This window comes from Lineus longissimus, chromosome 2, assembly GCF_910592395.1.
Source record: "Lineus longissimus chromosome 2, tnLinLong1.2, whole genome shotgun sequence".
Lineage (NCBI taxonomy): Eukaryota > Metazoa > Nemertea > Pilidiophora > Heteronemertea > Lineidae > Lineus > Lineus longissimus.
The window spans coordinates 4,388,472-4,633,049 of NC_088309.1; the positions used below are offsets into that span (position 1 = coordinate 4,388,472).

General features: G+C 41.5%; 21 protein-coding genes and 4 non-coding genes across 45 annotated transcripts; 13 read left to right on the forward strand and 12 right to left on the reverse strand.

Moving 5' to 3' along the window:
• Positions 1 to 14,594: 14,594 nt before the first annotated feature.
• On the reverse strand, positions 14,595 to 58,111 carry LOC135502683 (early endosome antigen 1-like). Of its 4 annotated transcripts, none has more exons than XM_064795640.1 (32): positions 57,981 to 58,111; positions 54,157 to 54,669; positions 48,016 to 48,158; positions 47,259 to 47,484; positions 46,848 to 46,931; positions 46,383 to 46,534; positions 45,644 to 45,788; positions 45,005 to 45,130; positions 44,455 to 44,580; positions 43,977 to 44,144; positions 42,606 to 42,731; positions 41,942 to 42,181; positions 40,308 to 40,373; positions 38,371 to 38,532; positions 38,005 to 38,181; positions 36,498 to 36,586; positions 36,011 to 36,074; positions 34,767 to 34,904; positions 34,279 to 34,346; positions 33,806 to 33,933; positions 32,444 to 32,600; positions 31,935 to 32,058; positions 30,999 to 31,049; positions 28,588 to 28,730; positions 27,466 to 27,558; positions 26,917 to 26,978; positions 25,631 to 25,660; positions 23,467 to 23,549; positions 19,807 to 19,948; positions 18,140 to 18,695; positions 17,765 to 17,820; positions 14,595 to 15,815 (listed from the first exon to the last, which is right to left on the reverse strand). In XM_064795640.1, the coding sequence occupies exons 2-31, from the start codon at positions 54,298 to 54,300 to the stop codon at positions 17,769 to 17,771; spliced, it is 4,065 nt and encodes a 1,354-aa protein (XP_064651710.1). In that variant the 5' UTR covers positions 54,301 to 54,669; positions 57,981 to 58,111; the 3' UTR covers positions 14,595 to 15,815; positions 17,765 to 17,768. The 4 variants fall into 4 exon arrangements, with proteins under 4 accessions (XP_064651710.1, XP_064651714.1, XP_064651732.1 ...); XM_064795644.1 differs by lacking the exon at positions 57,981 to 58,111 and adding an exon at positions 54,900 to 54,972; XM_064795662.1 differs by lacking the exon at positions 30,999 to 31,049.
• Positions 39,860 to 39,941, forward strand: Trnas-uga (transfer RNA serine (anticodon UGA)). The gene has a single exon. It is a non-coding gene; the product is annotated as a tRNA-Ser (tRNA).
• On the forward strand, positions 41,445 to 41,517 carry Trnar-ccu (transfer RNA arginine (anticodon CCU)). The gene has a single exon. It is a non-coding gene; the product is annotated as a tRNA-Arg (tRNA).
• On the forward strand, positions 46,050 to 46,131 carry Trnal-aag (transfer RNA leucine (anticodon AAG)). The gene has a single exon. It is a non-coding gene; the product is annotated as a tRNA-Leu (tRNA).
• On the reverse strand, positions 47,810 to 47,882 carry Trnav-uac (transfer RNA valine (anticodon UAC)). Its single transcript has one exon. It is a non-coding gene; the product is annotated as a tRNA-Val (tRNA).
• Positions 58,112 to 65,130: 7,019 nt separating the features above from the next.
• LOC135483553 (SKI family transcriptional corepressor 1 homolog-B-like) lies at positions 65,131 to 71,221 on the forward strand. Its single transcript, XM_064764525.1, has 6 exons — positions 65,131 to 65,221; positions 66,711 to 68,544; positions 69,763 to 69,844; positions 70,109 to 70,183; positions 70,434 to 70,493; positions 70,832 to 71,221. The coding sequence occupies exons 2-6, from the start codon at positions 66,724 to 66,726 to the stop codon at positions 70,909 to 70,911; spliced, it is 2,118 nt and encodes a 705-aa protein (XP_064620595.1). The 5' UTR covers positions 65,131 to 65,221; positions 66,711 to 66,723; the 3' UTR covers positions 70,912 to 71,221.
• Positions 71,222 to 72,276: 1,055 nt separating this feature from the next.
• LOC135483554 (5-formyltetrahydrofolate cyclo-ligase-like) lies at positions 72,277 to 74,310 on the reverse strand. Its single transcript, XM_064764526.1, has 3 exons — positions 74,192 to 74,310; positions 73,500 to 73,755; positions 72,277 to 73,069 (listed from the first exon to the last, which is right to left on the reverse strand). The coding sequence occupies exons 1-3, from the start codon at positions 74,306 to 74,308 to the stop codon at positions 72,822 to 72,824; spliced, it is 621 nt and encodes a 206-aa protein (XP_064620596.1). The 5' UTR covers positions 74,309 to 74,310; the 3' UTR covers positions 72,277 to 72,821.
• Positions 74,311 to 78,040: 3,730 nt separating this feature from the next.
• LOC135502715 (uncharacterized) lies at positions 78,041 to 83,191 on the forward strand. 2 transcript variants are annotated; one of them, XM_064795687.1, is made up of 2 exons: positions 78,041 to 79,174; positions 81,980 to 83,191. In XM_064795687.1, exons 1-2 carry the CDS (start codon positions 79,079 to 79,081, stop codon positions 82,823 to 82,825), a joined length of 942 nt encoding a protein of 313 aa, XP_064651757.1. In that variant the 5' UTR covers positions 78,041 to 79,078; the 3' UTR covers positions 82,826 to 83,191. The 2 variants fall into 2 exon arrangements, with proteins under 2 accessions (XP_064651757.1, XP_064651765.1); XM_064795695.1 differs by lacking the exon at positions 78,041 to 79,174 and adding an exon at positions 80,574 to 80,771.
• LOC135502727 (mitochondrial substrate carrier family protein ucpB-like) lies at positions 83,186 to 87,471 on the reverse strand. Its single transcript, XM_064795706.1, has 7 exons — positions 87,388 to 87,471; positions 86,589 to 86,673; positions 85,972 to 86,134; positions 85,667 to 85,806; positions 85,258 to 85,475; positions 84,902 to 85,067; positions 83,186 to 84,082 (listed from the first exon to the last, which is right to left on the reverse strand). Exons 2-7 carry the CDS (start codon positions 86,656 to 86,658, stop codon positions 83,913 to 83,915), a joined length of 927 nt encoding a protein of 308 aa, XP_064651776.1. The 5' UTR covers positions 86,659 to 86,673; positions 87,388 to 87,471; the 3' UTR covers positions 83,186 to 83,912.
• Positions 87,472 to 88,012: 541 nt separating this feature from the next.
• LOC135502708 (mucin-5AC-like) lies at positions 88,013 to 93,607 on the reverse strand. Its single transcript, XM_064795673.1, has 9 exons — positions 93,351 to 93,607; positions 92,812 to 92,942; positions 92,312 to 92,488; positions 91,514 to 91,806; positions 90,868 to 91,084; positions 90,312 to 90,558; positions 89,984 to 90,114; positions 89,447 to 89,553; positions 88,013 to 88,727 (listed from the first exon to the last, which is right to left on the reverse strand). The coding sequence occupies exons 1-9, from the start codon at positions 93,473 to 93,475 to the stop codon at positions 88,302 to 88,304; spliced, it is 1,854 nt and encodes a 617-aa protein (XP_064651743.1). The 5' UTR covers positions 93,476 to 93,607; the 3' UTR covers positions 88,013 to 88,301.
• Positions 93,608 to 97,022: 3,415 nt separating this feature from the next.
• LOC135483961 (phosphatidylinositol 4-kinase alpha-like) lies at positions 97,023 to 98,783 on the forward strand. Its single transcript, XM_064765035.1, has 5 exons — positions 97,023 to 97,112; positions 97,473 to 97,592; positions 97,871 to 97,964; positions 98,268 to 98,353; positions 98,676 to 98,783. Exons 1-5 carry the CDS (start codon positions 97,023 to 97,025, stop codon positions 98,781 to 98,783), a joined length of 498 nt encoding a protein of 165 aa, XP_064621105.1.
• On the forward strand, positions 98,296 to 124,083 carry LOC135502732 (phosphatidylinositol 4-kinase alpha-like). Of its 8 annotated transcripts, none has more exons than XM_064795752.1 (41): positions 98,296 to 98,353; positions 98,676 to 98,748; positions 99,070 to 99,357; positions 99,666 to 99,850; positions 100,135 to 100,200; positions 100,359 to 100,455; positions 100,852 to 101,153; positions 101,388 to 101,644; positions 101,834 to 101,929; positions 102,282 to 102,407; positions 103,754 to 103,937; positions 104,213 to 104,310; positions 104,560 to 104,719; positions 105,049 to 105,099; positions 105,354 to 105,462; positions 106,110 to 106,136; positions 108,340 to 108,473; positions 109,506 to 109,639; positions 109,758 to 109,911; positions 110,214 to 110,338; positions 110,708 to 110,789; positions 111,108 to 111,191; positions 111,424 to 111,633; positions 111,849 to 112,032; positions 112,451 to 112,638; positions 112,874 to 113,032; positions 113,236 to 113,387; positions 115,093 to 115,334; positions 115,545 to 115,700; positions 116,545 to 116,598; positions 118,493 to 118,572; positions 118,888 to 119,069; positions 119,229 to 119,361; positions 119,605 to 119,730; positions 119,917 to 119,970; positions 120,224 to 120,618; positions 120,737 to 121,016; positions 121,262 to 121,387; positions 121,701 to 121,821; positions 122,488 to 122,644; positions 122,959 to 124,083. In XM_064795752.1, the coding sequence occupies exons 3-41, from the start codon at positions 99,108 to 99,110 to the stop codon at positions 123,185 to 123,187; spliced, it is 5,949 nt and encodes a 1,982-aa protein (XP_064651822.1). In that variant the 5' UTR covers positions 98,296 to 98,353; positions 98,676 to 98,748; positions 99,070 to 99,107; the 3' UTR covers positions 123,188 to 124,083. The 8 variants fall into 8 exon arrangements, with proteins under 8 accessions (XP_064651822.1, XP_064651791.1, XP_064651802.1 ...); XM_064795721.1 differs by lacking the exon at positions 116,545 to 116,598 and adding an exon at positions 117,630 to 117,785; XM_064795732.1 differs by lacking the exon at positions 116,545 to 116,598 and adding an exon at positions 117,630 to 117,785 and having other exon boundaries at positions 115,093 to 115,328.
• Positions 124,084 to 127,513: 3,430 nt separating this feature from the next.
• Positions 127,514 to 135,670, reverse strand: LOC135502753 (FACT complex subunit SSRP1-like). Of its 2 annotated transcripts, none has more exons than XM_064795800.1 (17): positions 135,594 to 135,670; positions 134,803 to 134,865; positions 134,176 to 134,358; positions 133,857 to 133,962; positions 133,403 to 133,596; positions 133,023 to 133,117; positions 132,701 to 132,836; positions 132,173 to 132,276; positions 131,601 to 131,729; positions 131,176 to 131,397; positions 130,817 to 130,895; positions 130,381 to 130,550; positions 129,980 to 130,136; positions 129,557 to 129,772; positions 129,042 to 129,169; positions 128,529 to 128,742; positions 127,514 to 128,211 (listed from the first exon to the last, which is right to left on the reverse strand). In XM_064795800.1, the coding sequence occupies exons 2-17, from the start codon at positions 134,854 to 134,856 to the stop codon at positions 128,104 to 128,106; spliced, it is 2,295 nt and encodes a 764-aa protein (XP_064651870.1). In that variant the 5' UTR covers positions 134,857 to 134,865; positions 135,594 to 135,670; the 3' UTR covers positions 127,514 to 128,103. The 2 variants fall into 2 exon arrangements, with proteins under 2 accessions (XP_064651870.1, XP_064651880.1); XM_064795810.1 differs by lacking the exon at positions 135,594 to 135,670 and adding an exon at positions 135,367 to 135,384.
• A 303-nt stretch (positions 135,671 to 135,973) lies between these two features.
• On the forward strand, positions 135,974 to 140,500 carry LOC135502761 (uncharacterized). Its single transcript, XM_064795824.1, has 6 exons — positions 135,974 to 136,311; positions 136,488 to 136,634; positions 136,847 to 136,966; positions 137,060 to 137,266; positions 137,611 to 137,760; positions 138,198 to 140,500. Exons 1-6 carry the CDS (start codon positions 136,132 to 136,134, stop codon positions 138,375 to 138,377), a joined length of 984 nt encoding a protein of 327 aa, XP_064651894.1. The 5' UTR covers positions 135,974 to 136,131; the 3' UTR covers positions 138,378 to 140,500.
• A 969-nt stretch (positions 140,501 to 141,469) lies between these two features.
• On the reverse strand, positions 141,470 to 143,880 carry LOC135483555 (transmembrane protein 17-like). Its single transcript, XM_064764527.1, has 4 exons — positions 143,775 to 143,880; positions 143,193 to 143,296; positions 142,749 to 142,862; positions 141,470 to 142,286 (listed from the first exon to the last, which is right to left on the reverse strand). Exons 1-4 carry the CDS (start codon positions 143,875 to 143,877, stop codon positions 141,975 to 141,977), a joined length of 633 nt encoding a protein of 210 aa, XP_064620597.1. The 5' UTR covers positions 143,878 to 143,880; the 3' UTR covers positions 141,470 to 141,974.
• Positions 143,881 to 146,733: 2,853 nt separating this feature from the next.
• On the reverse strand, positions 146,734 to 149,770 carry LOC135483685 (uncharacterized). Its single transcript, XM_064764682.1, has 6 exons — positions 149,605 to 149,770; positions 148,816 to 148,959; positions 148,190 to 148,288; positions 147,670 to 147,867; positions 147,335 to 147,481; positions 146,734 to 147,060 (listed from the first exon to the last, which is right to left on the reverse strand). The coding sequence occupies exons 1-6, from the start codon at positions 149,767 to 149,769 to the stop codon at positions 146,872 to 146,874; spliced, it is 942 nt and encodes a 313-aa protein (XP_064620752.1). The 5' UTR covers position 149,770; the 3' UTR covers positions 146,734 to 146,871.
• Positions 149,771 to 150,229: 459 nt separating this feature from the next.
• Positions 150,230 to 160,994, reverse strand: LOC135502763 (neuroligin-4, Y-linked-like). 3 transcript variants are annotated; one of them, XM_064795839.1, is made up of 11 exons: positions 160,123 to 160,994; positions 157,359 to 157,489; positions 156,298 to 156,407; positions 155,790 to 155,924; positions 155,403 to 155,550; positions 155,045 to 155,230; positions 153,704 to 153,897; positions 153,164 to 153,350; positions 152,725 to 152,909; positions 151,940 to 152,229; positions 150,230 to 151,609 (listed from the first exon to the last, which is right to left on the reverse strand). In XM_064795839.1, exons 1-11 carry the CDS (start codon positions 160,152 to 160,154, stop codon positions 151,204 to 151,206), a joined length of 2,004 nt encoding a protein of 667 aa, XP_064651909.1. In that variant the 5' UTR covers positions 160,155 to 160,994; the 3' UTR covers positions 150,230 to 151,203. The 3 variants fall into 3 exon arrangements, with proteins under 3 accessions (XP_064651909.1, XP_064651919.1, XP_064651928.1); XM_064795849.1 differs by lacking the exon at positions 160,123 to 160,994 and adding an exon at positions 158,953 to 159,188; XM_064795858.1 differs by lacking the exon at positions 160,123 to 160,994 and adding an exon at positions 157,646 to 157,822.
• Positions 160,995 to 161,637: 643 nt separating this feature from the next.
• On the forward strand, positions 161,638 to 165,225 carry LOC135502807 (uncharacterized). Its single transcript, XM_064795914.1, has 6 exons — positions 161,638 to 161,856; positions 162,432 to 162,575; positions 162,976 to 163,080; positions 163,361 to 163,567; positions 163,785 to 163,931; positions 164,219 to 165,225. Exons 1-6 carry the CDS (start codon positions 161,698 to 161,700, stop codon positions 164,396 to 164,398), a joined length of 942 nt encoding a protein of 313 aa, XP_064651984.1. The 5' UTR covers positions 161,638 to 161,697; the 3' UTR covers positions 164,399 to 165,225.
• Positions 165,226 to 165,300: 75 nt separating this feature from the next.
• LOC135502772 (angiogenic factor with G patch and FHA domains 1-like) lies at positions 165,301 to 171,101 on the forward strand. Of its 3 annotated transcripts, none has more exons than XM_064795888.1 (11): positions 165,301 to 165,434; positions 165,744 to 166,148; positions 166,334 to 166,462; positions 166,602 to 166,844; positions 167,243 to 167,312; positions 168,522 to 168,682; positions 168,956 to 169,057; positions 169,413 to 169,661; positions 170,111 to 170,241; positions 170,404 to 170,506; positions 170,700 to 171,101. In XM_064795888.1, the coding sequence occupies exons 2-11, from the start codon at positions 165,783 to 165,785 to the stop codon at positions 171,039 to 171,041; spliced, it is 1,896 nt and encodes a 631-aa protein (XP_064651958.1). In that variant the 5' UTR covers positions 165,301 to 165,434; positions 165,744 to 165,782; the 3' UTR covers positions 171,042 to 171,101. The 3 variants fall into 3 exon arrangements, with proteins under 3 accessions (XP_064651958.1, XP_064651941.1, XP_064651949.1); XM_064795871.1 differs by lacking the exon at positions 167,243 to 167,312 and adding an exon at positions 167,370 to 168,096; XM_064795879.1 differs by lacking the exon at positions 167,243 to 167,312 and adding an exon at positions 167,370 to 167,718.
• A 670-nt stretch (positions 171,102 to 171,771) lies between these two features.
• Positions 171,772 to 188,699, reverse strand: LOC135502791 (follistatin-like). 2 transcript variants are annotated; one of them, XM_064795899.1, is made up of 6 exons: positions 183,680 to 183,991; positions 179,869 to 180,069; positions 179,309 to 179,530; positions 178,719 to 178,940; positions 176,189 to 176,425; positions 171,772 to 174,880 (listed from the first exon to the last, which is right to left on the reverse strand). In XM_064795899.1, exons 1-6 carry the CDS (start codon positions 183,771 to 183,773, stop codon positions 174,792 to 174,794), a joined length of 1,065 nt encoding a protein of 354 aa, XP_064651969.1. In that variant the 5' UTR covers positions 183,774 to 183,991; the 3' UTR covers positions 171,772 to 174,791. The 2 variants fall into 2 exon arrangements, with proteins under 2 accessions (XP_064651969.1, XP_064651975.1); XM_064795905.1 differs by lacking the exons at positions 179,869 to 180,069; positions 183,680 to 183,991 and adding an exon at positions 188,573 to 188,699.
• Positions 188,700 to 189,796: 1,097 nt separating this feature from the next.
• On the forward strand, positions 189,797 to 207,183 carry LOC135502828 (monocarboxylate transporter 9-like). 2 transcript variants are annotated; one of them, XM_064795944.1, is made up of 5 exons: positions 189,797 to 189,915; positions 204,218 to 204,461; positions 204,885 to 205,028; positions 205,417 to 206,391; positions 206,824 to 207,183. In XM_064795944.1, the coding sequence occupies exons 2-5, from the start codon at positions 204,218 to 204,220 to the stop codon at positions 206,976 to 206,978; spliced, it is 1,518 nt and encodes a 505-aa protein (XP_064652014.1). In that variant the 5' UTR covers positions 189,797 to 189,915; the 3' UTR covers positions 206,979 to 207,183. The 2 variants fall into 2 exon arrangements, with proteins under 2 accessions (XP_064652014.1, XP_064652006.1); XM_064795936.1 differs by lacking the exon at positions 189,797 to 189,915 and adding an exon at positions 203,393 to 203,839.
• On the reverse strand, positions 193,119 to 196,411 carry LOC135502855 (calcium and integrin-binding family member 2-like). Its single transcript, XM_064795978.1, has 6 exons — positions 196,228 to 196,411; positions 195,861 to 195,895; positions 195,408 to 195,525; positions 194,987 to 195,134; positions 194,623 to 194,729; positions 193,119 to 194,365 (listed from the first exon to the last, which is right to left on the reverse strand). The coding sequence occupies exons 1-6, from the start codon at positions 196,276 to 196,278 to the stop codon at positions 194,255 to 194,257; spliced, it is 570 nt and encodes a 189-aa protein (XP_064652048.1). The 5' UTR covers positions 196,279 to 196,411; the 3' UTR covers positions 193,119 to 194,254.
• Positions 196,431 to 202,640, forward strand: LOC135502842 (leucine-rich repeat-containing protein 61-like). 2 transcript variants are annotated; one of them, XM_064795966.1, is made up of 9 exons: positions 196,431 to 196,550; positions 197,152 to 197,271; positions 197,653 to 197,739; positions 198,130 to 198,276; positions 198,416 to 198,476; positions 198,723 to 198,874; positions 199,220 to 199,288; positions 201,256 to 201,390; positions 201,887 to 202,640. In XM_064795966.1, the coding sequence occupies exons 2-9, from the start codon at positions 197,235 to 197,237 to the stop codon at positions 201,979 to 201,981; spliced, it is 783 nt and encodes a 260-aa protein (XP_064652036.1). In that variant the 5' UTR covers positions 196,431 to 196,550; positions 197,152 to 197,234; the 3' UTR covers positions 201,982 to 202,640. The 2 variants fall into 2 exon arrangements, with proteins under 2 accessions (XP_064652036.1, XP_064652027.1); XM_064795957.1 differs by lacking the exon at positions 196,431 to 196,550 and adding an exon at positions 196,654 to 196,841.
• Positions 207,177 to 213,380, reverse strand: LOC135502818 (uncharacterized). Its single transcript, XM_064795925.1, has 11 exons — positions 213,220 to 213,380; positions 212,550 to 212,825; positions 212,209 to 212,334; positions 211,721 to 211,825; positions 211,090 to 211,341; positions 210,339 to 210,701; positions 209,747 to 209,913; positions 209,233 to 209,344; positions 208,655 to 208,986; positions 208,312 to 208,416; positions 207,177 to 207,871 (listed from the first exon to the last, which is right to left on the reverse strand). Exons 2-11 carry the CDS (start codon positions 212,818 to 212,820, stop codon positions 207,656 to 207,658), a joined length of 2,049 nt encoding a protein of 682 aa, XP_064651995.1. The 5' UTR covers positions 212,821 to 212,825; positions 213,220 to 213,380; the 3' UTR covers positions 207,177 to 207,655.
• Positions 213,381 to 213,778: 398 nt separating this feature from the next.
• On the forward strand, positions 213,779 to 220,003 carry LOC135502856 (uncharacterized). 2 transcript variants are annotated; one of them, XM_064795994.1, is made up of 12 exons: positions 213,779 to 213,937; positions 214,203 to 214,493; positions 214,944 to 215,093; positions 215,460 to 215,540; positions 215,781 to 215,913; positions 216,329 to 216,447; positions 216,641 to 216,982; positions 217,401 to 217,564; positions 217,944 to 218,055; positions 218,310 to 218,485; positions 218,730 to 218,885; positions 219,210 to 220,003. In XM_064795994.1, exons 2-12 carry the CDS (start codon positions 214,220 to 214,222, stop codon positions 219,594 to 219,596), a joined length of 2,094 nt encoding a protein of 697 aa, XP_064652064.1. In that variant the 5' UTR covers positions 213,779 to 213,937; positions 214,203 to 214,219; the 3' UTR covers positions 219,597 to 220,003. The 2 variants fall into 2 exon arrangements, with proteins under 2 accessions (XP_064652064.1, XP_064652074.1); XM_064796004.1 differs by having other exon boundaries at positions 213,798 to 213,937; positions 214,206 to 214,493.
• The last annotated feature ends 24,575 nt before the right edge of the window (positions 220,004 to 244,578 follow it).

Consider the following 244,578-nt stretch of genomic DNA (forward strand, 5'->3'; position numbering starts at 1 on the left):
GTTTTTCGCTGAAAAACCTCTGGGGTGCATACATGTAGTTGTATTCGCTGAAAAGCTGTTAAAGGTTTTTTCAAAATCTAAAAAAACTTGATTTTTTACAGTTTGGACATGCAAATTTGATATTGCAACCAGGTCTCGGTTGTTCCAAACACGTTTATACTCAATCCTGACTTGCTCTATATTGGTTTCAGGTGCACGTCACAAATTGGACGAACCCGATGGCGATACGAGAAGGAGACCTAATAGCTTTTGCTCACATGGAAGAAACAAAGCTCAGTGTTACAGCAAACATAGACTACCAGTTGGCATTGTATCTTTCGAATTTTAACACCTTCCCTGCGGTCAATGACATCACTACCATAGCCACCGTCACAGTGTCGTATCTCTATTCGTTCTCTGCTGATATTGCAACCCATCCAGCGTTATGTAAGTAGACAAAAAACCTTACTGTATATACACGTACTTTAAACCGCCAAAGTTTTGCGCCCATTAAAAAAGTTTTTGTTTTGGTGGATTATAAAATTACATTCGTATTTTTCCAAACAAAAGTCTTGTCGCGAATTATTTTACGCAAATCGAGGTTATTAGCGGAATCCACGAAAAATAGTAATATCTAAAATAATGTTGGATTGAATATTCAGAAACGGTCTGAGATCGGTGAGAGTAGAGTCCTTACGATCGTATCCGATCTTACAATGTATCACTTTCCTCCTTTCTCCTATGTTTCAGGTTCTGGTTACACGGATACATGCTTAACAAGTAAGTAGAATAACTGTAAATTACAAACAAATGACAAATATCGAAAATGGCAGAACGTGACAAATGTACCCGTTACGCGAGAAGGACAATCTCAACTAAGGGATTCGATTTTTATAACTGGATGGTCGTTTTATGTGATACACCTGTCGATGCCTAATTGGGTTCACGCCTTCTCTTCGTCACAGGCGATACCACCTCAACACCAGTAACCACTTCGACGGAACCATTAAGCAAGGTTCCACCACAAAAACGCCGTAAACGAAGGGTAAGCTTATGAAATTTCCTCGGCCTGCCATTCACAGCGTTAATCAGGAAGATGCATTCACTTGGAGAAAAAAAGAAAGAAAAAAGATCATCGTCAATGCCAAGACCATGATCCTAACCATAGCTTCTGGACGTTTGCCTCATAACCCCAGGATCCTTTTTCTACGAGAAGCAAATGAGCTTTTTAAATTCTCATGAAGGTTTAATTCACGCGTTCTGGAACAATTTGAAGTTTTGTGACTTCACATGACATGAGTCGTGTCCCTAGCCTATCTGATATGTCTGAAGACGATGTTACAGATAAAATGATACTAATCACGAGTACTTTATTTTCAGGCTATTTCTAAGATTCAAGGTACTACTGGTGAGAAAGAAGTGACTGGCCTCAGTGAGGATATGCGGGGTTTTACAGGCCCTAGCAGGGCCCGGAATCCTCCTAGTGTTGCCGGCGTACGGGGCGTGACCGGCACAGATGGTGACAGTGGTGCTAAAGGTGAGTTAGTTTGGCATTAGACCACTTCACGTACAAGTAGCACCGAATGTCGCCTGTTACTCTGTACATGACGAAGGTTTATGGCATAGTCTATTTTACTTTTTTTAAGATATCGATGAGTGCTCCACCAACAACGGGATGTGTCAACAACAGTGTTCCCACGCCAATGGGCAACAGACGTGTTCGTGTGAATCAGGGTTCACATTGTCCGCAAATGGACGACACTGCAATGGTGAGTGTTGTTTGTTCATTCCAAGGTTACGATGATGATTCGATACAGAACTTTCCATGCACTTTTCTTCAAGGCCCGACGACAGCGCTCGCAGTGCCGAAAGCTCGCCTTTTCAGGGCCATAAAACTTCTGGCACCTGACAAATCGGATGTTGCGTGATCGACTATTCTAATAAGGGACTTTTTAATGATTTTCAGATAATAACGAATGCTTTGATTCACCCTGTACAGAGGATGAAGTTTGTCTCAACACCAAGGGCTCCTACCTTTGCTTTACGGGCACCGGAACAACTAAAGTGTACGATGACACAGGCCATTTAAGTAAGTCTGGGCTCCCTAAAATACACTTAGTTTAATGTCGTATAAGAAAGAGGAACCCCTTGTTGTTTGCAAGTAAATTTGAATTATCTCTTACGACTGCACGGACTAGTCATAGGGATGCGTCGCCGTTGCGATCTTTTTGCTATCTGGTCTAACGGGCTATGATGGTTGCCAGTAGCTTGGCTATTCAAGCGCTGGTGAAGGCCCCAGAATACTTGTGGTGACAAGAAATAAGACCGGCCACACCCTATCCCAAGCCAAGCGTATGAAAATTGCAATGCGGATTCTTCGCCCACGAATTATTTTTGGAGGCGTGTTCCCATTTACATGTATTTATATACTTATCCTGTATAATTGTTTCAGCATCGCTAACTGTCGACGACCACACGGATGATGCGAATCTACTTTTGGGTGTGCTGATATGGCTGGTGCTTCTAACACTTCTGACTCTGGTTGCCGGGGCTCTCATGGTCCACTCGCGGAAAAGACAACGAAAATGGAGATTAGTAACAGGAACACTCAAGAAATGAGATATTGGAGTATCAAGAATTACAGAACTTTCCCAATAGTGTTCAGCTTGAAATACGATACCTTATCAACGTGACCCCATCTTACCGCCATTTTATTTCGAAATGAAATGAATCTAACTGTGAGCCTGGTCAGAACGTAATTGTTCAGTTGGTTTTATCGGCAGGCCTTTGTAGATAACTGTGATATTAGCATGTAGATAAATAGTTAGTGATATGTATGAAAATGTATTCAAAAAGAATGTTATTGCAAGTTTCTTTATGATAACCGTCCAGTCCCATATGACTTTTACCACAATGATATAACTTTTGTATGAAGTGATTATTGTACAGTAGAGGGGGAACATTCATGTTCTCGTGAATGTTCTAGTACATCATGACATGTATGTATGAACACGATGAATAGAAAAAAACTCACCTGAAATGAAATTTGTTATTACTACTGTTCATTGCCACAGCCTTACTTGGGGCAGATCCTGACTCTGAGCAACGCTTGTCCTGGAGCATGGCAAACTTGAGATAGCGATACATTCTCACAGCAAATTTCATCTGTATCAAAATCTTGAATATAACCGTCAAACGTCTAATATATTATATCAGGAAGATATAATAGCGGGCAAGCTGAATTCTGACAAAACTTTACAGAGACGAGCAAAGAGAGTAACATCTTCAACACTTCACAGAGACAAGAAAAGAAGTTTAGTAACATCATCATCAACACTTCACAGATAACAAAGAGTCATGTTAAGTAACACTTCACAGAGCAAAGAAGTTGACATCAACACTTTTACTGACAAGGGAAGTTTATTCACATCAACGTAGATAGCACCACCGCGTACATTTCTTGTCCATAAACGTTGATTTGGATCATTCTGATACAGTATCATGCTGCATCATACCATTTTTATCGGCGTTGTGAACCATAATAAAAAGCAGTTCTTGGCTTCATCACCAGACGGTAAGTGCATGAACTGCTCACTCATTTCTCGGTTCGCCACGTGGTGACATCTTGCAGGGTTAAGGGCAACCACTGTTCCCCTACTTTTAGATCTCATTTGGTTGTTTGAAGCCGCAGAGGCAAATTGAGTTAAGAGCATCTGGATTATACTGTGACCACTTCAAGCATTTTTAAAGTGGATATATTGGATACATCACCCTCAGGGAATTGTAAGTGGACATCTTTGAAGAGAGACTTGGTAAGCAATTAAACTATTTCGACAGATTTAACTTTTAAGGTTGAACCTGGGCATGCTGCAGTTCTGATAGAGGGAGCTGAGTTTTAGTTGTAAGTAAGTTGTAGAATAACAGGAGTATCAAGTCACCTGCATGACAACGATGAAATCAACAAGCCGTTGTCTAGGGCCAGTTTGAGTTTGCTTGAGCGAATTTGCCTGGTGCGAGCGATGGCGTTGAAACTTGTGAGAGAAAAACACGCGCACGATGACATTTTGCTTCTGGGGCTCCGATCAATTTCAATAATAGAACCCGCGGGGAGGGTAACACTGACACTGCAGTAATAACGAATCATCAATACAATATGAAAACGAGTCGGCGGCACATTTTGTGAAAGCCCACTGAAGTGGCGAATCGAACGACACCTCATTAATGATAGCTCATTACATAGTGCGATCAAGTGGAAAACGCGATAAATTCGGTTTTAAACCAAAATGTCAGGCATAACGGTTGTGTACTCGTAGCTTCACAGGAGAAACATTCTAACCATAATAGCTTTTTCAAAAGCTTCTTCGATGCACCTTTTTAATCTTGTTTGTCACTGTTACTTGCAAATGAAAAGAACTTCGAACTTGTTATGCTCTTGTGCGGTATTAATATCCAAAGGAGAGGAGCTGATGGTTTTCTTTGATAGAGTGTGCCTAATTACATCTTGCGGTAGAAAGGGGCGATTGACATGAGATTATTCCCTACGAAGTTGGCCCGGTTAGGCCTATTCAAAACAAGTTTGCCATCCTTCATTTTACTTGGCGTATGTTCGTAACTTGCTTACAGTGAGCAACTCATTTTCTTGAACTACATGAAAGTAAAGCACCAACATGGAAAACTATCTTGCACTGGGTTGGGAATGAACTAAATAGTATTAAAGTCATGCACACAACTACATGTACATGTACATGTCTTACATGAGATTTATAATAAATGAAAAAAATATCGCTTGAATCAAAATATAAACACAAACGGCGTAGCGGTATGGCTCAGTATGCATTCGTCCCGTATTTTCTTAATCTCACGTAAACACCCCACACGTTTGCTTTCAAGTAATTTCACGTTCTCACATGCTTGATAAACCCAAGGGGAAGTGATCAAAGGGCCTATGGGCTAATCTCGAGAGGTGTGCGTTTAGCTTAGCTGCACCTGGACAAACTAGCTGCGTGTACGATGACAAGATGAGGTGTTAAGAGACCACTAAAACCATGTACATGCGATACAGCAAATAAGTGGCTCGAGGATTTCAGAGAGTGATATTCCGAAGTCGATATCACAGTCAATCATTAAGTCAACCATTTATCACACGTTATTTTAGATATTACTCTGTACAAAATAGGCCAGCCTCCTTTTGTCAAAGTGGGTCACAAGTTCAAATTCATGTATTGCAGTGTTGAGCGTTAACGAGGCCAATACAAGCATGATTACAAACTAACGGTGATCAATATTAGTAACATACTGAAATGTGTTCAACTCGATCAAAATTCAACGATGTCTGTCTCGTTCGTTTATTAATGAAGGGTTTTTTACAGCTCCTAAGTCGACTGAGTTTGTCGGCATGTAAGTCAAAAACAGCTCTCTTGAAATATATTATTCATGAAAGTTGTGCCAATGCCGCTGATTCTGTAAACCATTACTTTTTTGCAATGAGCTGCTATCAAAGTTTATGTTCTACACTATCAAAAGTTTTAGCGGACGTGAAGAAAATAATGGATACACCCGGTGCTTTTAGAAATATAAAAATACTAAAAAAGATGATGGAAAGTATAGTTTGGATTGATGCAGCGGCCAATTTGAACCCTGTGTTCACCACTAATGTAATGTAATTCTATGTGAACACGTTTTTTACGATAATAGCTGTCGACTTTCTGTCGATCAAAAAAATATTCAGTATCGAATACCGGACGACGTCTTCATCGATTGTGATAGAAAGCTACCTACTACCCGTGAAATACTTGTGGAAAATGGCTTGAACTCGACTGACGACTTCATTTCTAGTCATAGTTCCTGTAGATTGTGATGACTCGAGGCATTCCTGCTAAAATTCGCACCGACTGGGAAACCCAGGTAGTAACAAATGCTTTCATTGCGCATGGTTAGAAGCAGATCAGAGATATTTGGAAATCATTTCAGGCGCCTAAAGATGCAAAACGAAATGTCAGCATGATTCTCTGTCAGAAAGTCGTTGAGGGTGTCGATATTTCGGAAAGAATATCCCAACTTGAGAGAGGTATCATTCATTGTTTCGTGGCCAGCCTGAGAACCCATTAACGACGCTATCTGATCACTCCGCCAGGCCCAAATCTTACTTCACCATCAATGAATAAATCAGCCCATTGATGGACTACCGTGTAGTAGATTATATTGATTCCTACGGAAATCTATGACTTCTCATTTCCTTGCCTCCCAACACTCAACCATTACAAACAATTCCCTTAAGAGTCCAATATTCTCATCCCAGTCGCGGAATTGCCGCCATGTCTTGCAAATATCTCCATCGATTTTCTGAAGATTCTGGTCCTAAATGCAAATATTCCAGTTAGTCGATATTTCTCATAACCATTGTTTACTTTGTCCTTTTGATTTTGAATTCGGCCTTTTTGTCATTGAGCGGTCCTACATTTACCTTTTTCGTTCAGGCCCCGCTTGTTCAGACCCGTTAAATCACTAACTTAAACGTTAGCTTTAACTTAGCGTTATCTTCACTATTAAAGGCAAGTAGATTTGATTAAGCTAATTTGAAGTTAATTGATTAAGATGCTTCACTCAAAGCCCTCATGCACTCCTCACGTTCGTCAACGTACTTGTGCTGCAGTCAGAGAGGAATAACGAGAAAGCATGGATTATTTCTAGACTGAGAGAGTCGTGTAGAATATATGTAGAGTACATGAAGCCTACATGCCCACGCTGTGAAGGGCCCCATACGCTGGTTACTCTACATACTCGCCTTGAAAGTTCAGAGTTAGAAGGTCGTTTTATCGATCACTTATCCTATTTCCTTTCCCTCTCTGAACACTTTCTCTGTAACTTGTTCATTGCAGGAAGAAGCCATAAGTTCCTTTAAACCAGCAATTTGTAGATTTTGGTCGAGTCAAATGTATGATGACAAGATTTTAACAAATGAAGCAACACTTGCTCGTTAACAGTGACAGCTCTTTTCCCAGATATTCCCGAAAAAAGACATTGTCGCGTGAACCTCAGCTGGTAGATGGCGATTCTGATAACAAGTAACATAAAAGAAGAATGTCTTTCTATGAAATCTTCTTGCCTGCTCAATAGACCTAGCCGACTAATCCATATCGAAGTTAGTGTCTTGGTAAAAACCGATTTCTTGAGGCGCTGCTTTGTTGTTCATTCCGCTGCTGATCCTGATAACCTAAAGGTTAGTAATAAGATGCTGTCGCAAGATCTGGCGGTACCGTAATATAAACAGTAGTCTCAACGTTGCCTAAGATAAAAAAAACTGTTTCTTGAGGCACTGCTTTGTTTATTTCTGATACTGATTCTTATTATCTGAAGACTGTCATTCCAGATGGGATGAGACATCGTTAATGATGTTGGGTCATTCCCGAAAGAATAATTATGACCTCGAGAAGTTAGTGTCTCAGATAAATCCTATTTCGCAAGGTACTGCTTTAATCACTTGGTTATTGATCAAGGTCATCTCAAGATGGTCGATCCATGCAGTCGGTATGAGTCAATATCATTTAGAATATTGTATCATCCCCAAAGGCGTGCTCTGGCAAAGTAATAGAGATCTTGAAGTTATGTGAGTGAGATGAAAAAAATAAAAAAGTTCTTGGTCATTCGGTTGTTATTACTGATCATCTGAAGATAGTCGGCCAAGAAGTGTAAACCGCTACAAAAAGGCGAAGTTCCCTCAGGCATAGTGTTTCCAGATAAGCACTGCTTGATCTGAAGAATATAGCGAACAAATTATCCTCTTTAGAGGAAAAAAGTAGCACTGTATTAGTAAGGCTTGGCTTGGTAAGCCCATGGCTTTGTCCTCATCTTTGTCTTGAAGTCTTCGAAGTCACACAATTATGATGTGATCATCAGTTCTGTATGTGTTACCATCAGCAAATGATCGAGTATGCCCATCATCTGAGGATGGTCGACACAGACCGTTGCCAGATGACGACCAATAATCATGTAAAGATAATCGAATGTAGGAGAAAAGAAGCATTGATGGTTATCAGGCTTGGTTGGTAAGTGGGCAATATGATAGAGTTCTTACTTTACAAATCATGTATACCAGACGGAAAGGGAAAGCAGTTGTCAGTTTTTTTGGTCGGTTGATTGGTTGGTTGGTTATTTCTTTGTTCCTCAGATATCACAACCAGCTATGGCATGTAATACGGAGTCCGAGGGTGTCTGGCGATAATGTCTCTTGGTTTTCGATTAAAGTCTTTAAAAAATATCATCAATTTTGGTAGGTAATCTTAATAGTACGTTTCCCCCATTTGCTAATAGCAGCAGCTAAAACATGGCCCAGCCTATTGCTGAGCCATAATCACCGGCAAGGTATGTTACCGTCACATCACGTCTCACTCAGTCCGAAACTGGACCTGCCGGTACCCCTTACTTGATATGTACAGTTATTGCAAAACGATTTTAAAAAACAATGTAAACCGTTATTTTGATTGTTTCATTTCATAGATGAAGAATATCTTGCACAAAAAATGAGCAATCATTCAAACCACCTGTGTGCACGAAAAAAGGTGCTTGGGAAATGTCAGCTGTTCCTATGACAAGTGTTTCGGTCATTATTTTTCAACGCACGATACTCCGTCTCGATCGAAACTCACCAACAAACACGCCAGCTCCTTAATATTCTCCCAGATGATACTTCAGATGGAGCAATTATTTTGGCTTGCGTGTTGTTCACAATGCGCAAATTCCTTATAGGTTATAAATTTTGACGAAGTCATACCTACCAGTGTCACCCGAAAGCTTGTCAGAACCAGAATAATGCCTATTTCTACATCAGCTTTTCACTCGGTGTATTTAGCCTAAGGCAATGATCAACGATGCACGCCAGAGAGAAATACGATTATGCCTGAATTTGAACAGGTGATATGATATATCCGACATTGTGCCTGTGCTATCTCAGTCTTTCCCCTGTCTCCGCTCAGAAAGGAAACAACTTCCCCGTTCTCGTCTCCTTCTTGTCTTATCGGACAGCTGCAACAACTCAGACGGAAGCTATTATATCATATCCGTGATAATCCGACGTCGCCGACGTGTAATGGATTGATTCAAATGTCACTCGAAGGTCTTTCATAACCGTTTCACGTCGCGTATACCACGCCCCAAGGTGTCTTTTTTATTTTGACCTGTGCGCGTCGTTGTAAAAACTCATATCATTTGCAGATATTCGACTTTTGCCTGTTTTGGAAAGGGGCCTCAGTAGGTACTGTGACGCTCAGGTAATACATTACTGAATACGCAGACTGTTTCTCTACTGCGAAAGTCCCCCGGCCACCTCGATTTCACTGTTTGTCTTTAACTCTGTGTCTGTGGAGAAGGACACCGTTCAGCCTCCTCAGAATTGCATAATCATACTTTCATGCTGGTACTGATCCTCTCGACAATATTTTCTTGACGCCATGAGGTCGCATTTATTTCCTCATTGGCAGCTACTCATCTCCACTCAAAGTTTCTAAGGATATTGCGTTCTTCATTTTGTGATTTGTTAAGTGAAGATGCCATCAGCGAAATTATTGCTTTTGTGTCATTCATAGAAGGCAGTGATGGAAGATAATAGTGGGGAAGCTTTTGAAACTCTAAAAAAATCTGCATTATTGTCAGTTTGCAATTAATTGTGGCGATAATTAGCCTCCACAATGACTTTTTTAATTTGGGCGCCCTCAGCCAAGTGCGATGTTTGCGGTTGCTTGCCGTTTAATCATTGTTCTCACTCCTTCGTATCGCAGAGCTACTTTGAAAATCACCTGAGCTGTTGTGGGAGAGCTTTGCAATACATTTACATTTCGATAATGCAGTGAGCCAACACAAGAGCATGACTTTGCAGCGTTTTTCGGCACGAAAGATACAATCAAAGATATTTTCCCAGTGGAAAAGAACGTGCAACTCAACGCTTGTTTAAAAAAAATTGACAAAAGAAGGGCGCTGAACGTCAAAGTCATTGCTGATGATGCTTGAAAAGCAAGATCCTAGGCAATTGTTCCCTGAAATACTTATAATCATGCCTATTGTGGAATAACGTTTCTTCCATCCAGGCCCCAAGGGAGAACAATAGACACATGTGTCCATTGAACAAACGTAATCAACCAGGCAAGTCGTTCTCCTACTTAAGTTATGATAGTTGGTGCACAAGTTTGGCGCAGTTGCCTGCTAAATGCCACGTGGGGATGCATGGTTTACAGTCGTCGTGTATTGGCCCATCAATCAGGGGATAATGAAACTGGGATGATGATGCTATCGGGTGATTTTGCCTTTAAGTAGCCATCATCTCCGGCTGTATCGAACAAATAAGTAGTCTCTCGATTGATGTTCATTATTCATGACAGCCATGGGAGAGCTTCTCCGGACATCAAGTCCACTGATGAGTACGCTAATGACTATTTGTTTGCGCGTTGGGGAAGATACCTTATCTCTGGAGAGTTTGTAATGGCACGTCTTGTAATGGAAACGAAATGCCTTTGGCTGTGGGAACCAGCCACATTTCCATTGTTGCTTTGATATCATTTGTACTGGCTTCAGAGCTCAGGAAAGCTTACTATTTGATAACGGAAGGACTACCAAAGAAATCCTGGATAATAAACATGATTATTGCCTCTAGCATATCGTGAAGAACCCTTGTTCTCCGCAGGATCAACCATACCTTTTAATGGATAAGTTAAACCATAGAAATGCCAGGTGATGTTATTTCTTTTTTCATCCCTTGAGGAACCCCACCGCAACCCAGTTACCATCCTTTGCAGTAACGGTCTTACTCTTTGATAATGGATAAAGAATACCACAGAAATGCCAGCTGATATGATATTTACTTTGACATGTTGCGAACAAGCCCTCAGTAACCTATGTATGACGACAAAATGTCAGGCCACAAATTTTGTATTCCTTCAAGAATGCCTCTGCGAACTCCGCATCTTTTCAACTGAAGGGACATTCTTCTCAGTTTTCTCAATTTATTGTTCCTTAAATGCAAACGGTTTCTCCTTCACAACTTTTGCTAGGGCGATTGTCTATATACATGTACATTTGTAAGGATATGAAAAGTGTTATCCAACATTTGATTCGAACGGCCATTGTACCAGAACCTGTAAATTTTGTATTGATTCTTGCTTATATGTGCTGTCGTCACTCTTAAGCCTTATTTCGATATAACTTTGTCCAGGTGACGAGTCCATCATCTTGCAAAGCAAGAGGTTCGCCGATGTTTTCCTTTTTTATTCCATTTACCCATGGATATCATCCAAACTAATTTCTCTTCACATTCTTATGCTTTCAGAACGACCCACCTTCATTATGACCTTGTCAGGTTCAACATCCTCACTACCATATTTGGAGATGTCGTCTGGCTCCTCGGCATCAACACCACGTGGCCCAGGACCGCCACTCTCAGTGACATTTGCAGCACAAACTGTGACGTTTGGCGCACATCAACAAGAAATCGTGCTAACCCCTGACACAAAACGTCGAAGGAAATCAAAACGAAAACAGCGTTCATTAGGGATTATACAAATTCTAACATCCATACCGTTATTAATCACCGCAGGTATCATGATTCCCACTAAAGCCGCCCTTTACTTTCTCGGTAGTGGTTTCTTTTGCGCCGCCATCTTCTCTACTGCCGGCTGTCTTTCACTTTACGCGGCCAAGTCTCGATCGTCCGGGTCCATCTCCGTAGCTTGCATAATATCTGTGATAGCCTGTTTTGCGGCGTTTACAGGCCTGGCCCTAGGAGGACTAGGCCTTGCAATGGACGTCAGCTACAATCATCCCAGTGACTGTCTCAATGACTGCACGTGGTTGGTATTCCAGATTCACCAACCTTCGAATAAAACGGAATGGTTTTGTAGGATTGCTATGCATGTCGCAAATATTCTGACCACTACATTTGGGGCTGTGATAAACCTTATTCAGGTAGTTGTAACTTGTACTGCGGTGTGTCACAATAAATCTCAAAAAGAACAAGGGGATCCCCTCATCGTCTTTCAACCGGGATCGGAACATTTGAAGTTTCGCCTACCCCAGTTTAAGGTGCTGCAACACATTGATGATGTAAGCGATAATAACTCCACACAGACTAATGACAGTCGGACTGATGTAAACGGGGGGATAAGTCCTGTCAAGGATGAGTCGAAATATAGACGTTTGACAGAAGTGTGACATATTCCTGCTTGGATTTTGAAAATGAAAATTCTGTGCTGGTTAGAAGAGAGTATCTCGCTGATGGTGAAGCGGATATGCCTTCACTCTTCACCCGTTCACCTTGATAAGATCCATCTAATCAAAAACTGACAAATGATGAAGGCGTAGGAAGTTGAATTCAACAGTGAGTTTTCACGAAGCCTCCGAAACGCCAACGCGAACGCCTTTCCCATTATTCGAGCTCCTGATTACTTATACGTTGTCGAACAATGGGACAGACGTTCGCGTGAAAATTCACTGCCACATTCTAGACATGTATACGTGCACACGTATCGAATGAGAAATGTGACTGGAGATGTAGCGCATTCAGCTTATCAATTTTGTAAGATTTGCATATATTTATAAATATTCATAACAACATCTAACGTATTGTTAGTTTTTTTTGCGAACGCGGCAATGCTGGCTGTCTCTGCCAACTGTCACTTTGGGCTGTAAAGATGTCGGAGCGTGCCGTTACCGGTGGTTGTCCTTCGATGAGGTGATTAACACCAAATGGAAAGTGTGTGGGAAACATCCAGCTTCGTCAGTTGCAAAATCGTGTAACAACGCAGACGAAGTCGTCAAGGAAGACCAGGATCGCGACAGTCATGATTAAGTGGTACGACAATTTAAGGTCAGGCTCTACCCACCGCCTGTTGGCAAGATTGTCAAAGGAGTCAAACACGTCTTTCCAATATATGATTGTGTTGAGGAGTATTGTTCACATTTTTGCTACCAGTTCCGGGAACAGATGAGAAGGTAGGGAGCCGGGTAACAGCATTCAATGTACACTGTACAACCCATAGTCAAAGCAGTGTTCCTTTGTCGAACCTTTTTTATCCATCGCTGCTGGTCTTGAAACCATGTCATCACGGTGGAGGGTTGTATTAGCAGAGTTACAACATTTCGGAGCAGTTCCTCTTGATTAAGTTGTACCCTTGAGATGGAATTGGGAATGGGATGGGGCGGCTGGAAGAATAGATCGAACGAACAATGCTATGGGGTTTTGAAGACCAGAAACAAATTCGTCAAAGTAGGTTCTTAAGAAGCTTACAAAGATATTATGTCTTGGCTTTGTATGCGAGATGTACGTTGGCGGTTAATAATGGGATTGATATGGTGGTTGGCGGAGTTGCACCTGTCAACAGCCCCCGGGATGCACATCAACGGCGTCTTCCCTCAGACGTGTGCTCCGAAGGATAGTAACAGTTTCAATGAAAAGAATTAAGCTTTGATGGATAACAACACTATTGAAATTACCTAATATCCACGTGAAAAGACAGTTTCGATACTGTGGGATGACATCAACTTCATTGTATGAAATGTCGTTGCTCCCCGGGGTAAGCAAGGGTGATTGGGTTAACCTTCTCGGAAGCTAATGTACGAGTTTACGAGATACAGGTTTGCTTCCATCGTGAAATTGTCGTCTATGATCTAATCATGGACGGATTGGGTTCATTTGCCAATTTATAAGCCAGGGCTTTGTCACTAAGGGAACGAAATGAAGGGCTGATGATATTTGCAAAATGATGAGATTGCGCATCGGGGTCATCTTGGAAGTAAAACCAAGAGTGCCACAAGTATGGCATGTAGCACAGCTCATCTAGTCCTTGTTCCTGGTAAGGAAAAGAAACGAACAAAACCCATGCAATTTCCTCGTGAGGTCGTAACATCATTTTTGACGATAGCCGATTGTTTGGCGGTGGGCCACAAATGATGCTAATATGAAAGTTTCCCCTTGTGTATGATACGGCCCTAATGAGCTACTCATGCACGGTGTATGGCTCCCTTGGCTCGGACGAATTATCGAACACCATTGAGATAAATCGTGTTAATTCTGATTCTGGTAAGATTGGTCTGTGAAAAGGTTAGACATGCGTGCATAACATATTCTTAACACCATTGTGGGGCAAATATGGACGATTTCATCAGAATAGTGCGCATTGTATCGGGTTATTGATGAACAATGTATACATGAGCTAGTTGCAGGCTATCAATTTTCATCATAAATTTGGAAAGGTCTTCATATAGCCAGATAATGGCATCTGTTTCTATCACAAATGCATTTAAATGGGAAAGTTGCTGATGTTAACTGCATAAAAAATTTAAAGATGTCAACGTTTATATCAGGTTATGGAATTGATACTCATTGTATGCATCACAATCAGTCGAGACCGATCCATTTGTAAATTTGAAACTTCTTGATCATTACTCTGAAACTTTGTTATCATGAATTTGCTCTCCTCGTGGTCGGCATCCATCAAGGAGATGAACTGAGTTGTCTTCTACGAGACGGCGAGCTGAAAATCACGACGAAGGGCAGTCAAACCAGAATGATTGACGAGAACAAATTTCGTATAGAACAAGATATTCTTTGTATAAATATACATTTTCGTCGATTCTACAGTCATTTTGCTTTACACTACAAAACATGATTTATACACTACAAAACAATACAAGCCATATAAAAATGACTAGATTATCATTACAAACGTTACGAGGCTAGAGTTATGTCTCTATGTATGTTTGGAAATTCGAAATTCATCGCTTAAGAATGATATACCATAACATTTGAAAGAATTTAATGTTATAACATGTTTACATTTATGTACATGGCAACACATCTTTTGAATATCAATTGAAGCAGGTAAATAAAAAAACATTCCGACCTTGGGAAAACTACTTCATATTTATCGATAATGGACACCTCCACGTAGAAGACGAGTCTCCTAGCTAACTAGGAGACAACGAAAGCTTTTACAAGGCCACGTGCCAGAGGACAAACGACCTACAAACACGAATAGATCTCATTCTCACCGAAATATCACGAAATAACATCGATGCCACTTTTTTAGCTTCTCCCGAGGGGAACAGATCAGAAGAGGAAATGGATGACAGAGCAAAATTGGCTGCTGGGAGGTGTCCGTGACATTGGCATTACTGGCTGAAAAAAATAGGAAAAATACCTCATCCAAATTGGTTGGGTGTCCGTAGAGGACGACCATCGATGATGATCGATAACAGGCTTGAGCCGGGGTAAATGTAAACTGTATATCGCCAAATACGAAGACGGAGTAAGCTGCAGGCTTGCAAGAAAAAACACTTCCTTATCCCTTTCTCGGCAGATTGAATCACAACAGTCAATGTTTTCATTGCCAATAAGAAAACCACCAGTTCGATGATGGTAGATAGTGCCTTGCCAGCGACAGCGATCTGAAGACATGATAGGAGTGTCAGTCAGTAGAATAATCAGCTGGAAATCACAAACAATTTCTGACGTAAAAACGACCGGATTTTTCCCTTACTAAAACCAAGCTACCACTGCACCTGGTCAATAGAGCAACATTGAGCGCTGGTTCACCAGCGATCTGTATCAGATGGTCGAGGGAACCTCATGATTGTACAGAAAGAAGTAGCCATGATCACCAACAGTGCCGTGAGAAGGTATGAAATTATCCGTATAACTTAAGTCCATTCCTGCCATCTAAGGTACCTCTTCCACTGTTATATCTGGCAGACACATATCATAATCGCCCCCTAGGTGAGGGCGGGGAACGTGGTGCGACGGGCCCTGGGGAACTCTTGATAGAAGAGGGTGTAACAACGCCCCAGATGGATATCTGTAAAGATACAAGGGAAAAGGATCAGTATGTTTCAATCAACAAAGATTTTCAAGCAATTTTTTACAATTACATGTATATATTAAGCTTTTGATTGCTGGCGCAATTATTCTGGAAGATTTCTTTTGGGGGTACCGGTGGCTTCTTTTATTTGAACATGATAAATACAGCCAGATCACTTCAACAGTTTGTCGAAAGTTCGTCAACAATGTGCAATGTACATAACAACATGCGTAACATGTACGTATACATCGCAACACGCGTTTGACCATGCAGTGCTCAGCCGTTTCTGTTGATTTGGCAACATCCCTACCACAGCAAAACTATCAAATATGGTCAACATTTCCAAGCCTGTTCAATAATTGCACCAATTTCCCAAACATCAGTCTTCCCTCCCCATGGTAAGCGCAGATGACATCCATTTCTAATCCATTATTAGATAGGACTCTGCACAGAGTAGATCCTGTCATCTCTGGAGTCCCAATGACAAGGACGAGCCATGTAATTACTTATGAAGAGTGGACGATGAAATTTCCCCGAACACTACGGGGGTGGAGATCTTGTTCGGGTTCCTACAGCGCGGTATTAAATAGCTGCAGAGGAACGTCATTACGAGTCAAGATTGCATTGTCAAGATAGTTTAAAGCTCGTATAGTCTTTGAGTTGGGGACGGGTGTTTTGTACAATTTGAATTAGGTCTTGATAAAGGATCACCATCGAAGTATGAATTCCGATTCAAAAAGGGTATAATAAACATTTGCAATCAAATTAAAAGCCAGCGGTCAAGGACCCAAACAACCTTCAACTCTTCACATATTTGCAAAAAAATGTTTCACAAGACGAGATGACTGCAACGTTTTCATGCGGCGGTCACTGCAAGCTTATGGCAAACAATTTCAAACCACTCGAGGAATTGCCAGATGGGAGTGTTCGTGCTGTGTGCAATCATCTAAGAAGTTACTTTTTCGCATCTAACAAGCAAAAGTAATCAAGAAAATTAGAAATGTGGAGAGAGTCCAACAGGGACAAGATAGTCGCCTTGTTATTGTCGCTTCAGTGGTACATGTATCTCTTGGGAGCCGGAAGTGCAGTGGCGGTAATGAGCAATAATCAGTGTACACGTTTACGCTCCACAAACCCACCGTCGCTCACATTTGTTTGTCGTTATCCCCATAATACGTGGACGAACGCAACACACCAGCTAAATCATGAAGTTTGAAATGTTTTATCTCTTTTTTGGCTTTGGGCCAGTGTAAGCTTTGCGCGATGCCAACCTTACCGGTACTTCTTTATTGCGCGCATTACCTGTTAAAACTCCGGAAAACCGAGGATATTTTTGATAATTCCCTTTCTCTTCGATTACCGATAACCGGGCAAGTAGATTTCCGACAGTCTGCCACCAATGGTATTGAAAGCGGAAACAATGTGCCACTGGGATGGTTAACCTTTCTGCTAGGAGTCCGATTCATATTGATTCTTACTTTCGAGCCAAGCGAGAGCATGCTGGTTGAGCGGCCGTAAATTTGCTCATGTAAGCCAATTATAGCGAATATTTCATTGGATGAGAAAGAAATTGACCATGGAAGCATCTTCTTTGGACAGTGAAGTGTAGTCCATAAACTTAAATGCAACAAAACAAGCGAACGGTTTCACAGGAATGGCAAAATAATGATGTATAATTCTTACTCTATGTACACAGGAATCATGATGACAGTACGCTTTTACTGTACAACTGTCCCAAAGCGCTTTACATGTGCGTGCATTCCCAAGCATATGAATTTCTGTAGAAACTTAGGAGCGAATACACACTGCACTACACTTGGTCATTTCATTTTAATAGCGTCACATTTCTTGGCGTTTGCACTATGATGTTGTTACTTGTGAAGTAGTTAGTGTGAAGCAGGTTGCAGGGTTGTCTTCAAAAGACTTGATATTATGTAAACACCAACCTTCTCAAAACACCATGATCTCATCCTGGCTTATTTTATCAAGAGTTACCCGCCCTCTGAAAAGAAATAGTGTTAAATGTTATTTGAGAAGGACACATCGTCAAAAGGCGTGCAGTAGAGGCAGGAATACAGTGTACCATTAGAAAACTTCAAACGTCTTTAAATCGCCCTGGTAGAGTTAAAATTGTTGTTAAACGTTTAGTATCTGCACAGATGATCATGACATTGTTGTTATTTTATCATTACTGCTATCACAGATTTCACAATAGCCTACACAGCTTGTTTAGCGTGCTCATTTAATTTTCAAGCAAATTAATTTTATTTCATAATAAAGAAGATCCCAAAATGTATTCAGTTTTTGACTGCTTTCAATACCTTCTTATTTTGCTGCTAGATGAAGCTCCATTACTCGTTGCCATGGCATCAACAACATCCGTTACTTCATCACATGCCGTGCACTCTACATCATCCGGGGATCGTGTCTCGTCACATCCGCTATCGTCCGGTACATCCGTCACAGGTGTTGTGGAACCCGACACCGACATCTTAGGACTATTTGGACTTTCAACATCCATGCTATTGTAAACCGAATCAACTCCCTCTGGATTCGTCTCGTCAGTATTTTTAATGGGCGGGGCAGATTTAGCGATGGCTCTGACGTCCTCCATGTTTGACTTTGGTATCTTTGACGACAACGATGACAGTGATAACGGACTTGGCGGTGCATGCCGCCCTTTCTTCCCCTTGGCGCCAATGTTGCTGAGATTCGAATCTGAGAGGGTTGGAGCACGAGAAAACCGTAGTGGGATTGGATGAGCGGGTCTTTCAGAGGCAGGCTTCCGTTCCGATGGGGTGCGACTGAGCCTTGGATCAGACAATTGTCGTAGGTTTGTCTTTGGGAAAAAGTGAAGGATTTCACATTTTCTGGCCTCTGCAATTAAAGGAAGGTCTCACCATAATTTTTTTGGCAAGTTACAGTCAAACCCCGCTGTTTACAATTGCATGAGTCGGGTTAGTCAAAACTGGCGGCAGTTAATTGTCTGTTACAGAAGAGGATGGCCGGTAGCTTACGCTGTTGTGGCCACTAAGTACAATGGGATAATGTGCTGTTGGTAATCCTATACCGGAGAGGATTCGCCAATCCTCTGTCTGGAAGCAGACTTTACGTTAATGACGAGACAACCAGCGGCAGAAGGGAAAAGTCAGGTACTCAAAGGTCAGTCAATCTACTGGACCAAATCCGAAAGCGTGGGTACTCCTCGTGTCCACTCTCTTCCTCATCAGGTATCGCCTCGTGCCCTCGTTAACTCTTTGCCATGTTTTCCCGTTATGACGTTTCACTTTATGTTTAGTGAAACTATCTACACATGGCCAAGTAGAGTAGATAGAACAACTTGTGATCATCTATATCACAAGCCCAAATAGAACCCGTCATTCGCCACACCATTTCGAAGCCATGGTGCCACGGACTAGCGCACGTAGAGTAGATATGAATAACCAAGGGACTCATTCCGTCGTCCGATCCTGGAATGAATTATGACCGTACTCTATCATCGAGCGTCCCCTGTCGCCAATTCCGACGAAAGATGGCTGGAGTAATGAAAAAAATACCTGACGCCGTGTAACCCCAAACCAAAAATCGCGTGCGTCGAATATTTACATGTCTATGATACATGTACTACACACTAAGCCATTGGTTTCGCTGTTTGATCAGTACCATACGTGTATACGTCAATACAGTTTTCTTGAAACTGGAGTTCTCACCAACAACTTTTGTAATATGAGTAACTTATTCCAATGCATTTCGATGGAAACTGACACTCAGTGCTACATTGTTACTGTTTGATGCAGAGGTGTCTCATGTTCCTGCATTAAACTCCCTCTAGTTTCAATTATATATTCATTCCTCACCTCCATCAAGCACACTAATCGACGTCAAATGATACTTTATTCTGACGAGTTCCATAACGAACACCGTTGAATTTGAAGCTTTTAAACGGGAAATCTGAAACTGACAAGAGTTTACCGATGAATCATCGAACCTGATTTATATTTGATGAGGTCTTCCATAGCTTTCCTCAGCTTCTCCTTGAGCTCAGTGATATGTCTGTCCTTTAGTTGTATTTGTTCCTCTAAGGAAGATCTCACTTGTCGCTTCTCCTCTTCAAATATCACCTTCAGGTCCTAAAAGCAATGATAAAAATAATCAAAACAGCACGGTTTATACTTGAAATGTTTTCGAGAAAGCAGAGAACAGAATCTTCTTGAGTATACATGTATATGGAAAGGGTTTACGTCGACTTGACAGTTCTTGAAATAATAAGGATAAGAACCCACAATTCATGTACATTAGCTTTAACCCAGGTTCAAATCCTGGTCACGGCACCATTTGAAATTCTCCAGCTTCAAGAAACACATCCGAACATATTGGTTCTTCATACCAGTCTGATTTATTTGCCAACACACAGCCCAATTGGGCACACATAATGACATTACATAAACCAACAAACACTTCACTACAATGCATAAATTGAACTGGTCCCACAATAGTCAATAGAATTTGACAGCGATACTTCTGAGGCTTTTTGTTCCACTCGCCGAGCTCAATCATTACTATCCCGTTATACTGCGCTAGAACTGGCTCAAGGAGAGCAGCTAAGCACCGGACAAGATATGGACACGCCACATGGACAAGACGTGTCTGATTCCATTAGGGATGCCAAAATTACATGACGCAGAATTAGACTGGACATCGCCTTGCTGTTGATTTTGACAATCTTCTCAGTACATAATCACAAGTGTCACGAATGTGTCTTGCTGAGGTGTCGACTCTGGTCAGTGGTAATTCGCACATCCCAAAGGCGATAATAAGCAAGTTCAGCGATCATGTTACATGTATCTTAACGATGTCACACTCTCAGATGTCGTGTATATGGCCATCATCGACAACTCAAAATACCCGCCTTCTGGTTACACGTGAAGCCCTTTTGGTAGAGGTTGGTCTTCAGTTATGTCAGTCTGCTGTAAATGTATATCGCACAGCTCAGCGACAAATAAGGAATGTGAAATCCGAAACTCTCTGAGGATGTGTATTTAATTAACTAATCGCGGACTGGAGGTATAAGTTTTATCACCAAACACTAAAAGGGTGAACTACATCTCCATCCGAGCCATTTGATATTGTTGAGACAAGCGATACCGACAGTGAGGTACATTTGTCAATTTCTGTTCGGCTTAAACACTTCAAATCTAACACTGAAACGTATTTTAAACTGTGTTTTTTCTGAGTTAATAATTCTTTAAATATTACATCAGCATTAGACTGATTCTCATGATGGCTCTTAATACAACTCAACGAAGTTTTCTTGACACTTTTATCATTCGTGTAGTTTCTTCAAGTATACATGTATTGAACTGAAATTTGGGCATCAAGAAGAACATTATCATCTAGACAATGAATGGTAAGTGGTAGTTAGTGTAACAAGGACTTTCATCTTGTATTGAGTAGGCTACGGTAGTTTACTTCAATCTTCATCTGATTAAAATGAGTAACTATGTAATCAATTTTTGTTTAAAGGGTTAAACGGATGTGACAAGGACCAACAAGGCCACTTAGATCGCAAATCCCAAAGTAATCACGCAGAACCGCAGGTCATCATTCGATAATAGGCAATTTGTCTGATCGCCCTCGTAAGACCTTTAAACGCCTCCTGGGTGTAATCAGGGGACGCTACATCAAAGTGATACACCGCTGGACATCATGGACCGAGATGGATACAGGATAGGGAGTGGGTGTGTTTATGAATATGTAGAAAACATCCTGGTTGTCGATAATCTTTAAAATAATTGATACTCAGAAAAATCACGAATATTCCGTCTTTTCACGGACAAATCGGCGAATTCTCGGGTTATGTGCACTTTTTTTAATCTTTCTTCGTTTACCAGTAACTGCCAGTGCAACCTTGGAAACTATGACGGGTGATGCATTATCAAGTTGAAATTAAGAATGATGAAGAATGCTGATTTTAGTTTTATCAAACACTTGATTGATTGACTATACGTGATTGATTGGATCATAGATACATCCTGATATTCACGGCACTCATGACATTTCACTGATTCGTCTCGGATTCTAACTGACAAGTAATCTTTGCCATCTAGCCTCATTCACCCAACCGTTAAAACAATCCACAAGCCAAGCCAAGAGGTTTATCGCATGGCTCGTCAGCATTCCTTAGAGAGGTTCATCTGTGTTCTACCATTTATCTCAAATATGAACAAAGTCAGTTCCACAGTAGAGTTTCAGGTTTAGTGAACATCACTCGTTGTAACCACGATGGCGTCAGATGTATCGTAAACTTACACTATATGCCCCAAATCTGAATAGTGCGTATACTACGTCCTTATAGACCCGGTGTAATGTTTTTGAGTGTTTCTGTTTTTGAGTGTTTCCCCTCATTGTTTGGGAACGCTCAAAAATAGATTGACAAGTTTTTCTGTGTATCCCCCCTATTGAAAAGTCGTGGTCTCTCTAGCTGCCTATTGTTTGGAAACACTGACACATGGGGAACAACCACAGATGTTACACCGGTTCCGAACTATTGAATAGTGTCTTTTCACATTTTGCTGTGAATAGAAACGATTCATACATGTAGATGTTAACACCAATCAACAAGGACGTAGTATACGAGCATTGTTCAGATTTGAGACATTATTTAGAGTGGAACTGAAGTAGTGACCAATCGGTCCCCTTAAACCAAGTTGCTTTTCCTTTCGTATTCTATAAACAGCAACATCGAGTTGCCAGTGGCTTCGACTAAACAGATACAGTAGACATATAACTGTATAAGATTCAGCTTCTTTGACAATGCTTCTGATCGTTTATCTCGTCACGTTCCACCGAATACTGTGATATTGAACAGACCTCACCGAAACCCAGGCAGTGCAACGGAAAGTCATCAATCTCATCCGAGAGCAGACATCAAACAATTCGATTTTGACTCTGTATTCAAATGGTAGCGCCTCATGAATAACTAATCAAAGCGTAACATCGTTTCTCTTTGTTCTCATAGGAAACCGGCCTGGTCTCCTTGGTTGAGATGGTCAGGTTGGTCCATGTGAGTGTCGGGGTGACTTCCGACCGGCTAGATTGATCTTCGAGAGAAGTCATGTTACAGTGTCATTTCTCATTATCGTTCAGTTATAAAAAAGATGACCTTTTCATGGGATCACAATCCCGCTTTGAATATGAAACCAGTGATATGAGGGGGTCAGGAAAAGAACTAAGTCAAAATAGACACCATGTCCCCAGGCGAATTTATGGAAAGCATCACCACTGCAGTGTTGATAGAGTCGTCCCGACAAGGTAAACACCCGGCCTGTATTTATCGGCAAGATATTGCCATTCGCGATCGTCCTAACATATATTTCATTCGTCCTACTCCTTGAAGTATAGGTTTTTGAGCTTTTGAAAAACCTTTGAAGGTTAAGCGGCCAACACAAATACGCATCCCTTATATGTCTCTCAGCGAAATGAGAAACCCTTTTTCTGAAAGCGTGCCACTCGATTAAGTAAGATCGTTTTCACCTAGTTTATATCGTCATTATTTTCCTCAAGTGTGTTCTAGCCAGTCAAAGTAACATTGCTTCGCTTTAACAAAGATGGATGGCAAGAAAGGCACAACTGAACCATGCTTACGTACCTGCATTCCTTCCCGTAAGTCCGCCGCATCCTTCAACGCAATATTCCGCTGGTTTTTGGCTTCAGTCAATCTCCGGTTGTAATCTGGGGAAAAAGGAGTTTCATGGTAGATTAATTTGTGACAGTGTGACGGGCTGGTAGCGGGGCATGACAGATTTATGGTATTCTTGAGGCTGCCGTTTGTGACGGGGTTGCAGAATGAGGCCAGGGATCGGCGTAGACGGTATCTTAACATGTTCTTTTAAGCTTTACATGTTCTTTTTAGCTTTTGGCTCGACAGTATTGAGCCCCAAGCTCAAAACATTTACAAGAAATTGTTAGTTTGAGATATGACGGGACTGCATCCATGCCTTGCTCAAACGGCTTCAATTAAAAGGCCCGTAAATTTTAAACATGATCATTGTTTATGGAAGAGTGTTCTGCTGGCAGCAGCTTCATTACATAGCCTGGCCATCTTATAAATCCAGGGAGACCAATGATATATCAAGAAGCTCCAGAATACGACTTATTTTGCGATACTGTAACATGGACAAAGTGCGCGCTCTCTTCATAGATTCCAAGTGCATGTACATGTATTAAGCTATTCACCTCATAGAAATATCCGTCTTAGAACTGAGTCAATATTTTTTCCATTTCATCTTATTACACTGTAGGTCAACAAAAAGTAACAACCACTTACTATAATAAATCTTGAAAAATACGCAATTAATGTCTTAGATTGCCTCTCATTATTCGCTTTCTGTGTCTGTACCTAAAGAGTCGCCTACTTGACTCGCATCTCCGATACGATATTGCATTCGGAATGTCTTTTGGGAGACATGTTCGGGTTTTAAAGCAGAGTTAGGGGTATTGGTCGCAGTGTTAGATGAGTTTAGAGGGCAAATTATGAGGACGGATTGGAGCTGTAAAATATGTTATTAGGAGGGGGACTCAAAAGAGATGTTATTTATCGACATGTCCCATTCAGTTGGAAAGCTTTAATCACCGACATCACACGATTTATCTAAGGTTAGTTTCCTTCTAGACCGTGCCCAGTGTAAATTGACACCCTCAATTTACTGTAAATTCACCCCATCTGATTACAACATGTTTCTATTAGAGCACTACCAAGATCTAATTTTTCAAATCCCCCTGTCCAATCTGGTTAAGGTAGTCGTCCATCTTCCTACTTACACCATCCAGTCAATCTTCACGCCGTAATCACATGCCACTCTCTATTTAATTCCCGCTTGTTTTCATAGTAAAATTGGAAACGTCTATCTTAGCGTGTTAAGGAGCGAGCAGTCTACATGCTATTTGAAGGGAATCTGACTTTATTAGGTATTGAATATTTTATGAAGCAAATCATCTTATTGTACGTCATGCGGGACTGACTTTCATGCTTTCAATGCTGATGAGGAAAGGTTGGCGGTGTTAGTTAAGCAGTGTGCCTTGGGGCAGATTCACTCTTGCTATAATGGTCTAATTATGATCCCATCATCCGCTCTAAAATAAATCCGGATTCACTCTTGCTATAGCCTAATGGTCTAATTATGACCCCATCCAAAAAAAATCGACCGACTTCATGAAAAGTTGATCATTGGCTTCAGAATATTGCTGCTGATCCTAAAGCGAGAAGTGCTGAGTTACGCTGGAAAGCGGAAATTGCGATTAATCACATTATATGGACTGTTCAATTGTGTTGGTAATCACAGTGTAGTACGCCAAAATTTACTTCCAACGCACGAGAAATACTTTGCCTGCCACGCCCTTGATACTTGCCGGCCAGTAGTAAATTAGAACAACTGCTCCCTCGCAAGGTTTTGAGGAGAATTGAAAAATTCAGAACAATAATGGTAAACCCACACCGTACACCTCACTGCCAGATCTTGTGAGATTCGGGTTGTCGATCAGCAGATGGAGCTATCCCATAATGAGAGATGCGGAAATACGATGACGAGAACGAGGCTGAGAGTCGATTGATAAAATTGAACCGGATCTAGTAGAACACAAAATACGCCCATCATCCTAAACGGACTAGGCGTTACACAGTGAGACTAATACCAAACCCATGACGTCCTACACTGTGATGTATGTACACTGTGACTAGTGCAAAGTAACAGGAGGGAAAACGTGTTGTTAGGGGTGGGAGTTTTAACAAACTTTTGAATGAAATCCACCATTACCTAATGGTTCATCAGGAGAAGCCGTGCTTTCTGAAAGGAAGTAACACAAAATAAGCCCGCCACCTATAGAACAACACGACCAAGGAACTTCACTATAAAACAAAATACGAACTACACTCTGTGCAAAATACATGTGGTTCGGATAATAAGAAGGAGACTGCAGGTAGAAGCCATGTGGACCAGATTAGGTTGCACAAAGCCACCGATTGGCGTCTCTACTCACTTCCGGCTCAGTCTCTGCTAACGTTTGGCACCATTGACCAGCAGATTCAGTTCCCTAACTGGCATATCAGTCAAATACCACCAACTGGACCCTCTGGATCCTGCCTAGTCCCTGTTACACTTTAGCGGCAGGGCAATTTTGATCCAAACTTGGAGCTTGGTTAGCTCAGTCGACAGGAATGCCAAGAAAGTATCGTTTTCATAAGCGAATGTTTTTTCTTTGAGAGAACTTTACGCTTGGTAGTCAAATAAAGCTAGACATGCCAGCGGGTGATTGCCGTTTATTGAAATTGAAAAGAAATCACAATCACTGGCAAATTTGAAACTGTGTTTAACGTTAATTGGATCGCGGGCACGAATAGCTTTGCCTGAAGTACGATCCGTGAAAGAGATAGTCATTCGAAATCCTGCTGACATTAAAGCATTAATTGAAAATACGCGAGTCTAGCGCGGAGTAATAGGTTGATAATTGACTATCGGTTTGGATACTCATCTAGAAGCCCCTGGAGACAGTTTCGTGTTGATCGGCTTCGATATCGAAGGCTTGGAATCGTGTATGGATGTTTTGTGCGAGTCAGTGTCACCGAGTTAACCCATTATCATAGTCGTACATGGAATGATGTTGAGAACCGCATGTATATATCTAAAGTGACTAAGCAGAATGACCGAGACTGCTGTATGACTGGCTGTCTTGCAAATGACCTTATTACCGCGTAACTTTTAAATCACGATTTGCGAATTTGAGTCAAACCCGTTCAGTTCAAAATGCTGCTTACTATCACTTCGCTTCAATTCACCAATGCGTCAAGAGCTTTCCATTTCGATCGACAGGTTAACTTTCCCCAAATTTAGGTCTTGCCAAAAACAGTTCGTATTATGAGGCATATAGCCCATCACTACAACTTCAATGACGATACTCATAACTACGAACCATTCGATGGACGTGTAGATTTAAAGACTGCGAATCAGGTCAGTCGTTAACAGCATTTATGATATCGGTAAGCCACAACCAAGATACGAAATGTGCAAAAGTGTACGTTTTTGGGGAAATGTCTTAAACTCACCGTTTTCCCTGAGTTTCAACGATTCAACATTTCGTGACAATTCATCACGTTCGCCTTGAACACTGGAACAAAACCGAGTCATTGTCAGTGAATTGATACGGACTGATATACATATACATTCATTATTTCCATTAATAACAAAATGTCTTTTCACCAAAGGAATTGTTACATGAGCCATCTTGCTTTTGTGCTCAGCGGGCTATATTTAACAAGGTTATAACTTCTTTATGCCGGTGGTTATTTCAATGGAAAGTGAATTATTGTATTCAACAAATTGCTGATTTCAGGGACGAATGGAATAATGGAAAAGATAAGTTTTATTGACAAGCAAAGCTGAAGACGCTGCAACTACTTTTCATGGACGGCGGAAAGCAAATTGTTCCAGGTCCGGTAGTGTATGCGAATAACGAAGATGATTGCAGCCGGAGGCTAATATAAAGGAAAGATTGGTTCAGAAGAAAGTGTTTATACCTTCGGTGACTGGTTAAACGGCTGATTATGGAAAGTATCTTGTACCTAATACAATATTCGAGCTTGGTATATACACACCTTTTTAATTTCTCCTCGAGAGCCTTCAAAGACTGCGAAGACTCACTCGTCATCTGGTAAACGCGACCCTTCAAATCTCGAATCTCATTTTCCCTGAAATGATTCAACGCATTCGACAATCAGACAAAAATAGATATACATGTATATGTAGTGGGTTATTGTAGTCAAATGTTTATGTTGAAAAAGTCGAGCCAATGGAATCTGACATCTCCCAGGGCATCAATAGAGAGTCACGTTCAAACGCAGCTGACACAATTTCCTAAATATTACAGGGCAAGTACCGGCTTTTCAAAAAATTAGATGGACACATTATACCATGTCGAAACACAATCACAAAAACAGTCGTCATGGAGTCTTTTTCAAGTTTAGCATAGCGCCGTAGATATTCACCCGACGGTAAAAAGCAACTTGAAACTACACGATATTCGCTTAATAACTCTGGTTATAATGGCTGTCAAAACATGATGGCAGCCAGACACCTCATATAGCCCCATCACAATGAGACTCATCATTGGCAGGGTCAACTCAATCCCGGGAATGAAGTCAATACTTGGATCCAGCAGCGTTGACAGTTTTGAATATATACATGGGAGCGTTACTGCTCATACATGTACATTTATACATTACTTGTCAACAGATGAGTCAACGACGCGCTACGATCATCTGGTTTTTTTAAAACTGTATCGTAGTTTTAAAAAACAACAGAAGTTTCTTCTCGAACATCAAAATCTATCAATGACAGAAAAGAAGTGCCGTGCTGTTGCTTCAAAACCAATCAGCAAGGGTTAATTAATTGCGTCATGTTAGGCGATGATTGGACGTGGGATGACTATCTTGACTCATCAATCGGATTGGGTTGGTTAGCGGGGGATATCTCATCCATTCCAGTAAGCTTAGGACAATTGATTTATGACTTGGAAATCAACACCCGTCCTGGCTTAGCGAGACGTACGCAGTTTATGAAGCAGATTTGGAGAGGGTTTCATATAAAAGCTAAACGTTTACGTCAATGCGTAAGTCTGTTTTGTGACATATCGGACACTTGTATGACTGAGAGTGTTTTTAAAGCTGAGATCGAAGTGACTTTCAAAAGCAGTGCCTTCAGGTCATGGAGTGGCTTACTTTGTGATCTGCTCATCCCTGGCGTTCCTGAGCCGGCCCTCAATATCCTGTATCGCCCGGTCTTTACTCTGGATGATCTCGAGCAGTCTGTGTAGTTCCTTTCTCATTTGGATCAACTCGGAACTTAGGTCCTCCAACGATTGCTGAAGTATAGAACGAAGAAGAGAATAGTTAAGAGCCTGAACGAAAATTTAATTGTTCCCCGCCTAAGAGGGTTTGCGTCAAAGTATCATTTTTTTACCACTTGCGAATCCCACACTACATGTATGCAATATGAGAAATACTTATCTAACTGATATGAGGTTACTTAAGCAAATGGCTGATGGCATAAACGATTGAATCAAATAAGAGTTACACTGTAATAACTTTATTCAAGCATTGCTCTAAAGCTCACACGGTTCGTCCTCTGGTGGCTTCTTTATTTCCCTGTGCGAAGCTGTCACCATTGGCGACAAAAAAGCTTCGCTCTCCGAACCAACATGTAACATTTTTTTAGGAGTGATTTATGATAATAGGAACTGGTTTCTATGGAAAACAAGAACATCAAAGCAGGTGAATTTGATCAGTCTTTAGAAGTCAGCCAAAGAGAGATATTTAATGCCAAACTTAATCATAGTAATGGCCAATTAGGTTTAAGTAATGTATGTAATAAAACTTGGTAAGATGATTCCATGTATAGACACTGCACATCTAGTCTACCATCTTGGATCTTTTGCAAACTGTCAAATCTTAGCGGGATTAAATTTTCAATTCGCAGATTTGGCGAATAACCTACGGACCATTATCCCACTACACTATACCTTGCTACATGCTTTAAAAAGTCCAACTCGCTGCAAGTTTCTTGTCAAAGTGATGTTCTGAGACTGTTGTACAATGCATCGTATTTTTGAGAAACACTGGTCTTGTTATCAATTGACAAATAGACTCACCATGGATACAGAAGAAACTACTTGGTAAAAGAGATTGACACGTCACCCAATAAGAACCACTGAAAACGCAAATGTACTCTCAGAGCAGATCATTTTCTTTCAAAAGGCGATCAGATTTACTGGCATAAGCAACCTACTTCTTAAAGGACAGTGGAAAAGCAAATCTGCTGAGCCGCCAGATCCCAATGATGTTTTCAACAGTTAACGGAGGTTATTGGTATCAACTGGCTATCCAGTTAATGCCTTCATCGGGACTCGTTCAGCAGTATGCCCATAAGAAACGATTAAATTTGTATTCTCAGCAATATTCTCCTGAGGAAGAAATGTCAATTTGCTTTTCGCAAACCTCCACTCAGGGATTTCGAAGATGAATCAAGCAGCTCATCATGTAAGATAGATGCCTACAAATTAAGCCATGATTTAGACATTTCTAATCTGGTAGGTGGTATCCATGGGTATGATCGCACACGTTATGCTAGTAAATAACCATGATTGCAAATTCTCGATAGATTTTAGTCATTTTGTTATTACATCAAATTGGCTAAACCATTAGAGACTGATATCATGCGAAGACAGACGATTATTTTTTCAGTGGTTATTATGGCGACGTTTTAGCGTCTCTTGGCAAATGTATCTGTTGCGTCTCATAAATCTATCGAAAGTGATCTAGTAAAAGCAGTATTCAGATGTTTCGCCGACTAAAACATTCTTCTACTTGTTAAGTCTCAACATTAAGAAGAATAGAACGTCATGCTTTTTCGCCTTTGTTATGATCATGATTTTCATGACAAGGCAACGTGACGAAACAGGACAGTGAAGGACTGTTTGTAGCTGAGGGTTGTATCCGACCAGGCCATAGCTGCAGGACAGAGTCACCATGATACTTTTGAATAAGAACTTTCATGCATCCCAAAGTTTGTCTCGTGAGGAGAATCGGGAGATGATCAGTTCCATTTACATGTACTTAGACCGCGTGAACTCAGTGCAGAAGGATGAGAAGCGGTGAACAGCACTTAGCGAGTAAATGATTAGTCTAAGATATGTGGTAGCTTTCTGTAAAGTTAGCGATCTAATTGATTTCTAGTAGCCAACTACATTAGTACCAGAGACCTTTAGAGAAATTTTGCACCATTAGTACATGGTAGAGTAAGGGTTTTTCAAAAGCCATTCACGTCCAATTCAGATGGTGTTCTATACACATGAAGTGCAATTAGGATGACATTCAGTCTCGTTCCCAGGCGCCAAATCAAGAAAATGGGAAACAAATTATCACGTCGATCGCAGCCGTCACCACCGTCCGATTGCATAACTCAGTGATACTGAGCATAACAGAATGATTGCCATTAGTATAAGGAAAGTGATATGTCTTTCCATGTCAAGTACATTGCATACACATGTAAGCCTACTCTAAAGAAGCATCTGAAGCGTTAATTTCTACTTGACTATGTTAGTGACAGATAATCCCATTGATGTTTCACTTACCGTTACTTTATTAGACGTGTTGAAAGAAGGGAGCCTCCTCCCACCCAGCTCCTAGAGAATATTACATGGGTGACTAATTGCTTATCAGTGTTCTAGTAATGCAGCATACCAGCAAGTGAAACGATCACATCATGTTACATAGCAAGTTACTCATAGTTCAGCTTTAAACATGAGAAACTATTTTGACCAGTTCAAGATTATTCGATTTATAAGACCATTAAGGCAGACCGGTATAAAGTTCATAACTAGTCCATATCAAAGCTAATGCTCATGTTCTTGTTCAGGGTGTCAGTGGGCTGGTACACCATTTCCCTGTTGGTGGTATTCCGCGTTGAAGGTATTGCTCATAAGTATAATTGACAGTTCAGCTTTACTAACGGAAATCTCATTTTGTCATTTCAAGGGTCTGACACTTGTCAAGAAAGGAGAGCGATTCTTTCTCCCAACACTCAGGCTCCCCGGCTGGGTGACTAAATCCCGACGTGCCATCGTAATTCTATCTACGTTTAGATGTCGATCCCCATCCGACACTTTTCTCATTAAGGGTCCGTCAAATGGTTTATTGGCAATATGCAATAGATTCACCGTGTCTGACATAGGGCAATAAATGTGACAGTCACCGATATTGATTACTGTGAATACACCGTTAACATGAAGGGTGGAGATTCATCTGTGCCTTTTATCATGTGATACACTGATTTCAGTGACGTTTCGAGTTCATGGCAGTTCCGAGTTCATGGTCTCAATCGGATGACACCAACAGCATACAGATTCGAAAGAGATATTTGATTTGAGCACCAAAGCTTTATTGTATAGCAACCAAAGCACACGGCAACAAAAAAACCACAGCCGCATTCCATTAGTGAAAATCCCGCTTTCAGGGTCAATAGCAAACCTTGTGGTTATCATAAAGTGCTTGATTTTAGAGCCACTCACCAGTTTTAGGCTTTGTAATATGCGTTGTTGTTTTTCTTGTGACTCTTTGCTCTCCATCAGTTGTCTCTTCAACGCTTCTAAGTCACCTTCCATTTTCACGTTGAACCGATCACCTTTTGCAGAGCTGCATAAAGAAAGCCAGAGAACTCTGATTTATGGAAGACTGAGAGACCAAAGCGATTGGATCCGAGGTCATACCCTTTTTATTTCCCCGTACAACCACAACTAACGTACTGAAGACTTAGATTCCACAAAGTACCGATCTGATCCAACAGCGTGATTCAACCCACAAACTTTGTTATATCTCAAAATATTGAAGACAGTTTTATAACCCTACCATGCCGGAAAATCGATGCTTATATTTTCCCACTGGCCATTACAATAACATGAGTAACTGACTACTCGGTATTCCTTTGTAAAGTAATCATATATTATATGTCATCTTCTGGTATTATGGCGACCCCCACGTAAATGGGAAAACCGAGTATAACTGATTCCTTCTCACGTACTTTCCCATGCAAGCCTTACACCTCTGTAGCTCCGCCTCGAGTAGGTCTACCCGCTGTTCAAGCCGTTTCTTATTATTCTCCATTAACACAGCTTCTCCCGTCAAAAGGGTCAATTTACTCTGTTGCTCATCTCTCTCCTTAAGTATTTCAGTCATATCTGCAATTGGATGAATTTACCTAATGGAGTTAGTACTCATCCTTCCTGAGTCAAGCCACTTGAAGGTCGAATCATTAAGTCTTGATGAGTTTGAATTATAAGTTCATATGATATCTTATTCAGAAAACCAATCACGAAGCAGGAAATCCAATTAATTGTGAAACAAAATTCATACCTTTGATCAACTGGGAATCAACTTATCAAGTTATCATCAAGAAAATACTTATCTGTTCTATAACGCTTAAGGCTTTTAAATTTGAACACTTCAAATGCATTTTCACTCGTCGACTGAATGCAAAAATATGTGTTTCGCCACTTGATAAACTGTTTGCAATGTCTGACACTTGAACTGTTTGAAGCTGGAATCAGACAGTCGGGAACAGCATCCCAAGTCAGAACGCCCAGCAGTACTAAATCTTAGACACATGGCTAGGAGGATCCTAACGACATTCACTTTGATCCTGTAAGCGAGCCAGTCTCTCGAGTTATTACCAGGAAGGCTCCATTGGATTATGGACAGGCGAGTCACGGGATAGAGTGGCTTTCTCCACCAGCGGATTGTTGCATTTAGCAAGCATGCCAACATCATTTACGATGGGTAAAGTCATTAAATAAGATTAGAGTTATTTGCACTTTCCACTTGGGTCGCAGGGTCAGCTACCCTTTATGGACCCACTCGATGTACATGTAATGAGTTATATATATTCTTCCGGGATATTTTGCCACGACATGAAGGAAGAGTCATCATGACTGAGAAGAAGCTAAGCGAAGAACCTCCCCCGCCGAATACAGCACCGATTTGTCACCGGCGAAGACAGGGAATGAAGGTTGATTCTTAATGGTAAGAAAGAGAATTCTCGAGGTGTAAATGGGTCATCTATCCACCATGAGGCGGGCTTTAACACCACAGCGAGTGTTGCGAAACCAGTCTTGCTGCAAGTTTTCTGACACTCCGGCCTTCGCATCTCCGGGATGATATTTTGGAATTGCATTACTAAAACTAGCATTCTTTAGGTATTTGGTCAGCTACTGAACCCACTGAAATGATAGGGTCGTAGACACTTTCGTTTGGGACGAAAAGCCAGAGCTGCCACCGTATAATACAGGCAACACAACCCATCCACAAAGTTACTTTGGAAGTTGATGGCTGGTGACGAATTTTGTCCCTACTAAGACCGGCGGGTTTTTTGTAATAATTTTCTTACCCGTAGCGGTGTTACTCTTCTGCTTGCCTTGATCTCTCAATAACGCATGGTACCTTCGTTCTAATACGGCAAGTTCATCGTGGACTTGGGACAGGTCTTTCTCTAACTGTTTGTTGTCCAATTCGCACCTAAACGACATGGGAAAATGACTCGTAATGAAACCTTCTTGAAAACTATAAGAAATACAGGGAGGCTGCTCCTCAACAGCCGCAATTAGTTTAACACTGAATAAGTGTTATGCTAAGTTTTCTCATTAACTGTACTGTCATCATGGATACTACGAATCTGTGTCCTTCCTTGAGGTCACAATATGCAATCTGATGACTGTTTGGGGTTCCGCCCAATCCTATCCTCCGATAATCTGCCATTTTAAGTTCTCATTAATTTCAGGGGGTGCAGAGGAGGTCTGATATGTAAAAGTGCTTTAATTCACGCGATTCCCTTCCTACGAAGTGTATGAATTATAATATCACCTGTCTAACAATGCCTTGGGCACGGTATCAGATCTCATCTTGGCTGTGTACTTCAATTCCATATTTTCCTGTCAGATATAAGCCAAACGATATTAAGATACATCTTCAGTTGAAATCATGCAAAGTTGTGGCCATGCAGGATGACGATCAAGGTCAGAATACATGCAGGAATGTGGTGCATAGTTCTCTTCAAGTTACATCTTATCCAGATGTAGCCCTAAATACCCGTACTTGTGTTTCCTTAACAAAAATGTCTTTGTATTGCTTCAGGCTTTGGATAAGGCAAACTCAAGCGAGGTTTCTAATATCAAATGGCAAGTTCTCCCATATATACAATGCAGTTTCAAGCAGAATTTCTACAGTTATAGATTTACAGTATGTCACATCTCCAGTTGATCAGACAATGCTATGCCTTGACCAGAATATATGCCAGTAAGGTCGTTTGTATGGAGAGGTATATCACCGTCCTCTTCCATTTCTTCACAAACCTTTTCCATTAATGTCAACCTCTCCATGGAAATCTGAACACTCATCTTCAACTGCAAGTTCTCTTTTTTAGTCTCCTGCAGCTTTTGCGTCAGTTGGTCCCGGCTCGATTGTTTGTCGTAGAGCATAAAACTGTCGGTCTAAAGAATATTAGAAAAGAAAGAGAAAGAGGGATTACTCTCAGAAATAAAGGTTTGTTTGAGCTTTTGAAAAACCTGTAATGAAAGCCAACACGAATATGAACCCCGTAGAAGTTTTTCAGAATCTCAAAAGCATAACGTGTAGGGGTTTTTCATCTTACCGGAGAACCTCTATTTGTGTTTGCTGAGAAATACTTAAAGCTTCAAAAGCTAAAAAGACCTTATGTCTAAGCGTGACGTACTCGGCTGTGACAATTATTTCGATTGAGCAACTTTAGCAGCACAGATGTTATGTTATTTGGTGACCATTTTTACCCCGCCATTGGTTGGACTCGCAAGTTATCGAAATCAGATACCATGTACCACAAGAAACCCACTAGCCAACCTAATATACAAGTTCCAGTAGTTGTTAAGGTTTAGATACTTAAGATGCCCAATGTACCCAGGAGTGGATTAACCAAGAATGTACAATGTATCTGAAGAGCCAATAATATCATGTGAAGAAGCAGTATTGGCTTTTCAGGTTCCAAGTATCTATTTCTCATAACTTGAATAGTGCTCCATGAATAAATGCATGGTTAGTTGGAATGGGGTTCGCTGGATTTCTAACAGTTTCTCGATATTTAGCGCATTTGAAGTGGTCAAAGGACTCAAAGTGTTCAACATCTTTTTTTGAGATTCTTAATTATCCTGTTATGCTTAATTACGTCGTAAAAGCAAAAGCCAATAATAAGACTGTCTACTTTATTGATTAGATGACATCACAAGCTACCTTATTCGTTTACTAGGTTTCAATTGCTCATATTGGAAATTGGTATGCTGTCAGTCGCCTTGAGAAGCCGCAGAAAAGATGAGCATTAAGGAATAAGATGCTTATGAGATAAGGAGAGTGATTCATTGGTTTCCAACTATACCCTAAACCGCTAAATGTTCTTTGGCGTTTGGTTGCCACGGATGTCGTGAATAACCTTTACTAGCGAAAACAAAAATCGCGAAAAAAAAATTATCAAAATTAATTTTCGCTAATCGCCAAAATAAACAAGCGCGAAAATTTGGCAGTTTCAAGTATTGCAATGCTGTTTTCAGTTATAACTTGTCCTACTTACCAACAGCGTTTCTTTCTGGCTGATCAAATTATCTTTGACCCTTGCAACATCTTTGAATTTACCCCTTGAATTGTAAAGCGATCAATGAAAGAAAAAGCACTCTATACCACACGAATAGTAAAACACACTGAGTACTCTGCTCTTGTAACTGAACATCTAAGGCACAGGAAAAATGCAAAAAGGTGGCTAAGGATGATTCAACAGACCTTGCATTTGATTGTTACAATATTCTTGTTTAGTTCAATTCATCTATCTCAACGATTCTTTCGGAATAATCTTGCAAAGTGTCGGAATTTAGGTTCTACAGAGGTCATGGTTAATACCTCAGAGAACAGCAATGACATAACCGGTCATAGTATCATTGCCTCCGGATACTCTATCCTACAGGACATTTCAAACCTGCACACTGGGCCATTATGAGTGATTTGTGATTAAATGCCTATTAGCAGCGATGACAATGAAGAACTGCCTGTTGTCTATAACTTACTGTAGTAACTGATTCTCTGCCGTCAGCCTATCTACCGAAATCCGCAGCTGGTCGATTTCTGCATCTTTGTCATCGCTGCTTCCCCTCGACTAGGAATAAAACATATTGTCAAAATAAAACAATTTCCAGTATGATGACTTACAATGTACATGTACGTAAACTGTTCCGAAAGAAGAAAATCCGTTTTTAACTAGTATAACATCGGAGCTTGATACGAGATACGAAGGAAGCGCAGAGGTGCAATAGAAGAGGGTCCGACTTCTGATCGGAAGGTCATGGGTTCGAAGCTTGTCAAGTTCCACTCGCTGATGTGAACACATGACATTTCTCCTTTGGCAACAAAAGTGCCGATTGAAGGCTTTACAGAAGAAGCACTCCTCAGTGGGCCTTCTGGTCATCAGCCAGATAACAATTTATTGCATTGGAGAAGTCATCTAGCGACGAACACAAAATTGATTCTTTGCCTAATTCCTCCCTGCCGTCATGCTGCCTTTACGACGCATACCCTGGGGACAGTGATCGTGTACTTCTTCTCTGGTCAATAGCAACAAAGTGCGACTACCAGAAGCCGAGACGAACAGCAAGGGAAGAGTGCCCAGCGAACCTTGTGCACCTTTTACATATACACTTTTACCTTCGTAATCACTATTTTTGTTAGGAATTTTTGAACTTTGTAAAAACTGCAAGCTTCATGTTAGCGAATAAGTACACGTAGTTACACCGCTGGTCAATAATGGGAACAAAGCGATAGCAAGCAGGTTCGAAGGAGTACCCTCATACTAGTCATATAGACTTCCTGACCATCAGCAGCGCGCCGAACATTCATTGGATTCCGTCTCTCAGCAGATTTCCTTCCGGACATTCTCAACAACATTCAACGATCATGCTTCTTTCACTAATAGCTTCTACATCTACCCTGTAGTTTTGCATCTCTTATAAAACATTTTATTGTTCGGTATGACTGGCAGGCAGGCGGGTAGCAACAAAAGAGAAGCACAGAATATGATTCTGGGTGTTTATCTAGTTTAAGGATTTAATTCCGAACCCTAGAAAGCTTGTGTTTGAATCTCAGAAACTTATCACCTGTTCGATTTCGAACAAACAGGGTACATAGACTTTATCTCATTTCCTATGGAATTCCCCACGCACGGGATTTGCAATACGAACTCAATGACTTTGACATCGAATTCTTTCAAACGGGTACCTCAGAAGATTAAGCAAGGTGCGATTCCGAGTGAAATGTCGAAGTTTTTGGCAAGTTGGACATTGTGTCGTCTGATCTCCAAATTCCCTACGCACAGATTTAGAAACACGATCTCCCTCATCAGCGACTTTGACAACAGTTTTTTTCGAAATAGAAGACTTGGGTGTTTCATTGAAGAAGCTAGGCGCGTTCGCAAGTAACTGATACTGCAGGTGTCTGGTCGATTAGTCTGACGATGTATCGGGTTTTGATTCCCTGCATTCCAGGAATTCCCCAGGCACAGGACTTGCAATACGAACTCACCGACTTTGAGAGAAGATTCTTCTGCATTTCTAGTAACTGTATCACTTGTTGATTCTCTTCGCACGTCTGCTCCAGCCGTCTGTTCTTGGTGTGGAGTTTCTCCAAGGAGTTTTGAGCCTCCACGAGCTGCTCGTACTGGCCTTGGTGGCTCTCATTGCCAACCTTGAACAGGATATTCTGAAACCAAGGTTGAGGGGCTACAGTTGCAGATCAAGTTGCATTGAGAGAATCATGCGGAGAAGCATGATACAAGATAAAAGGATGACGCATGTTGGATCGCATTACAAAAAGCAGAGTCACATTATCACTCAATGTCGTTTACATTTCTTTACAGTTTACCAGCAGCTAAATAAACTGCTGATATACCTGTTCTCTAAGTTCCTGCATTGCTGTCTTGACGTCATGCAACTCCGTCTCTTGCTCTGCGATGGTCTCCGTCAGTTTCTGACAAGTGTTCTTCCACCGATGAATCTCCTCGTCATGTATCCTTTGCCAGCTCTCCACCTCTTTGTCAGTCTTTCGCATTATCTGAAAACGGTGATCAGTTTATATTAGTACAAAGCAACTGTAAGTGTCAATTTGCCGTGTTTACAAAGCTTGGGTCGTTTTGTCGGAAGCATATTAATGGGCACCATCAATCACATTGTACATGTAAGTTTTTACTCTCAAAAAAATGGCAGGGGTTTGCCTGTCTTCAATATCGTTGTCAGTCTTTTTCTTCTGAAACAGGGATCACCTTTGTCATTTGATTTATAGGTTTACAAAGAACTGGCGCTGTTTGATCGTCGTCGCTACAGATATTGTGTAATGTAGTGGACTATCATGTACCAGGTCAGCTGTTATTGCAATTTACTGGAGGCACTTGAGCGGCTGGGTTACTACGGCAAGGGGTAGTTGCTGCGTAGGTCATCCAACTACGGCAGAGGCAAAAATACCGACACGTTATTCGATGTTGTGCCGCCCCGACGGAGCGATAATGGGTAACTGACTGGAAAAACCAAGATTTACCCAAAAGGTTGAAGGGAAAATAATTATGTTGGGTCTCCAATCACCCACCTCCCCCACTCCCCCACCCTTTTTCCGCTGGCTGGATTGTCGGAAACAATGTATATGCATGAATGTCGGGTAGAATTGAGTTGATGAATTGGTCAACGCCGAGTGAAATTATCGCCACCGTTAGTGGGAGCACTGGGCATTGGCCAATGGAGTTAAATCATCGGATTAGGACAGCACGACGGGATGAACGAGGTTTCGACACTTAATCCGCCCAATAATGTCTTCTCTAATGATTGACTAAATTGATGGAGCTGGTCAGGCAATTTGCACGTTGGCACTTCTCCCGGGAGAAATCTATTTAGGGCCAAATATACACTGAACACATCACTGGAAGTGGCTGACGCATCGACAAGGTACTGGACCAAATTTTAGGTTGTTTCTCCAACAAGAGCAAATCAGATTGCATATTTACGAATTGGACACTGGTTGCTTGAAGGCTAGACGTTTAGGAGCCATTGTACCGACAAGGACTTGTTTATACGTGCATGGAGAAGAAAGATTCAGATTCTACCAGCCGGATTGTATGAGAGGAAGATTCATTATCTATATCTGACAACTTGTTCTTTGAGATTGGGTTGTGTCAGATGAATGGGCCTTTTCTAAGGCCTCTCCGATATCGATCGAGTAATTTAGTTGAGATCAGGTGTCAAACATGTCAAATAATGGTTAATAGGTCCTAGTCAATAATTTATCAATACGGGCTATTATTTCAATCACGTCAGCAACAGTTGTCAGCTGCTGTCCCCAATCGGAAATGACTCACTTCAAATAACTAAAAGCAAACATTTACTTGCATGAAGCCGTGATGGCCGAGTGGTTAAGGCGTTGGACTTGAAATCCAATGGGGTCTCCCCGCGCAGGTTCGAACCCTGCTCGCGGCGAATAATTTTGCTAGGAACGCAACACAGCCTTTCTTAGCCAACTAAGATATTTTGACGTCGCCAAGATAAAGGTCAACTGGATGAAGTATCAGAGCGGTCATCTCATGAATGTATGCATCCAATTCGTGTTTTTTGCGTGGGATATATAATACGAAGTGTCATTGACGGAATGAAGACTGACATGCCACTGGTCCATCAATCGATCCGGTTTCAGAAGATCATAAAAATTATTACAGCTGTTGAGACCTTTCTTTAGCGCCGTATTGCCCAGAGGCAACAACTGACTCGCCAGATGAGCATTTCGTCCCTTCAATAGTGTTCAAAAGTGACTCAGTAAATAAATAAGTTGAGAAAATGTCTACTTACGGCTCCATGTTCTTCACATTTGTCATCCATGGTATTCTGGAGTAGTTTGAGCCGCCTGGCCTCGTCCTGAAGAGAGGGAAGCTCTTTATTATCAAAACTGTCATAATGGTTGGACACTCATGTAAATACCATAACGGCTTTGGGCTGCTGCTTTAATGTAAAGTCAATGAGGCTTATTTAACAAAGCTAAAGGGGATTGGACCTCTGTACTTGACATTTCACCCCAAGAGTTTTTCTAACCTACAAAGTACGGCGATCATGAGATGGAAGGCGTGACGTTAACACAAGTCATGAAAAAATGTCCCTCGTCCATGAAATTGGGTTTACAGATCTAGAGTGGTGTGAATTAGATTAGTGGAGTGAGGCCGGAGTCTGTCTGTGACCCCGACAAAGAACTCGTATGCGATCAGCCGCTGGCAAATTCGAAGGATGTGCAAGAGGAGTATTTTATACGTGTGTGAACGCATTCGCATACGGAATGAAATCATATATGGAATTATCCATAGTGCATATCTCAACTTCTCTATTGTAATGACTGATCTGGCTCACACAAATACGGCACTGCATAAGTCTTTCAGAAACCTTCCCTTGCTTCATTTGCGTCCACTAGGTTTTTAACTGTGTGCATCATCAGTAGCAAAATTGTCGTAATTCTTCAGGTCTGTATCGATGTTATTTCAGGTTGCGTTGAAAAATTTATTCACAAGGCTTCCTTCAGGCAGTCTTGGGACTCCTGCATGATTCGCAAATGAAATGTACAGCAAAAAAATTGCTGAGGAATTATTAAGATTGGTAAATATTCTAGAGGATGAATAACAGTGTGTGTTTGTTTGGCGGATATTGATATTCTGATGCCACGGGTGCTTATTTGCACAACCAACCCATGTCTTGTTCTGACGATATGGATTGAATAATAACTGTCTTCCTACATGATATTTTTTTGTCTGCTAAGCTTATTTTATAACAAAAAAGCATTATCGCACGCCTGCCATAGTATTAAGGGCGGGGGAAGAGGCTTACACTATTGAGTGACACAAAATAGTCGCGAGCACACAGGAGGTACATGTACTCTTTTTGTTTGCGGGCAAGGGCGCTGACACCCGTTTAAGATCTCACTTGGCTGTCACCAGCTTAACTGCCACCGTGGCCCAATGGATAAGGCACCGGCCTCCTAAGCCGGGGATTGCGGGTTCGAGTCCCGCCGGTGGTTGTCCTTATTTTTTATATTTCGTGACGCAAGTGGCTACGAAGTGAGCCATGTCTGGCATAAAAAAATGTTTTATATCACTTCGCTATTGGCAATCTGTGATCTCATGTTTCTATTTTTTGCCTGAGTGATTGACATGGGCAAGATTGTTTATCCCAGCGTAGACTGGCCTTGTATCCGTGGCCAATTCCGACCAGAGAATGCGGGCTCATACTTGGTCGCGCGCAGTGGAGTATCCGGCTTTTGCAAGCCTTTGTTGTTGAAGGTTTTTGATAAACGAATCTACTGTATGATCTTAATTTCAATGATATGGTAGGTCTTTACTCCGGTCGGAAACGAAACCGCCAGAGTCGGTTTGTCTTGTGGTTGCACTGCGTTGATTTTACATCATCGACGAAAAAGATTTCCGAAAATCTAATGAATATACCTTATATCTTTCCTCGGCTTCCTGAACTTTATCTCTCTCTTCTTCAAGTTGCTTTTTGAGCAGAAGAAGCTCCTTCCTTAGCATTTCTCCCTGAGACCCCAGGCCGTTGTAAAGCTTCTCCTGGGTGTCAAACCGCTGTTGGAGGAGACTTTTACACTTCTCTATACTGGCACAGCGATCCTGCTCTTGCTCGAGGAGTATCTTGGTCGTGGCGAGTTCTTTCGATAGGGCTTCGCATTCCTGGTCAAAGAAGGTATCGATGACAACATGATATGAACAGATATAATCGTTTATTTCAATGAAGGAAGGTCACTGGTTTTAATGAATGGAAAGAGTCGTTTTGGCTTCCAAATAATCTTCTTTCAGGGAATTATTGGTATGACTTCAGTCTAATTCTATGGTTATGGTGGAAAGAGATATATGAGTTCACAATCTTGTCAATCGAGTAAAGCGATGGCATTGGGGTATAATGGCATATAATATAATGGCATTGGGGTAAAATATAGGTTAAGGTACTTCTTCTTCTTCGGCATTCAACCTCTCGTTGATTTAGTGGTTCTAAGTGAGAATCTTTACAACCACTTTGCACCCATTTGCGGATTTCGCAATGTCGTTGTGTCATAATGCTTTGTATTAGACTCGTCATATCATCATTTTGTATTACCTTCTGTGTTTCGTCCAACTGTTCTTCCAAACTGGTTATTTCGTCATTCCTGTGCTCGAGCTCATTGCCAAGACTAGTCAGCTCATTATGTAACTCAATATTCTGATTCTCAATTGCCATTTTACCCTGAAATAAAAAGTTCAACGGTTAGAAGGCTGGGCTTTCGATCTGGTGGTCAGGGGTTCGACTCCGCGTGAATCCACTACATTTTTCTCTTCCTTTTCTTGTTACTTATTCATTCGTGTACATATAGTATTATTCTTATTAGCATTAGGATTATTAGGATTATTAGGATTATCATTATTATCTACAAGAAAACCCCTAAATCAGAACTTTATGAACTGAAGGACACACTTATTTCAGACTGCAATGAAGATCTCACTAAAACTGATGTAACCATTGGACATGCGTATACGGTTGTCATCGATTTAACTGGGTATATAATGCCGTGTGCTTGAAGTAGCAATAATCGTTACCCTCGGTCTATCCACTTTATTAAGCTGTCAAAATCATCTTAACGCCCGGGGCTGATCGGCGTGAAAAGGGAATAGCCAGCATACGAGCTATAAAATGCCGTGGATGAATTTGAAATCGTTCTGAAAGCGGTCCTGTCGCGAAGTAGACATGGTGCGCTATGAATGAAATGTAATGCCGTAAAAAATACTACGGAACTTCTACGCCACTGAGACAATATAAGAAGTCAGAAGGCTGTGCAACCTCTCTAATGCGTCTCTAAGACGCCTGTCACGGCCACGCAGGGGCAATAAGGAAATCAGGATCACATTGGTTGACAGGCGTCTCCTGAATCAGAAGACAATCAAACGCCGTTCGAGAACCTGTAGAAGCTGCCACCTTTGAAGTCTTGCCGTATCTCACTGGTTTACGATAATCCCCCGCCGCTTCGTGAAATGTTCGATTTTAATAATTGGCCATTAGGGATGTTAAGCCCTTTGAGCGTCGCCCTAATGTAATCTGGTGACATCAAACACTCATTACTGAAGCACCACCACTTTGCAACCATAAATATAACTTTAAGTTAACCCTGGATTTGCTCACAAGTATCTCGGGTGCAATCATGGTTGTTGGGCCAAAATGGTAGAATTTAGCGTCACGGAGGCACTGTTGGATATGGCATCAAAATATTGCCTAATGGAACAGAAGGGTAGGCCTACTATTAACTTTGAATGGATTGTGTCAGGCAGGCAGTGGGACAGGGGGTAAACAAGATATACATGTACACAAGTTTGGGCCATCGTGTAACCAATTACACGTACATCCAAAATATGTAAGGCTCGCCACTCCGGGGGAAAATCTTTTAAATTGACAGGAACAGACATTGAGTTGAAATATATTTTCTAATAACCATGTTACCTTCTCCAGCTTCTCCTGCTCAAATGCAATCGCTTTGATACGGTTGTTGAGAGCCACTATCTCGGCTAGGAGTCTCTCCTTGTCTTTCTGGAGGATTACCGCTGTAGCTGCCTCATCTCGCAGGGTGATTTGTAGACTAGATTGCTCGCCAAGAAGTCGCTGCTTCTCCTAAAATGAGATCACCAAACCTAAAGAGACTGTCATGTTTGCCGATAATGAGATCCCTAAACACTGTTACATGTAGAACGGTAATGAGAACCAGAAACTTAAAGGGGCTGTCAAAAATAGAGAGCCATTCGGCTGACACAAACACTGTGTATGCAACCCGAGAAGGGTCAGTGATGAAAAACCAATCGTGGAAGTTTTTAAATGATCAAAAACAGCCTTTTAGCCTTGACTGACTTCTGAGATATAAGCCTGTGGACTGTGGCCTTCATCTGATCATTTGAAAAATGGGTCGGAGGGCGCAAGATCATACCTCGTTTAGTGATCTGTAGCCGTCTATCAGGGTACTACACTCATCCTTCAGTTTACCCGTCATCTGATCAAATGCCTCGATTTTCTTCGCCCGTTCTTTGTTTTGACTAGAAAGACTCCGGTTTTCCTTCGAGAGATAAAAAGGTTCTTTTTAAACATGCCCATGTACTGCGGCATCGTTCTTTCACAGGACCAGTTATAAGCAGTCACGACGTATGCATCTTGGCAGGCTGAGAGAGGCCATTTACAGAGACCACACTCATAGAAATAAAGGTTGAAAGGAAGAATTTTCGACCAACACAGATACATGTACATGTACACTCATGCACCCCGTAAGATGATTTTCAGCGAAATGAAAAAAAGATTTTTGATAGTCCAAAAAACCTCGAACCTTTATTTTGAAAATTCAGTGTTTAAACACCGGGAGTTCAGAAGTAGTGCATAATGGTAATTGCATTACCAGGCTGACAGTCTCAACAGCACAATAAACGGCTTGAAACTAGAATCAATGGTATCTCCATCTACAAAATCACACTGAAACTGACACCTACCCGCCTGGCCTCATCTCGATCAGCTTGTGCTTCGCTCAAATCACTTTCTAACTTTTCAGTACCCCGCCGTGATATATCGACAGTATCCTTTAAGACGCCCATTTCTCGCTGTAAACTGTCCTTTGTCTGGGTGTTGAAAAGAACAAGCTCTTACATGTCAGCAAAAAGCATTTCATCTCTTAGAGAAAGTTATCGAACGGGTTTTATGAATTTTTACCGATATTTTACATGTACATGTACTTCACTACGCACGACGCTAGCTTTTTTTACATTCAGGATGTCCCGCTCATCTAAAAGTAAAGGAGGGCAGTTGATACGCAGGAGCTGGGAGGGATAGGATTTCGGGTGGCGAATATGTACAGTTGGTTCAGCATATATTCTTCGTACAGGCGTGAATAGTTTCGATGTACTGTGAGATGGGAGAGACATCTGTTGGTGACTTCGTGTGACCTAATCACGCCAACTTACATCTCTCCTACCGTAGTCTCCCTTTAGGACAAATGCACAACCTATAGTGTTGGTCAACATAAAAGCATGCGCGTGTCCCAGAGAGGACATTTTTATGATTCTGATCTGGAATTTGGATTAGACGCTTAGAAAAGGTAATGTTTACATGGGACTCGGGAACCTTTGACCCACCGCTTGTAGCTTGCTATTCTGATCCTGCAGCTGCATGACAGAGGCGGTTGTCTTCTCCAACATGTCTTGTTTCCTGAACAGTTCTCCTTCATAGAGCGCTTGCTGCATCTTCAGCTCATCAAGCTGCTTGTCGATGTTGGCAACCCTGAGTTATTCAAAGGGAGAGTGGTACCATTATACATGTATGTACAGCGAAGCATGTTTGTTATGTGATGTTTATGACATGGCCTATTATATACCTGCACATGGGTTCCCAACAGACCAAGAACAGAAACCGCGCCACGCTTATCAATTTGAATATCACCAGATGTTATGGTGATCTTATATGTTTTGCTCATGATAGATTAAAGCATTTTGAAAACGATTTGTCTGCTGATATTGGCAACCTCCTGAGCCTCTTTCATCTGGTAGCGTGGCCGAGCGGTCTAAGGCACTGGTTTAAGGCACCAGTCTCCTCGGAGGCGTGGGTTCGAATCCCACCGCTGCCATAACACTTTTATTGCGAGCAACGGATCATTGAGGAATCGTGCAGCTGCTGTCTGATGCGTTATTAACGGCGCTCCATTATCTTTCTTTGTTTCCATTCAGCAAAGCTTCTGAAAGTCGCGTCGGCTACTGAAAGTTTTGCAGTATTTGCCCAATTGATTGAGAGTCATCTCAAAAAGTATTATATTCTACGACTAGTGCCAGTGAAACCGGTAGAAATGATAAACATGCGCAGACGTTTACATGTACCCACATTTGCTTTGAGGATTCATGAAACTCCATGATCTTCAATGGTATGCTTTTACACTTTTCCTGCAGTTCCTCCTTCTGCCTGTAGCACTCCAACATCTTGGCCTGATACTCATTCCTCTCCTTCTCCATCCGGATGAGCTTGTTTCTTGCCTCCTGCAAAACAGATTGAACATTAGAGCATTAGATCCGGGATCGATTCCCGGCTAGCGCACGCTTTTGTATTTTGTAAACCAATTGCTTGGCATAACCACTGACACTAAAATACAGCCTAGTTTCAGAGGTCAGACTGATTAATTATCTCTTTTTATGGACGCAGAATGTGAAGCCATGTCTTCGTAATTATTTGTTTTTCTTTTATCGGAAAAAAGTGACGGGTAGTACATGCAAATAAAAAACTAGATAAAAAAATACATGTATACATGTATTTATTTGTGCCAAGTATTTGATACGGCATACATTGACGTACCTTTTCTCTGAACTTGAGGTCATCAACCTCAAAACTGTTATCCTTCATCGAATATTCGAGGTTCACCATCTTATCACTTTGAACCTGTTAGAAATTTTAAAAAACACACAGTATATACATGTATATCAAATACCACTCAGTTTGATCTCTCTCGACCATGTTCACGTATGGTGATTTTCTTCGCACTCATCCCTTCCGTCTGTTTAAAAAAGTTCAGCTCCTAAATCTTCTCATTTTGGAAGAACTAGTGAAATTTTCAAACGCAAAACAACAAGCCTAGGTCTACGTCATGTTAGGAATGAAGAATTTATACATATTTATACCAGGTACGGATTATTTCAGTGCAACCCTCGGCTTAACGTGTGCGAGCAGATGAGCTCACGAGTGACTCTGGTATTCGGAGAAGCTTACTTTGATGATATCATGTGCTTCTTTCAGCCTCTGGACCAACTGCTCCCTTCTAGTCTCACTCTCCTTCAGGGCATGCTGTATCCTCCAGGAAATGGTATCAACATTCTTCACGCCGTTTAACCCATTCATGCTGCCGCCCAGACAGGACCTGATGACGGGGCTGGTCTGGGTCTGCCTGACTTGGTGTTGATCATCTGATGACAGATGACTCTTCGTACTTCTTTGACTTTAAAAATAATGATGATGATATTAATGATGATTTTATTGAACCTCCATTAAACGATTGAGAATGATGGCAGTGTTCCTTTTGCAGCTTTAGACAATAGAGAAAATTTGACCACACTTATCCCCCAACCCCTCACGGCTAAGAATGATGAAATAATCTCCAACAATTATCAAATTGTCAAATATCTCAAAAGCTTCCCAAGTTCCTCAACATGCCATATGAATATATCATTGACAACCGCTTGAACAGAGGTTCGGATACCGTACATCGACTAAATTTAATGGAAAATGCAAAGATATGTTTGGAAAAAGTTATAAAAAGGAGCAGGTTATGACGAGGTTCGAACTCGTGACCTTCTGCGTGTAAAGCAGACGTGATGACCACTACACCACACAACCGCCCGTGCACCTCGCCAGCGATAATACCAGACTTCAATATCAGGCGGAGAAAATCAATACAATCGTGACGTAGTTGGTCAGATGTTTTAGTGTCGTCAAGGTAGTCAAGAGGCGCTGGTGGTAACATTCTCACCTAAACCCACTGTCCCCCGAGCTGTATAATGCCTTGCTGCGCCCGCTAGGGGGAAGATCTATACCAATGCCAGTCTTATCTTTCAGCGATTGCTGTAACTGGTCAAGTTCCTCTTCTTGTTCCCTTCGCGACTCGTCATCATTCTAGAATTAACAATTTATTCATCGAATGAATGTCTAACGTTATACATGTATAAGTTGCATATTGTCCAATCGATTCATCAGTTCAATTGACAATCATTATCATTGTTATGCAATACATGTAAGTCATCATTAGATCTGAGACTGTTGCAGACTGGACGCAATAATGACAATCATTATATAACTGTTACATAATCGTGCCTTGCGTGGTCCCTCATTTCCATGACGACGAGACGAAGAGTCACCCTATACTACCATCGGACTGTCCGATGGTTGAGGCGTGTGTGAAACTGTGTGTGCCCTCAAAAATTAGTTGGACAACCCGACTGGCCTATTGCGCAGACGGAAGCCCTGTCATTTTTTAATTGACCAATCACTACGCGTGTTGTAATACGTGACGTCAGGCTTGATTTGCTTTCAGCTCAGCAAATGAAAACTTGGCGTTCCGTCGAGGGGGGGGGGGCAGTTCGTCCCTAATGTGCGCATATTAATGAAGCAACTCATTGAAATACAGTGGAACAAAAATGATATTTTCGTCCACCAACACATCAACGTTTTCGTCCCAGGGTCTAAACCCGCCAAGATATACATTCATTTCCAAGTGATGTGCATGTATATGAAGTCATAAAGTGGGCACGTGACATATATATATTTTGTTTTAAAGAGCATCTGTCGGTCAGAGGACAAGTTTTACACATGTAGTGAAATAGTGATAAATCAAGTCATCATCATTGAGGGTACACGGTGGTCCTGCAACAATTTGCGCAATATTTCAACTCTGTCCCCCAAATCTATCCATCGGTGGACAGAGATGTTATACGGTGCGTACCAAAAGAACACCCTGAGACTATTGCATCCCACTGACTGGCTCAAGACTGTATGATTTCGTTACTGTCCATTCCAGTTCATCGACTAGTTTCACTCGTAGGACTTTATCTCCTAGTTTTACAGTTTCTTCCATAGTGCCATTCACCCAGCGCCTAAAAACAAACGGGTACATATCCTTCAAGTACTTGCAGGGTAGCAGGGTCGTGGCATATCCGCCGCGTTCGGTCGTATGTTTATAGGACCATGTTAGGCATTTATCAGATACATCGCCGTACGACATCTGAATCCATTTCAAACTAACTCTCGGGGCATTTACCATCAAATTTTCAAATGGCCGCGAATGTAATGGAAACACATCGACCTTTTTATACTTCTTGTTGGCAAAGAATGGATGGTTCTCCCAAATGTGACTATCATTTTGGGCGTAGAAGCAAACATCTACAAACGGCCATTTCCACTTGCACTCCTTTCCGAGGCATATGTAAGACGATTCCTTTGAGAATAGCTTAAGTATCGGATCGTTTCCTCTGTCATGGACGATATACTTTGGCTCCATTTTCTTAAACAAAGTCTTCAGCTCGAGGGTGTGTTTTTCGTCCACCAACACATCAACGTCATCGTCCCAGGGTATAAACCCGCCATGACGGACAGATCCTATCAACGATCCACCATGAAGGAAGTAAGTCCAGTTGTGCGCGGCAGCAGCTTCCACAAAGACCCGCAGCAAATCCATCAGGATAAGCCTGTCCTTTTGCGGAAGCTCCCGAGCTTTGACACGAGCGATATCTTCCGCACTGGCAGGAGGAGGTTCTCTGATCTTGGCGATACCTTTTGGGTTGGGAGGGTGATCTGCCACCAATACAGTTCGCCGTGTAGGCCTAATGCTCCTCAGCGCAGAGAGTGTTGAGACTGGTATTATCAGGCCCTTCTTTGATGGATTCTCTATGTGATCGATGAAATTTTCACTTAACCAGTTCCGATCGGTCTGTTGTTTGACCAAAGGCTGGAAGCAGGGGGCGTGGAAGATGATGATGTACATCGAGAGGCAGCAAACGACAGGAATTGCAGCGACGTATTTTATAAACCATTTCGCCCTCTCCATCTATACCTGAAGAAGAGTAAAAGGTTATTTTACTCAAACATCACAATTCTGACAGCACTACTTCCTCTATTTTCGCCAAATGTGCAATGTAGTCTGTTTTTAAACGCACTTGAAAATTGAAGAGATTAAAAAGATTTAAACTTACCCTATTCAGAATCTTAAGCTTCTTCCGCTATACTTCGGCTCAGGCTGCTGTTTGATATCTGTATCTATACTCTCCTCCTCTAAACAATCACACGTTGATAGACTGGTAATATCATTGTTACATCATCAGATCAATAGATGTCAATAGATACTAATGATCTATCTTTTTCTAGTCATCAGTAGCCATGGTGTAATGATGTTTTTAGAGTTATCTAAGACATCTCTCAAGTGACAGCTGGCATGTACATCAACATGGTCGGCCGGTGATACGGATTTGCATTTTGTTATTTCAATTAAAAGGACACTGCATGGAAAGAAGCCTACGATGGCTTGGAAAAGCTGTCAGTATTTCACTTCAAATACCATTGGCTTCTTCTTAGCCATGCTTTATCCGACTCTGATTTACTTGAAAGACTCTGGGCAAAGCGAGCATTTCTAGATGCTTTGGACTTCGAATGTGCATGTGTGGTCGTAATATTATCTAAAAAGTGTATTTTTCAATTTGGCAAAATTAATATGAGGCAAATGTGGCAAGGAATTGCTTCATCCATTTGATTGGCTGCCGTACAAATGTGACGTCATCCGTTTGGTCAGTCACGGTTATCTCCACTCAGCAAAAAGATCTCCTTCATGAAGCACTAACAACAAATAGGGAAGTCTCTTTATTGAGATAATTTATTTTGTTTTCAAAAGTAGAGACCTCCGTGACCAATTCCTCTAATTGGTAAAATGAATTCCGTGGACCTCGGAGTATTTGAGGAAAGGATTTAGCGACATAACTACTGGAAAGGCATCCCGTCAACAGTGACTGGCCTGGCTATATGAGAAAGAAGTGGATTAAAGAAGAATGCCTTTACTCTGGCCTCGAAGTTCAACAGAATATAATACCAAATCTATCATCAAAGTTTACAACCATCAAATAGACCGTATTTACATGTATTTACATTTTCACCAAAGTATTACTAAGAAGGTGCATGTCTATTATTCAGAAAAGCTGTGAAATCATCACTTGAATTTGATATACCCATTTTTCATTTAATAAAAGGTCGAAATGTCGAATGTCAAATGCGAACATTGATCACTTGACATACGACAAAACAGACCACGCAGTTCCGATGATATCGAAGGATTAATGTTCAGATGTTAACATGTGTAGCAAATAATCTAAGAACGATTCGGCATAATGAAACCTTTTGCAAAACTTCTGAAATTGTAACGCTTTGAAAATCTCCTATTTACTTTTAAATCTGCCGCTTTAATCTTTTAATTTTAAGACTGAGATATCCCTTTACATGATACATGTATGTGCGACTTAAACCATAAACCACATCACGATCCGGGTCTTGTCTTAGAACCGCATAAATGTATGATCCTATTCTCAATGAATTTTAAAAACCACCCAACTTTTACTAATACAGATTTTCATAAGTATTTCCACCCATGAATTTATTATCTTTTTAAATATTAAAAAGAAAATGAGAGAAAATACCGCTTTAGTAGTCGCGAAGGTGTTTTCTCATAATCCCCGGCCTGTCGAACACGAAGAAGGTTTAATCCACAACATTTCCAACGAAGCAGAAACAAATTATGATCTTCAAAAGAAAACTTTGTTTTGCAGTGCCAGTGATTCTTGTTAATCTGGCCATTCTTTTGGCCACAGTAGCTAAATCGTCAAATATTTTAAGCTAAAGAGGACATTTTGGCAGAGACATGGGGTCAAATTTGTGGTCCTGCACAGTAAGAGGGGACTGGGTTTGGTTTGGTTTTAGGGATAAACATGCGCCTGATGCAAGCGTGAACTGATATACTGTGAGGAGAGACCCCTATTGGTGATTTCGTGTACGGCTATCTTAGCCTACCTATACTTGGTTACTGCCAACAGACTCTCTTTAACTTGCATGGCTGTTTGTCGATATGTTTTGGTTTATATCAAAAGTGGAGTATTTGGCAACGATAAACCCATGTCATCTTATAGGCTTATCCTAGCACACGGCTCGAAGTGGTGCTTTTCTCCGAAATCGTACATGTACAGTGTTAATTCCGAGGGCAGTGTTTTCCTCTAACCTGATATCACTGATAGACTATTACATACGCCGAGAAGGAAAAAAAGAAAGTAGCCCCATCGATATCCTGACCTATGCCCTGAAAGTCCGGAGCTTGGTAGGAGAAATTATGTTGAACCAAGTCCCCGACAATAGTCCAATTTTCCGACTTACAAACAGACCGTGGACTTCTTATAGACGACCGTGCTTTAACGAAGTAAGTATCAAAATAAACAAAAAAAACACAAGTTTTAATTGCGGATGTGCTATTGGTGATTGATAATTATTTCATGAAGATTGAGAAATGTGTCCGAACTTGTTTATACAACTTCCCTAGAATGTGCCGGGTTTTTTGACGATCGAGGCTTTAAGTTTGTCAGAGCTTACCAAGGATTTAAATTTAAAGTAGATTATAAAAAGACATCTCAAGCAACTACAATCCTTGATTCCACCTATTGAAATCTGAATTATTGTCGCGCAGTGGGGAGGACATTTATGAGCTTACAATGAGTTTTAGCTTCAGTTTTAACTTATGGTTATTTGAAATATTGTATAGAACACAAAGTGTATTAAGTATTCTTTTAATAATCTCTTGTGTCCTGTTGATTAGGCCTAAAGGATTTGATGATAAATCAGTTAGGTGGATACTTAATATTTAAACCCCTGTCAGGTTTTCAGTACCTGTTTTGGCACACATTTTAAAACAAAGACAAACTTCTCAGAAAAATGTTTCAACCGATTCCTCTAGCCATCAAGGGCCAATGTCACTCGGTTCCTTTCGCGAACGAGCAGTGTCATAATTGGCGTAACGTATACAGATGCACACCGCTGCAGCAAGTCCTCGCAGTGAACCCTTGCCCTGAGCATGGTAAGTGTATTCAATCGAACCTGCCATAGCTGTTCCTTTGACCGGTTTAAATTGGCCGTAATGTTACCTTGGCGAAGCCATTAAAAGCAATGGGACAAGGATCAAAACATTCGTAACTTTGAAGGAAAACACATGTAATTGACATATTTTACACTTAACTCAAACGCTTCGGTCAAAATGTCTTGTCAGGCCTATACTTTTTTTAAACGGTAATTTAAAGACGTCCTCTGAGCCTCGTGTTTTACTCGTAATCTTACGTAGTCACTTAAAAAATAGACAGCCGTCGGTACCATCAGAGAAAAATCAGAAGTGTAAACCAGCAATCTAGTCCACAAGCTTTAGAGATATTTCTTCCCAGTCATTGCCTGTCCCTTTGCCGACCTGTCCCCGACTTCGCCAATTCAGTATCGAAACAGCCTTAAACGTTACCCAAGTGTTTTGCTTGGTAAATCACAGAGCTAATCCAAACAATATTGACATATACGATTCCACTATCATCATTGAATTTGGTCTATTTTGACTGCATGCGTGAGACTGAGAATTCAGACATAAAGGCCATTCAAAGTCGCTGACATTTCGCATAAAATGGCTTGAGATTTCTCACTCGGTTGTCGAAAAGGTCGAATTTGAAATCAATGCCCGGAGTCAATGGAAAGAAAGAAATTTGATAAATGGCCGAAAAGGTGTGATAAAGGTCTTCACCTTAATGTCCTGTCTTTACAGTTACACCCATTCAACAATCCGGCAGAACAGATCAACAATGATTTTACTGTTACTTGCCGGTCAACAGTTCGAAAGTCATATCACCGTTATAATTCAGACATGCATGACGTCCTCAGCGGCTTTGGGCTAGAAAAAGATGCATAATTATAGGTTGGCGCTTACGAAAAAGGTAACTTATTGCAGCTTGTTTGACATCATGTCAATACTTTTGTATTGAAATTATCAATGATCAACACTTAATATTTTCTGATGTCGATATAGATGAAAGCAATTTACGCTAAACGGAGTCCCTACCTGAATTTTCTCCCTCAAGATTTCCGTGATGCTATCACTATACCCATCGATATCGCGAACACGAGACAGATCGGACCAACTTCGATATTTCTCATTAAGATTCCGAATGAAAGTCGAGGCCCTGGAATCTGACTGCATATCCATGTTCCTTATTCCACCGGAAGGATTGTATACACACCAGCACACCACACACAGGCCTGGCTCTTTAAGGTATCCTCCGCCTTATTTTCTGCCCAGTGGCTTTAAGACGGCTCCACACCACGATGGTCTGAATCAAATCTACTCAGCGTTCCGTCAACTTGTCCGTCGACCCTTTTCTGGCTGTAGAATTATTCCACGCCACTGCTAGGCCTTAACGTTAAGGTCTCTCTCTCTTTTAATTTATCCTCAAATGGCTTCAAGACAGTGTCATTCCCCGCGGAGGTCTTAATCGAATACCATAGTGTTCCTTGAGGACATACCACTTCTGGGTGGGTAGCCTCAGTCAAAGATTCTCTAGGCCTTTTAGTTAATCTGCAATGAAAGGAAGGTTGGACAGTTTGGGATAAGCACATAAATGGTAAGGTGAATTAATGAGCAGAGATGATCGACGTATTATACAAAGTGTCCTCAGCATTGTCGGCTGGGTTTGGAAAATACGTCGATATGACCTTTACCCTAGGAACGATCTGACCAAGAAAGGAAGCTAATGATGAATTGCATTTGAGATATTAGAGGGCAAAGCAAATTTGAAAAAATCATACTAGTAAAATAAAGATGGTTATGATGGAAGGGTGTGTATAACAACTGCAACAACACACATGTTGTCGTATCAGGGTCAATTATTCCCAGCTGCTATGCAAGTTCAAAAGCCATCCATGTAGTTGCATGTATAGGGAACCGGGATCTGTGTTGCAGAAGGTCAGACATTTTAAGTGGCTGCGTATTGATATTCCATGACATATTTCCATTAAGGAGAAAGGTTTCTCTTGTAGGTTCTCAAACAAGGATAATACTGATGATTGATCATGAACTGATAGAAATAACCTGTGGTTAGTCAGCCTCTGTGAAAGGGCTGTACCTTTAGCCATAGCTCAGGTACAGCCACGGTCCAACTACATTCAACCACGGCCTTGAATAAACGGAAACAACGACAGCTATGACTGCAGCATATTATAGGCCTTCGAAAGCTGCATGTGGGACTACTTCCGGTCGCATATTGTCCAATCAGAAGAACTAAATTCTGCATCGGCGGTGCAGACAATCACAAAACCAATCACAAACGTACTTTAGGTGACTCCATTTACATTTTTTCTTTCGGAAAGGTGAATTCAATCTTTGTACACTTGCTAGTCGAAGGATACACTAAACTTGGATGTTTGCTCTAAAAACACGTTTTGTTATTACAGGAATTGTAAGGTTCATTGAGCATTACGGTGACAAAATAAAAACGTATTTTCGAAATATATTTCGACTGAGTTGTTCAATAAATTGTTTTGAGAATGATTCAAAGCAGTGTCAATAACGCTTGTTTAAGCTATCCGATGCAGCAGTGCCTCAGGTCCCTATCAAATCGGAGGTATCTAAATTATTACAGCCAACGCTTGTCTCGATTCTTAAAGGGAGACTTATTTGATCGTCTTGGCCCAATCTAAGGTTGAATGAACTGATTATCCGCCATTATCATCATTGCCAACAAACTCTTCTCGGAACATTTCACATCTAAGGCGATGTCAACGATTATTAGCAATATTTGTGCGCGGTTTACAAACATGTCGAAGTCCAGTTCTTTGTGAAGTGAGGACCCCTGTGACGATATGATATTTGGGTGTACTATTAACATAATGAAACCGACCTCTTCATTATTCGAACTCGATCTCTTCGATGTATAACTTTCCTAATTGAAAGTTCTAACAAAGACCACTTGCCGTAAGATAGTTGTGATTCTTGTATGTTTTGGCAGGTCGCCGTACATGTATGTATTTTATACATCCCTATCTGTAAAGTACATCATGATTGCTTCAATCGTTTCGATATAAATCAAGCAATTTTGATGTCATGACACAGACAAAAATCTCTTGCACGTTATGGAAAAAGTGTTCGAGGATAGCGAGAGTCACTTATGGAACGACAGTGCTGCAGTCAGTCCGGCGGCGGAGTAGGCCTACCTATGAGAAGGCCGGAGTCCATAGCTGGCCCTTCTTTAAATCTGCTCACTGACTGGGTAGAGATCGCAAGTTCAAGTACACAGTTTACTACACTTGCATGTCTATGAAGTTAAACCACGTGGCTGGTCAATGTTATAGAATAAACGTCAAGTAAATATTTAATTTTTAAAGAAGTTCAAGTCAAATACACTTCGGAGTTCCGCATTCAGTGCATTTCAACATGTACCAACCTACTCAAATACAAATCAATGTTTAGTAATCGAGTGGTATGTTTTACCACTGGTATTTCGCTGAGGACGCAGTCAGAATTCGTGGTGGTAAATTATTGAGACCAGCCGTTTGGATCTCGCCAACCTTTAGCAGTTCAACCCATCAAATGTGAAGCCAGTCAATTTCAGGTGCCGGGATTTAGCGTGGGAAAAGAAGGCCCAGGAGATAGATGACTGGATGAACATGGTAAAAAATGTCAAGGCCCTACAAGTATAGGCTTATAGATGCAGGCCTGCAAAGTTCTTTGAAGGCCTGCATGTACCTGTGGTCACGCATCTTGAAGCTTTGCTGGATATTAATATGACACAGATATATCGTACATGTCCCTGACTATCGAATGGTGAGAATCTACCGCTGGAGTTGCGTTCTCCCATCAGCGGGGTATCTAGCACGTATTGTCCCAACGCCCACAGTTTACCCATAGCACAATATCACAACGGATTTGCAGGAAGCCGCAACGATGATATTATGGTTATCAATTCATTTTTCTTTGTAAGTTTACAAGGCATTGAACATGGAAAAATAGAAAGGGTCGATATTTAACGTTTATTAACTGTCATTAAATTTCGAGTCTTTGGTGAAATCTTTCGACCATGCATGCTAGGAGTCAACTTTGATGAAACCGCCACTATACAATAACTGTGTCAAGCAATTGTCAATGGGATAATAATTCGATTCATGTTCAATTTCAAAAAAGGAAAGTTCCACTATGATCTGTTTCTCCATAGAAAAAATATGTATCATTGAGGTTTAACATGACTCGTTCAAGTTCCATTGAATAAAATGGCGCCATACACACATGTAACTTTCGAAAGGTATTTAGGGCAGACCCACAGCCATCTTCCCAAAATTGGAAATTATCACAAACGCTGTAGCAACGAAGTACATGTACCGGTACTCCGATCAGAAAGGTTTCCAATTCCAAGTTTCTGCATATTTTGTACATGTACGATATGTTTTAATTTCTGTTTTCGTATTGTTTTGGGTCTTTACCATGTCAACAGCAATGTTGCGGGTTGTCTGATTATCATAAGATCACAGCGGTTTCCTGAAAGGTTGACACAAGTATGTCAGAGTAGACAATACAATACATCGTCTGGTGCTCAACACATAGCAATCCGCACAACCCACCAGGCTTTGAAACTCCGCAATGAAACTTGCCTGTTGTGGCCAGTGCGACATTGAGGACCCTCAGAAATGAAGATGGTCATACTGGGCTATTCAAAAAAAGAATTCTCCAATGTGAAATTAAAGGACAGTCATACAAATCAAGATCGTCAAATCGCCACATATTTTTTCCGACGACGAAACATCTTAATGTTAAACATAAACCAGTATAAAAACAATATACATTGCTGTTTAACAACACGGCATCACCAACTCCTCATTAGAATAGATTTCACCTACCGATCTGTATCGCTAGGAGTGGTTTTCCATTTATGATGTTGACGAATGAGCGTATCCCTTGGATATTTCTATTACAATACGAAGAACTGCCAAATTACACTCAAGAATATTCACCCAGTTCCTAAACGGACATGTCAATAGTGAATATAAGCCTTCTCAATCCTCAGTAAAAACCCACCGATCCACATGGCATACGTCCAATGAACGATTGGTTAGCCGCGCGAAACGGGACGAGATTTTACTTGCTAAGCACGCTACAGTATACTAATATCGGACCTTCATGTAAACAAAACTTTTTAAAGTGTTTTTAAATCTGGTGTAGGCTTTGGAACGGTCTTTGGAAGAAGGCCTAATCCTCCTAGCCTCGTGACATGTCCTGGCGGAAAAAAATAATGAAAAATATATTTCATTTAAGAAATGGCAGAATCCTCGAAGAATGATTCTAACCTTTCTTACGATTAAAGGCGTGACGGCATTCAGACTCCTCTCCCCAGGTCAAACCTTGCAACTCATGATGTCACATTCATGACAGCCAATCAAATCACACCAATCGGGTCTTGCCAAATCTTGATTTATCTACAACATGCATACAAGGCTAATGCAGTAAGGGTAATCAACGATTTTTAAATAAGGTTAATCTATCTTTGTATTCTCGGTTTTGTTAGTTGGCCGATGGTAGACCTAGTCAGAGCGAAGCCTTAACGGCGCGCTGTCTCCTTTCCTTTGACCGGCACGGTGCTTCTTGAAATATGCGATATAATTCGCTGTTTTCAATCAGAGCCATCTACCAACAAATGGAAGAACTACAAATTGATTCGGATATCTGGTAATAATTCGTAATGTAGTGGAGGTAACGATTGTTCGAGGCTTCCTCTGCCATATTTTAGGTCCACCTCAGTGCACAGCTGTTGTGTTCGGGCACGGACGTCAACGGATTGCATGGATGATGTCTATGCCAAAGCGATTTTAGAACGCAATCTAAGACGGGAAAATTAATTTATTCAAATCATATTTCACACTCGCCAATTAAGGCATATCACCAATAAAATCGTAACAACTTTGAAATGGGAAACTGTAAATCAACATCAAATACAATTAGATGGAATAATAACTGAATCCTCTAACTTGATGGAAGTGAAATGAGACGAGCTCCAACCAAGCAGTAAAGCCGAGAAAAGATCAAAATAAACCAATTCAACTCCATTCCGCGTTCACCGAGTCGGCAAAAATTATCGGCTAAATTAATAAAGAGTGCGACGAGGAGAATATTGAGCCAAAAAAAGTTATGAAAATGAATATTAGGTAGTGATTCTGGGTGTTTAGTCTTCGCTCAATTATATCCCGTTCGGGGTTTTGTAGAAAGCCTGAATCTGACGGTGGGGTCGAGTTTCCTCTATACTATTCGATTTCCAAACCATTACACTTCAACGATGTGCCCTAGCAGTAAGTTTTAATATCGAGTATGGTGGTACAGAATCAAAATCTCCCGAAATTACACCTGCAAATTGCATTCAATAACTTAATTTCCATTATGCCGTCGGCCATTGTTTATTATTCTCAAGAGCAGCAGCGACATGACGTCATGCCGAAGGGCAAAATGTTTCCAGCTTTGATTCGATTAGGAAATTATTAAAACCATCTAATTTTCATAAATTCGCAATTGAATGAGAAAACATTTGTTTATTGTCGATTTTGTCAGATAGTGTTTTCATCCATTCAGCCAGAATCATTTTAAAGGATTTGTTTTTTACAATGGCCGAAAGGGGGCGTTCTTGGTCACAATCACTGATGTCCGGATTATGGAGACCACAGCCTACATCGTGACATACATTCGTGCATCATTCAAGGTGTTCTGTTAGAAATAATAGTTAAGGAATTGGAAAGTTACAGTAAGATATCGCAGTATTCAAAAGGTGATGTGCATGCTTTTATTTTCTCCTCTTCACTGACTACTGGACTAAATCTATCCTGCTACACTCGAATCTTGGATTCTACTTAGATTCGGTTATGACAATTACTTTAGATACCTGCCAGATATAAAAAGATCGAATCATATCGTCGAGATCTGGGCGAACACGTCTCTTCTCCACCTAATTACGGGCGGGGGTCGACAGAAATCTATTTACGCTGAGCCAGATGAACCATGCGACCTTCCAATATCGCGATGTCACATCCCATCCCGGGCTCCGCGATGTCATTAAGTGTTATTATTTAAATCTTATGGTTGGTTGCTCTGGTGATGATTTTTTCCCAAATAACATAATCTTTTATTAGGTTATGAGTAATTGGATCATTCTGGTGTTTGTGGTTTTGTAGGTTTTGCTTCATCTGGCGAGATTACAGTGGTAATTCAATATATTGGTGTAATAGAGCCCATCCCCCGCTAGTTAGTGGCGACAAGTCAGGTGCAAGAAGAAATCAAATCAATGTTATCATAGTCCATTTCCTTGGCTAATATATATGGAAATATTCCCCAGGCTTGATAGATGTGGACAGTTCGCCCCGAATAACCCGCTCGCCAATAATTGATTTTTATCACCCTTCGTTAACGGGAAGTTAGTAACGCGGTTGTGACAAATGTCTTGGGCGTGAGGGTATCACCTTCTCTGAGCGTCTAACACGCATCACGGATACATAAGATGATTTATGTTAAAGTCCTTGTGTGTCCTTACGCTCGTTCGTTGTCAGTGCAGTATGTAGTAAAATGCTAAATGTATACTGATGACTGTCTTACATGTAACACTGGTTATATAAGTTAAAGTCTCACTGATATAAACTTGTGCAGCTGTCAGTAAATGGAGCTCTTCACCAGAGTTGCTTCAAGTCACATCACGTCTCCTTTACAAATTAACCGATTCCGAAAGTCACCTGCGCACCAAACCCATCAATAATTTAAAAAATGTGACACCGCGTCTTCATCTTTATCAAAATACCAGATGGAGGCTTCTGCAAGAATGCCAGAGCACTTACTAGCGAGTTATGAAGAAAGAAGCCCAAAGAAAACTCGCAGTTTATCTTTAAAAGTTCGTTATTAATGCAAATTTAGTCAAAATCACACCGCTGTCAAATAATAAGGCATTTTGCCCACCTTTTTCAAACGCCTAATCACTACCAATTGGCCACAACCCGATCTCAACACAAAAGTCCCCCAATTACTGCGCGTTTCGCCTTTAGTCTAGGCTGGCATGCTGAGCGCGGGCTGACAAGTCGATATTAATGGTCCCCTCCACGAGGTAAGATTGAGAAAGGAAACTGAAGAAAATTGCTTCAATAATTCCAATGATACGGACGTTAAATGATAGAGTACGGTCGGTAGACCTCAATTACTCGCGCGGCAAATCACGACGATTTACTGATGACGTGCCCGGCCCTATTCCTGCCGTTACAAGCAGTTAATTAGACACCACCAGCCTAATTAGCCAATCTCTTCTTGAAATTAATAGGAACCAAGTTGTCAAAGATTAATTTATTTCGCCGGTGTTTTCCTGTAGCAATTGTTCAAAGCGCTAACGACCACAACATTGGCTGAGTTCCGCGGCAATTTGGCAGCAGTTTCCTCAGAAGCGTGATCGATAGGCCCCAGGTAGAACTTGAGCGCCGCAAACACCACTCAAGTCATCTCAGGCTACTGGAATGGACCAGCAAGTTTCTTATCAAGTGTACAAACCCATCTGATCCGGTTCAGCTTAAGTATGATCGGCACGAAACGTTATTCTTTCCTGGTGTAAAATGACATTTTGCCCTCAAAGAAAAGTAAGACAAAGAGGTAACTCTACTTTTTTCAAAGGCGCACTCACTCCTGCAGATTCGATATTCCATTTCAATCATTGATGATTAGGTCTTTCAATACATACATCTTCCGAGTTACGGGCGGGATGCAGAAACAGCAAGTGTCCCTTGCACTCTGCCAATGACATCCTACATCATTCTACTTCCGGTTTGGACTTTTGGTCCCTGAAATGCCACTTGTTCAGTTCTATCGTTTCATTCTTGTGTACGTACCCTATAATATTTTCATCGTGTAATATGCCGCAGACAGTTTGTCATTCATAAAAGAAATGGCAAATCTCATTCCTTAAGAAGTCGGGACAAGACTATATTATATTACACGTAATCTACAATATATACCTCTTGGACAGAAATTTGACTTATGATCTTTGTTGTAAGTGTTTCTGTGGATGCTCAATTTTCATTTCGTATGGCCTAATTCCAGGTTCCTTTAATCAATTCTCTTTAAGACATCCTCGTTAATCCCTCCCCGTCACACAGCAGCCTGACAACACTAACAAGCTCCCTTGGGACAGCCCGAGACTCCCCACTCAACGCGACACAATCGCTTACATTTGCACAACTAAGACGGCTCTGACAGCGTCAAGATGGTTATGACGACCTTACGAAAGATTGCGAGAAGTCGCCGTAAAACATTCAATGATTGCACTGACAGCGGAAGATGGATTGTTGGATACTCTCGGAAACGAGTCAAGTTGATGATAATCACCATCTGAAGGAGAGTGGCAATGATCGTGGAATATTCATATTCATAAAAATAAGCAAAGTGTTATTGGGTAGAAGCACAGCAGGAAATTTAAACGTTCGAATAGACGGAAGCTGCGGGCAGCATATTTTTTCGAGTCACATTTGTCCGCCGCAGTAGCCTCCGGACACAGTGGATCGGCCTTGTCTATCGACTGCCTCAGGAGTCTACATCAGCTGAGGCACTGCATATCAAGGAAATTTCTACTTTGTCCTCCACTATAGTTTTCAAGACCTAATCGGGAAAAAACGAGATCCAAAGAGGTCGTGGTTGGTGTGAGGTGATAGGGGAGATCTTGCACTGACATGCCATTCCAGTCGCAACAATAAACAACTCGTATTTTTAGTCCCAACCACACCCGAAATCCATCCCAGTTACCCTATTGGTTCGTTTTCAAATGACAATGGCGGGACACAACGGCATGCAAGGGGGGTCGTGGTTGGTGTGAGGTGATAGGGGACATCTTGCACTGACATGCCATTCCAGTCGCTACAATAAACAACTCGCATTTTTAGTCCCAGCCACACCCGAAATCGTATGTTTCAAAATGCATTCGTTTTATAACGAAACCCTTCAATATTCTGTGCATCATTTATAAGCTAACCTTATGTAGCCTCCCCGGAACATATCCTCGTGGTGTAGATAAACTAACTTACAACAAAGAAGAATGAAACACACCCAAAATATGAAGACCATCTCATCCATAATTAAACTTAAAACGGAGAAAAAGGTCTCGCAATATAAAAGGACTTAATTTTGTTACAACTGGTGGTATAAAGGTGATACATAAAAGACTTAACAGAACATTTGCTGCTACTTTTTCCGGTATTTTTACGACATCGGGCATGCGTCGTTCTGAACGAGGGTATTTCGACATATGGAGGCGGGAGATGAAATGATAAACTTGAATGAATCTAAACTCGTGACACGTGTACGCAACAATTACTTCTGGTTAAGACTTTTTATGTCTGTTCAACTTTTAACAATATTTACCAAATGTCACATAATTAGAAAATGTGCTCTTGTGTGAACTTCAAATTCAAACATATACTTGTAACAACGGAGGATCTAAACTTATACTGTCTGGTCGCACATTCAGCAAAAGTAACTCCAATCTTGTTTTGGGTAAATTAATGCTAAATGTTGAAGTAAAAGCTGACAATTCGAGGAGCTGCTGACAGACCAACCATATAACTTTAAAATTAGTGGAAGATGAGTGTTGATTTGGCACGACTCTGTCTTAATTAAGGGCATACGTGTATTCCACTACCACAGTTCATCTTTTGCAGAATCAAATTAAAGTCAAAATTTTGCCTCAATAATACCGTTTTCACAAATGTCGCCCCATTTTACTCGGCGCCGCAGTAAACCATGAAGGAACAGATTCGCCACCACATGCGTCTCTCCGCGCCACGCGCCGAGTAAATCATCGGGACAATGTCACCAGTAAATTATCTATCTGCTTCATCGCCCGAGGCCTGTCATCACAGCTACTCTTGCCATTCAATTCCTTTTCATTGAAGGACTTGGGCATGGTGGTTTTGTTTTGAGCCGGATTTAACACAAGTTTGCATGTTCTTGATTACACAAGTGCATGGGTGCCAATAAGCGGCGGAGTGGAGGACCAGCGGTTTGTCTGATGAAACTGACACGATGTACTCGGAAGATATCCAAAATTGGCGAAAATAACTACGCATCTTTTGGCGGTAGTGCGCCCCCAAAAAGCAAACATCCATAAACGAACGAGCAGAACATTTAGGATTGATGAAATATTTTGCAGTTGTAAATTTGATATTAGAACTTAATACTGTTCAGTTTTGATTTCAAAGACTAAGCAGGCCAAAGGTTTTAGGTTGTGGCCAAGTGGTCCGCTTCTGATACCTGACTTTTACAATGCACATTGTTGTCACACTGCTATATATCACAAGGCTATTTTGGCAGCTATTAAAAGCCTTCTCCAGGTCTGGTGTACGTGCAGGCTGACATTTGCCTACAGGCCAGGCTAAGTGTAACGCATCGAACTCGCCTTTATATTCCAGCTGGCTGCAGTGTCTATAGACTCCCCTAGTAATACAGCTCTAAAAGCTAAGGTTTCAGCTAGTCAGTAGGCTAAGCTAAGGCTGCATCAGCCAAGTTTACAGCTAGTTAATAGCTACTCAATAGCTAAGTTGACAGTTATTTATTAGTAATAGTTTACATTAAGTTTACAGCTATTTGATTGCTAAGTTTACAGTTAGTTAGCTAATAGCTGAGTATGGATAATACTTTGTTTTATACATAATGATGTTGCATGTCTTTCTCAGCAACTAGCAAAGGAATATGTTGCATAGACATTTGATATTATTATTATTCAACTTATTTTGGTGGTAAACAACGCAATTAGTAATAACAATACCACTTGATAGGCAAAATCTGAAGTGCCCGCGTCACAATATGGATAGGAGAATAATCAATACCAAACCACGCCCAACCACGAGATCAGAATAATTTCTCCACCGCTCAACCAGCCGCGCTGCCAGTCATCATGCAGAAGCTGGAATAATTATGATGACATCCCACCCATTTCGGTATAAATAGTCTCACGCCTTGTGTGGGATTATTTAATGATACAGAGGGGTTCCTCGAGTGATCGTCAAGAGAGGACCCGGACATCCTTCGGGCTCGGAGACACACTTCACGTTTAAGGAATCGGACCGCTGATTTTGGGGTAAGTGAATTCCATTAAATTTCGATTTTATCTGATTTTGACAATATTTTCCTACATATCTTTTTTGGCGGGTCCTTAACTACCTCGCACTGTATTCAGCTTTGTCGTATCTTAATTCACTACCCAAATATCATTTGAATGGTGGTGTGGTCTCATTTTTATTTTCAATGAAATCTCATGACTCATTGTCTTATTTACACGAAACACACGGACAGGGCTTCGTAGAAAAATTGACACCCCATGTTTTGCGTAAGGATTTCTTAGCTCCAACGTACCATACATTTAGACTTTGCTGAAGCTGAAAACCTTTTTTGCGCACTGCATGGCAAAATGCGAGGGGAACTAGATTTGATATTTTTTAACATAAACCTACTTTCATATGAAATTCATATATGAAATTATGCCATGCACTTGGGAACTAAACTTCTGGTCGAACCTTTGCCTAAATGCGCAGCTTACCTGCTCCATTTTTTACTTTCCACTCAATCGGGCAACTTCCGGCCTTGTTTTACGCCCGAAAGATCAACACAAATATGAACCCCGTATAGTTTTTTGGTTGATAAAAGAACCTCTATTGGTTTTTGCGATTCTGAAAAATTTCGCTGAAAACACCAAAAGCTCAAAAACCTTTATTTCAAAGAGTGGACGCATACTTAGGCCACTGTAACTTTTGCTAACATATTTTTCACCTCAAATCGTTTTTTTTGTAAAATATCATCCAAATCGGAACTGTTAAAACTGTTGCTATTTTCTTACCCTCGCGGAGGTTGCAACCTACCACCGCGAGGTTGGTAAGAGACTGAGATCACCGGCGATGGGGGGGGGGGGGTCATTTGATCAGCAAACACTGCCCCGGTCCAAATACTAATTAAGAATTCAATAGGATGTAAACTGAGCACACCGATAGACAACAAATCACCCGGACCGAAGTTTCAAACACCAAAAGGCAGATATTGCCAACGTTCCTTCGAGCAAAAGGAACAAAATGAACTCGTCCCTTGAGCCTTGATAACATTGATTACGACTGGTCACATTTACCTTGCAATCCGAGAAGATCTGTTGTCGCTTCAATTAATATCGTCATCCGCTACCAAAATAACAATCTAGACAATTAGATGGCATCATATTCATGTTAAAGGCAATTAATTAAATGTTGGTCCATCTCATGTGATAGTCGTTTGGGAGAGTTTTACGTAAATGGCTATCCTTTTGCGGCGGCGGCAGAGGTGGTTGCGAGTGCATCTGGACTGACCATTTCGACTCCACTTTGTTCGGTAATTATTTTGGCAATTATCGGGCTATGAAGAATGTAAACGATCGGGCCATTATTGTAATCTGAACTCAATTTCAGGATATGTCTCATCAACATCATCAATCTGATCAAATCCTCAGAAAACGATTTTCAAGATGTCATCCTTGGTTTCTACTAAACATCAACAAATCACCAATATCAGTATAGTTCAATATTCCCCCTTATTTGTACTTTCAGATTTCCTCGGGAAATGACCACAAAGTCTGTGCTTTTATCCGGATCACCACCAACCAGTCCAAAGGGCACAGCGGACTCCCCAAACCGAGAAAGCATCCAACTGCCATTCCTCACAGTGTTTCCCCAACATACCAAGATGGAGTCGCCTCAACTCTCACCCAACATCAAACAGAACCAGGTCGGGACGGTCCTCCTCCGAGCAGTACCAATTGTCAGTCTCTTCATAGATGGACAGGAACGATTGTGTTTGGCGCAGATCTCGAACACATTGCTCCGAGATTTCAGTTACAACGAGATTCACAATCGTCGCGTGGCCCTTGGAATAACCTGCATCCAGTGCACCCCTGTCCAGTTGGAGATCCTCCGCAGAGCTGGCGCGATGCCCGTCTCCTCACGGCGTTGTGGGATGATAACCAAGCGCGAGGCTGAGAGGCTTGTCAAGTCATTCCTTGAGGATACCGTACCGCCTCAACTCCCCGAGAACTTCTGCTTTGATGTCAATCACGAATGCGGCTGGGGCTGCCGAGGAAGCTTTATGCCATCAAGGTACAACAGTTCCAGGGCAAAATGCATTAAATGTTATTACTGCAGTAACTTCTTCTCACCAAATAAGTTTATCTTCCATTGTCATAAAATGCCAGCGGGTATTTATCGTCATCCTGACGCAGCTAATTTCAATTCGTGGAGACGCCATCTTAAATTGAGCGACAAGGAGGCTAGCGATGACCTTGAGCATGCTTGGGAAGATGTCAAAGCCATGTTTAATGGCGGCAGCCGAAAACGTCTCATGTCCAGCCCAGGTCAGTCACCAGTCGCTGATATCAATGACAACAGCATCGAGATCAAACGACCAAGAATGGATGTCCCGCAGTTTCCTCGACAGCAGCCGCAGCCATACCCATACCCAATGTTTGCTGCAGTTGGCACCAACCCATATAGACTGTTTGGGAACATTTTACCGCGCCCATCGCACCCTGCATTCCCATTCATGCAAATGGACCAGACGGCCTTGCCTCCGGAAAGGAAGGTCAACCAGGAAATGATGCATGCCAAGGCTGTGCAGAATCCGTATTCGTTCTTATGGGGGAAGGGATTAGACAACATGGCGGTTGACAGTGAAAAAATGTACGTCAGTAAGATCAACGATGAACTCATCAGAGAAAGGAACTTTGAAGCGATGCGAAACAACCTGTGGCATCCGCAATACTCGACCAAGGAAGAGAGCCCTAGTCCACCAGCTGTCAACAGCACAGCGAACCCGGGTCAAAGCGGGGTGTCCATCTACTCATCCGCGTTTACCCCTGTGAAAAGGGATATCGATTTGGAAAGAAAGAACAGGAAGAGCAAACCGCGGAAAGGAATGAAAATTGGCGCCATTGCAGACTCTATTCTCCAGCGGAACATGCTGGCTTCGGCAAATCAGCCAAACTCTGATGATGACAATGTCGATATCGATGTCTCCGATGACGAAATCGGAAGCGCTCGGGATTATTTTCATCAAGACCTTTTTACTAAAGCAAAGAAAGCCGAAATTGCGGAGGACTTCGAATTGAATAATGAGAAAGGAAAGATAGCCGACTTTGAGAATGATTTTGAGACTATCGATGATGTAAAACACAAGGATATGGGAACAGGACTGATAAACAGTGACTTTGTAATAATGGGTTCTTCAAAACATGATGAAATAGCCGAAAGAGTGGTTAAGGGTCCCGGCGCCCAACTTGGAGTAGATTGTCATTTGCAGCCTGGCGAATTGATAGGTGATGGAGGAAAAGATGGACTCGTCAGCACTGAAGATACCAGCAGGAGAAGCAGCGAGATACCGGTTAAAAAGGTAGGCGAACTCGTTTAACATGTTTGTCGCTTTCACAGGCTTTTTGCGGAACACTCTGTAGATTCCCAATAATTCAGACTGGGACATGTTGCGTTCTAATCATTTACCTCATCACGGCTATAGATGGATTAACAGCATGTCATCTCCAACATTAATAGGTCACGGTCTTTGCGCTTCATTCATAATCCCCCCGTGTCCAAGTGATGACTAGTGCGATAGTTAAGTGTACATCAATGGAAAAGGCAACCTTATCTATTTGTAATTGCAATTTAAACTTTCATGAGGTGTTACCACGCCCGACTAGGTATTTACTAGGGTCAATTGTAAACGATGTTAAAATATTCATACTACTATGAAGAATATTCTATTGTCATTTTGTTATTAATCACCACCACTCCTGGACATTTCTCATTTATTGGTGTTCCTACCAAGCCGATAGATTTTGATAAAAACTGTGTGTTTTCGCCGGTTTTCTCAGAACTTGGGCCACCAACACGTCATAGTTACGTAAATAGCCGAACATTGCCGATCGTGATTTCAAAATAAATAAAAATGCTGTAGTGTTTTATAGAGTTTCTCTCCATTTGAATATCAAGTTCATACATCTCCTCAGATTGACATCGCCAAACCTCAGCCATCATAGACAGGTTACGCTCCAGATAAGCGGAAACGATATTTTTGATTAATTGTCAAGTGTTAACATAGTAACATGCACGCTTCATTAATTTAGGGAAAAATACAACTAACCATTGTCATCCTTAGGGTAATTGCGCGGTAGACAGATTGCCGTATTAAAAATTCATCGACACTTCAGCGGCGGGAATTAATCTGGAGGGGATGGATGGGGGCCATCTAGGTTTATAAAGAATCGAGGTTTCCTGAATCCAGTGGGCGCTAGGTATAATAAAGTATGTGCTTGACTGTCACTTGTCAAATTGATTAAAAAAACAATTAGGGTAAAGACTAGGGCAATAAATTACAAAAGGTACGTAGTTAGGGTCTGTGACGTTATTTGAGATCATGTGATTGGCCAGGGTACTTGGCCAATATGTTACATGTAAGCTATGCTTACAACCTTAAGGCAATTCCACAAAATTTATCAAAAGTTCTGAAATTAGTACGACGCCATTGGCAAGGTCGTGTGAGGGTAGCAGCGAGACATTTCCTTTCACCTGTTCACAGCTATGCTTCATACTTTACTGTGCATGCTCATTTTAGGTACCGTCAACAGTTGAAATTGAAGCCAATGATAATAATCTGGTTGGCGAAGATGTCAGAGATGGTGAACACAGGCAGAAAGGTAATCTCCGGCCTAAAACGAAAGCCCGATGTAAAAGTTCAAAATATGTCCTAGGATAGTGCAAAGCGATCATGTACGCATGTGCCATAATCCATCAGACTATGGTTATATATACAATATGGCCGGACACCTTTTCCAGGGGGGACATTTTCGACTGCCACACCGGCCACAAAAGTATTTTTGGTTTGCCACAATCATGTAATTTGCCCTTTAAGAGTGAGTCTAAATTCCTGGTCCAGATGTTTTTTGTTTTCCCATTCACAGATGGCCTCGTGCACGAGATGTCGCAACTGCACCAATTACGACAACGGGCGGAACGGGAATACAAGGCGATTGAAGGTGAGTGACTTGAAAATTTGAATTTTGCTTCAGCGGCAAATTGCTTCAGCGGCAAATTTATCATAACTGCACTCACGGGATTGTGTATGATTGCATTCTTCTTTCCGGAGCCACCAGTATTAAATACGAACGGTGTACCCCTTTACAGTGAGAAGAATGATGAAATAATGCTTTTTTATAGTATAGAAATAATAGTAATAGTGCTGTAAATACAGCCGCGAGCAGTCAAGAGATATTGTCGTTTTTTCAGCCGTACTCGCCAGTGGAGAAACCGAACATTCTCAGCAGGATCTGCAAAGAAGACTGTCAGGTGAGAATTTGGGTAATATCAACCAGTAAATGTAATCTATACTTGGTTATATATACTTATTTCCAATTTCGGAGATAATTTTGCAACCGAGTATAGTTCTTAGATTCGAGAAAACGCATGAATCTCGTGAGCTCTCTTTGCTGTCATGATGGTTGCAGACATTTCCAGGCCGTCCGCGGACTCACAATAATATATTCTTTCTCTTTCCTGGACACTCAATTACTGAAAAGGCATCCTCTCACAGCGGGCGTATGTATTCCGCTCAAGACGTTCTTGAAAAAGTGATCATCTTGCCTAAGATTATTTCCTAATTGCTTTGAATGTTTCATGCCTTTCAGATGCTCATGATGCCCTGCTCCAGTTCTCAAGGAAAATCATGTCGCTGACATGCGGACTTGAGGAGGCAAAATCGAAATAGGAAAAGCTATGGATTGAACGCGACTTAGGAATATCGTGGGCTGATCGACTTACGGGGCTCGGAACCTGTGAACATTTGGCTGAGCATCAGTATAGTCTGCAGTCGCCTTTAATGTAAAATAGAACTGAATCATTTGATAATCAAGTTTTCAGAATTTGAACATGTTAAAAGGTTGAATGGCCGCATTGTTTGATCCCATGAATACTGGACACCGTCTCGTCTACCATAGGGGCTTCTGAAACAAAGTATTTCTTTTATATGGGCCATTATATCGGTACATAGTGATTGTAAATGTGACTGTAAATTTGTATCATAGGTTGATTATGTTAATGGGCATGTGAACACTATAAAAACGGAGAAAATCCTCGCAACTTCATCGTTTTCTTGTTTCATGGTGCTTGCCGTTCAAACTCGTCGAAGGAAGTGTCCGCGTCTTCACTCAGGCGCCAGCCGCCTCAGAATGTGACGAGTTTGTGATTCGCCGTGCTCATCGGTTAATGACGACGAAAAACAAATGTCATCATGACCACAGTCATTGTGACAATTGGTAACTTCATGTCAATCCTAAAGTCGCCTCCTTTGAAGGATGGATATACGTCAACGACGGTAGATCGGCATGGATCCCGCGTTGTCTAGTTAGAATTTCCATTATCAAAAATTGGTCTTCTGAGGACAAAGTCACAACTCGAATATTGGGAAAAGTCCACATTACGCACTCTATCATTTGCTTCCAGCGGTGAGCCAGGGTCAGGGACGAAGACACCCTGAATCCCAGCAACGAAACATGTCCAACAGCCTGGAGCAAGACAGCCAGTCCGAGATGATATAATTATGTAACTGCATGCATCATAAGAAAATCACGCACTGTGCGCATTCACCCACGTCTATTCAGCACCATCTGAGACCCACCCAAGGGGAGGTTGGGTGTGGTGCACCACCTGATCTTCAGTATTAATTGGCTGTGGAACATCTTACAAGTCTTCGAGACATTTGACTCAATGTCTTGACGTTTCAACTTCCATTGTTTTGATTTGAAGAGAGGGAGGGGATCTTTATTCAACCACTGCAGAGAGGCCCACCACGCCTTACTAAAGAGCTGAGGTAGCAAGCGAACGATGCAACACCAATGCCCGGATTCCGCACGTGAAGAAAATTCAGTACTCCACTGAGACATTGGTACAAAGAGGACACAATTGCCAGACCAGGTAATGTAGTGTCATGGTCAAGTTTACAGAGGACAATGTCACATCCTTGTTTCAGAGACGGAAACAGAACAGTAAATCATGAACACGGGTAAGACATAGTCACAACCTGAACAAACTAGTACTCTTCATAAAATGACAAAAGAACAGAATTATCATTTATAATTCTCATTTTGAAATATTAATATTTACAGGATTTACAATTACATTTACCGGTACATTAATTTCCAAGCTGCATAATAGATCTCAAGAAAAGCAATATTGTGAAGCAGACATACATGTAGGGACATTGCATCTGTAGCATCATGGCTCTATTTGCACTCTTGATGAGTGCTCTCCGTCTCATGGACAACTTAGTGTCACATACATGTAGCAGGAAAACTTTAAACACTGTAACATGAACTGGATTTCCACTCATCGATCACTTCTATAATGTGTATAACACTACTTTGCAAATATCTCAATATAATACAATTCAAATATCTCAAAAAATGGTCTCATTTTCTATCACTAACGGGACAATCAGGATAGATCACGCATGACAGTTTGAATGTTATGGTGTCTGACTTCATATTCGCAACAGGAGCACATCATACCACTAGCACCATCTACCAACTATGCAGAGACACTAAACTGCTTCTTCCTTTTTGGCATCAGGCACCTTTTGAGATGATCCCTAATGATTTAGAAAAGTCATATAAGAAGCAACTACATTGCTGTCATCTCAGTTTCCTCTTTGTCATCATAAAAAACTTTATCAAGAACATAATCATCATCTGTCACAGGTATTCTACTGCATAATTGTTCATAGAAGCACAGGCCAATCAGAACTGGTCGTTTTTTGGTCACTTCTACACATCGTGATAAATACTTGTCATAGTAGCCTCTCCCTCGACCTAGCCTGAGACCACGTCTGGTAAATGCAAGCCCTGGCACCAGAACCATATCTAGGCCACCTGAAAAAGAAGATAAATTTTGTAAAGATGTAGATCTGATGAAAACTTTGAAGAATGAATTCGCTTTAGTATCTGAAGGACCAAGGTGCAAGGAGTCTTCACAGGTGCGTCACTATCTAATGAACTGCATCACCAAGAATCATTACACCCGTTTTCATTGAGCTGGTGACTGTCTTCAATCAACCAGAGGTTACGAGTCCATCACAAACTACTCATGTTTCCAACTTGCTGGGGTCTTTGCTTGCACTGGCAAAGACACCAGGTATAAGGGGCCTCGGCTTTACGTCTCATTTGAAGGACAAAGCGATTTAGGCCCGAGTATCTTGCTCAAGGACAAAACACCCGGACAGAGACAGGAAGCACAAAGCAGTGTGATCAGCAGTATGATTCTCCCAAGAGTCCAACCCATAAAAACTGATGACAAATTTACCTGTTTCCAGGGCATCTTCTCTTTTCTCTTCATCAGGAGGCTGCTTGATCTTCCACGATGTTTCGGGTAGTTGTTGATAGTCTTCCATCGAGTGTAGCCTCACCATCTCCATCATATCACCAATGTAGTGAGGGATGAATGCTTTTTTGTTAGATTTGAATATGTGCTCTAGGATACCCTCAGTGTGGATCTCATCATGCATGCTCAGGAAAACTGAGATACGTTCACTGTTCTTGTACTCTGAGGAGTTGATGACCTGAAATAAAAGGATATTTAATTACATTGAATCTCTGAGGTCTGTCATAACATCTAAACGCGATGGTCAATAGCAGTTCTGGAAACAAATCGGCTAAACTTTAGAATCCCCGATCGGAAATGACGTAGTTTGATCGCATTCAACTATAAATCCATTGAACAGTGGTGCTTGGTTAGTCAACCGATGACCTTTTTTTGGGGTGTGATCGGGGATTGTAAACTCGTTCCAAAAAATCAAGTGTTTACCCGATAAGTAGCACTTTTTGCTTCAATCAAACCATGTATGTAGGCCTATGTACTAGCTACGGTGTGCATTCCGATTGTGTGTTGTGTACATTCACTGCTAAGTTAGCGAAGTGAAAGTCAAACTTCAAGGGTAGCTAATATACGAATTACAAATGCTACTAGGTATACTTTAATGTGTAATTGTTGCTCACTTTATGGACTACCATAGCAGACTGACTATGTTTCTCTTCAAACGTCAGTCTTGCTATTCTTTGCTTGATTTCTTTGCGAAGAACATTTTTCGCCGCAGTTATCGCGGAGGCAGCCATGATGAAAGTGCCCGGATTACAATGTAAACACAAACACGTGCTTTGATAAAGGGACTCTATAGCTGGATGTGTTGTGGCCCGGTATCTCATGGGAGGACATTTTTAAACGAACACAAAGGGCAAACCTTGGACAAACTGGGGTGTATTTTTTTATTTCGGTTGAGGTTGGGACTGAAATCCTAGTAGTTTATTGAAGCGACTGGTATGGCATGTTCCTATAGTTGTTATATAGGCCTTGTCCAGGATCACCACATGTAGGACGAAATCAGGGTGAGGCTGGGCCTAAAATCAGAGTTGTTTCTTGTAGCGACTGGTATTGCATGTTTAGTCTAGCATGGCGTTGGCCGATAACAGGAAATCATAACTAGAATTTTGTTACAATAGCCTTCTAAGCCATAGCATAGGTATGCATTGAAGAAAAAAAAGGGGAAAAAAGAGGGCAACCTGCCACATGCAGTGCCTTATCTGGAGGCGCCAATGGAATTTTTTCACCCAACTCCCAGTTTGTTGAATTTAGGAAGCCAGAATAGAAATCATTTTTATACCCGGTTTGAATTTAGAGCGCCATCGACCGTGCGACGAGGCAGCGGGACGGCTGATATGGAGTGCGTTAAAGGGACACTGCTCCGAACAGATCAGCCGTAAACAGCGATCAATGTACAGATGTGCATCAACCATGACACACGCCTCCGATTATGGTATACCCTTTATGCGCTTTATATGTACTCCAAAAATGCGCACAAGAGTCCCATGGGTTTGATTTTGTAACCTCATTGGGCTTAGTATTCATTTTTTAAATGTTTGTGTGAAAAATAACGTAATAATAAACACATTAGAAAATATATAATTATGTCATATTAACTATTCCGGATAAAACACAGTTCAACTTTACAGTTGATGACAGCAAGAAACACAAAAAGATTTCAAATGATAATGACTAGTTCAGTCGGTCGTGGAAGTGGTCGGCTTTTTCCGGCTGCGGCAACTTCGGGTATAATCGGGACGAATACCGTTACCTTGGAAACCACAAGTGTTTAGCTGAGTAATAATAGACAACTAGCATAACCCGCGCTCCGCGCGGAATGTTTGTAAACATATACATTGTCACCTGGGCATTGTCAAGACATTAAAAACAGTGATATGTGTTTTTACCTCGGAAATGATCACAGTATTTGTTGATAAACTATATTCTGTGTGACGGCGTCTTCGGCTAGGAATCCTTGTTTTGTGGTTGTATTGATTTGTACAGTAATGTCCTGAAAACGTCTAGCCCTCGAAAAAGCAACATATAGTTGTCCGTGACTGAAAACTGACTGCGGAAGGAAGATACCGAGCTTGTCAAAGGTTTGTCCTTGCGCTTTGTTTATTGTCATACAGTAACTGACCCTGAGTTGGAATTGAGTTCTTTCAAGAATGAAGGGCAAGTTCACATCCGAGGGAGCGATGTGCTCCAGCCGGCCTGGGTCAAATTCATCATCCCGTTTTATGGGGATGATTTATTTGTTTATGTAGCCGACTTCGTCATGTTTGTAAAAGGTAAAAGAGAGATAGATATGGGGTATTGTTGGAGCTTAGTTTTTAGCTTACCATTGCAAACTTTAGGTAAAAGAAGTCGAGATTTGAAGTCTAATTGGGAAAACAAAGAAACTTCGAGAGCACATGGGACTTGCCTCGAAAACTGACCCAAACCATGTCTTCTTTTTTCCAAGCACAAAATATAGTTATTTATCACCAGAAGTGAACTAAATATGCAAAATTTGTGGGCACATTGCTTCTCTCACGGTCTATTATGGAATGTTTCTGATAATCATGTGTTCAATTGTGCACAAATTGCTGTGTCTCAATTGGCACATCCATTGTCTTTGCGGTCGCTCCACGGTCATTGCGGAATTCGTCCCTTGCAAATTGAAGAAACAACAGACATGGTTTGGGTTGTTTTTGGACAGTATTCTTTTACTTTTGCAAGGAATGCTGAATGAAACGCTAATATGTAAAGTCAAGGACTTAGTGAGCCCCCCTTTAGGTCGGGGGAGCTCCCCCGAACCCCCCTACGAGCATATGTTAAGTGCAAGCTCTAACAACTACAGCTGTTACAATGGGGGGACACCCCCAAACCCCCCCTCCGTCGACATAGGTTTTTACCAGTGCGTTGGGGGGGAAGCTCCCCCCCCCCGGTGGACAGTCAACTAGCCCTTCTGTGTCATACTGCTGGAGGGGGGGGGGGGTGCGATGGGACCATCTATATAGTTCCTTCCGACACATTTTTGTTTTGGTAATGTAATACATTGTGATTGTCCTTATTCACGGGAATCGGGCGTTTCCAGTGATATACGACACAAATAGGTTGTCCTCATGCATTCACTTTGGAAACGCATTTTAAAATAGATGTTACGTCCTGTTAATGGGGCACGTCATCATCGCGTACATTTGGGAAAAACTCCCTAACGAGACCGGAGCAGACGGCTGAAAGTAGTTTAATTATTGGCCGCTAGGGTGCAGAATGTCGCTCACCCGAATTTTTCACGCAACTTTTGCTAAATAGAGCTAGTTCTAGTTTGTGATTCATTTTGATACTTCAGATTTGGGCAGAAGACCAATATAACTTAGTCGTCAGTGTGGTTTTAAGCTGGAAAAACGTATTTGTTTTTCTTAAAGTGCCTTTTTTGGACGGGTGTGTGCGATTGTTTTGTTTTTATGTCACGTGACCTCGATCATGTCGACACAAAATTGAAATAAACCACCCTTTTCTGTCATTATTTAGGACGGATATTTCTCTAATAAAAATATTAATATAATTGGCCAATTTCTTAGGCATATGATGTAGCGAATTCCCATGAAGATTTAAATTAATTTAAATTAATTTCAATCAATGGGATAGCAACCACCACCGGAAGATCGCGGAGAAATCGGTAAACTCAACGGAGTTAATTCAGAAAAATACCAAAAAAAATTGTTTGTAGGATATACAATATTTACTCTCTTTATTTCTCATCAAATCAGTATATACTCCCACACACACGTGTATCTTAAGAGCCCCTCCTAAAGGGGGGCTTATTAACTTACCTTGTTATTGTTTTAGTGCGCAGTACAGCTCTTAATTATAGGCAAGGTTCATCTATGGAGAGGTAAAATCGCTGTAGTGAAGTATTCGATGGAAGACGCCGGATTAACTGTGAGGAGTGATGCCCGGTGGCACCGGAGAGTGACAAAGTGGACATGGTTTGGGTTATAAATAACTTTATTTTCCAATCAAAAACGGACATGGTTTGGGTTAATTTACTTTCATTTTCTTTCCATCATTTTGATCCGAAAATGACTAAAAACATGCATAAAGTACCACTTATCTGAGTTTTAACGAAAAACAAAGTGCGCAATCCGGATATAAAACATGTAAGTTAGGTCTTGGTGAAATTTCATGTCAGTTGGTCGAGCAGGAAAGTCGTGATCCGTGAGACAAAGCTCCGAAAACTCCGTAATAATATATTAGATAACTGTCATGGGTGCATTGTGTGTTTTGAGAGACTTTGGAGAATTTAGGCTAATTATTTGATATTGAAGCAGTCCGCCATAATTGTCCTATAGTGGCGGTAAATTTGAAATTATTCAATTGTTCCAGTATGTGAGGCTATCGCACTAGGGCCCGAATGCTTATTCGGCGTTGGCAGTGATGTTGGCGTTAAGAGGTAACGTCTGACGGACAAAACAACTCTCTGACAGGGGATTCATTGTAGTGCATGTGGTAATGCTGTAGGATAGGTCCAAAAATAACACTGCGTCTCACCCTCTTTACCATGTTCGGTAGGGGTGGTAATATATAAAGGAAGGGCTTGTTTGGGTTTATCGTTAGGTAAGATTGGTCCATAACAAATGAGATGGGGTATAGATGCGGTTCATTTTCTACAACATAATCCTTATTTCCCCATAATTGATGTTTGTTTTTTGCACGTTTTTAGCTATGAAAATAGAAACGGGGACGATGAAAGTGCTACAAACATGTTCACACCTCCAATTGTATTCCTGCTACATGTTGCAATGAAAGTTGCGTAATATTTGTGTCGACTGTACACTAAATTTCCTTGACAACAAACACTTCTTTAGGTGTTTTGCAGCAACCAATAAATTAGGCCAATTAACACCGTAATGACGTCTCACACGGATTGTCATCGTGTTTTCCCAATTATTTGATATTGCACTACATGTATCTCAAAGGAACAGGCCATGTCATTGACTACATGTCAGTTCAAGCATAAAAATCGTGTCAATTCTCACGGATTGTATACAGTCATAACAGTGTCATCAGTGGAGCATACATTGGTGTATTGACCACTATTGAAGTCATGGAATATCGTCTTATTGAAATTCACTGACGAATGTGGAAACATTCCTAGTTGTTAGGTTGGACAACCACCGAAGATCGTATTTGTTTCCGTATACGTGACAGTGCGAAAGGACACTTTCTGGTGGAACAGATTGGGCTTATCAGTAAACTTACAAGTAACAAGTACATAAGACGTAACGATGTTTTAAGTGGCTCTTGGAAAGCGCACTGAGTAAAGGATGCGTCTATTTACACGCGCGACAAGATAGAATTCGGACGTACATGTATTTTCGAAACCAGGAGTGAGATCTTCAATCTTTTTATCACATGTATACAGTTCTACATGAATACATGAATTTCGGATTTCGTTGATCCTTCAAATCTTTCTCGTAGTCTAAATCTGACACTAGTCGCTTAGAAATATTCTATTGGTGGGATTTGGATCAGGCATCATGACGAACTCGAAAGAGGAAGCAGCCTCATCCAACCGGCGTCCTTTTAATAAGCCATGGAAAACGACACCAACGGCCACAGACACATCGACGCTCGTAAGTATCAGAAAGACATGATCATCAATGATATATACTTAGTATCAAGTACAGATTAAATCCATATGTATATGTTTCGAGGATCCTGGGGTTCGTTCTTAAAACATGACGATTTGATCAGCTTACAATTATATATATGGTGGACGGTCCTCCTAGCCTAAAATCAATATATAACTTTAAGGCTTGACCCGTCAACAGACTGACAGTCGTCAAGAAATCATTTCCGTACTCTCTATAGGCCTGACCGTAAGTAGGAAGGTTGTGCAAATTTGTTCAAATCTAATAAAATAAAGGAATGGGCAAACACAACTTAGTTGACACCTTATTCAACGTTGGCCCGGAACATGGTATCGGTAAAAGACTTGCAATAGCTTGGTATACCAGCTACTACGTACCGGGTACCAGGTACCGGGTACTGAGACTCTATGTCGTGGTGGTCACGATGGTCCCTTCAATCTTTGAAGTTCTCAATGAGGTATTGGATCAAGACGTACATGTATGCAACACGTCTTTTACGTCTTGGTCTATACATATGCATTATTATGTACGAGTAAGATGCTCAAGCTTAGAAGCATATCTCGAAAGTCCGACGCGTCGATCAGTATCGGACGTCTCCCATTTGATAACTTGACAAAGATCTGATTTTTATTGACAGCGCATTATTTCGCCCAAGACGACAAAAAACTCGTAACCTTACAAACGATTGGGATAAAAACTGGGGATACGTTACTCAAAACTAGAATAGAGAACGAAATGTACTTAGGGTTTGGTTATTTTCCCGAACATAAAAGCAAAACTTTTAGCCATTGAATAGGCAAACTTGTTTGATATTATACCTTTCTGTCCACATGGCACAGCCCCGGGCTGTGATAATATGCTCAATGGTTTATCTTGGCTTTATCTGACAGGCCTGGTTGAATTAATATGTCACTGAGGACACTTTGAAGGTAGTCTCCCGCTGGCTATCCAGAACGGAACAGAGTAGCCCATGACGGGATATACAACCATGTTGCCACTCATGCTCAGTTTGTCTGATCCAATAACGAATGCTTTTTCCATGTATACGACCCTCTCGATACATGTATATTAGTTATATCAACAATATACATATGAAGGTGACTACGATAATAACTTTGACGGCAAGTTAGGGACGCATTGGGAAAGTAAGAGACCCAATAACCAGTTCAAGCTGTAGAACTGCCCAGTAAATCATGAAAATTACAACGCGACGATCGTGTTTAAATGATTTGTATCTGTATGGGCATGATTTGGCATAATTATTCGGGAAAAAATGTTATCAATCCATTGACATGTTAAGCGTACATCTGCATGGATCAAGCGTACATGTATCTCATGATTTACGTTAGTGCTGACCTAAGTTTGGTGAGTATTCAATAACTTGTTGAACTCTGAGGGGCCGCCACAATCATAAACTGAACAACTCAAAACAGGGAGTGACACGGGTAGGCGTAGCCAGAAGTCTCAAATTCTCTTTGAGGATCTTATCGATTCGAATTTTGGCAAAATGATGACGGAGGTGAAGGAACTAAGGGACCTGGTGAAGATGAGGGGCGATGACTACTGCTTGAAACCAAAAGTAAGCCATCAATATTGTCTGTAGCGATAACCACCGATGACAACACCTTCTGACTGTTCAATTTGGTGTGGTTTTGAAACCATGGATTAACATAACCTCTACGGTATTGAAATGATTTGTTCATGTCTTCCTGGTTTTGAAATGCAGAAAATACACACAACGACGGTAGATCGGCTTGACGACGTGCCTCAATTTGAATTAGAATTAGAATTAGAATTTTATGCTGCAGACTGACAACGATTAAGCGGGTTTAATCAAATAGCCCAAGAGTCGTATTGTTAATTATATTTGACTGTCATCGTGATCTTCTTTAATCTTAATCTTTCAATGCAAATGGCATTATCATGGAGATAGTATTAGCTTGACCCGATTAGTATACATCTTTCACTGTCACACTGCTTACCAAAAGACCACTACATGTACTTGTACGAATGACTCCGAAAGGTTGGTTGGCAAGCAAGTTAACTTCTACAACAAGGCGCATGATTTCAGTCAGTCCATCTGACTTGGGGAGTCAACTTTTATAGGAGTATATATAATTGCTTTACGATGACTACAATCAACCCTTTGATTGTTTTAAGGAGTGCAAGAAAGACGCTGAACAAGGTTGGTGAAATTTACAGAAGTCAAGACCGGGATATTTTCGTTGCAATGCCGGCGGCACTCTCAGGACATTGGTTACAGCTTCAGCTCGAAATGATAACTTCACATATTTCAGATGTCTTAGATGCCGCTTCCGCGTCACCAGTTGACTAAGCACTCAACCTCTTCCAGCTCCGACTGCCCGGTGTGCAAGGGATAGTAGTCCTAGGGCTGATAGTCCGTGTAACAATAGCCCGCATTGCTGAATGTTTTGGTTAGGGTTAGCGGTACAATAGATCATGCTGCTTAATTGGTCAAATACAATGCTACCGGACGCAATGACTCTAGGGGGACTATATCCGCTGTCACACCGGTCTTCATCAGAGGCGGAAAGATCCAGACTGCGCCGATCCGTGGTGTTCTTTTAAACTGCAGGTGCCTGAAGTCATACACCCTCCATCCAGATAAGGCCAATCGATGGACTTGACCGACGTTATCGCTGCCGTTGAAATTCTTGAAATTTCAGAGGAAATACTGATGTTTATACTTGAATAATTGAAAGCATACTGGGTATCAATCATATTTTTTACTCATTGCTGATGCATTTCTTGTTTCTGTCGTTTCAGGAACCTCAACTTGATCCAGAAATTAACCCGATCTACCAGGGATTAAACCGAACAAATAAAGATGTTAAAAAGTCACTTTTCGCTAACTATCGAGAGGAATTGACTTTGAATCGGGTGTTGAAGATATACAATAATCAATGCAAGGGTAAGGTGGTTGGAATACGTTACGGTCAGCGCCACCTATGGAGGAATTATCAAAAGTTACAAAACCGAAAGGAGATGATCGTGCGAGCGCGGAGTGCACCGGAACAGCTTGAAGAGGACCAGGATGAGTCGGAGGAACTGGAACCGGAAAGGCCACTGACAACAACTGTTCATTTCTTTGGAACTGACATTAAAACTCGCCCCCTTAGTGGTAATGTTAGAGACATTGAAACAATCGCCAGAGAAAATAAACCCGTTTATTCAGGGAATACGTTCTCAGCAGACGACCGGGACAGAACTCATGAAGTGACGTCACCATCGAGCAAATCGTCAATAGTTTACCATGAGGCGAAACGGCCGAAAAGTACGAAGAGGGTCAAGGTGAACTCTCGACCCCAAAGTGCGGCCATAGCCACATCTCGACCTCAAAGCGGTGTTTTTATCACTCAACGACTGAGTACCCCAGAGCGTTTCAATTCTGCAATCTCCCGCCCAAGATCACACCAATACCGGACTGAACCCTCAGCGTATGACGTCATAGCACAACAAAAGGACATTGATCCGCACGTGCTCCCGGGCGATATTGACAGAAACCGTTTCATAAACAGCTCATATTATCGAAAATCAAAATCTCCACGGTTGAGAGACCATTTATCTAATGAAGTGGCTGTTCTGTTTAGACAAATGAAAATTAAAGTATGATACCAACAGGTTTCAAATGGTCGAAAATACACTTGCAGTAAAAAACCCTTCCAGCTGAAATCTGAATACCGCGTACCGGGTATATACAAAACAAATTACCTTTCCCTCTTGTGAAAAAGTACTAGAAACGGTAACACAGCATGCAGACCACGAGAAAAAAATCGCGATGGCAATTTCATCAGACAAGTTTTAAGCGGGTTTGAAGTACACATACTGGTACGTATTTATCAGGGCCCTTTTGTCCACAGTCTGAACTGTGAGCATGCTTTTAATATAGAATCATCGCCTTTATGTGTATTTGTGTATTTGTTTAATGAACACTATGTATATAAAAGCTTACTTTTATTAATAAAAATCCAATATACGTCATTACAGATGAATTATCGTGTATTAATTATCAAACGTAAACCACATAAAAACTACTTCCTGACTAACACAATCGCCGATCAGTGATTAAAACGAAGGTTATTAATACTTTCAGAGCCATCATAGGCCTACCTCCATACAGAGTTATGTGTGTACACCGTACATACAGGGTTATGTACACTGTCCGGCGATTCAAACCCGAATTTAGTTCATTAAAATACCGACATACATGTATATAGTATACATCAGTAGTGATAGTATATTTTAAAAGCAATAGCTATAGAAATTATGCCTATCCCTGTGATGCCGATTTATTGGCGTAATCATGTCAGTCATGATGAGTCGTTAAGGACAAACGGCGCCAATCTGCATAACACATGTGGAGCCCCTAAAATGCATACATTACTGATGCCATAGTGAGATTCATGCAAATATATGTAACATTATATCACAGGATCGAAAAGATGCTTAATATCCTGCATAAAAATCGAACTCCAAATATCTCAATACATGAACATTGCAATACATTTATGGATGGTCATGGTTAACTTCCGAAGTCCGTTATTTACGCATCCACTGTCGAGGGGTGAATGGTCCCTGCGCAAGATAGAGGAAGCGCGAGCTGGAGAAGCCAACATGAACCTCTGATTTCATCTTGATGATATTAACGATGATAGTGTCCCCCAAATATGGACGATAAAGTGAACTACTCCGGCTACTATCAGACAGGCGCCATACCAATGACCTTCCGCAGCTGCTCAAATATGAAGAATGTAACAATGGTATGGGGTCCGATTCTCATCCAGTTGGGTATGAATCCTTTGTAGAGGCCAAATAATCCTTCTGCTCTCAGTGTCTTTATTGCACAGTCAAATGAATTTGTGTAGGTGGCTGTAAAACGTTAGAGAATAAGAATAAAAATCATGAACGTTCGGACGAAAAGAGGATCAAAATGTACAGAGACGAATTGACTTTACCAGGGCCGTATTTAGAGGGGGGGCAGGGGGGGCAGCTGCCCCCCCTGTGCAATAAATGTTGAAAAAAAATTTTTCAGAGAGTAATAAAAAGACAAACTAATCTTAGCCATAGCTTTACCAGCATGATAGCAGCATATGGATAGCAGATGTTATCAACTCAGGTGCAACCCTTATAATCTGACCAGTCCAGTGCCCTGACCCTAGTCTTCATAAAAGTGCCAAGTGGTCCTTTTTTAGAGTAAAAATACTATTGATTCACACTTCCAAATGCCAGGAAAATGCCATTTCAGACCTTTTATTTTCAAATTTTTCTGGGGGAGGCCACCCAGACCCCCCCCCTTTCGGATGCGCCTGCGGCGCATGCAGATCGCCTTCGGCGATCCATCCCACTGCCCCCCCTGGACAAAAAAGTTAAATACGGCCCTGTTTACTCAGGTTTTCAATAGACGTTTCATCTGAAGAATGCTAAAAATACTGTCCTTATAGACGGTCAAAGTATACTGTTAGGATTTCTTGCTCCATTTTTTAAAGTCTGATTATATTTTTTGCTTTATACCGGAACATTTCAAGAGACAAAAAACCCAGCGCCGAGTGGAGGGAGATCCAAGGCCTGAAGGCCAGGAAACGACGTATCCAATGGCGTGGGGGTATTGAATCTCTAAAACTACAATCCGTTTCAGCCCCTTAGGTAGAACCTCCCTTAGCGGACACCTCTGCCAGGCAGTGTACGTACCTTTACTCTTCTGATTCATGATTCGCGTTTTGATGACGTCAACTGGTGACGTAGTCGAGGCAGTGACAAAACCGGCAATCATGGACGCTGTTAGATGGAGCGGCACTCCCTCTCCCATCCACCCGTGATTTAATATGGTGTGTTTCGTGTGATCATACGATGGTATCTTTTGGTAACAAAATACAAATTACAGACACATTATCTTTAAACAGAATGGTGCAAGTCATTTTCGTCTTCTTACTTATCAATTAATCTTACATCAATATAGCGTTATTCAATGTTTTTTACCGGCATGGTGGGATAACATTAACATTACCCCTTTTTGTCTCCGAGTATATAAATAGATGTGCGTTTACCTGAGTAGCTGTAAGTATTGCCGCTCTCTGTACTGTAGGTCCCATGCCTACGTAAAGACCGCGCAGTCCTTCATGGCCCCAGATCTCTTTGAAGGCAGCTAAGGTGTTTTTGTATCTTTTGCCAGCTCTGTCAGCATTTCCTTCTGTAATATGCCGACAAGCCTGCATCCGCACCTTCACGAGGTCTGTGGGCGTGGCTATAGCAGATCCTATTGCCCCTATAGATGGTTAAGACGCACTTTATTAGTACAAAGTTTATTAGTACAGAGTACACGTATCGGCACGACTATACCAAAGACGTCAAGAGGTTATATGATGACCGAGAGAGGCAGATCCATCAATTGAAAACAAAATGAATCGAACTGTGATAGAGCCTATGGGCTTATACATCTACCTTCATCATATTTACCTGAAATCGCCCCAGCACATATTTTTTTCCATAAAGGAGTATGTGAGGGGTCTGTGGCTCCAAACAATTGTTTCAATGGTTCATAAGCACCTAGTCGTATCGTACTATAACTACCTTCACGCATTAATGACGCTGGAAGTCTGGAACAAGAGATAGAAAGATAGATGAATTGTCTATTCTGCCATTGTCTATACGAGGCATGGAAAAACATGGCACCCATGTTCATTAAGAAAAGTACACTAAGCCTCATCCTGAAATATCGAGAGGCAGAGTATATTGAAAATCATTGGTTATGTCATTCTTACCCTTTATACAACCCTGCTAATCCTTCATCTCTGACGATTTTCACACCACCCCTAAGTATTCCCCGGTAGTATCGCCCCTTCAAAATTTCTGATATTTTATTCTCTGATGACAGCTCCTGGTCCAACTGCATGCGGATTTTTATTACATCAATGGGATTTGTAACTAAAATGAAAAATAGATATAGTGAGAATCTGGGTAACCATGGTAACAATTCGCTATCGATCGTGTGGGATTGGCTTTTTTGTAAAAGATTAACTCAGAGATGTTGAGTTTAGATCGATCAACCCTCGACCCTCGCTTAAAACGAACCCCTGGGTATAACGAACAGTTTGCTTGGATCCCAAATAGTCGTCACAGTGATATTAAGTGGCGTCATCTAAACAATGGCTTCATAGACTTAAAGCATATACATACACATGTAGTAGGCCTATGAAGAAGATACTAAACGAGATACTAAACATGGTTGTCCTTTCTAGACTATTTAGCCTACGACGTATCAAAATATTTCCTCAAACCTTGCACGTATGATATACACATGACTGTTTCTATGTATATTTTAGGCTTACAGACAAATCTCCAGAGGTTATAACCAATATACCCCTATAAACTGACATACCTGCAGCTGCTGACATGCAAGATGCACCAGCCAGTACGAATCTCCATACTGTTTCATTCCTCTCTGTCATTCTAAATCCTGTATCCTATAAAATATTATACCAAAAAATATGTCAAAAATTAACTAATTTAGAGTTTAATACACAAGGTATAGAGTGGTACATTATTTATAAACCCCACCCCTGCTGAACTGCATCTTGACCCGCTCTTGACCGCTCAGTCTATACATAAATACGATCGCACTGCCACGCCGAAGTTCTCCCTAGATTGCCAATACATTTAAAGGGAAGACCATGAGGTTCAGGATGGCTGCACTATTATATTGTTATGGCCGGTGTGAAATTAATAAGTAGACAACGTCCCCCTGGAAAAAGTATCCGGGCCCATTGTAGCATATAGTTCTATAGAGGCTATGACTGCCCATGCGTCTGACAGCAGCTGTTAAGCGCTCATAATCCTCGGACATTCTATCCTCGGACATTTGAACTAATTAGAATGGAATTTCTGCACCCGGAATGGTCGTGATGGCGTACCGAACGCCACCAAATATAATACAGTAAAGACATTGTGACCCGCGGGAAGCCTAGATTGTTATTTATAGCTATTCCATATAACGCCGTGTATTTATCTTTATGTACATACAATACGCGCTAGCAATGCTTTAATCGCGGTACTAAAAAAACTTTCATCAAAAGGATCGTTTTTCGAATAACACCATCAATTAGATAGATACTGGATACGCACATGTATGCACCAACATATTATTCGATACAATATATTATTTCTATGACCGTACCTACCCTACAGCAGTGTTACTTTATCGAGTGATTTCATGGGAATATTCGCCAAGCTGAAAAACACCATTCATGATAATGTCACTCATAGCATGCAGGTTCTGATGACGTGTACACATTTTTGAATGGCGGGTAATTTAAAAATTATACGAGACCCCTTGGTAAGTTGAAGTGTAATTGTGATTCTTTAGAACCTCAGCAAGTGTGCGTACACTATCTCATGTGATCACGAAGTGACGTGATGAGGAGGTGATACAGAATTACTTGCTTATTTGTGTCAATGAATATATACATGTAAATATTCGGTGTGGGCAATCAATTTTGACGCTCAATTTGATACCAACCAAATTGCCAAGACAATAGTTTTTCAATTAATATAAGGGTCTGGACCTATCGATTAGATCGACCTTTAACCAGTGGAACAGGCTTCCTTATATACCCTGTACGGTCTGCCACACCCGGCGGATGCCCTCTGGGACCGTGATATTGGGTGAGTTGACTCATATACGGGGTAAAGCACAGACACTATGAGAGTCCGGTAAGGCGAGCAAAATATGATGCTCCAATAAAGCCTATGTCAATACGTCCAATACATCCAAGTTGTGTGGCCGTATTTAAAAGAGAAAATAAATTTAACCCTTAGAGTAACAGTTTATTTGCTCAAATACATTTATATTGCAGCATCAAATGCTCACTCCATGCATGTCATCAATTATTAACTGATCTGATGACGCGCCTGCGAAGCTATACATTCACTCGAAATGTCCTAGTGAGTTTTAAAGACATGAAGCGACTCGTCACGAAACGAACCGAAGTGTTCTTGCTGAATTGTTAGATAGTATAGCTTCCTTTTTTTGGAGATACCTCGATCTGATATTTCACACCCGAGTATTACATCAACCGGATCTAAATCTGAACAACTAGTGCTGTCTCCTCGCGCTTACGGAATCATCTTCGTTGGAGTAGTCCCCATATTCCCCATAATCTCCATTCGGGCTTGTCGTGGTTTCCGTGCTATCAGGCCGACTGCCCAACGGCTTAATCGGAAGTTGAGATTGGTCAGAATCACCTCCAGTCGCCTCCTGAGAGTGGCTTCCACTACTGCCGCACGCCTGTCCGGGCGTCTCGACCGGCTGGTCTTTGCACCTCGGAATAGAGTCGTCTTCCTCGGGCTTGATCATCATCGAAACTTTCTTCATTGATAAACGCTTGTGTATTGGTATCCAGGCAATGCAACCGTTTACCCCGCAGAAGGCGTACCGTCCTCCCCTTTTCCTTGGTAGCATATACTGACCGTTCAGGTTGGCGGTGAAGCAGTTGTTAAACCACCATCCGGAGCGATAACGCTGAAAAGAGGAAACAGAAAGTGGATGATGAAATTTACATCGTGTATGATTATGGGTAATAGCAAGAATTAATAAAGACAAGTCTCCATTAGTCATTGGTATCAATAGTCTTAATTTTCGAGGAGTGTCGTCTTACAAGTGAGAATTGGGGAAGCGCGGTGGCGCAATGGCAGAGAGCCGGTCTCATAACCGGAAGGTCGTGGGTTCGATTCCCGGCTGAGTCGCCACTTAGAAACTTCCTACTGGTCGAGTTCAATCGAGCGCTCAGTAGCTGCTCATTGAAACCCCAGATTGATTTCTGTGGAGACCGGGATGATAATAATGTAGTCCCAAAAGCGCATTGAGCAGGGAACCTGGAAATGCGCTATATAAGAACTCAATTATTATTATTATTATTATTATAATTGACGTATACGCGGGGCATAGACCTCCAATCAGACTGTCCAAACAGATGAACTGGTTCGACTTTGAAAGCATGCATGCCTATGGTGGGCCTCTGACATGAATACCTGATTGAGCGGGTGTCCCCAGTACTTGCATGATGAACAAAAAGTGATAGTTTTGATGTACACTCTTCCTCTAGCCGAGGACAGAGTCACTATAGGCCAATAACCCATTTCGCGCCTAACCGTAATGCATATGCAAAGACGCCCATCCTGCCTGAGAGAGGAGGATACTCCCTAGCACCAGAGTCTTTCAAAGACTCTGATAGCACCTACCCTTGCGCATGAACCCCTAGAGTGGTCATTGTCTCTGTCCTTGGTGCTGAACGATATCCCGTTGTGGAGCCTTGTGTCCTGGTAGCCCCTGAATCTGAATCCGTCTCCTGAAATGGCGTTGAAGGGCAAGATGTTGATGTCAACGTCAAACGATATCAATATTAAAAGCCACGTGAATGATATTACTGCCGTTTCGCTCGAGGCCATTAAAATCTTCTCCCAACGTGTCAAGTGATTTAAGGTTAACCGTAGTCACTGACATGACTGAAAGATTATTGCTGCCAGCGCCAAGCTGAAACCATTAGCCGGATTTTAACTGATTTTCTTCGCATCCTTCACTTTTGGTAAATGATGAAATGTTTTGTTCCAGATTATCTCTTCAAAGGCCTTTTGTTTCCTTTGCTTGACCTGACGAAAACCAACTAAGGCCACTGACTTCAACCAAAAAACAGCTATGTTGGTTTCTTTTTTCGACACGTTGATCTCTCGAACGGTTTCATAAGAACGTTTTACCAATATTGTTGACAGAGATCATACCTGCGTTTCCTCTGCTCAGACCTTCAATGTGTAGACGATACCCTTGAGCCTCGCTTTCAATCCAGAAATGGTCATACTCGATCCAGTAGGCAAGGTTAGTGAATGTCTCAAAAACAACACGAAGACGATATCTGAAATGAAACAAAGTACATATACATTGTATAATCAAGTTTTATACATACATGTACTTGGTATAATTCTAATAAATAACACGTGGTGGTCGATTTAGTCTCTAAGAGTTGCTAACGCCCAAAATATGCTAAAACACGAAGACACTTATTCAAAGCGTTAACTTCCATAAGATGTTAAATCTGATGACGCTTCTCACCTCCTCGAGTTTGTAAGATGGAAGATGTTCTCCAAGCCAAGCCAATAGTTGCCGGTGCTTGGGTTACCGAAGCCATCCTTGTAATCTTGCCAGTCTCTATTAAAATTCTCCTCAGGCCCTGTCCGTGATTGGAAGACGGTCCAGCCGTTCTGGCAGTAGGCGTCAAAGGGATCCCGGATACTGGGGTGGATCTCGTAAACGCCGTTGCCAGCACCGCTCTCCGCTAACGTGGAACAGTCACTGTTCGCTGTAAAATGAAAATGAAATGGTCGGAATTTATCAAACCTGATACTTGGACTAGTCACACTGCCCGAGGCGATCGCAAACCCTTAGATTTTGCCGATAAGAACAAGTAATCAAAGGAAATTTCTTGCATGGCTAATTCTGTTCCATCTAGTGGTTATACATTTTGGGAAGATTGCGGTTCGTACCGCACCTCTACTGAAAACAGATATAAATTTTGTAGACATCAATATCGGGGAGATCATCGAACATTAGTCTGGACGGAGATTTACAACAATGTGTAGTCAATGATTTACAAAACAGTTCAACTTACGCCTGTCTATCCAAATGGGTCCTGTCGTTGTGGGAGGCGGAGTGTTAGAGGTGGTAGTAGTCGTAGGGGTAGTAGTGGTGGTGGTAGAGGTGGTAGTAGTCGTAGGGGTAGTAGTGGTGGAAGGGGTGGTAGAGCTGGTAGTTGTAGACGGTGTTGGAGTAGTGCCTACGCAGAAGCATTGGTTTCCGTATTTGTCGGAGAATCTGTGTGTAACAGGCTGTTTAGAAAAACAAAACAAAAATGAGATACATTCAGGTGCAGGACTATAAGTATAACAAAGTATATGGGGGAGGGTATAGAAAGATCGAACAATTCTGATGCCACAACTCATGGAAAGAGGTATGCCTTTTTTAACCAGTATTTTGATAAATCCCTGCAGGCGGCACTGTAAATCAATACGAACACCGTTTTTGCGTGGCCTGCATGGTCCTGTCGGGGTCGTTGCGACTGCCAATGACTATACATGATGTTCCAGTCCATGAAGATTGTGAAGACTCCTGGCTGAGATTGCAGTACATGTATGTTATTTTCTTAGTTTGTATGTTCGTGACTGTATAGTTTTGTACTCTGCAGTCCACACAGGGCATGTTTTCAAGTCAATAAAATAATTTGAATTTGTAGACATGACTATATACTCTACACTTACTGGTCTGGGCGTTGTCGGTGTTGTGCACAGAAAAACGGGGGCTCTGGTGTATGAAAATTGATCTCCAGCTCCAATGTCAGTGAATGGCGGAGTGTCTCCACTATCAACCTGGCTTCCGTAATCGGTATAGTCTCCAATGTCCCCGGTCGAATCCCCAGTGTTTTCACTCCCTTGAGTCGGGGCTCCGTAGCCTAATGGGGTGTCCCCTGCACCCACATCGATCAGGTCGGTATCAAGATATGGATACGTAGGCCTACTGTCACTCCTTCTTTGGCGGTTGAGGGGCTGATGACCTGGAATTCAAAACCGACTGATCAGTAACATCATGCAAACATCTCTTAATACTTGATGGAAGCGGGTCCGGTATCGTATAATGTAGAGCAACAGTTCGGAATTCGAATGTAGCTTTATTCCAATGAAGAGCACCTGACAAGGAATCTGTGCAGAGGTGGCATTTGATCTGCACCAGGAGAACGGGGAGTGCATCAATACTGTTGCGCGTGCCAAGCTGTCACTGTTAGCAAACGCTATCTTTATCTATCCGACTGGCATGCCAGGGCCGGAGAGCGAACATTAACCCCTGATTTCCTCAGGATGGCAAATAACTGGAACTGCATTTAGACACCCTTTAATTCAGGCCTGGTGAGGGTAATAATCTCTTCGCTGAAGTGCAACGATTCAATCGCTGCTGCCTCCTGCCATTTAGATCACATGCGACGATTCAGTCACTCGTTTGCGGTGGTCACCAGTCTCAGGTAATACTAATACATGTACTATACTTAGACAGAAATCACCTACATTTGTCCTCTCGGCCACACTGGGTGCATTGGTAAGGATCATCGCGGCATCTGCATCCGCTGTTGGAGCAACATGCACAAGTATTGGGCTTCCTGGACGTGGGTGCGTTTTCTTTGGGACAAGGACACTCCATCCTCCCAGTCCATCCATTGGTATCGGTAGGTCGACCAGCTGTTTCTAAAACAGAAATGTACACGAATTTCAACTGAAATGCAAGCGAATCTCTTTATATATTCTCAGACCTTTTGACAATGCAGGTCCAAGATATGTCAAACCTTTTGACCCCATCTTCCGATAAGTCCTTATTCGGTTAATCAATAGATCAGACTCAATGGTTAATTAAAGACCATCGACCGTATTAAACTGTCTCAGGTAGAATATGTTTTCATCTTACATCCCAACCAAATTTGTAGAAGGCATGCAGTTTTGTAGAGCTCTCAGGAACTGTACATGTATGATAGGCCTTAAGTAACATCCTCCTCATACCCTCGTGTACTTACGGCTGCTGCAGTCGTTGACGAAGCTGGTGCTGTCACACCTGGCACACTTGCCATACCTGGAGAGGACACCACATTGGCAAGCTCCCTCAACGCAGCATGGGCATGCCATGGTTCGGTCGTCGCCGCTGCATCTAAACGACGAAGAAGCCACAACTGTTGTTTGATTATATATTCTGTGCCGAAAGGCCAAATTTGAAAAGCTTCTGTTGTCTTAATCATTAATCTGCAGGTTTTGACTTACTTGTCTTAAACCCAGCCACTCTTTGAGATGAGGATTTTTGAGCGTTTTACCTTTTAGAGTTTTTCGGCCAACTCAAATGTGTTGAGGTTTTTCAGAAAAATAATGACACCTCTCATCGTTCGTTGTTTTTCTTTATTGTGCCTATACATCGGTCATGTTTTCATGCCTGATACAAGTAAGTTGACAACTAAGGTCAACGAACGAGCGAATGCCGAAAAAGAAGAAAGAAAAAAGGACACGAGTAAAAAGGGAAAAAAACTAGAATGTGATATTTTCACCACCCGGTATTCATACTCACTGGCATCCGGAATGTGTTCTTGTCCATGGGTCGATGAGCGTAGTCCCTGAGGAGCTCGCGGATTCAGCACTACAGGCGACGAATAGAGTCGAGGACAAAAACGCGACGGCGAAAGTCCACTTCATCGCGGCAATACAAGAGTCGGGGTGGCCCGTCGTTCAAATCCCTCAGTTTTCCTTCACGATCACTGTGTTTCGGGCGTTCGAGATGTTTCTTTCCGAAGGGGTGATCTGTTCTGCGTTGTCTGACAAGGTAGACCGAGTTTATGGTAGTCATACCGTCCTATCAGAATGCCCCATTTTCTCGACCTAATTCGGGTGAGTTGTTTACGGCGCTTTGTTCAACGAATTATCGGTTTTCCCTGCAGTTTCTAAGTACAAGGACGTTACTAAGAAGTAACCCATGCAGAAGAGAAAGAAAAAGGTTGTGTTTAGAAGTCTGTGAAAAACTCCCATGCGTCTAAAACGGTGTCAGAGCTGTGTATGGGTAAAGTGGTCTTATCCCGACATTCGGGCCCAGCATCCAGGTTGTGACTCTGTCCTCACTCACAAATGAGACCGATTTGGAATGAATGGAATGTTTATAATGAGTTTGGAAATTTAAGAAAAAAGGTTATGAAACATGACTTATGTATTGTGATCATACATGTGATTACACATACAAACATAATCGCTCTGGCTGTCAAGTTCCCAGCCTTATCCGAAGACTTTTGGATGAAGAATTTTGAAAAAGTGTTCGTGGAGCAACCGCTGGATACACAATGAACATGACTGCAACCGTGGTGATAAAATGCATTTTCCTGCTTATTTTCGGCACTGGTTGCCTTTGTTCAACAAAAGCGAAGCGACCTGGTCAACCTGCTTACTATCTGAAGTTCCTTGTCAGTATTTTCCATAGATTTGATGCCTTCAACGGTTGAGTCGAAATTTCCCTTCGAGTCAGACCCCACTGTTAGAGTTTTTGCCACATTTAGAACCAGTGATTAATGTCTTAGCCATCGCCGTGGTAGGACATCATTACTGTCCTTGTACTAGTTGTCTCTGAGACGTTGCCTATTTATGATAATATTGTTTTGTTGGGTGGGGGTGGGGGTTGTTACGAGTCTAAGACTAAAGGGCAGGGTCTTATCTTTATTTCACAGTTGCAAGTCAACGAATAAGACGAGCTTAATCAAACCCGGCGAAGAGTCGATTCAAGTTCGCAATGGTGGTTGTGACACGGGTCACTTGCATTACGCAATGCAACCGTTAGCAAACGGAAAACAGGTGAGCAAAAAGGCCGTATACAGTTCATTTCGCGCCGATCGATACGGTCACCCCATTTTAAACTGGTTCTGTACTGACCAGTAGATACGTTAGAGGAGGGAGGTTATGCAATTGTAACGAATACAACGTTTTGAACAACCGGGCCCTGAAGACATTGTACCGCGTACCCGTACGACAAAACGTAAGCCTGCGAAACGTCTCTATAACATAATCATCACTTGACTGTGTATTATTATACTTTTCTTCAGAATGTGACCATACTTTACAACTCATCGATCGAGACAGTGGATGAAATTGTGACTTGTAGTATTTTTTGGGACGGAAAGTATCTTGTGCCGACCAAGGCAGGAGCCGGGGAGGCCATGACGCAGACCTGCACATTCACCAAGCCACAAGGTTCTTACGGTTTTACCATTTACTGGTTTCATATATTGGACTGGATGTTCGGATATGAAAATGGTTTAGACTAATTTACCAAATAAACCTTTTCTTATTACAAAAACCACCAAAAAGTACCGTCGGCTATCCTATCACTTACTGTATTGAACAACCGAAATAAATGCCTGTGATTGATCTTTGGTCTCTGTACCCATTTGTCTTTCCCCAAAGTCACACACTGCAGATTTCAGACGGACTGAGGACAAAAGAGGTGTTTTGCCCTCCCAAACGGAGGCACGGAAGTGATGGGAATCATGTCCAGCATTGTTTTGAGGGCCAAGTTTCAACTCACTCTGATGCAAGAAGACGGACGTCTCTATTCTTAATACATTTTAAATTTTCTCTGGTGCTAATAGTCTCCTCCTTTACACTAAACACTTTTCCTGCTACCAGAGGAAGACAAAAGCCTCCCTTTGTCTTAATGCTTCAAAGTCTCATATCCTGAGCAGGCAGGGGTTTGTGTTCGCTTCTCGGACCCTGCACACATAGTCTCCAGGAGGCGAATACGCGTCACTCTTCACTCCCATTAAAACCCATTTGAGAAGTCTCTCATCACCGCCCTTCGAGGCACTACAGCATTTGAATTTCCCGCCCCAATTACAGCGCCTGGACATTTCAATATGCCAATCATCCTCAAATAATGTCACCGTGTTACTGTGCCGGAACTGGGTGTGTTTAATTGCTCATGTAGTTCCTTGCTCAAAGAATGCAGACTATAATTAGAGAGCAGTTTCCATGGCAATGATACTACCCTTAAAACGATATCCGAAAAATCCCGAGATGTTTTGAAATCTCACCGTTCGGGAACTGTTTGCGTTTTCATTTAACCCCCACTAAAATATATGTCGTTGCAATTTCCCAATTCATTAACATGGTGACCTGATTCAATTTGTAATGTGTTTATTATTACGTTATCTATCGCACAAACATTTAAAAAATGAATACTAAGCCCAATGAGGTTACAAAGTCAAACCCATGGGACTCTTGTGCGCTTTTGGTGAGTACATATAAAGCAGATAAAGGGTATACCTTAATCGGAGGCGTGTGTCATGGTTGATGCACATCTGTACATTGATCGCTGTTTACGGCTGATCTGTTCGGAGCAGTGTCCCTTTAACGCACTCCATATCAGCCGTCCCGCTGCCTCGTCGCACGGTCGATGGCGCTCTAAATTCAAACCGGGTATAAAAATGATTTCTATTCTGCTTCCTAAATTCAACAAACTGGGAGTTGGGTGAAAAAATTCCAATGGCGCCTCCAGATAAGGCACTGCAAGTGGCAGTTTGCCCTCTTTTTTGTCTTTTTATTATTAGATATATCAACGTTGGAAACACAGTCAGGGCAAAGATCACGGGAGGATGTTAAAAGGACGAGTGTGCCTTTTATTGCCAAGCTGACATCACAAATATGTGTTGAGGGCAATTCTTGGAGGAATCAGAAAATGAACCCCACAGTACATGTACAGATATTCCACCACTAATGATTCAGCAGCACTTTTATGTGGTCGATTACTTCAAAATAGTTTTTTGACACAATGATGTGAAAAGCCTTCTGCACAGGAATTCTCCTGATGCATCCGTCTATATAGAGAGAGAGCAAGGGGAGAAATACCGCGGAACTGACAACCTAACCCTATCTTTGCAGTAACTAGTTTATGTGCATGCTATGCTCTCGTGGTATTACTGGTAATTGGCCTAAGGAGCCATAAATAAAATAAAAGCTTTTTAACACAATAAAAATATCCATAATCCAAAAAACTATATAAGACTGATCATCCAGGGGATTAAAGCAATTCTCTACCTCAGTTATCCGATTACTAACCGGGTAACTAAGCCCGCTTCTCACGGGATGATCACGACGAATAAGTTTAGATAGGACGGTCGGGCTCCTGACTGCTTCACAGTAAGCAAGTTGAAACAGGTGCCTGATGACGTCACTGTTTTGCACCCCCTGCTTGACACAAACAAACATGGCGGCTGCAGAAAAAGATTTCTACAGCAACAGCCTTCTTCTTCTTGCTCGTTCTCTGGCCGCTCTAAACCCCACACCATGGGAAAAGGTATACATATTGAAAGAGTAGTGTACAGATAAGCATTGCGTGTTTTCAGTTTAAAAATCAAGGCATAAATGAAGGAGTTTGCAGCAGTTATGTAAAGTGACAGTTCTCTCTTTTTGCAGTCAATGTCAAGCACTAAGCAAGCTGAGCAGTGCCCTGCAGCAGTGTGGTGTCTGTCAGTGTGCATTGCCATTGATTTGGCATTGATGTGGGGCTAGTGCTGTAGTGTTCATGTGCCTGTGTGGCTAGTGCTACTCCTCACTGCTACTCTAAATTCGGTTGACTGTACAATGCCAATGATGATGCTTGAAACATGAATAAGTAATGAAGCTATGTTGTATGTATGTCTACCCTCCAATTCAGGTGGTCAGGTTGTTGAGCTTGTGTCCTCAAGTCACCCAAACACGTAGCATCAAACTGGATCAGAGAGGCCAGCAGGCTGTTACTGCACTGGGGCTGTATCTACTTGAATCAGGGTTACAGGTAAGCATCTTTACCCCCTGGTCTGGTGTTCTGAAGCATTTTGATGAAATTAGTCCAAATAATATGGATTCTTATTTGAATAGTATATTCTCATTTGATGGTGCCAACGCTCGGCAGCAATAACTGAACACTTGCATGCGACAATCTTGTTTTCAAATTATGCACCACACTTCGAAGTTTTATACCGGTAGAGACTCCAGAGTCATAGAGGTCGAAGCCTCAAAAACATAAAGATGCTGTGTTGGTGTTGCAATTCATTGTTCTGCTGTCATTTTCAGTACCATGAGAAGATTATTGAGTACCTACTGAGCGTCCTGAAGGCTCTCCCAAAGGCACAGTGGATTGAGGCAACCAAGTTGGAGAGCAAAGACAGTAAGTCAGTCAGTCAATCTGAATGGAATTATGCAATATTCTAAGTAGTTTGAAGCCATAAAAGTTACTCAGCTGAAGGAAAATTATGTTGGAAATTCTGCTTTGGGTTGAGGTCCATTCCTTCAAGTCTTCAGTTCAGTGGCTCAGTCCCACTGTTCTACATGGTGATGAGAGAACATCCTTACTGAACTCTCTGAGTAAGTTTTCCCCAGTGATACCCCAGGACCCCGATTTGACACATCCCCTGAGCCCGTTGAAACGAACAGTGAGCTCCACTGTAGCTGTTGACACCTTCCCTTTCAGAACTGCCTGTCAGTGAATGTTTCACATTTTGTCTCTGCACTGTCCTGTCAGATGTTGCAAGAGAAAACCAAGAACTTCAAGAGAAAGTAAGTTATTGCAGTTCTTTAGGCTTGTCTGGACCCACCTTCCTAATCAATAAATATCTTTGGATCTTCATCATGTACGTGTGGTTGGTGATACATCATTTTCACTAGACGCTATCCCTTGGTCATGGTACCTGCAGGCCTTATTATAACAATTACCATTGATTTCATAGAATTGCTGTATATCAGTAAGCATGTCTCTTCCCCAGCTTTCAGTGCGATTTATGCAATATAAGTCTTTTTAATAACTGCCTCCACAGAAGTCTCTCTGATCTTACCACATGTAAGTATAAATGTTATTCTGTTCTCTTATTTATCTTTACAGATTGTTTCAGCTCAGTTAGAGACATTCCAGGCATTAGCTAGAATACTACAGAGCCCGAATGATGTCTCAAAACGTAAGTATCTCATTTTCTTCCAGGTTACAACATAACCTGTAATGAGTGATATTTGTTTTGAAAAGGGTGCTTTCTGATACATAGTGCCAAGATGCCAAGCTCAGTTTTCAGGGAAATGGCAAGGCGATCGGTTTACATCCACCTTTTTTTCTGGAGGGTGGTTTTAGGACCCAGGTTCCCTGTGTGGCCTGTTTTTATCGTGGTTAAAACTTCACCACATACTACATATGGTACATGCATGTGATCAAATAGCTCTGAATAAGATAGAAACTCAAATGTTATCCTTTGAATGTTGTCATAATCTTCCTCTTGGTTTTTCAGAAAATCTTTGCTTGTCGATTGTGCCAGAGTTCATTGGTATGGCCCGGTCACTGGGAAGAACAAAAGATGACAAGACACCTCTTATCAGCCATATCTTCCCGCCACCCGTCAGTCCCGCGGCTGTCATAGTCGAAGAGAACAAAAAGGCTCACAGTTCCAAGAAGGCATTTACAACATTCCGATCGATTATTCCACGCTCCTTGTCTTATAATATTCTGACCGAGGCTACTCAGAGTAATGACAGTTTGGATGTAGTGAGAGGCTTCAGGCAAAAGTCTCCATCTCCAGGTAAATGTTTTTGAAGTCTTCTAGTTCTACCTTTGTTTGGCACCAATTATTGACCTACTTTGTCTACAGCCTCGATGGAGGTTAAGGGACTTCCCCAGGGACTAAGCGGTGTGTTCCTGTGAGGTATCAAATCCTACGAGATGTACACATTATCTGTGCTCAGGTTAAAAAATCTTTAAATCATTGAATTTTGAAATCATTTGCTTTTAATTCTAAATTTAGGCATGTACGGTTACCAGTATGATTATGATAATGTGAAATGTCTTAAGCAAACGTGGAAAGGACTAACTAATCTCATAACTTTTCAGGTGAAGTTAGTGACAATTCCAGCAATGGTGCCGATGATGACCCGGACATGGTGGACCCCCGACATCACTTCTTCAACCAAGTAGGATCGAGCTTTACGAGAATGAAGCCTTGGGGACTGGCTCCAGTACAGCACAAAACTCACCTGATATTCTCATTGTCTCAGTTACAAACGGTGCTTCATGTGGTGAGTTATGCACATCGTTGTTTTGAGTTGTTCCGGAAAATGTGAAAAAATGCCCGTATACCATGCCAGTGTGATATCCTCTGTAGAAAAGGGCCAGGTGATAGTATTATAAGGGGCTTCTCTCAGCCTTCTCCTGTTTGAACCAAACATTGTTGGATTCATCTGGTGATGTTTTCGAATGAAAATCTGATGTTTTGTACTACTGTAAACCACAAAATTTTTGTGGCAAACTTTCTGAAAAAATAGCTTTACTGGCTTTACATTGCAGTTCTTCATAATTTCAGGGAAAGAATGTCATCACCAAAGAAAGGCTTAGGCTCCTGGACCAGATTGCTGGGGATACTTTCTTAGTGAGTATATCGTGAGAAAATAGTGAACAAAGTTTGAATCATGGTTGAACCAAATAGTGAATATCAAGTTGGGGCTGTAATAATACTCATGCACTATTTTGGGGTTCGAAGTATCTCACTGCTCTAAGCCTCAAGACCATTTCTCCTTCTCTTTTCAGATTTCAAAGCCTCATCGCTTCCCCTACAGAAGTTTCAGTGAAACAATTGAGCTTGTTCTGGTCACATTATTGAGGGATCTACTCAATCATCAGAGTGGTGAGTTATTTATATGGGGTGTACCAAAAAGTCACCCTGTTTGACTCATAATACCTCAATCATTGGAGTGATTGGACTTTCTTCTCATCACCCACGTAGTTGTTGAGTGCACTGCCTGCACTACATCAGATGATGACACAAGTTTGTATCGATTCATTTGAAAGCCTCCTCAAACGTATCTTTTCAGGGGTGCTTTTTAACCAAGTTCTGTTGCACCAATTGAAACACATGACTTATTCTCAGTGTTCCTCTCCTAGTACCTACACAACGGATGAATATCTTCTTCAGAGGTTGAATTTGGCTCATAGTTCTGTATCTATCACACATTGCTCTTTGGATTCAGCCTGTCTGTCTCTTGTTTTGCTGACTAGTTTTCGGTTGCGATTTTTCTTGCAGATCTCTCGTTAACTTTCACGAAAGATGTCCAAGAATTTGTGAAAAACCTCTACATGACTGGACAGACTGAACTGGCCACAAAACATTATGAAGAGGGCGAGCGAATGGAGCGACGAGGAGAGGTCAATCCATTTGCTTTGAGCGTCTCGTCGAATGCGGCGTGCATCGAATTACTGTTCTGGGCGATCACGGATGAATCGGATGCGGAGAGTTTGTGTAGTCGATTGACCGAGAGAATCAATACAGGGCCTGAGCGGCGACTGCTAATGGCACATCATCCTCTGCTTATGGTCTCACTTGAGGTTAGTACGGACCTTTGATTCTGTTTCCTTGAGAACGGTTCTCCTACAACCCACAGAGTATCAATATTTGAGCACTTGTTCAGGCAGTGGGCTTATAATGAAGGACAAAGGATCAATGGTATTTCTGTGTCTTTGAGGAAGACACTTCAGCCTAATTCTGCCTCGTTCCATCGAGGAGTAGAATTTGCCTCCTGTCGCAACCGTTTTTCTTAACTCGACAAGTTGTCTTTTCAGGCATTGGGGAAACTTGCAGAAAAGTTCCCAATCCTTTCCGGGCCAATGGTGGAGGCACTGCGGGATTTCTTGGTTAACCCCTCACCAATCCTAAACAAACTCAACAAGTACGCCTCGGCCAACACAAGCAAAGGTGGATCGTTCACCATCTCCGTCACTGATGAATCACACAGAACAGGGAGTAAACAGGTTGTCAAGTCAAAGATGGCGATGGCATTTGAGAATTTTCGGGATACAGCTATTGAGAACATCTGCAGGTAAGTTGGAGGTCAATATCGCACGAGGATTGGGCAGTGGACCAAAGAGAAGTGTCAACAAGCGTCATTTACATTTAAAACTTGACCTTATTGGAAGATATTCCTTTCTATAGCTACCTACATACCACTTTACTTCCTACTTTTCGATGCAAGTTTTGGTAATAAAAACTATGTTGTGTTCTTTTTCAGAGCTCTGAAGTCTGGCCTGAAAGTTGATCCAGACTGTGTGCAGGCATTCCTTGCTTCACTCTCCAATAGGTGCTACACAGCCGAGATGAGTGACAGGTCAGTTGTCCATTTCACTTGAAAGCTACTAAATGTTGAATGTGGTTTTAGATTGATCATATGGGGACCTGGTCTTGCTGAAATATTCTGGCCTGTTTTTTCCCAGAAAGGTTGCCTCTGGTTTGCCGTGATTGCGGTATTGCACGCATAGGTCCTATTCTCTCTCATAATGACTCCGTGGCCAGATTTTTTCAGTCTGGTGTTTGCTGATTACATGCATCTGCAATGTAAACCCTCTCCCTTAATAATTATACGATGCTTTATTTTTCGTTTTTATTCGTTTTGTCTCGGTATTGTGCTCATATTGCATGCATCTATTTTCATTCCTGCTTCTGTTTTTTGTGCCCCCTAGTGACACATTAAATCATCTCCGCAACTCTACCATAATGATCATCAAGACGCGACTTTTCGGTGCCCTGCAGGCAGTCAGGGAAAAGAACGGGACCCTTGGCAGAGAAACGGTCCAGGAACTCAAAAGGCATTGTTTGCACCAACTATTACAAAACTGTAGCCGAATAATCAAGCTTTCAAGTTGAACTATGAAAAACTGGTCTGATTTGAAAGTGTAAACAGATTCATAAAGTGTCTTTCTTTTGACCCCAATCAGTAGTAAGGGTTTGGGAATGTCTGCCCAAAGTGAAATAAACCCCAGTGTTGATGCTGCAATGTCATCGATCTGCTTCAACTTCAGCTTTGCTTAGCACTCAACTACAAATGACAGTTGATTAGCAAACAGAGCTGTCTAATTCACCAAAAAATAATGTATGTCTCCTTCAGCAGCCCGTAAGGAGCGATTTGTTAACTGACCAACAATATGGTTCAAGAATATCATCCTTTCCAATCAGGCCAGACCGTAACCAAGATACTCTAGTCTATCATGATTCTAATTCTACTAACTGTTCAGTGATGGAACTTAGCAGACTCACTTATTCTAATACACCAAGCTTTCTTTACTTACAGTTACATCCCAATGTGTTTTTATGTGTACGTAAGACACTTATGCTGTTCGTTCTTTTCTGAGTACATTATGTGCTTTTATCGAAATTATTTTCTGTTTTGGTACGTTACACCCTTTGAAGGTTTTCAGGAGGAGGCAACGTTTTAACACATGTTTGCCCTGATAATTATCTACTATTGCACTTATAGATTTATCTTTAGTGTTACACAGTTTGATTCAATGTTGCATTTTCTGTACATTGCATTCATTCTATTCAAATTTGACAAGATTTATGGCACCAAATCTTATTTTGAAGATGTACACATTTTGAAGTTCTGATGGAAAAATTTATCAACTTTGACACAATCGCCCACTCCTATATATCTCAGATACGTCTTTTTCTTTACCAGTATTCAATTAACTTTGGTGGGATAACCTTGCTGGAGTATCAGTAATTACTAAACCTTACACTTCGTGTGGTATCTAGATGTAATCCAAGGTTTTCGACCCTTACACAAATAACCTAGGGTTTGCTGAGAGATATCAAATAATCCTCTGTATCTCTTAACCAGTAACTTCATTCGTTTTCTTCTAGATTTACAAGCAATGACATTTATTTCAGACAAGTAATAAAAAATGGCGACGTTACAGCCCAGGCCTTAGAGAGCTTTTGTCGTAATCTTTTAAAAAGAGATGTCGTTTAATGCCATGTGGTCGTTTCAAACTGTCACTCTGGAAACTCAGTCCATGAAAGCTGACTGTATCAAAGCTGTTACCAAGATAGAACATTGTGTGGGGCGCTCCTTTCCGAGGTTGTAAACTTTAGGGTTTCAGAATGAAAAGAAACTTCTACCAACAATGTTCTAATCTCGTTGTTGATCTTGTAGGGAGTCCACCTTGATCTCAACCAACACCATCCTGACCCTCGGACATGTGGCCGTTGCTCTAAAAGACGTGCCAAAGACGGTAGAGTCAGTTCTCCAGATTTTCCAGCAGAGATTCTGCTCTCCACCATCACCGTTGGATGTTCTGATTATAGACCAGCTAGGCTGCATGATCATAGCTCAGTGTGTAAGTGTCCCATCAGTTCTTCCCCTTCTTTTAGACTACATGTACTGTCAAAAGAAAGGCGCAAATTCACCAACTTTTGACATCACAAACATTTCTTGGTTTACAGTATTATGTAGTCTGGGGAATCAAAGGATTTTGAACTCTGCTTGAAGAAAAAAGTAACTTACCTTTCAACTTTAATGTTGTAAGCTTAATCAACTGTAAAAAAATCTTGGCCAAAAACTTGCTAGTTTACACAGTGACTATTTACTTATGCATCATTTTTTTGCCTCCAGCCTACGATACAACAGGAGATTATGTCCATGTTCAACCTGGTCAGTGTGACAAGCAGCTCGGCGTACAGTAAAGCTGGTGATACTGGTCATGGATACAGGTGAGCAAAACATGTCGGCATGTTCTGACCAATTCCAGCATATCTCAACTTCCATATCGTCGTCGAGTAGACACGGTTGCATCATAAAAAAGGCTGCTAAATGTGCATCAAAAATGTGACATCATTTGCTGGCTCTGTGAGGTTGACTTCTGACTGGTTCTTCTCTGCTTTGAGACACTGGGAAACAGTTCTCTGGTATTCAAAAGTCCTTAGATGATCGAGGTACAATATCTTATCTTATCGTTTCAGACACGTATCGTTAGCTGTGATCAACGCGTATGCTAACATTGCCGCTAACATTCAAGGAGAAGAGGCGATGACCGACCTACTGGTGCGCATGCTGGAACTGTTTGTTCAGTTAGGCCTGGAGGGGAAGAGAGCTAGTGAGAGAGCACCTGCTGCTCTCAAGGTAAACCATTGAACCAGCGTTACTCCACCCAATTCTCTTTCAGCCCAGTTGTTAGCTGAGATTTCATTGAGGCTGGAGTTTTCCTCAACTTAATGGTCTGGTGGTAAAAACATAGTTGGTCTCGTGTTCTAACATTCTTTGTGATGTAACACTAACAGATATCCATTGTTGGCTAATTCTGCTGTGATCAGTGTCTATGCTAGTATGGTGACTACCGTCCATGTTTTTCAGGGAATGTGGCACAGTGATGTTCATATCATTCTTGTCAGTCCTAGACTAATAGATCCAGAGGACAATTGACTTTATATGGCATATATCTTCTCTTTCAGGCAAGTAGCAGCGCTGGCAATCTTGGAGTCCTAGTACCGGTCATTGCAACAGTAAGTCTATATTTGCTTTTCTGTTCCGACATGAGCCCTATCCTCATGTGCACCACTGGTCTCTTTGTGTAGTTGTTGAATGATTGCTTCAAATAGAATGTTCCAAAATTTTGAGTGAGTAGTAAAAGAGAGTCATAACAAAGATGGTTTATCCAGTGGAACATGATCATCTGTGTAATTTGATATTTCAAGCAAAGCATTCCTTTGCCTGTATCAAGCCATCCATGCTATATTACTTTTGTATTTGATTTTAGTTAATTCGGAGACTGCCTCCCATCAAAGACTGCAAGCCGCGTTTATTGAAGTTGTTCCGTGATTTCTGGTCGTACTGCGTTGTGATGGGATTCACTGTCGAGGACTCGGGTAAGACATATATGATTTCACGATCAAGGTCTCGAAAGTACTTCTGATGTCTTTGGAGAAACTGATCCTTATGTCGATTCTGATTCCTGACTCCTGATACATGTACCTGATCGGAGTTGCCTTTTCGCATGTCACATGAAAATTAGAGTCGACATTTCACCTATAAAATGATATCTGCAGTTGATGGAACATGGTTGCCTGAAGCAACTGCTGTGGTGATGCTGTTGTTATCATGATGATAAACTAAGTTTCCACTAAATTATCTGTTGTTAGCCATAGCATTGCATGTTTGTTTCGGGAGTGGCATTAACTTGTTGTGTTTATTATCAAAATCAGTATAATTTCACCAACGTTATTGCTTTAGCATGTATAGCATGGCACATTTTGGATGAAAGGTACAATGAATACAAAATTTGTGAACAGCTAGCGTGAGGGATATGAAAGGCTAGTGTTGCAGCCAAGGGTTAATGTTATCAAAAAGAAAAAGATGGGGAAGGGGTAAGCAATATCCTAGAAAAGTCTAAAGTAATAATAGCATTCTTTAGAAAGGTCTAGGCTAGGTTAGCATTATACTTCGGTTGAAGTGTCGTAATTGATTTAACACTGACCCACTTTCACCCTTCACTAATGACGTGATGTGGTTGCAGGAGCGAAATCAAGGAAATCCCCTATGGGTAAGTGTACTATCGTCACTGTGTCCGTGATTTACCCCACTCTGGCATTACAGGTTGTTTATATAAGGTGGACATAAAAATTGGTCAGAAATCTGACCCGTTTTTTTGCCCTCCTCATACCTGCCCTTTTTGGTGTCATTTTTTTCTACTTAAAGGGGGCGTGGTATATTTTATTTAGTCTTCTTGTCATTTTAAAGCTTTGTGCATGCGGTAAAAGTGGTTGTGCACCATGTCACTTGTCAGCGCTCGTTCGCCTGATCTTAAATGATATTCTGGTAGATTGAGTAGCTTGAGGCAGTGGGCATCAGGATTATGGCAATCTATAGGTATACCAAGTACACTCAGACCATATAGACAGTACGTTGCTTGCAAAGTTTTTGAAAGCATTTTTTGGCTTCTGGCTTTTTGGACGTGTCTATTGATGCTCTGTTGCCCCTCGGGCTTTTGAAACTAACACCATATTTTGCTAGGCCTTCCAAGATCTGGGGCTCTGCTTTTATACTTACTGCTTCTTTGGTTTTCAAATTCCCTAAAGCTCCCGCCAAACGAGCAGTTTTTGTTGCTGCAACCTGTGATCATGATCCCGTGTGACAAAAGTCTCATTAGGTGCGGTGTTCACCGCAGGCACCTGCGACAGGAGTCAGTGATTGCAGCAAACTACGATCAATATCTAAGCCAGCAATTGCCAGTTTTACTTGCAGATGTAAGTTCTTCTTGTCAATCATAGCAGCGATTATAATCGCTGGCTCTGGCAACAAAATCACTCATTTGTGCGGCACTTTTAATACCCAGTTATGTTTTATAATGGACATGCATTGATTTTTCATTTTGTATTCATCAATGTCAATATTAAAGTTTCAAACAATTTATGAAATCTCAAAAAAGTACTGATAAAATATGAGCCCTCATGCTGAACACTTTGGAATTTTAAGTATCTCATAATGCTTGTGACTGTGATTTATAGAAGCTCAATGTTTCTAAAGTCTGTGCATGTTGTACAAAGGGATTATTCTGGTGGTGTTTCTGGGTGCTGGTGTCCTGTAGGTTTTGGCAAAAATAGCATATTTGAATCTGCAAAAACAGTCAAGTTCTTTATTGATAATGATAAACTCGTTCTTTGATATTTCTTGCCTGTTTAGCTCAGACAACAGGTAATTGTGACAGTATAAGGACTGATAGCATTTAGAAATTTATCTCGAATTTTCATCCTCAAAATGGCATAAAAACCTGTAGAGGATTATCTTCCTTTACCTGATATATATAAGCAGAGTTGTCTTGCTTACTTCAAACTTCTTGTTTGGCCATGAATCTTTATCCTTTGAATGTGGGAAATATTCTAGAAGGAATAGAAAGAGCATCTGATCATCTCCCTTTACTGACCAGTAGTACTATGAGATGAGCTAAATGGTATGACATTTCGTGAGGAGCTACAGTCCTTATAGAGTTTGAGTATCCGTTCAATAGGTTGTTTGTCTGAAAGACTGTCTTTAAGTGCATCTTTGGCTTGGTTTGTCATATGTCAGTGTCTTTGATCAAGTTTTCTACATGGTTTGTTCTGTGAATTTGAATTACATAAACATGGAATTAACCAGTGTAACATAAGGAATCCGAATCCAATAACAGCATGGTCCCTCCCGAAAGCACGTGTCATGCACAACCATTCTTCTCATGGCCTACTGCCCATATGGCATGTCATATTCACAGTCTCTGTGTCCATGTTGTATGGTGCCAATGGAGTATTTCAAGCTTTTAATGGAGTTTAGTTATGAAGCATGTTGTAGATTATGATGGATATTGTGTACAACAAATGAGATGAAATGACAACCACGAAACCAATAGCAAGATTCATGCCTTCATTGCTTGTGATAGGACATCATTTATGTCATTTGCTGGCTCGGTCGGCAGGCTCTCTTTTGTCTCACATGACGTATTGTGACATCATCAGCTGTTGGCGTTGTCGTTACTCACTGCGCCATCTACCTGTATGTATCAAAAGTACAAAGTTCACAACCTTATTACCAAATGTTTCACGTGTCATCACAGACCACTTGCGTGTACTTAAATGTAAAGATTGAAATGAATAACTTTATCTCTTCAGGGAATTTGCTGTCATACCTCTCTTTCCGGTAGTGCCCTTTGAAGCAGATACTGCCACATTGTTTCTCATTTTGTGAAACATCTAAGTGACTATTAATATTTTCAGGTTTGTGGCCTCGGGAATGGTACGAAGGTGTTTGTGAGATTGCAGCCAAGACACCGGTGTTGATATCTAAGGATGCCCATCTGCGATCGGAGCTCCAGTACAACTCAGCTTTAAAGAATGACAGCATCGCGCCAGTAAGTGGAGTCAAGGGGTTGGGCTGAGTCTGTGGTGCTGAGGAGGCTGGGCACCTGCTACCAGTAGGGGAGATCAGTGGCGTGATAGTGATTAGAGTCCCAGGCTCATGATCAGGACGCAGTGGATTTGACTATTGGAAGGGTCACTACTGTTTCATCTTTGTGCCCTTGAGCAAGGCGCTTGAACCTACTTCTTCTCTCCACCCAGGAGTAAGTAGGTGCCTACATGTAGTTGGCAGAGATGGCCAAATGTTAATGCCAGTCGTGAGTGCTGAATACAGGATGTACAGGCCTATGTCAGCTTGCAGTTGAGCACTTACTGTTTATTGAAGTGTGCCATGAAATAACATGTATATCTTTGCTCTTGTTCATGAGAGATCTACGTGTAAATGCTTCGGTCTCTCCATTTCATTCAGCCTTGGAGGCATGAAACAACTTGGAGTAAAAAAATGAAGGTATTTCTTGCTATCATCTTCTATCTGCATGAAGATGACATGCATGGTGTGAGAGTTTGCCCTCATCTTATTTGGGGTTCAGCTATTGAAATAGGAATGAAATTCAATTGTTTTATGGTGTGTCTGACATTCTGGCCCGAGTTTACTTTGAAATTACTCTGATGCATGTTTGTTTTTCAATCTTATGCAAAGTGATAGTTTCTTAATAGCCTATGAAATGTGTCTCATCAGTCTGTCTCTTTCAAGTGACCTGATGTCTGAGACATGACTAGGTTCTTCAGCATCATCTTCCTCCAAGGTCCCATGAAGGGCTGCTAGTGCCAGGGTGATTTAGAGGACGCGTTCTCTATGTTATCAAATGCTTTAATGGCCTGCTATCATACAGCCTGTGGCAGTCAAGCTCCAACTCTGGCTTCTAATGGTGGAATTGTTTCTTCTAATTGCAGTGGTGTGTGTGAAAGGGAATACATTGGCTCCTTAAAGCCTGTTCGTTCATAGCATTTGTAATGTCTTTTGAAATCTCATCCCTCGAAAGCGGAAGAGCTCACTTAAAACTGGTCTGTTTTGTTTATTTCAGGCTGAACTGAATGAGATCCGCCTGAACATCATCCAGCTGCTGGAACATTCCTCGGACGTCGTTGCCATGATCAACAAGATGACGTTTGCCCAATGTACCTATCTTCTGTCTGTACTCAGGCTAGAGATGCTATGGTAAGTTGAAAAAACCATCAAAATAACTGGGCAGCAGTAATTGTGATATTCTTAATCAAAAATCATTGATGGCTTCAGTGCTGAAGGTAATCAACTGGCTCCTTCTTTCAAATTTCAGTGTAACTCATTCGAGTGATGCATCAGCTTTCCACCGGTTGTTCTCATATCTTGAGGACAACACAATATTCAAAGACAAGGCCGGAATGTGGACTTGTATAGCAGCTGTGGGTGATCAGACGTTCAAGAAATTCCTTGACAGAATGGTGGAGAAGGTGTGTGATAGGCCTTCGATGGGTTCTATTTTCATGATAATTTTGATGATGATAATGGCAGATTTCATATAGTACTTTTCTCTGACCACAGTCTGTCTCTCAGAGTGGTGTACAATGTCACTGTTATTGGTCTTGCAAAGGTACTCTACAGTGTGAAGGAGCTGCTCATTTAAGCTCACCCTTACTTTTACATTTAACAAGAATCCATTGGCCACTGGGAGTCTCGCTACCTATTCGGTATAACCACAGCATTACTTTTTTCGATTATTTAGACAGTTGATTCAAGTCGAGATATTTTTCAGGCCAAGACGACTTCAATCGATGGCACCCTTGATACTCATGCTCAGTTTCTATTGGTCAAATTCAACCATGTCCATAAGAGAATCAGACGTGTTGCTGATAAGTTTTTGTCGTGTCTTGTCGACCGGTAGGTTAATCGGCTGTGTGATTTGATTTCAGAAGAAGTATAAGACATCCAATGAGCCAATAAACCAAGCAAATGTTCAGTTGTGTGTGGTGCATCACAAGGTCACAAGCAAACATGGAACTTGGAAAACGCCACAAGCAAATAGTCTATGGACATCTAGCCTCAGTGAATACATGAGAACTCCAAAGCCCCAAGCTCATGAACTAGTATTTAATCTGTCTGATGTATTTCGATTTTCAAACAAAATACACTGTGATAAAATCCTCAAGTTCAAGTGTGTGTTGTATAAATTATTGGCAGACCATAATGCTCTGTTGGGCTTCCTGATACCTTTTGCTTTATAAATACAACATCGTCTATTTTTTGTAGATTTCCACATTTGCTGTGGAGTGGGAAGGTACTCAAGACAATGCTGGATATTCTGCAGCACCTGTCACATGGCCTCGATGAGGTACGTTGGATCTTAAATCAGTATCTGTAGGCACCTGAAACTTTTATGAAAACGAATCGTAGAGCCGAGGATAGCAAGATGAAGTGACATGTGAAGCAAGTGATATCTGTTCGAAATTTGGCCACAATGTCTGATCACCAGTTCATTGTGAAAGTGTCCTTTCAATTTCCAACAAATATCTGCTAAAACTACATCGATTAGTCCAAAGACCAAAGCATGGTTATTGACGATTGGAAGGGCTAGATGAAAAGTTTTCATAGTAGTGCCTGTGAAAAAATGACTCGACAATATCTTGTAGTCTCACCACTTCTGTTTCAGGATCCTAACTGTAAAGCCCCGGTATTCGACATTCCAGGTGTGGTTGACAAGCTCACAATGATGGACTCAATGACAGACAGAGAGGTAAAGAATCTTATTCTATTTGAAGTAAACTGAAGTTCCCAGTCAAACGTTTGATAATGACAAGTGTTGATACTCCGAGCCACTCCAACTCCAACTCTTTTCTTTACCTTTAGCAGATTGACAGTCTTCAATAAAATGCAGTTTAGGTTGATATGTTACTGACAGTATCCTTGTCACAGTGAATACCCAGAAATGAGTGTCACTTTCTTTGTCATTTGAATGTCTCTTTCAGAGTACTGTACGAGACTTTGCAGCACGAAGCCAGGGCATTCTACAAGAGGCAATGAAATGGGCTCCAAATGCCACGCGATCTCATCTCATTGAGTATCTGCTGGAGATGCAGAACTCCTCTGAGGGTCTCCTGCAACACACTGGCTTGGCTCTTGCTACAGAGAGTGTACTCAATTATGCTGGTTATAATCAGCTAGCTAAGCCACTGGGGGTAAGTTAGCATTGATCGCTTAGAGTTTGGAGTAGTCTGTGTCAAATTTCATTATTCATGGAGGCATGAAGGCAGCCTTTCATTCAAAGCATGTGGCCAATGGGATAAATTACACACAGTATGAATATTATCCAAATTAGATCAGACCTTGATCAGAGTCTGAGTCTCATCTTCCTCTGAACCACTAATGAACCATCCTTTTTCTTTCCTTCCAGACTGGAACACTCGACCGGCGACCACGATGTGTGAAAAACGACTCGTCTAACTTCATGGCGCAGCTAAGTATGAGGAGTCAGTACATGGGCCAGGTGAATGGGATGAAAGCAGTGTATGAAGATGACCAGGAGAGCCTAGTGAACAGACTAATGTCTGATTTAGATAAGGCATGTAAAACATCAGGTAGGTGGTGGGATTCAGTTGTGTCTCCTTCCTATTGGTTGCTGTTGTGGGCATTTGTAGCATACCTCTGCCAATGGTTATTTGCCAAGGGAGGAGAGGTCCATCACAAGGTACTCATGTTTCAACCTTAAAGGAGGACTTTCATTTTTGCCCTGGCTGGTACAAGAGGCAATAGGTGTCAGCATTGTGCCTTATTCGATGGATGTGGCAATCAACTTGAAAGGTAGTGTGACTTGCGTGGGGTCACTACCTACATGTATGCATCCTGTTGGGCTGTGTTAGAGGAAGTGGGCAAGCCAATACAATGAATGGGGAATAAGGTCAACGTACATGATCAGGTGAGTGCTCAGGGACAGCCACATTCAAAACAGCACAGTGTTGCCAAGACTCAAACTTTACCTGTTTGTCACATTTTCAGATGCGGATAAATTCCGAGAGGCATTGTTCCGATCTTGTGCCCTTCTCATCCTCCTCGATGGCACTCACCGCCAGCTACTCCATGGGATGTGTTGGTCGCCAATTAAGTTCTTCAATGAGAAGTCCATGGAGTGTGCCATTGCATGTTGGGAGTGGCTGTTGGCAGCAAGACCGGACTTGAATCTTCCGGTGAGTTTGTCGGTAGGAGCATATAGGATGGGACTTGAATTCACTTGAATATTGACCCAAAGGCCCTGTAAAAGTCTTTCTGTGCTCCCCATAGATTCATTAGAGTATATTCCAGTACACTGGACCTGTGACTGCCATGTTCCGAGCCTTTGACTCTTAATCAGACACACTAACTGCTTTGTTCAACAATCTACATGTACATGTATGTGATTAATTCTTATTTGTGTACTCCCAGTTCATGCAAGAGATGGCCGCCGCCTGGCAGATGACAATTGACCTGAGACTTGGGGTCTTTGCTGAGGATAAACCTGACATAAGTCCACTAGCTGCCTCGGAATCAAACATCCCTAAACCAACGCCTCCATATGTTGCCCCTCACCAGATATGGACCAAGGTAGATTGTGCTTCCATGGGTGTTTAAATAATGTAAAATAAATAAAAGTAGGGAAGAATGAATGTTCCGAATCTCAGCAAACCAGTCTAAACTAGTAATAAGTATGGAAGTTTGGCATCGATATGACTCCATTAATACGTGACAGACCTTTCTTTCCACAGTTTTCGTTTGGCCCAGGGTGAAATGGACTTATGTCTTTTCAGTTCCTAGCAGAGAGGATAGAGATAGCCAAATACTGTAGCAAGGACCAGGTGGAGATCTTTGCCTCGTTACTACACAAGAGTTTGTCAATAAGTGTGGGAAAACCCTACTGCATCATGTCACGCCATATAGCAGCTCTAGGACCCCGTATCAGGTAAGATTTAGAATGGTTGGATAGTTGTTGAAAGAGGAGTAATGGCACTGGCCTTCCCTCACATTGCGAGTGAGACAAGACCACTAATGAATATTCATAGGTTGGAGGGTCCAGGCCTATCTATTAGACGAGTGCATGTTTTTTACTCTCAAGTACATATTTGGAGAGGTATTGAAAAAATATTTGTTGTGGCAAGTCTACAGATATAAAGAAATTATTTGATGAAAAAATTAATTTCGAATTTTGCTAATTGGGTAATAGGGGGCGTGTTTTGAGTTTTTTCTGCCAGTTGGCTGAAAAGAGTGGAAATATCAAAGTCTGTCTAATTTGTCGATTAAAAAAAAATTTCCGTGGTCAATCACCATTTTATTTTTCACCATTTACTTGCCCGACTGTCCGGAATAACATAATCTAAATTTCAGATTCACAACACCACGCGTTCTTTGATGCGTCGCGGTCAAACATTGACAATTTAACTGCTAAAAGGCTTAAAAAATCAATTGTGGTCTTGTCTCTATTTACACTACATTTTGGGTCAATATAGTGAAAAATTTGAATGTGCTCAAATCACTCTAATTCATTTAGAATATTGTATTGCTGATGATTTAAGGTCAAAACAAGCTAAAATAATGAGAAAAAAACTTAATTTGACCCAAATAAGAGTCAACCTAACCCCGGTCTAAGTTCGGTTTCATTTTTACAAGTCTTGTTGTGTTGCCATTCATTTTGTAATTTCTTTGAAACTACTTAGGCCTTGATTCTGAAAGTTGTGCCCTAAGCAGCAAAGATATTACTAAATCACATCCTAAAGTTTCAGCTCCATAGCTTGCTTATTCTGGCCAGGGCAGGTCTTTGAATTTGGTGCTGTTGGGTGCAAAATCATGACTTTTTGTCGATTTTGTCCTCTTTCGTCGCTTTGGCACAGTTGTACCACTCTTTGAAATGTCTCTCATTTCTCCAAAAATGTCCAGATATGACTTTCCTTTGTTGGAGAGTTGTGGGATGTCATGTACATTAGTTTGAAAAAAATCTCAAAATGTTAACCCCTGAAATGTACCTTCATTGAGACAAGACCACTAATGAATATTCATAGGTTGGAGGGTCCAGGCCTATCTATTAGACGAGTGCATGTTTTTTACTCTCAAGTACATATTTGGAGAGGTATTGAAAAAATATTTGTTGTGGCAAGTCTACAGATATAAAGAAATTATTTGATGAAAAAATTAATTTCGAATTTTGCTAATTGGGTAATAGGGGGCGTGTTTTGAGTTTTTTCTGCCAGTTGGCTGAAAAGAGTGGAAATATCAAAGTCTGTCTAATTTGTCGATTAAAAAAAAATTTCCGTGGTCAATCACCATTTTATTTTTCACCATTTACTTGCCCGACTGTCCGGAATAACATAATCTAAATTTCAGATTCACAACACCACGCGTTCTTTGATGCGTCGCGGTCAAACATTGACAATTTAACTGCTAAAAGGCTTAAAAAATCAATTGTGGTCTTGTCTCGAGTCCTGCTGCTGCACTTGCTGGCCCCAGTGGCACTGCTGGCTGAGACCAGACTTGACTTGAAATGGAAGCCTGGACCATGGAGATTTCCCAACTTTCCAATACATGTACATGTAGGTCCTGTGGGTTCTTTTTCAATGCATGTTCTAATGATTATAACTTGCATTAGTTTCATGATGTCAATACAATGTCTTCAGATTACTGACGATGGGCCTATCACTGTTACAAGGAGACATTCTACCAAACACCACCAGTAAAACAGTGCTACGAAGTCGAGTGTATGCAGCGAGTCTTGACTACTTCACCATGGCGCCAAACTATCCAACCCAGAAAGGGGCGGACCTGAGAGAAGACACCATCCTGTTGATCAAGTTCTGGCAGAATATGCACTCGGATAAGAAGTACCTGCGCTCAAATACAATATCCGTTGGAGGTACATGTATGTTTCGTATCTTTTATCATCTCAATCTCGGTGTCGTTAATTCAGGTGTTGTGTTGTCCCATGCCTTTGGTAAAAAGAGATGTGTAGGATGCCGTCGGAGAGCAGAGAAATTAATAAACATTTTGGTCAATGTCTTTCACAATGCTCAAGTTCTAATCTTTTCATTTCTGATCATCATTTGTAGATTTGTATTGATGTTAATTGCAGATTCAAGTGACTTTAGTGGCTCCAACACATTGAGCACTATGGCGCCAGATCTGCGATCCAGTGGAGAGTTCAAGCAGGCCGGTGCACAACCTCAGGGTTGGATGAATACCATGCCACTCAGTAGCAATATGTCGACGATATCTAAACGGTCATCAGGTAGGAAATCAAACCATTTGAAAATTTAATTGGTCAATTTTTCTAGCCTTTATCACTAGTAGAGTAATGACATTAATATTTGTAATTAGATGTGCCCATCATGCCATTTGCGACTCTTTACACACATTCCACTTGAGACTTGGACCAAAGAGCCACATTCAGATTTGCTCACTTACAAAACATACAGACATTGTAACAACAACAGCTTGTTGTTTTGATGTTGTCATGTGTGGGAAGCCACAATGCTTCAGCAAAGAGATGTCCTAAGATTACCCAGGGCTCACGTGCAATTTACAGCTTTTGGTTTATTTTTGAAACTTTTTTTATTGCAATCGCATGAAGAAGACCCTCGTAAGTTTTTTCAGCTGAGTTGTGGGTCTGCATCAAATGTGCTGCTCGTGTTTTCCGAAGTCCCTGTGGGTTATTATGTTGTTATGTTTGTGGCACAATGGCGTGTGTGATTTTCCCTGGATTAGGATGCCTAACATTCCTTGACTGTTGTAACTAAAGTGTACGGGAGGATTTTGAGAAATGATTTCAGAGTTCCACGGACTCTAGCAGTCTTCAAATATTCAAAATTAGATAACTAAATTTGCTGAAATTTTCAATTCTTATGTGTCCTGACAACCTTTTCCATGTGTGTACACCAAGTTATGTTTTCAATGGGAACAAAAAAAATCAAAAAAATTGCGTTATCTCCCAGAGAGTGTATTGTGATGACATCAGAAACAAATTAGTCACAATATATAATGAAATCCTGTCTGCATTTGGGAACCTTTGACAGAAAAAACATTTGACTGATGTTGTGTCGTACTGATGTCATCGTGATTGTTTCCTCCTGCAGGCAATCCCGCTATCTTCATTGAGGAGGTCGACGGACCGAGCCCCAGCACCCCAGGTTTTCATCTGTCTTATTCATCTTTTTATATTAGGACGTCAGTTTAGTGCAGGTTGCGTTTGCATTGTCCACTCTCATATCAATTTTTGTTCCACTTCCATTACAGTTGCCCTCCACCAAAAATTTTGTTTTTGTTGCATTTCTAAACCCATCAAACTTGCTAAAGCATTTCTACCCTTCCCCTTCAAGAAGGAAATGAAAAGCATGTATTTGGTACCTACTCCTAGTTTTGAACAGTTTGGATAGGATAGTTATTTTTCATTCAACCAGTTTTTACTCTTTGGTCCCCAGGTTTGCTTCACACTGTAAAACTCTCAGTGGTAGTTGGCCAAGCATTTGTTTTCCTTCCCAACTCAGCGGTTGGTAGTTTTACATCGATGATGTCTTCACCGCCTCATCAGATGCCAGATGCTTGGCCGTGGATGCCGAATGATGACATTATGTCAGTTAAACAGCTCTTCGCTCTATGACATCACATACCAATTGATGTAGCACAAATCTTCTTGCGGGCCAGTAGTGTTGCACTGACATGACTGACATAACGTCGTTGTTTTGCCATCCGAAGTCCGGTATATCCCATCAAATATGGGGTTACTGCACGTCATTTATAGTATGAACTTTGATGATTTCTTCTCTCTCCATGTTTAGGTGTACATGTAGATTGGCTGCTGTAGCAACTGATACTGTGTAACAGTATCATCAATGCTTTTTGTTTTGTTCATTTTCTACAGCTTGATAGAGATGGGTAGCCCTGGAATTGGACCATACTCCTCCATCAGGAGTGCAGCACTTGACGGGGTGAAAAGACATAATGTCTTTTCAGGATAATGATGGGTGACCCAGGAAATAATAAGATTTTTTTTGTTTTTTATTTCGGTTGTCCTGACTGAATTTGCAGGATACTATGTCTGGGATGTTGCTGGCCCCCATCAGGTGCTGCTGTATCTGCTATGATTGGACCATTAGACAGAATAGTTTGCATCATGCGTCTTGTGTTGTACTGTTTGTGTTTAACCGTTGTTGTCTTACAGGGTCCCTACCAAATTCACTCCGTGGCGACCATCACCACAGTGATCACAGTCACCATGGCCACCACCATAAGGGTTTACATTTCCATGGCAAACATCACCATGGTGATCATCAACAAACCCTCATTGTCCCCAGGCCAAGCAGTCATCTTGGCATTGGTAATGGCAATTTTTGAGAAATATTCTAGAATGCACCCTGCCGTCTGTGCTTATAATTCAGTAGAGTAGAGTCAAAGATTAATTCCACTGGAGTGATTTCCAGCTTCAATCACCTCCTCGGCATAACCACTATTGGCTCCAGTGGGTCTACGGTAGGAAAAGAAGTGAAAAACGCTCCAGTTAACTACTAGTGGAGACAGTTCTTCACAGTGCAGATTGGATGGGATGAAACAATGTACATTGTCGTCAAACATGGTACTTTTTGTGCAGTGTAGTTTTGAGATTAGTGGTGCATTCGTGTTGTAAATATTATATTGCCATTACTAGCTACTGAGGACCTATATCGCACTTCATTACTTAGACACAAATCAATACAATACCAAATAACCCCTTCATTGAGATACACTGACTAATACATGTAGTGTCATTACTAATTTACTCTATCACTCAATCATAAATTATCTTTGGATTTAGAAAGGTGTATTCTCAAATGTTGGCTGGGAATGTTGTTGCAATTGATATCATTGATGTCAAGTTGGAATCGGGCAATTTGTCTTAAACAAGCGTATTGGAGTAGGGCCATGCCAGCAAATATGGGCAACAGATTCTTCACTTTATACAATAACTTAAAAGAGTGCATTTATTATTTCTGTATTGGTCTTGTTCAAATGAATTACATCTCCTCAAACCAATGATTTCTGTTTCAGGGACACGTAAAAGTGCCGAGAGAAATCAGTCTTTTGTGAAAGACTACATGAAAAAGAGAAATATGATCCTTTTGTTGTTGGTAAGTATCAACATTATCTGGAAGAATTGGTATATAAACTGAAGTTACTACTCATTCCAATGGTTGGATGAAAGACCAAGGTGTATTTGACGAGGAACTGAATCATGAGAAGATGTTATGATGTACAGTATAGGCAATGGGGAGACCACCAAAACAAGACCATCACAGAAAACAACCTCATGCTAAAAGACATCACAGGCAGTACACATTTATCAATACCCCGAACCCTTAATTATTCAAAAAAGTCCAGAAATATTTGCTTAATAGAATTATCCAACTCAGTCGAAAGAGTAACTCTGTGCATTTCTGTTTCAGGCGAGTGAAGCTGAGCGGCTGGTGACGTGGCACAACCCCTTGGGTCTCCCAGATCAGAGCATACCTGGGGAGAATAACATATCAGCGTGGCGCAGTACGCCTATCACTGAGAAACAGTGGAAGGATAATGCACTGTTGGCGTGGGATATAGCACCAGCTTTGGCGGTTAATCTACCAGAGAGGTACAGTGACAAATCAGTTATTGTGGTCTATTTCAGACCGCACAGGTCCTGATGCAATCCCGTCTACTGAGATCCATACCATCGTAGAGTCGGATCTCTCGCACAGCCTCTTGAAAAATCGCTTAAAGCCAATTGAGTGTTTTCTGTTGTCGATTTCAGATTCCGTGGCTCTGAAGCTCTGAAGCGCGAGGTGACTCGGCTCGTGCGCCGTAACCCTGAGCTTGTATCTCATCTGCCCCATGCGTTACATTTTCTCGTTACACCCCATACAGTGGAGACAGATGCACCAGAGGTAAGTTCTACAAAAACGTACAGTTGAGCCGACAAATGGACATCCTCACTGAAATGTGTACTAGGAATGTCTTACATGTGTGGTATTTTTGTTCTGCCAATGTGTGGGCCAAATATAAGGGTGTTTTCCTGGCTTTTGTAGACTCTTAACTTCAAGGGTCACCTCTCCATTGTTGTGAGTCTATGTTGGTCTATTCTAGAGCTATGCTGGAGAAATAAATTTGGAAATCGTCAAATTTTTCAGTTGACGCACATGCTGACCTGGTCCAAAGCTCCCCCGGTTGTGGCACTGTCTTACTTCTCCAGGCAGTATCCACCCCATCCACTCACGGCACAGTATGCCGTCAAGGTGCTGAGGTCATATCCACCGGTATGTAGGAATCTTGTTATTTCATTCTGATTGACACAAATCTTCTGTCGTGTTTCTGAAAACGGTTTTCCAGTCAGACATGTGTTACGAACACAGTGTTACGAACAGTGTTACGAACTGCTATACATGAACTTTAGAAAAAATATCGTCTGTAGTTCTTGATGTTATGTGATCTTTTGATTTCAGGATGCTCTTCTCTTCTACATTCCTCAGTTGGTACAGTCCATCAGATATGACACGGTAAGTTAAAGTTGCACAGTATTCAATCAAACTACTTTGAATGATATATGCCTCTAAGCACTGTTCAGCACTGCTGTCCACTGCTCGACATCGGCTGACCAAGGCCAGAAAATTGCTTCTGCGATGTGTGGGATAACAGTGCCACTCACATACAAAATGGACTTGTTCTGCATCCTTTATTGTCACTGATCGATCAAACTTTCAAATTCTCACTGATTCTACATACACTACTCACATTTCTCGTCCCTTTCAGATGGGCTACATGACAGAGTTCATTCTCTACATCGCGAGGGAATCGCAGCTGCTAGCTCACCAGATCATATGGAACATGAAAACCAACAAGTTCCGTGACGAGGAAGGTGCGCACATGGATGAAGAAATCGGTGAACAGATTCAAAACCTGATGGTGCAGATCAAAGAATCTCTCGCAGGACCAGCAAAGAACTTCTACGAGCGGGAGTTTGACTTTTTCGAGAAGATCACAGCAATTTCTGGTGAAATTAAACCGTATCCAAAGGGACAGGAGAGGAAGAAGGCATGCTTGAAGGCCCTCACCCAGATCAAGTTACAGGCCGGGTGTTACCTGCCATCTAATCCCGAGTCGATTGTGATGGAGATTGACTACAAGTCTGGCACACCTATGCAGAGGTAAGAATCTTCGCTCTCATGACAAAGATATACGTGTATGTTCAAAAGAACATGACTTCACATTTTTTAAAGTTTTGTTTACAATACATGTACCTCTAACATGACTTTTTCCTTCCAGTGCTGCCAAAGCGCCATACTTAGCACGGTTCCGTGTGAAACACTGTGGAGTGAATGAAGTAGAGAAGTTAGGCCTGAAGGATCCAGAAGAAACGGCCAAAGCTCTTAAGCTGCACTCAGCATCCGACCTGGTGTGGCAGGCATGCATCTTCAAGGTCGGAGACGACGTCAGACAGGACATGCTGGCTCTACAGGTCATTGCCCTCTTCAAGAATATTTTCCAGTTGGTTGGATTAGATCTGTATTTGTTCCCTTATAGAGTTGTCGCGACGTCGCCAGGGGTAAGTTATTATTTGTTCACTATTTGATTCTATCAGAAATACATACATGTAAGCTCGCGTTATATACTGTCAATCACCTAACTTTTGCACTGTGAAATCAACTTTTTCTTTTCACTTGCATGTCATCTGAAGCACCCTTGATAGAACAACTGCTGTATCTGATTAACTCTAGGATTTTGAAATTTGGAATCGACCAACGTAGGCTCTGAGGAATTGTTTTTTAAATCTGTTTTTCCCCTTTTCAGTGTGGTGTAATAGAGTGTGTGCCTAATAGCAAGTCTCGTGATCAGATTGGGCGTCAAACCGATGTTGGCATGTATGAATACTTCAAGACCAAATATGGAGATGAGAGTACTCCAACGTTCCAAGCAGTAAGTCTTTTGATATTTTTCACCCATTTTAGAGTTAGGGTGCTGAGTGGCATAGTACAGTGGTTATTTCAAAGCGCCAGGCTCATTATTAGAAGTTCTTTGAGGATCACTGCTGTTTCCTTTATCAAGACACTACACCCTAAATTGCTTTGTTCTACGAATAAGACTTAAAACTGAGGTTCCTTGTACCTGGTGTCAGGGCAAGCAGAAGGCCCCACGAAATGAGAAACATGATGAGCTTGCATAGGACTTCTTCCTCCGGCAAAAGACAAATAAACCCAATTGTGATGTGTTTTTCCTTTGAAAATTTCAGGCCCGTCGTAACTTCATCATGAGCATGGCTGCTTACAGCGTGGTTAGTTTCCTTCTCCAGTTCAAAGACAGACACAATGGGAACATCATGTTGGATACGGAGGGGCATATCATTCATATTGGTAAGTTTGACATGCTACTTTTGCAATTCTGCTGTTCATTATATTCTTATCCATAAATGATATATTTCATTCAAGTTTCCGTCAGGGTTGGCGCACCCGTTCGAATTTTCGCCACTTGCCAATGCTGCACATGAGTGGCGAATGTAAAACAATGTCTGGCTAAAAAAAATTTCGAATTCAATTTGAATTGCCATGATTTGGCGAGAGAGTAATAGTGTTGTGCGAAAATTGGTCAAAGTATATCAAAAAGATCCACTTTCACACCAAATGCACCAAGGAACGATCGTTAGTCAGTCAAACTTTATCATATTTGCGGTCGGCCGCGCAATCACACGTGGTTGCTAGCTTGGTTGCTATCGTCGGCATTATATCGTCTGCATTGTAGTTCTACCCGTTGCCGCTACAGTGATTTTGGTGGCGCTGCTGGTCGCCTTACGCATACGTTATCGGCTAGTTTCCCGCTCGCTTCGTTGCCATGGAGTCTCCGGTCACGTGTTCCTCGAATCGTTCGTTGATTGGCTAGTCTCAGTACTGGCGGGCTGCCATTCTCACACATGTTTCTGTATGCTGGGTCCAAGATGGACAAACGATCGGCAATGACTAGAGCTGACTCAATAGGCTAAAAGTGATAGCCAAATCTAATATTCTTTCTTATTCTTTCTTCAGATTTTGGCTTCATGTTTGAGAGCTCCCCCGGTGGTAACTTGGGCTGGGAATCGGATATCAAGTTGACCGCAGAGATGGCTATGATTATGGGCGGTCCTGATGCTCCACCTTACCAGTGGTATCTAGAACTCTGTCTCCAGGCCTATCTTGCCGTCAGGTAAATCGACAAATGCATTCCACAAATTATGCTAGGTCTTCCAAAATTTACCCCTCGGCCCATAGGCAAGAGGTGTCTAGTCATGGCAGGCAATGTTTGTCTCTTCGTCTGATGAGTTTTTGAGGTCTGTCCATGCATTGGAATGACATTTTCACAAACTTTGCACATTCAGTGATAATGATAAAACAGAATCAAAGGGCAAGCATGTTGTATGGGTTGTCTCCTGTGATCAGAATGATATTTGTTACACATCTCTTCATGCTGTTTAGTTGCTACCCAACATTTAGTAATCAACGTAATTTTTTTTGCTCCAGAAAATTCCAAGAGCCAATTGTCTCACTTGTCTCACTGATGCTGGACACGGGCTTGCCATGTTTCCGTGGACACACAATCAAGCAACTGCGGGACAGATTCGCCCCAGGATACAGCGAAAAACAAGCTGCTAGCTACATGAATAAAGTGATTCAGAACAGCAGCATGAGCTGGCGTGGCAGGACTTATGATATGCTGCAGTATCTACAGAATGGTATTCCTTACACTTAAATCTTTAACGACTGCTGGTGTCACAGTGCATAGGCATTGGTTGAAATTGTTCAACTTTCCATTCTAAAATAACTAGTTTGCAATGTAGCAATGTAGTGCAATTAAATGTAAAAACTCATGTACATTTATTCAAACCCAGTGAAGTGTTGTAAACCTGTTGCATAGCTTTGTCAGATGACTTGCGTGTAGATGTGCCAAACATACATTCTTGTGAATACCTTGCATGTCTGTGATCGAATGATAATACGTGTATGCTCTAACTTTTCAACTGAGAGTCTTGTGCTGGCCAAAGAATGACTACCGGGTAATCACTTATTACACTACACAGACACACTTTTGCTTGTATCCTGACTGATTACTTTAGACTAGAGACATTGGGGCAAATTGAATCTTGTATATAGATGTATATACCAGATAGATGTATAATTTATTATGACGAAGCTTTAGAGAAGATTGGTCAGTAATCTTGATCAGTTGCTGGTTTAATCTTTTGCTTGATCCCAGGTGGTGTATTGTGATGTAGAGTGTGATGGCTGATAGAGCTCAAGACAGTGTATGCATTGGCTAGTCTGGGCCATTATGCAAAACTGTCCGGAACATAAATGCATGTTGTAATAGCTGGCATAAAGAGTGTGTGATCGTACGTCATCACAGGATGTCCTCAAATCATGAAAATCATAACAGGAACACATGTCATTTGTTATTTGGGGACAGAAGGGACAGAGATCACTGCTATTGTTTTCTCAATCATGTTGTCCATTTCTATTTTATGTTCATTCCCCTGTTTTGTGCTTTTGTGCTTGTTTCTTGGTAAAAATGGTACCAAACGACTGTGATTGTGAAATTCTAGCATATAAAAGGTGATGAATATTAAAATAGTTTTATACATAAAATTATATGTGTGTTTTTCTTCCCCTATTTCCTTGGAGCAGACCCCCTTCATCATTATTGTTGTCGTCATATACGGCTTGATTGTGACATTGTCCTGCTTGAAAGGTACTTACTGAAAAGCAGGGGAGGGAATAGAAGGGAACTAGGCCTCGCGGACAAAATGCAATGACGGTTTGGCTGTGATGATGAAAGGTTCATCCCTGAAGTCACGGGGAAAGTGACGATTCTGACTTGAATGTGTCTTTGTCCTGCCTTGAAAGGTACCTCTTGAAGGCAGGGGCAAAGTCCATTACAGCATAATTGTGACATTGCCTTGTCTTGCACACTGAAAGCACAGGGAAGAGACCGACCAAGTACTCGCTGACATCATCCCATATACTGCTTGACTGTGATATTGTCCTACCTTGAAAGGTACATCCTGAAGGTACAGGGAGGAGTTAAGCAAGTGCGCCCAACCCACAACTACAGCTCGATTGTGACGTTCACATGCATTGAAAGGTACATAAATGCACTGATAGGCACATCTTAAAGTCACAGAGGAGAGAAGAGAGCAAAGACTCCCTGTCATTCAGTTGAGATATGTCTCAAATGAGGCGTTATTCTGTCATGAAAGAGACATCCGGAAGACACTGGGGAGAGAATGAAGCAGGGACTCCCTGACATTCAGTCCATGAATGTGCACTGTCCTTCGTGGGATAGGCTCAATTTAATAGGGTGACGATAACAAGGACATGCACTGTATATGACTTGATTGTGACGTTGTCCTGCTTGCAAGGTACTTGCCAAAGGACAGGGGAGAGAAGGAGACAAGACTTAGCTGACATTAATGCAATTACGGCTCGACTGTGACGATAAAATGTTCGCCCTTGAAGTCACAGGGCAGAGAAGAGCATTTAGTTGGCTTGAATGTGTTGCTGTCCTGCCTTGTAAGGGGATCTTTAAGTCACCTGGGATCAAGAAGAGAGCAAGGACCCCTACTGACATTCACTAGAAATACGCATCGTTGTGACGATGTCCTGCCTTGAAAGATACATCCTTGAAGTCAAAGCGAAAAGAAGACAGCAAGGACGCTCTGCCATTCACTCCAGTACGGCTTGAATGTGACGTTGTCCTTGCCTGTTGGATTGAATGTCAGAGAGTCCTTGTCCTCTTCTCCGCCTGTGTCTTCAGGATGTTCCTCAGGGCAGGACAAAGTCACAGTCAAGCTGTCAATGAAAGATGGTCAGGGATTACTTGTCCTCTCTCCCCCTCCCCGTGACTTTAAGGACAACGTCAATCAAGCCAAATTGTGAGACTTGTATATGTCAGATTGTCCTGGCTTCATTTTCTCTCTTGTGCGTTCAGGGTGTACCTTTCAATGCAGGACAACGTTAAATTCAGGCCGTATTGAAGTGAGTGTCATGAAGCCATTGCCCTCTTCTCCGTCTGTGTCTTCAGGGTGTCCCTTCCAGGGCAGGACAGTGTCACATTCAAACTGTATTGAATGATTGCAGGGGATTCCTTGTCATCTGTTCCTCTCCCTGTGACCTAAAGGACTGTCAATCAAGCCAAATTGTGAGTTTATGTCAGGTAGTCTTTGCTACATTTTATCCTGTGTTCTTTCATGAGGCACGTTTCAAGTGAGGACAACGTGATATACAATCACAATCGAATATGAGAGAGTCCTTACTGACCCTTCAAATGTGAGTTCAAGTTGTACCTTTCAAGCTATGACATCGTCGCTATTATGCCGTATTGAACTCAATGTCAGATCTCTCTTCTCTACGCTGTTCATTCAAAAGCTATATTTCAAGCCAGGACAAGGTCACAATCAAGCTGTAATGGAGACGAAGGCGAAGTGTCTTCTGTCCCCTGTGCTTAAAGATCAACCTTTCAGACAGGTAATGTCACATCCAAGCTATATTGGGGTGAATGTCAAGGAAGCCTTTCGCCTTCTCATCCCTGTGACTTTGAGATGTACTCAGCTCAGGCAATACGCATGGATGTGCGTTGTCCTTCATTGGGTAGGCTCATCATTAAAGTCACAGGGGTGAAGCTGACTCGGAATCCTTAACATTCATTCCGTACGGCTTGAAAGTTACGTTGTCCTGCTTGAAAGGAACTCACTGAAGGACAGCTCGAATGTGCCATTGTCCTGGCGTATTGGAGTGAATGTCAGGAAGCCCGTGCACTCTTCTCCGCCTGTGTCTTCAGGATGTCCCTCAGGGCAGGACAACGTCACAGTCAAGCTGTCAATGAAAGATTGTCAGGGATTACTTGTCCTCTCCCCCCCCTCCCCGTGACTTTAAGGACAATGTCAATCAAGCCAAGTTGTGAGACTTGTATATGTCAGGTTGTCCTGGCTTCATTTTCTCTCTTGTGCTATCAGGGTGTACCTTTCAATGCAGAACGACATCACATTCAAGCCGTATTGGACTGAATGTCAGGGAGACATTGCTCTCTTCTGTAATTGAGCCTACAAGGCAGAGCAAGGGCATGATCAAGCCGCATCTAGTCAATATCACGGGAGTACTGTTGCTCCCTTTCTTCCCCATTGCCTTCTGTATGGCCCTTTCAAGCCAGAACTACGTCGTCCTAAGGCAAGCCGTAATGGAGAAAATGTAAGCGAGTGTATGCTCTCTTCTCCCCCTCTGCCATCAGGATGCGCCATTCAAGGCAGAACAGCGTCATATTCAAGCCGTTTCGGCCTGAATGTTAAATAGCCATTCTCTCGTCCCCTCTCTTCTCTCCCGGCCCATGCCCTCAAGGTGTATTCTTAAAGACCGGACACTATCACAATCAAGCTATGTTTGCGCCCGGGAGCCCTTGCTTCTGTCTCTTCCCTGTGATTTCTTGGTGTTCACTTCAAGACGGGGCATCTTTACAACACTGATATACTCGAATTAATGTCAGTGGGTCCTTGCTCTCTTCTCTCCTCTGTCACTTCAAATGCGCTTTTCAAGGCAGGACAACGTCACAATCAAGCCATATAAGGCTGTGTGATTTCAAGATGTAATTTTCAAGGCAAGACAACCTCACAATCAAGCCGTATAGGACTGAATATCCGACAGGGCGTCCATGCCTTAGCTTCAGGATGTACCTCAAGGCAGGGCAACGACATTTGGACCGTATGTGAGAGAGTCTTCCCGGCTTCTCGGCTCCTTTCTCTCCATCATGAATGCCTCCAAGTGACCATTCACGGCAGGCAAGCGAGCCATTCCTCTCTTTCCACACAACAGTAAAATGTGTAGTTTCTTGTTAGCCGTCTATTGAGTAGCGCTCTAGGTTTCAGAAACTCCAAAAAAACGTCTTTGCCAGAACAACTGCTGAATCAACACTGACATACTGTGAGGACCGAGAAATCAATGATTTTAGGAACTACTGTGAGGGGGGGGGGGCCGTGCATGAATAAAAAAAACAACTCCCTAATGAGACCTTAAATAATGGCAATATGGTATGTGCGTATTAATACAGAGCTCTCACACGGCACGCGGATTGACCTTCATGACCTTCCTTCAGACATTCCAGCGCCAGTAGGCCTACTGTATTTTCTTCTGTATCGTATCATCCTCATTCACTACACCAGTTGAGATATTCATCGTACCGGTACGTCACCTCGCTGACCTTCTTGTCATTCACTATCGCTAGCGGAATGTTTTAACAAGTCATTACTTGTGCGTATGGTGATAACAATTCTAGGACAAGTAAATACAGGCCATTACGTTTACTTTATTTTGAGTTTGACTGTACACTGAACACATGGTCAAAAGCACATGACGTTGAACACAAACTGGCAAACCAAACATGATAACTTCAAGTCATTTTCCTTACTAGACTACATGTACATATATGTTGAGCAGGCTAAATTACAAGCAGGAGCCATGAAGGCTGGGTCTCTCTTATCTCACAGTAACTATTCATGCTTGTTTTTTCCACTCCATTCCTTCAAATCCATGAATGAGCTTGTCTAGTCAAAGATGTTTACAACCAGACAATAATCAGATCAAAAACGTTATTTTGTCCGATGTTGTAGCCTTAATGTTTATTCAGTCCGATCCACCAGATGACTCCAAATCAGACTTGGCATCAGAACTAGCTTTTGATCCCTTGCCCGATGATGGTGGGTCACTCAGGATCTCTTCCTCTGACGGCAACTGAAAGGCAGCATGACGACATGAATTATGCATTGGCATACATCACTCGTTGTGACTTTGTCCTCATAAGGCCAATTCGGGACGAATGGAAGTTACGATATAACACCACAGAACCTCTTTTCATGCAACGAAGCAATGATAAAGATGATCAATTTTGCCCTTCCACTACAAAAAGGGGTTACATTTTCACAACCCAGAAAGGTTTTCTTTGGAGGAATATAATAAAGGTGTGAGAAGACTACTTTGAGGAGACAAAATCTTCCTTCTTACTTCAATCAATCTTAAGATGACAAAGCAAACTAGAAGAGTCCACAAACCTCCAACTCCTCTTCTTCGGATGCATCTTTCTTCCCTCTTTTACTCTTCCTCTCCTTTTTTGCCTTCTTCTTCAAAGGCTTATCACTATCTGACGAGTTTGACCCAGATGAACTCGAGATGAACTCCTTGCTCTTATAGTTCGACCCAGCACCGGCATGGCCCTCCTTCTTTGGACTCTTAGACGAAGTAGGAGATTTCTTCTTGCCTGGTTTACTGGATGGGATATTAAGATATTAGTTCTAGGGAGGGAGGTCTAGATGTAGGTCATGGGAGGCTCACTAGAAAAGCATCCACCATTCATATCACTAAATTTAGTTTCATTTACAGGAAATGGCAACTGTTCGAATAATTCCTAATGTCAGAAGCAATGGGACAGGTCAGGTACAATGTATCAGACTAGTCAAAGTCATCTCAACCACAAGACCATGGCACCCCATCACAAGGAAATTGCCGGACATCTCGCAAAACAGAAACCAGAGACAAGGGATTATGCCGTCCTTCAATTTTCTTACCGTTCTCTCTTAGCCTTGGGCGACCCTTCCTCTTCATCAAAGTCAGCAGCCTCCACTTTGTTGGCCTCATACTCTGCCAAAGCAACCTTGTACTCCTCCTTTGCTTTTACAGCAAGCTTCTCATATTTCTGAAATTTTAGTTACAAAAACCTATCTCATTCCAAATTTTTATTTCAATCGTCCCTTTTCAGACTTCACTGCATATGGATGTTCCTTCGAGTGCGTAATGCAGGTACATGTATCTGTGAATGACGTAATTCCAGTTAACTGTTCTTTACTACCCATGTCTTATCATGCATTAACTCAAAAAATTCACCAATTCAATTGGCATTCAGAAACCAGACACTACATGTAACTTATCAGACGAACAAGTTACTTTGGTAAAGTAGTTGCGGCCCTGAGGACATGTTGAAGGCATCCCGGGGAACTTGTCCTTTTGGCAACTGCATAGAAAGCCAATAACTCGACCACTGGGTTGTGGAAGTAGAACAACTGAGGGTAATCCAAAACCTTACCGCTTTTTCCTCGGCAGTTATCACTCTCCACATCTCACCACCTTTTCTCGACACTTCTGTGATTGGGATGCCCGGGTACTCCTCCTTAATCTGCTCGCGGTGGTCATTCAACCAAAGGAAGTACGCCGCCATTGGCCGCTTGGGAGCATTCGGATCCTTCTTCGTTCCTTTCTTCTTCCTCCGTTCTTTCTTTTCCTTCGGTTCTCGTTTCACAGGCTGAAATGGTGAGTTGATGATATCTACAAAGATCAGTACATGTAAGTTGGTGACAAAGTTCATAACTTGTTTACTCCCAACTCATAAAGGATGATTAAGAACAACATGCAAATATTGTACCTGTTGGTATCATTCAAGTGTTATGGCTTAAGTACCGTGGCTTAAATACTGCCTCTAATGAACTGCAGATCTTCCTCATTAACTTACAGGAGCCTTCGCTCTTTGTTCCCTCTTCTTCTCCCTCTCCTTGGCCTTTTCTTCATTTCTTGACCGTCGCCGGGCCTTTTCTTCTTCATCAACGCTCGACCCACCCGAACCTTCATCCTCGTCTTCATCAGTTGTCGTGGCAACGTTACTGTCATATCTAAGACAAGGACAGGGACATAGTTCATGAGTGTTCAAGTGTTTGGGAAAATGGACAAGTGGACAAGAGCTTCATATAGACACAGTCGGAAATCAATGAATTGACTGACTTTATAACGTAAGCACCAACATGCACAGTTTTCTTGAATATTCATCATAGCTCATAGGGGATTAATCATATAAAAAGCTGCAACTCTGTCACCTATCTTTTCTTCAATTCACACAAGATGATCAAAGTGACTTACTCTTCAGCAACATCACTTCCACTTCCTTCTGGTTTGAAAGAGACATCAGAGCTGTCGTCGTCGTCGTCATCCTCATCGCGCAGTTTTCCCTCACGCTTCATCCTCTCGAGGTAGGCATCGTGGTTGTCCTCATCATCACTTCCACCCATATCCTCTGCGTAGACACTTCCCTAGAACATAAGAAGATAGTTGACATTTTATGTGGAGGGAGAATTTTTGCTTCACTTCACGAATACTACATGGTTTAAAGTACAGAAAAATGAACATGTACATGTACAGGGACATCTGCCACCTAACTGAAGGCTGTTCCGTGTCTGTAGCTATTATGGAACATCTTGCTCAATTGCATCCCTTGACATTCAAGACCAAGAAAGATTCAGAGTTGAAATCACAAACAAACAGTTCTAAAAATGTGAACGTGGTGAACAGCACTTACCATCTTCTTACTGCCTCCAATGTTCTTTACTTGCAGCTTCTTTGCCGATACAAAATCATAAAGTTTCCCATATTCATCCCTGAAACATGAACAGAAACACCTGATGTCATTCTGTAAGTCAGTGATAGCAAATGATGGGTCTGAATTATAGCAGTCTTGATTCTATGTCTAAGTTCACAATCATGCCTTGGCTTTGAACCAATGTCTGCTTACTAATCTGTGGATTATGCTTGCAATAGCACAAGGCACAACTTCACTTTCATTTCACAAGCTTGGTGGCAAAACCTGATGTACAAGTACACTGTCCTTGCTATAGGACTTGCCTTGCACCACCTGAAGTATCATCATGTTTCACTTACTTCTCAATACTACTGAATGTATACATGGTCCCTGCTTGCGTCTCAATCTCAAAATCAAACGAGCGAGAACTGCCGGCACTTCTGGCAAAGTTGACACTTCCAATCTCGTCAAATCTGACATGAATGGGTGGTTTATGGACGAACATGAAGCCCTTCTCTAATGGGTACAAGTATCCAGAACTGGCCTTGAATGAGCAGACGACAGCTTGTGTACCTGAATGGCTGAAATGGAAAAGAAGCAGATTTTTAGAACAGCAATGTCGATAGAGACAACAGGATGAAAAAATTTTCCAAACATTTATCACATCGTATCATTTTTCTCAAACTTGTTTACAGACACAACAAATATTGAACCTTGTCTTTCATCTCAAGTCATACTGCACGTTCCATATCTGGACAACACAGAAAATAATTCAACAACTTACCCCATAAAACTTCCCGGTACTGTAATCTTCCTTGTCAGAAGCGCCTTCATTACACGACTGATTATTTCATAACTTGGGCCGCTCATTTCCTTGGTCAGTTTTCCTTCATATTTCTCTTCAAGTTCATCCCTGTAACAAACATGACAGGACTTCCATTGTAGTCGCTTTAGGCTAACACAATAGGCACTGGTATACATTCCGATCAAGCCCAGACCACTAAACACAGGTTGTGTGACAATTATGGTTCGGTGCCAATCGGGGTTGTTGACCTAGCGTGACTCCTGTTATTTAGGCAGAGCAGTTATTTTCAAGCTAGGCATGTTTTCACTTGTCTTTTGCTTGCCCTGACATTGGAACCAGGTACAAAGAATATTGGTTTTGTATCTCATTCAGAGTAGGGGCAACCAAGTAGAGCCCATGGTCACAAGAAGTGAGGAAGTGCCAGACACCACCCCATGTTGACAACGAGAATAACTTTGATCCCAAACAATGCTAGGAGAGGACACCGCTCTTGATAGGATGAACAGGACTTCTGCGCGATGACAAGTCTAGGATAACAAAAGGGAACTTACTCCGGTATGGCTAATTCTAACGTCATCTCTTCCTCCTTCTGGAACAACAGGATCAGGAATGGATATCTCGTCTGTCCCTGCTTGAGGGGTGGGTCTAAACTCACCTAATAGAAGAAAGGAGGAATGTCAATTCATTAAGAAAATTGCTAGCAACTTCATAGGGAGGGATGAGACTCCTCCTGTTTCAGATCAGTCCCATAGTGGTTAGAGTGCAGGGTCCATAATCAGAAGGTAGTGGATTTGACAATACAAAGGATTACTGCCGCTTCATCTTTATGTCCTAGAGAAGGACACCAGATCCTACATTTGTGATACTTCTTGCCACCCAAGCGTATAAATTGGCACCAAGCTCGCTTGGGAAGTTAACCAGGGATGGGAACAGCATCCTGACAGATAGAACCATGTACTCCGAGTTGTAGGATGCTGCAAAAATGGGATAAGCTTCAGCCTGTTTAGCAGTGTCGGCAGACTTTAAACAAACAGCTTCATGGCCCTGGGATGAAGACTAAAAGGCTTTGAGTAACTTACCACAAAAAACATTTGTCGTCCATCTTTGTGTGGTAACAGGAATAATCGCAGAATTGTTTTGTGTGGAATTTTATAATCGTATGTTTTTCCATGAAGTTGAATGAAGGTCCCAAATATTTTGATGTCGTACCGACCTCTGGAACAAAAACAAGATTGATGTTAAGTTCATGAAACTGGAAAGTGTCTGGTGATAATAGTTCACTAGCCAATATGAAACATTCTGATGAGGTCAAGTCATAGTCATACGCATGGATATGCAGTTCAGTACAGTTCTCATAAACATTACAATAACAATTTACTCAATACTTGAACTTTTTTATACCTTGGCGTGAGACACTGTATTTCTTCAAAGATTGCCAATGCATCGCCGGTTGCTTGAATAATGTCGGCTTTTCCCATGATTCTTTCGTGAAATTCCTGAAAGAACAAAGACACAAATCATAAAATTTCAAATTCAGTTACTGCCATGTTTTAATAAGATCACAATGCATTGCTCTCTTTGCTCAATTTTAAAATGTAGAAAACACATGGCTCTTTATGTTGACAATGCACTGGTATGATAAACTATTTTTTACAAAACTCCTCCCCCAGTCTTCAGTGTATTAGGTCCACCCAGTAGAACTACCAATAAAGAAGGGTTGATGGTGGTAACTTTCTATGTGAAGGGCAGCCTGGTTGAATTGAGGGCTGGATTTAACTTACGGCAACAGGGTCAGCATCCGGAGATGTTGTATCTGGTGGGACGTGGAACCTCATCTCCATCAATGAGACAGCTGCATCGTCGTTTGGATGAAACTCCATCGTCACCTCATTTTTACCGACCCTGCTCTGCGAGACGTTATACAGTGGTACATCAAAGGCCAAGTTGTTGCCAACTTCTAATTCCAGCGCATTTCCTAAACGTAAAAAAGGGGTCTGTGTAATAACAATATCTCTCACAGATTAAAGATTTTGAACAAGTGTACAAGCAGTGTAACAGATCTCCTCGGGCAAAATGCACCAGTTTGGTTTTTTTAACTCTGGGGCCATCCTGTTTACAGCCAGAATACGTGCACAGAAATTCGTAGTTTTTGCTCAGACCAAGTCAGTGTTGTTGTGACAAATAGAATTTTATGTCAATGTTGCTGAAATTCCCCACTTTGACATCATGACTTACCCACAAACTTTGCTGCTCCCCAATTCCATCCCTTGACCGATAGATCCTTCTTGACTATTTCTAAATCACATGTTTTGTTGAAGAACGTGGACAATTTGCTAAAGTCCTAAAAAGACGAAGAGAAAATTTAGATTATTCTCTGCAGCAGTAGCCTATAAACACAGCAAGTAATTGTGGACAATAACATTTAACAAGCCAATGATTTCGTCAGTCAGCAAGTGCACTGACAAAGATAAACACTGATCGTTTAAGAAAGGGAACAAATCCCGGTCTCTGTTGATGGTTTGTTGACATTGTCTAAATATTTCATAATACCTACACTCTCCTTTAAGCCATCGTATCTGTAGACACTGGAACCAGTCACGACCTTGAGGCAGTGACCCCTGGCTCTAATCAACCACTGGATCTTCTCAATATCTGCCGTTTGGTACTGGTCAACAATACCAGTCTTTATATTCTTGAATGTCACATTAGAGGACTGCAACTTCAGGCGACCAGGTGTCTACAACATAATGTTTGCTATTATCATTCTCTCTCTCATCAAATAGGAACTTTGTGACAGATTTTTGGGTTACGACAAATAAAGTTCTCATCAAAATACCAAATGATTTTACTACTGGCATCTTTCTCAGCCATTATGAGTTGGGTAGCTTATCACGTGTTTCAATCCCAACACAGGAAAATGTACTGACCCCCTCCCTCCCCATGCTTTGACACTGCCGGACAGCATGAACTATTTTAACTCACAACAAGAATAACATGTCATGCCTATTCTAATACCAGGAGTTTCTAAATGTTGGTGCCAGTGCTATGCCATATGTGTTCTTGCTAATTGCTATATTGAGTATGGATGGAAGATCATTCATAAAACCCGCCTGTTCTCTCTTCACACAGTAAAATTTTTCATCGCTATTGCCGACGATTTTGACATAGACCTTGATCTTACCATGCAACCACGGACTTCCTGCAGAACATCTGGATACTCCAGGGCATCTCCCATGATATCAAACTGGAAAACATAGAAACAGACTACAAATGACAATACTTCTCCTTGACCTTTGGTTTACGGTACATTGTACCCTAGGTGAGCAGAAGGAGTCACACTCACAGTCGTGACAGCGATGCTGACAGGAGGAGTGTGACGAGCATACAGCTCCAGTCCAGGCGCTGCCATACTATTTACCAGGTCAGGTAGCGTACATTCCTATTAAACAAAAATAGGCCTAGGTCAGGTAGCGTACATTCCTATTAAACAAAAATAGGCCTAAGGCCAAGCCCAAGGGTACCGAGGGCAAGACAGAGAGCGACCAGAGAGTTTTGAGTTCAACTGGGTCAAACAGACATCCTCATCTCATCTCATGAATCAGGCCAACTTAGGAGAAGTATTTCTATGTCTAGTAGACCCTACTACTACTAGTAGGCTACAGCATAATTGCAGAGCACAATCACTCAGTAGGCCTAATCATGTGATGCAGAACTGTCAGAATAGGGAGAATTAGGCCTAGCATACTAAGCCTAGCACCTAGCATGCTAGGCTATGGTGTGGAGGACTAGGTCTAGGACTAGGTCCTCTACGCCAGCCCATCTGATTGTGATTGACTGAGATTTGATGACATTTCAGATTTCTGATTTCATTTGTCAATGATTCGTTACAACTTTCATTCCACATGTTCCAAATATTCAGATAATTCCCGCATACGTCTTGAATTTAAATATAATTCATTTATTGTTACTTACTACACTGTCGACTGTGTGCAATATCGGCAGATTTTGCAATGCGTTGTTGGGATAAGCAGCACGAAAAGCATGGAGAAGCCAACTTAGAGGCTCGAAGGGATATGGACTCAAATTGTGATTATAATGGATAGTTATTTGCACAGTTTCTTGAAAATATTAAAGCGTTTCTTTCAATTGACAATCAATTTTGATTTGTATAACAGATAAAAATCTTTTTTGATACCATATAATGCACCAGTAGTACCAACTCACCTAAACTACCATCACCGCAGCTACCAAATCCCTTTCATTTGTCTCAAGCTATTTCGCGCGAAAGATTTTACAGACACCCACCCTGACAGGCACCTGCCAATGCGTTGACAACAATCAACGCTAGGTGTCGCCTCTATTAATTGAAAAGTGTCTTTGTTGCGACTGGACTTTGCTCACCCTTCTGTGACATAATCCAGCATAATCATTGACCTCAGCCAAAGTTCCCAAACGCGGGCTATTCAATTTGCGTCTTTGACCTCCCGATTTGCTCTGCAGAACGTTTGATATGGAGTTCAAGCTTCCAATATCGCAACTGGCCATGACTTTTGTGCCATGTTTGCTTGTTTTCCTCACTGTTTTCATGAGCAGGAAGAGTTACTTCTTGGTGTGCGGCCTCCTATGCTTTTTCTATAGTGTGGGCTACACCGTATTCCCTGAGCATCTTCTCAAGTTATCCCTTGGGCGGGTAAGACCAGGCCTAAACAATACAATAATAGTGTAATAGCAATTTAAATTTGGGTTCAGAACACTTCAATAACCAGGTATCAACTTATTTTAGTTGGGCTTTTTTGCAGCGACCTCTTCTTCCAGTCTTTTGATTCATCTTTTATTATCTATTCTTTGCCTTTGGTTATGTTTCAGTTGGCTGGTCTGACCATTGATCACTGGACACAATATGTCTTGCAGCAATTGGGAGTGGTTGCATTTGGGACATGTTGCGTCTTCTTTTTCTACCGGAATTCAAGTGATGAGCGTGTCAGCAAATTGGTTCTGTCAACATTTGCACAGGTATGATACCATTATACCAATTATTTTGTTTTAAATACATGTAGGGGCCTACCATGGTTAAGTAACTGTTTAGAGTTAGTGCACTGTGCCTTGGTTTGGTGGCAATGGTTAGGCATTCATAATGGCTTGGGCTGGTGCAAAATGAGCACTCAATTCAGTGTGTAGGTGAAATCATATCTTTCTTAAATTCTTTTTTTCATTTCATTTTCCAGGCATTGGTGGGGGAATTGGTGGCTTTTGGATGCTTACAGATGAGGGTTTCGAAAAATGTCCCAGTTCTTAGCAAAGATGGAAAACTGATGCCTGCAACTGGTCTGCAGCTTCCTTCTGAGGTGAGTTTTGTGTTACTTTATCTGACCTGGTGGCATATATATGGCCACTAAAAGATCACGTTTTAAGTTAAATATTTAATGATTGTTTTTCAGGATTTCTGTGTCATGTATTCAGGAGTCACCATTTTCCTCATCACTACTCTGGCACACTATCTGAGAAGTCCATCTCCAAAACCCCAGGCTCCTGCAAGATATGATACCCAGATGGGGGTTCACAGGACTATCCTCAGCTACAGCTTGTTGTTTTCTGCCTTGAATTGTCTGACGAACGTTGAATTGACATTGCAACTCTTTTCGGGGGTAAGTAGCTCACTACCACGTCCTTGGTACATCTGCATCCACTCTAATAACGTGAAACAGACAAGTGACATCAAAGATGGAGTTAAGTTCAATAGTACTGTGTAGTTATGTGGCATGGCAAAGATTCTCAGTGGAACTGAAGAGCCTTTGCTGTCCTACCAGGCCTGTGTTTTTTAAAAAAATCAAAAAGCTACTAGTCCAGTGACCAGGTGACATGGTTGGCCATCTGTAAAATAATCATTGTAAACAAAAATTGTTCATCCTCAACTTCAGACAATATCAGAACTTAACTTAAATGCAAAATTTCTAATCTTAATCTCTAAATTTGGATGTTTTACTTTTAGAGTGAGGCCAAGGTCCGAGTGGATGATTTCATTTGCTTCACTGCCCAGTTGATGGGAGTGATCCTTTTAGCCCAGGTATCAATGGTTCAAGGTTCCGCTGATTTCGTCAACAAAGATGACCAGGCAGCCATCTTCAAGAGCAATGCTGTTGTGAGTAGATTCATTTGCATTAGGGCACCTTTAAAGGGGACTAAGGGGAGAAGCTAGGCAGTCAAATTGGTGGTCTTCTGGTGACGAGTACATGTAGATGCATTTAGGACCAGGAGCTTAGGTTGTGTTAGATTCACCAATAATTACAATCCTATCAATACAAGTGGGCGTACATGTAGTTTAATTGTACTGTGACAGAGACAGAGACACCTATCTGTACCTTCGTGTAACTTCATCTGACCTATCTAATACACGATGCATGCTCCAGTATAAAGAGGTATGGCCTAAGTGCTTAGTTTACGTACCGGATTATTCATCAAAGGGGGTTAGAAAAAAATTAGAAGTTATCAATTGGGGTTGAAGACCTTTAGTTATTTATTGGAATATCAGTACATGTTTTACTTAATCTTTGATAAAGAGTGTTTGCCTTTTTTCAGTTGATGCTGGTATCCTTGGGTATCAGCGCATACCATGCTTTCCATGTTATGAAGCTCCCTACCAAATTGTTGGTGGCCTGCACGATTTTCGACGTCGGTATTCTGATCAACAGTGTTGCTGCGATCGTTCGTGCGAGTGGGATGGAGCTTGACTTGAAAGAATCCAAGAAACGAAAATAAACGCTCGCAGTACCTGATTGAGGATTGTAACGATTGTATAAGGCCTCAGCCATTCATTTAAAATGTGAAATTGAATTTGAGGTTTTTCACTTATTAAAAGAATATGCTTTATATAGCCTAAACATTGCTGTTGTGTACACCAATATAGATATACTCTATAGATCAGTTTTCATCCCATAGACTTGATATCACATGTAAGAGGTAATATATCCATAGAGTCCATAGTGTTATTTACCATTCACTTCATGAAATAAACGTGGAGAAAAATATTTGGCAATGAAATTAAACAAAAAATTAGAATCATAATTTATCAAGCAACTAGTGGTTTTTTTTGTCTGAATGATGAGAATTGATCCGACCTGACTATTATTTTACCATTGTTTTTGTTAATACCTTCATCTTATCTTTGTAATTGGTCAGTATGGAAATGCAGGGATATAAGTCTTTTTTGAATATTCGTTGTTAGGCTTGTCCTGTATCCTCAGTGATTTAAAAAAGTTCTCTCAAATGCTGGATTGTAATAAAGGACAAAACCCAGATGTATCTATCCCTTTGCATGTATGATGTTGACTATATATTTGATGTTGTTTTTAAAATGTAAGTGTATACAGGGTGTCAAACATTCATGTAACACGCAATTTTGACTTGTTCAAACACTTTCGTTTGTAACATTTGATGTGTATTTTACACGTACACTAACAGTTATAAAAATTCGGATACCTGCAAAAAAGGTAGCTCACCCAAAAGTTTTATATGTATTGGTACATGTAAGTTTCGTATTGTGTTTTTGTGACACCCTGTACACAAGGGAGGTGCTAGATAAGTGCACATGGCAGCTCTCGCAACTCACTTTGAGTTATTCATCATTAAATCATTATTCATGCTGTAATACATATAGGATAATACATGTACACATATTGTCGTTCATTTTCTGTATTTCTGCATATGACATTTAGCACAGGCTTATAGGGAATTTATTATCTGCTTTGCATTAGTTTGTTTATTTGATAGCCTTAGCTTCTGCAATGTTTCAAAGTGCACAAGTGTGCTGTAAGAGACTACCTCAAAATAAGATTGGAGTGAACTTGTGTATCATATCAAGCAGGGCTTTTTTGGTGGTACATCTCCTAATACGATCTTAGTTACAATACACCACTCATCATCAAGCACAACTTCAAGTATGTACCAGTGTAGATGAACCAAGTCCCAGAAAATCATGAGGTGTGCCAAATTTACTCTTTTGATCGAAGTACATGTGGTTATACCATGACATCTATCATAATGTATAAAAAAAACCACAGCTGTTTTAATATCTTCATTCACTTTACATCTGTGCAGTAAAATGGTTAACAGTAGCATTAGTACTAGCATTTAGAATACCCTGTAGTAATCTGACACTTATTAGATTCGTGATTCATACATGTAGACATTTTTGAGTACATGTATACTCATTCGTTATTCATTTTCATGACATGAAATTTGTCATTTACAATGTATTCACTTTTTAAAGCTTCACAGTATACTTTATGTCTTTGAATCATACATGTACGTAGATGTGTTGTAGTTGATTGAATAAAATCTGTGTCATTTTCTTGTAGGATTAGCTTTTACCCCTTTACAATACATACTTGACACTCCTCAAGCATTTTTTGATGACAACAGACCTCCATTTCAGCAAAATCTGAAAGAAATTTTTCTTTTTGATTTTTTAGGACCGTGGAAATAAAGTGGTTTATATAATACGTACCTATAATGAGGCCATCTGGCATTAGCAGCATGTACAGAAACAGCAGTAATTGCCCCACATATCAGTTTGAATTCATAGAATATTAGTTGTGCACGTAAATCATTGGTTGTTCTCCGTCATAAATCTTTACACAAGGATTCTTTTATTATGTGCCATAAGGGGTTTTGTACTGCATACAAATTATTAAAAACCGGTATAAATGAATTTCATGTTAAAAAAATAATTTCTCAAAAGTATTTATAGGAGGACAAGCATAATGCCACATCATTACTACATTTACATGTATCAGGTGTTTGTTACAGTGTCAGTATTGGTACAGATTGTACAAGTATTCAATGTAAATTGTTCGTCTCTATATTAAATGTTAACTGTAAAATGAAGTGTCGGTCATTATTACTTCACAAGGTGTCCCAAAAACAGTATAGTTTGCCAAAAATATTTAGATTATTCAAGACTACAGTTGTGATGCCCTCTGAAAGCTGGACGAACAAGAAACCCCAAGAGGCAACTCTGATTCTGCTTACAGAAATGCTTAAATTATACAACTTAGACAAGCAGGCACATGACAATTACATGTACATGTAGTTGAGTTGTGATAACACTGAAAGCATTTTCACGACTGGTAAATTGGTTATCATACCCGAGCATACAGAGGAGGCTACCAACCTTTGGAAGACAGTTGGCATTCAGGGAAGTGTAAGATGGAGCCCAACCTTGACATCTAACAGGTGGTGGATAGACGGACCTCTCAACTATTTTCAAGAGGTATACGCCGAGAGGCCATACATGTAGATATCAAGGAAACTTTTCATTTTGCGTCTCCTATAATCTTGATCGAACACACTATACGGACAGGTATCTGCCTTTGCAGCTGTGGCTGTTCGAAGACATTTTAGATAGTGGAGGGGGCTTCAGTGAGAGACTTGGCCTGCCATACAGCTACAGAGCTGCAAGGACAATAGTGATGGCACGACACAAACACGACCACGCAACACCTGCTCTAAAGCCCATGTACGGGCAGCCATAGGAAATCGATGAGGTTTTCTTCCCGTCCTCCAGACAGTCACTCCTGATTTGATATTATCAGCAGTCTTTCAAGACTGTTGTCAATACCTCCATAGTTGGTGGTGTAGGAAAATTCCCTCCCCGAAAGGAGATAGAAAAGTCATTGAAGCTGACCGGTAAACCAGTATCCTCAAGGACAGTGTTCACGTGGAGGTCAACCTGATAATTTGAAAATATATTACAGTACATCATCTTCACCATGTATGTTGTATTAAAATATATTTGGAGGAGAATTAATCAGCGAAGAAATTGAACATCTTATATACGGACATATTTTATTAAAAATATAACTTACTACGTACATGCTACTTTCTCATATCAAAATTTTATCTACAACTTTGAGACCAATCCCAACCATATTTTTTACTAACTTTGAATTTTTGATGTTCATACTCAAGTCTGTTGAACATATTAATAAAAACACTTCTCTAGCTGCAAGCTTCAACTTTCTCATATCAAAATCTTATCTACAAGTTTGAGACCAATCCCAACCATATTTTCTACTAAATTTTTGATGTTCATACTCAAGTCTGTTGTACATATTAATAAAAACACTTCTCTAGCTACAAGAGAGTCAGACACCAAAAATATCACTCCTTTTTCTAATCTGCATTCTAATAGCCCGAATGAGTGGTCTAGACATGTGTGATATACAATCATGTATATCATGTAGTTTCAATCCTGGAATCTATCTAGGCCTTGTATCTACAATAGAACAACTAATAAATAAGACTTGACAACCAGTAATCTTAGGTTCGGATGTGAACATTTGGCATCCATGCACTCTAGGCTCTAGTCGCAGCATTTTTCCTCTTTGACTTCGCACCATTATTCTCATAAAAGTCAAGTCCCTCATTTCGATCTAAATTTTCCAAGTCATAAAACTGCTTCAAGTGGAATTTGGCAACTTGTAAATTCACCATGGCACGTATAGCAAAGTAACCAGCGATCACTTCAAAAAGGAGAAAGCACAACTGGATGATGTTGCAAGCTCGTTCAGGTGGCAGAATGTAGGCGCCATCATTGAAAAGAAGGACCAATGTCAATGGGATGCTGATAAGGATAGTTAACAGCCAGGAGCCAGCCAACTCAGGCACCTGAAAAAGAGAGGTTGAAAAAGAGTTTCAGCGCCAACAGAAGCAACAACTATATCCTCCAGCTGCTAAGACTATTCCAAAACAGAAAATGAATTCAGAACATTTCAGCTCATCAGTCTATGCAAACAACAGAGAGTTGCACTGAGCTATAAGCTATTATCTGCAATGTAATGTCATTATGCAATGTACACAAATCCCATCCCTCCGATTTTGAGTGAAGTCATGCCGATGTAAACATTGTGTGATGATGAAAAGTTTCAAAGGAGGCCTTTTACGCTTCCCAAGTCGTAGTTAGTTATTACTATACTCGTTGTAGTTCACCTTGTTCACGCAAACTCACAGCTGGGTGTTTCGATGCCCATCACAGGCCAAGAAGAGATCTTCATTGAAACAACAACTACCATTACAAAGTTCCACACTCATTCATATTCTGCCTTTCTAGTTCAACAAATTTGTGCTTACCTTTTCAGATAGGTTTCCTAGGTAACCAACATAAAGACGGATAATCTCAACAATGACAATCAGTATCACAACAGCAAGTTGGATGATCTTGTATAATGTGTCAAGGTAATTATACTGAAATAGAATAAGTTGACACTAGTTTATGAAATAAACAGTTCAAGAATGTGGATTCGCACGATCATGATGATATTGTCCCCCTAGTCAGGTTCCTCTGAAAAAACCTTCTGATGAAAGTTCTATGAGTAATAGCCTGAACAGAAGTTACTTTCTTAACATTGACCTTTAACTTTCACTTCATACTCGTTTTTGAACACTTGTAGCTTTGTATGATTCTATTTCTACAGAATCATTTGATCAGACCCAGGCATCGGTCTCAGAGTTACAGTGACAATATCTCATGCCATATTGGGTGTTAGCTGTTTTGGAAATTATAGAGCCTCTTACCTTCACGTATAAGCCAAGGATAGTATAAGCACACCAGAACGGAAAGTAAAATCCATTGAAGTAAAACGCCATCTGCAGAGGTAAACTGGAGACATATTCATTCCCTAAAAGGAAACATAGAAATCAGTGGACGCACTCACAGCAATGGGATGCATTGCCTCTTATCACTGCTTGCCCGCATCAATCACTCGATCGACTTGATCCAGTACTGGCAGTAGTAGGCCCTACTAGTAGTTAGATCGATGCCAGTAAGGCAGTATTATGCCCGCACACACCGACACCGACAGTACTGAATCAGGGCCAGGCAAGGCCCAGGGCCATGTAGGGGCAGTAAGGGGTTAAAACACTGTAAAATGGTTAGGTAGAAGAGGCATTAAGAAATCCAATGAGGACAAACATTCTTGAGTTGATCCCTAAGAGTAAGACACACTAGACTTAGAAAATCGTCCGGTATTCAATACCCTAGAAAACTATGGGTAAATTGTCCGAAAATAGATAGCATGGCGCTTGTTGTTATCCGAATTAACCCATCATATAAGATAGATATGGTAGATTTTAGGCAAAATGTGTGGATTAACATACCAGCTCGCAAAGCATGATGCTGTGAATTTTCTCGGTTGGTTTTAGAGACTGGGAACACTACATCTGTGAACTTTGTCACAGTTTTTCGTAGTGTGTCCGCCATGTTGTTTACATCAGAATGCCTTGCCGATCGGGAGTGTTCGGGGTTTTCCGGCAACGGAAAGTGCGCGGGAAATCTCTGGCGCGAATTTTGAATTTTCACATCGCCAGAAAACCGTTTTGAAAAGCCCTGAAAAGCGGCCTGATTCGTCTCAATAGTAGGATGAGATGAGATGAGAAATAATTGAAGCCTAACCGCGATGAAAACTACTTGCACTCAACCTGCAGGATAACAAGTTCAGCAATTCGCCATATATATAAGGTATATGGCTGGAGATCGATAACGGACCAGTCAACTGCCAACGATACGAACTTGTTTTGCCTGACCAGCAAAGCCATGAAAAATATTGACCCAATGAACTCGTTGTTGTTCACAACGGCCGTTTCGCAACAACAAGACACCCGGCGGACTATGCGACAATGATGCCAATTAGCGATGCCCCGCACAGTGTAATTGCCAATTACATAATGTCATGGTACCTGATCGATACGTTCTAGTTTTCAACAAGTATACATACGTAAATGAATTTTTTATATACCCAAAAGGGTCAATATATAATCGTGTTGTCGTAGATCATTTCACCAGTAGTATACATGCACAAAATCAAGAGCTCGACGATATCAAGAGTAAAGGGTAAGTGATGAGTAACTGAAGAGAAATAGACGCGAACTGTCTTAGCTTGATTTCATTGATGCTCACACTTATTATAATGTACCTTCTTTTTAGAAATCAACTTGATTAGTAATTGACCAAAAATATGCTTGAATAGTATCATTTAGGGCAATGGAGTCTCAGGAATATCTCGATCCGTACGCGTTCTGCAGTGATTAGTGAGTTTTCGCAAATTCCCTGAAACAACGTGAACGCCTATCTCATTGTTTGACCTCATGATAACGAAGTCGAACAATGGGATACCGTTCACGAACACGTTTCGGAGGCACCCTATAGAGATGGCTCATGTCGAAACTATACACGCTACCGGACGGTGTAGATGTCCGGGGAACAAGAGAACCGCCATAATCAGGCAAACTACAATAGACAGGGGCACTTCACGTTTTCAAAGTGGATATCATCTCGCGTTAATCTCAACTTTTTTCAGAAATATGGAAAACGGTAACCATGCAGCACAACCCCCGAATGTTCAGCCCTCATTGAAGCAGACACAGGTTGGATATGGACATATACCACCACCACCACCACCAGCGTATGTGCCAACTTCCGTTAATGGCCAACAACCGATGTACGGACAACAACCAACATATGGGCAACCAGCTTATGGACAACAACAACAGCACGGGCAATTCTGTCCACAAGTTTCGTTTGCGCAAAACCAAGGACCAACGGTGGTTATTCTAAATTCAAGGCAACCGCCGTCACAACAGAGAACGGACTGGGCAATGCCGACAGCGAAGGGCCCAGGGATCACCATGATAATCATCGCCGTCGTGAACCTTGCTGCTTTTGTCGGGATAGGGATAACCTCGGAGTGGTATCCAGAGTTCATAATAGACACTTTTCTGTTCGTCATTCCGGGAATCTTGGCAGTTGTCGGAGCCAGGCACCAGTCTACGCATGGTGTCGCAATCGGATGTCTCGTCATGTCGTGCATCGCTCTTAGCGCGGCTTGCGCACAGGTAGGACAGAGTTCATGAGATTGAAATACCACACCAGTCTTTAAAAATCCAAAGACAGTGTCGCAGTTGAGATAGGTCACTAAGCAGATGTTGGACGATTTTACGAGTGGGGGACTTGCGTGTCAATCACAGTATGCCTTGTTTATATCATAAATAAGGATAAAGATGGTTGCTCGGTGACACTAATTCGCAAAGAAACCCGGTGCATTTTTTAAGAGTTTTTTGCTATAGCCTATGACTTCCAAATTATATATTTTTCTCACGTTTTATTTCAGATCATCAATCGAGGCCTAGGCGTTGCGTACGGACAAGCGCTCGTGTTCTGGGGACTCGAGGAGATTGGACAGGTAAATAATCATTCAGTGTTTCACACTGAGATTTATCCTCCCCACGTCAGCGAAGATCGATCAACGACTGACTGGCGAACCCCGGCCAGTCGAGTAAGAGTATCGGCTCTAATCCACTCTGCCCGTTGAGGGACGTCGCATCATTAAAAAATCGATGTATTCTACCCTTTCAGATAATGATCTGGGTGAGCGTTGTCCTCCTACTCGTTGCCCTCCTTGCTTTTGGAATAAGCATCGCCCTGATTGTCATCCCCAGTAAGATTCTCTGCTGTGGCGCACCCGTCCAGCCCGCGAGGGGCGTTGTAGTCTCACAACCGCCATGGCAGCAGACACATGTATCACATATATCCTAATCCGTCAGAGAGGAATTAACCGGGATGCATCACAACGAGTTTCTGCCAAGGAATAAGACAATCTGTGATGACACCGGTGTAACATTTTTGATTGTATCCGTGCCTCGCTGTTCCCAAACAATCAACGAATGATTGACAACACTATGGAATGAGAACACTGGAGGACAATGCATTGTTGTGTGCAATACTGTTAAATCGCCTGATCCGTCCCATAACATCCTTGTTTTAAATAATACAAAATGTCATTCATAATGGAACTTCTTCATCATTAAGCAGGTTTCGCAACCCTTACGAACACCGAAGAGCCGTTCGAAGGTCTGTGGTGGCATTAGTTTATGCGTGATTAGTACATGTACTTCTTACTTTCGTCGTTCGTGACCCTTGTAAGAGTTGCGAAACCTGCCTAGTACTGATCATATCAATGCATTTTTATCTGCGTTGTCGATGTGTTCGCAATTTGAAAAGCATGATGTCACAAAGTGTGTTACTTTTACGATATATTTTAATCTTGCAAAAAAACCCACATTTTACTGCATGTATGACTGCATGCATCTTTTTCCTTCATATTTCGGTAGGGACTTAATTGCTGACCGATGACATGAGGCGACAGCAGTGACTTCTGCAAAACGGTCAGATTCTGCCATATTCGTATACACGTATACATCACGGTTTCTTTTTTGTATCCGGCAATTTTTCATTCGATTTTATCTGTAAATTGTCCAAACGATGCAAGGCCAGAAAACTGTTCATCGCCAGAAAGACACTGGCTGCGAGAGTTGGGGAGCATTCGAGTACATGAATCTTGCCTGTCATGACGTGAGAAAATTGAGATAGACAGCCAAGAAAAATCAACTGAAACGAATAAAAGTAGAAATTATTCTTATGTCTTGTATCTTTGAGTAGGCCTTTTGAAAACTTAGGCTTAACTTCTTATCAATTCGTAGGAACAATATCATGTATGGCTGAAGTTTTGAGAGTGGAGAACGGACCGCCGGATTACAGCTGGGCATGGTGATGTGACAAAAACCCATGTTCGCATGATGATGATCAAAGCACGATATAGGGTGGATTCAATTGCCTAAATGTCACTCATAATGGCACTACTGAAAAAAAATCATCAACGTACCACAAGATGCGCCTTGAAGACACCGGCTTGATCTTTGAGATGTGTGAAGTTCTTCGAACTGTCCGCTGCCCAGGCTTGGGTCAGAAAGAAAGCCCCCGCTAACTGGTAGGCGAATTTCTCCACGTCGTCCATCAACAGTTCATGTTTCTGAAATATAAGCTTAAATCCGTAAAACTAGGTACCTTAATAATTAGAGTACATGTAGATCGGCAACGTTCGTCGCTGGTCCTCGTATGACGATCGCTGCTAGCAGTTTGGTTGTGACCACCGGTTTTCGTCGTCCTGCGCATAGACTGGTTATCGTCTTGAAAAATTACAATGGCAGATGTACTCACCGATGTTCTTATCATGTCCGGATTGGCGATCATGAATAGCGAAATAAGGAAGGTGGAATAAGTCACTATCGTCCGATGGATCGTCATGCGGTTGTCACTAAGACCGGAAGACTTGGACTGAAGCGCCGGCTTGCGCAGGAATTGGAGGACAGTGACGAGGAACCATAACCCCATCCCGATGTAGAGGACCCTGTTAACCTGAAAATAATCGAACTCGGAATGTGCTAGCGACTCTCAGTCGTAGGCACACCCAAGACGACACGGTGCCGTCCGGTGTGCACAGCGTTTGCAGCATAATGATGTTTTGCTCTGTCCCGTCTTCGCCAGCAGGAGAAAGGAACACCTCTACATCCAATATAACTATGCAAAAAACTATTTTCAAAATGTGCCTTTTTGTAGTCTCAGAGTATCTATCTTCCGGTGCGCGTATGTCACCTCGCAAGATTGTTTATTTCTTGGCCATGTCTTATTTTCAATTAGAGATACATTGTATTTGATTTAACATATATTTTGTACTTACTTCTGTGTTGAGAAGGACAATAGGCCTTTCACCGTGTTCGAGCTTATAACTCTGGCTGTAATGGAAACAAGCCAACGCCATCGCTTGAGCCAAAGATGTCTGAAGAAATAGAATTAATGATTTTTACACAAAAAAGGGTTAAGGCGTTTCGTCATTACTCGACCCACGCCACGAAGTTCAGTTTAAGCAGCAGAGCAAAGCAGGAACCTTGGATGGCAATGTTATCCCTGCTGAAGAAGATGTCCTTCCATGGTGCTTGGAATATAACATAGGCCCTTCACTTGACGCAAGCTTGTGGCGAAAGGAGTACATCTTATATGATTTTTTGCATATACATGTATGTAGACGGGATCCTGACCATCAAGGATTTCACAACGCTTTTTGCTCTTTGAAATATATCAGTAATACCAGCCAATAATGAGTTGAGATAGTCACAACACTCACACGCGTTGATACGCTGCGACCGGAAATTCTTTCAACAGGAAAAGGAAATTACGAATGACTATGGAAAAAACATGAGATTCAATACGTGTGCTGGTCGTTTTCCGCTGGCTGTTTTTACTCTTGGATCATCGAACCACAGCACACGCAGATTTGGGATCACCGTGATACCTAATACACCGTACCTGTGCTACTTGGCTGAGAAGCCACCCCGTCACACTGTCGTCGTCCGATTTTCTCAAGAAAAAGAACAGTGCGACTGTTCCAAGGAAGGCTTCTCCTTGATGGCTGTAGGCGACAAGATGTTCAGGTCCTGGACTACCGCTCACCTGCATGCAAAAGTGGAAATAATCATACTTGGTAAAGGGGAAAGAGGTGGGACAATGAAGCATTACTTTGGTTGTATTCAGACTCTCTTGTTGTCCTATAGTCAGGCACTCTGGTTGTCAACAAGGGAAGACCGTTTGGTCCATCCTCGAATTCCAGGGTCATCCAAACTCAGTCATCTCAACTTGCATGCTGTACCGAGGTACACGTACACGTAAACGCCCTGCCGCTCAGGACGCGTTTTCAATTCAAGATGTGAGATAGACGGCTCAGTTAAGTTATTCCGCTGCAGTGAGTCCGGAAAATCTGATTGATTCTTTTTCTCGGACGTACTGTAATGGGGTTCGGCGCTTTGGCCGGCTGTGACCCTGATTTTTCAGGCCTATATAAGCTTACATAATTATTCACCAAATACCAGCAAGTATACGACGACCTTCATACAGGTATATGCATTATTGTGACAACTTTGTGCACAGATTTTATCAAAACCTAGCATGAATGTTGGTACTGCTTTCTGGGATCATAGAATCGGCAAAAGTCGATAAAGACAGCATGCTTGATGGTTTCCAGACCAGTATATGACAGCTTCTCGACAACTGTATGTCAGAGAGACACATTTACTTGACACTTGTAGAAGGCCTACCTACCACAGACATTGTCAGCATCAGTCCAGGGACGGCATAGAATCCCACTCCATAGATGAACAATGGAATAGCACTCAGCATCAAGAAGTGACGCCTGGTGAAGTAGAAGGTTGCAGCAGCGAATGCAGTTATTGAAACGCTGATAAGAACCGCATAAAATACGACCATGGCCACTGGGACGACCATTTTGAAACCCTCTGTGGCCACGTAAGACTTGAAACGTGCGTTCAACACAATCACCGCTTATTATAATGTCGACAGAGGATGATTCCCATCAACGCAACAATGACGATGTTATGCTATATCCGTCACACAGAAGATTATAGATGTACTCAGGCTGAGATTCAACCAGTACAACAGTGATGAAGAAAATCAGTCCGTGTCAACCTGCCAAGTTCAGAGCGACATGCGCCAGGTTTTGCTTAATCGAACCATCAGAGTTAATCGTGTAACGGAGTCCGGGTCGGCGGAGTGGATCAAGGCTTGAGGGTCAAGATGGGTTTGCCGTGATGGGTCACAGAATACTTATTTCAAGTCCGTGTTTATTTTGAATGGGTAAGGGCGGTGACCACCGTGGGGGATCCCCTTGTGGAATCGGGGCTGAGTAAATGAAACAACCTCCTCGGGATATTTACAAAACATTTTATTAAATATGTCAGATAAAAATTTGAGTACAATGGCTCTACTCCAAAGTCATGAATATAAGATAAAAAATTCTGTCGTATAGATTTTTTTCTATGGGATCAATACATGTGGGGGGGGGGCAAATTCTTTATATGAAACCCATATCAACAGAATTATAAGGAACTGTCAATGATGGGATCGTATTTTGGTCCATAAACATTTATCATACATATACATAGGTACTTTTGGCAGGCTGTGAGAACACTTTATATTGGTGACTTTAGAGTAGCACAAAACACGGACACAAGAATACATTCTACTATTCTATTGTCAGTGTATTCTAGCGTCAGTGCTCAAATTAAGGACGGAACATTACATTTCTTGGGAAGATCACAGTCACCATGTCGAACCCGCATCAATATAGCTACATGCTGTATTTATATAAACAAATTCGTTAACCTGGCAAAGCCAGATTCGTTTTGGATTCGCCAGTCGGTGGACGAGGGCAGTCGTGGTTGGATAGCCTTTGCTGTCAGTGAAGCGCAGATGCCCAAATTTGAACTCAGTTTTATTATACTCATCGCAACATTACTGTCGGGCAAATCGAACAGACCCCACCGCCTTTCCTACACGATGTAGGCCTCCGGCAACTACTTAATTGATAAGTGTGGTACACCATAGTATTATTTGCTACCCCTAAAGCTAACTGCAAGATATGTGGAAGATTTCGGAGTGATGGAACTTCCAACTCGAATTCATCCTGACCCTAATGTTTTTGACTCCATTATATATACGCGACCCGCCGGCACCTTTGTTACACTTCGTATGAAGGGAGACTACGGACGGAGTAGCCTACTGATAGTTCAGAGTGGTCGAATTGGGTAAGAAGAGATGGCAAAACCGATCAGTCGTGACTTTATAGATGACAGCACGACAATTGCGAGTCCATCAGGACGACTCCTCACCTACTTTAGAGTATCAATAACGACTATACCCGCTGTTCGTTTCCTCTGGCATTCTAACCGACAGATTCACCGTGCTCTCATTGTTCATCTGTTTAAGTTTCCACTTGGTTCTTCGCCTATTTGTAAACACCACTATTGAAAGAACCACAACGACACTACCCAATAGACCGCAATTGACAGCTACTGCTATCAGTTTTATCTGTAACTCCTTCCGTTCATTTTCAAAATTCATCGAAATTGATTCCCCCACTTTTACTTTTAAGGTAGGGACGAAGTCATTCCAAAAAGCCACTCTATGCGCTTTGTAATATTTGTAGATGGTCCAGCCGTCAGGTCCGATGAAGAGATATTCTGACCCATTGCCTAGATATCTCGACCAATTGATCCAATCTTTTTCCCTCCCATTGGGAGTTGGATTCCTGGAACGGATAAAGGGAGAAGAGTTAGAAGAGATTTCCACCAAGTCGTGTCTGAAAATGCGAAAACCATCTTCTCCCGGCATTCTGGTTGTGATTTTGTCCTCAAAGGGCGGATATTATCATCAACACCACGGAATAGAATATTAATAGATCAGGGAGGAATATCAAACCACGGTGGGAGAACACTTTGAACTTCAGTTTCCGATTACAGATCGAGACTTTGAAAGTAGAATCCACCAATCAACTCAAACTCGTCTTTCAGACCATCCGAGACAGGAACCAAAAACACTTTTCGCAAATCTTTTTTTGTAGCAAAATTATTTTACTCACCCTGACTTGGCGAAGTTGGTCCACCATTGCATCATCACCACACTGAACGTAATATCATGCTTTTTGTAGGTTATCTTCGCGGGAAAATGAGGATCGGTCGGTCTGAAGTAAGGCCCTCCAAAGACAAAGGGGAGTTCTGACTGGTGGTAGCTCCTGCTGGCTATGTATGGAGGGATATCAGTTGCGTTGGCTGCGTGATCGAATACATACATGTAGACTGGCAGATTGAGGTTTCTGAGTGCTTGGGCCAAATAGATGGTGGGTGCGGTGATTTGGACATCCGTACACAACTGCAGATGAAAACCCCGAAAGATACATGAACATGCATGAGATCTCCGTGTATTTATAAGATTTTGATATAACAAGGCATTGGTTTCTTTAGCCATGATGATGAATATGATGGCGTTGATAAAGATGCTGAAGATTGTGACGATCGATCATGACGTCCATCATCATGGCGCTGTAATATCTGTGTTGCCGTCTTGAACTTCATAATGATGGGTTATACGCCGGTTTCAATAAACGAACGCTAAATTTGAGTGAACACCTCATGTGCAACTGTCACCTACACTCCGGAGGCAGTGGACCGGTCTTGTCCCTCACCCTAACATGAGACAGTATGAATATAGGATGACGAAATGGACTATCCCGGGAGTCTACAGTCACGGCCCGCCACGGACCGTTCACTTCTTCCGTCGGACTATACCTAGGAGCGGTCTCGAACGGCGTATCTATAGCGCCTTTGATTGGTCAAAATGGAGGGGAAATGAAGAGTTTACCCTTACTTGCACAAGTTGATATCGGTTAGATAACCGTATATCCACGGTAGAGCTTCTTTCATGGTCCGTGTACTCAAATCGCGCGTCGTCCAGGACATATGTATTGTTCGACAGGCTGTATCTTTCCGAGAGAAGATAGTTGACCGACTGCTTGAACTGAGTATCATTGAAACCTGTATTCAGGTCCACATCTGAAAACAACAAAAAAACGATGAAAAGTTGTCCGAACCCAAAGTAGATAATATTAACCAACACCACACGTTTAATACAAATTCACTAACGGGACATATTTCGAAGAAAGTGTTCAACTAAGTGTTTTCCCGAGAGCAAACTTAGAGGTGAACCATTTTTCGCCGGCAAGTCAAGGTCCGTGTTTTCCGAATTTTAACCATCATTCCAATTGAATTAACAAGTATATATGTAATATAATATATACGTTGCTTACCCTTCCTGAGCTTTGGCGCCACGATATATCCAAGCAGTGGTGCACATTCGTCCTTGGTCATCCCTATAAGTACCGGGACGTTATGGACCTTGTTTGCATCCTTTAAAAGGTCGTCAACTAGACCAGGTAGGACATTACCATCTACCACTGGGATCAGTCTCTCTGGCGTGCCGTACAGTCTTGGTACCTGAAGAAAGATGGTTGCAATTTCAAGGAAACGACGGATAACGAAATGATGCCGCGTCTGGACGAATGTAGACGAGCAGAGAAACTTGCCATGCCTGCTATAACTGTTTTATTACGCACCGCCATAAAACACCAATAGTGGTGAGGATCTTTGATTATATACTGTTGTAGGCGATGGCGTGTGTCCTGGGTGGCGAGAAACAAGCAGGGCCAAGTGCCTTGCACAAAGACACAAAGACGAAAGAGCAGTGAACCTTAGTCTGAGAGTCGAACTCAAGCACACGACCCGGCGCTCTAACCACGATGCCACTGATCTTCCTCGACTCCTTCCACGTTGAAAACTAAAAAGAATACCTCAACTGCAAGTAGTTCCTTCCACGTGATCTTCCTCATGCATTGAATGACATCACCAAATGACTTCTGCGTGCAGTTACTTCGCCGTGCAATCGTCATGGCGTGGTTTCGGAGAACTGCGGGCGTAGTACGGTGATGCGCCCATAAAGAGTTCGTGATTGGTCCACTCTGAATGATGGCACGATGGAATAACCCTGAAATAAAGGAAGTGCAAAGATAATTTAATATACACTGGTAGAATGTAACGGGCCAACTCTTATATGATATGACGGTGTTTAAATAACCATAACTTACTCAAGTGCTTGATCAAAGTACTGCATTAAAGTACGTTGGCCCGGTGTGACAGCGGATATAGTCCCCCTGGAGTCATAGTCCGGTAGCATTGTATTTGACCAATTAAGCAGCATGATCTATTGTACCGCTAACCCTAACCAAAACATTTAGCAATGCGGGCTATTGTTACACGGACTATCAGCCCTAGGACTACTATCCCCGCCACACCTGGGCATTTTGTTGCCAATGCTGACATCATTTCCGAATACTGTTCGGCCCAAATGGCCCGCTTGCCAATATTCTCCCTTTAAGATGCTGTCCATTCACTATAGATAAACAATGTGATTCCAATCACTATGTAAAGGAATTAAAGGAAGAATGTAAGTATCGAGCTATGGCGATGTTGTTGTACGCAAAGAAAATGCTGATTTCTTCTATGATGATTCAGGTACGTACATTATTATATTTTCCTCATCTCCAACTGGTGTATATAGGCAAGGTAATTACAATCTTGTGCGTGGGCGAAGAGTAACCGATTTTATTATATTGCCCTCCTGCTTTGAAGTATATTGGCAGTGAATCATAACTTGACTAGTACATGTATATGACGATCATGGCACATTAGTTAAAGATGGGAGAGGGCACCACCCTGGCCTGTACCTGCAGGGTATACTGACTGCGTCTTTCGTCTTCCTACGAGCTTTTAATTCAGATGACGATGGAAATGATATGGAGAGGTAAATCCGATGGTAAGCCAGCATCAGACATCTTAACCCCCAATGTATTGACATTGCTCAGCTTTCAGACAACGCGCATCAATATAGGCGGAGGAGGCAATACCGCCGGAAGTTCAGTATGGCATGAGACAGCGCTTGCAACAAAGTGACTGTTGATTGCAGTCTCCAAAGCAGGCAGTAGGACCGCCACATCACACTAAATATCAATGTGCCGGAGAATGTATATGTGATATCTATACACTGTTTAGGATTTTTGACTGACTTGGCCAACAGCAAGCATGGGAGAATGGCTATAGATGCGGTGATGTCGCAGCTGATGATTAACCCTTACCAGCTGATGGAGGAGAGAGAAGATGGATCCCAACACTGGAGCCACCGGCACTGTTACCAAATATGGTAACCTGTTGTGGGTTGCCTCTAAATGCCCGGATGTTGTCAGCAGTCCACTTTAGAGCCATTGTCTGGTCTTGGATCCCGTAATTACCCGGGAGATCATCGTCACCAGTGGTCAGAAAACCTAAAAATATATTGGTTAATTAAGGACATAGCAGTTAATCATCATTACGCTATAAGATTGTGTGGGATTGTCGTTGGACGAGGCCAAAGAAGAAAAGAAGCGCATTGGATTGAGGTAGAGACGTGACTTGTTACATCGTCCATGCATGTGAAGTTAGTCGAAATTTCCTTACCGAACACTCCCAGACGGTAGTTAATGATGACGACGACTACCCCGTGTCGTGCCAAGATGTGACCCGTGTAATCATTAGCCGTCCCTGCGATGTAGGAGCCACCGTGGATGTAAACCATGACAGGGTAGGAGGCTGAGGAATCATTTGCCTGAAACATGCAATATTGATCATGAGAAAAAACGCCTTAATAGACGAGTTGAGATCGCAGTGAATAGTTTTGGAAAATGTATATCGTAAATAAATGTATTTTATGACGGTCATCACTGATCTCTTTTGGTGTTCTAAATTCCGATGACGGCCACCAATACCATGGGATGACACTTTTTGGTTTCTATCCCTTCTCGGTGTAAGGAAATAGTAGAGGATTTTTCACGTAAGCATACGTACTTGGAATGGAGAGTATACGTTGAGGTAGAGGCAATCCTCATCGCCAGAAGCGGTGGTATTAACTGTCTGAGGACAAACTGGTGGTAGGACGGTCGCATTGCGGGTACCACCCCAAGCTGTCTTTGACTTTGGAGGCTGAAGAAGGAAAGATACGAATTGTAAACATATCACTACTGTGAAGTGGCGGGCAGTTGATGACTGATTTGAAAGTGCTTGTTCCTTAGCGTCATAGGCATAGCTGCCGCTATCTCCTCATGTGATCATAAAAAGATGGAAAGATGGTTACTAACTGAAATCCGGTGTACCATGTGATGGGGATGTTCTCAATATTTCAGTGTTTCCATACAGTACAATAGACAGTGGAGTTATAGAGACTGTCTCTTTTTCAAAAGGGAGAAATACAGAAAAATGTCAGGTTTCATATCTTCCAGCAGTGTTCCCAAACAATGAGGGCGTGGGGAGAGCACAGATTCGTTTGGTGCGCATTATACAATGTTATATTACTCACACTGAAGCGTCGGTCTCCAAGCGGAGGTTCTGCGAAGGGAATGCCAAGAAATATATCAACCGTATCAATGCCTATACCAATCTCCACCTTAGTGGCCCCTAAATCAATACCTGAAAATATGATTATAGATTGAAGTTGGATTAGCTGAGTATTGGCAGAAAAAGGCTTGTTGATGAAGTCATCTGCTGTTTTAATCAAACAAGAAAACACTTTACAACTTGGAAAACATCTGGGAGCCAGTAGCAAAACAACCTTTCTAAGCTAAACACCCTCTTGTTTTTTGGTTGAGTTTTACACCTGGTTATAGGCGAATGGAGGAAAAACTCCTTGACATCCGCAGACAGTAATGAAAGGTATAACTTTCCTTGCTGGGTATAAACACGAATTGATAAAGACTGCGGTTTAAACCATTTGCGAAATTTTTGAATCAATCTTGTTCGACAAGAATCAATCGAGATCGAAATGTCTATATCCGCAGAAATAACTCTTAAATGTGTCGACAGTATAATCCGTTCTGTCCAGTCATGGTGCAGTCTTTCATGACTTAAAGACAAAATATAAATGGAAAAACGTAAGGCTGTCATTTTTGTTCAACTTCTGGTTGATTATGAGATTCATGGCTTTTTCCGCTCTGCCATATGCGAGGGGCGAGTGTATTGAAAAGCTGGTATACGAGAAAGTCGATCGTCTCAATAAATCTACATGTATACCTATAAATAGTTAAGTTGGTGGTTTACCTTGGCACATCGTTGCATGTCTGGCAAACCATGAAACGTTGCATTTATTACCCAATCTTTCTCCAGGTACGATCCATATAGTATAAGAATCTCTGTATTCCTAATAATATTTTAACTCCATTCCTAATTAACCATCCATGCATTTCATATCAAAGGTTGGGGGCTATAGGTTGGGAGCTATAGGGGGTTAAATTGGTTGCCCTGATGAAGGTTAGGCATCGACTCGAGATTATAATGCTGCTGCACCAAAAATATGGTAATGTTGAAAGATCAGTCATTATTTTTCGTGGGTCGCATTATTTAGTATAATATACATGTACTTACTATCAATTTTATCTGTTCTTCTTCTCCCCCTTATTTTGCCAAGGGGTGTTTTCACGATGACGTCATCCGTTGGCATTGGTGACGTCACCAGGCAGTGGATGCAGGAAGCAGCAAGGGTAAAGTAAACGAACCTAAAAATACATTGGACAGTGCTACGATCAAGAAACGGAGAAAAACGACAAGTTTCAATATGAATAAGTAAAAAAAAAACACAACAATAATGACCCATTTTATTCTTCATTCCTGGATTGATTGTTGCTGAGGCTGACGTTCATAATCCGTATTACCAGATGCCATCTCGTGCAAAAGCCGTTTTCACTGCAGTGTAAAGGACGTCTACGTATAGGCCCACTAAGTGAAAACTCCTATACTCTCAATTGCATTCTGCCCAATTGACACCAGATTATTTGATAATGCGCATGTATAGCATGTGGGGTTGAGGAATGTGGTTATTCATGCTCCGAGTTCTCACTGAGATAATGATTGTTTTGGCAGATGTCAAAAGGAATAAATACGTAGGCCTGAATATATGTGTCAGTCGTGAGTCAGAACAAATGAATCGGTGTAGATTCTGATTATGTATTAATTATCAGCAAATATTTTTAGAGTGTAGTGACTTATGTATTACACACTAGGCATTCACATTATGGGTGGTATAGTAGAGTATAGTTATCCCTTATTATCTGCAAGTTGAGTAATGTCTCATTCCGCAGATGAAATAAATATCATGCCCTGAATGTGCATATTATAGTGCATACTACAAAGTCTGTTTATAAAAATCAAATGAAAATGAAGTCCAAGTAGCCTATGTGACACAATGACACATGTAACCAGTCCAAATGCAACTTGACCAGGATCTCTCGAACCAATTGTCATGTTGTCATCATTTTCCTGATTACATCATAGAATATGTCATTATATATACATGTGTATCTTTAGTAAACGTCCTTATACAACTGATGGTTGGTCGCAAGATACAACAGTGATAGTTTCATGCTGAACCAGTGCCGTAGTAATACATTTCAAAAGACAGAGCATGAGGGAAGAGGCTGGCCCTAAATTACTTTGGCCGAGCGAAGAATGTTATAATGGACATCCTGTCCAGAACCACTGACAAAGAACTGAACTGAATCTCAACCTAAGTCATGGGTCAACAGAAAAACTCGCTTGACGTCTGTCCCCAGTGTCTCCACGAAGTTTTGATAACCGTAAGAAATTTAAAGCCAATTTTTGGTTGAGTAGTTGATACAGTAATGTATTGATAAATTGCTACCCCGATTGAAAAGAACACGATGTAACCAAGGCCCTTTGGATACACTCCGGACGCATGCAGTGGGCCTGATGCGACGTCCTGTCGCTCTCTGAGAGTTTGGTATCCTCAACACGCAATGGCTTATCAATCAGCCACCAGCATTCAGGCTATATTGGAGCAGACCATGAAGGATGACGAAATTGACTGCATTGGAGTCTACCTTTGGACAACCAATTAGCTAAAACCAGAAATAGTTAGTTCATATTAAGGTAGATTGATTAGGTGTTGGTATCCAGACACTGGTCAATGAAAAAAGCATGAGGAAATCTCCAGACCACTTACCGCCAGATCATCATTAGCCAATTAAGTGGAGTCAGAAATTCGATAGAGATCCTCTTGAAATATGCAAAAATATGCACCCCATCAAATGAGTAGGCCTAAGTGAGACCCTACCTCCGTGAAGAATTTTCATTGAATCACATTGTCATGAAATATCACGACATGGGAAATTACTCAAGGCTTCAGTATTACAATACTATAGTGTGCGGTAGGCCTTTATCCACGCAAGACCAGTCCATCACAATAAAACTACTTAAAAATACCATTCGCCCGATCCATTCAAGCCAACTGTGATCTGGGACACAGATCAACCCTCATTCAATCGAAGAAATATCTTGCATTACTAATATTTAAAAATCTATATGAAATTGAGTGGTTTGGTGCGTCAGGTTTCCATAGCCTGCGAACGTTGGTGACGAATTTGAGGTCGCGTGCTTTTTAACGCTTTGATAAATTATTGGAGCGTGCGACGACCTGACGGCAGCCCAAGCAGGTCACTGTCCCAGGAATGTGCCAAGATGCATAAATATTGTGTGGCGAAGCTTGATGAAAGAAATGATATGTTGAATTAAAACCTGGAAAGATATCCCAATATACCGATGTTGACTTTACTTATTTCAAAGCGCGTTTTTCATTGTTTTCAAAGTGGGCCAAGTATAGAATATGCAAGCAAACCTTGATGAAAGTGAGTAAACAAAAAAGAAAAGTGCGGTTTGATGATTTTGGCTACTAAAATTAGGCCTACCCAACCCACTAAGCGCAATGGTACTCAAGTATAGCCTATACATTGTAGTTCCATTGCCTAGCTGAGACGCCTCATATATTTGCCGCTCGATGATTATACCCGATGATTATATGTGTTATACTAGCTCGAACTAACCTACATCGTAGGAATAAACATCAACCCTGTTCGTTTAGGAAACCAATAGATTTAATATAAGACCAAAGGATACGATATTACAATTATATATTTGATAGAGCAGATACCTACATCGTAACATCATAAAGGAATAAACATCAACCCTGTTCGTTTAGGAAATCAATAGATTTAATCTAAGACCAAAGGATACGATATTACAGTTATATATTTGATAGAGCAGATCTAAGAGAAATATATAAAATAAGAGTAGATCAAGTGGTATGTCAATGGATGACCAAAAAAGTAACACTTACCAAGAGACTGTGTACATTTCGGACATATCCATCCATACATCTTTTCCGGTCCCTTTCTGCAAGAAGTCCAGAAAGCAAAGACTGAACAAACAAAGAAACAGTTCAGGAATTCTCGTGCAAACAATGTTATTAGGCCTACTGCAACTGCTAAACCCCCACTCCTCTATATATCTCCGCAGGGGGTTAGGAAAGAAACTCTGGTCAGTTTTAGCCAGTGCCGTAATAACGCTAATTCCCTCATCTTGTAGGTAGGTATCGCCTCTCAGCAGTTAGAATGCATGGTAGGTGCATAAATTCTATTGCTGAACCAGTTCTCCAGATATAAATCAGCTCAGCATGAATCCTTCCCCGATAACTTCGGGCATTGTAGCTAGATTGCTTTATTTAGTTCATGACTGAGTTTGACCAACTATGTATCATTATTGGCCATCATTATTACCGGATTCCATCCCATGGTAGGTGGAAGAGGAGCAGACGACACAGCCAGGCCTTGAAGAAAAATATGTAAGGAATGCAACAGTTAGCATTCATGTGCAGCAGCCTATGACCGCGACGGTCACAGTTCCATGTTGTCGCGCCTTGGAAGTATAACTCTGTGGGCGTGTTGTTTTGATATCTAGGTTTTTCCATGCGATTCGTTAGTCTGGCCTGCATGCATGTTTCCTATATCCACTCCAGACGCATTGGACTGGCCTCGGTCCTCACCATAAGGAGACCCAAGTAGGATAACGCAATGGGCTGCGCAGGGAGTCCAGAAACACACGAAACATGATAAACTTCATGGCGATCGGCGTTGTGCGTTGGGAAATCTCACGCCGATCACCCCGATATATCGTAGACTCCCGGGGCATTCCATTTAATTTCGTCATCGTGATCCTCTCTTCTGCATGAGGGACGCGTCGGGATGTATATATATCGTCTGGCATAAGACGCATAACAATGGCCGAGAAAATTTACCGGCGGACAGCATTGTAATAAAACAGTCGATTTGAAAGGAAAGAGTCCAATCTATTATCATTTTCCTTCACTGATATATAATAGGCCTAGGATTCATTTTGACCCTCAATGTATTGACATTGCAAAGCTTTACAGACAACGCGTGTCCTGAATTATGTATAAGGGAATGAAGGCAATACCGCACCGCTGGAACAGGACATACTGTTCTTGTGTTGGAGAAGCTTGTCCTTTGGTTGGACATGGTCCTGTTTCATGGGAAAGAATGAACGTGTTGGCCGATCGCTCATGCTGTGTTATCAAGATGGTCTTGTTGAATGCTGTAAAATCGGACTGGAACCGAGCCGACCGCTTGCCAATGCCTGCAAATATTTTGAAGGCATCATGTATATCCCACAAACCGTGGCATAGTTAAATCAACCCCCAGGATATAGGCCCAAATTCCCAGCTCAAAGCCTGAGATACGCCTGAATCCCAGGATCATGTGAAGACACAATAACAATGCAGACGAGATGAATGGCGGTAAGAGTGGAATAAAAGTAACGACGAAAACAACAACGCTGTGCATTGAGCACTAACGTCCTACATTGTTGCAGGACAAATAACGACAAATCATACGAAATGGAGCCCCTAGAAATCGCCCAGTTCGCTGCCACAATTTTGGCACTCGTTGCCTCTGCATTTTTGGACAGAAAAATCTTCATCTTAATGAATTTTGCACTGTTGACTTTTTGGGGCATTATTTGCATGTTGTTTCCGAAGATGTTGCTAGAGATGCATGTAGGTATCAGGAGGACAAATTCAAGGTTACCTAATTTACACCAATGAATTACAGTAGTGTAGTGTTAATTTATTAGTTTATACCAAAATGCTGTAAAATCGGCTAGGAGCTGTCCAGTCAATAAAAAACTGTCCATGAAAGGGTTCGGCCTAATATTTGTATCCAACCAATATTTATGTTGTTGAAGGATAGGCTCCAGATTCTTGCCTATCATTTGTACATAACAGTGCTCTATAACAGGTCTGTGACTCTGTATTTCGTTCGATCATTGGCCATAAACTATTGTCACAGATGTTGTGGTTACTTTGTTGTATTGATTTTTGAAAAAAACTTCAAATTGAAATGGTTTCTTGAAAATTCATAAAGCTAATTGGGGTGCTTTGATGTGAGACTGAGAAGCCCCCCTCCCCCCTCAAATGACTGTAGTAGGCCTATTTCTCAAGATTTCTCTCAAAATTCTTGAACATCAACCAAAATATAGTATTCCTTTTTTTATTATTAAAAAAAAATTCAACGTTGAGCTTTTTTGGCTGTTTTCCTCTACAATTACAAATGTATGACACATCATTTTCAGTCTGTTGGAAAACCCACCAATTGGCATGTGATGACTATGCAGTTACTGGGCTTGGTTGTGTTCATAACTGGTCTGGTCTTCTGGTTGTACAGAAACTCATCTGATGAAAGAGTGAGCAAGGCTTTGCTCTCTCTTATGGCACAGGTAGGTTTGTCTTTTTCTCGGTCCACAGAACTGCAGCTCTCTTTTTTACTGTCTTATTTCTGCATTTTATTCCTTACTCTCAATACCCCTGGTTGTTTCAACTTCCTCTGGAGGTACTGATCTCCTACAACATGCTGAGACTACTAATCATTAATCCTCGTGACTGTTTGGTCCACATTCGAACAAGTGGAAGGTTTTATCTAACATATTCATTATAGTTATTTACAACGCTCAAAACAACAGTCCCTTACATCTAATGAGGAAATGTTGTTAGAAATGAATTGACCAGGTCATTTTTCTTCCATTTTAGAGACCAAATTTGAATGTTCACCAGATGCTGACTAAGATAACCAGTTTTTTGCTAGTTTTATATATGCATGATTCTCAAAATATTTTCCAGTCATTGGTGTCTGAGCTCATTGTCATAGTTTTGGCCAAAAAACAACTGGAGAGATCAAAGCCAGGCAAGGATGAAGTCTTCTCCAAAGCCCTTGTGGACAACCAGGTATATATTCTTTCAAAGGACCCAGGCATCTGCTTTGATTTTATGAGTTTACAGATGAAATTGATCTTCATGGAAGGATGTCAAGACAAAGGAAGGCTTTTATGATGTTGCCTCTTAACCACTGATGTCACTCTTCGTCATTAGAACATCAAGAGGTTGTCTTTTGGCAAGATAGTTTCCCGTAGAATTTGAAATACACTGCCTGCAATTGCTGTCCCTCTCCTCTGTTTGCTCCAGGGTGCATGCATTTATCCTATATAGTTTCTCACTCTTCTTCCAGCAAATGATGTTGATTTGTGCCGTGCTGGTCCTGTGGTTAATTGTGATAGTAATTCACTATCTTCGAAGTCCACAGGTGAAACCGACTGTTCCTTACCAGTATGACCGCCAGCTGAACGCCCACCAGTCGATCCAATATTCATTTTGTTTTGTGGCATCATTGATGTGCATTATTGCTCCCGAGGCTGCGCTTGGCCTCTATGTTAAGGTTGGTATCGCCCCCTCCAAATTGGCACGCCATTGGCATTAGATGTTTCCTCGGTGTAGAGATTAGTGCAAGGAGTTGAGTAGTCTTATGAATTGGAGGGAAATCTTTCATTGATAAATCTATCGCTAGTTGAGGGCTTCTCAAACAGTAAGTCATGTGAGCTCACAACACTGGCATATTTGATAACATCTGTGACATCTTCCTCTTTGTATTTCAGAGTGGCCAAATACCCTTTGATTCAGGTTTGAAGCTGCCTATTCAATTGGCCGGCACCTTCATTTTGGCACAATCTGTGTTCATCATCAACTCAATGGACTTCATGGAAAAGGAGGAACAAGGGAAAGTCTTTCAGGCCAATTTTCTGGTAAGACTACAGATTCTGATGTTATATCTTCTTATCTTGATGTAAACTTGTTCAGGAGCTGTTTGCCTTTCTAGATAACCCCCTCCCCTCCCCAACAACTGTAATACTCGTGATAGTGATATTTAATTATAATTTCCAATCATCCCAAACCATTATTGTAAGGATTAAAGTCACCACCAGGTAAGGCCGGTATGTGATCACTTTGAAGGGACATTATGTTACTTGTTGGTCCTTGTCAACTGATAATGAATTGGACTTCTTGCATCTTGTCTTCTTTGTTCTTTCAGTTCAAGTTGATCCAGTTAGTGATGTATGTCGCTCACATTTTCCTGCTCAAAACGCTCTCGCTCATGGATGCCCTGCCAGTAGTGGTTACTCTGTTAATCATAATGGTCAACAGCGCACTTGGATTACGACGTTGTGGCATTGTGAACTTGGACAGAAAAGACTCGAAAAAGAGGCGATAGATGGTCAAGCAATATAACTCTCAAACGTGCATCAGTTGCAAAATTTAAGTCAAAGGAGATCTTTGGCAGCACAGTGGGAGCAGAACTGACAGTTTTTCACAGGTTTCATCCCAAACTCCCTAAAACCTATCACTTTGTGAACATTACTTAAAGGGGGACATAGGCAGGAGCTACATGTAGTGATCAAATTGGTGGTCTTCAGGTGACTTATGTGCACAGTTTTGAGTTAGGGGATTGGGTTGTATTTGATTCAGCGATACAATATTCCTCAGTCAAGCCTGAATAATGTCAATGTACTTAAAGGTATAGAAGAGACCCCTGTCGGCAATTTCGTAAAATTCCACCTTACCTACCAAGCTCTTGCCTAAAGACTCCTTTTGATGTGTACTGGGGTTCCAACTTAATTCTTCCCACCAATCATTTAGGTTTAACGCTATTACATGTAGGTTCATGATTCTGACTTTGAAACACAATTTGTAGGCTGTCTCATTCTGGGGGTGTTTTGTATACTGTTGTCAGTATTGACTCTGGGCTTGCTTGTTGTATGATACGTATTTCAAAACAATGTGTCTAATAGCAAAAGTGTGTTTAAACAATTACTGCCAATAAAATTTGGAGGGCCTGCTGCATGCAGGATTATTTGGAACTGGGTTAAGGGAAAGTATGTCCTTAACCAAGTAGACTTTGTAAAGGCAGCATTTTTGACCAATCTTTTATGTTTTTTTGCATGACCGTATTTTAGCTTAGGTTTATTATGATAGTCTTGAGTAGTCATCCTTATGTTATAACCATGTCGTTATGAATAAAACCGATGAACTTCCAAGTAATCATCCTCTGTTTGTTCTTTCAATTATTGGTGAAGACAGCCTGGCTACCAAGGTTCTACATTGTACTCCTCTATTCATGTTCGCGGTTCAGGTGGAATCTTACAAATCGCGGGTACCGACAACCACAACATACCGAAAGAAAGGAGAATTTACGGAAAGAATATCCCCTCAAAGTCCTTTATTCCTTGGTAAAAATGTTATCAAACTAGGTTGGTTATTAATTTATCCTATGAAGATTGTATCGTCACTCACGAAATATATCAATTGGCTGCAGTTGTTGAGATAAATAGCCTTCTAATGTCCCTTTTTTATTGCTCAAGAAGTTTCATACAGGGTGTGCCATAAAAAAGCAAAATACAGTGTGCATCTCTTGATCAAAGCCTGGCACTGGCTATCAAATCACATTATAAGCTTGTCGATCTTTGACAGTGCCTGGAAGTGCCCATGCTTGGAATATGGTAGTCACGCCAACGGTGTCGGCGTCCTGTTCCAGAAATTTTACATCTTATCTTTTCCAGATGGCCAGGCCAGGGGAGGAGTGATAACATTTGACCAAAATGTCTGAAATTGAAAAGCTGCAAGAAGAAATCAACTTCTTGAAAAAGAAGCTGTTCAAGAGTGAGAGTGACCTGAAGGGCAGTTTGGAACGAGTTGCAAGCTTCCGGGAGAAATATGAGAAAGGATTGAGTTACAACAAAGAGCTGGAATCACAGTTGAAGAAGCTGAGCCAAGAGATTCAGCTATACCGTTCTAAAGAGAAAGATGGTGTCTCAATTGGGATTCAAGTGGCTGACTCCGACCCAGAACTTGTCTCCGCCAAGCTGGTTGTGAAAACTGATGCAGGGAGGATCCCCACTGATATTGACATGGCGCCTTCAGTTCCTGTAAAGGCAGAGGTGGAAGTCAATATTGCCGATAAACAGGTGAAAATACTGGATGAGTTCTAAGTAGACTTTGTGCGGTGTTGTTGAGGCCTCTTCCCTGTGGTCAATGTCACTCACTGTATACAATGCTACAATGTACCTTCTTTACCAAAGGTAGATTTAAAGAAGCCATGTTTCCTGTCTTGCTATCAAAGTGCTTTTGTTTATTGTTTATTTTTCTCTAGGTTGAACCAATGTCTCTTGCCGAGAGCCTGAAGGCAGCTGCTGAGGAAGTGGTCCAAAATAGTGGTTACGTGTTTGATGAAAAATCAGGGATGTATTATGACTACAATACAGGATATTATTATGACAACGTAAGTCTAAAAACAGTGCAAATTGTCTGCTTGAGCAATAGAGAGAAAGAACTCTGGTTCTTAGCTGGGGCATGGGAGTTACGCATACATGAAATGTTCAAATGCTGATACCAAGTCTTGATGACATTTTTCTTTGCAGGAAAAGGCCCTGTATTATGACCCAGCATCTGGAACGTACTTCTACTATGACCACGCTGCCTCTGAGTACAAGTTCCATTCTCAAGTAAGCGCGCATCAGTATACAACCGACAGTCATTACACTGACTTGGACGCTGCCAGTGGTGGGAAGGATGACAGTTCCAGGAAAGCTGATGGGAGAGAGAGGGATTTATTGAGCAGCAAGTCGCGACATCGAAGGAAAGCTGATGTTCCAGATGAGCAGGTAATTATTCTTTTTTATCTCAGATTGGATTATAGCAATCTCTCTAATGTTTGGAAATAGTCATTTTTTGTGAATTTGGATGTGATATCTTAGACAGCAAGTTACAAGAGATGAGTCCTGTTATTTACCATGCATCTGATTCTGGCTGGATATCTGACCTGTTTTACAGTCAGGGATATAATGACATATCCCCAAAATTTTGTTGATTTAAAATGTTTTGAGGCTGAGGAGTTGTTGAGTTTCATGTGACATTTCTCATTTTTGTGCTTGATACTAAGTAAAGAAGTGGGGCTGTAGTATTTTCAGCTATGGCATCTGTGACCTAATAATCCCTGGAATGATTATTGTGTCGAACGAGTTACATTCATTAAGTGATTCAGCTTTTTGTCCTTTGACAGGGGACCCTATGTGAGGTGACCAATGCTATGTCCAAGTTATATATAGAACAGGCACGCAAGACAGCTATAGGTAAACGACTTGTTTATTGTCATCCTCTTCGCTTAGTTCTTACTCGTTTGATTTTAGGAGTGGAATGGCAGGGAATTCAAACACAAGAAAAAGAAGTCCCACAAACGAGACGGAGAGAATGAAAAACATAAAAAGAAAAAGAAGAAGCGAGAGAGGAATGAGGATGATATACGGAGGCATAGAAAGAAGCGAAAACGAGAAAAGGAAGACAGAGATGAGAAGTCTTCGAAGAGGAAGAAGAAGAGCACCAAGCAGGAGAAAAAAGAGAAGAAAAGAGATAACACAGGAGAAAATGACAAGCAAGATAAAGTAGTGGGAATAGAACAGTCTGACAGTAGAAAAGACAATGATGATAATGATGCAGAGCCTAAATGCAAGGAAGCGTGTGATATTGACGATGCTAAAGGTAAAAGCAAAGATAGGGAATTTGGTCATCGTAAACTAGATAGAAGTAAAAAACGTGAGGAATTGATTAGTAAAAACTCTGGAAAAGCTGGTCATGATTATAAGGATTGTGATATTTTTGGAGACATTGTGCTCAAAAAGGAGAGTAAAACAGGACCGATGATTGTTGATGTTCATGACAGTCCTGAAAGAAATGAAAAGACTCCTCAAGTGGAACGGAAGGAAATGGAACTCATTGAGATCAGTTCCAGTGAGAGTGATCTAGAGGAAGGGGAGATTAGTGATATAACTACAATATCATCTTCTTCATCATCGGTGTCTTCTTCTTGTGAGGAAGAGTCTGATTTAGAAACGGATCCTCCAATGATTGTGGAAGAGGGTAAGCGCAGTACAGTCGGTCATCAGCAGGGTATCAGAAATCTTCAGGGAACTGTTGTGTGCAGTGTTAGGTGTTTGACACACAGTATATCAATGGTAGATTGTACTTATGTGACGTTATTTGATCTGATACCCCTCTGAACACGACTGGTATTATTGGTACATGTTGGCTGAGGATAAAATTGTTTTGAAATTCAGCATGCTTTTTGGTTGGTCTGAGGGCAGGTTCAAGACAAAGGAATGCAAAGTACCCAGGACTTCAGTTTCCACAAACTTTTTGTTGCAAAATTTCACATACATGTAATATTGAAATAACAATGGAGTTTTTTTACTACAATTGGTATAAATGATGACAGTATGATATAATGTATAATGATGTCGTCTTGCACTTCTGATTCTTATTCAAATTTTGTCTTGTTCTTTTAGAAAACAGCAAAGCCTGGCCGCCTTGTATCCGTGCCATGGTAAAGAGTTCAGATAAATTGGACCGAGGCAGCTTATTCCTGGTGACTTGTACTGGTGCTACTATTGGCAGAGAGAAAGATCTTGGCCATACTATACTCATAGAAGATGTCTTGATCTCCAAGGTGAGAATGTTAAGGTGGACTTCACTCGGGCATATTTTTTCACTTGTGAGAAGTGATAAGCTGCTGGAAGAATTGATTTTGGCCTTTCTAGATGTGTTGACGAAATATTATGCTCCAAACTTTTTCTTCTATGTCATTAAAATGTAGTAATTGGAATCACATACCAAGTTGACAAAGCTAAATTTTGATTTCCGTTTGCTATCTCTCTGTCCTGTCTATGCACCAGAATAATATTGGTTTTTATTAAAGGACTTATTGATTGTTTCATTTCAGATGCATGCTGAACTGAAGTACAATGAAGAGTTCAAACGCTATGTTGTGATTGACCATGCCAGTCAGAATGGCACGTTTGTGAATGGTGATCGTGTCTGTGAGGTAAGTAGCAGCCTTGCCAAACAAACAGATTCCTGCCACAAATTTCACTTTCTAAGTCTTGTTCATCTGGCAATCTAGCCATCTACATCTGCCAACATGCAAAACATGTGCAGCTTCTCTGTGTCGACTACATGTATAATGTAATGTTATGTAATGTATGACACATTGAATTTCATATTATCTATCCTACAATACATGTACATTGAACCAACTTTTGATTTACTACTGTGCATCATACTCTCAGATTGACAAGCCTTCAGCAAGCACACAGTGTCATCCCATGATTTGTAATCACTTCTTTACACGTGTAAAGTTTGAATGAGACTGTACATGTAAAACTCATTTTTGCTTTCAGCCAAAGGTGATGGGTGAAGCAAAGACATTGTTTCATGGTGATGAGTTGAGGGTCGGAAGCACCACTCTTGAGCTCCACATCCACCCTGGGACTGACACATGTGAGGGCTGTGAGCCTGGCCTGGTCCTAGCACAGATAAAACAGGAAGAAAAACATGCTGCTGCTGATGCAAAGGTTCTTGGTAAAGAAGAAAAAGAATTACTTCGGCGAAAACAGCTAAAAAATATTAAGAGAAAGTTTGGCCTTGAAGTAAGTACTTTTTAGTAATCAGTTTATTGATCAGTCAATAAAATTAGGTTGCAAATTGCAAGCAATATCTTAAAATTCATATTGACCCCAGGTAGTTGTACTTTCAAGAAAGAAATACATATACTTGAGAAACTGCTGTAGTGAATCTGGGCTCTCTGTGTGTTTGCTTATTGTTTATTGGTTGTTTGGCAGCTCTTTACATGTACAGCTGTACCTCTCTATTAAGGACACCCTAGAGAAAACTGCTGTCTCTACTTTGTAGAGGTGTCCTGATTACAGACGTGAAGTTGAATGGAAACGATCAGTGTCCCTGATAGAGGGAGTGTCCTGCTAAACAGAGGTATCCAGTAAGAGATGTTCTGCTGTATGTCTGTCTGTGGTAGTTTGGTGGTGTACTCTCTTGGTTTGCAGGGCCAAATCCGAATCAAATCCTTTACTTTGTGTTTCAGAACTTAAGCTATGTGGATGACATGTCTGCAATTAACAACCCGAAATACCAAGACAAGGCAACAGAGAGGAGAAGGACAAAAGGCAGTGATAATCCGTATCAGAAGGATGATGCACCAGCTTCAGTGGACAGGTAGGAATTCAGTTTCGTACGACTAGAAAGAAGTACATGTACATGTACATACATTTAGTTTTATACATGAAGATGCACACCAGGTTTTGGGGCCTATCGAGGGAATTTGAAGACCCTCGAATGTAAAAATTCATATTAACGTTGTTGTCCTTTTCATTGCAGAGCTATATCACATGAGAACAAAGGTCACAAACTGCTCCAGAAGATGGGTTGGTCAGAAGGAGAGAGTCTGGGAAAATCCAAACAAAAAGGACTCAAGGAACCCGTGAGTGCAGTACATGTAGTTTAGTGTGTTGTCAGTGGATGGAGACACTTGAGTTTTGGCACCTATGAAAATGGTTTTGGCTCACGTTGACAGATTTCGAATTTCAGACATGGTATCAAATAAGAAAATGACGTGAAGTATGGCCATGGCTTGTTCTAATTATCATCCTAACAATATTTGTTTTTGCCTTCAGATAAAAGTCAACATCCGAAGCACTCCCCAAGCTGGCCTTGGCTCGGGATTGAATATTGCAACATCCCTCGATAATGTGCATGATGTTAAAAAGAGGGAGCTTTGGTCGAAGATGCAACAGAGGTACACCAAAGTTGAAGGCCAGAAAGAACCAGCACCAGTATCTGATCATGGGGGTTGGGTCAGTGGTGGAGTTGTTATGGACGCTTCTCTAGATGATTCACAAACAGAGACAACTGCACAACCGGAGGACGTTAGTGGTGATGTTGATAAGGATTTAGGGGTTCAAGCAGGAACTTCTGGTGTTCTAGAAATCCAAGAAACAGACATCCTTTATTTGTGATTTGTGTAAGAACAGATGTATGTTACACATGAAGGAATACACTAGCGTCATTGTTTTTGAGGAAGGTTCTTTTTATTTTTGATAAACAGACTTGAAACAAGCTCAGAAGGATTAAAACAAGCTCAAGAGATCCTTAATGCCACTGAGTTTACTCTTGAAGGCTGTGTGCGGATCTGTGCATTTATTGTTGGGGAAAGTGGTCACCGATGGTTGTTGAGGGCAGAGATGGGGATCCAGAGGGTGATTGTGCCACATATTGGGTTGACCACAGTTGAGATTGAAGGGGCCAGGGCACTTACTGCCCAAGGAACTACTAAAGTCGAACGCTTGCATCTAAACTGTTGTTTATGTTGTAAGTTAAATGGAATTAAAACTAATTTTGATATTATGATAATTCATTGGTCTTGAAGTTAATTGCGATGTAGCTAGACTGCTATTAGGATTGGGGGGGGGGGGGGGCATCACCTTGTGGAAACAGACTTCTTGATTGTGGCTTTGTCCTCATGGGTGGTCTTTATGAACGGTGACAAAAACTCTTCCAAATTGAGTGATATTGCTGCCCCAGGACTAACATATAGTGTTGATTGATTACTTGAGTGTGACTTAGTCCTAGAGGTTGGTCATTTGGCAGACACTATGTCTGCAATCCAGTAATAGGCACATCCATAAATCAGGTAGAAGGATTAAATCAACACAATATCTACAACAACGATCGGAAATTTATTGTCCATCAACATTTATTTACACTAACAGGTCAAATTAATTTCCTCGGTTATTAATTAAGGTTGTGACCATATCAACATCCTATGACAATTGAAATAACCATCGATACACATTAGAATGGTCGTCGGTAAGACGAGGAGATGGCGCATGATGGCCATGATCCAGTTAATCACACCAACAACAATACAAACAAAATACAAAACATAATACAAAAATACAATGATCTCTGTACATCAATATATACAAACGTCATTATGACGTCACTAAATGCAGTGTTGCAATGTCTTTTTCTAATTTGTTTACGGTAAAATCGGTCAGAAGCAAATACAGCATTTGCATTGGCAGCACATTGCTTCGACTGTTTGCAGCCCGGTTTCACTCAGAAAACACAGCAATTGAACGAAATGTTTTCTGTTTAATCATTTCTTTGACACTTAAAACTTGATTAGTAAGCATCGAAAACACTGTCTCAAGCCAAGCACGAGTTAATGGGCGGACCTTGCACGAAATTACGGGTTATACGATTGAAAATCATAGAACGATTCTTTAGGTTTGACGACTGCTGACTGATTTTCCAGTAAACACATTATTTGAAGAACCGTTTGCATGCAAGTGTTCGTTATTCTTCAATCAACCAAGGAGGAAAACGCCTGAATCACGGGGAACCCCATCAGAAGAGTACAGGAGACTTCCAGAAGGCAAATCTAAAGACACGCGGTCAGAATGTACCGTCAGTACATCGTTTAGACTTGTTTGTTTGACCCGTGTTTTCCACAGTTATTGTTCATTTTCTGAGATCATTGGGTACTAGGCAGCACAATAGTCATGATATTAATGGGCCATCAACCCTGCCAATTCACACAATCCATATTTACTTTATTTACCACCGATATTTATCACATGTAGACGCAGCCCCAACTCACGATCATTGACAGTAATTAACCTGCGCCATGTATATTGAAAGCAGTTTATACCAAAAGACCCCGATTTCGTCTATTTACTGTTTATGGGTACCAGACAGTTTCCCGGACAGTTTATTAGGAAGTATGTATGCCAGATCTCCCCATACAAGGTCATCGAACTGTCCCAGACGGGGACGAAAAGTACCCAGACTACCAATTCGCCGCAATAACCGTTCAAGTAAATCTTATTTATCATTCAATTTAAACAATGTTTGCTTTCGCGAAGAGATTTATTGATGAGAGGAACCTTGACGGCTTGAGATGCAGACTCTCGTATATCATTTTCATTTGGTAAAAAGTGTCAGGGGGAATTTCGTGAACTGTTTACTTTGGCAAGTTTGATATTTAAGTGGCATTTACCCAGACCACCTCAGAATCTCACAGGAAATGTGTCCTTGACCCTATTCTTAAGTGATATTTATTAAGAAAGAAACGTAATCAAACTCTTTTGCTCCCAATTGAGATTCACGTGACGTACGAGAAGTTAACATGGCAGTGCAACGCTGTACAAAATAAATATTCATAGTCATTTGGTGAAAACAATAGGCAATGGCAAAAACAGTCTTTATGCATTTCACTGACCCACTGTCCGTCCTAAGTAGGTACATCGCCTGTGAGATCGAAATTGAGTGCATGCAATGTATATATACCTTTACTCATCTCATGAACACATGTTTTCTTTACGAACGCTATCCAAAATGAAATACATACATGTTTACATGAGGAAATCCACATGTATTTATGTCAATCTCAAACACTTATTTTGTTCTTGGCTTTTGCAGAAAAAAAAGAAGTTACATCGAACCGCAAACGTCGATGTGTTTATAGTGGATTTCACACTGTTTTTTCCATAAAGTTTATAACACATTTGGTACGTTGGCAGTTTGTCCCTTTGAGAACACTTAAGAAATCAAAATATAAGAGAATATAAGTACATGCGTCAGTGGCCTGCCGTCGTCGCTATCGGGTCGCCGATAAGAGCGCCCATCACCCTCAAATTGGGCCTTCATTGGTTTCGGTTGAAAGTATTTCTAGGATTTGGTTCTCGAAGCCTGCCATCTATGCTAATTTACAAAGTCATCTATACCAATCTATAATTTAATCACATAAATATTTTTCCTATTTTATAACTTACTACTTCTATTATGTACACATTTACCATAAAAAGCATACATCCAGATTGTCGACATTGAGGTTAGGATCCGCCAGCAAATATGATAAAACTGATCTTTTCTTTCACGTGGCAGAGCCGTTGTTGAAAGTACATGTACTTGCGAACAGCCTGGGACCAGATACACGCTGGGTTATCATGCACGTGAATGTCTGCAGCTTCCGTATTGCGTTTTTGTGCACAATTTTCTTCCCTTTCTCCCGAGAGATGACTAAGGTGAATGAATAGAAACAGTTTTGATCACTTTGTTAGCGGATAAACTACGTTCAAAGTGAAATGCATTTAGGTTGACGCATGATCAGAAGGACCAAGCAACACACGTTTCAGTACTGAAATAACAGTGTTCGAGGCGTTGTCATTTCACTGAGTCAGTTAAGTCGCTTCTTCACTTGTGCCTATAAAGTTGCTTGGTATTGTTAACGAACCCCAGTTCATTTGCCTACCCTGTCTTACACACAAAGTGAAATAAATGCAATGCATTGGCCAGTCTTTATTCACCCTGTACACCAAAAGGCCCGGCTTTTAGAAGAGACCTCAAATAATATCACTGTCCACCTGCGAGTGCTGACACTCACTAGAAGTCCAACATCATAAATAAAAGCCTGGCCATTTTCGTTTAGTCCAACAAGCACCACACTTACAGCAGCAGCAAGCAACTAACACTGCAAGTCATTGAAAAAGGTATGCGGAGTGCTCAGTCCGAATCAGGCGGCATCGTTACAAATCGACCGTAGACGCGCCAGGGAGGGATTTTGTTAGTCCTGCAGTGTGGCTTCACGGGGACTTCCCCAACGGACGGCCTGGGCCGCAGATCAATGTGCCCATCTGTACGACCCGGTCCTACCAAGGCTATAGCTCATCCATCCACTCCAGATTCGGAAGACCCTTGATCCTTTATCTCAAGGCGAAGTAATACGATTCGTCGTCCTCATCGGAGTGAATATCATCGTAGACGGGTTGGAACTCGGCGGCCGCTTCATTCGCTGTAAAGTGAGGGACAAAAGCTATAAAACACGCTGTACATGTTCGAGAGACTGGGGTTGTGTCCTCGGAAATATCCTAGTGAGATAAAACGTGGGACAATAAAACTATACGACGGTAATTTCCAATACACCGTTTTTAACATACAGCTTACGACGGATTTCCCTCAAGGACAGTATGTGTACATTACCCTCCCTTTCTTTGTAAGGGATCGTCGACATTTTGACTCAGACTTGGACTTATAATCCGGTCAGCATTGAACATTTGACAGTCACTGATGAACTTTCACGATGAACTTGCAAAAGAGGGAATTTCCCACAAATCTTTGTTTGATTTATACCCCGGTATTTAAACTGCAATTATTTGCATTTTGATACGATTGAACGCGAGTTCTATACGTGGGAGGCTTGCACCTCTTTATGGTCACTGATTAAACATTATTGTTTCGGAAATTATGCCACATGAGTGCAGTGTCATAACTTATCTCTTAATACAAGATGCAGCAGACGATAGGAAGTGGGAAGGTCACTATGACAACAAGGATGACCTAAGTGGCCGAACGTTTCCAAAACCGGAAATCAATCGGTTCCAGGCCACTTATCTGCCCTAATGTTTGCATTTGGCAAGTATGACCCCGAGGCTTTGACACTGTTTGGTTCTCAGTATACGCACCCCAACCCCCTCCCCCTCCCCCTCCCCGGGGGCGTTTAATGTGGGGGAAGTACCATGAGGTGCTCACCCACGATCAATTCGACTTCATCGGCCGGAGTCGAAATCGGTCGGAAAACATTCCTAACCGCTGTGGACTGCACATTCTAAACTCGTGTTCAACAGCTTACTTTTCATGAGGGCCAACTTGTTCAATCGCCGTTACAGACAACAGCCAACGTCAGCTTAAGCGTTATCTTTTTCAGTAACTTTTCATTGTACAATGGTAGCATTACGAGTTAACACCATCATTACTGCCAACGCCGATTGAGAAACCACGCCGCCCAATGCTGTAATCGGTTGCGACAAAGATCGAATCGGACAATATCAGTTTACGTACAATGACTCTCATTAATTCAGGTTGGATAACTTGGTCGCCGTCTGTATCTCCCTTTGGGCAAGTGACAACGACCTTACACAATATCTATATACATGTGTCTCTGTTAATTAACAATCTTATCTGCTAGGAAGAAGAGATCAGCCTGGGTCCAAAGGGACTATATCGCGAAAGCTAATGGGCCCCTCGACATTTGGTTTCAGGAGAAACACCATTACTGTAATGATAAGGGTCTGCCGCAAAATGGTATTGAATTAGAACTTACATCCACATGATCCTCCTTTTTTTGTTTCTATGACAATGCCCTGTGCACACGAGGCTATCTTCATCTCGCACCAGCTCTGATACGTAACGTCATCTGTACCACATATCGTCTTCGTCTCTAGGAATGGTGCGCAGTAATGCCGTGCGTTGCAGGAAGCACAATGCGGCTGTCCCGTCTGTGTGTCCGTCAAGCACACTCGATCAGGTGGGCATGTGATCGTTTCGCACGTCAAAGCAGCTACAAGTATAAAGATGAAGAAAATACTCTTTATTACAAGTTTGAGGACTCATGGTACTGCAATGTCAACATTTCAGCGAGTTTCTGTGACTATGACAAAGGGTATACATGTATATGACAAAGTAAAGCGATTATCAATACTCATATCTTCCGAAGACGTCATATTTATGGCAGCCAATCGAAAGCCAGCTATCAATTCTTGCCAAATATTACCCGGAAAAACTATTAACACCGCTCAGCGCGCCAGTCACCCATTACTGTACGTTTCGTATAACGGTAAATAACAACGCCGCATGCTTTATAAACCGCAACTGATATTTTTCGAAGTTATATAGGGGTCAAAATGGCAGTAGATTATTTACTTATGGAAGTGACTATTTGGCAAGCCCGGCTCACCAAACAGCGCCTTTTTTCTGCCCTAGATGGAGAGCCGAACTCATGCATATTATCATTCGTGGCAACACGGTCAGCAACACTGGAGTTACAGTGAAACGCCTTTAGAAATGCACACTAATGCATTTAACATGCTTATCAGTTAAATCACGTTTATGACTTTTTTTGTAAATTCATACAGTCATGTACATGTACATGCTTCTTCATGGATTATTGACCAAAACCCGAGTTTAGTAACAGAAATTGAATCGAGAGCGGGAAGTCGGCCATTGTTAAATATGCGCATATAAATTCGAATATGACGTCACCGCTCTCTGATTGGCCAACATGTTGTAACCTCTCCGGCTCGCCAAAGAGGGTGGTATTTTTGCCCTGTTTAGCAAGCCCGGCTTGCCGAACAGGGTGGCTTTTTAGTGCTGTTTGGCAAGCGGCTCTCCAAACAGGACAAAAAAAGATGCCTGTTCGGCGAGCGGCTTGCCAAATACACCCGGCCTTTACTTATACGATTGTTGGTACCACCCGCTGAGTTCGCACGCTAGGAATACTTGAGCATCTGTTAAGTGCGTGTTAACAGGTTACCGCCAAAGCCACAGTCGGAATACTTCAGAAGGAGAAATTTACTACCGATGGATCTTTTCCAATAGATCATCCAATAGATCATTACTATAATCAATTATACTAATGCCTTTGCTAGACGTTTTTACATCACCGGCGCAGACATGCCAGACTAAGATACCTTAAGATTTAATCACAGGGAAACTTCATAAGACTGAAACTGCTAGTGTATTGGCGGAAAGTCAAAATATTGTACGATTTCGTAAGGATTTGCTTGGCAGCTGAGTATAAGTCGAGCGGGTACCCAGCATCCAACTCCCTTGATAGCGTAACTCTATTTCATTGTGGTTTTTTTCGATCCGATGCATGACAGTTTAAATGTACTGTATTGCAATTAATCTGATTTCAAGTACATGTAGTCTCATCTGACATCTTGGCCGATCCACCATTCCCCAAACTAAAATGTTGATAGGATATTTCTTCACAATAAACTTAGTTAGTACAATAAGGTCAAAACTAAAATGTTGACAGGATATTTCTTCACAATAAACTTAGTTAGTACAATAAGGTCAACGATTTCCCAGACACTGGAGTAACATTGTCGGTGTTCACCACGGGGTGCTCCCACCTCGCCAGAGAACTCAATCTGATCACATACGGAAACGAGTTCGTGCTCGACTTATGGGGCCAATACATCAGACGCTCATCTCCTCAGACGCTTTCCAAGAAGTTTCAGTTGTAGGTGATCTAAGTTGATCCATGTAAGTATACCTCGATGGCATTCAGTTCAGGGTGCAATTCTTCAAAGCAGCCGCTGCATCGATCAGATGAAGCCAATTCTGCGAGTGATGCGGGGGAACTGGTAAGGTTAACTGCGCGATGGGGCTAAAGTCTAGACGACGCGGAGACTGGCCTAACACATTCAGTGGAATGGGGTTAGAAATTAAGGTGATCGACGATGCCCGCAAGACGCTGAAATCAACTTAAGAGATTGCGAGGCGGCAAGAGATCAGAGCTGATGAGAAATAGATCTTCTGCTGAAGGTTCAGCAGGTGCTGTTGTACTCTCGGCACTTGTGCTAGTGCTTCCTTTCGGTAGTCTTACTTACGAGACTAAATGACTCATAAAGAAAGTGCAAAAATACGTCTGCTAAATCAATACCCGATAAACCAAAAGGCGGAGGAAGAAGAAGGATTCTTTTGTGAAACTTTAAGTCAGAAAGCAACGTCTTGGGCCACACAGGTGGGATCACAACAGACTTCTTTCACAGCACCGACCACCAAATCATTTGTGGCAAAGACAAATTTGTCAAGATGATTTGCAATGCTTTAGTATGGATACTTACGTATACATGGTCCCTTGTACGCTATAGCTATACTCTTTCCTCGTAAACACATGGCAGCTCGAACCTTACACAGACTATCATAAGTATTTCCATCAGATCCACATATCTGCTGGTTGGGTTGCGCCGGTGGGCATTTTAACCGGCATGGGACACAATGTGGGGTGTGGTTCTGGTCCAATAAGCAGTGCCTCCCATTTAGACAGGTAACGCTTTCGCAGCTGGCTGTAAGATAATGTACGTTGATGATGAGTTGGAGTTCCACAGGGTGACGATCTTATCCCGAGTTTAAGCACAACTTAAATACTACATATTCTTCCTCATAAGTGGACATGCTACAGACGGATTACAGCAAAAAGTGTCGACTACTTGCATGTAAATCAAAGGTTAATAACTCAAACGGATATTTCTTGATTGGTCAGCAGATTCACATACAGGTGCTACATTGTCTAATTGCATCTTAATTTGACATTCTAGGGTATGGCACTCCTATTATATCGCGGGAAAAGAACTTCGACACGGGCATTTTCACTAGGACCAATGTATGGAGGGTCATTGCTGAGACAAAGGTAACTCTGAAATCAGATACTTACATCTGCATTTACCGTAATATTGCACTTCAACATGTCGAGCATGGCGGCAGTTGTATTTCCGTAACCGACAGAGATTCCTGTACGACTTGTTGTCAGATCCGCAAACTCGGCCCGTGTAGGACATTTCATCTAGACTACAATCGGGGTTGCAGATACACCTGGGGGCCGATTGCCGCATTCGACACACCTTTCCTCTTGAACACCGCACATTCTCACAAGAACCTAATGAAATAAATGAGCAGCCGGTTATTTAAAAAGATATACATGTTAAAAAAGGTGCGAAAATACAACAGAAATGTATATACATTGTAACATTGAACAAGAAAAAGTACAACCCTGAGTCAATGAGTGCACCTATTGCATTTGTTATAAAGAAAATGATAGTTCAAAAAAATTTGCATCTCTGCCAAACTTGCAGAAGAGTCAAGAATAAGACATCTTCAAACACATCAGTATCTGTACATATGATATTGACCATAAAAAACAACAACATTATCCTTAGATGGCTTCAGCCAATCTTTAGAACAAGCATCTCTATGCGAAAGCTATCAGATCCTTACTTGTGCAACTTTTGCAATTTGGAACGCCTGTTCCTATAGCTTGATGGAAGAAGATGGTGCCAGCATCATATGTTTCATCTGTCCATGCTTTCATACTCGGTCCATTGGCCGTCGCTTGACAGCATTGCTCGCGAGATAACGTTGAACTCACGAGACTTTCACAGTTCCCGTGTCTATTGACTGCCACCCAACACTGTCCGGCTAGAAACAAGAAGCACCCCGTCAGAACAATCTACTTTTATCGTGTCGATCTTACGAATAACACATTTTTTGTTGCTTTTAGTGATATCACTTTTATGCTGACTCGAACCCATTGCTATATCTCACCATCTGAACATCTCAATATTGCTGAAGGTCACATCATCCGGGAGCTGTACAACAAGTTCATCTCACAGATCGATTTCACTGATGACTTTTCGCGGTGTTTTTCGGCTTTGTGAGGTTGTTTTGCGGCAATTTGCGGTGCTTTGAGTGGTCTGACGGCCACAGGATTCCGAGAAAACCAGACAAATCGTCGTCACTGATAAGCGTCGTTGAGAGGACAATACGTAGAACAACGCCCACGCAGAAAGCCCCATGCATGTGCTACTGAAGCCAGTCAAGCTGGTGATGACAATTAAACAACCATCAAATGGTATTATGTGTATATGGGTGTTGATTTATGAACTTTTAGGCATTATGCAGATTTTGCTAACCTTTTATATGAAGAGCTACGAAAGTCGAAGTGAGAAGTATGTAATGTTTTCATCGAGGTTTTTTTTTTTGATAATCACGCCGAATATCCTTCAGCTATAATAGATGATTTACGAGTGTGGCTTAAATGAATTAGAACATGTCTTATGACACGACTGCCATTCGTACTTCATCCCAGCAATACCCAGACAGATTTGGCTACGCATGGTGTCATTTCTTTATGATCAGGACACGATACAATTTATGCCCATCTTGCCACATTCAATCATGTTGTGAATGGAATACTTATGAAAGCGTTTGACAGTGCTTATTATACGGAACAACAAATTACAGAATTGCACTCTTTGGCCAATTTCGATAATAACTCCTTTTTTCTTGATTCATGGTACATGGATATGTTTATGAGCTCCAAGGTAATGATCAGGACGTCACTTGTTTCTCTTCTAAATCACTCTGCTAAGTGATACCCTGCAAGATATTATGTCTCATTGATGCGTGATTTCGACGTTTTTGCCATGATGGGGCGACAGGAAACCGCCCTATCAAAGTCATTTATGCTTTTGATGACGTCATAACCTGACTTTTTAATCGCGGACTGTTAAAGGAATGTTCTACTTCTAGACTCTTTCAACACTTATCATTCTGCTCTACCTTTGACGGCAGACACCATTCAAGTATTTCGCGACTAAGATTGTTAATGTCATATGCTATCGGATGCCGGTCTTTAGGTCCATGTTGCCAACCAGATAGACTTCACTTCTTGCTTCAATCTTCATCTGGTCGTGGAAAACTTTGAGTTATTATTTCAACAGACTCTCCTGCCTGTAGTGCGACAAAACGGACGGGATCGATATAGTGAATGGAGACTGGCGCCCCATCCCACCACATCAATAGGTACTTCTCACACTGATGGGTATTGTATGGGCGAACGGCGGGGCTTTTCATTTCTCGCTACTTTTTAGAGAGTTTAATGGATGAGGTCATAAAAGAAGAATTTGGGTGGTCGGAATGAAATTTTTTTGACTTATTCTTTAAAACTGCGTGTTCAAATTGCATTCTTCAGTGTTGTTGTTTTCGCGAATTCCACGATTTTGTACATCTGACTTTGTGTTATGGAGGTTTACAAATTGTCACTTTAAAAATCTCAGATGATTTAAGTGGAAGGCTTTACACAATAGATTTTCTGTTTTTTCATACATGTAGATGACTATGATGAATTATAACAATGCATTGGTTGGCATATAAGCAGTTAATAAATAAAGACATAAAGGTCAAAATATGCCTGAGCTGTTTAAATGAAATATTTGGGCGAACGATTGATATGAGATGGCGCGAAGCACTTATTTCCAGATATAAAAAGAGCAGGTCTACATTTTTATTATCCGTCTGACGAAAAAGAAAGTCGCAGTAGGACTTTTTCATCACGGACACCAATCCTAAGTTGAATGAGTGCGATCGACAACTTAGAGACTAGAGATTTATCATATCTACATGTAATCACGGACCTAACGCATCCTTGTAACCATAATTGGTTACTCTAAAGATCTTGCTCACTGCGGCGCCTTCTTCCGCGCAACATGAAATAAGCAAGTGCATTTTCGTGGGTGGTGAAAAATGTAAATAAAAGTAGGCAAAATGCCGGTCATGCGAAAGTCACTTTAACATCTGATGTCAAAAGAGTGATTTATTGCTCCGGGATGAGGACGGATCGTATTGGAGTCTGGCCAAAGGAGCCAAGGTTAACGCCAACGAAATATTGATAAAGAAGGACTGGTGCTAAAATGTTGAAGACGTATTGTAAGCTTCATTTGGTTTTCACTGCTTTTACTGTTTTTAGTACGGCATCGCACAGATGCTGGTATTCTTATTATTACCTGTACAAATGGTTTATTTGTTAAAGGGACACTAGCCTATAGGCAGGAACCAGGTAGGTCAGGTGAAGTTGCACAAAGGCGCCGATAGGGGTATACTCTAGATGCTTCTTCAAGCATCCGGAACAAGATTGCACCAACTGGCCTTTGAAAACGTTTTCGAATACTATTGATGATAATGATGATGAACGTTGCCATACCAAATATGCCGATGTGAAACTCAGTTAATGTGCTCATTTCCCTGAATTTCACTAAGGATGACACTAGTCCCTTATTGGCCAGATGGACTCGCGCGAGATCACCATCGATTTTGCGTTTAGTCCGAGATTGATGCGTTGAAGTGCTGCAGAAATGGTTCAATACCACGCGTGGGACATTGGCAGACAGCCAACGGTATTATGTATTGGTCTGTTAGTGTCTTGATTGTTCTACTTAAAAGACAACTTTACTGGTATTTCGTTGGCGAGAGACAAGTATCTCTTGTCGAGTCAAGACCAATCGTTCAGACCTTCATGAAAGGGGGTTCGATTTCAGATTTCCGCAAACTCGAGTGCAAGTTCTTTTTAGTTCAAGTCATCGAGTGGAGATATTAGTGAGTTTTCGCAAATCCCCGAAACGTCAACGAAAACACCTATCCCATTGTTCGACATCATTATCAGGAGGTCGATCAATGAGATTAGGCGTTCACGTTTGCCTTTGAGAGGGATTTGCGAAAACTCCCTATTAGGCAAGTTTGGCAAAGTGGTTCTGTGCTAATTCACTAACGCGATTCGTATTAAAGTCATCTTCTATACTTAGTTGTACAAGGAATTGGGGAAATTCGTTTCAAACAATCGTGGATAAGACATGCAATTCGTCGTTCGTAACTTTCAAAATTTGGCGAAACCCGCCTAGTGCTCTTGACGCGTTGATGTCACATCGGGTGTAACGTCATGATGGTAGGGCACACGTTATTATGTTAGGCCTTATATAACTCTTCGACAATACTGAGATGTTCAGATGGTTCAGAATTAAATGTGATCGTATACAGCAGATAGAGTAATTTTTTAAATAATTGCAATGACCACGTGTAGCGAGATAACTGATACAAATGTTATGTAAGAACAAGGTTTGTTTTTTTTTAAAGTAGACGACCAAGTATCTCGAGATCGAATCACATACTGATGCTTATAAATTCGAAACTTGTTTAATACATATCAATAAACAAGATCTTCAAAAAGATTTAGAAAGGAGAAAGTTGCTCCTACCTTTGACTTGGTCGACGAAATGGTAGACTATCATGAAAATCCCGAAAAGAAGTTTAGGGAAGTTCATTTTATCAAGGAGTATCATTTCGTCCATGATGGGTCCGAATATCACACGTTGAGATAGTTGAGATCAAAAATAACGAGAAGTTATTCCTCAAGTTTGGTTCAGTGCCAAAGAGAATACTGATTAGTGGTTTACTGAGAGATTGCGCCTCCAACTGCTGACCGGATAGTTATGCCAGAACCTTGGCTCAAATAGTAAATAAAAGGGCACAAGAAGTTGGCTCCCACCCAGAAATTATAATAAATAGAAACATGTTTTGACTAGGTTCTCACGTGCAGTCAATGAATAGTCAGTGCCTGGGTCAATGACGAGAACGGAAGGCGGGTTTGCATTCCACCAATAAGAGGCTTTGTGGCCTTCTCATTGGACTGCGCGGTAGGTGCGGTTCTATTCTGCTCTGCTTTCCTTGATGGTCATAAATAATTGTCGTCATTACCACCCAGTCACTGCCAGGTATTTTTATCCGAACAGGGATAGTGACCTGTCTGAGATAGAGGACAATGTTATCCAACCATTATGAGTACAACTACTATTCAAACTAGGAAATATTGTCTCATAACCTGCGATCAACAATCAATATACAGTAATATTGTTATTCCTGTCATGTAAATCTGGTATATTTATAACCGGGCACAATTTTGCACTCAAGATCACTGGGTCATACTTTATCTTTGATGTTACCGCCATCGTACTGCAGTCTGTTCCTTGTCCGGTTTAACAGCAACTTTTCTTATAACAGTTTTTCAATGAAAATACTTAATTCCATTTATAAAAGAACCGGGTACATTTCGATGTAGCTGTCATCGTAAGTTCCTGGTAACTGCCGGCAATACATATTCCTCTTTTTTGGGCTCGGAACTTTTTTGATATGAATTTGCATAACTCACGCAGCAACAATCCCTGCATGACGCATTGGCCGATATTCCTTCGTTCCTTCGTCAAAATAACACCCTGTGATTGGCTAATATTTAATGACTGCGCCGGAGGTGCAGAATTCAATACTTCTGATTGGGTAATGTGACCGGAAGTCGCTATGCCTGCGGATATCCACTGGGTCTCATTGGTCATGTTAACCTTATTAGTCATTCTGGTCAGCGTTCTAATTTTTATACAATTATCACGATAGCATCGCGCCATGTGTCTCTGGCGGGGATTACCGACCTTCTTTCTCCATCAATCACGCCCAGTGAAACTGATAAAGTCGCTATCCCCCGCAATGTCACCAATACCCGTTTGATTTATGGCTTGTTAAGCCTGGTTTTGAACCAACGTGAATTTTCTAGTAATTCGGGATTATCAGGACGGCTATCCATCAGAGAGGTCAATAGTGGTTTTAGTCTTGTAGTAGATAGTGAGATTGCAAGAGGTCCCTGGTTGCGTTATGGCGGGAAAGTTGGCCGATCGCCATTGGTTGGAGTAAACCCGTCGAGTAGTGCTCAATGGAAGTTCATTCATAAATTTAAGGGAGCGGCCTAAATAGCTCTTAGATTGAACTTGGTTATGAATATGACTTGATCTTATGAAGAATTTACATATGACCACTCAGTCGTAATCTGTAACCCATTTCACGTCCTGACGACCCGATTCATCGTAAATCGGACACCACCAACAGCGCGGGGAATGTTATACCATTGACGCATTGACGGACGGTTTCATAGAAGTATAAACAACTATATTTAGGAGCATTTGTTTAGTTTCTTATTTGATCGAGGAAAATTCCTCATCAGATTAAAGAAAGAAATCCTGGCGTTTCTCCAAAATATGTGGTGTGATTTTGTCTGCAGTGATCATAAATATCCTATCTGTATTTATTTTTTTCTCTTGACTAGCCAAACAAAGTAATTGGCCTTTATTCGTCAGCATGATACTTCATTTACAATGTAAAACTACATGCCTGTTATGACTGTAACGTTCTGGTGGCTCCACGATGTATGAATAAGACAAAGCATATAAATAAACATTTAACATTTATCCTTGACATACATGTAATTCAAAAAAGAAAAAGAAAATACGTGAAAAAAAGAAAACCACGTAAAAATAACTATTGTTCTCAAGTGCATGCAATAGGTGACTCTTGCTCAGGGTCGTTCTGAAAGAGGTTCTATGTTCGATATACCCAAGGCCCTAAATAAAGGTACGTCAGTCGTACGGTATTTTTCTTAAGTAATGGCCTTCTTATTTTTTGAGACTGACAATGCACATGTAAATCGTATTGAATAAACCATAGTCTTTACATGTATATATATCGCTAATATTTTTCAATGTATAAAATGAATGACAAATCATTCGCCTGTTTTCATTTCGTTCAGTTTTTCCAGTTTTTTTCTCAAAAAAATGAATGTCTTTGGCCATTGCTTAAAGAAGGTGGCCATACGTGCCAACATCAGACAAAATCTGACATGAAATCTGCATTATCAATCAATCAAAAATATCAAGTGAACCGTGTAAATGGTTACTGTACAAACCCTTTATGATAGATGGCAGCGCTGGCCTGCAAGAATAATAATCACTATCGTTATCAGACCTATAGTGGCGCCATCTAGAATAAAGAGCAGCAATCTGATCTATCTATAAGGTAACGTGGTACAATTCTCGCCCCGGTACAATTCTAGCCTCTCTTTGCAATAATTATAATGTGTAGGACTACTACCAGCTGTTTCCTACGTTGTATAAGGGGCTATGATTGTATCAAGGCTATAAGTGTACCACTTTACCTTACATATACTCTTGTTTGACGAATCTAAGCCCGTTTCGAATTTAGACACTCAAACATGTATATGTAAATGTACATAGTAAAGGCCATGAGGCCCGTCAGCTGGAAACAAGGAAAGTCACTATTGGCGGAATACGTTAAATTTCGCCACAGACCAGTCAATGACTTGGTGTTTTTTCGTGAGCCCATTAGACGGTAAAAAAAGTTACCACCAAATTCGTATCAAATTTTAACGCTTTGAACTACCGCGTGCTGATTCGACAGGCGTTTTCATGTGCATGCATGCGCCGCCGCTCGCGCAAAAACTACATGTACACTCGGTCCCAGCGGTTATTTGATAATGACGCCGCACGCTGCATGGCGCGATTCATTGTCATACTTGCGCGGTTCGTTGTTTGCACGAGTTACCCAATACCCGCTTGGGCCGCGGCGGCGTCTGCAGGGCAACACACCCTATAGCGGAACCGTTCAACAGTTCACATAACGCGAATACTTGTTATACCCATGTCATCAAAGTTCAATAAACTTGACCTCTGCTTATGAGGTCCTTTGGACGTCCTTGGTTGAATTAAAGTCTCATTTCAATGAAACTGTCATCCCCCGCAATTCCTACGAAAATGGGGTCAGGAACCCTGCGGTGTGCTCACTGACTACTGCCCGGTGGTCAGTGCGTTCAAAATGCTGGTGCAACTTTGAGATGCTTTCACGATACGCCCCATTCGGCTTTACATCTCTATAGGATTGCAAAAATTTTCTTCCCGAAGAGACAGGGCCTACATGTACATGCGTCCTAGATACCGCGGAACGAATGAGGACAGCATAAAAGAGCGCGCCGAACTCATGCCAGGCCAAATAAGCCATGTATTTTTAGTATAGTTCCAAAGTCCACTTTGCTGTTGGTCTCGTCCGATTCCATTATTCATAACAACAGTCAAAACATCTTTATCTAAACAAACTCGACTAGACCTTAGATATGGCAGACAAATAACAACGTGTCTTTTTTACCAAATAAAAAAACAAAACAAAAATGGAGATATATTAATGTTAGAAAGATTTCATGTTTCTCAATTCCCGCAAAAGCAATAATATGAACCATCCTATAATATAATACCACAGCTTCCCCTCGGACGCGTTATATTACTGAAGCTCGGCCCGAGTGTTGTTCAGGATGTCCATGAACACGTGACTTCAGCGGGAAAGTGATGCCATGGCAACAAAATGGCGGCCCAAACTTCGTCTGCTTAAATGGCATGTCTTGCATCATTCTTGTCGATCAATATGATAACAATACAAAAATCATGAATGAATACAGCTGTTGTAGTCAATGGGCTTTCACGACCGAAGGTATTGGTGGTGAAGAGCTTATAATTCAACAAACATGTCCAAACCAATTTAAATCGTGTTTTCAACCAATATCGATAATAGCCTATTTTTGATCTAAATGGAACCAAGCCAATTAACCTGACTCGACCAGGCCTTGAAACACCGTTATTTGGCAACACAAAAGCTTATTTGAAGTAATAAGTTGACTCGCTCGTTTTATCGTGTCAGACCGGGGGCTCCGTTTTGCAGTTTTGAAACATGACGAAGGAACAAATTATAAAAGAAAAAGACGATTTTTGGTCACAAAACACCAGAGCAACCGCTAGCTTCTGGACAACTTCTGAAACCAAATATAATAATAGGGAATGGCAGCGTTGATGAATGAATTAAAAAAAAACGACTGCACTAAGACGAGAGGTAATCGTCACAAAACTGTGTTTATTACTATCTCAGCAACTCATTCCTTTTTATTCCTCAGGTCAGAGTGTGATAAGCATGCACTTGGGCACTGTGTAATCGATCTTTGATGACATATGCTTGAAACCATTAAATAAACTTTGAAACGGTAAAACTCAGTGACAGATTAGCATGTGCGAGCAGATAAACGTATACACGTAGTTGGAAACCGGCACCACCATTGCGGCTAGAACTTGAAAGGATTTCAAAAGGATGTCGCCCTACTTACTTTGGAAAAACCCCAATTCTAAAATGTTGCAGAAGAAGCTGAATAAAACAAATAAAGTTATCCCATAGAATGAATGTATTTTTAAAAAGGATGCATTAATGGACTTACCCCGCCAGTGATAATGTTGCATGGAGGATCCGCAGAGGAGGAGGATTGAGATTACGATTCGGTAAACAATGGTCATTTTGAAAGTGTCGTCTGCTAATCGAGGGAAAATCAACTGCTGGATGTTTCGGGTGAATTCTGTCGTTGTGATGAACATCTCTGACCGGGTCTTCCCTTATATACCCTACAATGTGTAGAAATAAAAAACTTCTAATCTTTAAATACAACCTCATAATGTTGTTGGGGGATATAGCAATTTGTTTCCTAGAAGAGACCTCGTGGTGTTCACGTGCAACCTCCTAAGTTGCCATATTTAGCGTAAAAATCTGTCACCATTGCCCAGAGGGGGGGTCAATCAAAATGTACTTCTGTTTGATATGGAGCGGACTTCAATTCAATTCAATTCAATTTGATGTTTTCAGCGGAGAACGCAATGCATACAAAGTGGCTGGTTCCATTCAGTGATCACTCTCTTGCCACGAGGAGGACACCTTCCATACCCAACCAATAACCACGCCCATCACAGAGCGATTTGCATAAAATCCCAGAAAATCTATACCAAAGAATATGAATGAACTTTTCACCACGAAAGTTGTAGTATTAACGTTTCGTGATCTGTGACATGTGTGAGTAACCCGTTACATGTATATCGCAAAATCTGCGTGGAAAGACTGAAGACAATGTCCCAATCTTAAATGGCTTACCTTCAGTCCCTGGTATCAAAAATCAGCCGGACTCCAGGAGCGCAAAATGAGTAGTCCTTGAAGATATGCCATTTACCAGATAACGCTTCAGAAGAAATAGGTTCCAATTTGAAATTTTAGATTTAGGGAGCTGGTTGTTGTTACCAAGGGCAATTATAGTCGTTAATGAAAAATGATACTTGTTGGACTTTAGACTTGACTTTCCCATCACGTTTCTGGAGAACACAGGCACATGCATATGATAATATCATTTGATAAGAATTATCAGTTGGGCTGGCGTTTCGATCTTTATGCCTGCCTGTGGAGTGAAATAGTGTCCTCCATTCGACCCTATATCAGTGTTATTCTAATAACAATTCTCATTCATAATAACCATCATAAAGTGTTTTGCATATGCTACTGTGAGCGAATTATGTGAAATGAGTGCTTTGAATGAGAATATCAAGTGGAGACCAGTGAATGCTTTGCCCGAGTTAAGATTTGAATGGAGCGCCGTTCTGAATGATGCAATATCTCGCTGTACACGTGATCCTGATCCGCAAGCTGTCGAGCTGTCCTAGTTTCATCAGCCCCTGATGTCAACAACGCCTCTTCTCTCTTTTTCTGGTAACAACAACGAATGACGTATTTTCAATAGTATATGTAAGTACATTTTCTTGGAATTCGTGGCATTATCCATTTACTATAGGCAGGTCCGCCTAAGAACAGACCCTTCAAATTTAACACCACTTGTACATACATTGTACATGTAACTGTGGGAAACCGTTTAGATAAAGATATTGTTGATTCGCTGGAAAAACATAATAAAGATTTAAGAATTTGAACAATTATTGGAAAAACTGGCAAGACGATAGAGAGACAAACACATAATATGCGCTCATACACTAATCTAGGTTGCGCTTTGCAGACAAACCTCTCGAAACGAGGCCGTATGGCGCAATTTCGACCTTATATGTGATTCTATAATACCCCATAATCACTCTAAATTAGTCTTGCTGATGAGAGGAAAATCCCCATGGAATCTGTTAAGTGACCTCTGTCTTCTCAGTCTACCGTCTGGTAGCCTTTCGATTGCAAAAAGGTGAAATACCACTGTGAGCTAAGGTCAGAATGCAACAATAGAACCGCTCCCACCCCCTACCCACCAGCACAGTCGAAAACTGAGTAAATACGAGTATTCTGAGAGGTTTATTTCACACAGACTCTCAAAGGATGTCTGCAAACACACAATGACAACAATTCGGTTCATCTGGTGTGAACTGCTTGGACCACCAAGCGCGCACTGCCCTCCGAATGTGACTGAGATGGGGCGGGGCTTTGATGTGATGCCCTTACCATGACCTGATAATCAGACGGCTCGAAACAACCGCGGCGACGATGCTCCGTCAGTTTACCAATGAAAATGAAAGAATATAATGGATCAGACGCTAAGGTGTCCGCACCCCCATTATTTCATAACGATTGTGTTTGAGATAAAGCTGATCATCATTATCTCGAATTTAGAATCTTCTGTCGTTTTTGCTAAAAGGTGTAATAATATCAAATGAGGGTCACCCGAGTTCACCCGTGGACACTGTCTGAGAACGGATCTTGAAAGTTATCTCTTTTCGTGAATGAAATATCCGATCAATTGCCTTTTTCTTGACATCATCACAGTTTTTGCGTAATATTTCCAACGAATGGGTTTTTAACAGTATAAAAACCATCATTTCCAGTAGAATTGTTTACGTTTTACATTTAGTCAAACGAAGCGATTTGTGCAATACAGTCCAGAAGCAACATAATATATCTGGCCAGAGCGCGGGATGCCTTCGCACAACGGCATGCAGAGTCCTTTTTAGCGTTGCAGACACAGCCCTGCCGCTTCAATCACTAAAAATTATGCTGTTTTTTACATTGAGAAAGAAGTAATGCCCTCACAAATCCAATGGGTTGTTTTGACACACGGATGACGGAGCATCAGTCTACGTTTTGAATGACATTTTCCCGACCCCGCGGAAGTGTTTTGTTTCGGTGTCCTTCAGACGTCTACATCGTCAAAACAACATTCCAGTGTCTGCTGACCCGATCATAATCGACCAAAAGTACATCATCAAAAATTAATATGGATGTTTTCATATTTTGAAAGCCAATAGAATACAAAGTAGTTTTATATCCGTATGAGCGGGCGAAGAAGAAGCGTTTTCATATGGGTTTGTAACGTTTCAATTAAATCAATCAATTCGCCAACCGAAAACATTTAAAATACTATGTAACTAATCTAAGTTATGAAAATTGACACTGAGTAAGCGTCGCTTGGCTGTCGAAGCTCAAAAATTGTTTCTTCGGTGAAGGTACATAATAGCTTGTGACCTTAAAGCAGGAAGTGGAAAGCACGAGCTTTTGATAGATGTTGGCGCCAACGGCCTTCTTGTTCGTGCCGAAAGTTTCCTTCTCAGTGAAACCCAACTCCGTGACCAAAGACCACTTCTGACTTCGGTATTGACGCGCCACTTTTTGCAACTTAAACAGTCTCTGGGAAGGATCTGCTGCAGCGGTTAGGTTTAATTTGATAGGATAGTTCAAGCTAGGTGGAAACGATTCATTTATCTCATGACAGAGCACCGAGCGCTAAAAACTGCGCAAATATGAAAAGTTGGTTTAGGAGGAAACTGGAAGGCGTAAACGTCATACGCCCCCTGTGACGAGGACAAGTTGACACCAAGAAGACTAGCTAGGGCGCGAACGGAAATAAAGTGAACTTATCCATGCATGCTGGTTGTGACTCGATATAACATGTTCACGCATCGTCGACATTTTTTTGCGATACTGTGTTGTCGGCGACTTGTTAGAATAGCATACTCGGACGCATCGACTCAATCAATTCTCAGAAAGCCAAAAGAACTGTTCCCTCCATTAGCCCAATACTGCGACCTTATGACCCTAGCCGTCTTCGATGTCACCTCTGGCCAGGTCATGTTTCCATTTCGGGCTTCTTGAGGACGTCTCGTCTCATTCATCGCACGCATAATGAGTGAATGTGCTCTGGTCACAACGGGACACTTTCATTCATGGAAATCAGACTGAATGAAGTTTCCCACTGGTTCGGGGTCAAGAGACAGACAGATATTCTTGACCCATTCAAAAGGATGCGAACATGACCACGCCCCGTATATCCGTCCTACACCTTGGTTATCCAGCCTGCTTATGAACCCGGGCGACGAGAAATCTGACGGTCAATTTATTTTTCACCGAAGATTTAGGATAAGGGCGGTCTTTCTACACTCATGGGAGGGCCGGTGTAGATGTAGAAAATGTCACCCTGAAAATGTGCCAGGCCCTATTATTGTATTCTGTCAGATTATGGTATATTGTTTTATAGAGGCCGTCGCCATCGGTAGCTTGGCGCAAAATAGACTAAAATTGATAATAACACCAGTCTTTCAAATAAATTTATTTGAAAGACTCTGATAGCACAACGAAGAATTACTTTTTCGTCCTTATTCTTGACACTCATGGATTTCTTTCAACGAACTTCCCCTCTCATGAGGCCATGATGCACCCGTGAGGACCTCTCTCAACTAGGGACAAAACTAAACGATTTTCGAACAGTATTATCCCAATTCAACAGATAACCAACGCCACTGTAAAATCTCTCAATGCCACAACAAGACCCTGAAGAAAGCTGTGGGTGTCAAAGCTTATGACAAGCCAGCATAAGCACAACAGTCCATCAGAAGAATTCAAATGCCTTTGTCACTCTTTGTTTTAATAGACAATCAATGACACATTAAGCCATGATCTTTATTAGGACAACCAGGCACAACCGGCACTTTTGACTTGAATAAAACATGATTAAATTTTGGAGTCAACAATTTATTCATCAATAAAAAGAATTGTAAAACAATCAAGACGAAAAGATAGAATGTTGAATGAAGACGGATCATATATGCAGATGCATCAATAGAAATGCAATTACAACAATCAAAAATAAAAGAATACAGGACCTCGCACTTATTGTAAATCGAAAATATCAGAATTCCTAAAACATTCCTAATCTTAACATTAGATAAATCATCAATCAAAATGCTACCTACATACATAGAGCCTAAGACATCATATTATTTCCTCCACACAAATTGAATAAAATGCCAAATGGACGGTAAAATGTAAGTTTGGAAACAATACGGCATTATTTCTCTCATTCTTGCAACCCATCGCAATCAAATTTATTTTACCAGGCTAGCAGTGTTGTAGTTCCTGAAGGGTACACATCTGCAACTGTAAACAATAAGTTAGTGGAATGCTTATGTACCATTTCTGATTCATCCTAGAACCACCTTTGATACAGGAAATCTTGACAATATAATTTTGAGCTGGATTGGCAAATAACTCCACCTGGAACCTTTAACAAATAATTGTTTTGTTTTTATCAAGTATATTCTTGCTTTTTAAATTTGTGTATTTGGTAGGCCTTCCTTTAAAATCTAAATATACATGTAGTTTCATCCAACACTTTTCAATACAGTGAGAATATTGTTACATCATATTGATCTCAAAGAAAGAAACTGCCTTGGTCCAGCACAAATTTTTCAATCACACTATCACATTGGACTCAGCTTTGATTAGCAAGCTGATCAATTACACATATTTTGTTTGTAGAACAATAATAGAATAGAAATCACAACGATTAATAAAGTATTGCTATAGCAGGTTGCTATTGGTATAAGATTGCTAACATTGCACATGAGTATTGTTTATGAGTAGAGCTAACAGTAATACAGTTACAAGCTAACAAGTAAAACTAACATGATTGTACCAAAATTTACATTGTCTTGCTACATAAAATGCATTCTAAGGCTTCCATGTACGTTAACAGTGGAGGGAATTTTTCAAACTTATTTATCAGAAAAGCATAATGCCTATTCCTTTATGTAGCTATCAATGTAAACTATGTGACGTCAATCACCTTTTCTGACTGAGACAGAGTTGATGAAGAAGCTTAGATTCTGATGTGGAATGTACTGAGGAAGTCTGGAGCCCTTGATATGACATGTTCAAACTCCATGTAAGACAGTGAGCCGTCATCATCCAAATCTGCTTCTTCCAGAACCTTTTAAAGAAAGGAAGCACGACAAAGAAATGATTAGTTATTTCACTTGGTTAGGAGTAAGCATAAACAAAGTTGCTTAAAAGGATATATGCACACCTGAACCTTTCAATTCTTTTCCACATACTGGGATACTTCCTTTATGCCATAACACACAACTTGTGTTCCTTGACTCAAATGCAATGTAAACGGTCATGCCAGATTGTAACTATGAATTGTATGGGTTGTTTTTACCAAGATTTTTTTATAGATTTACATACCTTGTCGATAGCAAATTCTATCTCTTCAGCTGTTAGTTCATTCTTTGTGAGACTATTCAATGTATGTTCCAAGTCTTCTCGTCCAATGTGATTATCCCCATCAAAATCTGCAACAAGATAGCAAATGCAGTCAGGTTCTAAGTGAGAAATCTACACTTGTGATAAAGTGTTTGAATTCTCCTTACAAGCAATACAAGCATAGGGGAATCAAATAATCAAATACAGTACATGGTTTAGGTTGAATAGCCCTCTTTTTGGATGAAGTAGAAAGAACAACCTCTGAGAAAGGGATTTTTCAAATCAGCATTTATTACATGATTTCTGCATAAAGGTGACAGTGCCAATTCAAACAAGAAATTCTTACCATATATCTTGAAGGCATAAGTCGACTTGATATCTCTTGGGGCAGCCTCAGAGAAGACAGAGAACATGTCTAGGAAATCATTGAAGGTCATATCTCCAGAGCCATCTTCCGAAAACACCTCACAGACTCGGCGATGGAATGGATTCTCCTAGAAGATAGAAATATGTTTTATTAAGAGGAGTTTCTTGTTGCAGATACTTTCAATGAGCATTTGATGGTAGCAATCCCCTTGTGTGTTAAGAATGGTCGACATCATTAGTCTGGAAGAGGATGGATTTCTATATCAAAATGCTAGATTTGGAAACCCATCCCCTTTCAGACTGATCATATCAGTTGTATTTCGAGGTTCATTGTACATGTACATGTAAATTACACTTTCTGAATATTCTCAAAGAAGCCATGGTTAATGGGAATAGCTTACCTTTAATTCCTGCATTGCTTCCAACTTATTGTAAGGCATCTTAACAGTGGATGTCTCATTTCCACTCATGTCTTCTGGAACCAAAGTTGGCTCAAGTTCACGAAATCTACTATAGATTCTGAAAAAGGTGAAGTCCTGTTACAATGTATCATTTTTCATGTTCTTGAAGATGAAGAAAAGTGTTTTTAGATGACTGAATATTTTAACACCAGTTTATTTGAACCATCAGGTACATGTAAGGTACAAAAACACAACCAGGTCAGGGAAAGCACAGTGACTTTAAATCTAACAACAATAGCAATGCTCCCTTTGTCACATCACTGACCTACATATGGAGACCTAGACACTCTTAAAACCATGCAGTGCAGACCAATGAAGGGGAAGTTGTGATTTGTAACTTAAGACACTAGTAGAGAAAGGAAGTTTGTAATTTGCTTAAGTTAAGACACTTACCGAAGTATTTCATCTCTTGTAAAGAAGGTACAATCCTGAAAAAAGTTCAATATTTAAACAAGAACTAGGAAATGGTGACATTAGGCTGCATGCCATGGCCATGGGCATTGGGCATAATAGTATAGTTAAGTAGGCAGCCCTCCCTGCAGCTATCACTATGCCACGGTCAGATGGTGTCTAGGGTCGGCATCTATACAAGTCCATGACCATTGTTGACACTGAATTTCTGTAATCAAGGCCTTTAAGAAGTCTATCACTTTATTGTGGTGGGATGAGGACAAAATGTTCTGGGGACAGATATTCGTGTTACACCATATCATTATCACCACTTCAGTTACAACAAACATTGAACAATCAACAAACAAACCTGATATGCCTCGAGTTGTTCGTCGCTGAATATGGTTTGTTTGTTACCCATCTGGATCCTTGTATTGTATGATCAAAGAAGTAGGCATGTATTCAACGATAATATGAAAAATCTGGCCATAAACGATGAAAATGAGGGAGAAAAACGTGAAATTTGCAGGACTCTGCCAGGGTGGTGCTACTAGTACTAGTACTTCATGACTTGCTCAATTCCGTACTTGCCGTTCTCAAATCTCGGGCTGAAAACCAATCGTCTCTGTGTCCATCGTCTCTGTGTTACTTATTAAAAAAAAACCTCAGCCGTGTGTCGAAATATATTGTAAGGTAAGCCAGTATCCTCTTATAAACCAGTTCCCCTTGTTTTTACTACATTCCCAAATCGGTTGTCTTCGGATGAATGAAGGCCGCCAGGAACGAAAAACACCAACAACAAGGTTGTTTACAAATGGCCGCCAGGTCGTCAAAATGGTCGTAGAAATGAAATTTCTGATCCCGAATTTTGTTCTAAAATGATGGTTTACAGCCAATTATTTCAATCGGACACCGCTCCGCTGCTTCACGAACTGACATTGGTTCTGTGAGGGTATAAAGAAAGTATATTTGTTGAGGAACAAGGTTTGTTTCATTTTATCATGCCAGGGTGAGGGTCAGGGACGTACGTCAAAGCCAGACAATGATTCCACTCACAATGCTTGAATTGAATGAATGCATGAATGGCTCCAGCACTGCAGAAGCAAGTGTCGGTCACTGTGAGTGTCTTTTTTACAATGAAAGCCTATTGGCAATTTTGTGGCTACATCTACCACTTTACATGTAATAATCATGTGTATTCTGTACCGGGTATTTCTTGATAAGATATCTCCACACCTCCTTTGTGTGTTTAGCTCATAATAGTCATAGTAATAGTTCTAGAATTCAATTTCAGACTTGCCTTCTATAGCTTACAATAAATATCAATCTGACTGCATGAACAGCTGAGCATTTTGAAAGCCAATTTTGATACCAATTATGGATCAAGCTACCAATTCCTCCGCAGGCATGACAGGTAAGCCAATTCCATCAGAATTCTATTCTTACATGATATTCAAATGTATGGCCCTACTTTTAAAAAAACCACTTTATCAATTTTCCTCATTTCATCAATGTTATTGTTATTTTCTTTTATGGCATCAGCATGTTTTTGAAGTGTTTTGCTGAGCCAAGCACTCAATGTGGAGTTTAATGCTTCATCTTCAGGTGTGTGTTACATTGACTTAGTCTAAAGTTGAGAGTTCCCTTGAATTCTTTTGTATTTTCGTCTGAATTTTCCTCTTCTCTCCTTCTACTTCGGGCATCCCTGTTCAGTAGCACCCTGCTGCTGCTTCTGGATCTTTTATCACTGTTAATTTTGCTTTGATTCAACAATTAATCCTATTTCATCCGGCAGATGGTAAGATCACAAGACAGTTGCTGAAGATGAGGAGCGGTGAGTTTGATCTGGAGAGTATACATTCCATGATCCTCAGAGAAATGGGTAAGAAGATCCAAGAATAAACTTTTTTTCAGTCCAGGAACATCCCTCTCTTTCAAAAGTTGGATGTACATGTGTGCGCATGCGTTTTTGATAATTGCAGTGTTTGACAAGAAACTTTTTACGCAAGTTAGGACATGTCTGTCCCTTATGATTGTTTGACGAGTAATGCAGCGAAATCTCCCCTAGTGGACATATCTCACCCTCTTCTTTTTGGGACACACACTAATTGTACTCATAACGTTGTACTCTATAAAAAGGAGAGACTTTTTGTCAGTCCCAAAGACATCTACTGTATGTACTTATGAAGCAAGCATCTGAGAATATCCATATGTAGCTGTTGCAGAAAAACTTTTGTGTTGTTTCCTAATTTCTTTGTGATTCTTTCTGCAGGCATATCAGACCTTGGCTGTATTGGTGAATGTACAGGCTTGGAGAGGCTCGACCTGTCCAGGAATGACATATCCAAGCTATATAATTTGGCAAGTTTATCCAGTTTGGCGCATCTAAACCTATCTGCCAACAGAATAAGTTCTTTAGGTGAGTAATGTTTATGACACTTTCCATTGCCACCAAGGACAAAAAAGTGATACCCGTAATCTAAGCCAGCTCCTGCTTATGATTTTAAGTACTCTAGAAAAGGATAGAATTTTCAATAAACTTAACATTACTTTTTCAGAGGGCCTCCAGAGTCTGGACAATCTAAAGACTGTAAATCTTGCTGGCAATCTTTTAGGAAGGTTAGTCATTTTGTTTTTAGTCTTGGGTTCAGTGGTGAAAACTTCACTTGCTCTTGGAAGGTATTGTCATACACCGACCATCTGACAAAGAGGTGTGAATTATGCAATCAAAGTACAAGGGCTTGGAACTTTAGATCTTGTGTTATAAAAGATAGTACTCCTGGTGCAACCATGAATTGCTAGATTACTTCTGACAGCAATTTACCTTTCCCACATCATGCCTAGTGAATATTCTTATTTTTTAAGCATCGATACGTTACATTGTTTGGCCGGCCTTGAGAAGCTAGAGGAACTAAGACTAAAAGATGACATTCATGAATTAACAAACCCAATATGTATGAGAGTTAGCTATAGAGAGGATGTTCTACAGATGTTTCCTAAGTTGCTCATTTTAGATGGTAAGTAGAAAACTTGATGCAAGATATCACTATTTATACGCGGCACATGTTTTCTTGAAGAAACACATTGCTGGGAGATCATTTGAGCAATTGATATCCACTATCGATAATGATTGTCTCATCAAATACCGCTCAGGCAGAGCTGTCAATTCCCCCAAAACCTTGACAGCCACTTAGGTTTTGGGCATCTTATCTCCACCTAGTATTTGATGAGACAAGTCCTGTTACATGATAAACACCTAGCCACAAAACAGTTGAATCTAATTGTTGCCTTGCATATTTTCAGCCTGTATCATTTCGAAATGTTGATGTGAATGATGTAGTTAGTTATTTTGTATTCTTAAGGTGAGAGACTGAAAGGCAAGGGGAGTGAGCTCTACAAGCTGTGTGCAGAAATTGATAGGGATTTGGCTGGTGAGTTTTAGCAAATCGCACACTTGGACTTAATCTGGTCCATTCACGACATTGAGAAAGTATAGCACAAAAATTGAGTAGCTAATGAAGAAGGCTGCATAATTTGACAGTATTGAAAATCTCAGACTATCAGAGTTGAAAGATTGTATTCAACAACTGTTTGATTTGTCAAAACCATATCGCTTTTATAGTTTGCTTGTCAGGAAACGGGAAATGCTGCTGTTACTGACATCACATACAATTTGTTTTCATTTTTGCACCTTTCCAATGTAGTCTGGACTTGGATAGATGCATGAGAACAGGATTTTTGGTAGAAGGTGCATATCTTTTAACTGCATGTGTGCACACCTGTTTCTAACTCAAATGTAGAATTCTCTACCAATCTGCTAAGGATAAGCTGGTCATTACGAGTTCCAGTGCACTAGTTGGCACTTCCTCATAAAACCTGTTGACTCTACTGAAAATCAAAAAGTCTATTGTGGGTTACTTTCTTGACTGAAGCTGCATTCATACTAGAATTACAGGTGGGTCCAGAGTTTGATCGAGTGTCAGACCCCGATGTTCATGTATCTGAATTTGGCTTAATTTATCTACTAATGCTACTGATGTTACTACATGTACTCTCTCTCTCCTTCAGAAGCCGGTGAGTAAGCCTCTGTTGCAATATGTGCTATTTTGTATGAAATTGCTGCGCCATTGAAGAAGTTGATCAAATTTTTGAATCAGTGGAGTGCATTTATGAAGTAGAGATCTTCAGGTCAACTTTCAAAAGACACTGGTGGACCACCCCTTTCAATGTACTTGTATTTCAAAGAGTCAAAGAAACTCCCTACTGCCTCTTAGGCACTGCAACAAGGCTGAAGTTGTCTTTGGTCCATTTTGTCACAACAAAGACACAGCTGGGATCGAATTAACAACTTCTTTAAAGGCATTGGCACTTGTTTTGTCCCTTGTATGCTTTTCCCAGTTTCGGTCATTCCATTCAAAAACTACCCTGAATAACCTGCTTTCGTATCAATCAATACGTACATTTATTCCTTATTAAAAAAACCTGATGACAACCATTATTTAACCATGTTAGCGCGTGCACTGAGTTGCCAAGATTGTCTGTGAAGTTTATTTTAACCAGTTGTGTTGAGTGTCTTATTCAGTAAACCTCACATATATCGCATAAACTGGTTTGCAAAAACCAAAGGGCGCCAAGGTATACTGTCCACGTAACCATATTACCACACACTTAACATTTTCTTGTGCATTGTCATCTTATTTTATGTACTGGTTAGAGATTTTCTGTTTTAGGCTGTCTACTGTTGTCATAATGTATTGTTATTTTGTAGAAGTTAAACCAGTTTTCATAAGGAACTGGCTTGCTCTTAGGCCAATGTTGTTTGTTAGTTTCTCTATCAGATAGACCATTTCACAGAAAAAAAATTTCCAGCCGTTTTAGGCTTTTTGTGTGAAGTGTCATTTATTCATGAAACAGACTATAGTTTAGAATTAATGTGTGGTCATGAGCTTGATATGAATACTTGCACATTGTGTTTGTGTGTTAGAGTTTGTTTTCAGTTCACTTATTCCAAAAGGTTATTTCTGGTTTGTGTAGTATTGGATTTGAGGCAGCTACACATATTAGTCCCCAAATGGCAAGCTGGTGTTTCTCAGTTAAGACTGGTGACAATTCCGTGCTGAAAGGAGAAAGGAATGGTTAAGTGTCTTGTTGAAGAAAGCACTAATAGATCTGCCCATATTCGCTTGCTCCAGAGCCCAATACATTGAGGACAATGACTTCCTGAATAAGCTGTAACTAAATTGAGTTTGTAATAGTCAGGTTTTAACACCTGGAAATGCATATGTTAACAAAAGCTATGCAATGCCCAGGTACTTACCCCATCTGGCTAAAGGAGCCCAACACACTCTTACATGTAGTGTAAAATAATGACCTAACCATGCTCATTGTTTTGTTACAGAGAGCATCTGTCATGCTGGACCAGTAAAAGAGATACCAATGCCAACTGCCTGGGTCCCTAAGGGCTACTGGGACAGAAGTGAAGAGAAGAAAAGGGAAGACCTAGCCATTGAAGATGCAGAAAAACAACTGACAGGTAAGATTTTTGTAACTGGATGAATGACCATCTTCTGTAATGTCATTCTGTTGCCAAGGAATGCTGTAGAATTTCAATGCTCGGGTATATCTAGTGCAAGGATTTTGCTAAACTGAGCTGAAGTGGCTTTGGAATAGATTGTGAGATAGTGGGCTGATAATAACACGACCCCATCCCCTGATCGAGAGCTCCTCCAATGGCTTTGCAATAGATTGTGAGATAGTGGGCTGATATAACACGACCCCATCCCCTGATCGAGAGCTCCTCCAATGGCTTTGCAATAGATTGTGAGATAGCTGGGATGACATAACACTGTACCCCATCCCCTGAGAATCCCTCAAGTGACTTTACATCAGATTGTGACATAGCTCAGCTGACATAACACTGTACCCCATCCCCTGAGAATCCCTCAAGTGACTTTGGATTAGCTTGTGACAGCTCAGCTGACAGAAAAAAGAATACTGTGTTTACCATGCTACCATTTCCTTTATTTCAGATCTGATAGCTGAGTGCAAACGGCTCAACTCTGTGGCTGAGGATAATCTAAATGGAATGGTCAATCGTTTAGCTAAAACAGATACGTCCAGTTGAGAAAGGAATATTTGGAAAACGTGCCAATGTAGACTGACTCTTATAACAAGAGATATTTCTCAAAACACCTCGATGTGACCAATGAGAAACTGAGACATTGCTGCCAATACTTGGAAAAGGAAACCTCTAAACTCAAGCACTTTTAGGACACATTACTAATTAGCGAAGGAGCGGTGTCCTATTGATAGGCAAGCTATTTATTTATTTATTTATTTAATCGTACATAATAGTACATTCAACAGAGTGCAGTGCTGTATTGTGCAGTGAGAAAAATAAATAGATGGAAGAAAGTTGTTTTCTATCAGAGGCCTCTGCTAATCAAGATGACAGACCCATTAGATTAAAGTACCATGAGATGTGCTAACGAGTGTAAAGACTGCATTGGTTGATGATTGTGCCATGATTGAGATGTTATGCTTGTTTGTACCCTCTGGCATGACTGATTGTGACAGCGAGTGTTTTTAAATGTGGGCAGAATCATTTGCTACAATATTGAATATTTAACTTTGTATTGCATGTACCGGTGCATGTAATGAACATTCCAAATGAAGTTGGAAGTCCGTCCTCAACTGTTGTGTTTTTATATTGTCCTCTTTTTACATATTATGCAGTGTACAAACAGTTGTAATTGCTGGTGAATAAACAGTTGAAACAACGAATCTATGTGTTGTGGTATACTTTGCTTTATCCCAGCTAGTCTTCTCTGAGAATGTTTGAGGCGATTCAAGAAATCAAACACTTTATGGGTGCATATCGTGTTCGCTTCCGATGGGCGACAGAGATGATGGACCTCACTTTCAGGGCAAAGGGCATTTTGAGTGGCTGTGCTGAGTGAACGGTTTTTCTTGCGTAGGGCACGTACCCTTTTGTCTGGGAATATAAAGAATGAACATGCTCATTCTCTTGCCAGGCCTCATGAAGTTCATGATGTAACTAGTTCACTAGTCGACAAGAGAACAGTCCATCAGATAATCAGCCTGAGGGCATCATTACAGACTGCTTGTTCTGTGGACAGTTTGTCCCTGTGGAATGGTTGAGCATATTTTATTCTCCAGGGGCACTCTACGACCTGTTACATTACAACAAGACATCCACTGGAACTTGACTGAAACTTTGGCAAAAATTAATTTTGTCTTAACTTTTGATGAAGACAAGACAAAAATGGCGAGGTTAGGGATATCCCCCTCCAAAAGTCATTTATTCGTTCTTTTTCAAACAAAATTGAATCCAATCTTTCTTATGTGACACACAGTATGTGGAGCAATGCTTTCTCTCATAGGCTGAACACCAATGTGATGTATTATGTGATCACATTGCTGTGCCACGGTATAATTGTAAAGGCCTAAATTGCTCAAAGCCTATATATCGGGCCAGATGATCAATGCTGTATGAACTGTATAAACTGTCTGATTTTTTATACCCCGGTTTATGCTGGTTTGGGCTGCAAAGATGAACAACCAGGAGGACCGCAATCATACATCTGACCATTACTTTTTGTCTGAGTGATCAGGACAGATCTGCTTGCTGTGATATCACAGCCCGGACTGTGTAGTTCTAGGCCGGGATAGTCATATCTAGGGTTCTGGGAGAAGTGAATACTGTTCTTATGTGCCAAACGTTGACCCCTTTCTTTCTTACGCGCATCGTTTGGAGTGGCGTGGATGCATGCCGACTTACCGGCAGTGAGTCTAAAGGATGGGTATACGCACAACGACGGTTGATCGGCATGCGTGGATGAACCACACGCCTACTGTCAGCTCTGACAGGAGCCGTTCCTGTAATCCCAATTTATGACTGTAGTGACACGACTGAGAGGCTGCTATCTACGGAGCGAGGTTGTGTCGACTTCTGATTGATGGTACAGTAGTTGCTCTGCTTGCTTTTCCCGGGATTGACGGTTGTGTCTATAGTCCGTGATTGTGGCAACTCGGATTGCACTCCGAAGACAGTGGGTTCGATCCCGGTGACACTCAGCCTGGCTGTTTGAGGTCGTCGACTCACATCAGCTGCCAAGAGAGCATAAACTCGGAGAGGCGCTCGCGCGGAAAGCTTTCAATCGCACCAGCTGCGAATATACTACATACGAGTTGTAAATGAAAAACTTCATCCCGAATGCCCGCCCGCGGCGCTCCTGGCCTGCTCATTGTTCGCTTTGTTTCTCCTCCTTCCGACGTGCGATCCAAACACGCACACTGCATAGACAAACTTTACTACATACTCGTTTCTATCTTTACAGATGACAGATAACAGCTGCGCGGAGTCAGACGATGAAGATGATCAGGTGGAGATGGAGGAGCCGTCGATCGAAATTCCATACGGCTGGGTTGTTGCAGCGTCTTCATTCATCCTCCAGATGCTGGTCGTCGGGTGTACCACTGGTTACGGTGTCATCTATGTGGAGTTCCTCGAATATTTTCAACAATCTAGATCAAAGACGTCGGGCATTGCTGCCTTATGTCAACTATTTTTATCATTTGGTGGTATGCTTTTATTTTTCTCAGTTCCATTCCATTTTGAAGGAAGGCTTTTAGTAGCCTGAAGCAATGTCAGTCTGTTAGGCTACGTAACCCAAAGTCGTCGAGTGGTGTCTCTCCTATTTCACAAAAGTCGAGGAATGCAGAGAGTTATCAGGACACATCCTAGAAGGTTCGATTTCGAAAGATATCAAGAAAATCAGCGAACTGAATGGTGTGTCTCTTAATCTTCTAGGTGACGTAACTGATCAGAGTATCAACTTTAAATTTACCCCTGTCCCAACCCTACCTCACTGCTCCTTGTTTCTATTCTGACGGGTCATACATGTAAACTATCTTTTCCACCTACCCAAAGAGCTGCGGCAGGCACATGTACCCATGACCACCGCGACTACAACAGCAAACATTCAACAACTGTTATCGTTCCAGGCATCGTCTGTTCGTGGGCCACACCGCGTTTCGGCCACAGAAAAACTCTCATGGTTGGCGTTCTCCTGTCAACGGTCGCGATGATCTCCAGCGGGTTCGCTCCAAACGTGTTCTATCTGTACGCCACCTATGGTATAATCGGAGGTAGGTCTGTCAAAAATCTTGAGGAAAGAAATCCTGACCAATATATTGGCTGGTAAAGACATATACGATCGAGTAAAGACCTACCAATAAAGACACAATCAAAATTGGCGGTATCGAAAGTTACCGTGTCATCGTACTCCCGTATTGCGAAGACGCATAACCTCCGCCGGGCTCAGCACCGTTGTAAACGCTGTCCCAAGAGAAAGCATTAAGACAAAAATTATGGGTACGAGGTTTTAATCTAGTTATCCACCTTATTCCGTCATTAACAACGGCCTTCAGGACATATATTTCTGTTACACCGGTAATACTAGTCTTTATTTTCAGTCTGAAAACGGTTTTTACACGTAAATATAGGGAATATACGCCCCCTAAATTTGCATTGCAGGTTTCGGCTTCGGGTTATGCTATGTTGGTTCTCTCTCCATCGTGGCACTGTACTTCGACAAGAGGCTGTCCTTGGCATCAGGCCTTGCTATGGCGGGAGGTGGCTTTTCCTACTTCATCTTTCCACCGACAATCAAAGCGGCAATAGAGGCTTACACGGTCAGAGGTGCTATGGTGATACTTTCATGTCTGTGGCTTCAAGGGTGCGTCTGTGCGGCTCTAATGCGACCTCCACCTCCCAGGAAAGTTCGCATTGGGAAGAAGGATCCCGAGGACATGGAGTTGATGAAGGGCGGTGAACCTGATCCTCTGATGAAAAAGAGGTCTTACGAGAATATAGTTGAGCATTTAGACAAAGGGAAAGATTTTCAATCAAAAGAAGAATCTCAGACGTCTTTAACGTTGGACAGTGGGTTCAAACCAGCCGTGTCTGGTTTCACGGGCAAAGAGGAAGAGGACACGCCAAGGACTAAGAGCAGACGATATCGCATTTCCTTCAAAGGTTGCCTGAAAGGCAACATTATTTTAGAATGGAAGTTTTGGTTCTTTGCTTTAGCGACAGTGCTGTATCGAATTGATTTCACAACATTCCCCCACATAGCACCAGACTTTGCACTGGTGACGGGACACAGTAAACTCCAGGCGCACATCCTGATGAACATCCTCGGCGCTTGTTTGATCCCGGCACGGATCATCGGAGGACACATTCTGGACCGGCCATTGACGAATGTTTTCGTCATGATGATAGGAAACCTGCTGTTATTTGGCACAATCAGCTTAGGATACCCGTTTACGAGAGACGTCTTCTGGTTGATGGCGGTGCTGACAGGGTGTCGTGGTGCTGTCCAGGGTATCATCGCCATCTTCCCCGTGCCAATTGGCGTGGAACTGTTTGGAGTCGAGAGAATAACGCATGCTTTGGCCTACTTCAACTTATTCAAGGGGATCGGTGATCTCATCACGGCGCCGCTGGGAGGTAAGTTCCACATCTGTCTGTCTGTCTTCAGTTGGTTCGTCAGTCGGTGGGTGTCCATACCGTAAACACAAGCCAATGTTGATCGTTCCCGTCTGGCCAGTGACTAAGACCATTCATTGAGTCGCTGGTCCTTCGTTCACGGGTACAGCAACAGACGTCACGCTCACTAAGTCAGATTGTTTCCGAGCGACGAGTCAACCTGAGTTGTATATATCAAATACAAATGAGAGCATTTCGTGGAATTTTTCATGCATAAAGCCACATTTGTTCAGGGTCATAGAAACAATCTGTTAAATCCTGCTGTTTCGTAGTTTTTCCCTTTGTCTTATTCCAAATTTCATTGGACGAGCGAACTGGTGGACCCATGGCACTAGAAACATCTTAGAAATCACTTTTAGATAAATTTAACATCGTAATTTTGTCTCTTTCCAGCCAGTATCTATGACCATACCGGTGACTATCTCCTCGTTTACGTCACCTGCGCGTGTATGAGCGTTATCGCCGCTGGCCTGACCCTGTATCTGTACTTGCATTCGAAAGGAATCTTCAACAAATTTCGGCAACAGAAGAGAAGAGAGACGTATTGATGACGTTAGGAGAAAGATCTGTTCCATGTTCATTGTTTTCAGGCTTTTTAGGCTTGATCTCTCCACTGCATCTTGCTGGTCGTTGGTGTTATTTTGACCTTTTATCTGCCTGAATAGCCCCCCCCCCCCGATAGCCCCGTGCGCAAGAGGCGAAGTTACCGCTAGGCACCAACAGCGATATAGCCGAACTAACACAGTACAATGTAGTATCTTTAATAGTTTCACAGATTATTTATGGAAATAGTCACTATCTATTAACAGAAATGTATGATTTTTTATTTTCTTAAAAACCAACAATAAAAGGTGATCCACCATCCTTTTAGTCTCTAATCATCGCCTCGTTCACAAGCTTGTCCTGAATATTACTGTTCACAGCAGGGAGTTATCTAAGTCAGTTGATCGCATGCAGACTTGCCGTCGGTGAACCTCAATCGTAAAGTCTTCTCATGGATATCTACGCCGGTAGATCGGCATTGTTGATCGATGATTTTTAACCTGCGGTAATTACAACTGCAGCAATGATCTACAAAAGGTAAAACCTGTCATCGATGTTATTGATATTAATGGCAGGTCACAGTAATGACCGATTATCCGTGTCACTGGCAGCTGCGATGCTCCCCTCAAACAAGAGATTGTCTTATGCAAAATTTCTCGTTTGCTGGACACTTGATGCGATTCTACCGTTCGCATATCAACTCGGAGTTCTCTTTGAGACATTCTTGTAGATCCACGTTACAGTCGATGGCGAAGTCTGTGACACAGGCGACGCCGTCACACATTGCCTCGTCACCATACCAGCGCTTACAATCTGGCTGGCTGCACTGAGCGCCGTTCGGGTCAATTGGGGCAGTGGTCTTGCCGTTGGAATCTTTGAGGGTGATCTGTGATATCAGCTGAAATGTTAAAGAAATATACATGTATAAGTTTAACTCGATACGACAGTGAATTTTCGCAGATTCCCCGAAACGCCATCGCGAACGCCTGTCCCATTTTTGAAACTGTGATTAGGAGGAGCTCAAACAGTGGGATAAGCCTTGGCGTTTCGGGGGATTTGCGGAAGATCACTATTGTATACAATGAGCCGAACCTCGTCTGACGGTTCCAAGATCCTTTTTCAACAATTAGAATCTTAACAAGCCGATCCGGCCATTATGAATTCTCGTTTGGCCATACTTGCGTACCAGTATCGGTAATATTCGCCTGCGCCATCATGGCTATCTTAGCCCGATCTTGCAAGAGCGTAGTCCGACTAGACTCCAAAGTTAAATGAAATAATGCGCAGACTCGAGAAGTACTTCTGGCAGAGGATGTCGCAGTGTGACACTCGCCTCACCTTGGTTGTTTTGTAACTAAGTGAGCCCAGCGTGAAGAACGTTCGCTGAGTGTTTATCAGCAGATTCACCACTGAGATGTTCTTCTGTAGTGGTCCATATTGAAGCTGAAACAGACGGAGAACAAACTATAAATGAAATAAAACACATTTGATGAAATCATTGCATTTTCCGTCCCCGAGTGTCTTCCGAAAATGATCAAACCCAGGACCAACCATGCAGCAACTTTTTTCACAAGGAGGAAATCGGCCCATGTCTGAGAGAGAGACGGGGTTATTATGGGCTCCATTCTATCAAAGATGGACAAACTTCAAGGCTAACGTGTTTACCAGTTCGTTCCCTTACCTCAATATTCCCTCCAAGCCAGAACGTGCTGCGCCATTTGAGCGTCATGGGTACCTCTTCCTTGAAAAAGTTCATGAAACCTCGATGAAAGGGTGGCACCATTAAATTGTAGGTCTGCCTCACCGATTTCACCTTGGTAACAGTCTTGGAGAAACCCTCGCTGAAGATGTTCTTAGTTGCCTTGGTACCAGAGGAGGAGTCCGTGGATCTGCCAGACGTAGCGTGAGAGACCTCGGTGTTAAGGCTTGTGGCGACTTCTGTGGTCACACTAGCTTTGGCGGTAAGGAATCCCCCGCCAACTGTGGCACTGACGGACATGTCAAGGCTGGTTCCTAATGCGAGAAAATATGGGAACTATAGTGAAAGAACCAGAGATGTCAACAAGTGTGAAATTGTCTATAGCCTATTGATGAAATGACCATTATTGGGAAGCTCTCGTGTTAACACTTTCTGTTGGTGCCAATTTAGTTGTGACTGTTTAAAATTGTCACAAAATAGTCCCAGTTCTTGAGCAGTAAAGCCTTCCATGGAATAAACAGCTTCTAAACTCTGTGAACTGTATAGTCAACGTAACTCACCGACAGACCCTCCCACAGACCATGCCTTTGACTTGGTGGATGAGATGGTCTTAGACTGTCCCTCTTGGAAGCCCGTTTCCGACCTCCAAACCATTTGGGACGATTCTTCAGTCTGAAAGAGGACACAAAAAAAATAAATTAGGTAACACAAAATAATCTCTTTTCCAGGACGTGTTGTTGCTCATTGGTTGTATGAGCCGCCTTGGTCACGTGACTCTAGTAACCACGATGCTATGAGAAACTGCTATTAAAGGATGAGCCAAATTTAAAGATTGTCGTCAACCATGCTGCCATGAAATACCGGATTTGAAAACCCCCATCCTCAACCATACCCCTAGCGACTATCTATCTCATATTCAGACTTGGTTTTGACTTCGAAAGACTCGTTCTGCTGGAGCTATCCCAGCGCCGCGGTAAAACTACGTTTCTCCCCAGCAGTGAAATTACTCAATGTAATTTAATCGCGGTAACCAAAGCGCTCTCCCGCATGGAATCAGTCTTTTATGGTGCTCACCTCCTTCATGTATGTTTGCATCTGATTGACATTAGAGTTAATGTTGTCAAGTTCAAGGTCATAGCTTTCCATCGGGGTCAAGGACAATGGCATCTGATCTTCAAGTTCACGTTTGTAGTTCTGCAGTTCCAAGGAAAGTCGTTTGTTGATCATGATTGGGCCCCTCCCTAAATCAGACAAAATGGAGAAAGTTAGCTTAGTGCTGATGATGGTAAATACGCCGATATCAAGGTCCAGACATTGAGCGGACCATGAGGTCCAACTCCTAGTATAGACATGGGCAGTTCGATCCTGGCAGAACCTTTGGTATCACGGAGAAAGGCAGTTAATCAGCCAAGAGTTCTAGTCTGGCCTTTTAGTTTGTCACTTTCATAGCTCTTACCTTTCTTTTGTGTTCTCAATCTTGAACGATGATGAACGCTGTCTTGGTAAAGCTCGTCCTAGGTTCCGGCGGGGGTTCCGGATGGCCAGAACCCCTTCCTCAGAGCTGCACTTTGTTGGGAAGTGGTTGACAGTCATTGCGGTATAGTATCTTTATTGAGTTAAAAGAGTGTAACTTGATATATATATATATAGGTTGTTTAGAACTTACCTATACAGTAGACGTACATTGCACCTTTTGGACAAGTGCTGCGGGATTTCCAGACGCATTCCTGTAACGTATTCGCTCCCTCGCGACACAGAAGTTCGACGCGCGTCAATGACATGGGTTCACTCTCCTCCGCCCTGTAAGGCCACGCATAGCCTCCGTAGAATCCAATCTGTCGGCATCCAATGTCGGCGACCAAATTGTTACTGTCGGCTTTGTCGCTCATACAGACTTTGGCCCAGCTATTCCTCAAGAGGGGCCGCTTGCGTGTTGTGAGAAAACCTCTGATACCCTCTTGGGTAATATCTCCGCCGTCGTAGAGAACTGTTGGAGGACCTGCGCTGGCTGAATTACCGCTGGTGTTATCTGAAACAAAGCAAACGGATTGATGAAATGTTGTTTTGGTAGCCTATGCAAGGGGTTAGTGACGCTGACTCTGTTCGGGATCCCGTCTCTGTCACATCTCCTTTACATGTAATTCGTAGACATTGCAGGGATGCCAAAGTGCCCAGGCAAAAAGTCTAAAATATGTATCCTGTCCCTTGATCAGTACCCATTTGCTTAAAAATGTCTCTAAATTGCTCATTTTTGGCATAATTTTGAAAATTCAAAGATCTGCAGAGAGTTGAGACAGATATATTTCCATTCCAGCTATTAAATTGAGTCTGAAATACGGAAATTTGACATTCTTGACAGTAGAAATTGAACGCGTGGCACAACTAATCTGTGGCGTGTCATTCATTGAGTAACTTACCTAAGATACATTTCCGAATAAATAACTTGGTATTAGCGTCTTTATTCGTCAGTGGGGTGAGATGGTCATACAGCTTGCACTCCCCAAGGTAGTTCTCCCCGTCGCGCTGGATCTGTGTGTAGGAGTAGGCGAGGCAAGCGAAGGAGACCTCGCGGTCACAGTAACTCTGACAGCGAGCGAGACTAGCGGCGGTCTTGATGTTCTTCTGCCGAGACATCACCTTGCTGGCAAACGGTTCGAACACTTCGCATGCTGAAACGACAAAGGCACAATCAGTTCTTACGTCTATACTGTTAGAAGAGTTGAGACAACCCGGGTTTCGGCTCAACAACTTGACATAAACAGGAAAATATACACTGAAACAGGGATACAATTGACTTGCCTCTTAGTAGTAGCATAGCAAAAATTGTATGTTTCTACAGGGATGAATGTCAACGAAATGGGCTGGCCAAAATGTTTGTTCTTAGGTCGCAGGAATGACAGAGTCTCAAAAATGGATAGAAGTCGCCAACAAGTTGTAACAAACGCCACTACTTGCGTTCCAAAGTTCTGCAGGCCAGTTGGTTGTCAAACTGTCAAAGAAATGCTTTCGTAGTAACTCCGAGTCCATGCTAAACTGTCAGTATCTTACCCAATTGCTGCCATAAGAGAAGCATCCGCCCATATCTCCTAGTGTCTATATTATCAAATAGATTCTTCTGCACTCGTTTCCATACTTGAGCTGGAACATCAATTCCTGAAAGAAATGTGATCATCAAAATGAGGATAAAAATCATCTGCCTTAATAAGACAAACCCAAACTGACCAAAAGTAATACTCCGTGCTGGGTAAACCGTTCTTGGCGATGGATACTCTGCCAAGAGACGTCACGGTCTCTTGGTGCTGCTATTAAAAGCATGCAGCATTGGAATATTGAAGCACTGTCTCTGTGACCAAACTTAAGTTGAGCGCAGGATGTGACTTCTGACTCTTTATATCGTTGCCTGGGGCAAATGAATGTTGCATGACAAACTTGCTGCAGAGGTATTTTTGAAGACGTCAACATTTCGGACGTGACCAACGTTTCCAAACAACAGAGTAACCCCAGATGTCTGAATCAATAATCGGTTGCGGACTAACCTCCGACGGCATAAACACTGTAGGCCTTGTCTCCGTCCTTGGTTCTGCCTCCGCAGCACTCGTCAGCACGGCACCCATCCGTCTCGACTATCCCTGGGCATGGCATGTTACAGCTGCTGTCTTTTCCTGAAAAACAAAGATTTAAGATTAAGGACTGACAGGAGTTTTAATGTTTGGTGAAGAACATTGATGCTACATGTATTCTCTTAGGGCATACTGATCAGAAGAAGGAGGATATCGATGTGATATGAATATTCATCCGTGCAGCATCGTTGGGTGATGACCCATCTACAGCAGCGGCGATGATCAGCTTCTGTGACCAGCAGTAAGTTTGAACTCACCTGATGCAAATACTGATCCGCCAGACGCAATTCTCTGTGTGGGGAAAGAATGAGTACAGTGACACTCCTTACTCCTGGTTGCAGCTAAAATGTAACCTTTCTGACGACAATCCTCAACGCAGGCGCCGTTGTCGTTCATCTGACGGAAGCTGGATTCGCCTTGGTGCTCCAGGATTCCAGCGTAGCAACCTTCAAACGTCAGTTCAGAAGACACCTGCAGAAGTTGGTGCAGGGCCACGGTCAGCAGTCCGATGAAGACACAAAGACGCATCTTGTCTGCAATAGAGAATGATATCAATGATTATCTGAGTGGGAAGAAATCACATCTCTCCTTCCTTTGATGTTGTTGCTTACATACAGTTTGGTTCCAAAGTAGCTATGGGGCCTAATCAGTAGGCACACATGTCGATTCCCTGCAATTCCATCGAGAGCGTACACGACTCCAATTGGTCTCGAGAGCGAGAACAGACTGCAGAGGACGTCCTGGCACGCTGGTGATCCGCCGCGTGGCGACTTAGGGAAGAGATCCATCGTCACAAGACATCGGGGAAACTCGTAAGATAATGTCTTGCTATTTCATGCATAAGCTGCAGACAACGTGCATTTAATACGTGTCATGTACAAATTTGAGTGCATATGGCTCCTCGTAGAATTGTGATAGCATACTTACAGTCAATTCAGTCCTGCTATTTTCAAAACTCTTCGCGTTCCTTTAGCTGACCAGTGAAGTTTGAAATGACGCCTATGTTTCCACTCAAAAACATTAATTCTTCCTTTCAGCACGTCCCTGTTCGGTCTGCTATCGGCTTGACTTCTCGATAATCAAGAATGCGAATCATTAGTGTTGTCAACAAGGTGAAGGATCATCCATGTCCTTGTTTAGGCTTTTCGATATCTAAATTATCAGAAGTCAATTTAGAATCAATATTCCGGGTATCGATATGGGCAATTATGTCAATATTGGCGAAGAAAATTGATAAGACAAATTGAAAAGATCCGTAGATGCGTCCGTTCGTGTGAAGTGGTCTGACTTTCGTACACAAAAAAAGTTTAATGAGGCCAGTTGAATCCGGCATTGACTGGAAAATCAAGGCTCGAACTTCCTTGTCAAGAAAGGGGTGGTAGGTAGCACGGCTGGCACAGTCTTTGGTAAACAATTCTAAGTCGCAATCAAACAATATCATCTCTGATAATTTCTTAGTAAATAGGACACTTTAAACGAAATCGATAGGTAAAGACCAAATCAGTTTGGTCTACATGGGTCCATATCCGGCCTACTCGACATTGACTAAGGTGTTACTCTAAAACATTGGGAGAAACTAAATATTCGAGAACGAAGCAGCTTTGGTGTCTCTGAGAGAAGTCACTCGACGGAAGCTGTAATATCCGTAAGTTGTGCCTAGTGCTTTACTATTTTCTAAACAGTTTTGGCGATAACCTGTTACTTACTTCAAGTATAGATTAACCATACTTGCTTACTTTAATGAGTATTGTAAACTGATTTCTCTGATATAAATTTCCTATTCATCACGGAGTCAGAATTAGAAAGTTTACTGGCAGATGCACTGTTCACTTAAGACCTATACAAAGCAGCAACTGAAAGACAATTATTAACGTGGTTTTGAAGAAGTCAAGTTACCTTATTATTTTCAGAAGTATTCGGCAACAAGATGAATTGGGCTCACGCTTTCCTCGTTTCCCTCTCAATGGTTTCATTGGCTTTCGGGTCAACAATAAAAGAGAAAACTTTTGAAGGATGCTTCATGAAGCCTTACCGCAGCCAGGGCAGATCGGAGTTCATCTTCGACAACACCAATGACAAGTGTGTGGACTATTGCCAAGGAGAGGGGTTCATCCTGGCGGCCACTCACGGGGCATGGTGCCACTGTACGCAAGCCTTGCCCAAGCAGATGCTAGCTCTCAAGGGGGCGCTAAATGCTACGGGTAAGTGATTTAGGCCTTTGAAATCAATTCGGACAGTTGAACCACTGACTCCTTGGCACAGTTCATATGCCACCTCCATAGATGGACTCGTTGCCTTTTGTATAACATGTCGCTTATACTGTTCTCATGAATGATTAAGTGATTTAGAAACTTCACGAAGTCGTTCCGTGAAACTGTGATGATGCATCCATTATTTAGTCAATATAATATTAATAGCTAGAAGAAGTCATGCATGCAAATGACGGTCCGTGACGCTGCCTGACAATTTCAGACCGAGTAATTACTATAAATCATCATGTTGAATAATACTATCTGTTATCACCTTTATCACACTTTTCGCCACAAAAAAGGAATGGGAAACGCCCATGTAAGAATATCCTTTTACTCGACAAATAACGTGTTGTTAGACTCGAGGCTTTCATCATATCATCTTCTTTTTCCTTTTGGTAGGGCCCGGTACAGCTTGTGGTAAGGTCTGCCCCGGTACATACAAAGCCAGATTCAAGGATAGCACGTGTTCCGGAGACGAGTGTTGTGGCGGCACATACCAGGAGCAGGGTGGGAAGAAGTGGAGAGCATTCAGCGTCTATGCAGTGAGTGGTAAGTAGAGTTTCAATAATGCATAACGTCTTTCTCTGTAACTGATCGATCAAATGACATTTGAATTTGAATTTTGTATATGATGCTATTCATACAGCAAACTTTACGATGTATATTAACTTCCTCCTTCTCCAAGCACGTCCACTTCTCATTGCTCAACTTGGGATAAAAGCACGTGATTGGGTGAGCATGTCTACCACTTCCTTACATGCAGTTGTTATGCTCACCCCTCTCCTGTGAGGTTGTATCGGGTGAAATGGGGAATCTGCTGGTACCAGAGGAGCGAGGACAAATCGGTACAACGCCCTTGACCTGTCGCAGCCAAGACGCGCACGGCAATTGTCAATTGTCTCTTTCAATTTGCAGGCATTCCTGTTGTCAACCAGGTCAAGAAGAGAGTGAAGAACAACATTGACGGCTACAGGCTACTTTGGAAAATATTTGACGGTAAGTGCAGCATTTTCACCCAAATAATTCGAGTGTAGGTTTTCAAACTTTGATGCATCAATGTCGCTTGCCTGCAGTTTTCTCGTTCAGTTTCTCACAGACGGCAGAGGATAGTTAATGTCTTCGCTTTAGATCATCAGCAATGCTCCGGAGAAAGACAATTGCTCTGTTAAGAGAACCATGTTTTGAACTGAATTTCTCAATATCGCTGTGTGACTAAGGTATCTTTTTCAATTGCAGAGTGCGCAGCGTTTGAGAGGATTCCGCAGAGTAATTTCCTTGGGTCGCCCCCGCGTCATCTGACAGCCAGCAGTGACCGCCGGTGTCGATCGTATTGTGACCGCGAGGTCGAATTCCCGTGTGTCGCCTATAGGTAAAACATGTCTTATAGTACGATAATCCCTGCGGTTGGTGGCGAATTATTACAGTTACATTAGAATATGTTTTTCAACGAAAAGTGCGACAGCCCATCCTTTTCCATCGTTTCCTAAGTCAACGAAGAATGACGGAGGCCAACCCCGCAAGGGGGCAGAAACAGCGCTAGATGTTAAACGTGTGTGGATGCAGATTTAGACCCCCTAGGGGAATTATTGTAGATTTTAAGTGATTTATGCATAGAGATACCATAGCTTAGAACACGATCCGCGCGAAATAATGGATGATTCTGTCCCCGGACTGCGACATGTGGCTGGATATTGGAGTTATATTCCTCATATACTGGCGCTGTGTTCACCAGACCTGTGTTGGACTTTGAATTACTCTAGATCTTCGCTTCCCTTGTTATCTAGCTACAAGCCCATATATTACTCAGGACAGCGATATGATGGCGAGTGTCAGCTCTTCCGTTATATCACAACAACACAGGAATCAACAAACAGAACGCTCTACATTAGGAGGTGCTTCAGAGGTAAGAAACATGCACACACTCTGCCTTTTTCCCCATATCACTTTGTATTACATCAGCTTTGAAAAACCCCTTCAGCAACCCAGCCCAGCACTGTGTATTTTTACCTAGTAGGGGAGAGAAAGAGGAGATGAAGTGGTTTTGCTAACTTTAAACCTATTATACATGTACATGTAACTCCCCTCCTTCTTTACAGGCAAGATAGGGGCGGCCCCTGTCCCAACGTATCTCCTTGATGCACATTTCGTAAATCAGCAACTGAAGGGTTACTTGGTTACTGCGTCCAAGAACCACCCCAAGGTGGCCGTGTGCCACCCTGAAGACAGCTTCAAGCATGTCTACAACGACACGGCCACCGTAGCCTGCAGGGAGCTAGGGTTCCTCTTCGGCTGGTACCTGCCTGCCGCGAAACCGACGATTCCAAGTGACTTCGTTGACTACAACGTCTACTGTGACAAAACCACCAGCCACCTCTCTGAGTGTATCTTCCACAAAGTTCCAACTTGTAAACATGGAGTTGTGAAGCTTCAGTGCAGCAGTGAGTTCCCAACCGCTTCATCACGTTCGCCGTTACAGTATTTTAAGTCATCGCATTTTTACGTGTTGCCGAATCTGTGTTGCTTTCCGGCGTTCTATTTTGCAAAGCAGTCTGCTACCTATATACGTCGTGATTGCGTAGGTCGAATTTACTTTCTTCAGTATTATGAAGTAATGACGTATGTATTCAGGGGAAAACATGCGCTCTATATAACCGTCTGTACTCAACACGAGAAAAGTCCGTCCCGAAGCCACCATATCATGATATGCCCACTACTTCCGTCGTACAGTTACAAGCGCAGTGTCATCGTTGACCTTGATGACATAGTCTTTTCCAGTCCGCTTCCGCAGTTCTTTTGCAGCCCATGTGAATCGACGACGATGTTTATGACAAATATCGAATTCTATTTAACTTTCAGCTCTCGGTGTGGGTGTGACGAACAAGATCCTGGACCTGTTTCTGGAGAACTATCAGCGCATGATTGAGCATAATCCACCAACTCACATTAAGCCAATTGACAACACCATTGAACAAGACAACACGGGATCTGCTCAACGCCAGTCACGATCCATCACCAAGACAGTACGTTGTTAAACAATTTCACTTGTAGTCGTAGAGGGGCAGGCCGGGAGGGGGGTCAAAGTTGTAGTCACCAGGTGACATGCTGATCAGTGCTGAGGGAACTAGGGCTGGTTCTGCTTAATCACCGAGTCAATGCGGATACATTTTTTGGCGTATCCCTGTGGTCCCCCTTAAAGAACTACCCACCTGAGAGAGACCAATCGTCTGTGCAGCTTTGTTGACAAATGCACTCTCGTCGCCGACAGATCTTAATATTCTTGTGCGCTATACATTTTGATCTTATTTCCCTCGGCTTGCATTATAATAAGTGTATTGTATAATCATTGTATTCGGACCATCCCTGCCGAACTATATAGGTGCTCTTCCTCTATTCCCACAGACAACAATATCAGAGAGAGCAGAGCTCAATCAGGAGACAGGGTTCCATGAGATTGAAGAAACCAGTTCCTCACACGAGCAGGAAAGATCTTCAGAAACCGCGTTTCAGTCATGTGAGTATACATGTATATCAACCATGTTGGAAAGTAATCTGAAGGTGCTCTGTCACGACTGTTGTGTCGACATCCGTCAATATATCCATATGCTATATTTTGAACAAAAACAAGGTATAAGGTCCGGATGGGCGAACATTATTATAAACCATGTAGATTAAATGCTGGCGCCATCAATCGGTATTGGCAAAACTACTAGTATCACAACCACCACGACAGAGTTAATTGATCAAAGCTATCATTACATTGAACAGCATTTTCAATCAAGAACACCATAACTGCGGAAGCCTCGTGGGAGGGTTTATTCTCTAAGGGCGGCATGTCCACTTCCTTGTCCACGGGATTAACAACGACAGTGAGCAGCAGCTTCAGCGACACCACGATAACTGGCGAGACGAATACGAAGGAGAAGACACGCATGTTTGAAAAGGTATTATAATATGGCCATATGAAAGTGCGTGATATCTCGCTCAACAGAAACAGGATAACGAGATTGATCCCCAATTCCTAGTCAGTGTTTTATGATGACAACGTACTTGAAAATCTTTGGGATTGTCACTTAATGCCGACGGGCGTTGCGTGCGAAGTGTCATCAAATTGGTCAGGACTGCAGGAGGCGGGAATTCGTTTATTTTATAGGTCCAAAATAAGCGTGTGTCCCGTTTTCATTACAGGGTTACAGTAAGTCACTCTCTAACGACACCATCGTCTCCTACCGGTATGACTTGGATGTTCCTGCTTTCCACAAAGGAATCATCGCTTTCTATGAAGAGACTTACCCGCTCATACTGATGTGGAGAGCCGTCTTCAAACTCAATGGGTTCATCAAGGTATTTATTCAGTCGATCTCCTATATTTTTTCGATCGACACCCAGTGTTTTCCCACGATATTGATTGTAACATAGAACTTGAGAGAAACTAACAAGAAACCCCACAATTATACTCCGAGGCCGACCTTTAGTCGCTCTAGCCTTCCGTCAGATCAGCGTGATTGAACAATAGGGCTGGGGTAATTTTCAAGGGAGGACTAAATTAGTTTTAGTTCTCCGGCGTTGTGGTATTACAGCCGTTTACGTCAAGTCAAACTGATGCTCCGTATTGTCATAATCATTGTGACAATGACGTATAGTGTAATTTTTCTCACATGATTTCAGCTTCGTCTCGGCCCCTTGGAGAAGGACTGGCACGTCTCGCGCTTACTGACCCAAGGTCAACGCATCTTCTTCACCATGAACAAACTGAATACCGAGCGCAAGAAGATCGTAGCCAAGATCCGCATCAAGGACCACAACGGGAAGACTGTCTCTTTAAGCGAGGACATTGTAGGCTGCACGGCTGTCCAATGCACCAGCTGGTACGGACGGTGCACCGAGCGTCTCTGCGCCAAGATGTTTCCCTGCGCACCGCCATCTGTTGACGAGTGTCTTGTGGAACATGAGTGCTTAAGAACTCCCGAGGACTTGATTGAGGAGTATGATTATGACTGGAACGAAGGGGACAGCGATGGCGGGGAAGACTTGTTTGACAGTCTGTCGTTTTAGACAAAAAGACAGGTCATCAAACAGGTTGTGACAGATAGGACTAGTGTATGAATACGTGAGGTCAGCCAGCTTAAATGAAGTTTTCACCAACAAATAAGAGGGGCTAATCTACAAAGGAGTGAGCCAAATGAATAGGACATTATTAGCACAATAAACAATATCTGGTGATTGTAATGTAAAAAAGTGTCTCAACGAAAGTGGTGCTACGTGTTTGCCTCTTTACCACAAGGGGTGCCATATACTTTCCGAGTGTGTATTATGATAGATAACAATAACGGCTAAAATGTACCCCATGAATGTACCCGCAGAATTATCCAAGTCTTGTCCGCCATTGCTCCATTTATGAGTAGGCCTGCTCTAGGAGTATATTTTCTGAAACAATGGTTTGCTCAAAAAGCACACATCTACACATGTCTTTGTTGTTTTTTTATGAACTCCCAATTTACTCTGTCAATTGGGTTAACATTGCTTGACAGTCGGTAAGACTTGAGATATCTTTGAGATTTATTTTCCCCTTGTCGGTACATCAAGTGCTGAGTCTGGGAATTACCTTAAAGTAATACTCTAAGGAACAAACAAGGGGAAGATACTGCCATCCGCGCTCCCCAATTTTGATCACTGTGCCATGGGTGGGGGCTAATTCCCCAAAGCGCCAGGGACATTCATTAATATTCATGTATGACGACATATTAACTTTTACGCTGCCAATGAGATCATGTGCCATTTGTTTACACCCATAGTGTCACATGGTTCCTGTTACTGCTATTTTAGAAATCCACATGGATGAAGTACTGTTGTATACTCAAGTAGTTATCTATGTTTAAAAGTTTGGGGGTAGCCAATGTTTTTGAAATTTTCTTGTGAAAAGATTGACAGGCTCTAACTCCTTTGTCGCTGTCCTTAGGAGCTGTCGAACTTGTAGTGTCAGGCATGTTGAAATTCCCGCCGGTGACGTAGAATCACAATGATCTATGATGACATGAATATTAATGAAGATCCCTGGCGCTTTGGGGAATTAGCATCAACCCAGCCTCAGTTTGATATCTTTCGCGCTCATTGTTTCATGGACGGCCCCTGCGGTTGGACCAATGTCGGGTGAGTTCTCATTTCTACTTTGTCAAATTGTCTGATTTTGTCGACATTTATTATATCTCCACGGTTCAAATCGTATTTTGGAATTCCTGAAATTAGTTAGGCCCAATACATCTAAAATTGAGTGGATTTCACTGGGTCAACGAGCCGAAATCATCCTGCTTCTCTTAATTTTGCGTCTGAGGTGCACGTGCTTCAAACCATGCATTGAAATGATTTCGGCGAATTTTCCGCGTTTTGAATGACGAAGTTGTCCATATTTATACAGTTTATCAACAAATTAACTAAGTTTCCTTTGATGACTTTTTTGGGAAAGTTTCCACACAAAATCAACACCAAAATGTCAGCAACTTGAAACGAAAATGGCCCGAATCGAAATCTGAGAAGGGCGTGCTCGTCATCATAGTGTAGCGAAATACATTGTTTCATTCCATCGCTAAATATCATAGCGCTTTCTTGTAATTTGCGCGTCAAGAAAATGAAAAGCTCTGAACACGTTGAACGTGATAAAATTACTCTGATCTCGGATCGATCGATGAGAAAATTTCGCTTTTTGCTGCCGCCGACATCATGGCGCCTGTATGCACTCACTCACTCACTCACGTGAGCACTGCATGTAAATTTCAAATTTGGGGACACCACCCATGCCCGTCTTGAATAATTAATGAGGGCATGAAAATACCAGTAGGGACGTTGAGATCTACAACGTGTACGTTCATGTATACGTATACGCATACGGAATGAAATCTTATGAATGGCATTTCTCTTGATCTTGGTCAAATATATTCATATGAATTTCACGCTTTCAGCAAAACTGTCTCATTCAGTCACTGCATTGCCAGAAGAAATGATTTGAAAACCTGTGAAAAAAGAAAACTTAGGATTCAAGAATCTTGGAAAAAGGAATGTCAGAAGAATGCTAGTTTATAACTCACTTGATGATTAAGCCGCTCGGCAACCAGAATTTCGGCATTCTGTGAGGATGATCACTCTGTTGTGACGGACTGATGTCTTGATGTAAAAACATATCTTCAAAGATTGTCTTCTTTTAAGTCTTAAAGTTAAATATCAAAATGTTTCAATTTTTACATCTTTTTTTCAGTCAACTGTTTGACATGTGTAGAGATGAGAGCCAGGATGGAGATGACGATGACCAAAGGTGACAGAACTGATGCTGTGACGACAATCCCAGAGCAAAGGAGATGGATGACACAGAGGGACATCAACGCCTGGACTGTTTACACGTGTTGGAGACAAATCAAGTGTCATTTGTGTGGAACGAAATGCTGAGGATGTCAAACTTTATCTTGGTGGAAATGCAAGGTAAGGTAAGGTCCCCCCCCCCCCACCCCCCATGAACCTGTATCCTTTGAGTGAAAAAAATCAAAAAGCTTTGCTAGAGGATTGTAATCAACATCATCAGATAATCAACTAAGAGGATACTAAAGTAAATCAACAACCAGGGAGCAGCGTCATGAGGGAGCAGTTGTCAACTGACCCATGGCAGCCTCCCTTTGAAGGGTATTGGCAATCCATCTCCCGATTATAGAGGCGTGGCATCCTTTTTCACGTTGCCTCATTTTCATTGGCTCGTTGATTCACAGTTCATTACTTGATTGACATGTGTATGTCAAATAAGGGCATGCCGGGTAGTCACCAACGAAGTGCAGAAATGGCCTCATCATGTGATAAATCTCCCTATTGTTTCGATCCTTGACAACATGGGGGTCTTAGCATGTGATGGACAGTTGGGTAGAAGTGAGTAGTGTATGAACGATTTGTCAATTTGCTACTGTTTAGACTTTGGTGCTAACAGATATCATGACATATATTCAGTTACAAGATATTTTGTTGATAAATTAGAAGGACCAGTCTTCAACATTATGCCAAGACATGATTTGAGTGTAAATATACATGTAATTCAAATCTGCAAGATGGCCAACAGGAAGATTCCAAGTAGAAGTCCAAATATTCATCCCAAGACTGAGGATTAGGCCTACAGAGCAATTGCTGTAGAGTAAGAATTAGAAAACTTGTTGATTTCTGCACAATATCAACTTCTTTAAATCAAATTCCAGCTTCGACTAGACAACAATATAGACAGTAATTTGAGTAAATGATGAAGGGAGACGGATTCAGGATGGAGCCACGATCTCGGACAGCATTGAGGATGGACTACCACAGGAGGATATGGACAAACGCAGTATAGGACACACATTGTTGGAGGAAACATTACTTTAAGGTAAGGTAATTTTAACAACCCTTCTCCTCCACTCGCAGGTAGGTGAGACTATGCAAAAAATGGTAAATTCCACCATCTCCAAAGACTCCCTTGAGGAGAGAGCTAATCAATTTGGGTATGCTGCCTGGAGACAAAGAGACCGCATCAATACCAATAACATCAAGAATTAGTCATTAGCGAGATACCATTGAATCGTGATAGGCCGCTGATATCATCAATAGACGGGATGATGAAACTGATGTTAAAATGTTACTTTATCATGTTTATGTAAATGTCCCAAGCATAGCAATGCTGCCATGCTCTCTGTTTCTTGGCCATGTCGAAACAAAAGAAAGGAAAGAAAGAAAGAAAGAAAAGGGCTTAAATCATGTCATTTAAGAGGTAATTTTTGCATATTTATCGTAAATGTAGAACATTATGCATTACAATACCTGCAGATATGCTGTTGTGTGCTATTTTAAAAATTAATTCTTCTTGTCTAAATAAATAGTCTAATGTGATCTAATTTTCCGATCCAATGAACGTGCATTTTGCAGCCGGCGCAAGGGTAGTAACTTGTGAATATAACTGCCCCAAAAAGGAGGTTGCTTGTTTGGGGATTAAGATTTCCCATATTTATTATGATGTCACAGATATTAGCTGCAGACCGAGCCTCAGTCCTCAGTTTCCTCTGTTTCGTGGTGGCCTTCTTTCTGGTTTGCCAACCTTTTTTTCAGCCATTGCCCAAAAACAAGTCTTCAAAAGTCTTCATATAACAGGACAACACCACCAGAGGCAGGAGGAATGAGGGCACTTTAGACAATCTGAAATCTTGGACTTTATTTGATAAGGCGTGCAACACATTTGACATGAAATGCCAAGTGGACTGGTCAGAGATGCCAGATGCCAATTATAACTGATAATTCAGCGACAAATGATATCTTTAAAGACAGTCATTGATTTTTGCTGGAACCTAGAGACAGTGCCAATATTACTGTCTTCAGATCTGCTGAGAGGATCACCGTGGAATTTAATCTGTGCATTGCAAAAAGACAACTTTGACCTTACTATTTTATTGTTGATCTTTTGACTTGATAACTCAGTGACAGTACAGTCGCTGATCGGACATCATGTGCAACTTGCTTTGTCTTCAGTGTCACATGTTCAATTTTAGGGCGTCCAGATAAAAACATCATCAGAACATGTGTTCGGTTTGCTCTTGCTTGTCTATACGAGTGACAAAATCATCATGCGACTTTGTAAGATTTGTGTGAAATATAAAGGATAGTAGATAAATAAAGTAGATAAAAATCTTGATGTTTCTGTTTTTTGTATTCATATATTGTTTATATCTGTTCTATTTAAGACTTGGGTAGTCAATATTAGAATTAATGTCACTTTAGGCACACCTGTATGTACATACATGTCTGACCACCGTTTTGTTTCCCTCGCATGTGCATTTTGTGATTGGTTCCACAGCGCCTTGTAGAGACGCCATCTACAGTCCCGTTTCCAAACCAATCCATGTATTTATTTAATTAATGGCCACACCCATTGGTAATTAAAGTATTTTTATTGCATTCAGATTTGCTTCAAACTATGCAAATACTGTGATGTAAAGTGCATGTGCTTTCATTTCAATCTTCAACTCTTGCTTGTCATGAATTTTAAAAAAATACAATACTTGCCGAAAACAAATACTGCGCCCTGGTTAAAAAAAAACCCTATTTCATTTCAGCTCTACGATGATGGAGGGAGATGCCAACCTGAGGTGTATCCAAGAAACATGACAGCATGGCAATGGACAGGAGGGACAAGCTAAGTACTGAAACAGCATTATAAGGTAAGGTAAGTAACACCCCTCCCCCCCCCTAAACACAGTAATGCACAGCAGGGCTGCTTCATCCTTGTCTGTAATACACAACTCAAGGAAGACTTCTCTTCTGGTGTAACGTTTATTGTAGAACTGGCAGAACTTCTGGCTCTCTGGTGAGGGTTCTGACTCGGGCAGTCGGCATTAAATTGGACCGAAGTCGTGGACAGGCTAGGCAACCTTGAGTGAGCCAGAACTGACTGATTTGTTGTAAAATCTCACTGGTTTATAAAGAGAAATTGGGCTCAGCCTAAGGTTGCCCGAGTCCAACCAGAGTTGGAATACCGTAGCTGATGCAACCTCCATGATTACCAATACCCCAATTATAGCCTGCCCATGACTCATTAATGGATGCAGAAACCTGCTAAATTATTTAGTTATATGATTGTAATAGAAATATGTGTACTTATGTTACCCTTTTGTTTCAACAGGTAGGTCAGAAGACTTTAATTCAACCGGTAGGTCAGAAGACTTTAATTCAACCATGTTGAAAGACTCCTTTGCAAAGAGAAGCAACTGAAACTGAGTAGCCTGGAGACAAAGATATCATCACCAACACCATCAAGAATGGAACTATCAAGAATTGAACCATCAACAAGCCATCATTGGAACACAGACCACCAATATCATCAATAGATAAGATGAAATGACAATGTTAAAATAAATTTCCCATAAAATTATTTTGTTATCAAGCTGTGAATGCATTTGTCTACTTGTAATAGGTTTTCGACTTCTCGGAAAGAATTATTCTCATTCATGCTGGCATCTGTGAATGGCACTGATAGGTTTTGGATTGGAGTCTTTTGAATATCTTCAGGTTTCCTGCATTTCATAGAACAAGAAAAAGATTGTAAAAAAAAGAAATTGGTGGGGGGGGGGGTTATTCCAAGATTCAAATTATTTTCTGTAACCTTTGTTCAGGTGAGGTCAGGCTAATCTTCATGGTTTCCCTGCTGGTTGGACTGGTTATTCGCTGGTTGCCTCTTAACCCGTTCACTTGTTCAGGTCAGGTCATCTGTAAAACTGTGGCGTCCTTCGCTGTTGTCAAATTCTAGGTGACCATAACAGTAACCATATTCCTGTCAATCATGATAACAGGTGAGTTCATAGCCCCTAGCCATTACCTCAATCTGTTTCTTTTGTCCCCTCTTGTGTTTTGATCTCGAACGTAACCTGGGGTGCAAGCCCCCAGGTAGGTCAGGCCAGGTAACACGGTTTCCCTGCTAGTTGGACCGGTCTTCAACTGGTTGCCTCTGAACCAGTACACTAATTGTTCAGACCAGGCTCGGGTCAGGTCAGAGCAGGCGGTGTAAGCGGATTGCATGCAGGTTCCTTTTGAATATCTTTGGGTTTTCTTCATCTTAATAGATTTGCAGTTTCTTTTGCATTTGGTCAGTCTCAATGTTTTTTCCCCACGCTGATGTTTTGATTTTTCACGTAACCTGGGGTGAAAAGCCCCCAGGTCAGGTCAGGCTAGGCTACACCGTTTCCCTGCTGGTTAGACCGGTTGTCCACTGGTTGCCTCTGAACCAGTTCACCTTTTCAGGTCAGGCTCAGGCTTTATATATGATATTGTAGCATTTGATCAGTCTCAATTGTTTTTCCCCACGCTGATGTTTTGATTTTTCACGTAACCTGGGGTGAAAGCCCCCAGGTCAGGTCAGGCTAGGCTGCATGGTTTCCCTGCTAGTTAGACAGGTTGTCCACTGGTTGCCTCTAGACCAGTTCACTTTTTTTGGTCAGGCTCGGGCTTCATACATGATATCGTAGCATTTGATCAGTCTCAATTGTTTTTCCCCACGCTGATGTTTTGATCTCGCACGCAACCTGGGGTGAAAGCCCCCAGGTCAGGTCAGGCTGGCTACACGGTTTCCCTGCTGGTTAGACAGGTTGTCCACTGGTTGCCTCTGAACCAGTTCACTTTTTCAGGTCAGGCTCAGGCTTTATAAATGATATCGTAGCATTTGATCAGTCTCAATTTGTTTTTCCCCACGCTGATGTTTTGGTTTTTCACGCAACCTGGGGTGAAAAGCCCCCAGGTCGGGTCAGGCTAGGCTACACGGTTTCCCTGCTGGTTAGACAGGTTGTCCACTGGTTGCCTCTTAACCAGTTTACTTTCAGGTCAGGCTCAGGCTTCATATATGATACCGTAGCATTTGATCAGTCTCAATTTGTTTTTCCCCATGCTAATGTTTTGATCTCTCACGCATAACCTGGGGTGAAAGCCCCCAGGTCAGGTCAGGCCAGGTAGCACGGTTTCCCTGCTGGTTGGACAGGTTGTCCACTGGTTGCCTCTGAACCAGCACACATGCTCAGACCCGGCTCAGGTCAGGTCAGAACAGGTGTTGATTACAGGACCACATGCAGGTTCCTTTTGAATATCTTCAGATTTTCTGCATCCTTTTGATTTGTGGTTTTCACTTCAGGATCATGTGAAGCATTTCAATTTGTTTTGTCTTTCCTCGTGTTTTTGTCTGCTTAGCTCTGTTAATAGGCAACCAGTCAATAGCCTGGGTTGCAGAATGTGAAAAAAATCACCTTTGTTGTTACACATGGTCCCTGTTGTACTTTCTTTGACACTTTGACCATGTCAAATGAACAGATTAACTCAATTGTGCTACTTCCGTTGACATGTTTTTCTGATAGAGGGTAGGCATTGCCGAAAGGGAAGGGACGGCATCGCCGAAATCAATTTTTTTGGGTAGGGAAAAGTAAATTGACTACAGCTCAGCATTGGAACATCTTGTGAGTTCTTATGACCACTCATTATCTTTGTCTTTGATGTGTGCTACACTTTTCATAAAAAAGAAATGCTTTTAAGTTGACGACCCACAACAGTCTCAAAGCGCAGTGGAATCGACTCATTGGGTCCCCCTGATGATTTTAGAAAAGCAGCAGTATAGAGGGGATATTTTGATTGGATGCCCTGCTACCTGTAATTTATATGTCACAGGGAAATTATGATTTTCCATCTGAGTAGGTTCAGTTAGCACCTGACCCCACCACCCTGACTCTCATGCGTTTGCGCCAGCACTATGGATCTCCACAAACCCATGACGGATTCCATTGATTTTCTTGTTTTGTCGGCACGTTCTCAGCGCGTGCCCGAATCACAGCGCTGATATGAGAACGTAAAGAGGGCAAAGGTCAACGCCGATGGCAGGTGTTCAACCTCCTCGCCTGTTTTGGCAATGGTCCAACTGATGCAAGTGTAGTGCATTTGTAGAATCCGCTTGATGGGCGCAGGCTTGTAGGCTGTCGGATACTACTGCAGTTGCCGAGATCATTCCGTAAGACATGTTCTGATTGTTCCAAAATGGAGGCTACTTGCCTGGGCTAAAAAAAACTTCTGAGGCAGGCTTTGGCGATCGATCCTTCTTAACTGAATCATGGATCTGAGATATCCTGGAGCCTCCCCAGTCAAGCACTTGAACACCAAGAGCAGAATCTTGGTACTGGATCCTGAGCTTGACTGGTAGCCAGTGCAGGTGAACCTGAGCACAGGGGAAGTATGGTCAAACTTTACCACCAAACACACAACTCTTGCGGCAGAGTTGAAAACCGGTTGGATTCGGTTCAAAAACTTGGTGGGGATACCATTTAGGAGATCATTACAATAGTCAAGGTGGACGATGATAAAAGCATGTATTAAGGTCTTGGTGGATTTTTCCGACAGAAAGGTTCTGATTTGTCTTATCCGATAAAGACCAAAGTAGTCCTTGGCACACATTTTGTTTACGTGTCTCCATGGACATGTTGCAATCAAACCATGCACGAGATTTTGGACACATTGGACTGGTAGGACATCTGTCCCGCCAATCTTTATTGATGCAATGCTCACCTTTGCAAGCTACTGCCGTGTGCCAAAGATGGTAACTCAGTTTTAGTGTCATTGATCATGAGTTCATTTTCAATATACCATGCTCTAACTTTATCCTTTTCAGGACTGAATATTTTTTCCTAAACCTCCGCTCTGGACTGGATTTTTTCTGGTTTTTTCGTCCAAAATCAAAAGTTTTTGAAAGCAAATATCGGCTTTGCAAGAATCGCTATGAAAATGGCATGAATAGAAAAGGTATTCCCCAGGATGTTGGGAATCCCCTCCGAGCAGTTATAAAATGCGGATTGTCATTAGAAATGACTGGAAAATAGATGTAGTGAAAAGATTGTCGACCTCGCATTTCTGCGAGACTCGTCCAGAACGGAGGTATTATGGTGCTCGCAATTTTGCGAGACTTGTCCTGAAAGGGTTAACTATGCATCGCTCAGTGGCTTCCACTGCTTCAGTCTGGCATGCGAGATGGACCCGCACCCCCTCCAAAAAATAAAACTTGACCGAAAACGTATTTTGGTGTTTTCGCATAACAGTGCTTCTTTTAGACAAATGTCTAAAGTTTTGAAAAGTTTCGGCAGTGAAGTGTCAAAATTTGACATCAAAAACAAGATGGCAGCCACATCATATTTTGGGCTATATGTCGCTTCATATTTCACATAGGATGAATATTTTGATGAGTTCGAGAATGGCCACCATCTGCTGTTGGCCATAACTATAAGTTCATATTAAACTTAAGCTGGCACTTTTGGTGTCGAGCAATGTGTTTTAGGGGTGACAGAATCCTTGAAGACTTATTTCTGAGGTTGTAGGTAATTGCATCATAGGAAATCCAAGATAGCTCCCTCTCTGGACCTAAATTCATTGGTGATGACTCGGTTCATATTTGACATTGCAGCAGGCAATTTTGCTGTTGCACCATAGATTTTAGGGAAGGTAGCGTACCTAATTTAGTGAAGGCTTTTTGGCTCACCGTTGGGGGAGTCTTTACGATAGCCCTGTGTCCGTCGTCGTCCGTATCCTGTGTGGCACGTTTCTTAACCGCTAGTGCTATGAACTAAACTTTGTACACATTGACCTTTAGGATGTAACTATGGTACGTTTCTAAACTGCAATGACTATTGATCCCAAATTTGGTACACATGTATCCCTTAGTCAGGTGATCTCAGGGACCGAAGTTCGGTCCAATATGATTCACCACTTGACCACCAGGGGGCAAAATCCAAAAACCTTAAAAATGTGATTATTCCTTAACTTCTTGCCTGATTGCCACCAATTTGATATCATGGGTACATCTAACCACCATACAGTCTATGTCACACAGGTTTTTAATTTGACCTACTTTTCAAGGTCACAGAGGTCAAATGGCGTAAATTGGCTGTCGGGCCGTAACTATGGCACGTTTCTTAACCGCGATGACTTGATCACAAATTTAGTACACATGTACCCCTTGGTCAGGCGATCTCGGGTACCGAAGTTTGGTTCGATCTGATTTGCCGTTTGGCCTCCAGGGAGGGGGCCAAATCCAAAATTCTTCAAAATGCTATTATTCCTTAATTACTTGCCCGATTGGCACCAATTTTATAACATAGGTACATCTGATTCTAACAACCATTCAATGTGTCACCCGGGTCTTTTTTGATTTGACCTACTTTTCAAGGTCACAGAGGTCAAATGTACTGTAAATTGGCCATTTTCGGGAAATTGTAATGGCTTGGACCTACATCAAACCTAACACTACATGACACAATACCATGCTCTTCATCCCTCTTTACCATCCTTTTTGAATACAACACAGTTCGATTTCATCATGCTTGGCCTGTTTTATTTAATTGATGGGCACTTGGTAACTAAATTGTTTTTAAAATACATTTAGATTTTCTTCAAACTATGCGAATACTGTGATATAAGTACACATGCTTTCATCTGAATCTTCAACTCATGCTTGTCAAGAGTTTGAAATAACCCCACACTACTTGCCTAAAACAAAATATTGCACACTTACGTTTTTGGCTCACCATAGGGGAGTCTATACAATACTGCTGTGTCCGTCAGCGTCGTCGTCGTCGTCGTCTGTATCCTGTTTCAAAAACAGTGGCACGTTTCTCGACCGCTAGTGCTTTGAACTTGAAACTTTGTACACAGGATCCCGAGGTCATGTGACCTCTGACAATGAATTTCGGTCTGATCTAATTCTTGACTTGACCAGAAGTGGAAACCTAAAAAGTGTGTTATTGACCTGATTTTCAAGGTCACGGAGGTCTGTTTTTCTGAGAGAGAGACTGACTGACTTGCAGGAAATGACTGGCTTTCTTGCATTTATAGGAAGAAACAACTGGCTTTCTTGCATTTTAGGAAGAAACGACTGACTATCTTGCATTTCAGGAAGAAACGACTGACTATCTTGCATTTTAGGAAGAAACGACTGGCTTTCTTGCATTTTAGGAAGAAACGACTGACTATCTTGCATTTTAGGAAGAAACGACTGGCTTTCTTGCATTTTAGGAAGAAACGACTGACTATCTTGCATTTTAGGAAGAAACGACTGGCTTTCTTGCATTTATAGGAAGAAACAACTGGCTTTCTTGCATTTTAGGAAGAAACGACTGGCTTTCTTGCATTTATAGGAAGAAACGACTGGCTATCTTGCATTTTAGGAAGAAACGACTGGCTATCTTGCATTTTAGGAAGAAACGACTGGCTATCTTGCATTTTAGGAAGAAACGACTGGCTTTCTTGTATTTAAGGAAGAAACAACTGGCTTTCTTGCATTTTAGGTAGAAATGACTGTGATTGTAGCTTTGGGCAATATGCCCAGACTTATTTTTCTTTTCGCAATATGACCTTCTTTCTGGCCTCGAGGCGGCCATCTTGGAAATATTTTTTGCCTTTTTGAAGCTAATGGTTGTACGTAGAGTAATGAAATTTTTATGGTGGGTATATGTGATAAGGTTAAATGACATATCACCCGGGTTTTTGATTTGACTTATTTTTCAAGGTCACAGAGGTCGAAGTTCACTAAATCACCGATAGGCGACACATTTCGTTTCTATTTGAGCTAGAAAAGGTTTTAAACTTGTGGGGACATGTATCTAGAGACCCTCTATCCTACCCCAAAAATTTGTCCCTCGGACTTCAAATATGGCCGCCAGGTGGCCATCTTGAAAATTAAACAAAGTCGAATTGCAACCAAATTTCATGTGATTAAATATCTATGTGCTCTCTACAATATCCCTGATTTTCTGTCAAATCCATCTACCAATATGGCCGCCAGTGGCCATCTTGATAATTAAACAAAGTCCTATTACCCTGAAACTTATGATCGGATTGCAACCAAACTTCGTTTGATTATGTATCTATGTACTCTTATCAATATCTCTAATTTTCAAAAAAATTCCAACAAAGTCCTAGTACTCCTCAACTGTTGAACAAATGTCAATCAATTTCCATGTGACATGTACACTCTTCAATAACTCTGAAATTCAGTCAACATTATAACCAAAATGCTATACTTAGATGGTACCGGTAATTTTCTTTGGTGCCATTGAGCCGAGAAGAATGATATTATTCAATTGAATCAAAACTGGTGAAACTAGCAAGAAACTGTTCTCCCCATATCTACTGCAAATGACCTGCATTATATTACCCGAGGTGAGCACATGGTCCCTGGACCATTTCATTATAGATGCGAGAAGAGATTCCAGGAGTCTTGATCAGGTAGAGGGCATGTCGCACAACTCGATATCCATGTTTTTTTGTGAGGAGGAATGGTCAGCTTGCCGATCCTTAGCTTAGAAGCCAGTAGCGAAGATCAAAATTCTCTATCTAATCTGATTTCCACCCGTCCTCCACCAATGTCCCTCTTGCAAGCCCTCACCACGCCCTGGCTGTTTATCCTGGCCCTCCTCTATTATCCAACTGTTGTCATTAAAAGGTTCTTTGACTCAGAGCACTCTCAAATCTTCTGATAGTGCAGTGACTGCTCAATCCATGCCTGCTAGTCATGCCACAGACTAGTTCTTCTTTGTGGTCTTCGTGGTTTTCAGTTCCTGGTCTTCAAATGCACCCAAAGGTTGCCAAGTCTTAGCTGGGTAAAAAGCTGATGTCTGTGAAGAAACCATATACCCACAAACATTGAAAGTTTTACCTCCTACCCAATAATCCTTTGAAAGAAACTAAGGTCTCAAGCAGCTTTCCCCTCCAGCTTATTAACAAGCTGTACTTCATGATGGTTTGTTGCTCAAGTGATTCAAAATGAACATCACAGGGAAATCGATCTGCAGCATCTCTATCATCTGACCGCATGGTGCTCTGTGTTTATGTTCTTGTCTCGTCCCTTGTTCTGTTTAGATTGTAATCTTTTCCTCCGATGCAGCATTGCCTTCCATCCACACTTCTGAGGGCATATTTGAAGGCTGACTTGCTCCAATTACTAACTGCAAGACTTGTCCTGCCTACAGTGAGTTGACCACTCCTAGCATATTTTGTTATCTCTCCAGATAGCACCTCCCATGTCGTGATGTTCTCTCGTCAGAGTGTCATTATATCCATCCATTGCGATGATAATTTGATTGTCTTCCAGACAACATCAGTTTGATTAATACCTATGTTCCTTTTTTTACCATGCTCACGGTTGCTGATTCTCCCTTCTGTTGGGACAATTCTTGTAAAAGGCGTTCTGGTTCTGGCATATAATCATGGACAATCCACCAACTGGAGATTGACGTCGAAGATGTGGACTTGCTGGTTTCAATAAATCAATGAATTTCAGTGCAGTGCCTGAATCATGCCCTTCTATTCTAAAATATTGATTCACCAGCACTTGGTCACAACTTCTCCAAATACGCCAAACGCACTCTGGAATTATTAGTTTTATCCTAATAGTTTAGATGGCGTCACTTACGAATAAGTTTGACCGTTCAGTTAAAAGTTGGCTCCACTGTCTGTTATAAGAATTGACTGTCAGAACATGGCGACGCTCGCCAATAAATGGCTGCCACAGCGAAAGGATTAATGGTCTTAGAGGATTCTTTCACCCCTAAAAGCTATGGCCAGGCCAAAACTATCGGCCTGCATTAAAAATGTACGAAAAGCTATGATCAATACCCGAATTTGGGGGTCATTGTGGTGCCCATCTTGAATTCCCAAGCAATGACACAAGGAGGCTTAATGGATTCCTTAACCCCTTGAACCTATGGGTAGACACCAAAACTGTCTGCTTATGTTTAGTACAGCCAACAACTGCAAAAAACAAATTTTCCTCCATCCACCTGTTCCCCACTTTGGGCTCGGTAGCATTCAGAATTACTACAACTCCCTGCATACACCTATGCGCATGTGATGCATTTACCTAGATGGGTATTGTTGATGCGGGTGCTGTCTGTCCGTCCGTCGTCTGTCATCAATGGTGGCATGATTGCTCACTGTTGAGTCTAAAAACTTGGTGTATGGATGTCGTATCACAACATAACTTGACACACAAAAAAACATCACCATTTGACCTACTTCCTGGGCTCATTTCATAACTCTGTAGGGAGTTCGCAGCTTGTAATGTATGGTCATGTTGTGTTTGACTTGAGGATGATTCAAGTTTTCGGCAGAAATTTCTTGAATGCAATTTGGGGTGGCTTACGTCTTTGGGCAAGGTACTTATTACTTGTGCATTTAATTTAGTATGGGTCCTTGGGCAAAGCACTTCTATCGACCTTAGGACTACCCTTTGGTGTCTGTGTGTCTATGTGTCTGCTGGTCCGTGTGTCTATGTGTCTGCTGGTCCGTGTGTCTGTGCGTCTGTGTGAGTCAAGCGATCAATAGAAGTGCCTTACCTAAGAACCACCAGAAGTGCTGCTACCAAAGAATCATCCTTGCCTCTTATAACCAGTGGTTTCAATACACTCTGCTGCTCGACATTTTGTATATGATGAGGAGTGAAAAAAGCCTGAATCTCGGGATGCTAGACCAAAGACCTGTCCAACTTAACCAAAGACCTGCCCTCCCACCAACTAAACCAGGACCTGTCCCCCAGACAAAAGACCTGCCCCCCCCCCCCCAACGAGACCAACGTCCCTCCTCCCCTCCCCCTTAAAAAGTTGAGGGGAAGCCCAGCGGAAACCATCCTGAGATTGAGGCTTTTTTATTCGTACGTCATATACAAAACCCTGAGAAAAAGCATTAAAAACACTGTGCAGGACAGCTGTTCCGATTATTTGACACACCCGTACATGTGTTGTGTAATTCAATAAAACCAATTAAAACAAGTTCAAATAAGTTTATAACTTTCTAACGCTTTGGTTCAATATTCCATACCTGAGCCATTTAACAAACACAGAAATTCCTGCCGAAAACCTGTTATGAATTCATCAAGCAAACAGTCAGACTTTCAATTTCCTGCCGAAATTGAGCTGCATGTACTCCTAGTAGGAGCCAGAATCACAAGTGATAGAAATGCTCTGCTACTATACTATGCAACTATGAACTACTGGTCAATGGTTAGTTTCAGAGTGCGGAACGACGGGGTGTATATTGCTGCCATTTTGCAATACACTTGTTAAAACATCACATGCGCATACATGTAAGCGTGGAGTGGTGGAGATCCTGAATGCCGATGATCCCGAACTTGGGAACCAAGTCGATGTCAAGAAAATTATTTTCTCCTAAATAGATTCCTTGACCCCCTATAACCTTGATACCAAAATATTCATTCTATGTCAAGTTGTTGACAAGACACAGTGTTACCCGAAAACACCATAAAATGCTTTCTATAAATTTTATTTGGGGGGGGGTGTCAGGTGCTAATTGAGCCTTTTGATCTCTGGTCACCTTCCAGGTCAACCATACCACTACCTGGTACCACCTTGTAACATACATCAAAGACAAAGATAATGAGTAGTCATAAGCAGTCGTAGGTTGTTCCACTGCTGAGCTATAGTCTATTCAGTTTCCCCTGCCCCTAAAATTTGGTTTCGATGATGTCATACCACTATAAACGTGGCTCTAGAAGTTGATTGATTGATCCACAGCTGAGAAATTCACTATTTTCAATTTCACAGATTGTGTTGTGTCTGGTTGATATTCCTGAGATGCTCGTAAATTCCAGCCAACATCAGTGCCATTCACAGATCCCATCAGACTTTGAGGGGAACAATTTTCCAGTGAAGGAGGAAATTTGTTGCAAAGTTGGCAAAATTAGTTACTCTCCTTTTCTGGTACGATACCAAGTCTTTTTCAGGATTCCCCAAAATGTCTTCTGGAGTGTTCATGTCAGGACAACCATACCAGAGGCAGGAGAAATGACCTGGCAATTCTGGAAATTTTAACATGAATAAGCAAAGTTAAACTCATCTCGCTGGATAATCTCTGGAATGCCATTAATCAAACATGGATCAACTGAGCAACAATCATGTAATATGATATACATACAATAATGATGGATGATGCGATCTTGCTTGCTTGACAGGCTAATTCTCAAGTAAAGACCAAGTCTCCAAGGCGCAGGATTTACCTGCTAAATACCAAGTCTTTTTTAGGATTCCCCAAATTTGTCTTCTGGAGTGTTCCTGTCAGGACAACCATACCAGAGGCAGGAGAAATGACCTGGCAATTCTGGAAATTTGAACATGTCAAGCAAAGTTAAAATCATCTTGCTGGATAATCTGTATTTTAGTCCCATAAACAACTGACACAGAAAAAAACCATTGGCGAAAAAAGGTACTTTAATGACATCCTGGAAACTTAAACAGCAGCAAAACTTGAGACAAATTCATTAAACATACACAGCAGATCAAAATTCAACGGTCTAAATCTCAAGTTGATTCGGTTGATCAAATACTCAGGAACCCGAAGAGTAAAAGCCTCTTTGCAAACTACGCATTTACAATGCTATCGTTAAATCCACGTTGTATAGCGCCAAAACCTGGGAAACACTCCAATAGAAGAACGAAGAAGAAGAAGACAATTGGGGAATTTCCTTCGCACTTTTGATGGCTGCAAGACACATTAGAGAGGTTCAGAAAATAAAGAAGACGACTCCAATAGAAGAAAGAAAAGAAGACAAATGGGGAAGGTCCCTCGCACTTTTGACGGCTGCAAGACACATTAGAGAGGTTCAGAAAATAGAGAAGAGACCATTACTATACATCACAGCGCACACAACACAACACAACTGACTTTGTCTTACAGTATCACATATTCAATTTTTATATATTCCCTTTCAGAAATAAAGAACTGAGAAGATGAGAAAAGAATGCAAGCCACAAGACACCAAAAGGAGTATACATCAAAAATAATACAATACAAGAGTAAAACAATTGTTTAGTAAAATGATGGCAAAAAACATTCATCGGAGCAATTGAAAATGTGTTAAAATACTCTTTAAGATGTTTTTTGAAGGAGTCTGTGTTTTATGAGATCACGCATGTCTTATAGTATCACATATTCAATTTTTATATTTTCCTTTGCAGAAAAAAAGAACTGAGAAGATGAGAAAGAAGATGAGATCAAAAATAATACATTACATGAGTAAAACAATTGTTTAGTAAAATAATGGCAAAAAACAATCATCAGAGCAATTGAAAATGTGTTGAAATACTCTTTAAGATGTCTTTTGAAGGAGTCTGTGTTTTATGAAATCATGCATGCTTGATGGGAGAGACAAAACTATTCTTAAGAAGAATTCACTATTATGTGACAGTACTTAATGGAGATATTTCACTTTAACCGGAACAAGAAGAAGAAGTAGAGACCCTGATGGCATTCAGGGGACCACAGTGTTTCCAGTGATAATTTACATGTATAATCTGATATTGGTTTCAGTTTTAATCTGATATTAGTTTCAGTTATATTACTTTCAGAGTCCCATTTTGAAAAAAGAAATGTTTGTTTCTGGCGTTCAACTTTGGTCCATGGTGCTGGAGAAGATCAGTGGATGGAAGACTGAGACCCAGCCAAAGATGAAGACTTTGTCAGGTTTGTAACACTAATCTGTATCCGCAGTTATAATTTCAGACTTGGTCTACAGTTTTCGTTGATGGAAGGAAGGAAGGACGGGACACTTGGGCAATTTTCAAGAAGCAGAAGAGATGCTGCTTTATTTTTTTCGCTAATTTTCGAGAGGATGAGGTACCCAGAGAGATTGACTCATTTCATGTCATTTTCGAGAGATGAAATGGAAGAGAGATGATGCTGCTGTATTTTTCGCTATTTTTCGAGAGGAAGGAGGTGCAACTTTCGAGAAGGACTGAGACGGTGAGGTTTGTATCAGTTATACTTTCAGACTTCAACTTGGTCTAGTCAGATTCCTTGAAGGAAGGAAGGGACACAGGACCACTTTTCAAGAAGCCGAAGACGGAGACTTCGTCAGGTTTGTATCACTAATTTGTAACCACAGTTATACTTTCAGACTTCAACTTAGTCTACAGAGTCTAGAAGGATTTCTTGAAGGAAGGAAGGGACACAGGGCCACTTCTCAAGAGTCTACAGTCTAGAAGGATTCCTTGAAGGAAGGAAGGGACACGGCCACTTTTCAAGAAGCAAGATTGGGACATTGTCTGGTTTGTATTGCTATTTCGTATCCACATTTATACTTAGTCTTAAGTTATACTTGGTCAACTATTAGTCTACAGAGTCTAGAAGGATTCCTTTAAGGAGGGAAGGGACACTGGGTCACTTTTCAAAAAGTAAGACAGAGTCTTTGTCAGATTTGTGTCACTAATTCGCATCCACAGTTATACTTTCAGACTTCAACTTAGTCTACAGAGTCCAGACGGATTCCTTGAAGGAAGGAAGGGACACAGGGCCACTTCTCAAGAAGCAAGACAGAGACTTCGTCAGGTTTGTATCGCTAATTTGTAACCACAGTTATACTTTCAGACTTCAACTTAGTCTACAGAGTCTAGAAGGATTTCTAGAAGGATTCCTTGAAGGAAGGAAGGGACACAGGGCCACTTCTCAAGAAGCAAGACGGAGACTTCGTCAGGTTTGTATCGCTAATTTGTAACCACAGTTATACTTTCAGACTTCAACTTAGTCTACAGAGTCTAGAAGGATTTCTAGAAGGATTCCTTGAAGGAAGGAAGGGACACAGGGCCACTTCTCAAGAAGCAAGACGGAGACTTCGTCAGGTTTGTATCGCTAATTTGTAACCACAGTTATACTTTCAGACTTCAACTTAGTCTACAGAGTCTAGAAGGATTTCTAGAAGGATTCCTTGAAGGAAGGAAGGGACACAGGGCCACTTCTCAAGAAGCAAGACGGAGACTTCGTCAGGTTTGTATCGCTAATTTGTAACCACAGTTATACTTTCAGACTTCAACTTAGTCTACAGAGTCTAGAAGGATTTCTAGAAGGATTCCTTGAAGGAAGGAAGGGACATAGGGCCACTTCTCAAGAAGCAAGACGGAGACTTCGTCAGGTTTGTATCGCTAATTTGTAACCACAGTTATACTTTCAGACTTCAACTTAGTCTACAGAGTCTAGAAGGATTCCTTGAAGGAAGGAAGGGACACAGGGCCACTTTTCAAGAAGCAAGATGGAGACATTGTCGGGTTTTTATTGCTATTTCGTATCCACATTTATACTTAGTCTATACTTAGTCAACTATTAGAAGGATTCCTTTAAGGAGGGAAGGGACACTGGGTCACTTTTCAAAAAGTAAGACAGAGTCTTTGTCAGATTTGTATCACTAATTCGCATCCACAGTTATACTTTCAGACTTCAACTTAGTCTACAGAGTCTAGAAGGATTCCTTGAGGGAAGGAAGGGACACAGGGCCACTTCTCAAGAGTCTACAGTCTAGAAGGATTCCTTGAAGGAAGGAAGGGACACAGGGCCACTTCTCAAGAAGCAAAACAGAGTCTTTGTCAGGTTTGTAGCACTAATTCGCATCCACAGTTATACTTTCAGACTTCAGCTTAGTCTACGGAGTCTAGAAGGATTCCTTGAAGGAAGGGACACTGGCCTCAAGAAGCAAAACAGAGTCTTTGTCAGGTTTGTATCACTAATTCGTCTCCACAGTTATACTTTCAGACTTCAACTTGGTCTGCAGAATCGAGGATACCTTGAAGGAAGTGACACCGGATGCATAGAAATTGCACCAGCCGCCGGTTTCATTGAGATTGTTTGACTTGTTCATTTGAAGCAGGCATTCAATTTTGTTGTCACCGGTGACTGGGCAATAAACAGCACAAGACTAAACTGGCTCATCAAGATGCATGAATTGAGTGATTATTGAAATTGGTTGGCTCCACACAAACCGATCCAGTAATGGAGAAAATGACTGCTGAAGATAGGAAGAGGAGACAATACCACCATTGAATATTCATAGGTTGGAGGGTCCAGGCCTATCAATTAGACGAGTACATATTTGGAGAGGTATTGAAAAAATATTTGCTGTGGCAAGTCTACAGATATAAAGAAATTGTTTGATGAAAAAATTAATTTTGAATTTTGCTAATTTGGTATTAATAGGGGGCGTGTTTTGAAATTTTTCTGCCAGTTGGCTGAAAAGAGTGGAAATATCAATGTCTGTCCAATTTATCGATTATCAAAAAATTTCCGTGGTCAACTACCAGTTTACTTTTCACCATTTACTTGCCCGACTGTCCGGAATATCATATCAAAATTTCAGATTCATAACCCCACGCAGTATTTGATGCGTCGCGGTCAAACATTGATAATTGAACTGCTAAAAAGGGGGGGGGGTGTTGATACTTGCACTAGAGGCAGCTTGCTGAAGTCCTATCCTGTACTGTACACAGGGTCTAGGTCTGCTTTTCGGAGGGGTTTGCATGGTTTTTAAAAGTCATGAAAACTTCGTGGACCTTATTTTCTGGTAATCAGATTTATATTATATATTTATATTTGCATCTCGGAATACTGCCTACATGATCAAACTGTAAAAAGAGAACAAATGCACAGTGATGAATGTTGAACTGTTCGAATAAATTGCATTCAAGAATATAATTTACTAACTCCGTAACTGTTGTTTTTTTTCAAGTTACAACAGGTCTTGTATTCCAACTGGCCTCAGTAACCCCTATGTGAAAATGGGTATAAAAATTAAGGTCCCTTACACCTTTCACCTCCCAGTTACAAGGCCTTGAGTTCTGCATACCTTACCACTGGGCCACACCCAGATCAGGAGTCTTAAGATTATTCCCTGTGGTTGGGCAAACCCCAAACTATTCCATGATATAACCATGATTTTACCCTGCGATTGCGAACTAATTACTAGTAACTACGGTGGTCTGTCCATCTTTTCACAAGAAAATTTCATAAACATTGGCTACCCCCAAACTTTTAGAACTAACTGCTTGAGCATAACACATGTACTATAGTACTTCATCCATGTGGATTTCTAAAAATAGCAGTTACAGGAACCATGTGACATTGTGGATAGTGACGAATGGCATGTGATTTCATCGACGGTGTAAAAGTCAATATGACGTCATACATGAATATTAATGAAGGTCCCTGGCGCTCTACCCTGTGCCATGTCATAATGCGCTTTGATTGGTCAACGTCATGATTCTCGCGGTGTAACGTGAATGACGAGAAATCGCGATACAGGAATTGAAAAGTTGAAATTGTAAAAATTTTCTTCGCTTTTCTTCACGAGATATCACTTCAAAATGACCCGTAAGTTAATAAATATAGTACTGAGCAATAAAGTGTCAATGCTGACGAAATATCAGTGTACAATAACATTCCCGATGGCGACCAAATGACTCTTAAACCATCAAGCACCCTGAAAAATAGACAACACTGCACTTTCTACAAAATGACCCAAAATGAATGCCATCTTCTCATGGATTGCATGGATTGTAGGCATTCCCGTCACTTATGCTGTTACCTCAACTTGCCTGATAGATTATAAACAGAGTGTCGCCACCACCGGCACTGTCCAGGCCATGACAATTGCACTACTGTTAACCAGTCATTGACACCGAGTCGGTCTGTCGATAAATACACAATTAAATCTCCCCCCCCCCTTTGGGTTAGGGGTGGCACTATATACTATATACGGTAGGATTAGTGGATAATACACACAAAATTTCAATGGCCGGCAGAGCTGCCGCCGTGACACAATGGTAGAGCAGTCTTCCCTCACTCGGGCTGAAAGGGTGGATGTCGTCCTAGGTGCCGACAAATGCGTGGTACCCAGGTTTGAGATCGACTGGACAATAAGCACCCTGGGTGCCATTACACTAGACAAATAGCGCCCAGCTTCTTTTTGCCTGGCTTGCGGATCTTAGGGACGAGGACATTTCTTGCAATCTCATTTTATCTCGCACTGTGGTACTTGCGGCATTAGCAGTGCGCGAAATAAAAAGAACAAAAACAAAAACGCGTTTAGGCCTGAAGGTCTTTGAAAGCACATTTCGGATGATTTATTCAGAAAAGGTGTATAGGAAGGATATATCCGAAATGTGCTTTCAATGACCTTTAGGCCTAAACGCGTTTTTTTCTGTTTATCTGTTCTTTTTATTTCGAGCACTGCTAATGCCGCAAGTACCACGGCGCGAGATAAAACGAGATTGCAAGAAACGTCGTGCCTAAGATCCGTAAGCCAGGCAAAAAGAAGCTGGGTGCTGTTTGTCTGGTGTAATGGCACCGGCCAGGTTGCTTATTGTCTAGTCGATCACGAACCTGGGTACCATTTGTCGGCACCCAGGACGACATCCAACCTTTCAGCCTCACTCAACTGATAGGTTGATCGAATCTCACCTCCGACAATTTAGTATTGTCATTTCCGAACTCTGAAGTATTTTCTAAAAAAATGTGTGTCTGAGCCTGGAGACCAAACTGTGTCTGTCAGCAGTGTCCGTGTCAGTGATGGTATTTAAATTATTTTCATGAATTTTCATAATAAGACTAGTAATAAATGTCACTGACAGTGACAGTACTGACACTAGTGACATTAAGTAGATTGCTAGTGCTACTGCCACTGTCATGATCTTTTTTGGGCGGCAGTGCAACTGCAAATACTACTGGGCTCTGTGGTCTTCATAAGAATGATGCAGTAAAGCTGAAGAAAAGGAGTGCATTATATGAAATGTCCTTAGAAATCTGCAAATTTGCAGGAGGAAACCAGCGCGAGAAGGCCCGCGAAAAAAACATGAAGAAGCAACAGGGCGCCAAGAAACAGCAGAAGGCTGACGATAAGGGTGGTAATCAAGGGCAATCATTAAAGGACCGTAAAGAAAGGTAAGTTCAAAACACTGGGGCTTATGTTTGCAAGTTGCATTGGGTATAGTACCACATGGGACTAAATTCTTGGTAAATTGCCTAAAAAACTCGTATTGCAATACAGTGGCGGCATCCACATGCATGGGCTGGCGGTCTACACCTTGGCAATGTGCCAGCTCTTCACTGACTGCTCAAAAAGAGCATTTCTATGATAGTTACTCTATCAATCGAAATCTCGCAATAGGGGCCATCTGTTTTTTTTAAAAAGTATGACGAAATGCAAAGAGACGGCTTCATACTTCGATTCGCCATTATATGTTCACTTTTGCTTTCACTCCATTTCAGGGATGCAGAAATTATGCGTATAAAACAACAGAAAAAAAGGGATGGTGATGGAGGAGGTGCAGCTACTGCATCAGGTGGAAATTGATACCATATCGAACACCGAATAAACGGTTCAAAAGACCCTGCTTTTTGATGCCAAAGTTTAGTTATAATACAACGATGGTAATGGATTTCTTTCAAATGCTGAGTTCTCCTCCGTAACAATAACAAACATGTGACAAACTCTCATACATGTGGATCAAAGCAACTAGGATGTACCATTGTCTTGTACATAGTTACCACTTTGATAATGGCCTACCTACTGTGTTCATTTGTTCGATTTCTCTGTATACGCGCAGCTCGTAATTGGACTGGAATGTGACCTCTTTCTTACATGTAGTTGCGTTGTCCATTTGCACAGAAAATTGATCCGCTTGAGTATTGTCACTCTTGGAATGAGAGTGAATACTGAGACTGTCGAGTCGCTCCTAGGGGTGAGGATGGAATGATTGTTTGAGAGCAGACAATATTCACCAAGTGGAGGACCAGTGGCCAGGTTCTGTGAAGATACAGAGAACAACTTCATTTCGGGTGAGAATGGAATGCAAATCAGACCTGGATCCTCACTGTAATCAGCATTGCCAGCTGTAGCGTATTGACCTTTCTGGAGATCATAAAGTGAATGTGTTTACTTAAAGACATATAAGCCGATTGTTTTATATGCATTACTGACATGACAGTTTTTTCCCCAAGGTAGCATGTTTGTGCCACATGTATGGTTTGTCTGACAGCTTTAATGTTTTAACAAGTGTAGTTGATACACTCTTTATAAATTCAAAGTTATTATTCTGTTTCAAGTGTCATGCTTCGCCTCATAAAAGTATGGCTCTTTGAATGGAGACAGAACAGTTCAGGTCTGCTTTAAAATATGCTTGTAAAGTTGTACCAATCTGTGAGTAGTGGTTGATGCCACTATTCAAAGAAATTCAACATATTGTTCAAAAATGAATTCAACACAAATTCCTTTTTCAAAGAAAATACATGTATGTGAATGCAAAACAATTGAAGTTTGAGATTATGAAAACAGTACGACGTTGTATGTGTCTTTTGCCGAGGTTTTCTATTCTCTCTCATTCAAATTAGAAATTTACATGTTCATGTATTTAGAATGAAAATGAATGTTGAATTCATTCTTGTCAGAATTGCTCTTGAGTCTCGTGAGTAACAAACTTAGATTATCATCATTTGCTATCACAATCATCGTCTTCGTATGAGAGTCATCAGGCCCCTGCCCACAAATTGGGCCTGTTGCCATTGTATCACCAATCCATTTCCTCATTTGTAAATCAGTCATTAAAAAAACTCATCGCACAGACCAGATAACTGACAATTATCATCTTCAAGTGCTGTTTGGGTTGGCATTATTTAGCTACGAATTATAAGCCAGGGACGATAA

What these genes read in the sequence shown, in the direction of transcription:
- LOC135502855 (XM_064795978.1), bottom strand. Translation starts at nt 196,278, where the DNA reads ATGGGTAACAAACAAACCATATTCAGCGACGAACAACTCGAGGCATAT. An exon ending in AAGCAATGCAGGAATTAAAG is followed by an intron (nt 195,135 to 195,407) that starts GTAAGCTATTCC and finishes TCTATCTTCTAG; the next exon opens with GAGAATCCATTCCATCGCCG. An exon ending in TAGAATTTGCTATCGACAAG is followed by an intron (nt 194,366 to 194,622) that starts GTATGTAAATCT and finishes TTTCTTTAAAAG; the next exon opens with GTTCTGGAAGAAGCAGATTT.
- LOC135483961 (XM_064765035.1), top strand. Translation starts at nt 97,023, where the DNA reads ATGGCGGCTGCAGAAAAAGATTTCTACAGCAACAGCCTTCTTCTTCTT. An exon ending in ACCCCACACCATGGGAAAAG is followed by an intron (nt 97,113 to 97,472) that starts GTATACATATTG and finishes CCTCCAATTCAG; the next exon opens with GTGGTCAGGTTGTTGAGCTT. An exon ending in CAAGTTGGAGAGCAAAGACA is followed by an intron (nt 97,965 to 98,267) that starts GTAAGTCAGTCA and finishes CTTCCCTTTCAG; the next exon opens with AACTGCCTGTCAGTGAATGT.
- LOC135483685 (XM_064764682.1), bottom strand. Translation starts at nt 149,769, where the DNA reads ATGGTCGTATTTTATGCGGTTCTTATCAGCGTTTCAATAACTGCATTC. An exon ending in TGATGCTGACAATGTCTGTG is followed by an intron (nt 148,960 to 149,604) that starts GTAGGTAGGCCT and finishes TTTTGCATGCAG; the next exon opens with GTGAGCGGTAGTCCAGGACC. An exon ending in TTGTCCTTCTCAACACAGAA is followed by an intron (nt 147,868 to 148,189) that starts GTAAGTACAAAA and finishes GATTATTTTCAG; the next exon opens with GTTAACAGGGTCCTCTACAT.
- LOC135502715 (XM_064795687.1), top strand. Translation starts at nt 79,079, where the DNA reads ATGACGAACTCGAAAGAGGAAGCAGCCTCATCCAACCGGCGTCCTTTT. An exon ending in CCACAGACACATCGACGCTC is followed by an intron (nt 79,175 to 81,979) that starts GTAAGTATCAGA and finishes CTGTCGTTTCAG; the next exon opens with GAACCTCAACTTGATCCAGA.
- LOC135502818 (XM_064795925.1), bottom strand. Translation starts at nt 212,820, where the DNA reads ATGCGTCTTTGTGTCTTCATCGGACTGCTGACCGTGGCCCTGCACCAA. An exon ending in GTCTGTGGGAGGGTCTGTCG is followed by an intron (nt 208,987 to 209,232) that starts GTGAGTTACGTT and finishes TTCTCGCATTAG; the next exon opens with GAACCAGCCTTGACATGTCC. An exon ending in GGCTTGGAGGGAATATTGAG is followed by an intron (nt 208,417 to 208,654) that starts GTAAGGGAACGA and finishes CGTCTGTTTCAG; the next exon opens with CTTCAATATGGACCACTACA.
- LOC135502842 (XM_064795966.1), top strand. Translation starts at nt 197,235, where the DNA reads ATGGATCAAGCTACCAATTCCTCCGCAGGCATGACAG. An exon ending in CAACAGAATAAGTTCTTTAG is followed by an intron (nt 198,277 to 198,415) that starts GTGAGTAATGTT and finishes TTACTTTTTCAG; the next exon opens with AGGGCCTCCAGAGTCTGGAC. An exon ending in GCTGGCAATCTTTTAGGAAG is followed by an intron (nt 198,477 to 198,722) that starts GTTAGTCATTTT and finishes TTATTTTTTAAG; the next exon opens with CATCGATACGTTACATTGTT.
- LOC135483554 (XM_064764526.1), bottom strand. Translation starts at nt 74,308, where the DNA reads ATGGCTGCCTCCGCGATAACTGCGGCGAAAAATGTTCTTCGCAAAGAA. An exon ending in CTGCTATGGTAGTCCATAAA is followed by an intron (nt 73,756 to 74,191) that starts GTGAGCAACAAT and finishes CTTTTATTTCAG; the next exon opens with GTCATCAACTCCTCAGAGTA. An exon ending in AGAAGATGCCCTGGAAACAG is followed by an intron (nt 73,070 to 73,499) that starts GTAAATTTGTCA and finishes CTTCTTTTTCAG; the next exon opens with GTGGCCTAGATATGGTTCTG.
- LOC135502763 (XM_064795839.1), bottom strand. Translation starts at nt 160,154, where the DNA reads ATGGATATGTCCGAAATGTACACAGTCTCTTG. An exon ending in GAAATGTACACAGTCTCTTG is followed by an intron (nt 157,490 to 160,122) that starts GTAAGTGTTACT and finishes ATGTATTTTTAG; the next exon opens with GTTCGTTTACTTTACCCTTG. An exon ending in AGGAACTACTTGCAGTTGAG is followed by an intron (nt 153,351 to 153,703) that starts GTATTCTTTTTA and finishes ATCTTTCTTCAG; the next exon opens with GTACCAAGACTGTACGGCAC.
- LOC135502856 (XM_064795994.1), top strand. Translation starts at nt 214,220, where the DNA reads ATGAATTGGGCTCACGCTTTCCTCGTTTCCCTCTCAATGGTTTCATTG. An exon ending in ACTTTGGAAAATATTTGACG is followed by an intron (nt 215,541 to 215,780) that starts GTAAGTGCAGCA and finishes TTTCAATTGCAG; the next exon opens with AGTGCGCAGCGTTTGAGAGG. An exon ending in TTCCCGTGTGTCGCCTATAG is followed by an intron (nt 215,914 to 216,328) that starts GTAAAACATGTC and finishes CTTGTTATCTAG; the next exon opens with CTACAAGCCCATATATTACT.
- LOC135502761 (XM_064795824.1), top strand. Translation starts at nt 136,132, where the DNA reads ATGGAGTTCAAGCTTCCAATATCGCAACTGGCCATGACTTTTGTGCCA. An exon ending in GTCTGCAGCTTCCTTCTGAG is followed by an intron (nt 136,967 to 137,059) that starts GTGAGTTTTGTG and finishes ATTGTTTTTCAG; the next exon opens with GATTTCTGTGTCATGTATTC. An exon ending in TCTTCAAGAGCAATGCTGTT is followed by an intron (nt 137,761 to 138,197) that starts GTGAGTAGATTC and finishes GCCTTTTTTCAG; the next exon opens with TTGATGCTGGTATCCTTGGG.
- LOC135502708 (XM_064795673.1), bottom strand. Translation starts at nt 93,475, where the DNA reads ATGAAGTGGACTTTCGCCGTCGCGTTTTTGTCCTCGACTCTATTCGTC. An exon ending in AGAACACATTCCGGATGCCA is followed by an intron (nt 92,943 to 93,350) that starts GTGAGTATGAAT and finishes TTCGTCGTTTAG; the next exon opens with ATGCAGCGGCGACGACCGAA. An exon ending in CTAGGGGTTCATGCGCAAGG is followed by an intron (nt 88,728 to 89,446) that starts GTAGGTGCTATC and finishes TCCTCTTTTCAG; the next exon opens with CGTTATCGCTCCGGATGGTG.
- LOC135483553 (XM_064764525.1), top strand. Translation starts at nt 66,724, where the DNA reads ATGACCACAAAGTCTGTGCTTTTATCCGGATCACCACCAACCAGTCCA. An exon ending in GGAATACAAGGCGATTGAAG is followed by an intron (nt 70,184 to 70,433) that starts GTGAGTGACTTG and finishes TCGTTTTTTCAG; the next exon opens with CCGTACTCGCCAGTGGAGAA. An exon ending in TCTGCAAAGAAGACTGTCAG is followed by an intron (nt 70,494 to 70,831) that starts GTGAGAATTTGG and finishes CATGCCTTTCAG; the next exon opens with ATGCTCATGATGCCCTGCTC.
- LOC135502753 (XM_064795800.1), bottom strand. Translation starts at nt 134,856, where the DNA reads ATGGGAGATGCCCTGGAGTATCCAGATGTTCTGCAGGAAGTCCGTGGT. An exon ending in GACGACAAATGTTTTTTGTG is followed by an intron (nt 132,277 to 132,700) that starts GTAAGTTACTCA and finishes TTCTTCTATTAG; the next exon opens with GTGAGTTTAGACCCACCCCT. An exon ending in ACATTCAGTAGTATTGAGAA is followed by an intron (nt 130,896 to 131,175) that starts GTAAGTGAAACA and finishes TTCATGTTTCAG; the next exon opens with GGATGAATATGGGAAACTTT.
- LOC135502732 (XM_064795721.1), top strand. Translation starts at nt 99,108, where the DNA reads ATGGCCCGGTCACTGGGAAGAACAAAAGATGACAAGACACCTCTTATC. An exon ending in GCTATTGAGAACATCTGCAG is followed by an intron (nt 101,645 to 101,833) that starts GTAAGTTGGAGG and finishes GTTCTTTTTCAG; the next exon opens with AGCTCTGAAGTCTGGCCTGA. An exon ending in AGTCCATCAGATATGACACG is followed by an intron (nt 119,971 to 120,223) that starts GTAAGTTAAAGT and finishes CGTCCCTTTCAG; the next exon opens with ATGGGCTACATGACAGAGTT.
- LOC135502727 (XM_064795706.1), bottom strand. Translation starts at nt 86,658, where the DNA reads ATGACAGAGAGGAATGAAACAGTATGGAGATTCGTACTGGCTGGTGCA. An exon ending in TTAGCAGGGTTGTATAAAGG is followed by an intron (nt 85,807 to 85,971) that starts GTAAGAATGACA and finishes CTCTTGTTCCAG; the next exon opens with ACTTCCAGCGTCATTAATGC. An exon ending in CAATACTTACAGCTACTCAG is followed by an intron (nt 85,068 to 85,257) that starts GTAAACGCACAT and finishes TGTTACCAAAAG; the next exon opens with ATACCATCGTATGATCACAC.
- LOC135502683 (XM_064795640.1), bottom strand. Translation starts at nt 54,300, where the DNA reads ATGGATATGCAGTCAGATTCCAGGGCCTCGACTTTCATTCGGAATCTT. An exon ending in ACCTCAAGTTCAGAGAAAAG is followed by an intron (nt 46,535 to 46,847) that starts GTACGTCAATGT and finishes TCTGTTTTGCAG; the next exon opens with GAGGCAAGAAACAAGCTCAT. An exon ending in CCCAAGGCATTGTTAGACAG is followed by an intron (nt 33,934 to 34,278) that starts GTGATATTATAA and finishes CATGTCGTTTAG; the next exon opens with GTGCGAATTGGACAACAAAC.
- LOC135502807 (XM_064795914.1), top strand. Translation starts at nt 161,698, where the DNA reads ATGGAGCCCCTAGAAATCGCCCAGTTCGCTGCCACAATTTTGGCACTC. An exon ending in AAGCCCTTGTGGACAACCAG is followed by an intron (nt 163,081 to 163,360) that starts GTATATATTCTT and finishes CTCTTCTTCCAG; the next exon opens with CAAATGATGTTGATTTGTGC. An exon ending in TCTTTCAGGCCAATTTTCTG is followed by an intron (nt 163,932 to 164,218) that starts GTAAGACTACAG and finishes TTGTTCTTTCAG; the next exon opens with TTCAAGTTGATCCAGTTAGT.
- LOC135502772 (XM_064795871.1), top strand. Translation starts at nt 165,783, where the DNA reads ATGTCTGAAATTGAAAAGCTGCAAGAAGAAATCAACTTCTTGAAAAAG. An exon ending in CAGGATATTATTATGACAAC is followed by an intron (nt 166,463 to 166,601) that starts GTAAGTCTAAAA and finishes TTTTCTTTGCAG; the next exon opens with GAAAAGGCCCTGTATTATGA. An exon ending in GCACCAGCTTCAGTGGACAG is followed by an intron (nt 170,242 to 170,403) that starts GTAGGAATTCAG and finishes TTTTCATTGCAG; the next exon opens with AGCTATATCACATGAGAACA.
- LOC135483555 (XM_064764527.1), bottom strand. Translation starts at nt 143,877, where the DNA reads ATGGCGGACACACTACGAAAAACTGTGACAAAGTTCACAGATGTAGTG. An exon ending in TCCTTGGCTTATACGTGAAG is followed by an intron (nt 142,863 to 143,192) that starts GTAAGAGGCTCT and finishes ATTCTATTTCAG; the next exon opens with TATAATTACCTTGACACATT. An exon ending in TAGGAAACCTATCTGAAAAG is followed by an intron (nt 142,287 to 142,748) that starts GTAAGCACAAAT and finishes TCTCTTTTTCAG; the next exon opens with GTGCCTGAGTTGGCTGGCTC.
- LOC135502791 (XM_064795899.1), bottom strand. Translation starts at nt 183,773, where the DNA reads ATGGACGAAATGATACTCCTTGATAAAATGAACTTCCCTAAACTTCTT. An exon ending in ATATTACGGTAAATGCAGAT is followed by an intron (nt 178,941 to 179,308) that starts GTAAGTATCTGA and finishes ATTATCTTACAG; the next exon opens with CCAGCTGCGAAAGCGTTACC. An exon ending in GTACAAGGGACCATGTATAC is followed by an intron (nt 176,426 to 178,718) that starts GTAAGTATCCAT and finishes TTATACTTGTAG; the next exon opens with CTGCTTTGACGTGCGAAACG.
- LOC135502828 (XM_064795936.1), top strand. An exon ending in ACTATTTTTATCATTTGGTG is followed by an intron (nt 204,462 to 204,884) that starts GTATGCTTTTAT and finishes TTATCGTTCCAG; the next exon opens with GCATCGTCTGTTCGTGGGCC. An exon ending in CATCACGGCGCCGCTGGGAG is followed by an intron (nt 206,392 to 206,823) that starts GTAAGTTCCACA and finishes GTCTCTTTCCAG; the next exon opens with CCAGTATCTATGACCATACC.